The sequence below is a fragment of the Pinus tabuliformis genome, chromosome J (genome assembly GCF_031772625.1).
Source record: "Pinus tabuliformis cultivar Carrire ecotype Pingquan chromosome J, CPIR1, whole genome shotgun sequence".
Lineage (NCBI taxonomy): Eukaryota > Viridiplantae > Streptophyta > Pinopsida > Pinales > Pinaceae > Pinus > Pinus tabuliformis.
This window is the reverse complement of record NC_142295.1, coordinates 499,279,709-499,568,066: the sequence shown is the minus strand read 5'-3', so window position 1 is coordinate 499,568,066 and position 288,358 is coordinate 499,279,709.

Genomic DNA, 288,358 nt, shown 5'->3' with positions numbered 1-288,358 from the left:
TGTTGTGGGAGAATGAATAAATTGGCAGATAAGGATAGATAAGACATACACTTCGATGTTAGGGATATTGTTTTTCTGAGGATCACTAGAGATTAGTTTCAGCCACTGAAAGGGACTATGATATCTTTGACAAGGAAGTATGAAGGACCATTCCAAGTGAATAAGAGAGTTGGTGAAGTTGCTTATGAGTTGGAGCTTCTGAACCACATGCATTCAAAATATCTTGTGTTCCATATGAGTCACCTCAAGAGATGTCGACTTGATGCACATCATCCTGAGAGGACATCACCACTAACGAGACCAATCATGATTATGGATAGACCAAACTTGGTTCTAGACAAGGTTTTGGATCTCAAAATGACAAGTGTTGGGAGTGCCACATGGAGGGAGTTCTTCGTTCAATGGAAGGACGCACCAGAGGAGAGTGGTTGGGAGATGGAGGATTCACTGTGGATATGGAAAAAGGAGATTGCAGAGTTTAATGAGGATTTAGCGTGGTTGATTGGATTACTGAGGATGACAATGACTCGTGGTGGGGGAGGATGTCAAGACCCCGAGTCGACATCACTGCCCTTGGGCGATTTGGGTGCACATGACACTTAGGTGAGTTGTGGGTACGAGCGCACTCGTGATGTGCGACGGGCATGTGGATGTAGTGGTAGGTGCACAGGGCACCCACTTGACTTGGTTTTGATTAAAGTCGTGTGGGTGAGTGCACCCAGTGGAAATTTGTGTTAAAAGTGACACAAGGAGCAACAATGGAAACTGTACTTTGGTTAAAAACAATGGGATAAAACGTCCAATGGGGATGCACACTCGGGCAACGCGCACACACTTGAGTGCAGATCAACCGAATGAGGGTGACACGGGCAACTCGGATGGATGACCAAATAACACACATTATGGTAGGAGTTGGGACAACAAACGATAGTGGGTGAAGTGCGATGAGCCAACACAGATAGATGAAGTGCGGCGAGCCAACACAACGTTGGGAAAATGCAACGACTCGACACATGACAATGAGTGAAGGGTGGTGTGTGTGTTGGTGGTAGGTTGGCTTGGTGCGTCGACGCCCCAACTTATGCGTTTATTGAAAAACACAACACGATGGAAGCTTATAAGTATGGATACCGCGAGTTGGAAGAGGAACATCACCGCAAGTCACACGACTTAATCGTTTGAGCGAGTTCGCAATGAAAAGGGCCAAGGTAAGCATGGTAGGAAGCGGGTGGTTCAGGAAGAAATGTGCCCACCCTATGGGGAGACAAAGTTATAACCTTTCGGCAGTGTGCAACAGTTCGAAAACATACAACGATTCGACAATGTGTAGCGGGTTAAATGTTCAGTGAATGGTGGTGTTGTGGGTAGCGTGGTATGCATTGTTGGTTGGCAGTACACACTGCGGCCCAGACCATCGGAAAACAAGTTAGAGTGAGGGCTATGCTTGGGTAGTGACAACCTCCGTCATTGCACAATATTGTAAAAAAATTAGATTTTTATAATGAAGATTTAATTTCATATATTGTTGTACTTGTGTCGGTTTTGGCATTGTTGTAATGTTGTTATGTTATTTCCACACATAACTTCTTAATGAAAGAGAACACATATAATAATATTGGTAGGTGTAGTCCAAAAGATGAGAAAAAAATTATGGAAGTCTAACCAATGTGGCACGGTGCCCCAAACGGTGGAACTAACTCGGGGGCGTGACACTTTTGGAGCCTGAAGTTCCATTTAAGGGTGCTTCATGATGAGCAGAACCAAAAGAAAGTTCATATGATAAAGAGGATTTCATGATGGTTGCATATGTTGGGGTGCATGCATTCTTGTGGAGTTGGTGTTATGACCAAATTAGCTACCTAGTTAGTTGATTACACGAGGGTATCTAATACATATCATTCTTGCAGGTTGTGATTCATGTAGTTACATGAGATATGTTAGAGGTGAGATTTTTCCATGTTCATGGAGTTAGTGATACAATTGCCACTTCATTACAGTTGGTACAAAATCCTTGGTGAAGGATTTTGTTGAGGAAGACAATTGTTTTAGAGTAGGGGAGGATGTCAAGCGCTTGGCTGAGCGTTCTGAAAGGCATGCATGAGTTCGCTTGGTGCACCCAAGATGAAATGGCCAACAGGTGCCCAACCGAAGTTGGAATGTTGTGGATGAGTTAATGGGTTGGCGCATGAAAGCGCATGACCAAGAGGGTGGGTGCTTGCATGATGCAAAGGCACCTGTCCACATGAACACCCACACAACCGAAGTCATGGGCACCCATTGAGATGAGTGGTCATCATGATGGATGAGATGGGGCGGCCACCCACACGATGAGCACTGCACAACCTAGCTGAGGGTGCCCACCCACACGAAGAGCACACCCGCACAAAGGTGAATACCCTTGCATGATGTTAGGTGGAACAATGGAGTCGACTTTGAATGATGAAGGCACGAAATGATTTGGGGTTTCCACTGCATGAATGAAGCCCAACCCAAAGAAGGAACGAAGATCAGCTTGCACGATGATGGTTTGACCCAAATGAATGTGAAGGGACACAACAGTCCAAGAAGAAGGCAATTTGCCTATATATAAACCAAAGGGTGAGACAAGTTGGGACAAAATGCAACCAACCAAGTGAAGAATTAGAAAAACGAAGAGTCAACCAAACTGCAGAAGACTAGGAGGAAAGATGAAAGATGAAATATGAACCAAGTAGTCTGAGGGCTTGCTAGTCGAGCCAAGGAGGGCGAAGTAATCTGGCTTATGTCGCTCTTTCTGCATGAAGTGTAGAAAACCATGACCGTAACCACCGTGGGTCTGAAAGGCTGCAAGTTTGGGTTTTGGTTGTGGTTTGGTAGGGGCCATAACACAGTTATTGTAATTTGTAGTAGAACAGTTGTGGCAACAAACAATTGAGATTCGACCCAACTGAACTACTATTTAAGTTGTATATTGTGAACCAAAGATTATTGAAGATTTGTGGGAAGCTTATTTGGGTGTCCCCCTTCCCACCATAAAACTATGTTGTTATTATATTTTTGAAATTTATATTATTGTTTATGGTTCACATTGCTATTTTATATTAATGAATGGTTTTGTATTACTAAACTGTTAAACTGATGAAGTAGAGTGTGAATTGGGCAATGCAGTAAAATTGCAATTGAAAATAAGTTAAAGTTTTGAAGTGTCAGTTTGATTACTAATTGCGTAAGTAAGAAAACTATCTTGATAATGGTACACAGGGTAGAAGTATAGTCTAGGAGATAGTAGAATCAAGTTGGTCATGACATAGAGAGAAAACTGTGTTGGTGCCACACACCTTAGGGACTCAAGAACCTAATAAATGGGTGGTGTGCCACAGTTGGTGAACCTGATTCCAATAATTATTCTTTGGCCCATTTTATTGTTAATTTCTATTTAAAAAATAATAAGTAAAATTATCTCTCTCTCTCTCTCTCCCTCCCTCCCTCCCTCCCTCCTCTCTCTCTCTCTCTCTCCCTCCCTCCGTCCCTCTCTCTCTCTCCCTCCCTCTCTCTCTCTCTCTCTCTCTCTCTCTCTCTCTCTCTCTCTCTCTCTAATTTAATACATATAAAATTTTATATAGTTTTTCAATTTTATTTTTATTTTTTTAAATGTATAATTATTATATTATATGCTAATATGTATGATGTTTTTTTAGTTTTAGATTGAAATATATATATTCCTCCAAATTTTATATTTTTTTGAATATTTATTTTTTCAAAAAAGATATAAAAATATTTTCAAAAAATTGTTTTTTTACAAAAACACATGAAAAATCTTATATAGTTTATAGTTTGTTATTTCTTTTTAATGATATAAATTGGAAAAAAACAGTAACATCTTTTTGTAAGTTTAGTAAGATTCTGGTTTGGTGAGACTTCGTAACACAAGATTTGAACCCAAAATCTCTGGTTTGGTGAGACTTCATTACATAGCTATTGCCACTTGAGCTATCTGAAGCAAATGAAAAAAATACTAACTTAAAATAAATTAAAAATTCTAAAAAAAATTATAATTTGATATTACTGATTTTGTTTAATAGTTTTTTTTCCAAAAAATAAAATAACATAATTTCAAGCCTAACAAATTGACATATATATTTTTTGAAGACTCTATTTAATTGACAACAAAGTATGCACAACCTCAAACCATGAAAAAGATTTACACGGTTTGATATAGGATCTTACAGAGAGTTACATAATTACAATTTTCGTAACTAAAGATCTACATAATTATCCGTTCATTCCAGATCACAAAGATTATAAATGTTGATAAAGAAAATTAAGATGTTATAGTTAATAAAGTACAATAAACCATCACAAATTAGAAGCAGTATTTGAGAAACATAAACCAGCACCATTCAGATGCGAAAAGCTTCTGAATGGTAAAACTTAAATGGTTATCTACATTTTTAGCTAATTATGTATCTTAAGTTAACGTAGATTAGGATGGTGTACCAAAATCTATGACTTTCACTTCACTATAAAGTTTAACTCACTTTCACTTTCACTATAAAGTTTAAGTTTAAGTTAATGTAGATTACGATGATGTAGGTTCCTCTCCCTTCTGACAGATCTTTGCCGCTTCTCCTTCGTCTACCCAGCTTCAAAGAGCACCTGTGGAATCAAAGCAGCATAATACTATCGAAGAACATATATCTACAATCATAAACAATATAGGACCATATATATATTGACCACACAAATGCATATATCATCAAACATACAAGAATGTGGAAGAAAACTTGAATAGCTTTATTAATAATCAAGAGTAGCACAGAGGATTACAACCAATTGTTCTGACCCAGCATCATCCTCCAGCATGAAAGCCATTCTTTCTCCTCATGAAAAGCTTAGATCACCCAACACTATGATATTCCAACAAGAAACCAACAACACTTCCATACAAGATACAAATTCCAGCCTCTGGATCTCTGGGATGAGGGATCCATATATAGATGATTGCAGGGGGGCAAGTCAGCTTCTGGGATTTGATTATTGTCCTCCCTCTGATAGTTCTTGATTCCACTTGGAGATTGATGATCTCTTACTCATCCTTGGACGAATTCAGAGAGGCAAGTGTCACAGGAGAAGTTTCTGGAAGATTTCATGATCATCCACCTCGCAAACTGTCTCTGCCATTTGTCCGCTCTCGCCCATCGCACCCCATAGAAGGGATTTTCAGTATGCATCACACCTCCCGTGTGCATTTAGGTGGGATGCATCGCACTTTGACCATGGAGCAAGTGAGATGGTCCAATTTTGACCAGTTCTGAGTAGTTTTTCATGGAGAACTTCTGGGAGATGATGTAATCAGCTGACCTTGTTCTTTTAGGGGATGGAACAACACTTTTAGGGACTTAGGAGCCTTTGGTTTGTGGATATTTTTGATTGGGGTTGCAGTGCCCAAAAATGTCTATAACACTATTGTTGCCAAGGGATCCAACTAGTTGGCAAGAATTCTTTGGAGCCCTTCTTGATGGGGGTTTAGGGGAAATGCCCCTGAAGAGAATATTTTGTAAAAATTGTCTTGTAAAATATTGTAATTTCATAATCAATTTGGACCATTCATCATTAGGTCACATATATGATGGTAGATGTTATTCTATTTATTCTTTCCTAGAAAGAAACCCTATTTTATGAGAGAAATATTTTGTAGATGTGTATTATTGAGATAACATTATAATCGAAAGAGAGAGGAGATTGTGTATGAGAGAGGAAAGGAGGCCACAATGGATGCGTTGTAGGTTGTAACCCTTAATTTTGTTGGACAAAATAAAAGGAAGGATTGACTATTTCTCCATGGATGTAGCCAAAATTGAGTGAACCACATATATTGGTGTCTCATTTATTTTGTTTTCTTCTATGTTTTATTTTTTCAATCAATTTGATTTTATTGCTCTTTGATTTTATTCCTAACAATTGGTATCATAGCCAAAGGTTTATTTGGACAATAAGCTCATAGGAAAGGATGGTTCCTAGTTTGAGTGGTAGTAATGGCGAAAGAAGGTTTTAGGTTTGATAAGTTTAATGGTCAAAACTACCATCTATGGAAGATGAAAGTGGAAGAATCTTTTCTACCATTGGGTGAAATAGTAAAAAAGCTAGCTACTATGAAATATAAAGAATGAGAGATTATTGATAGAAAGTCGTTAAGAAAAATATGGTTATGCTTGGGAACAATGATGGATTTTAAATTTCAAAAGAAAACATAATAAATATTTTGATGATGACATTGTCTAAATTATACAGAAAACCCGTAACTACCAACAAGGTATTTCTATGAAGCATTTATTTAATATGAAGACGTCAGGAGGTTAGTCTATTGCTAATATTTTAAATCAATTTGACATGATCACTATTTAATTAAGTTCTGTAGGAGTAAATTTCGATGATGACATAGGTGATATGCCAGGTAATGCTTTGACTATGGAGAACAATGGAAGACAACGGGAGAGAGAAAATAACATAAAAAATCATGGAAACTCTAAGAGGGGAAGATCAAAATCCAAAGGGATGTTGGAATATTAGGATTGTGTGAAGAAATGACACAAGAAAAAATATTGTTGGTCTCTAAAAGAAAAAGAAAAAGAGGGAGACCGACAACAGGAGAATAATAAGGAAGAAAATATAGTAGGTGATGTGTTATAGAATGTTTTGATCCTTTCAATAGATAATTTTTTTTATTCTTGGGTGGTAGAGTCAAAGGATTCATTTGATGTCGCGCCTAATAGAAAATATTTTCAAGGTGATTTTGGACAAGTTTATTTAGCCCTCAGTGCGTTATATATACAAAAATAATATTCGAAAAAATTAGGGCACTCTTCCCTTATTACATCTTCATGCTCCCATGTAACATGTTTAAGACTGAAATGGGACCACTACACCTTTACCAAGGAGGTGTCTTAATTTCAAATCACCATGAATTTTTTGTCCAAAATTTTCACTGATTGGACTTGAAAGTCTACCTTGAGCTCCTTCTAAATCATATTCCACTCAATTATGTGGTTAGCAACATGAACATACTCTTTAAGCAATGGAATATGAAACACATTATGAATATGCATGAAAGTTGGCAACACAATCCTATATGCACCTTGACCAACCCTCTCTAGGATTTCAAACAAACCACAATATCTAGTTGCCAACTTTGCACTACTACCCAGTTTTAATGAACTCTTCTTTTGCCTTCACTTTCAGGAAGACATGATCGCCAACTTTAAATTCCCTATTCGACATGTTCTTATTTGCATATTTTTTCTTTCTATCCCAGGAAACCTTAAAATTCTGTTTAATTTTTATTTCTTTCTCTTACATTTCCCGAAGTAGGTCTAGACAAAAAAAGCCCTATCAACTAGATTATCCCAACTCACAGGTGTGTTCATTTCCTATAGTACAAGGCTTCAATTGGGCTCATTTTAAAAAATGATTGGTATCATTATTATAAGAAAATTCCACCAAGTGAAAATATTCCTTCCATTTTGATGGTTTGTCCATCACATACATCCTCAACATGTCTTTAATAACTTGAATGACTCTTTATGTTTGACCATATGACTCAGGATGATATGTTGTGCTAAAATTTGAATTGATACCAAATCCATTAAATAATCTTGTCCAAAAGTTGGGCATAAATTTGGGATCTTTGTTTGAAATAATATCCTTAGGCATACCATGTAGCCCGACAATTTCCTTCATGTAAATTTAGACAATATTAGTTGCCTTGTGTGCTGAATTCATTAGAATAAAGTGGGAATCCTTGGTGATTTTATCGACCACAACCATGACAGAATCATGTTGCATCATAGTTCTGGGAAAAATTGTATAAAATCGATAGAAAACAATTCTTCATTTCCACTTGGGAATGGGTATTAGTTGTAGCAAGCAAGTTGTGTGTTTACGTTTAGTTTTAACTTTTTGACATTCCAATCACCTCGCTATATAATCATCCACTTCTTTCTTCATACCTAGCCAAAAGTATTGTTTCTTTATTGTTGAGATTGTATTTTTGTAACCTGGATGCCCAGTATAAGGTAATTTATGCATCTCATTTAAAACCAAATTTCTCAACCCCTATAAATTTGGCACGTAAATCCTACCTTTATACAAAATAATTCCATGTTTCCCTATTTTGTAATGCCTATATTTTGGTTGCAATTTACCTTGTTGTAGTTTGTTGCTGATATGAATTTCTAGCCTCTAGATTTTGGATTTTTAAATTAGATTTATTATTCTTATGAACGTAGCATGGATTGTATGCACCCTTCTATTGAGTGCATCAAACGCTTTATTTTCCTTAACCTTTATATGCTTAATTTTAAAGCCATAATTAGACAAAACTTATATCCATCTAATTCTTTGGAATTTAAATTTGGTTGTCTAAACAAATTCTTCAACCCATTGTGGTCAATAGATAATTCAAACCTTTTTCCCATGAGATAGTGTCTCCACATTTTCAAGGCATGTTTTATAGCTCCAAATCATAAGTGTCATATTTCCTTTCATGTCCTTTTAGCTTCTTGGATTTATAACATAACACATGCCCATTTTGCATGAGAATTCTTCCAATTCCCTCTTTACATGCATCCATGCATACAAGGAAGTCTTCATTTGGATCAATTGTCTTCAATATAGGTGCACTTATTAACAATATCTTTAAATGTTGAAAGGCCTCTTCAAATTTATGGGGCCATTCAAATCTTCCACCTTTCTTTTGCAAGGAAGTAATAGGATGTGCTATTTTTGAGAATATATTAACAAATATTCTATAGTAGCTTGCTAAAAACATAAAATATCTCACGTCTCTCACATTTTTGGGTGATGGTTACTATTTGATTGCCTTAATCTTTTCTAGGTCTATTGATATCCCTTCCTCTCAAAAGATATGACACAAATAATGGTTTTTTCTTTGATAAAATGAGCACTTACTCAACTTGTCATACAATTGATGCTCTATAAGTACCTATAAAACCATCCTTAAGTGTTTTTCATGCTCTTTTTAGGTCTAGAATACATTAGAATGTCATCCAAGAGTACAATAAAAAACTTGTCCAAATAATTATGGAAAATTCCATTCATGAGGTGCATGAAAATGCTTGGTGCATTAGATAACCAAAATGGTATTACTACAAATTCATAATTCCCATATCGAGTTCAAAATTTCATATTACTAATGTCATATTCCTTAATCATTACCTAATGATACCTCTATCTTAGGTTAACTTCCCTAAGCCGGTGAAACAAGTCATCTATTATTTGAAATGGGTATTTATTCTTTATTGTGACTTTGTTCAACTGCCTCAAATCAATACAAAGTCTTAGTGTACCATCCTTCTTTTTAAAAAATAGAACTATAACACCCCAAGGTGACACACTTAGGTGTATGTACCATTTATTTAAGAGATCTTATAGTTGCATTTGTAATATTTATGTTCTAGGGTGCTCATCCTCTATGGTGTTTTGGACACAAGAGAAGCTCTAGGTACCAAGTCTATAGAAGTCAATGTCTCTTTTGAGAGGTAACCCTAGAATTTGAGAATACACATTTTCAAATTCCTTCAGTACCAAATGGTCCTAAACTCTTGGTTCCCAATCCTCAACTATCTCCCCCGTGTGGGCTACATAAATTTGACACCCCTTTCTAAAATTTCTCTTTAGTTCCATGGCTGATATTTCCCTAACATAAATTGGCCTTGGAATTCCCTACACGTGTCTTTGTTTCCATTCTTTATTATGGAAAGTAAATGTTTTGTTGTAACTGTCTAATATTATATGATTTTTTTCCACCCAATCCATGTCAATTAGGAAATCATATGATCCTAATGCTATTATTTTTAAATCTCCATTTGTATATAAAACATTCATATTGATGGGACATTCTTTTACCAATTCAATTATTCTCTTTAAGCTCATGTGGTTAACTGAACTAACCAATCCCTACCATGATTGGTTTTCTTGAAGTTATATTTTTCAGCCAAATTAGGATCAAGGTAACTATGAATAGCTCTATAATCAATAATAATGGAAATGTGTTGAGTATTTAACTTCCTTCCACTTTGATCATGTGTATCTGATGTTTGGCCTGCATATTCTCTAATGATGCATAGATCATGGGAATGTTTCTACCCACATCCTCCATTGTATCAACTCCTTTGATGTGGTGTAGAATCCTCATTTTTCATTCTTTTTCAGGGAAATCCCTATATAGGTTCTCTTCTATGTAACCCCAACACCTAATGGGATGAAATATTGGAAAGTTACTAAAGGAATGTTCCCCCTTTGGGTCACTATGGGTTAGACGAGTTTGTTGATTTTCCTGAGAATTGTTCTTGAAAAATGAGGGTTTGGACCCCTTCTTCCTTTACACCACCTTGCTTTTTTCTCTATCATCCTAAGTCCTTTGGAATGCTAGTTTATTGTTTCCATGCTCAAAGGAGTACTCTGCCTCCCTCATAGCTTCATTTAAAGTCCTTAGTTCATCAAATTTATTTTTTTCCCCATAGAATGGTGGTAACCCACTCACATATCTATGTATCTTCATCTTTTCATCCCTAATAAAATTTACATGCCTCAAAATTTTAATGATTTTTTTGGTCATATTCCTCCATTGTCAAGTTTTCCAACTCGATCTTGAAGAACTCATGCATTTTCCTTTCATAATAATTCTCAGATAGGTACTTCCTTTGGAAGAAATTTTTAGATTTCCTCCATGATAGCTTCTTCTCATCCAAATGTTTTACTTCATTGAGTTGCTACCACCACAAATTCACTGTCGCCTTCAACGGATAGATTGTAATTTTCACCTCTAAATTGGATGAGTAATCAAAATGTGAAGTTACTTTCTTATTTCTAACAACCAAGCTTCAACCCCCTCTCCTTTCTTATGCTCCCCATTAAATTTAGTAGGTTTGATCTTCTTGATCTCTCTTTCCAAATTATCCAAGTAGGGTCTCCTTCTTGGGTGCCTTACAGGTGATAAGCATGGACTACTTCCTGATTCTAAGGAAACATAATCTCTCGTAGTTGATTTCCTTAATGCACAATGATGCTACCTAGTAATAGTCCTAGAGTGCCTTGAACCTCTAGCATCCTTCCCCCTAACTCATAAGTCATGTTCCTCTACCTTCCTAGAATTAGATCTCTAGTCCATTATTATCTATAATTTATACAAGCTCTATAAAATATGAGTATTAATTTGTTTTTGTTCTCTTATCAGTCTCTCATTATCCACTTTTTAGCTAAGCATATCCATTTTATTAATCCTCATGGTTTCCTCCAAGTCTCTATCATGTATCTTACCCAATACATGTCCATTTTACTTTGTTCTATCATTACACATGTTAATTTTCATTGCTCTTACCTCTTCTTCATGGTTGTCAGACCCTTGAGCATCCCTCATACTCCAGTCCTCATGTAGGTCCTACCTTTTAGGCCACTTGTAGCATTATTTTGAAATATTCAAGAAATTCCCAACCTAGATAAATAATTATGTATTGGTGTGCATATTCTTCTTCTCAATAGATTTCTATTAACGATGTTTTTTCCCAAATCCAAGTCAAATGCTAGAAGTTATGGCCTTTAAAATTTTGACCCATTTACCCCAATTTCCCTTGTTTTATTACAACTCTTTCCAATTTTCTAAGTAATTATGTATTCAAATTTTCAAATCTAGCTCCATGGTTATGTTTTATAGTCCCATAGATTTTCATTGGACACTAAGGCACCTCAATATGAGCTTTCGTTCTTGAGTTAAACCATTTTGAATTGACTGCATACCCCATGTTTCCTTCATACTAATATTAGTGATAACTTCCTCATACTGGTTCTATTTTTCGATTGTGATATGTCATTTGAAATATCTCTATGAGCTCTTTTATTTGAGCTAAAAATAATGCAAGAAATTTTTCTGGTTTTTCACTACTTGAAAATGTCATTTAGGCTCTCAAAAATTCCCTACAAGTAAATGACTTGAAAATATATAAAAACTTTAGAAAAAATTGCTATGATTTCAGTTGGTTAACTCCCTTGGATCAATCATATCTTCTTATAATTGTGTTCTGTAATTGTCATTAGAAATATGAACCTCCTCTGTGTGCCTTTATTTTTCATTGGAAAGTAACTTCCTATACATATTTAGCTTTTAGATGATCTAGCCCGCATAACTTCCCTGAAACACTTGGAATGCATGCAACCTGTCTTTGCATGTCAGTCCCCACTTAGAAACTATCATCCATGTGGATCCTTCCATGTGGCAATGATTGATTAGATACAACTACATGCGAGGTTAATTCCCCACTTTTCCACATGGAAAGTGATGTGCTCCCTCACAAATATAATGGTTGGTCTTGAAGTAAATAAATGACCAATGTTCTCATCGAGCTAACAAATGCATGGAGGTCTATATTGATTCATACACTTGATGGATATAACAATTGATATTTCCCCAATCCAAAAGCCCATATCTACATCATGGTGAAACATGCACAAATGTTTATGGAAAGCTACTCCTCCAATGAATCTAACAATTAAGATTTATATAATCTGATGGCCTAGTTATATATCTGTTGATGGTGCTAGACCTACCAACATGTTAGGGGATCTCCTCGGTAAGACGTCCCAATTAGACCTCAGACCGTTTGGTGTAGGAGTCCTAGTAGTGGGTCGTACGGTAATGCCTTGACCACGATTTTGCACAGAGGCAAGTAAGATAACTCAGTTGGTAGCAAGGGTGTGATAGCTGTAGTGAGCGAAGGAAGGTGCATGATAGGTTCTAACACATGGGGGTTAAGATGAGTGTGCCCATTGGAAACCTATGATAACATGCAATTAAGAAGGGAACAAACGAGTGAAGGTGCATCACATAATGGAAGGCAATCTAGTAAGCAATCCAAAGTGATGGTCAAATCAACAACACATTTTAGAAAGATTCATACATACATACACACACAAATAGCTATACATGCATGCGAAAGTAAATAGATACAAATATCATTTAGAGTAAACCAGATAGCATAGAATACAATACAACATATGCATGAAATGTGTTGGATCTAGTTATATTAAGAAGTGTAAGTTCTAGTCATACAATACATCCATGTCCAACCACTAGTTCCGATAACGGAACATTACAGCCACAACCGCCTGCTCCTCCAAAGAGATGTACTAGCTCTGCACAGTGGAGAAGCCAAGGCTCATTACAATACTATCCAAGCTCTCTCCAAGATAGTCTTATCGGAAGCTTGGCTGACCAAAAGCCTATACAATGAGTTATGAGGGACTATTTATAACAAAGGGTGGGGTGACCCTTGACATTCCCCTTTGTGACAGTTCAATTACCCTCATGACTCTTCATCTACTTTATGACTGTTACATCCAACTATCAACACTTGACTTACATTTGACAAGACATTACATTACAATGCACATGTACCCATGTGAGAGAAAATGGATTGAGCAAGCCATGCTAGAAATCACTATGATCTAGACAACCTTGGAAATCCAACTCCTCAACATCCTCAAACTGATCAACAGTAACATATTGATTCCAAGATCGTAGTCCGTGATGGTGTCCGTGTGCTCCAAGGTGACATATTTTTGGAACTTGACTCTTGCCTCCATAGAATATGGGTACACTGCTTGGGATCCTTTGTCCGTATTGTCTGTAAGCATGCACATCATTGTCTTCAATGCGGTTAGACCAGCAACATACTTGTGCATGATGTCTACACTGACGGGAAAGTCTAGGCTGGTGTCAATGCAGATCAACTCATCGAAGTATAAGTCAAGATCTAGTCAGACCTGTGCCTTTTTCTTCACCTAGGTGAGAGTCCCAATAGATGGGATCGCATGTGCGTGCACCACAACATCCATACTTTTGAATATACATGCATGGGAAGACTGCATACTAGTGATGAGCTACAGGAGCTCTTCATAGTTCCAGATGTGACTCCGGATATGTGCCTTCAGCTCAACCGCATTGGCCTTCATCATCTTAGGTAAGTGAAGCAGGCTCCCTTGTATCTCATCATCCATGTTTGCATGTAATCAACAACAACATGCAAGTTCGTCAAGATACGTGCTCTCCCATCACATCGTTGTTGCCATTCATTGAGATGGACGAGTGCCTTATGCACGGTGCCAAACTTGGAGTACAATGCTTGCATAACTGTGTCAAGGGATAATAATTCATCTAGTATTGCTTTCTTCAGTTCAGCTTGAGTGGACGGTGTCACCAACTCTCCTCCTTGCTTAGCCTTCTGTAGTTCCTTAGCCATTTGCTCATTCTTAGCTATCAGAAAGCGAACAATTGAGCTAGTGGCTTCAACATACACTCTGGTTGCATCAGCCAAGGCTGCTGGATGTTTGAGCACGTCAGGATACGATACCTCGTTCCTCAACTTGGACAAGAGATGTATGATTGTCTAGAGTTGATACTCTATGAGACTGCACAACTCTATTTTGAGACTCATCGAATGAGATTTTGTGCATCTCTCCTTCCGGCTGATCTCTAAGTGTTATTGGGGAAACTAGTGTCTATTCAGAGCTGCTAGTCCCACTAAGACGGTTAGCTATCTTAGAAACAGACAAACTAAAGTTACTTGTGTTTTCCTTTATGAGAGATATATGAGAGAGAAGCAGAGAGTACCAACCTTAGTCTTTCACTAGTCTCCTTGCTTGTTTCCTCTCTCCCTTGATAGAGCTTTTGCCACTCCTTTCTCACTTGTCCCGCTTCAAAGAACACCTGTAGAGTCAAAGAAGCAAAATACCATCAAAGCATAAAGATCTATAACCATAAACAATGTAGGATCAGAGGTACATTAACCATATAAATGCATATATAAATACAAGATTCAAAGATATACAAGCATATGGAGGAAAACTCAAATAGCTTTATTGATAGAAGTAGTAGAAGAGAGGATTACAACCAAGCTGTCTGATCCAGCATCATCCTCCCAGCATGAAAGCCCTCTTCACCTCATACAAAGAAAGATCACCCAACAATACAATGTCTTCAAAGAGAAACCAACAACACTTCCTTACAAATTACAAAATTTCAGCCCCTTTGGATCTCTAGGATGAGGGATCCATATATAGATGTTTGCAGGAGAGTGAGTCAGCTTTTGGGATTTTGATTAGTGTCATTTCACTGATAGTTCTTGGTTCCACTTGGAGATTTCATGATCTCTTACTCATCCTTGGGTGAAATCAGAGAGGCAAGTGTCATATGAGCAGTTTCTAGAAGATTCTTTCAGTTTCCACCTAGCAAATTGCTTCTGCCATTTGTCTTCTCTCACTCATCACACCCTACAGAAGGGATTTTTAGTATGCATTGCACCCTCCATGTGTAACAGGTGAGATGCATCACACCCTCAACATGGAGCAGTTTGTATGGTCTAGTTTTGACCAGTTCTGAGTAGTTTTTCAGAGAGAACTTTTGGGAAATGATGTAATCAACTGACCTTGTACCTTTTGGGTATGAAACAACAATTTTAGGGGTTTAGAAGCCCTTGGTTTATGGACATATGTTATTGGGTTTGTAGTGCCCAAATATGTCTATAACAGTTGCCCCCTAGAGCATGAGGTCGTAAATCTTCTGATGTTGGGTGAAATGATTTATCATGAGGATCTGAGGTTTTTCGATCTGGAAGGTGACTTGTAATAGGATACAATACAATACATTATCTTCATAATATTTTCATGATCTAGCTGAGGCGAGCATTCCCATGCTCAACTTTTATAAATTCATTTTCATGTGCATAGGACAAACAATCGTCTGTGTGGCAGACTGATGATTCTGGTAGAGCCATCATCCCTTAGCTTGGATGATTATCTGTGCAGCGATGATGTACATTTGATGTCTTTATTTTCCTGAATATATCATAGCCCGGATGGATGAAACTAGATCTAGGGTCTTCAAACTCGTTCAATCTTCGCCCGAAGTACAAGTCGATCCATGTGAAAAGATGTTCTAATGTAGAACATGGAAAGACATCACCTGATTACCAACCTATGATGTAAGCTGTTAACAGGCACAAGAGGAATCACCGATAATGATAATGACCCTCAAGGTACTGCAGTACAATTCACATGGTGTGAATACATGAGTTGATGTCGAACACCATGCAAAATCTTTCAGTTGAAGACCATTGATGTAAACTTGTCGTCGGAAGTGAGAAACTTTCCATTGAGGCATGCAAGCTTCAAAGTACTGAAAGGGTTGTTCCTAAGTCAACTTCTTGGATAATGAGCTGATGTCGACAAGAAGTGACCTGTCGTAGGAGGGCCTTAATGAATCCCACATCTATGACACGGAAAAAAGAAAATGATTTCATGGAGGTGAAAATTATTTGATGATACAAGGTTCAGGGTGGTGGTCATGAAAAATGGAGAGTGAAGGTATTGCAGCGGATGAGGCGTTAGCTAGGTTGGTGAATTCTCTGAGCGACTTCTCTTGAACATATTGGTGACACTGAAATGGATTGGTAGAGTTAACCCCAAAATGGATGGTACGGTGGACCAATGGTGATATGACCGGTGAATGGAATAACCCAACTAGACTCAATCATGGAGTGAAAGTGTCCTGTCCAAGAGCGACCTGCTACCAATAAAGTTATTCGAATTTTCTTCCCTTTTTCCCAAGTCATTGCTGACTAGTACCTCTTTATTTTTTGTCAAGCTCGAAGAGGATAACATATTCTTGTTCTATAATTTGCCCTTCGGGCAAACCTGTCGCTATTTTTTAACGAGCCTAGTGACAGTGAAACTCGTTCTTGTCTGCATGGACAAGTTTGTCGCTATTGTTTTAACGGGTTTAACGACAAAGAGAACTCAGTCCTTTTCAATTTTAAAGAGTCTAAAAAGAGATGGAAAGGCAACTCCAGTAGTCCTTTTTCGTAATATAATCCCTTAAGTCCAAAAAAGTATAAAATAACACGAAAGGGATGACTTTTCGAGAGTTTTAACAAGCCGAACAAGACAAACGCTCTATAGTTTTGTGTAATGATCCCTCAGGTCCAAAAAGATTAAAATATAGAGGAGGGATGGCACTTCCAATGAATTTAACGAGCTGGAGAGGCCAATTGCTCGGTAATCTTTTCATATTTTACGAGTTAGATGAAAAGAGCTTAAAGGAGACTCGTTTTTTGAGGAACAAGTGATGTTTTTGGATAGCAACTGGTTCTAGGTAAGGTTTGGAACCTTTTTTCAATCACAACAGTGTAAAGAAGGTGGCTAATAGAATCACTCGTCGTAGTTGTTCCTCATGTAGAAATTTTGAATAATATGACACTTATTCACAGAGATTATCCCGATTATACACTATTGCGGAATACATGCACAATACATAATCTCCTCTACGTTGATCATCAATTTAGCAGCATTAAAATCAATGAAACATCAATCACATGCACACATTAACACAGTATGTAACCCGAGGAAATCTTATAGCTGAAAACCCCACACTATCTGTATATTAATGATTGAGAACATGTAACAATACATAGTATAATACTCCTCACAAGTACTCAATACTATCTCCACCTGTTACACACAAAACTAGCTCAGATCCGAACAAGTCACAGGTTCAGATCTCCTCCGTTGCTTTGCCTGCCTCCATTGCACAATCCTGAATGAGAATGAATGAATCCAAACTCGTTCCAAGTTCTATTTACCTTGGAGAATCACTCACACTAGAAATCACGTGAGCATAGGCTATAATTTCCTTGATATTGGCCCACACTGCGCAATCCTCATTGGCATAACTCAATCCAATGCATGTGCAAATCTCATGCACAACTGATAGTCACAACTCACCCTTTCACTTACCTCTAACACCTGTCTCCATTGAACTATCCATGCACTAAATTAACTGATGTATTCTAGTTGCTTTATGAGTTAATAATTAGTGAATTAATTAATAATTAATTCACACAACTCATCACTAGAGTATTCTTTAGTTAGACTAAATACAACTAGTTTAACTAAGTCAAACTGAACACAACTCCATCAACTCCACATCCAACTCCACAGAACTCACATGCATGAGTTCTAACTGAATTCCTCCATGCAGTAGCTCAACTAACACATAAGAAACCATGTGATTCCTTCTGTCAGCTGCATGTGCCACATCTGTAGCTCGAACTGAAGTGCTCCAAGAGAATAAGATAATGTTTAGAGTCCAAATATTACTAAGGGCTAATAATATTTGACTGTTTCTATTTTTGGCCCGGCAGTTTAAAAATAGACTCTGATCACTCCGCTGTGAACCAAAAATAGAAGTCCATCTATTTTTCCCAACATGACCAATCATCCATAAACAACATCCTGCAACTCATAGACCATGACCCATATGTCTAAAAATAAACATAGTCTAAAAATAGACTTTGCGCCAAAAATAGCCTGCGGGCCCACTTAGTGAAGGCGACTCCTTTCCACTAAGCTCCATCATCTTGTTGCATTTTCAACACTCCCTCTCAACAAGATATGGATTATCTGCAACCCCTATCCTGCAACTCTAGAATGTTCTACATGCAACACATTTGCCCGGTCCATTTGCTCCAACAACACTTGGAACAAAAAACACTCCCAACTAACCACTCTGTTGGGCTAGGAACATACTCTGATGCTGAAGCTCTACCTGCTGCTGACAAGTTCTCCCTCTCTTAAATCTGTGCTACTGCAACATCTCCATGCATCTTGCACCATTGCACACCTCTTTGTGCCACCTAGCACTGTGCAAAACACTTGTGCCTCTCGCATTGCTGCAGCTTGCTAGCTATGCGCTGTCCTAGGATTCCCTGCACTATCGCTCTCTCTGCCGCTCCATATGCATCTGTCTCTACCCAATCAGTCAGTTCCTGCTACTCCACATTGGGGCTCCCGTAGCAAGGTCTCATCCAAGAGGTTGGGTACCTCAAGTATCCTGCCCCTCCTCCTTGGGACGATCAATCCACATCACCCCACCTCCTACCTAGAGGTATGGCTGCATGCAATCCCTCAGACCACCTGGCTCGAAGTTTCCCCCTACTAGAGGTCTCTGCATGAGTAGATGTCTCTACTCAATCTCCTCTCAGCTTCCCTTGTTGTGGCTGCTCCACAACCTCTTGAAGCTGCTGCACCAATCGTGGCTCCTCCACAATCGTCTGAGACTTCTTCTAGCTCTGCATGTTGAGAGGTAATATACACTCCCTCTCAACCACCAAGTCTCCATCAGTTGCCTCGCTGCTTAGGGCTTTGCATGCATCTTGAACCTCAAGAGAATACATGTTCTTGACCCGTGAACCAATCTGCTTCACCTATGTAGTGATGATGTGTCCAAGGAAAACCTTTCCCTTACTGAAGACTACATCATAGCCTCTGTCTTCTAGCATCACGATTGACACCAAGTTTCTCTTCAGTCCTGGTACATACTTGACATCGGTCAAGGTAATGCAAGCTCCATGCTCCCTCTGAAAAATAACCGTGCCTACACCTGAGACACTATACTTCTCATCATTACCCATCGCTATGAGTATCTGGCGATCTTTCTCCTCCAAATTACTGAACAAACTTTTGTCACCGGTCATGTGGAAGGAAGCTCCACTATCAAGAAACCAACCACTTCCCACCATGGATGAAACCGTGCATGCGAAGACTGTGAAATCCAACTCAAACTGTGAAGCAAGTGCCTCACCTTCAAATCCTTCCCTGGATCCCTTCTTGGATTTCCTCTTTGGGAAATTAGTAGCATAAAGGCCCAACTCATGACAACGACAGCATCTCACCTTCAACTTGTCAACCTTCTTCCCATCATTGGAAGAACTGGATTCAGAAAGAGAACCCTTCTCCTTCCCCTTCTTCACCTTACTCGCTAAGGCACAGTTCTCCTCATCAGGCATGGATGAAGAATTTTCTCTGGTGCTCCGTCTGATCTCCTCTTGCACAAGATCCGACCAAAGTCTCTCCCATCCTGGCAATTTCTCCCGACCATTGACAGAGTCCTGATAGGAATGCCAACTCTTCAGAAGACCAAGGAGAGCCAAGCTCACCAAGTCCTCATCATCGACAATCACCCCCACACTTCCCAGCTCATCCCTGCGTTGGGTGAACTTCGTGAGATACTGGGGCATACTATCTCCATTCTCACACTTAGATGTTTCTGAGTTTATCCTTGAGTGCCATTCCAGCAGCTCAAAACTCAACCGCTTCTAATCTAAAATTCATGAGAACAAAGTATTTCTCGTACAGAGATTGACTTTATGGACATTCATTGGATATCTCACCTTCCAAAAGAAGGATGAATCCAGAGGTTACTTGGCCCGATTACAGACTCTGCCTAAAGAAATAAAATGTAATCACTTTCTGAATAATAGATTTGATGATCAATCCTTGCTTTGATATCCTGTAGAACTTTTTCTACAAATCAACCAGCTCTGATACCATGTAGAAATTTTGAATAATATGACACTTATTCACAGAGATTATCCCGATTATACACTATTGCGGAATACATGCACAATACATAATCTCCTCTACGTTGATCATCAATTTAGCAGCATTAAAATCAATGAAACATCAATCGCATGCACACATTAACACAATATGTAACCCGGGGAAAGCTTACAGCTAAAAACCCCACACTATCTTTATATTAATGATTGAGAACATGATACAATACATAGTACAATACTTCTCAAAAGTACTCAGTACTATCTCCACTTGTTACACACAAAACTAGCTCAGATCCAAACAAGTCACAGGTTCAAAACTCCTCCACTGCTTTGCCTGCCTCCACTGCACAATCCTGCATGAGAATGAATTAATCCAAACTCGTTCCAAGTTCTATTTACCTTGGAGAATCACTAACACTGGAAATCATGTGAGCATAGGCTATAATTGCCTTGATATTGGCCCACACTGTGCAGTACTCATTGGCATAACTCAATCCAATGCATGTGCAAATCTCATGCACAACTGATAGTCACAGCTCACCCTTTCACTTACCTCTAACACCTGTCTCTGTTGAACTGTCCATGCACTAAGTTAACTGATGTATTCTTTAGTTTCTTTATGAGTTAATAATTATTGAATTAATTAATAATTAATTCACACAACTCATCACTAGAGTATTCTTTAGTTAGACTAAATACAACTAGTTTAACTAAGTCAAACTGAACACAACTCCATCAACTCCACATCCAACTCCACAGAACTCACATGCATGAGTTCTAACTGATGTCCTCCATGCAATAGCTCAACTAACACATAAGAAACCACGTGATTCCTTCTGTCAGCTGCATGTGCCACATCCGTAGCTCGAACTGAAGTGCTCCAAGAGAATAAGATAATATTTAGAGTCCAAATATTACTAAGGGCTAATAATATTTGATTGTTTCTATTTTTAGCCTGGCAGTCTAAAAATAGACTCTGATCACTCCGCTGTGAACCAAAAATAGAAGTCCATCTATTTTTCCCAACATGACCAATCATCCATAAACAACATCCTGCAACTCATAGACCATGATCCATATGTCTAAAAATAGACTTTGCGCCAAAAATAGCCTGCGGGCCCACTTAGTGAAGGCGACTCCTTTCCACTAAGCTCCATCATCTTGTTGCATTTTCAACACCTCAAAAGGGTAAACAATCAAATGGAGGCATATGATCGGCTAAAAAAAGAGTGGAGGTGATGGTAAGAACATGACCAAGGTTCCAAAGCTGATAATTATGTGATCGCAATGGTTATTTATTGAAGGTGGGTTCATTTTTTAACGAGCTTGAACTCTTGGGGAACATATGCTCATTCCTAGGTTTATTTTTTAACGAGCTTGAACTTTGTGTAAAACTACTCATGCCAGTTGTATAATAAGGATGTCTTTCATTGATAGGTTCATTTTTTAGGGAGCTTGCCCCATTTGAAACTTTGCTTCGAAGCCTTTCCTATGCAAGCTAGGAATGACCAACCTACGAGGTTAAAGGGTTGAGAGCCTATAAACTAAGAAAATAAAAGGTCATTTTTCACTCGCATGCAAAACTGTTTGCATGCTGCCAGGTATAAAGTAGAGTTTCCAGGTTACCATATGGAAATTCTCGCATTAGCAAGATTGTCCCATCTGCGTAGCAGAAAAAACACTTCCTTGGCTTTGTCCATTAAAATGGACAAAGGGTGACTATTGTCAGTGCCAATCACATAACCTTTGATGTGGGAATATTTTTCCAGTCTAATCCCATTTTCCTAAATGGACATGGGGTTAGACTAGTCATATATCCTACGTGGAAACCTACCTTATATCTGGGGTTTTCCTGCCGAAGCAGACCAGGGCGCATGCCCCCTAGGTTTCAGTCACAATCACCGAATCACTCGCGCTCATCAAGTGGATGGACTGGAGATTGATGAGACATTCCTTGTGCAAAAATACTAGTTAGGGATGCCATTTGACTAATAGCTGTGTTTGAACTAGGGAATGAAAGCTGGTCAACTAGGTGGACCACTCTGCCTTCATGTGGAAAACACATCACTCGAAAGAGTGAGGAAACAATAGCTCCCATGCTATAAATGTAGTCACACCCAAGGAGTATATTGTAATATAGAGGTCCTTGGACTACCATCACATTTAGATGAACGGTTTTCCTTCTCAAAGTTATAGGAAAATTTGGAAGGATCCCTAATAGTTGACTGGTTCCTTTGTTGAAGCCTATTAGATTTTGAATCTCAGGCAGAAGCGATGGTGAACCAAGCGCTTTCCAAGCAGTTAAGGAAAGGATACTCACAGAAGCCCCTTCATCTATGATAGTACCAACCATGATCATTCTGTAAGCTTGTACTATGATTCAAAATGGTACATTAGATGGTAGGTGGGGTCTCCCTAGTAGATTCCAATCGAAGGAAATGACTAGATTGCTTGGAGGAGGGACCGAATAAATGGCCGGATAAATCTCTGACGAAATTCCTTCCTGTGGTAAAGTAACGGGTAGATTTCCCCCAAGTTCATCGAATTCTATGTTAACGAAAAGAATTTGAACGACATTGTTCTCATTCTCTTTGGTGATAGTATCATCTGAAGGTGGACCTTTTGAAGACAAGGCTAGGTCAACTGCTGTCTTGACTTGTTGACTTTGGTCTGGTGTGGACTCAGAGGGTTTATCTTCAAAGATAGGTGCTTCGACCGACAACAAAGGTGTGTCAGTCAGATTTTCAACTAGCTATGGACTCGGCAAGAGTTTCTTGTATCCAGGAGGAAGTTGCTGCGGTGAAGTAGGATGGTTATCCAAGAATCTTTTAGCTTCGTCTAGGAAAGGACAACGATGGAGGGCATGATCGCCTTCACATAGTCTACAAGGAAATTTAGATCTTCCTTTCTTTCCATTGACTTCGTTTTCACTAGTTGATGGTGTGCTCTCAACATGATTGTCAGAGGTTGAAGACACTGGATTGTGCAAGCGGGGAGAACAGTCCCTCAAGATCCGTGGGATGTAGGGACAATCTCGATGATAGTGGTCTCCCTTGCAAATGAAACATGGAGATTTAGGTTTGGAAGGTGCAGTGTGTGGATTTTCGCCAGACGATGCATGGTTTCCCCCTTTCGTCATTGGCTTCTTCTTCTTCTTCTCAGTTACTTGGTTTTTAGCATTACTAGCTTCACCAAGCAAAGAGGAAGAAGGAGAGGGAGAAAAAAATGAAGTAGAAGGTGGGGGAGAAACTTCAGTGTCATCTGGTTGCTGATTTGATTGCTGAGGAATTGTGGTGTTTTGAACAACATAGGTCGAGAAAAGCCATACTGGCAGGCCAATTGTGAGTCCTGGAAGGGACAATGTAGCCATGTGTGGAGCACCAACATCTCCCCAAGAGAAGAAGGGACTAGGATTTCCCCCAAGGGGAAATCCTTGATTGGTAGACTCCATTTTCTCAACCTAAGACCAATGAGGGAACAATGATGTTATTCTGATTAAAATAAATTTTATGATGCTTTGACACAACTTGCTTTTTCAATTTTTAAGAGTCGAGAAAAAGCTAAAGATGACTCTAGTCACCTTCGATTTTTAATGAGCCTGAAGTGAAAAGTGCTTAGATGGACCTTTTCTTTTAAGGAGTCTGAAAAGGAACGAAAGTGACTACTTTGAAAATATAGATAGAGGGATTACCACACAAATCATAAAACTACAGAGTACTTTTTATGGTACGGCAGTCAATATTCCTAAATGTTGTGTTTAGTGCATTGCGATCGATAGGGCCGCAGACACGACTTCCTAAGGATAAAGGATATAGCCTATTGTGGTCTCCCAATATATACTCGACGGTACATGGGAGCACAAGTCCGTACTAGCACTTGTCGTATCAAAGAGGAGGAATCACCTAACATACGATGAAGATGATAGTTACCAGGCTTTATGATGCCGGAATACATCTCTAGCCTAGACTTCTAGATGTTGTGTGTTAGGTTCCAAAGCGTTTTTATGTTCATTGAGGTTTATTTTACAGTTGATCTTTCTTAAGAAGTTTGCCTTTAAGGTTCACCATGTGATGTAGATATACAATTCCTAAATATGCAATCTAAGATGATAAACAGTCATTTACTTTCTTTTTGCAATGAAAATCCTAGCTACTAAGGAAAGAGAAATGAAATTTTTTCGACATAGAGCAGAGAGCACACACTAGATGCACTTTTCCTAAATCGATTTCAACATGGAGTCTAAATGCAAATGCACATGCATGTATTGTTTTTCAGTTTCCTTAATGTGAGAATGACAAAAGAAAACTAAGTACGGATCTGAACTATCTTCTTTCAAAGTGACAATACTAACAATTTTCTCTTCAAAAAACGAAAGGAAGGCTAGCATGACACTTTGCGATTTCGAATTTAAAATTGCTTTTGACACTTGAAATACTATTAATTCAAATCAAATACAATGGCAAAAGTGTAATCGACTATCTAAAAGAGGAAGACTTTACGACACTCTTTTTCTTGACTGAAAACAACACTCACGACACTTTCAAATCAAAAGACGACAGTTCGATTAAGCCACTGTTTGCAAAAGAGAACTGCAAATGATGAAAAATACATAAAAAAATTCACAATTTTTTTTATCAATGGAGGGTGAATAATGCAAAGGAAGAAGGTTTCAACAGTGATATACTGATCATAGACAGTAAAACTACTGAATAAAGCTGAAGACAATGAAGAAAAAACCAAAATATGGAGGCAGAAAATAGTCTTACTCAATCATCGCACGTGTAACACAGGGAAACAGGGATGCATCTCACCTGCAACACATGGGAGGTGCGATGCATCTAGATTGCCAATGAGAGACAGTGCGATGGTCCAGGGACAAGACTGAGCTTGATTTTCACTCACAGTTTGCAGCTAAGTTCAGGGATTTAGGCTGAGCTAATGATTGTCAATAAACACAAAGTATAGGGGCTGATCTAATGAGGTTATTTGAGCTACCACTAGGGCACTTAGGATGTTTGCAAGTCAGATGTTCAGTTCATAAACCAACCTAGAGATTGACTAAAGCAGTGTTGATCTACTTTGCAGTTGCATAGCAAAAGCAGTTCGAACGCTAGTTAGCTTAACTTCAGGCTCCATCTGTGGTTTATAAAGCAAACAACAGTAACAAAACAAACAAACTATTCACTCCCCAGTGGAGTTGCCATTTTGCTATCGAGAAAACTAGTGTCTATTCAGAGCTGATAGTCCCACTAAGATGGGTAGCTATATTAGAAACAAACAAACTAAAGTTACTTGTGTTTTCCTTTACGAGAGATAGATGAGAGAGAAGAAGAGAGTACCAACCTCAGTCTTTCGCTAGTCTCCTTGCTTGTTTCCTCTCTCCCTTGATAGAGCTTTCACCACTCCTTTCTCACTTGTCTCGCTTCAAAGAACACCTGTAGAGTCAAAGAAGCAAAATACCATCAAGGCATAGAGATCTATAACCATAAACAATGTAGGATCAGATGTACATCAACCATATAAATGCATATACAAATACAAGATTTAGAGATATACAAGCATATGGAGGAAAACTCAAATAGCTTTATTGATAGAAGTAGTAGAAGAGAGGATTAAAACCAAGCTATCTAATCCAGCATCATCCTCCCAACGTGAAAGCCATCTTCACCTCATACAAATCAAGATCACCCAACAATACAATGTCTTCAAAGAGAAACGAACAACACTTCCTTACAAATTACATAATTCCAGCCCCTTTGGAGCTCTAGGATGAGGGATCCATATATAGATGTTTGCAGGAGAGTGAGTCAGCTTCTGGGATTTTGATTAGTGTCATTTCACTGATAGTTCTTGGTTCCACTTGGAGATTTCATGATCTCTTACTCATCCCTGGGCGAATTCAGAGAGGCAAGTGTCATATGAGTAGTTTTTAGAAGATTCTTTGAGTTTCCACCTAGCAAACTATTTCTGCCATTTTTCTGCTCTCACTCATCTCACCCTACAGAAGGGATTTTTAGTATGCATCACATGCCTCGTGTGTAACAGGTGAGATGCATTGCACCCTTAGCATGGAGCAGTATGTATGGTCAAGTTTTGACCAGTTTTGAGTAGTTTTTGAGGGAGAACTTCTGAGAAATGATGTAATCAGCTAACGTTGTTCCTTTAGGGTATGAAACAACACTTTTAGGGGTTTAAAATCCCTTGGTTTATGGACATATGTGATTGGGTTTGCAATGCCCAAATATGTCTATAACACTAAGGATCTCATTACCTCCTTGGTCACTTGAGACTTGCTCATCATCTGGATGTGGTGAAGCAGGTAAGTCGACCTCTTGGTGATGAGGCATGAGATCGGTGTCCTGTTCCAATTCCTGCTGCTCCATATCCATATCCAACTGTTGAAGTTCTTGCTCTATCTCATGAGCAATGTCCTACTCCTGCGATGGTTCACCTTGTCTACTTGATGCTGGTTGTTCTGATGAATCCACTACCTGTATGGGAATTGTTTCATCTGTTTTCACATGCTGTGCTCCCTACTGTACCTGTTGTTGCTGCACTTCCCTCTCTTATTTGCACAGCTCTTTTTCCTTCCAGAGTTGCTCCTTCCGCTCATTCAACTCCTTCTCTATTTCCTCCATTCTTCTCTTCTCCATCTTCCTTTGCACGATTCAATTGTCGTGTTGTTGCATATTTGCCTCTATAGCCATAGTTTCTTTCTCTACCAGTGGATCTACTTGAAACTTGCAGCTTTGATCTTCCTCCATGCAATCGACAATCTTCCTCTTGCCCTTCTCGCACACTGGTATCATTGCCTCTGTTGTTGGTGTTGGTGCTCTATGGGATGCTGCTTCATGTTGCTTCGCTAACCACTCCACAACGAAGCTGAACTGTTCATTGGGTCTGGAGAAACTGTAGCAATATCTCCATGGGTCCTCCTCGGCCCAATGAAATTCCCCGTGGATCTAGTTGAACTGTACTCTCATGCAGTGATCTTTAACAATACAATGTAGGTCATACAGATTGTAACTTCGGAGGTCGAATGGATACTTCTTCATATGTCCTACTTCGACATCCACTTGCTTGAAACTCGAGATCTCATATAACCCAATTTGTAATGGATGAGCAGGCCAAGGTACCTTCTTCTTCTGGTGGAGCCTAGCTGTTAATCTTGCCAAGATGTGATATTTTACTTCCTGCATGACAAGTATGTCCAAGGAAAACTTCGGTAGAACTTGCAGAGGCTTCTTTGTGCTGAAAATTCGTACGAAGGTGTTGGATGATGAGGCATACCAATCAGCAATGTCTATTAGTGCCTCCATTGCTGCCTTCGACATGCAGGGTGGATCCTGTTTGAATATCATCTTGTAAACTGGGGTGAAAAAATGATCAGATAGTCATGTGATAACTCCTCTGAAGCTGCATTCAGACAACAACTTACAATATGTGTTCATAGCAGTCTCCGCTGGTGACCATGCCCACTCCAAGCCCGAAAACTCCTTTCAAGCACAGATTGCATCTAAGATGTAGGTGGACATGTAGATCTATGCTTGCATACCTCTGGGTGACTTTCATGCCTTCTTACCTGTTCCTTTAGTTGATTAGCCAACATGCAGGCACAGTTACACGGTTTTCCTTCTTTGGCCAGTTGGTCCAATGCGATCACCCAACTGTGTAGGAAGGTTTCTATGCTTTCTTGGCCATACAATCGACATGAAAATATGACCAAGTATTGATGCGCCTTATGTAGCATCTTCGTCTTGTAGATATGTTTGGTTGTCATCCTGAATCTAGCTGACTCCTTTACCCAGTTCTTCAGAATGTCTTTGGAGCTGGAATTGTTGCTGCGTAAGCTGAAGGGAGTCTCCATGACAATCAAGGGCTCCGACATCTGATACATCTCATCATAATCCCATGCCCAGAAGGCTACAAGCTTTGTGCCGCTGACACTTATCAAAGTCATTGTCTCAGGATCAGTGTGCGAGACGATCCAATGTATCATGTACGCGCATGAGAACGCCGAGTATCTGCATGCAATCCGGTACATGCTGAACTTGTGAATGTTCACATACACCTGATGGTCTTCGAGGTCCTCTTGCCATTTCAACTTGATGTCCTTATCTAAAAACAACTTGGTATCTTCATGGATCGATAGACATGCTGTTATGAAACCAACTCACAAAAAGATAGAAAAGATAGTTGAACACCTTAGAATTCAGCCTGTTCGAGGGGGCAACCTCCTTTACATTACACAAATGAACAATTCTTGGATGATACAAATGACAAGACCTCCTTTCTATATATAGGAGTCTAAGGGGTCATAATATAATCAGAGTTGACATAACAATAATAATGTAAGGGCACAATAATAACAATAGTGGGCTTCTATGGGGCACAATAATAACAATATGGGGACTACATGGGCACAACAATATAATAAGGGGGTTGTACTAATAACAATAAGGGGTTACAATAGTAGTATAGGGGTCTAACATGCCCCTCTCCTTCAAAAAGTGTTGTCCTCAACGCTTGAGTATTTCTTGATGCTTCTGTATAAAATTCTTGTCCTCCCATGTGGAATATTTAGTGGGAAAGTTCTTCCACTTGATGAGATACTCTGAAATTGATCGATTTCGTAGCTGTCAGGTTCTTGTTCTTGTGACTGCTCCAGGTTCCAATATGATTTTTCCTTCCTTTTCAAGTTCTGACAATATTGTTTGAATTGGGATCTTTTGCAACTTTTGAATGAGTTTCCATACTTCATCCTTCTTCCATTCATCCCTTGCTTCATTTATCCAATCTGGTTGGATAATAGAAATAACACAAAACAATGCTCCCACATCCTCATCCTTTCTTGAGAGTACATCTACAACAAAAAATTTCTTCCCTTTTCTGTAGATGATGTCAAAGTCATAACCAAACATATTTGTGACCCATTTTTTATGTTCTTCTAATGATAATATTTGTTCTAAAATTTATTTAAGACTATCATGATCCATTTTTACCTTTAAGTGTCTTCCCATTGGGTAAGGTTGCCATTTCTTAAGTGCATGTAGTATTGCCAACATTTCTTTCTCATAAATAGCTTGCTTGAGATGTAACCGTAATAATACCCAATCACCTACATCAAAACATTTTTCACTACGATGTTGATCTACCTATTTTTTCATTCGATTCTGCACCAAAGTGGCGTTATCCTTTAAAAGTTGAAAAACTTGTTGTTGATGCTCGACGTGATCTTTCATTGCTTGAACCCTTTTCTTCTTGATATTTCCTTCTATCTTGAGAGTTTGAGGAGTGGTAATTTCTTCCAATGCTTTACAAGATATGGTAGGATTCATTTCTTGATGCTCAATGTGATCTTTCATGAACATTTTTCTTCTTGATATGTCCTTCTATCTTGATAGTTTGAGGAGTAGTAATTCTGGCCAATGCATTACAAGATATGGTTGGATTCATTTCTTCTTTCTCGATGTGATCTTTCACTTCTTGAACCTTTTTTTTCTTGACATGTCTTATCTTGAGAGTTTGAGTGGTAATTCTTACCAATGATTTACAAGATATGGTCAGATTCATTTCTTCTTTCTCTAGGGTTGGGTTCTGGCATATATCCTCTTCTTTTGATGTTTCTTGATCCTTTTCTTCCTCCTCTTCATACTCTATGTAAAATAATTTATTCTTAGCACACTTATGACCTTTAGTGCATTTTCTATCACAATTGTAACAAATCCCTTTTTCTCTTTTCTCTTCCAATTGTTGTGGTGTAAGCCTTGTAGGTTGTGGCAGGCTATTAGAAGAAACACTTCCATAATTATAGTCATGAGTGGTGGGATTCCTTGTTTTCATAATTTCACTTTCATTTTTTCTTGCCAACTCGAATGCCTCCTCCAATGAATCAAGTTCCCAAAAACGAACCTCATGTTGAACATTACCCTTTAAAGTCCCTATGAAGACATAAATCCTTTGCTTCTCAGGAATATAATCTACCCTTCTATTCAATTTTTGAAAGTCTTCAATATGCTCTTCCATTGAACCCTTTTGTTTGAGATTTATCAATTGGCTAAAGAAGGAGTTTCTCTTTGTATCCTCATAATGTGCTATCATTTCCTCTGTGAAAATTGACCATGTGACAAGTGGTTCACGAGAACAAAGCCCTTTATACCATAAAAATTGATTCAGTTCTAAATAATTAGATGAAATACATACCTTTTGTAACAGTGGTACACCATGTAGATCAAAATATTTCTTCATTTGTAGTATCCAATTTACCGAATCCTTGCCACCAAACTTCCTCATCTCGCTTTTTCTTGATTTTAGGAGCTCGATCTTGAAACAACTATAACTCTGTAATTTCAGATCTTCCAGTTCTAAAATAATGACTTGTAGTAGCCCTTTGCGTCCTCTTTCCAATGCCACTAGTTTGATCCAAATTGTATTTTCCAAGGAAACGTTATGCCAAATCTCCCACGGTGACCTGATTATAGACTAGTTCAGTAGAGCGAACTTGTACGGCATGACACGTGTCATTGTTTTGACCTTTGGATCTAAACAATGTATACAAGAAGCTATAGTCCGTCTTCTTTTTGTAACTTCTTACAAAATTTGAATCCGATGCTCAGAGAGAAAGTTATGACGATTTTCCCCAGGTCACATGTTTGCAATGTAATTCGGCGGTCTGCAAAAACCCTAACTTCCTCAAACTATATCTCCGAAAATAGAGTGAGACAGGATCTTAAATTCAGAGCCAAAGTTTCGACCGATTTAATCTCAAATGGGTTTTTTTCTTAGATTCTGAAACTTCGTAGCGAAATATTTATAGCGAAAATACCATGATGACCTGTTTGGAGTAGTGAAACCCTAGAATCCATAGCTCTGATACCAAATATTATGAAACCAACTCACAAAAAGATAGAAAAGATAGTTGAACACCTTATAATTCAGCCTCTTCGAGGGGGCAACCTCCTTTACATTAAACAAGTGAACAATTCTTGGATGATACAAATGACAAGACCTCCTTTCTATATATAGGAGTCTAAGGGGTCATAATATAATCAGAGCCGACATAACAATAATAATGCAAGGGCACAATAATAACAATAGTGGGCTTCTATGGGGCACAATAATAACAATATGGGGACTACATGGGCACAAAAATATAATAAGTGGTTTGTAATAATAACAATAAGGGGTTACACTAGTAGTATAGGGGCCTAACACATGCGGACACCTGTTCAACTGCTGCTCCAGTTGCACTTTCTTCAGTATCCTTTGATCCCGCTCTCTTGGAGGCCATTGATCTTGTACTATTGAGAGGCAGATGAAAACCTGAAAGACCTAGAGAAAAAGCAGCATACATGGGAATAAATCTATTAACGAATACCAAAGCAAATTCAGGAATGACATAACACATACCTCGGGATTGATAAGCAAATATTATGCAATTTCTTTTGGGAGGTTGGGAGATTCGTTGCCAAATTTGTGAAAAAAGTAGTTTGGAATATCTAGGGAGGCTGACTGGCTACTGGATATGCACAATGTGCAATCCAAGCTGACTACTGACTGCTGGGATTGCATAATTCCAATTGGCAATGAATGTAGGATCAGGGACTGCATTGTGCAATTTTCTGGGCCAACAACCACTGTCCCTTAGAAATGTGCAAAGTAGTCTTGGAGGATAGTGCTTGAAAAGAAATGTGCATTTATGGAGAGGAAGACAGGGCCTTCCTTCCCTGGATTGCACAATGTTGTCTCGGTGAAGGCAGAGTCCGAGCCAAGGTTGGTCAGACTCGCCGACGGGAAACTGAAAACAAAAGTGAAAGCAAATGCATGGCGACACTAAGTGAAAGTAGAAGTGATTGATCGTGCATGAAAACATTGAATGAAAGATTCAGTAAACAAATCAACATGCATGTGGGTGAAGCAAGTCGCCGAATCGACGACCGTTCGTCTAAAACAGTTTCATGCATGCGATAACAGTGAGATAGAAAGGAAAACTCAAACAATGCTAGTATAAGCTAGTATGCATGTAAATGATAGCAAGCACTCAAATAAATCAAGAAAACAACACCCACACAAGCGAAACCACAAAAATCGACAGAAATGATTAAAAAGACAAGTTGAGACGACTTACCTGTGAATAGCTAAGTCGGACGTGTCGAAGAGTCTTGGATGTGATATGGGATGTCAGAGCTCCAAGATCGATGTGAAAGAATGAGCTTTCATGCATCAAATAAATAAGTTTGAGCTCATGAAACACATGCCACAAATCTATGAAAAAGCGACACTTGGAGGAAAGTTTCTAAAAAAATTTGCATGTAACCTCCAGCTGCTAAAAATAGTTCCCTGAATTATGGGATGGTTTTGCATGTTTCCTTTTTCTATTATGGGAAAAAGAAAGCCATGCATGCAAGTGAAGTTTCCTTGGTCCCGGGTGGAATTGGTCTACCCAACTACTCATGCATGAGGCTGCTCAACATCTCGGAGAAAATGTGCATTTCTGGATGGGAGATGGGCTATCTTCCCAAAATATTTGCCCAATTTCTGGGTAGAGTAGCTGATTGCTGCCCAGGATTGCGTAATTCCTAGGTTGAGCAACCCTTCTAGGAAGGATTGCACAATTCTGCAGACCAGCAGGCTGCCAGAGAGAATTGTGCAATTTCTAGAGGGAATTAGGATGGTTTCCCTCTAGAATTGTGGAATTTATTGGGGGAGCTGCCCAGCCTGCAGCTGGACCAAGTCCAAACGAACAACCCGTGAAGGGAATGTATCAAGATTTGTTCGATAGGCTGTCTTTCTGCAAGAAAATCATTGAAGGCTTGTGTACTAGACGAAGCAAGACAAGGTGCTGTGAAAGGTTGGTAGGGAGGCTCCAAAACGAAGCTAAGGAAAATTTTTGGAGGGTGGTTGTAGCTACTACAACACTTGGCGACACATTGGTAGAACTCCAGCTCTTTGAATGGACCTTGTTCATGAAAAACAAGTCTAACACCTCTTAAAGTATTGTTCAGCTCTCAGTTCGTCTTGGTTTCACACTAGCTTGATTGTAATATGTAGCATCTGCCAAGCTCTTGGTCGATTGACACACATTCCAAGCCAGGGCAACACAACTGTTTCGATTGGGATTGAGGGGTATATTGGTGCACAAGCAGTATAGTCATCAAAGTCTTATTTTCATCTCTAGTGTTGCTCCGTTGCCAGCAGACCTGAACAGTACCTTGATAGAGTCACATAGGAACACAAGCATGGCTCTTCTACCAGTGAGCCTGGTTAGTACCCCGGCAGAGTTACTTGCATCACCTCTCTACGTAGGAAGCCTTTCTCTTCTTTCACCTTATTCATTTTTCATTTTGAATTTTTTCACTTTTCATTTTTTTCAACTATGCATAACACTTATTCATTTCAGAGGCAGAAGAGGGGTCCCAACTTATTGAGAGAAAAATAGGTTGTTCCAGTAGAGAAGTATTTTATTATACCTCTGACATGCCTGTTAAGGTTTTACCCCTCACCCTACTCTACTTGACTGAGCTGACAAGGGTTTACCTAAAAACAACCAACTAGAGTAGGTGACACTAGTTAGCATGCAAGCATTGTGTTTTCACCAAGGTTCACTTTCAACAGTTTGTATTTTCCTTTGACGTATCATGGACTAAAAGTAACAAGTTCTTCATACAGAGGCATATGACAGATAACCAAGTAGTGATAGCTGCACAAGGCCTCTTGTACTTTACCCAACTTGTTTCAAGAGTCATAAATGGTTTCATGCAAAACTAACCTACTAACAAAACAAGAAAACTAAAAAACAACAAAGCAAAGGAGAAGCAAAAGAAAAAGTGAAAGAATAGCGAGTAAGCAAACAAGCAAGAAAACAAACAAACAAACAAAGCAAGTAAGAAAAAAAGCATGCAAGAAAATTGGCTGAAAGAAAACAGTAATTCTACTCCTAAACTAATGGTGCGTCGGCCTAATCACGTGAAGTGATATTTCCAATGCAACCACCGGCACATTGGTTGACCCATGCTGGTGAAGGCTTGGTCTGCGAGAAACCTAGTTGTGTGAAACACCGAACAAGAAATATATAACAATGAAGACAACCACACTTCATGTTTGAAAGTACACATAGAACATAAGTAAGTGGAAGTGCATGACAAGCAGTCCCTGGACTTATCATGGTGTTGTATGACACTGCGTGCATCTTTGAAGTGTAATCACACTCTTGACTCTGACATGAAAGCAAATGAAACAAACAAAGATAAATTGCGTCATGCATGTGTACTTGCAATGTAAGGCTCCTCCAATGCATGAATGATAAGATCATGCAGGTCGAGTGGAGGAAGCATGATCTGTGTTTGAGATTGATCTTCAGTACATACAAATGAGTGAAGAGGAGCCTCGGGTGATTGAATACTTTCTTGATCAGAAGTGAGACTAACCCCAAGAGAGCGAGGGACTGACATAACCATTAGCTTGGGCTGAAGTGCCTCAACATTCTTGGGTGTTTTGACTTCATCGTCAGATAGATTATCATAGACCAGTGGCTTCAAAAAATAAACTACCTTAGGATCATGATTGTGATCGAATATAGGAGTAAATGGATCACAAATGCCATGATCAGAAAAATCAATGATTTCATAGGCATCCTCATGATCTGATGAATCAAATAGAGGGGTGGATGAGAAGTGAACAAATTCATCTTCTGTGTTCCTAGAAAAGGGAGATGAAAGATCAAATGTATTTTCAATGAATAACTCATCCTCTCTATTGTCGAATGATGGACTGACATCCAATGTGTCTTGCAAGTGATCAACAATGGGTGCATCCATAGATGAAGATAAACATGCGAAATCATGGATGGTAGGTTCACTAAAGATGTCAGGAAAGAACGAAGGAGGCTTAGACGGAAGGGAGTCATCCTTCACCAAGTGTTGATGCTTAACCTCCCACTCATACTCTTCATGAATGACATCGCATGTTGGTCTTGCAACACCAAATCCGCTATGGCTTGCTCCTTGTTCACAACAAGTGTAGATTTTAGAATGGAAGGAAACAAGATAGTATCATCTGGAGGAATAGCCAAGCAGGTGTGTGAGCATGATCCTCAACATCACTCTGCAGTTGTGGAGCTGTTTGATGAGGGGATGGTGGACAGTCACTCATGAAAGTGACTGCATCCATATGGGATTGCGTAGCTCCATCACTAAAGAATGCTGAGTGTTAATTTCAAACTTCTTCTTAGGACAAGCATATTTCTTAAAGCAATACTCGAATCGATCCCAAAGATAGAAAAATTTCATCTGGCTCTTTGGAGCTTGAAACTGCAAATCACGGAAGCGTTGCCAAAAATCCATAGTCGATTCATGCAGAGCCTTCCAATGTTGTAATAGTTTTTGGTCAAGATGTTCCGGATTAAAATGATAGAAAGTGTCTTCAATGAGATCACAGAAGTGCTCAAGTGAGTGCACGCTGTCAGCTGATAGGCTGCACAACCACCGATGTGGAGATTCGCGAAGCGTGTATGCAAGCAACAGGTTGTCCTGTTTGTTAGAACATCCATATTCCTCATGAATCATGGAAAGAGAGTCATGTAAGAACTCAAGCCATGCCACTTTGCCTTCACCATCATATGTGTAAGTGGACAAATGATAAAAAACTCCCTCATGATGGTGACATCTTCGTGATTCAAAAAACATCACGGAGGGAGAAGAGTGCAAGAATCCATGATAGATATGCAAAGGTTCAAAACATGATGAGAGGACACAACTTGTCATTTGGCCCTCCTTCTAGTTCCAGAAATGTTGATGGTGCTGGACCCGCCAACATGTCAGGGGATCTCCTCGGTAAGAAGTCCCAATTAGACCTTAGACCATTTGGTGTAGGAGTCCTAGCAGTGGGCCTTGACTATGATTTTGCACAGAGGCAAGTAAGATAACTCTATTGGTAGCAAGGGTGTGACAACTGCAGTGAGCCAAGGAAGGTGCATGAGAGGTTATAACACATGGGGGTTGAGATGAGTGCGCCCCTTGGAAACCTATGATAGAATGTAGTTAAGAAGGGAACACACGAGCGAAGATGCATCACAACATGGAAGGAAAATTAGCAAGTAATCCAAAGTGATGGTTAAACCAACAACACATTTCAGAAAGATTCATACATACATACAAAGATAGCTATAGATGCATGCGTAAGTAAACATATACATATATCATTTAGAGTAAACCATATAGCATAGAGTACAATACAACATATGCATGAAACGTGTTGGCTCTCATTATACTAAGAAGTGTAATTTCCAGTCATATAGTACATCCATGTCCAAACACTAGTTCTGGTAGTCGAACATTACAGCCACAACTGCCTGCTCCTCCAAAGAGATGTACTAGCTTTGCACAGTGGAGAAGCTAAGGCTCATTACAATACTATCCAAGCTCTCCCCAAGATAGTCTTATTAGAAGCTTGGCTGACCGAAAGCCTATATAATTAGTTATGAGGGACTATTTATAGCAAAGGGTGGGGTAACCCTTAACATTCCCCTTTATGACAGTTCAACTACCCTCATGATTCTTCATCTACTTTATGACTATTACATCCAACTATCGACACTTGACTTAAAGTTGACAAGACATTACATTACAATGCACATGTACCCATGTGAGAGAAAATGGATTGAGAAAGCCATGCTAGAGATCACTATGACTTAGACAACCATGGAAGTCCAACTCCTCAACATCCTCATGCTGATCAACACTAACATATTGATGAAAAGATCAATATTCCGTGATGGTGTCCGTGTGCTCCAAGGTTACATCTTTCTGGAACCTGACTCTTGCCTCCATAGCATATAGGTACATTTCTTAGGCTCCTCTGTCCAGCTCGTCTATAAGCATGTGCATCATTGCCTTCAATGTGGCTGAACCAACAACATACTTGTGCATGATGTCTGCACTGATGAGAAAGTCTAGGTTGGTGGCATTGTGCATCAACTCGTAGAAGTATGAGTTAATCTCTAGTCAGACCTATGCCTTTTTCTTCGCTTGGGTGAGAGTCCCAATAGATGGGATCGAATGTGCGCGCACCACAACATCCATACTTTTGAATACATGTGAATGGGAAGCCTGTATACTAGTGATGAGTTGCGGGAGCTCTTCATAGTTCCGGATCTGACTTCAAATACATGCCTTTAGCTCAACTGCATTGGCCTTCATCATCTTAGGAAAGTGAAGCAAGGCACCCTTGTATCTCATTGTACATGTTTTCATGCAATCAACAACAACATGCAAGTTCATCAAGATACGTGCTCTCCCAGAAAATCGCTGCTTCCATCTGTTGAGATGGACAACTGCCTTACGCACAGTGTAAAACTTGGAGTAAAATGATCATATAACTATGTCAAGGGATAATACTTCATCTAGTATTTCCTTCTTCAGTTCAGCTTGTGTGGATGTTGGCACCACTCTCCTCCTTGCTTGGCCATCTGTAGTTCCTTAGCCATTCACTCATTCTCAACTATCATAAAGTGAACACTTGAGCTATTGGCTTCGACATACACTCTGGTTGCATCGCTCAAAGATGCTGGATGTTTTCCCATGTGAGACACGATCACTATTTCCTCAACTTGCGTAGGAGATGTATGATCATCTGGAGTCGACACTCTATGACATTACACAAATCTATTTTGAGACTCATCGAATGATATGTTGTGCATCTCTCCTTCCGGCTGATCTCCAAGGATCTCAGTGCCTCCTTGGTCACTTGAGACTTGCTCATCAACTGGATGCGGTGAAGCGAGTAAGTTGACCTCTTGGTGATGAGGCATGAGATCAGTGTCCTGTTCCAATTCTTGCTGCTCCATATCCATATCCCACTGTTCAAGTGCTTGCTCTATCTCATGAGCGAAGTCTTGCTCCTACAATGGTTCACCCTATCTACCTGATGGCAGCTGTTCTGATGAATCCACTACTTGTATGGGTGCTATTTCATCTGTTTTCACATGTTGTGCCCCTTGTTGTACCTATTGTTGCTGTGCTTCCCTCTCCTATTTGCGCAGCTCTTGTTCCTTCCAAAGTTTCTCCTTCAGCTCATGCAACTCCTTCTCTGTTTCTTCTATTCTTCTTTTCTCCCTCTACCTTTGCATGATTCACTTGCCACGTTGTTTCATCTTCGCCTCTATAGCCATAACTACTTTCTCTACTAGTGGATCTCCTCGAAACTTGTAGCTTTGCTCTTCCTCCATGCGATCGACAATCTTCCTCTTTCCCTTCTCACGCATTGGTATGCTTTCCTCTGTTACTACCACTGCTGGTGTTGGTGCTCTCGGGATGCTGCTTCATGTTGCTTCGCTAACCACTCCACAGTGAAGCCAACCTGTTCATTGGGTCTGGAGAAACTATAGAAATATTTCCATGGGTCCTCCTCAGCCCAATGAAATGCCCGTGGATATAGTTGAACTGTACTCTCGTGCAATGATCTTTCACAATACAATTTGGGTCACATAGATTGTAATTTTGGGGGTTGAATGGATACTTATTCATCAGTTCTGCTTTAACATCTGCTTGCTTGAAACTCCAGGTCTCATATAACCCAATCCACAATGGAAGAGCGGGCCAAGATGCCTTCTTCTTCCGGTGCAACCTAGCTATCAATTGTGCCGAGATGTGATATGATACTTCCTTCATGAGGAGTATGTCCAAGGCATACTTTAGTAGAACATGTAGAGGCTTCTTCGTGCTGAACATTCATATGAAGGTGCCGGATGGTGAGGCATACCAATCAACAATGTCTATCAATGCCTCCATTGATGCCTTCGACATGCAGTGTGGATCTTGTTCAAATATCATCTTGTAAATTGGGGTGAAAAAATGATCAGATAGCCATGTGATAACTCCTCTAAAGCTGCATTTAGATAGTGAAATACAATATGTGTTCACAGTAGTCTCTGCAAGTGACCATGCCCACTCTAAAACTGGGAACTCCTGTCGAGCACGGATTGCATCTAAGATGGAGGTGGACATTCAGATCTCTTCTTTCATACCACCGAGTGACTGTCGAGCCTTCTTTACCTGTTCCTTCAGCTGATGACCCAACATGTCAGACCATTTACATAGTTTTCCTTCTCTAGCCAGTTGGTCTAGCGCGATCACCCAACTCTGTTGGGAGGTCATAACACATATCGGGGGATTGATAGGAAAAGATTACGCAATTTCTTCTGGGAGGTTGGGAGACTAGCTGCTAGACTTGCGCAAATAGTAGTATGGACTCTCTGGGGAGGTTGACTCGCTGTTGGATTTACGCAATGCACAATCCAGATTGACTGTTGACTGCTAGGATTGCGTAATGCGCAATTCCAGCTGGCAATGATTGCAGGCTCAGGGACTGCATTGCACAATTTTCTGGGCCAATAGTTACTATCCCTCATAAATGTGAAAAACATTCGTAGAGGATAGTGCTAGGGCCGACATGCACTTTTCTGGAGAGGAAGATTGGGCCTTCCTTCCCCGGATTGCGCAATGATGTCTTGGTGAAGGCAGAGTCTGGGCTAAGGTTGGCCAGACTTGCTAACGAGCAACTGAAAGAAAATGTGAAAGTGAATGCATTGTGAAACTAAGTGAAAGCAGAAGTGATTGATTGTGCATGAAAACATTGAAAGAAAGATTCAGTAAATAGATCAACATGCATGTGGGTGAAGCAAGTCATTGAACCGGTGACCGTTCGTGCAAAATAGTTTCATGCATGCAACAATAATGAGATAGCAAAGAAAATTGAAATGGTGCTAGTACGAGATAGTATGCATGTAAACAACAACAAGCATTCAAAGAAATCAAGAAAACAACACTCACACAAGTGAAAACATAAAAAGCGATAGAAATGATGAAAAAAACAGGTTGAGACCACTTACCTATGAATAGTTGAGCCAGATGTGTCGAAGAGTCTTGGATGTGCTGTGGGATGTCAGAGCTCCAAGATCAATGTGAAATAACGAGCTCTGATGCATCGAATAAATCATATTGAGCTCATGACGCGCATGCCACAAATCTAGGAGAAGGTGACACTTGGAGGAAGGTTTCTAAAACGAACTTTACATGTAACCTACAATTGCTAAAAATAGCTCCCTGAATCATGGGATGCCTTTGCATATTTCCTTTTCCTATTCTAGGAAAAAACAAGCCATGCATGCAAGTCAAGTTTCCTTGGTCCTGGGTGGAACTGGTCAACCCAATTGCTCATGCATGAGGCTGCTCAATTGCTGGGAGAGAATGCACATTCCTGGATGGGAGTTAGGTTGTTTGCCCAGATATTTGCACATTGTCTGGGAAGAGCAGCTGAATGCTGCCTAGGATTGCGCAATTCTTGGGCTAAGCAGCCCTACTCGGAAGGATTGCACAATTTTCTGGTTGAAGCCTGACTGGTAGGATTGCACAATTCTAGAGCCTTGTAGGCTGTCGGACAGGATTGCGCAATTCTGGAGCCCAGTATGCTGCCAGATAGAATTACGCAATTTCTGGAGGGAAGGTTGGTTGCCCTCCATAATCGTGCAATTCCTTGGGGGAGCTTCTAAGCCAGCAGCTGGAAGAAATCTAAATGAACAACCTGTGATGGGAATGCATCAAGCTTTGATTGACAGGCTGTATTTTTGCAAGAAAATCACCGAAGCTTGTGTACTTGATGAAGCAAGACAAGGTGTTGTGAAAGGTTGGTAGGGAGGCTCCAAAATGAAGCTAAGGAAAAATTTTGGAGGGTGGTTGTAGCCGCTACAACAATATCATGATAGAACATGCAAAAAGGTTTATGGAAAGTTGCTCCTCCAGTGAATCTAATGGTCAATATTTCTCTGATGTGATGGCCTAGATATAAATCAAGTTGGAACATGCATGGAGGTTTACAACAAGTTACACCTATGATGAACCTAATGGTGAAGCACATCAAACAATAGATATTCACATTGGGAAAAAATTATGGGTTGATAAATGGGGAAGAAAGCACCCAATGGATCACATTTCCTATGATCAACAATTGTGGTGGCAACATACATTAAAAACATAATACTTTAGCACACTACATCCCCTCGATGTTGTCTAATCTTGCCATAGTCTACCACCTAGCCTCCTCACTTGCCAACTTAGCCACCACCTCATTGTTGACATCACCATAAAATTTATTGCTATTATTATTATTATTATTATTATTTTATGACTGGTGGAATCGATAACACATCTACTCTCATACTCACGTGACACATGGTCGATCCCTGACTGGTGCCACTATAACCTCCAAGTGCAACTACACTTTCCCCAACTACAAAGCACAGGTAAGATGATGTTTGAACCTATGACCTGCAAAATGACAAAAATGCCTTAGTAGTGTGTTCATTGGCCAACAAGCCGCACCCATGGGGGCATTATTATTATTTTTTAATTTCTTTTTCCTTTTCCATTAATAATGGTTATTTTCCATAATTTTCATTTGTGTCGGATTTAGCATTTTCGCTACTAAAATTCACATATCACTTCATTGATACTAAGCTAGAAACCATAAATTTACCCTTTACATTTATCTTTCTTGTAGATTTCACCTTGAGTTGAGAATTTCACTCATCTCTATTCCCTACAAATTATGTGAAGCAATTGGTTTAAAACTTGTGATTTTCCTTGTAATGATTTTCAACCTATATTGCTTGAGTGTTGTAACCCTAGGTTCTAATAACACTTGTGACATCCATTATCCCCTTGTTGGTCAATTACAGGTGTATTGTAGATACCTGTTGTGGCATACCCACACTAGGTGTCTCTTTATAATAACTTTTTGACAAATTTTCCTCTATTTCTATTACAATAATAGCTCCAACCTCTAGCTAAGGCTTACCTCCATGCTAATTATTAATATGAATCATTTTCCTAGGAGACACACTTTTCATTTTTCTCCATGTATGGGTTCCATGCATGTCTAAATGCACTCTAAATGTAATTTCCCATATACATGCATATAATTACTTGATTTGTTCTTCACACACAATAATTATAAATTCACACACATAATACATGAAATATAGATAATTAATTGCAACATAGATAATTAACATAAATGATAACACTTATTTGGTAAGATTTCCAATTGGCTATAGGCCTAAGACATGCCTCCCAGCCATAGACCCCATTGTTGATTTTCTCTCATAGCAGTTCGCTCCCAAGCTAGGGATTTGAATCCATGGGAAAACATCTCACCCAAATCTAGGTATATATATAGTAGCATCAACCCACCAAGGTATCAAACCCTGGAAACATGGGAAACTCCAACCTATAGGCTCACATACCCTGTTAGCCTGCACCTAAGTAATACACACCCTACCCTTCTCTACACTTGTAGTCCCTCAGGTTGTGCCACCACCTCTAGTGTGTCTTACTCAGCCAAAAAGGAATTTTCTCAGAGTCCTTTCGATATAAGAGCTCCTACTACCATTTGAGGTTTCTAGGTACCCTCTAGGCCCTCATATCAAACCCTAGTAGCCTCTAATATCCATTCTCACACCCCCCATTAGCCCATACCCAAGTAGTGCACACCCTTGTCTACACTTGCAATCCCTCGGGATGCACCACTACCTCCAGGGAATCTAACTTAGCCATAAAGGGATGTTCAAAGCATTGATGTCACTCTAGAAATTCCTATCGCTATCCTAACCTATTTTCTTTTATATACATGTATTTTCTTTTTACACTTGGCACTTCATAAAATCACTTAATGTAATTTTATTATAATAATGTGCACATTTTATGATTATTAAGTCATGTGAGCCCATTTTTATATCCATGGAGTCTGATCCACCTTGTGAGAGCCCCTTTTGATAAAACTCCCCCTTGTAAATATTTATGAATGATAATCTTGTAATGAAATTATGAAAATGAAATGGATTGGATAAGAATTGGGACACTGGTTCAAAGTTGTGGAGGAGGAGATTGCTTGGGAATTGAGAGTAATCATTTAATGGAAACCTAAATTGCTGATATATTTTTCAATTGTAAACATAAATAAAAATGATTAAAAACAATGTGGAAAATTGGGCCGAGTAGTGGAACGGACGGATCCATTGGCAAAAGAAATTTGCGACTGGAGGGAACCAACATGATAGAATGCCACCACATAGAGTTACAACAATAATGTTGGAAAAGGAAGGGCTGAGATTCCTCTAGGGGAATGATACCATGACATGGAAGGAGGTAGGCAGACAGAGAAAAGGGGTCATTTGGAGGGAAAAAAAAGAGAAATTACATAAAATCTAGAGGATTCAGGAGAAATGGAGTGACAAAATTCGACAGTAGTTTGAGGTCAATAGGATGCCACTGTTAGACAATGAAAAAGAGGAGAATAAGGCCACTAGAAATTTGGCGAGGGAAAATGTTTTGAGTTGTGAGCACTAGCATAATAGGTTGGTAATCTCTCAGGGAAAGGGAAGAGGTTATCTAGACTCCCTATTTGTGTGGAGACCCATTCCTTTAGATTCCTAGTTAAAGAGTGTAAAAGGTGTCTTCTTATGCTTGGCTATAGGCTTAAAAATTATTTTGGTGATATTTGTACTGTTATTCTAAGGTGGATCCACTAGAAGAATTATTTCATGGTTATTCTTAGTGAGCACTAAACTTTTAGTCTAGGGTGGAACCACTAAGGGTGTTATTATAAGGATGGAGGTGGTGTAGGTTATGGATTCCCTATATTAACTAGAGGGTGAAGATGGTATAATATCTAGATTTCCTATATTATCTAATTGGTGGAGATGGTATAATCTCTAGATTCCCTGTATTAACTAGATGGCGTAGATGGTATAATATATGGATTACTTGTATTAATTGGTGGGTGGAGATGGTGTAGTCGCTAGATTCCCTGTTTTAGCTGACAATGTTGGTTATTTCCTTTTAGCATTCCTCCTCAAGCTCTGAATATGGAACAAGGGTTGTTGACTGTAGGAAATACTTACAGTGCAGTAATTCTATGGTTGGGTAGAGTTAGAGTCAAAATATTAGTTTCCAAGCTCATCTATATTACAAGATAAGTGTTTTTTCTTATGTTGCTGTGAATGTCATTTCAGTGTTATGATATGTTGTTGTTATATGGCATGTGTGGTTATGGAAAGGTTCTTGTTCATAGTGTAATTGATATGAATGCTTGAATAAAAATATGCATATGGGGGGAGGCTTGAAACTCCCTATAACTTGGTCATGTATTTAGTAAGTGATTTATGGCTTATTGTGTAGATCTTATGCTCTGATATGGCGTCTGTGTTAATCCTAGAATGGGTGTGCCCGAGTCCCACTATTAATTAATTGGTGGTTTGATTCTTGGGTTTCAGGTAAAATGGTCACTGAGGGCTCTAAGTCCACAACTGAACTAGTAAATTCATTATGCCAATGAACAAAAGAAGGTAGAGAAACTGCATGTATGAGGGAGAGTGCCAACAAGATTCTCTATTACGTTAAAGCTCAGGGGGGTAGCCATAATTCTCTAAGTGTTAAGAGGAATTTGACAAAGGGGAGAAATTTTCTAAGTGTTGAGAAAAATCAATGTTAAGAGCAGGAGAGAACACAAATTAGAAAATCCCAATGAGGTGGGGCATAACACTTTGGGATTTTGGGGTTTAGGGCTGAAAATAAAAAGAATTGGTAGAAACATCCTGAAGGAAAAATGGATGAAGGCCCGAATATTGAGTGGGATCAATGTAGTTTGGGGCCCAAGTTTTTCAAGGCCTGGTGTAAGTTTGGGGAATGCTCAGTGAAAGCATTGCTACTTCGGGCCAAAAGTATCAAATAACCCATTTGAGGCTAGTTTAATGGGCCTTAGGCAAGGTAAGGTGGCACATGTCATAATCAAAATCCATGGGGCTCAACATGGGGTAGAAAGGTGGTGACATGGACCACATTGGTGAGATGGGTTTGTTATGTGGGCATCGTGTGGGTGCCACATGGGTGCCCCATGGCATTACCTTGTTGACTTAGGGAGGGTTTATTGGCCAAAATTTAAGCAACCATAAATTTTGATCGAGTTGTCGTATTTCAATAAAACTTATATAGCTAGAAAGATGTCGATGAGCCAAATGTGATGGTGTTATACGGATTTAGTTCTAAATAAGTTGAAAAATGAGGAGTTTTGTGATGCCATTTCCATGATAGGACAATGGAGGTCAGGTTATAACAAAGTAATTATGCCTCTTATATAACTTGGAAGGTACAAGGAATGGGATGTATCATTACAAAGTGGCAATAGATGAAAATATTAAGTGTTGAACCTTTCGAGATGAGATAGGGATCTAGCATTGTATAATAGGGTGTTAGGACCTGTTAGTATGGAATTCATATTGATTGATGATATATGATGCTTGTGGAATTTAATTGTGATATATGCATATAGTATGTGTGTTCTAATTTTGATATGATTATTGTTTCTAATGGACATGCTATGTTGAGGTGTGATATTTCAGTGAGCCTTACGCCGACGAACTCATAGTAACAAGCCAAGGTGATAATTTATATTATGTGTTTATGTTTTGGTTTGTCTAATAGTTATGGGTGTGTGTGGCAATACATAATAGAACACTAAGGGACCATAAAAGAGTAGGGAATTAACAACACGATGGTGCAATATAGCACTGACAGATCTTAGCATGGGCATGAGGAAGAATCAGTTGAGAAGAGAGAAGAGGAAAGTTCTGCTGATTGGATGGATACTTTAAGGAGTATAAGGGTTGAATTGAGGATTTATAAGGCTGAGAATGAAAGGCTTGCCAAATCTTAGGAAAAAAAGCTAAAGTAAATGTAGTCATACTTGAAGCTTATTATATTTTCAGAGACAAAGCATCATGAACTGGGAACTATTTACAAGTTTAAGTAGTGTCCTTTAGGAAAATGGAGACAAGAATTGAGGACTGATGGTGCAGAATGCATCAATTCTAGGTAGAGGCACAAACTATCCAGTGAAGATACAGTGAAGGGAGGTACTCCAGTGAGTACTCTAAAAAGGAGGAAAACCACCCATGGGCAGTAATCTGGTGCTACTACTAGAAGATACCATCATAGGAGAAGAAGGGAAAATGGCCACATGCTAGAAGAATTTAAGAAGGAAAATCCTCCTACATTTGATGGTGAGATAAAGAAAACACAGGATGTTGAGGCACGGTTTCTTAGGATGAAGAAGTTTATCAAAGTTCACAGTTACTTTGAAAACACAAAAGAAAATGTGGCTAGATTTAGCTTGAATGGGAAAAATTAACATTTAGTGGGAGGATATAAGGAGCATGAAAGACATTAGGGAGGAATAATTTTCTAGAAAGGAGTTTGAAAGAAATTTAAGGAGAAAGTACCTATATAAAAGGTACCATGATGATAATTCCAAGGAGTTCTATGAACTCAAGATGGGTTAGCTATCTATGAGGAATACACCACAATATTTGTAGAGTTTTTAAGGTATGTCCCCTACCTCAAATATGAAAAGGTGAAAGTTCAAAGGTATATCAGTGGCCTGCCACAGGCATTCAAATACCGAATTGAGTTTGATGAACCATAAAGCCTTGAGGATACAATTAAAATATTAAAACATTGTTATGAACAATCTAGGTGTAGGCTAAAGTATAGAACCAAGTGGAAATCAAAGAGTAGCCTCAAATTTAAAGGGAAGGGGCATAAAAATATGAAAGAGTAAAATATAGGGAAAGTTATAAAAATGACCATGGTTAACCAAAGTGAGACCCAATATAGGTTCAACATTGTTAATAATTCTTTGTTTAACTAGGCTATAAGAGACAAAAATAAGGGCTATGGAGGAGAACTCTTAAGTGTTTGATTTATGCGGGAAGTCACCAGAAAAAGGGATTGTCCCTAGCAAAAGAATGTTGGCCTGAGATTGTACAATGCAAAATAAGCTTAGGCCATGAGGGACGTGGCTCAGAGGGTACCCCAGATTTATGCTATCGTGGGTAACCGACATGCCGATCAACAAGCATAGGCTATCAAAATGGAAGGTACACTTGGAACTCAAAGCATTTCCATTTTAATTTACCTAGGATTGAATTTTAGCTACATCAATCCAACAATTGTTGAAAAATGTGCTTTGGAAAAGGAAGTGCACAAGGAATCGTGGTTGGTACAACTAGCCACAAGGACCAAAAGGAGAGTGGAATATATAATTAAATTGTGCCTTTTGTGTTGAGTGGCATGCCTACTGTGACTAATTTTAATTTATTACCACTAGGGGCATATGATGCACTGCTAATGATGGATTGGCTGGCACATCATATAAGAAGGTTGTCTACTATGAAAATTTGATTGAATTCCTAAAAGGGGAATGTAAATAACAACGCTAAAAAGGAAGTTGAAGCCCATATAATTTATAATAATCACATCAATGCATGTTAAGACGAGCTTCCATAAGAGGTGCAAATTGTTTGTTGTGCAAATCACCAACAATTCTGAGAGAAAAAGTGGGAATGGATTATTGGAACATCTAGTATTGAAGTATTTTGAGGACATTTTTCCTAAGGAAATCCCAATACTACCACCACATAGATAAGTTGATCTCTCCATCGAGTTAATGTTTGGGATAAGGCACACATCCAAATCCCCTTAATAAATAAGCACTCTGGAATTAATAGAGTTATAGTTACAACTCAAGGAAATGTTGGATAATGTGTCACCTTGGGGAATATTGGTCTTATTTGTAGATAAAAAGGATGGAATTCTCAAGTTGTGCATAGACTACAAATAGCTTAATAAAGCCACCATAAGGAATCAATATCTTTTGTTACGCATTGAAGATCTATTCGATTAACTACGGAGAGAAAAAATATTTTCAAAGATTGATTTGAGATGTGGGTATCACTAGGTGCATATTAATGAGGAGGATATTTATAAAAATGCATTCAAGACTAGATATGGTCATTATGAATGTGTGGTTGTGCCCTTTGGACTCAATAATGCACCTTCAACCTTCATGTGTCTCATGAACAAAGTGCTCAGTCCTTATTTGGACAAATTAGTGTTAGTCTTCATTGATGATATATTGGTATATTCAAATTCCAAACTTGAACATGAAGAGCATCTAGCTACAGTGCTACAGTTGTTAAGGAAAGAAAAATTGTATGCAAAAATTAGTAAATACGAGTTCTTTCAGCCTTAGATCCAATACTTGAGACACATAGTCTCAAAAGAGGGCATGAAAGTTGATCCAGAAAAGGTCAAAGAAATTATGGAATGGCCAACACCAAGAAATATGGATAAATTTAGATCATTTATGGGGTCGATAGGTTACTATAGAAGATTCATTAAACATTTATCCAAGATTGGTCACCCAATGATGACATTGCAAAAATAAAGGGCAAAAATTTGAGTGGATAGAAGAATGCACTACAAGTTTTGAGTAGCTAAAGTATCTATTGACCCATGCACTAATGTTAAGATTAATATACCTAAACATTTCCTATGGGACTTATCTTAAAGCAAGAATTAAAGTGGTCAAGCAATAAGACAATATGCATTAGTAATTAAAAGAAAAACTGCACTAGGAGTTAGAACGAGCAATGAATAAATATTTTTGCCTCCTCGAAGGTGGCTTGATAAAATTTAAAAATAGGGTGTACATGCCAAGTGAAAGCAACTTGAAGAAGATAATATTAAATGAGTTTCATAAGAAGCCATATTCTGGTCAACTAAGTTATCAAAAAATGCTAACATACTTTAAAAGGGTTACTATTGGCATGGAATGAAAAGGGAGGTGGTTGATTACATTTGTAAATGCATCAAAATGTTAGCAGGTGAAGCCTGAATGTAGGCACCCGCGAGAATTTCTACAACCAATCCCCATTTTAAAATGGAAATGGGAAGTAATTTCAATGGATTTTATCACTGGCTTGCCAAGGAAAGCTAACCAAAATAATGCCATCATGGTTGTAGTCAACAATTTGAGTAAGGTAACTCATTTTGTGGCTATAAAGTGAAATTATATAATGAATGATGTTGCTCAAGTCTTCATAAAAGAGATCATGAGGTTGCACAAAGTACCCAAGAAAATTATCCCAAATTGAGATGTAAAAATTACTTCAAAATTTTGGAAACGGACAAATAGGCATTTAGCATAACATACCATCCACAAACATATGTGTAGATAGAGGGGGGAAATAGAGTGTTGGAGGACATGCTTAGGATGTATCTTATGCACCAGCTAAGGAAGTGGGAAGAGTTTCTCCCAACAGTGGAGTTTTCTTACAATAATTTTTACTAAGAATACCTGAGGATGATTCCATTTAAGGCCCTTTATGGGAGAAGATGCAATACACCGATTAGTTGGAGCGACTTCTCCTTGGGCCTAATATGCCTAGAGAAATGGAACAAGAGATGGTAATCATCAGGCATAATTTAAAGGTGGCTCAAGATATATAGAAGAGATATGTGGACCAACATAGAGTGCATAAGGAATTTAAGGAAGGGGAGCATGTTTATTTACAAGTTAGACCCAAGAGAAACTATATGAAAGTTGGGTCTTGTGCCAAGCTGGCACCATAATTTTGTGGGCCATTTCAAGTTCTTGAATGAAAATGGATGGTCACATATAGGTTGGAGTTTCCACCGATAGTAAACGTTTAATTTTATTTTTCATGTTTCTTTACTAAAAAATTATGTAGAGGACACTAACACGTGATTTATTGGTTGGTGTTACAGGTAGAACCGGAGGGAGAATTCCAACTAGAACCTCTGCGCATTCTATATTAGAGTTAGCTCAAACTATATAATATACTAATCAAGAAAGTCAAGGTGTAGTGGAGGAACATTGGGCCTAAGGAAATAACATGGGAGATGGTTGATCAATTGCAGGAAACATATCCATATTTTTGTTGGTTGAACAAATGAAAATAAATTTGTAATTATTGTAGAAAGCTATGTATATGAATCTCACAATAGTCTTTTGTACTTGTTATAAGCATGCTTAGTAATCATGTCCAGGTAATGGAAACCAAGGATGGTGTTCCTCCAAGGGGGTAGGGTTTGTGAGATCCCATTTTGATAAAAAAAATCCCCTTGTAAATATTTATTACTGATAATATTGTAATGAAATTGTGAAAATGAAATGGATTAGCTGAGAAGTGGGACATGAGTTCAGAGTTGTAGAGGAGGGGATTTCTTGGGAATCGAGGTGAGTACTCATTTAATGGTATCATGAAATTCCACTATATTTCTAATTGTAGACATAAATGCAAATGATTAAATCAAATGTGGAAGAATTATCGATGTAGTGGAACAAACAGATCCATTTGTTAGAGGAAGTTGTGATTGGAGGAAATTTGCATGATAGCACAACACCAACATACAATTACAATGATAATGATGGAAAAGGAGATGCTATGATTCCTTAGGGATAATGATCCCATGGCATGGCATGAGGCAGGAGGAAAGAGAAAAGGGGGCATTCAAAGAAAAAAGAAGAAGAAAAAGCACATACAAGCCATAAGATTCATGAGAAGGGGAGTTACAACCTTCGATAATAGTTCGAGGAGGTCAGCATACCATTCTTGGATAGTGGGAAAGAGGAGAATAAGATTTCTGGCAGTTTGATGAGGGAAACATGTTTTTATTTTTAGGAACTAGAAGAACATGGTGGACATCTCAGGTGAAGGGAAGAGGTTCTCTAGACTCCCAATTTGGGTAGAGACCCTATTCCTTTGGATTCTAGGTGAAAGAGTGTTTAGGGTGTCTTATTATGATTTTTTGTAGGATTAATAGTTATTTTACTTAGATTTGGCCTCCTGTTTTAGGGTAAAGGCACTAGAATTATTTTTGCTTGGGCATTCTCACTGAGATATGGACTACACTTTAGGGTGGAACCACAAAGGGTGTTATTATAAGGGTGGAGGTAGTGAAATATCTAGATTCCTTATTTAAAATGGAGGGTGGAGATGGTATAATCTCCAAAATGTACTAGCTAGTGGGTTGAGATGGTATAATCTTTGGATTCCTTGTATTAACTAGAGGGTGGAGATAATATAATCTATGGATTCCCTATATTAGCTAGTGAGTGGAGATGACTTAGTCTCTGGATTCCGTATTTCAACTAGTAGTTTTGGTTATTTCTTTTGAGAAATCCTCCTCAAGCCTTGAATTTGGATCGAGTTTTTGGAATTGTTATGTTGGCATTGATGTCAACAAGGTAATGGTCATGATAATGTATGTATGGATGTGAATTAGTGGTACTATTGGTTGGTATGGATGTATTGACAGTGAGATGGTTGTGTTGGCATTGATGTCAACCTAGTAGCATTGGCTTTGGCATATCTACTAGCATGGAGATGTGCATATGGATCTGTGATTTGTAGGTGTTGCATACAGAGTGTGAGCAGAGGATGTCATGGTCCTCATGATCATGTTGTTGCATAGAGTTGGATGTGGTGAGGTGTTTGGATATACATTGGTTATGCATATGATTATTTGGTTATACATTGTTACCAAGGATGGTTCCCATGGTATTTGGTATGGTGGTGTTGTACTATTCAACAACCCCCATTTTAATATATTATAAATTTCCTATGAAATTTATTATATTAAAATAGGGACCCTTTAGTTTTAAAAAACCCTTTGATTTTATTTCTTAAAAAATAAAGAATAAAAAATAGAAAATCAACACAAAAAATTGTTAATAAAATCCCATAACCAAAGTTTAATACATAGGTTTTTTAACTGAAACCCAAGTATTAAACCTTGATTATCGAAATCATTTCCAAATGGCCCCCAAGACCAAGACTCATACTTAAGCTTTTTTTTAAGCCCTAAGTATTAAACATGGGTTATTTGATAAATAATAATAATAATCAGAGTTTTTACCGCTTCCCTGCATCGCAAATAAACAACACACCATGGTAATACCCATGGCCTTAGAGAAATGAGATTGCAATTCATTAACTAAACCCGACCAGAAAATAATCGTAATTAATAAATCCCGCATCCGTTGCTATTGCAAATCCCAAAAGGCCATGGTTGATGCCCGCACCACTGATTGTGACATGCGATATAAGCTAGACCCGCCAGGATTATACATGTCAGCCCATAAATCCCCCATGTCCGCGATTGTCACAAATACCAAAGGGTCATGCCTCATACCTCATGTCAATTGCGATTGTGATCATTTGGACCCAACGAGATTATATACTCAAGTTCATAAATTCCTCGCATCCACGCAATTACAAGTTACCAAAGGGTCAGCGGCTAGACCCCTATCAAACACGATTGAAATATACGATAGAAGACCCATGGGGCCCATTCCTATGCCACATCATCCCCATACATCACAATTACAACTTTCAAGAGGCACCGTTAGTGTTGTGCCACTCCACATACCTGATTGCGATCGACCCTATCCCCAGCCTTACGCGATTTCGATATCGCAATCACGAGATTCATGGGACTCATGCCTTTTGCGCTCCCGATTGCGATTGCGATTCAATCCCTTTCGTTGTGATTGTGTTATGGCTCAAGTATATCCTTGATTTCAATGCGATTGCAATTGGATTTAGTTTGATTGTGATTTTGATTGAAATGCTCCCAGATTAAAATGTGATTGTGATTTAAATAAATGACCCATATATTTTCATTCGATCTTATCTTTTTTCTGAAAAAGCACAGTTTTGATTTATGTTTTCTTATCCATGGTTTATCGCTTCTAGGCATAAATGAAGAAGTCAACAAAAAAGAAAATGAAGAGGAGAAAGTTGTGTAGAGAAAGAACTAGATTAGTTCCACATAATCTGCAAATGTGAGGATCTTTTGATCAAAATACGAGGCCAATAAGCCAGAATGGCATTTCAAAATATTATCTTCGAAAACTTTTTTTATTTTTTCAAGATTTGAGGGATTCCATTAATTTCCTCAGCACTGTGCATAGACCTGTTATTTAAAAATAAATCATATTGCTATTTAAACCCATTTAATGGATCGAACAAGTGGTCCAGAATCTGAGTAAGAAAGCTTTGGGGGCTTTCATTTTTTTATCTCCAATTTTGTCCTAATAGACTGGACTAGGTCCTAAATTTTATGAAGAAATATGAGTAGAGATTACATTTCCATATTAATAAAATGATTGGATCAAGGTTCTTATTTTTTTTTGTTTAAAAAGGATTCAAAGAATCACATTTCTGTACTTTTGGGAAGCTTTGGAATAAAGGATTGTGTATTTCGCAAAAGGAGTGTGATACATCAGGTATTTTTATTAATGTTTTAATGTTTTATTTTGTATAATTTGCAGTCATTCCATCTTTCAATTTGTCTGTTATATGTATATTATTAACACAGTTCAACATCATCTCATTTCTAAATATGCTAGTGCTGTAATTTTTTAATACATCTAACAACAAATTGTTATTTTATTTGGATGGCGATATATGCTTTAACAATTCTTTTAATTAATTATTTAATTAAAATAATTAACTTAAAAGTTTTCATTTATTTTAGTATATATTTATTACCATGTACTAAAGACAAGCATTTTAGATTGCATTTAAATAACAAGTAAACCCGGGAAATAAATAGTTTTTTTTATATGCATATACCTTAGGGATTGAATATAATTCTATTAAATACTTATGTAACTATTTACTAAGTGCTTGACAGTTAATATTTAGATTAACAAGGAGTTAGATCTCAAGTTTTATCTCCTTGATCTAATTTCTTCAATTTTACTTCAATTACTTAATATTTTCTTTTAGTAAATTGACCCTTGAATGGGAGAAGGATTTTTCTTTCCTTCAATCAAGATAGGATAGATTAATTGCATACTAGTTAAATCATGCATGTGTTATCTTAGAAGTCCTCTCTTTGAGGCAAATCTTTAGATTGGTTTGGTTGTTCCACAAAAAAAACAACTTAAGGATCATTCTTCTTGACTGATCAGCTAGAAGAATTGATCCGATGTCCATAACTATTAACAATTAAAGAAATATTTAAAGCTGATAGTGATTGGGAAAAGGTAACTGGACCTAGTTAAACCAGTCAGAGCCACTGCCCCAAATGGGAAAGGAGTTTCTTTAAGGTCTGAATCGGGTGGTTTTTCCCCATGTTGGTGCAGTGAATTTCGAGACATCAACATTCTAGCGGTAGGAGGAGGGCTTTGAATTAGTTATTTGTTTAAATTTTGTTATATCATTTTTTAGCTAATCATGTCTCCCATATGCATTCCTACACTTGGTTATGCGTTCAGTTCACCCAAGCCTATACGAGACATACCCAAGAAGCAGATTAAGTCCTTATCAAAGTTAAAGTACGACGATGAAAGCAATATTTTTGCATTAAATCATATTTCTGATTTTGTTAATAGATGTAAGTCTTTTAATATAATCATTGATAATGAGATTTGCAGGATTTTCAATCTTACATTCAGAGGACAAATCCGCAAATGGTTCATGGCGCTTCCTCCAAAGTCAATTCATTCATGGAAGTATTTATGCTTGGTATTTCTAAAAGTACATAATAATTATAGTTACGATAGTTTGTGTTTAGAGTTAGACAATCTTTACATGTATGATAATGAATCTTTGGATGATTTTTATATTATATTTTGGTCACTTTGTTATAGATTTCACTAAGATGATTTTCCTTTAACTGGAGATTTAATTGAATATTTTACTACTCTTGTTTCTTCTAATCTTGAAAATAATGAATCAATTAATGAAGAACAAGACACATCTAACTCATTAACTAGTCTTGAATCATTAAAAGATTGTATCGAACCCAAACTTGTAATTAAATCACAACCTTTATTCTTAGGAAATTGTAATTTTCATTTTCTCAATTCTGAAACAAATGTTTCCATTATAAATACAGAATCTGAAAATGTTATTGCAACAATTTTTAATGATACATGTGATTGATCAATAGTTTTAGTAAAATATAATCTGTAACAAGATTTATTTAATGAACGTATTGATTTATCTTCTTTAAGGGAAAACTCAGAAAATTCAGAACATGTTTATCTAATTGAAAGAATTTCCTTAAACCTAGATTATAATACAACAAGTTGTATAGATGAATAATTTTAACTGTCATTATATTCTGGCATGCATTATTTTCTTTATTCTGATGTGTTTTCAAATCATAATATAGTCAATGATAATCTTTCAAGTGATAATTTTCCTAATCCTCGTTCTGAAAATTCTGCATCTATTACTCATTTTGATGATAATTCTTTAATTGCAAAACCCTCTTCTTTTTTATTTTCTGATTCTGTTAGTTTAGATCAACCATTTGAATTCTATAAGAAGAAGGTAATTTATGACAATTATTATGACAACGAGGATAAAGAATCACATCCTATACGAAGTGCACCTATTTCAAAAATTGATCTAGATTCACACACTTTAATTTTGTTTCCTTCTTCTAAACGCACTTAATTTTGAGAATTTCGACGAGTTAATGTTGCAAGTTTCTAATGTATTTCATTCTAATTCTCTTTTAGAAACTTGCATTTATAAGTTTTCTAGGGAATGTAATTCTAGTGGCGATTCATCAGCTAAGATCCATGATGAGTTCTAGAATTGCCTTGTAAAATTATTTTGTAATTTTAGTTTTCATAATGATTTGCTTTTTTTACATTCTTTCCTTTTGTTTTCTTTTCCTTTTGCAAGCATGTTCAATCTTGTAATATTAAACATCTTTGAGATATATTAATTGAACATGACAAATTGGTTTCTCATAATCTTGAATATCAACAATCATTTCGTTTTAAGTTTAATTCGATATTCATAAATTCATTCCAATCATTTCATCATCATTCAAATCTAAATATTGAGAATGTTCCTTCACAACACCCCTTGTCTTCATTTCATTTGTTAAGTTTTCACTCTTTAAAAAATATTCATCCATTCTTTTATGATCCCATAGATATTTTCTTAGAGTATTCTTTCCAAAAGAGATGGTTTATTAACAGATTAGTTTTAAATAAGCTTATTTTTGTACATAGTTTCAAATTAGAAGTAAATAATAAATTTTGTTTATTTTTATTATTAGTATCACATTTTTACTAATGTTTAACTTGTACATACAGGTTGGTAATAAAATGAGAGAATGGTCATGTTGGGATCTCTAGGACTGTCGATGGCAGTGGCTGCTCTCCGCCGTAGCGTCGAAATCCGCGCAAAGAAAAATCAGCAAAGGATGCTACCATAGCCAAAGTTCTTTGTCTTACCCTGTCTAACTGAAGTCAATTGTTTCTTCATGTTGGTCAAGAACATTATACACTAATCATAGACAATTGGTCTTAGGAATTCTACTGCCAAGAACATAGCAGGTCATGAAGCTTGATTCAGTGGGACTGAACTTGCTATCCTAGCAATTGTAAAGAGGATGATTTTAATTGGCAGGTTCGTGATTGCTTTGGTCGGAACCTATGATCCCACCTTGTCAATATCTGGTGCATGGTATATGGAAATATAATCAGCTATGTTAAGGCCTCCGTGGGCCTTTCCTTTCAGTTCAACCACTTCTCCTCTTCCAAAAAACCCTATTATGAAGAAAATACCCTCTATTTTGATCTACAAAGGCACATGATCTATAATAAATAACTCCTGCTTTGGGTCCCAATAATGAACTAACATCTCTAGCAATCGAGTTTGTGTTTCCATGTTGGGCATCATGAAGAATTTGATCAACCCGCAAATTTTTAATCCATCCAATGACTCTTGATCCTCTAAGACTGCATTTTGAACATCAGTATGCTCACTCTCTCCAAATGATCGACATCCTACAAAATTAAGAGATTTAATCCGTTCGAAATTAAGATTTTCATTTTACTCTACATCTAAGCAACTTTGTAAAGAATAGTTGTGTGCATACATGACTTTTCCTTTGAAAACTCGCATATAGGGCTTTCTATTTGTGGTTTTCAAGTTGTCCCGTGTACATGCCAAGCATCATTTAAAAAAAAAACTCCCCCCAAAATCAATTTGAAATCTTGAAATTTTGGATCAAATGGATGATTTTAAGGATTAGAAGTACCTGGAGAGCGTATGTGATGAATTCATTGGTGGATTTGATCGATTTGTTCTACCCAAATTTGCTCCAAGGACCCTCTTCTCAACACTTGGATGGTGAATATGAGTTTGGGTGAGTCTAAAAAGTTCTTTTATAACCAAATTTTGGAAACCCACTTTTCCAAAGCTCAATATTTTTAATTTTTATAATTTTACGAACTTTTGACTTTTTGCTTTGAGTGTTGGGAGAGGTTATTTTTCAGGGTAATGAAGACTTAGTGATTTTTGTTTTTTTCCGCTGCTTCGACTCCACGATCATTGACCTATCGTGGCAAGTATCATTTTCTAAATTCACATAGAGGTTAATACATATCACTCTTTCGTTGCATTATTCATATCAATGATCTCATACTGTGATATTTGGCCATAGGGTCAACCCCATTATGTTTCGATTTTTAACCACTTTCACTCGTCATCTTGTAAAATCGTAACATAGTGGTAGAACCTTTCCTTCCATGGGATTTTTATTTTATTTTATTTTTATTTTTTATTTATTTTATTTTATTTTTTATTTATTTATTTAATTTTATTTTATTTATTTTATTTAATTTATTTTTATTTTATTTTTATTTCTATTTTATTTATTTATTTATTTATTTTTTCGCTTGGAAAAAGGTCATAATTTCTATTAATGATGAGAAATTACATTCTGTAGATGTTGTAGCATATGCATATTGAGGCTAGATAGCCTCTCCATTTGAGTGTTAACAAAAACTAGAAAAACATAGTCTCCATGCAGGGAGCACTTGTGAGAATATCCCAAAAATGAGGTAACTGTCTCTTCACAATTTTAACTGAAAACTTCCAAAAATGGAAACTGTCTCTTTGCCAAGAGATCATTACTGTACTATATGTTCATAAACTACTTAAAATAAAAATAGAACAACATACATAATATATACAAGTATGCCAAAAAACATAGTGGGCTTATGGCTCCTGTTGCATATGTAAGTCGATGAAGGGTCTATGAAAATGCTGATAGAAAGTTCCATCAATTTCTTCTTGAATTAACCAATCCTCTTCCTACCTGTGTGCTGCCTCCTTTGATAAGAAGTCTGCCCTTGTGTTGCACTCCCTGAAAATGTGATGACAGACAAATGTATCAAAGGATGATATAAGTCTGTGCGCCTTAGCCAAAATGTGCCTCAATGAATATGCAGAGCAATGAGATGTTCTATTTAACCAATTGCATACTAAGTTGGAATCCCTAAAAAGTTGTAGATGACTGCAATGTCTTTCAAGAGAAAATGGATGAGGTTTTTAGCAATAACAAGCTCGGAAAAATTATTAGTGCCTCTCAAACAGTGGGATTCATTCAGGTACAAGATGCCCTCCCCCCCCCACAACCCTCCTGTTCGGTGGATTCATCAAAGTATGCCCATGGGATCAATTTATCGATGTGCTCTAGTTGAATATTCTTAGAGGGAGGGTTTGTTTCATCTTCAGGCATTTGATCAAAATCTGCCATAACCCTGGTTCTTATTGAGAGCTAGTGAGGGTCCTTGTGGTCGAAGATTGATTGGTTCCTCGCTGTCCAAAAGGCCCAGCACATCAATAACGGCATGTTCCTATCCTTTCCACTGTGTCCACTAATCCAATTGATCCAAGCCTCAATTAAGTTCCTGCCCTGCCATGTTTTTAGAGAGGGGTAATGAGCAGAGATGATGTTCCATTGATTAGAGATGATAGGGCAGTCTAGAAAGAGTTCCTCTATGCTCTCCTCGCTTCTTCTGCAAAGGTGACACCAATATGGTCCATAAAAGGATCTCTTCATCAGATTAAGGCCTATCAGGATCTTGTTGAATAAAATAGACCACATGAGCAAGCGCGATCTGGGTGCAGCTTTGAGTTTCCAGAGAGCTTTCCACCAAGGCTCGATGTGTTGCGGTTTTGTAGGGTCCATTAGCTTCAGGTACCCTTCCTTAGGCAAATATTTCCCATGTTTTGCACAGGCCCATATGATTTCATCCTCACCCTCTGATATCTGAATATGGGCTTGAGTTAGGGCCTCTGTAAAGTCATACCAGGCCTGATGCCATTGAGCTAGTAGATGAATGTCAAGGGCTGATTTCCAGGCCTGTTGGAATAGAGTAGTGTTTAATGGATCAACTATGTGACAGATATAAGTAAAGCCTTGTCCGGATAAGTGTCTTATCAGATCAGTTGGTAGTCTATGGGTATTACCACATCTTATCCAAGGATAAAAAACAACAACACGAATAGCATTTCCTTCATGAATTCTCCACGTTAGACCTTCTCCAATGAGAGAGATAGAATTTAACACCGCCTTCCAAATGATAGAATTGCTGCTGCTGCTCCTGTGGTTCTGCTAGATCCAGTCCATTATGTTTGTAGGGAAGATGTATTTAGCATAGGCAACCTTAGTCTAGAGACTTTGTGACGTAATGAGCTACCAACCCAGTTTGGTGGCCAAAGCTCTAGCAAAGATGTCAAATCTCTTGATGCCCCAGCCTCCCCATTTTTTAGGCCTTGCAATAGTATCCCATTTAACCCATGCAAATAGTCTTCCCTACTTGTTACCTTTCCATAAAAATCTATAGCATATGTTTTGCAGTCTGGCTAGAATACCCCTAGGGATCCATGTCAAGGTCATCCAGTACACAGGTGTCGCTTCCAGGACTACTTTGATAAGGACAAGCTTGCCCTCTCTTGAGAGATATCTATGGTACCAGATGTTCAGACGTTTTTCTACCTTTGAGATGAGCCAAGTCCAATCTGCTATTTTGTATCCCTGGGGTTTTAGTCTGAATCCAAGATATTTTAACCCTTCTTCAAGATTAAGGAGGGTGAAAGGAAACCGACGCATAGCAAATTGCACTTCATGCTGAGAGCATCTGGTTGAAGTCAGGGTGGATTTGTTGACATTGATGACCATTCCTGTAGCCTGCTGAAAGAGGCCAAAAACATTCTGAAGGGAAGTTATGTCTCCAATGCTTCCGTTCAAAAATATAAGGACATCATCCACAAATAGTAAGTGAGTAAGAGAACAGTTGTCCATGATCTTGATGCCCACAATTTTGCCCCTTCTGTGTTCAGCACTTATGATTCTGCTTAGGCCTTCCATTATAAGGAGGAACAGTAGGGGGGAGAGAGGGCACCCCTGCCTGAGTCCCCGCTCAGCACAGAAAAACGGAGTAGCAGCGCCATTCAAAAGGACACTGTATGAGACATTAGAGATGCAACACATAACCCATTTGATATACATAAAATGAAATCCTAGATAAGTAAGAAGAAATCACATGTATAACCAATTTTCCCTATAGAATGCCTTTGAAAAATCAACGTTTAGAATCATTCCTTTCTGGTTCCTTAAGTGAACAAAGTGAAGCAATTCTTGGGTAGTACCAATGGCTTCATGAATTTGTCTATGCTGGAGAAATGCAAATTGCTCAGGGGAGATATGGGTTGAGAGGACAGGTTTGAGTCTATTAGCAATGATTTTGGCCATAACCTTATAAAGGAAATTGCATAAGGAGATAGGGCGGAAATCATTAAAAGATGAGGGCTTATCAGATTTGGGGATGAGTGCAATGAACATTGATTTGATAGCCGAGGACATCCTCCCAGATTTTCGGCAGTCCTCCACCACTTTTAGCAGGTCATTCCCCAGAATATCAAAGAAAGCAATGTAAAATTCTATGGTCCATCCATTTGGACCCGGACTCTTATCTTTTTGGAAGCCTTTGATGGTGGCCTCAAGTTCCCCCAAAGTTACTTCCTTTGTAAGCTCATCCGCTTCCTCCTGCTCAACAAAATAAGGGAAGAGTTCTGCAGTGTGCATGACCTCCAGAATGTTGGCGCCCAGGGGGGCCTTGTATATGCCTTTAAAGTGTGAGATGGCTAAGGAGGCCAACTCTCTAGAGGTGTTAACCGCTTGTCCTTGATCATTCTGGAGCTCCCAAATTGTATTAATAGCCTTTCGTCCATTTGCGAACCTATGATAAAACTTTGTATTTTCATCCCCTTCATGTAGCCATATCACTCTGCTCCTGAGTCTCCAACTCTCCTCTCTGTCTTTTAGTATTTGGGATCTCTGCTTGATGAGGAAAGAGCTGTGCTCTTTTTGTTCTTGAGAGGAGTAGATGTCATCTGATTTTGTTTCGAGGGTTGAGATGGCTAGTTCTGCTTGTCTTAAAGTATTCTCATCTTGATCCCTTTTCTTATGTGTCCATTCTATGGAAATTCCCTTTAGTTCCTTTAGATTGCATACAAATCCCTCAACAGAGTCTTCATCATTTGAGATCAGATGGGATTGCCATAAATTAGTGATCAGCTTGATATAGGAAGGATCCCTGAGCCATGTGGAGTTAAATTTAAAAGGAGCTTTGATTTTGTGAGAGCAGTCATCCAGCTCCAGATATATAGGATGATGATCCAATAATCCTCCTGTGCCTACCCATTGTCTGATACAGGGGTGTATGGCATGAAAGGCTTCCTTGATAAGAAAGCGATCCAATCTTCTAGCCAGGCTTTGATCACCAATTCGGTTGTTTTTCCAGGTGTACTGGATCTTGGCTGATGGAATGTCAATCCAGTGGTGATCCTCCAGCATGTTCACAATGACATCAGTTAATGAATCTACCTGAGCCATATGTCCCCATGATTCCATGTACCCCAAAGAGAAGTTTAGATCACCTCCAAGGATGATGTTATCAGCCTGCATGAGGGAGTTGCTAAATAGCCTTCTCCAAAAAACCTCCCTATTTTGACAGGGACCTGTTGTGCTATACAACAACCCCCCATTTTTAAAATTTTATAAAAAAAAATTAAATAGAAATGGGTCCCTTTTTAAAGACTTAGTTAAATTCAATGATTCAATAATAATCGCATGTCTGGATTTAATTATATAACACATGGAAATCCTTTTCAAAAGGTCCAACCTGATAGAACTAATATTCGAAACCTTTTGTTAAAATGTGATATAATATGATATATCCTTCTTTGAAAAGCCCTCATAAGAAAATCTCCGATGCGATATTGCGATCAGAGATCACATATCTCAAAGTTAAACATGGATGCATCCCAAAATGTCTATACTAAACCTCCGATCTGATAACGTAATTGCAATCAGCGATTGCACATACCACATGACATATAGCAAAAGCCCTTTTGATTTCCCCGATTGTGATATCATCAAGTAAGGCACGCATTTCAAGAAAAGACCGTAAAAGGGTAATATTAGCGGGCATAAATCTTAAAAGGAATAATAAACGAAAAAGCAATAAATAAAACGATCTGCTAATTATTCCTCTGCCTTATTATATTCCTTACCTTTATTGCAATCGGGGCTATTAGCCCAAAACTTTAAGCTTGAACGATGAACCTCCCGATTGTGATTTGCGATTTATCGTTGATCTCTGAATGGGAAGATCAAAAGATACGTTTTAAAGGACCATCAAGCATATTTGCGATGCGATGGATAATTATTACATTTATTAACTACTATTGGCAGTTATGGTGGTCATTAATTTTGCAGTTAAGGGTGAATCCTTCAAGGATTTCACCCGTGGTAATACTTAATTACATTTCATTTACCATGCATGAATTACCTTAACTTTTTTTTATTTCATATTAGCTTTGAGCGGGTATATTTCTCTGTTATTTTTCCATTGTCTATTCAGAGCTACTCTGAGCTAATGAATCCAGAGAAAATGGGAAAGGAGGTAAAGAAAACCAAGGCCCCTGTTGTAGTCAAAGAACCAGAACCAAATAAGAAAGGGTTGATATTAGATGCTATCTGCCTCGGCTTAGGAAAAACAAGCTGGGAGAGTATCTACAATTTGTTGGAGGGAGAGGAGCCTAAAGAACTCGAAGAAGAAGCAAGAGAAGATTCCACAAGCAAATCAGAAAATACTCTTAAGGAATTGGTCTACTCATATCTACATAGAATAGCAGTGCATGCCAAGGTTTTACCCTATAATGATGTGGTCAGATGGATTGTTGAAAGCATTGCGACCACAGACAGGACATTCTCTACAGCTGATGGAAAAGTGTTTGGGTCGTTTAGAGTAGAGGATCTTAGACAAATGTACCATTTACCTCAACTGGAGAAGTGGTATAACAAAGCATTTTTGGAGGATTTCACTGTTGAAAATAATACTGAGAGGGGGGGTGAATTAGTATTATCTAATTCTTTTAATAGATCTTCCTTATTTGTTCTTTGAATTATTTTTGCATGTCAGTACCATAAAATAATGAGCATGAACAAAGAAAAAACAGATAGTCACACCAAAGAACACAAGATGTAAGGTGGAAACCCAATGTGGGTGAAAACCACCTGCTGCAATATGTCTCTATCTTCTTTCAAATTAGAAACTTCTTTTACAATGGTTTTGTACTGGTGCAGTCCTTTACCAGTACGCAGGCTGCAACCAGCAGAGAGCTACAACTCTCTCTCTCTCGTTTTCAAGTCTCTACTGGAAGGGAGCTACAACCCCCTACTTCTTTTCATAAAGCATCAAATGATCATCAAGTACATAAAAGTTACAGTCCACTGCAGTTATCAGATCAACAATAACAGAACTAACCCAGAACACCTCATCAACAGAAAAATTCAATCAACAGAACATCTTAAGACAGATACGCAGTTTTCCCTTCTGTGGCCTGCGTCGCTACGCAGTTCACCTTCTGCTTTCCTGCGTATACCCGCAGAGATCCTTCTGCCGCACTGCGTGCCCACGCACTGTTCCTTCAACCGCACTGCGTACTATTACTGCAGGTACGCACCCAGAGACATTATCGCGCCGCGTACTGTTACTGCAGGTACGCACCCAGAAATACTATCGCGCCGCGTACTTTTACTATGCGTACGCACCTGAACCTTAGTCGCTCTGCGTACCCACGCAGCTCTCCTTCTTCTGCTCTGCGTACCCACGCAGGTCTCCTGTTTCTGCTCTGCGTACCCACGCAGATCTCCTGTTTCTGCTCTGCGTACCCACGCAGCTCTTCTGTTAAACACCTGCGTACTTCTGATTAGGGCCGAATAGGCAGTCCACCAGAGTGGCACAGTTGCTCAGATCTGATCATGCGCTCGAGAGATCACCCTTCACAGATTCGCCTTCAACTTCCCTTTCATATAGATCAAGCTTTTAAGACCATAACCCAATATTTCAGATCTAAAGATATTCAATTGCAAAAGATGCTTAGCCAAGTGATCTCCTTTGCTTTATATAGGCAAGCTCCTCCTAAAATCATGGAACAATACCACGAGCCAAAACTGTAATAACACAAATACCGTCGGCTAAATACCAAGAGTAAATCATAAGAAACCCCACGTGTGCTTTTCTCTGCCTTGAAATGTGTGCACTGGGGGTACGCACCTTCTGAACTGATTTCCTGCGTACTTCTTAATTTTCAACATATTGAGAGCCTTGCCACGGGAGTTGCCATCAAGTACAACATCTGTAACATATAGCCATACCAGAAACATAATGCCAACAATCTCCCCCTTTGGACTTGATGGCAACCTCACAATCTTCAGCTTCATTCTCCCCCTTTGACATCAAGGGCAAAGGGGTATGCTCCCCCTAAGAACGTGCTCCCCCTGAATATGAACCAGATCTGCAACAAAGAACCATAATCCACCATGAAAGAGATAGAGACATATTGCAGCTATTTCCAAGATCTCCTTCTGACCATCCTCCATAATGCCAACAATGCATTATATGCTCCCCCTGAACCTGTACCATCAATCAGAAAAGGTTCAACAATAAGATGATGCATCAACAACCCCCAGCTTTTGCCTGAGGTATTCAAAAGTGTCCCTGGGCAATGGTTTGGTGAGAATATCAGCAACTTGTTCCTTAGAAGGAACATACTCCAACTTGACCTTCTGTTCAAGTACTTGTTCCCGGAGAAAATGGTACTTGATTGGTATGTGCTTGGTTTTTGAATGCATAACAGGATTCTTTGAGATGCTGATTGCACTTGTGTTATCACATAAGATGGGGATTGGTGGTGTACAAGTGATTTGAAAATCCTGCAAAGTCTGCATCATCCAAAGGAGTTGGGTGCAACAAGATGTAGCAGCAACATATTCCGCTTCAGCTGTAGACAAGGCAATTGAACTCTGTTTCTTGCTGAACCAAGATACCAGTCTGGAACCCATAAAGAATGCACCACCACTTGTGCTTTTCCTGTCATCCACGCTTCCGGCCCAATCTGCATCTGTATAAGCATGAAGTGTAAGATCTGTATCTCTAGGATACCATAAGCCATAATTTTGAGTCCCTTGAAGATATTTGAAAATTCTCTTCACTGCCTGAAGATGAGTCTCCTTCGGATTTGCCTGAAATCTTCCAACTATTCCAACTGCATGCATGATGTCCGGTCGGGTACCTGTCAAATAAAGTAAACTTCCAATCATAGATCTGTAGGTTGGTTGATGTACTGCTGCAGATTCATCATTTGCACTGAGGCTACATCCTGTGACCATGGGTGTACATACTGGTTTTGCATCTTCCATACCATATTTCTTCAAAATCTGTTTGAGATACTTGGTTTGAGATAAAAAGATTCCTCCTTCTTTTTGTTGGATTTGCAAACCGAGGAAATATGTTAGTTCTCCTAGCAAGGACATTTCAAATTCTTTCTGCATGACCAAGGCAAAGCTTTGACTCATAGCTTCTTCATTGCTCCCAAAAATAATGTCATCTACATACACAACAAGTATTAGCAATCTGTCATTTTCAACTTTTATATAAAGATTGCTATCTGCTGATCCTTTTGAAAAACCTTGTTGATGAAGATATTTGTCCAAACGGTAGTACCAAGCCCTTGGAGCTTGTTTGAGACCATAGAGAGCCTTTTTCAATCTGCATACAAGATTTGGATCATTTCCAAGAATGAACCCATTTGGCTGTTCAATGTATACTTCTTCTTCCAAGTCTCCATTTAGAAAAGCTGATTTCACGTCCATTTGAAATACTTTGAAGTTTTGAAAACTTGAGAGAGCAAGGAACATTCGGATGGCCTCAAGTCTTGCAACAGGAGCAAAGGTTTCTTCAAAGTCTATTCCTTCTTGCTGCGCATACCCTTTACAAACAAGTCTGGCCTTGTTTCTAATTACTTCTCCATTTTCATTCAATTTGTTTTTGAAGACCCATTTTGTTCCGATAACATTCTTATCCTTTGGTCTAGGAACCAGCTCCCAAGTGTTGTTCTTTTCGATTTGCTCAAGTTCTTCATCCATTGCTTTCACCCAACATTCATCTTTGCATGCCTCTTTCACATTTTGTGGTTCAGTGGAGGAGAGTAATGCCAAATAGCTTGAGGCTTCTGCAACTGTTCTTCTTGTTTGTACACCTGCTTCTTTCTGCCCCACAATCTGAGATTCTGGATGATTCTTCTGAACATATCTGGATGGGTTTTTTCTTCTATTCTTGTCTGCTCCTCTGGTTCTTCTTGAGGTTCTTCTTCTTCATCATTCTGTCTTTGAGGGTAGCCTTCATCTTCTCCGATGTCTTCATGATGAACTTGCCTAGGAATGTATCCCTTCTCATCAACCACTACATCAATGCTGTCAACAATTCTGCCAAGTATTTTATTGTAGCATTTGTATGCTTTGCTATGTGGAGAGTAACCAAGAAGAATGCCTTCATCTGCTCTAGGTTCAAGTTTGCCAAGCTGCTCATCAGTATTCTTGATATAGCATTTGCTCCCAAAGATTTTGAAGTGCTTTACCGAAGGAGTCTTACCACTCCAGAGCTCATGAGGAGTTTGAGTGCTGTTTACCCTGACATTTGTTTTGTTGAGAATAACAACCGCAGCATGTGCAGCTTCACCCCAGAAAGTTGCGAGAGTTCCTGATTCATCAAGCATAGCACGAGCCATTTGTTGGACTGTTCTGTTCATTCTTTCCACAACTCCATTTTGCTGAGGAGTTCTAGCTGTAGAGAATTCTCTTCTTATCCCATGTTCTTCACAGAAATCGAAAAATTCATTTGAGGTAAACTCCCCACCTCTGTCGGATCTGAGGCACTTAATTTTGTGACCTGATTCATTTTCAACCAAAGCTTTGAAGGATTTGAATTTTTCGAATGCTTCATCTTTGTGCTTCATAAGTCCTAGCCAGACAAACCTGGAGAAATCGTCAATGAATAATATCAAGTATTCTTCTCCTCTAGGTGTTCTTTTCCTGAATGGACCGCATGTATCTGTATGTACTAGCTCAAGAGGCATGCTAGCTGATCCTTCCTTCTCTGGAAAGTTAGTTCTGGTTTGTTTTCCAAACTGACATGATTTGCATATGGTGTTGTCAGGAATTTTGATATCTGGAAGATCGCGAACTGCCTGATATTTGCATGCTTTCCTTATTTGTGAAAAGCTTAGATGCCCCAACCTCCGATGCCATAGCCAATGCTCATCATCCTTGCTCAGATAGCATTGTTGTTGTCCTTCTTCAAATATGTACAGATTATTTGGAGTTCTTTTGCCTTTGATCACTGTTTTACCTGTATCAAGATCACGAACAAGACATCCATTTGATCTGAATATAACCTCGGTTCTTTGATCACACATCTGGCTGACACTTAGAAGATTATGCTTCAATCCATCAACATACAAAACATTTCCAGCCTTGACCTTTTCTTTTAACTGAGCAATGCCTTTTCCTTTTATAGTTGCAGGAGTATCATTTCCAAAAGAGACTTTCTTTCCCTTTTCTAGAGCAGAATAAGACTCAAGTTTTTCTTTATCACCTGTCATATGCTTCGAACATCCACTGTCAATGTACCATAGATTTTCCTGTCCTTCTGCATAAAATGCTATCCCACATCTTTCTGTTTGAGGTTCCTTTATTCTCCATGTTTTGGTGCTTGAGGCTTGTTCCTTTTTCTGCTGAAACCTGCTCCTGCATTCAGAGTCTTCATGACCAAAGTTATTGCAAATAGAACATTCAGCTTCATTTTCAAGAACCGAAAAGTTGTTATAGGTCCTTTTTGTAATCCCTGTCATACTTCTTTATTTTTGAGCTTCCCTAGTCATGATCGTTTTATATGCAACACATTGAGCTGCTTTGTGACCAAAGTTATGGCAAGAAAAGCATTGTCCATTGAAGAAACTTCTGCGGTTATCGAATCTACCAGCCAACTGATTGTAATTTCTATTTTCATCTATTCTTGAACCAAATTGAGAAGATTTTACCTGTGGTTGGTTGTAGCTTTTGTTCACCCTTAAGATGGATTGCCCCTGATAGTTTCTGTTTGTAATTCGTCCCTGCTTTATCTGATGATCTTCATTGTTCTTTTGCTCATTTCTTCTTGCTGCATCAAGATAACTTTTTGAGGTGGATGCTTGAGAAGTTTCTCCATTATAGCCTAGACCTGTCTTGTTTAGTGGAGACCGCTGCACATTGATAATCTCATCCAAAGTTTCAGATCCTTTGACAAACTTGAGATTAATAGCTTTTGTTTTCTCAATTTCTTTTCTAAGACCAACAATTTCACCTTCTAATTTTTCAAGATGTTTTTCCTTTTCATCAATTTGAAATTGTAGAGTATCAATGATCATGTTCTTTTCTTCTATACATCTCTTGAGTCTAGTAATTTCATCATAAAGTTTATCCACATCTATAGCATCCATATAATCATCATCTTCAAATGCCATTAACAACTTGTATTCATTACCTTGTTCATCTTCATCACTGTTTGATAGACCATCACTATCTTCATGAGTGTAGTAGCTTTTCTTATTTGCATTCTGTTTCTTGTTCCATCTAGCAGGTTCCTTTCCTTTATCCTTATAAGGACATTTTGCAGCATAATGACCTACTCTTCCACAAGCAAAGCATTTAAAAGGTAACTTACCTCTAAACCTTCCAGAACCCCTTTGAAGATTTCTGACAAAATTTGATTCTTCTTCCTCTTCTTCCGGGACGTGGCTTGCTTCATAATAATCTCCTTTGCCTGATGCTTTGAAAGCAGCTTCTCTTCTGTCTGATGGACCTCCCTTTCTCATTTCATAAGCAGTTAGAATTCCATGTAGCTGAGACATAGTAAGAATTCGAAGATTTTCCTTTTCTTCTATTGCAGATACTTTAGATTCAAACTTGGGGGACAATGATCTTAGGACCTTTTCAACCACAATAGCCTCTTTTATTTCTTCACCCAAATTCTTCATACAATTAACAACCTCATCTACCCGAAGAAAATAGTTAGCCACACTTTCATCATTATACATTTTGAGAGTCTCATACTGAATTCTGAGAGTTTGAAGTTTAGCACGCTTTACCTGTTCGTCTCCTTCATAGCTCGTGACAATTTTGTCCCATATCTCTTTTGCGGATTTATAGTGCATTACCTTCATGAATTCTGATTGAGATATACAACCTAATAGAGTACTCACTACTTTCGCATTTGTTTCATACTTCTTTTTCTCGGCTGCATCTGTAGGAGTAGCTGAAGGAAAAGCATAGCCTGTCTCTACGATGTCCCAAACTTCTGTACCTAGAGATTGAAGATAGGCAGTAACTCTTACCTTCCAATAATTGAAGTTTGTCCCATCAAAAACCGGTGGCCTGATTGATGCTTCTCTCTCGTAGTTGCTCATGATGAACGATCTACCTTCAAGCGATCAAGCTTCTCTGAAGGACCTGCTCTGATACCAATTGTTGAAAATAATACTGAGAGGGGGGGTGAATCAGTATTATCTAATTCTTTTAATAGATCTTCCTTATTTGTTCTTTGAATTATTTTTGCATGTCAGTACCATAAAATAATGAGCATGAACAAAGAAAAAACAGATAGTCACACCAAAGAACACAAGATGTAAGGTGGAAACCCAATGTGGGTGAAAACCACCTGCTGCAATATGTCTCTATCTTCTTTCAAATTAGAAACTTCTTTTACAATGGTTTTGTACTGGTGCAGTCCTTTACCAGTACGCAGGCTGCAACCTGCAGAGAGCTACAACTCTCTCTCTCTCTCGTTTTCAAGTCTCTCCTGGAAGGGAGCTACAACCCCCTACTTCTTTTCATAAAGCATCAAATGATCATCAAGTACATAAAAGTTACAGTCCACTGCAGTTATCAGATCAACAATAACAGAACTAACCCAGAACACCTCATCAACAAAAAAATTCAATCAACAGAACATCTTAAGACAGATACGCAGTTTTCCCTTCTGTGGCCTGCGTCGCTACGCAGTTCACCTTCTGCTTTCCTGCGTATACCCGCAGAGATCCTTCTGCCGCACTGCGTGCCCACGCACTGTTCCTTCAACCGCACTGCGTACTATTACTGCAGGTACGCACCCAGAGACATTATCGCGCCGCGTACTGTTACTGCAGGTACGCACCCAGAAATACTATCGCACCGCGTACTTTTACTATGCGTACGCACCTGAACCTTAGTCGCTCTGCGTACCCACGCAGCTCTCCTTCTTCTGCTCTGCGTACCCACGCAGGTCTCCTATTTCTGCTCTGCGTACCCATGCAGATCTCCTGTTTCTGCTCTGCGTACCCACGCAGCTCTTCTGTTAAACACCTGCGTACTTCTGATTAGGGTCGAATAGGCAGTCCACCAGAGTGGCACAGTTGCTCAGATCTGATCATGCGCTCGAGAGATCACCCTTCACAGATTCGCCTTCAACTTCCCTTTCATATAGATCAAGCTTTTAAGACCATAACCCAATATTTCAGATCTAAAGATATTCAATTGCAAAAGATGCTTAGCCAAGTGATCTCCTTTGCTTTATATAGGCAAGCTCCTCCTAAAATCATGGAACAATACCACGAGCCAAAACCGTAATAACACAAATACCGTCGGCTAAATACCAAGAGTAAATCATAAGAAACCCCACGTGTGCTTTTCTCTGCCTTGAAATGTGTGCACTGGGGGTACGCACCTCCTGAACGGCTGGCCTGCGTATCTGGACGCGGTCCCTGCATGGTGTACCTGCGGGTACGCACCTTCTGAACTGATTTCCTGCGTACTTCTTAATTTTCAACATATTGAGAGCCTTGCCACGGGAGTTGCCATCAAGTACAACATCTGTAACATATAGCCATACCAGAAACATAATGCCAACAATGAGGATTTCACCATGGAGAATGACATTGAATCTGACCCTATCAGACAATGGAGGAATTTTTAGACTAAGCACAAACACGAAACATCGGGTATGTACTCTATTGATTCATTGGCCTCTCCTTATTGTTATGCTGGTGCAATGATGTGCAGACTCTTCGGAGTCCATGATTCTGCTAAATTCTCTATAGATATGGTCCCATTAATGGAGGCTGCAATTCATGGCTATATCATGGACTGAGCAAATATTCTGTCTGATAAAATGGCCACAGAGATACTTGAACATAGAAAAATAGGTTTGTGTCTACCCGGGTGATACCTCCCTTTTACATGAGTGCCTATATCATGGACACTATCTGTTTTAATTCCGAATACCCCATTCTTGGATGGAAATGGACTCCATACGATCCCAATCCCATTCACATCTATCATAAGGAGCTATGGAAAGCCCATTATAAGAACCATTTTTGTATAGAATTTTTCATGGTTTTATTCTTCCCGTGTATTATGCCATATTCAATAAGCTTTCTCCTAGGTTATCCGAGGAAGCATCAGTCAACCTAACTACAATTGGTAGTTGGTTTGGAGAAGAAAGATTCACCTACATAAGACTTTTCATTAGCCTTTCCAACCCTCATGTTCTTCCTATGTACATCCCTGATAAATTGTTGGTCAGGGAATTAGCACATCAGATAACAGTTGAAGGTATGTCAAGGACTCTTAAGGATTCCAAGAAGCACATGTGGCTGACATTTCCTCTTCAATGTGGTGCTTCTACTCTACATGATTTCAAACATGCAAAGAAGGAGGTCAAGAAAGTAAAGTTGTTAAAACTTACAACTATCCTAAAAAGTCAGTACGATCCTAGAAAGGTTTCCTACAATGTTACCTCTCAGGCTAAAATCACCAAATTTGATCATGAGGGGGACAACTTCAATGACTTGTTTTTTTCTTCAGAAGTATTTTCTTGGGTCAAACATATGGCCAAGATCAAATTGGGAGCAGAAGGAATAGAGGAATTCTATAGGCTCAGGGCGCAAAGATTGGAAACACTTCCTTTAGACTTATTGAGTACAACCTCTATGGAACAACCTCAAGGCCATAGTGAGGAGAAAATTGCTAAGAAGACTCCTGAAATTGAAAAGCTTCCTGAGAAGGAGAAGACACCAGAAAGGGAGTAGTAGCAGGTGATGAGCCCCAATTTTTGGTATAATTTGGGCTCATTTGGCCTACTTGCTTTGCTCAAACCATTCACTTTTTACTGCTTATGCATGCATTTCTTAGTTTATTCGTGTTGTTTGTAGGAAGAAGGGTAGACACTTTATCTACGTGACTAATGCATGATGCTTTCAGGTTTTTGGCATTAAAAGGGAGAAAAAGACAACGAAAAAGGAGACAAGGAGACAAAGAGGTGGCACTGCTGGTTTTTAGGAGAGGATGTCCACGGTCTTGGGGACCTTCCTCCTGATTCCCACCAAGAACTCCGAGCTCCAATCCATCTCCCCACCGAGCTTAGAAGCAGCCAGCTGTTCTACAGGAACAGCAGTTATAACTGTTCTACAGGAACAGTAGTTATGACTGTCCTACAGGATCAGCAGTTAAACTTCAGTTGGACAGCCGAGCTCCTAAAATCAAGGACACCTGTTGGATGCTCGTTTTTGCATAAATACTGAGGCTGTAGCCTTGGATAGAAGCTTTTTGAACCTTGGCATTACTCTTGTAATTGGATAGTATGAGCTAGAGCTCAGTCTTTGTTTCTTTTTGTAAGCCAATTTGGCATGACATCAGATTATGAATAAAGAAGGCAGATTTTGATCTAGTTCTGAGTTTTCTCAAGGAGATATAGCTCTCAGGTTAGGGACCAACCTGAGAGCAATAGATCTCCTCAGTGTTGTAATGTGTTTGCATTTCGTTCCAGCACTTTAGTTCATTGCTTTACCATGCAATTCGAAATTACAGGTTTGCTGAGTTAGGTTTTATGAGATTGAATGAGTTTAGCTTATGGTTGAATTGATTTCGGTTGTCTAGTTAGATTAGCAGGTTGATAATACATTGGAGCTCCAGCAAAAAGGTTGAGGAAGTCTCCACTGCCATCTCTGTTTGGAGATTGGAGTGCAGCCTATACCAGCCACAAAAATACGCAGTTCTTCACTTTATACATGCTGCAACATAGTCTCGTTTATGATAGATCTTTCCATGCACTTCACTCTTGCACCATACACCTTCATCACCGCTTCATGCACATTCCTCTACACGCTTTATATTGCTGTTCATTGAGTTCAGGTAGCTTAGGTTAATGAATTTTTATCTTGGTGACAGTCATAAGCCATTTGTTTCATTTACACTACTCTTTATCGTTCTATTACCTTCTTCTTCATCTTGATCACGCATTCAACCACATCCTTGACCTCTGCTCTGCTCTGTTATCTCCCAAACTCCTCCACTCCTCACGTAACTTCATTCTTTAGGCATTTCGTTGTTATAACCTTCCATCCATCAACCCACTTCATACACTTGTTCTCCATCCTACTTCTCCACTCCTGAGCCATCACCAGCTTTATTCCTACCTTGCACATCTCCCCCTACCATTCCATCACTCCACCATCACTTCAAACACCCACGGTAGGTCATCCTGTAGCCATTTGTAGACTTCCTGTAGAAACCCCTACGTTTCCTGTAGAATCCCCTGCAGACATCCTGTAGGAGGCCACTCACTCGGTTGCTGAGCCTCTGAACGTGAGGAACCTCTGTGGACGAATGCTAAGGATATCTGGGAACCTCTCCTAGCCTCCCCAACCTTTCCCAAGCTTTCCTTCCTTCCACATCACATCTGCACAACCAAACCCTAATAAGCACAAAATCACAATCACTCCATCCACTTAAAGAAAAAATACAAAAACATGTCTTTTAAGCTGCAAGTAGATTAGATTCATGCATTTTCACTTATTAGAAGTAATGGCATCATTGGTAGAAGTTTCCTTCACATTCTTTGCATCATAGAGGTTAGACTAGTTAAATTAGGGTTTCCTAGGGTTTCCATGTTTTGATTTGCTTTCAGTTCATTTTTGCCAAGTAGATTAGTCTTCTTTGAGCTAGCTTTCGTCCATCATTTAACAAGCTTCTTCTGAGAGCCTATAGAAGTTGGCTTGAGCCCTAGCGGACTTGTGCCAGCTGACCAAGTGACAGCTGCGACAAGAGCTAGTACTTGTGCATACAGCACCGTCGCTTCCAAGTTTGTACGAACTACCGGGTTGATAAAATTAAGAGACAGGAAGCCCCAGGAGTTGTAGCATTATTGCTACAATACTGGAGCTCACCATCTTTTTGGCGTCGTTTCCGGGGAAGCGTCAGAGTATTAGCAATTGTTGCTTTTCTTCTACTTTCTTACTCTTACCTTCTGCTAGTAGTTTACTTCATTTCCATTCTGCAAAAGTAGCATAGCATTTCCTGCTTTCATAGATTAGCATTTCCTGCTTTCATAGATTAACATTTCCTGCTTTCATAGATTAGCATTTCCTTTCTTGCAATTTCATTTGAGAAAAGTAGATTAGTCCTTTCCTGCTTTCAGTTAATTTTGCATCTTTCATAGATAGTTGTAGATCAATCTGTCTCAGTTTTGCAGGTACCAAAAGAAAAGCAAAGCAAAAGCAATCAAAGAGAAAAAAGAAAGTCTTTTCCATTTCATGCCTCGTAGGAACCGAGATAGATCAGGCAAATTCCTACCAAACACCCCCACCACATCTCTGAGTCACCCTTCTCTCCTCTTTGGTGACAGTGACCCAGAAGAGCCTATAGGTGAACATCCTGAGATATCCAAAGATCCTATAGTAGAAGAAGAGTTAGAGACTACTCCATTTGAAGCTATGGCTGATAATAGAAGAGAAGATGAGAGAATAGAAGGTGCCTTCCCCATCCGAGAGACCAATGGAGAGATGAAAATGAAAAACATTAGCCCCTCCGCCTTACCTCACTTCCATGGGTTGACCACTGAAGATCCAGATACCTTCCTGTTTGAGTTTGCTGTCCTTTGTAGAACCTATGACTATACTGAAGATGAGCAAAAGTTGAAACTTTTCCCTTCCACTCTCAAGGATGCAGCACTACGCTGGTTCATGGGTTTACCTGGGAATAGTATCACTACTTGGGCTCAGATGCAGCAAGCTTTCAACACCAAGTACCGGGATTACTGTAGGTCCAAGGAAACAAAGGGGGAAATCTTTCGGATGTCCATGGGAAATGATGAGTCCTTAGAGGATTATGAGGAGAGGTTCCAACTAAGCTATAAGCGGGCCAGGTGCACACTTGACCCTGAATCCCTCAAGTTGGTCCTACTCCGAGGAGTCCCTGAAGACCTCTTAGATACCCTTCACATGTTAGCTGGGGGGGACATTTACCAACTGCCTTATGAGGACATCAAGACTGTGTTTAGAAACCACTCCAGGGCAGCTCGGAAACGAGGTAGAGGAACCCACCTCTCAACTAGTGTCCCTTTCTCCAAACATGAACTTGCAAACCAATTAGAAGCTCTTAAGAGTGAGGTGAGACAAACCATTGTCATGCAGCTTGATACATTCAGGATTCAGCAAAAGAAAGAAGAGGCTGAGAGAGCCTTGGCTGTCTTCTGTCCTAGGTGCACAAGGAGGCACCCTAAGAACGAATGTCCATTGCATTCGGTTGAAGTGTGTTTCGTTTGTGAGGAGGACCATCCCACAAATCAGTGTCCAACCTTACCTGGGTTTAAAGCCATGTACCAAGGGACCGAAGCTCCCACAGAGCCTCTCTATTACCTCAACCAAAGGAGGCCACAAGGATCTAGACCTTATCAGCAGGGGATGCAAGGGGCATCTCAAGCTTATTACAACCCCAACCAGTCAACTCCTATGCCTTCCTGGGGTCCCCCTGCTCATCCTTCATGGTCCATGCCTCCTCCATGGTCTTATCCACCTCAGTACCCCACTCAACCTACTTCTCATCCATATCACTCACATACCCAGCCACAGCCTCAATGGAATGCACCTCAGTCGGGGTGGAGGCCCCAATACAACACTCCTCCTGCCATTTTGCCTCCACCACCAGTTCAACCTCAACCATTACCTCCTGCTCCTCCAAGGCAACCTCAAATGCCTGCTCAACCGAACCCGAACCCCAACAATAGACAGGCCCAGCAGGTATATACTGGGGAAACCTCATGCCCTACCTATGCTGTGGAGATCCAGGAGATAAACCTTCGATCTAGAAAGACTCTACCAGATCGCCAACCTCCTCCCCCAGAGGATGAGGAAGATAAACAGGAAAGTGAACCAAAGGCTATTCCACCCTTTCCTGAGAGACTAACAGCCACCACACAACCTAACCCAGAAGAAGATGAGCTTTTGGGTGAGCTCAAGCAGTTGTGTGTAAAAATCCCACTTCTCCAAGCCATCAAGGATGTGCCAATATATAACAAGCTGATTAAGGAGAAGTGTTTCAAACACCCAGGCAGACAGAAGAAAGATGCCTCAACTATCAATGTCATAGGACAACTGTCTGACCTTATGCTAGGGCAAGTCATCTGCCCAAAGTACCTAGATCCTGGAAGTCCTGTAGTAGATGTTCACATCAATGGCACCATTATCCCCCACACCTTGATTGATCTGGGGGCGGCCATCAATGTGATGACCAGGGATACCATGCTTAAACTCAATCTTCAGGGTTCCTTGAGGAAGACCTCGACAGTACTGCAATTAGCAGATCGCTCCACCGTGACTCCCGAAGGGATTGTGGAGGATGTCATGGTCTCCATCGATTCTTGGGAATACCCTGCAGACTTCCTGGTTCTGCAACCAAAGGCCAATCTTACTGGATATCCTCTCATTTTGGGAAGGCCTTGGTTAGCTACTGCAGATGCTTACATAAGTTGTCGGGTAGGAAACATGACCATCAAAAATGGTCCCATGTCCAAGCAACTAGTCCTATACCCTCCTGCCCAACCTTCTTTAGAGCATGATTTACCACTCTGGTTGGAAGAAGGAGTAGAAGACGAGGTGTACTCAGCACCTCTGTGCACCTTAGATACCACTAGAAAAGACCCTCCAACCGAGGATGACTTGATCGAGACCTTAATCCAGAATCCACCTTCCAGTGCACTACCCTTAGAGGAATTGGTCGAGGATGCCCAAGCTAGCACCTTAGTGGATCTCTGTACAACCAACCCTGTTACTCCCAGAGTCAAGAATGTGGAGTTCGGCCCTGAGAAAGCATTGAAGATCAGCTCCTCCCTATCTCCTTCCCAGGAAAAGGAGCTGTGTAGTCTGTTGGCCAACCACTTAGATGCTTTTGCTTGGAGCTATAAGGAAATGAAAGGAGTCCATCCTTCGGTCTGTACCCATCATATATACATCAAGGAGGATTGTAAACCGGTTAGGCAACCTCAGAGGAGAATGAATCCAGCCCTTAAGGACATTGTCAAAGAAGAATTGCAGAAACTGTTGGATGCCGGATTCATCTACCCCATCTCAGATAGTGAATGGGTGTCCCCTCTAGTGTTGGTTCCCAAGAAAAATGGGAAATGGAGAATTTGTGTGGACTACCGAGAACTGAACAAAGCTACCAAGAAGGACCATTTCCCTCTACCTTTCATAGATCAAGTGTTGGATGGACTGGCAGGAAAGAAGTTCTTCTCTTTCCTGGATGGGTTTAGCGGGTACAATCAAATCCAAATCAGCCCGGAAGACCAAGATAAGACCACCTTCACTTGTCCTTGGGGTACCTTTGCCTATCGAGTCCTTCCCTTTGGGCTATGCAATGCTCCTGCTACCTTTCAGAGAGCTGTCTTGAGCATCTTCTCGGAGCTGGTCCATGATGCAGTGGAAATATACATGGATGACTTTACTCCTTATGGGGCCAACTTCCAGGAAGCATTATCCAACCTGGGGAAAGTCCTAACCAAATGCACCGAGATGAACTTGTCCCTTAGTCCTGAAAAATGTGAATTCCTAATGACTGAGGGGACCGTGCTAGGCCATACCATTTCTTCCCAAGGATTGCAGGTGGATCCCAACAAAATTGCTCTCATCAAGAGGGTTCCACCTCCTCAAAAGGTAAGGGATGTCCGGAGTTTCTTGGGATTAGCAGGATACTACCGGAGATTCATTAAAGATTTCAGCAAGCTAGCCTCGCCATTGTTTGGTCTGTTGGCAAAAGATGTGGAGTTTAAATGGACTGACGATTGTCAGAGGGCTTTAAATGAATTGAAGGACAAGTTGGTGTCAGCCCCAATCCTGAGAGGTCCAAACTGGGCCCTACCTTTCCACATCCACACTGATGCCTCGAACAAAGCCATAGGTGCAGCTTTAGGACAAGTTGAGCAGAAACTTCCATATGCCATTTACTTTGTTAGCAAAAACTTGTCCAAAGCTGAGCTGAATTACACTGTAACCGAGAAGGAATTCTTGGCTGTGGTCCATGCATTGAACAAGTTCTGACATTATATTACTGGTTACCAGACCTTTGTACATACTGACCATGCTGCTATTAGATATTTGATGAATAAACCAGATGTGAATGCTCGTATTATTAGATGGTTACTTTTATTGCAGCAGTTTGATCTAACCATTGTTGATAAACCAGGTAGAGAAAATGTTGTTGCTGACTTTTTATCTAGATTGGATTTGTCTGCAGATGAGGATGGAACAGTGGACGATCAGATGCCTGATGAACATCTGTTTGCTATTTCAGTACTCTCTCCATGGTTTGCTGATATAGCAAACTATCTTGTTTCAGCACAGTTCCCTCCACACCTATCTTCCAGAGAGAAGAGCAGAATCATCAGAAAAAGTGCCTCATTCACTTGGATCGGGGGCAATCTGTTCAAGCTTGGCCCCGATCAGATCTTAAGGCGTTGTGTAAGGGAGGAGGAAGTCTTTGATATCCTCCTCACTTGTCATGATGGGCCTTGTGGAGGGCATTTTGCAGCAAAGAGAACTGCCTTCAAGATCCTGCAGGCAGGCTACTATTGGCCCACACTTCATCAAGATGTCAAAAGATATGTCAGTCAGTGTGACCAATGCTAAAGAATGGGGAAACCGACCCAAAGGGATGAGATGCCTCTCCAACCTCAAGTGACTCTTGAGCCATTTGAGAAGTGGGGCATGGACTTTGTGGGCCCAATCAACCCCTCTTCGAGGCAAAGGACTTACATCATTGTGTGTACTGACTATTTGACAAAGTGGGCAGAGACCAAAGCAATCAAAGCAGCAACAGAAGAAAAGGTGGCTGAGTTCCTAAGAGAGAACATCTTCTATAAGTTTGGCTATCCAAGAGAGCTGGTCACCGATCAAGGGAGCCAGTTCACCTCCAACCTGGTTGAAGATCTCCTATCTCATCACAAGATCAAGCACAGGACTTCCACCCCTTATCACCCTCAAGCAAATGGGCAGGTGGAAGTCACCAATAGAGCATTAGAAGGGATCTTGACTAAAGTGGTGAGCAGCAGCAGAAAGGACTGGGCAGATCACCTGGTAGAAGCCACATGGGCCTACAACACCACTTGGAAGACCACCACCGGTTTCACACCATATGAGCTGGTCTATGGGAAGAAAGCTTTGCTGTCCATTGAGTTTGAATACAACACCTTGAGGATGGCAGCTCAGCTGGACCTAGATCTCAGCCATGCTCAACAAGAAAGGCTGCTACAGCTGAATGGCCTGGACGAGCACCGCATGCAGGCCCTCCTTCACTCAGAAGTGGTTCAACTTCAGAGGAAGGTGTGGCATGACCAACATCTCCATGACAAGCAATTTCAGCCGGGAGATTGGGCTTTGTTGTATGATTCCAGATACAAAGATTTCAAAGGGAAACTGAGAACCAGATGGCTAGGACCATATACAGTGGAGAAATGCCATGACAATGGATCTGTCCTCATTCGAACCATTGATGAGGAAGCCATTCCCATGCTTGTCAATGGGCATCGATTGAAGATCTACAGGAGACCTCTCTCAAGACAAGAGTTTATCAAAACTATGGAGAAATCTGTATTGGTCATAGAGAAGGGTTCTGCCTCTGCCTCTGGCACACCCTGAAAAAATATCTAAAAAAAAAAAAAGAAGAAAAAAAAGAAAAAAGAAAAAAAGAAATAAAGATCCTTGGGTGAAAACCTCTCTGAGGCGCCCAAGGCAGGTAGTAGGGGTGAAAACCTCATTGAGGCGCTCCTATTGCTTTTGTTTAAAAAAAAAAAGAAAAAAAAAAAAAAAAAAAAAAAAAAAAGAGAAAAGGTGAAAAGATCCTTGAGTGAAAACCTCTCTGAGGCACTCTGGGCAGATGGCATGGGTGAAAACCTCTTTGAGGCACCCCTGTCATCTTTCAAAAAAAAAAGAAGAAGAAAAAAAAGAAAAAAACAATAAGCAAAATATGGTAAAAATTGCATGCAGGTTGCAGATGCTCTATGGAGAAGAGGAAGCCCTTCAACTCACAGCCAAGGGTCCTTATCATGCTGTCAAGGAACCTCATCAGTACCTCCTCCAAGAGCACCCATGTTTTTTTCAAGGTATGTGCAATTTTATCATGGTTTGAATCTTCTACAGGAAGCTGCTGTCTTTCTACAGGAAGGCGCAGTCTTTCTACAGGAGGGCGCAGTCTTTCTACAGGAAGGCGCGGATTTTCTACAGGAAAGTGCAGACTTTCTACAGGAAGGCCGAACTTTCTACAGGAAGCTCTGTGTCTATAGGAAACTTCCTGTAGGAGTTTTGGACGGCCAGAATTCATCTTAAAAAGAGATTTCGCGACCATGGATGGGTTTGGATGCATGCAAGCCTCTGTTGGCATCCTTGCACGTTGCTGTCACCATGCTCCACCACCCGTGTCGACATGCGGCCAAGTCCCTGCACAAACAAAGAAAATCGATGAGTTCTCGCGGGAAAGCCATTTCCAAAGGTTAACAAATGATGGAATCTCATACCACATGCATCAAGAGCTCCGGGATTGTGATCGAGAAGCCAGAACCGCCATCGTGCAGCATGCACCCAAGGAGAAAGGACTGTTACGAGACCCCTCGCGGGGATCCTGTAGCAGTTCAACCTGCTCGAGTGGATTTTCTACAGAACTGCCATCCGAAATGAAACGCGGGCGCATGCAAGCAAAACCACCCACTCCAGCGTTGGCAGCCTGTAACCACGAGCTTCCGGGTCTGTGTAAGTCGCACGCAGCAGGTAGATCTGCTCACCATCGTTCGAGAACTAGAAAAATCGTGTGCAGCCGCGCAGGTAAGTGTCTCCACCCTTCCTTCCATCAAATCGCATGAATCTAACTTTGAAATTGTTTGCAAAGCGTAAAATTGAATGGTTGAGCGGCCGTATGGCCAGTCGACTGGCCACGTCGGCTAGTTAAAGTGTAACTGGATGTTTGGGTGGCGGCCACGACAAAGAGAATGAACGGCATGCACGTGGGAACACTCTCGTCAGAAGCATGAGTTTAACAGGAAAGGCGGCGGTAAATCTGTGGGAATGAATGCAGCAGCAAGTGAATACGCAGGCGGAGGATGGATGACGTCGCCCAACGGTCCGGCGGGGACAGCTCATCCCCCGCGCCACGGATTGCGCCGATTCAAAATCCAATCGGCTAAATCGTGCGCATGCATTTATCAGCCAAACACTTCAACTCGGATAGCTATTCTGATCTCCTCTGCACTTTGATACGCCGAGTTGTTGGCTACCAGAACGCTGGTCAAGCACACCGTGAGCGCGGCCAACTACAGTCCTCCCCGAGAATTGCGCGCGGCTTCTACAGGAACGCAGTTCTACAGGAACGCAGTTCTACAGGAGCACAGTTCTACAGGAACGCAGTCTACAGGAACGCAGTCTACAGGAACGTAGTCGTCTACAGGAAAGCGGGTGCCTCGCGAAAGAAGGTGGCCAATTAAGGAGGTAACCCTGAACTCTTAATGTAACTGGTTATTAGAAGTGGCAAGACCATCGTCCACGGTCGGGTTATAAAGATATTGGTGGAATTGTTGTTTGCTGTGCCGTTGCTACCATTCTACAGGATGTTGGTATAAGTAGTCTGTGTTGAAATTTTGTATGTGCATGCTCTGTCTCCATAGACCAAATCCCTTTTGCAGCTGCCACCTTTTGTTAAAACGACCGTGTTCATCATGCCGGGTGGGTTTATAAGACGAGAGCCCACGGATTCAACTAAACTAAGGAGAAACCCGGCAGTGGTAGAGCTCTTCACCAGAGCACAATGGATGCCTTTTTGTGATAAGCTGCAGGGCTACGATGATGAAGTAGCCGAGGAATTCTTGCAGGCTTTGAAGCCTAAATCCCAGACACTGGCCACAGTAAACTTCAGAGGTCTAAGCCTCAAACTCACCCCAGAACATATCAGTCGGATCACAGAACTTCCTATGGGTCTGCCGTGGGATAAAGAGGAGAGAAAGCTGAGCCAGCAGGCAAAGAAGGAATTCTTTCCACCTGAGGAAGAATTCTCGGAGGATAAAAATGGGGTGAGAAGAATGAGTCTATCACCACCTTGGAATGAAGTCAGTTTGCAAATCATGAAATATATTACTTGTGAAGGCCGGTTCAACATCGTGTATGCATATCACTTTCGGTTACTCACTGAGTTGAGGCACCGAATTGACCTTCCTGTAGAGAAAAAACTGAGCATCCCTTATTATCTCCTGCAGTCCCTAATGGAGTGTGCTACAAAGCTAAGAGAGGGCATACCTGATCAGATAGCCCACCATGGGTTAATAAAGCTGCTTGTGGAAGATGCATTGCACTCGTATAAGGTCCCCCTCTCATGGGAATCCTTCCGCAATTTGACCAAAGATGGGGATATTAAAATGTTGATCGAAGAAACGGGTTCCTCTAGCAGTGAGGAACACGAAGCAGTGGCCGAAGAACAAAGGAAGAAGCATGAGGAAGAGAAGGACCAAGAAAAAGGTGGCACACCTATCCTGTCAGCAAGGGAAAAGAGGATGAAGAGCAGGATGGACAAAGCCGAGGTGGCCCACGTCAGCCCAAGTACCTCAACAGCACCTGCACCCAAAGCAAAAAGCAAAACTCAAGCAGGCAAGCAAGCGGAAGTGGAGACACCTGTGTCTACAGGAAAGCAAAAACAGGCTTCTACAGGAAGCCCGAAGACACAAACTCAGGCTTCTACAGGAAGCCCAAAAATCATTGAAAAACAGGCTTCTACAGGAAGCCCGAAGATCAGTGAGAAGCAGGCTTCTACAGGAAGCCCAAAAGCAAAGACCAAGGCTTCTACAGGAAGCCCGAAAATCGTTGGAGAACAGGCTTCTACAGGAAACCCAAAAACGGAGACAAAGGCTTCTACAGGAAGCCCGAAGACAGAGACAAGGGTCTCTACAGGAAGCCCGAAATTGGAAAAAGAGGCTTCTACAAGAAGCCCGAAAGTCATTGAGAAACAACCTCCTACAGAAAACCTGAAGACAGAGAGAGGGCCTTCTACAGGAAGCCCAAAAGCGGGAAAGAAAGAACCTTCTACAGGAAGCCCGGAAGTGGGCAAAGCAGGGTCTTCCACAGGAAGCCCGAAATCTGAAAAGGAGGGGCCCTCTACAAGGAGCTCTGAGAGAGAAAAACGCAAGAAAGAGAAGGCTGGCATTCTCGAAAAGGAGGCAGCAGCGGTGCTGGCTGCCCTCAGTACACCTCCCAAATCGAAAGAGAAAAGGGAGAGGGAGACCCCTCTACCATCTGAAGCCAGGAGAAGCAAGAGGATGACCACGGGCAAGCCACAGCCTCCACCCAGCAGCCAAACCATTTCAGGGGATGTCCCAACTACACCCAGTACAAGAACCCCCTCTAAAACATCAGCTACCCCCGAAAAGGGGAGCCCAAAAATAACTTCCTGGACACGAAAAATAGGCCAGTCGCCTTCCGAAGCCCGGCTCAAGGAAATAGGAAAGGGGGAGGAAGCATCACCTTCGTCACCACCAGGGGCAGCAAAGGCAGGGCCGCCAAAATCAGGGAAGGAAAAGCATGCTCCAGGCTCTAGTTCTCGGCCAAAGACGAGGAGCCAGGGCAAGGTTGCTCAAGGATGAGCAAATAGTTTAGCTGGGGGGTGATGATGAGCCCCAATTTTTGGTATAATTTGGGCTCATTTGGCCTACTTGCTTTGCTCAAACCATTCACTTTTTACTGCTTATGCATGCATTTCTTAGTTTATTCGTGTTGTTTGTAGGAAGAAGGGTAGACACTTTATTTACGTGACTAATGCATGATGCTTTCAGGTTTTTGGCATTAAAAGGGAGAAAAAGACAACGAAAAAGGAGACAAGGAGACAAAGAGGTGGCACTGCTGGTTTTTAGGAGAGGATGTCCACGGTCTTGGGGACCTTCCTCGTGATTCCCACCAAGAACTCCGAGCTCCAATCCATCTCCCCACCGAGCTTAGAAGCAGCTAGCTGTTCTACAGGAACAGCAGTTATAACTGTTCTACAGGAACAATAGTTATGACTGTCCTACAGGATCAACAGTTAAACTTCAGTTGGACAGCCGAGCTCCTAAAATCAAGGACACCTGTTGGATGCTCGTTTTTGCATAAATACTGAGGCGATAGCCTTGGATAGAAGCTTTTTGAACCTTGGCATTACTCTTGTAATTGGATAGTACGAGCTAGAGCTCAGTCTTTGTTTCTTTTTGTAAGCCAATTTGGCATGACATCAGATTATGAATAAAGAAGGCAGATTTTGATCTAGTTCTGAGTTTTCTCAAGGAGCTATAGCTCTCAGGTTAGGGCCCAACCTGAGAGCAATAGATCTCCTCAGTGTTGTAATGTGTTTGCATTTCATTCCAGCACTTTAGTTCATTGCTTTACCATGCAATTCAAAATTACAGGTTTGCTGAGTTAGGTTTTATGAGATTGAATGAGTTTAGCTTATGGTTGAATTTTTTCGGTTGTCTAGTTAGATTAGCAGGTTGATAATACATTGGAGCTCCAGCAAAAAGGTTGAGGAAGTCTCCACTGCCATCTCTGTTTGGAGATTGGAGTGCAGCCTATACCAGCCACAAAAATACGCAGTTCTTCACTTTATACATGCTACAACATAGTCTCGTTTATGATAGATCTTTCCATGCACTTCACTCTTGCACCATACACCTTCATCACCGCTTCATGCACATTCCTCTACACGCTTTATATTGCTGTTCATTGAGTTCAGGTAGCTTAGGTTAATGAATTTTTATCTTGGTGACAGTCATAAGCCATTTGTTTCATTTACACTGCTCTTTATCGTTCTATTACCTTCTTCTTCGTCTTGATCACGCATTCAACCACATCCTTGACCTCTGCTCCGCTCTGTTATCTCCCAAACTCCTCCACTCCTCACGTAACTTCATTCTTTAGGCATTTCGTTGTTATAACCTTCCATCCATCAACCCACTTCATACACTCGTTCTCCATCCTACTTCTCCACTCCTGAGCCATCACCAGCTTTATTCCTACCTTGCACATCTCCCCCTACCATTCCATCACTCCACCATCACTTCAAACACCCACGGTAGGTCATCCTGTAGCCATTTGTAGACTTCCTGTAGAAACCCCTGCGTTTCCTGTAGAATCCCCTGCAGACATCCTGTAGGAGGCCACTCACTCGGTTGCTGAGCCTTTGAACGTGAGGAACCTCTGTGGACGGATACTAAGGATCTCTGGGAACCTCTCCTAGCCTCCCCAACCTTTCCCAAGCTTTCCTTCCTTCCACATCACATCTGCACAACCAAACCCTAATAAGCACAAAATCACAATCACTCCATCCACTTAAAGAAAAAATACAAAAACATGTCTTTTAAGCTGCAAGTAGATTAGATTCATGCATTTTCACTTATTAGAAGTAATGACATCATTGGTAGAAGTTTCCTTCACATTCTTTGCATCATAGAGGTTAGACTAGTTAAATTAGGGTTTCCTAGGGTTTCCATGTTTTGATTTGCTTTCAGTTCATTTTTGCCAAGTAGATTAGTCTTCTTTGAGCTAGCTTTCGTCCATCATTTAACAAGCTTCTTCTGAGAGCCTATAGAAGTTGGCTTGAGCCCTAGCGGACTTGTGCCAGCTGACCAAGTGACAGCTGCGACAAGAGCTAGTACTTGTGCATACAGCACCGTCGCTTCCAAGTTTGTACGAACTACCGGGTTGATAAAATTAAGAGACAGGAAGCCCCAGGAGTTGTAGCATTATTGCTACAATACTGGAGCTCACCAGCAGGTAACAGCTAGTGAACCCTTTAATACAGATATTAATATTGATCCCAAGTTAATCAAGGAATGGGAACATTTTGATTGAATCATCAGTAATCCCTAGAAATCCCAAGGTTTCACTACACCAGAAGTGTCTACAGCGCAGAAATCAGTAGTCAACACAGTTTCGATTGTTGGAACAAGCGGCCCACCCATGTTCCAGAAAGACATAGAGATTATCCCTGAAAATCCCACTAAGGAGATTGTACTGCAAATTGAAGAAATACCACCATTGGATGTCTTATGTAGCCCTAAGCATAGGGATGTAGTCAAAAGACAGAGGAAGAAGAGGAAAATTGATCACAGTCCTCTTTTGACTCCTCAGATTGAAATGATGAATGTGGTGTGGAGAGAGGAGGTAAATCCCTTCGAAGATTTAACAAAACTGTCTCAGTATGCCGGAGCATATACAAAAATGACAATATATAAGGCTTCAAAGGTTAGTCATTTGTTGAAGGAAAAATACCAGGCAATCATTCAGCTAGAGGCACAATCGACGGAACAATAGTTGAAGGAACACAGGCAGCTTAATGAACAATTAAATGAGCAGTTAAGACATGAAAAGTAGAGAATTGATGAACACGCCATCCATAAACAACAAGAGTTGTCTCAGGAATTGAGCAAACTATAGCTATTGAGTGAGCAGGAGAAGAAATCAAAAGAAAAGCAAATCGTGCAAATGAAAGATCAGATAGAGCGGTTCAAAGGATATCCCCAGATAAATGAATTTAGAACTGAAGCCCTGGAAATGACCAAGGCTTTGTCTCGACAATTGGATATTCTATGTCATAATATATCATTGGTCATCCCCTTATGTGATATCTCAGCATCTATGATTGAAAAATCAGTGGATGCAAGGCTTGAGTTAGAGAAGGCAAATGAAAGATTAACTAATTTTCTATCATGGCAAGATTCGAAAGAGGGAAAAGCTGCCAATCTGCCAAGGATACAGGAGTCACATAAGGAAATATTGTTTTCCTAATGGGAGTTTCAATTAATGAAAGCTGAGAGAGCTATATCCAGATGCAGAGCAACAACAAATAATCTGATTGAATTAATCAATAATAGTATACATTTATCTAATCTAATTACAGATTTCTCTCCAAGCAAACTCCCAAAGGTAAAATTGTTGGAACAACATTGGAAACAAGAGTTGATGCAAAGAGTAAAATTGATTGGAGGCGTTCAAAACCTAACATGGGAAACGTTCTGGTTTTTCCTTGTTAATCCACACAGTCAACAAATGGTAATGAAGTGTCTCATGGATGCAATCAACTGCATGATCCCTAAACTTGCCGATGCCACATATACTGCTCAGTTACACTCTCGGATGAGTCAGCCATCATAGATCTAGCCAATTCTCGCCATTTTTCAACTGCATTCACAAGAAGATAAGCTATTACAATGAATCCATTCGACCGCCACAACATTGCTACTTTCAGGATAAATCCCAGATTTATGTGTTTTTGTTATACCAACGCATAGGAACTTTCTTTCATAGTTTGTTGTTATTTGTAGTATTTAAAGACCTTTCATGTTTTTAGAAAGGGTTCACAATTTTTTATTAAGACTTAAATCAGAGGTTGCACTACTGTACTTCCGATATATATTTTTTTATAAAAGACTGGACTAGAATTCTGAATTTTGACAAAGAAGGCTTTTATGAGATTTTCACTTTTGCATCCTGTGAAAGTATTCCCAAATTATAAAGCATAATTTGAATGTGATTTACATCAGAGGAGATCCAAATGCATACGGTACTATTATCTATGTTTTCGCTTTATTTCTCTGTGTGAATTAGCATTTATCAACTTTGTTATTATTGATATGTATATGTTTCTAAAACAATTCTTTAACTTGTCACTTTTGAATGTTTCAGAATTGTCATCTTTTAAATATATATGTCAGTGATATACTATGATCAATGCGATAATGTTTTAATTATTACTTTATTTAATTAATTAAACAAAGTAATCATCATATGAATGCATATTTCTATGTTATGAATAAGTCATCTTTATGTTTATTTGCTCATAGAAACAATCAAGAATCGCATTGTTAGAAGAATTCCCAGGATAGATTAGTTATCTTTGTATATTTTTGCACTTTAGAATAGAGCACTTATCACTCTCATTATACATTACAAACCAATCACCCATCAACTCATATATCATTGGAAAACTGGCCCCATTACATCTAGTCAGAGCCACCACACCGAATAGAAAAGGAGCTGCACTAAGGTCTGAACCGGGTGGTTTTCCCAATGTTGATGAAGCGATTTTAGAAGCATCAACATTTTTGGTACTAGAAGGAGGTCTTGAACTATGAATGGCAAGAAAATCCAAATCCATAGCCCATTCCTAGAGTAAATCTCCCTCAACATCTCCCCCGACTTCTCCCTCGCATTCTAAATCTCCAATTTCTAAGAGAGAGGTTGAGAAAACAACCACTGCTGAAAACCTGAAATTATCAGACAAATCCACTCTTGAATCCCCTGAAGTTCAGTATTTAATTCATAGAGTTCAAGGATTTTCAACAAGGAAAATTTTAAGAACTCCCCCTAAATTTATAAATATAATAAATGGGCGAATCTCCATGGTATATAGGAAAAATGGAAGGCGATTTTATCAATAATATAATATGTATATATAATTTTTTGGCGAATCTCTCACTAGGCATGGCGAATATTTTACTCAATTATAAAATCTTGTAAGATCTTGGCGAGTCTTTCACTAAATAATAAAAATTTGTAAAGTCGTGGTGAATCTTAGCATAGGCTACATGCTCATTTAATTCCCCCATTTAAATAGGCTACATTCCAGGTGAATACCATGGGTCAATACCATGTACCATTTTGGTGAATACCATGGGTCAATACCATGTGCCATTTTTATTTTTATTAATTCTAATATTAGGGTTAATAATGGGTTTTTTGCATGGTATTAATAACAATCTAGTCCATGGTATTTGTCCCACAGTATTTTCGCCATAGGTTTCACCTAAATATAACCCATTTTTTGAGTGTTCGTAAATATAAGGTGACTTATGGAGTAAATATAAAAAAATGTTTTATTTGTTTACCATACCTCTCGTTTATTTATATTTTTATTAATTTACCATACGTCTTTTACAAATATGGTATTTGGCCCATAGGATTCACTTAAATAAAACCTCTTTCTTGAGCCTTCATAAATAGAACGAGGGTTATGGACTAAATCTAAAAAGAGGTTTTATTTATTTACGATACGTCTAGTTTATTTATATTTTTATTTATTTACCATACCTTTTGAGTAAGTATAAAAAATGTTTTATTTATTTACCATACCTCTCATTTATTTATATTTTTATTAATTTACCATACCTCTTTTATAAATATGGTATTTGGCCCATAGGATTCACTTAAATAAAACCTATTCTTGAAAATGGGCGAATGGATTCACTTAAATAAAACCTATTCTTGAAAATGGGCGAATGGAAGGTTGTAAGTCCTAATTTCAAGGGCTAAATTTACCTTTTTTACCCTCTCCCTTAAAATAAGGTGGGCTATTTGAGGTGATTTGTAAAAATGTACTATGATACAAAATATTCACCCACTAAAAATTTAAAACCCCTTAATTTTGCCACAGGGCGAACATTCGCCCCTAAAATTATCCTTGATTTTCAATATCACCATAGAAATCTGAGTTATCTCAAGGCAGTGTGACTTCGCAATACATTCCTTCCCATCCTCTTACCAGATTACAGAGTGAAAAGCTTGGTATTGAATCAACAGAATTTCCTCTGGCTAAAAGAAAAAGAGCAAGGAAGACACCTGAAGGGTCTGACAGTGAGACTCTTTCAATATCATCATCCTTTTCATCCAACCCATTGCAAAGTCAACCATCCACTCTCCAACTTCATATTGTTGTTCAACAAGGTACTAGAACTTCAACATCGTCTTCCCAATCACTTGTAACTTCATCTGTGCTTTCCTCTGTTAGTAGCTCAACAATGGCACAAAGACCATGGAACAATCCAAGGGCTGTCACAATGCTGCACCCTTGAGTCAATTGCTGGCTCATCCAAAAAAATGGCTGCCAAAGTTTAACCCAGATATAGGCATACTGGCAGAAGAACACATAAACAAATTTATGTTGTCAGTGAACTTAAATGGAGTTACTGAAGAAGACACTGTTGTTAGGCTTTTCCCATATACCTTACAAGGAGCAGCTGGGTCCTGGTATTTTTCATTACCATCAGGATCCATTACTAGTTGGAAAATTTTCCAAGAGCAGTTTTTAACTATATTCGGTGATGATAGGTCTATAGCGACACTAATCAACGATCTCTCAAATATCAAAACTGAATCAAGAGAACCTATCAAAGGTTTCAACGCGTGATTTAATAATTTCTTAAATAAGATTCCTACTACATCTAAACCTAGTGAAGAGGTTCAAAGTGAATGGTATATATCTGCCTTACCTTCGAATATAACAATCTTCATAGATAGAGCTGCAAAGCCCACTTTAGCAGAGAATATAAAGGAAGCCATCGCTGTGGAAAAACATATCATTGCCTTAGAAAATAAAACCACCCTTGAAGAGCGAAAGTCCAAAAAAGTTACTTTTAAAGATGATTCAAAGAAGAAAGTGGCTAAAGATCCATATGATATGGAAGGTCTGCAAAAGGTTTTAAAGACTATGTCAAATGAGATGGTAGAAATTAAAAAACAAGTAGCCGAGACCTCCACTAAGAAGCCATTTAGAAACTTCAAAAGACCTGAATCAAAACCAACTAATGCTATATCTAATGCAGAATCAGATCAGGATAACAATGAAGATGAAGATACAATCTTATCATCGGAGGAAACTAAGGAAGAAGAGGTCGTAGAATGTCATGGTGTGTGGGATTTTATTTTGCCTAATTCAGATACCGAAAGTGAATAGGAAGTTTTCCCAGTAAGTACTAGGAGTAAAGGAACCGTAGAACCTAAGCAACCAACTCAAAAGAAGAAAAATGTGAGTCCTACTGAGCGACTGTCTTCTGGACTTCCTCCATGCACTATTTGGTGACCACTACTATTGAACTACTACCATGAATCCTCTCTTGAGTTGCTTTCAGTTGCGTGAGATTTTCTTCAATGGAGGTTGTAATTGTATATGCCTCATCGATCCATGGCTGTAGGCGCACTTTTAAGACCACTTCTTTGTGCTGAGTGACATCCACCTGTTCCTTCAGCACCTTTGCCTACTACATCCGTGCAAGCCTTTGTGTAAGGGAAACCATTTGTGCACTCCCTTTTCCCTCATCATATTTCTATTGCAGCTTGCACGCCTCTGTCTCTAGGCACTCCACATTCAGGTTCTCCTGCAGGGTTGTTAGGACCTCGAATGAATGTTTGAACAACTTCATGCAGTTTGTCATGTAGTTTGTCAACCGTCGCGATCACTGTCGTAACCACGGTGGTACGCTATTCCTTAACCTCCGGCGGGGTTGAAGGCTGAGCCTTCAACTGTAGTTCTGCGATCTACAGGTTCAGGTCTAGCTGAACCCTAGCCATCTCTACTCTAGCATCACACACACCTGTGGCCAATTTGTGAATGGGTGCTTCCACTGGTTCTTCTGCCTAAACGTCCAACTCTAAGACCATCGGGTAGGCTTCCTCTATCACTTGCATAATATGCCGATTCTGCTCAACTACCTCATTGCATTGCAGGCCTAACTATTCAATGTTGATGCATTCCTCACTCATCACCTGCAGTGTGTGACTCTCCCTGGCTCGAAGTTCTGCGGTGACTTAGGGACCTCAATGATTATTCGGCACTCTCTGGGGCTTCCACTTCCGCAATTTCCTATGCAGCTTCCTCGGTTGTCACTACTCCTATGTCCATGGCTTCTTCAGGTGCTGACATAGTGCTACTCCATAGTTCCTTCAGTGTCTCGGGTATTTGCTCAAACAAAGAATTCACTTTTAGAGTCTTGAATAAGTTGTTGGAAATAATACTGAGAGGGGGGTTGAATCAGTATTATTAAAACTTTTCAATATACCATCCAAATTTATACTTCAACTTATTCTTTAGATATTGATGATTAACTTATGCATAATAATGGACAAGAACATGAAAAACAGATAGTCACACCATAGAACACCACATATAAGGTGGAAACCCAATGTGGGTGAAAACCACCTGCTGCAATATGTCTCTATCTTCTTCAATTAGAAACTTCTTTTACAATGATTTGTATTGGTGCAGTCCTTTACCAGTACGCAGGCTACAACTTGCGGAAAGCTACAACTCTCTCTTGTTTTCAAGTTTCTCCTGGAAGGGAGCTACAACCCCCTACTTCTTTTCATTCAAGGACCACATTTCATTAATTTTTAGACTGGATCCAAGAACATCAAATAAACATCAAGTACATGTGAATCAACCAATCTCCTTATACAATCAAACCAATGAGCCACCCGAACTTCTCAGAATGCTGTAAATAGAAAACCAACACCAGTATCCTAAACCCAGAACACAACAGCAAATAGAAAACAGGCAGCCAACAAATATTTCAAAAACAGGTCCGCAACTTCATCAATATAAACCTGCGGATACCCGCACTTCACCTTTAGCTGTTCTGCGTATACCCGCACTTCCTCTTCTTTTGTACTGCGTACCCCACACTGTGCCTTCAGCTGCTCTGCGTATACCCACACTGTGACTTCCTCTGTACTGCGTACCCCGCACTGTGCCTCTAGCTGCGCTGCGTATACCCACACTGCGCCTCTAGCTGCGCTGCGTATACCTGCACTGCGCCTTCTTCTGTACTGTGTACCCCCGCACTCTCGCTTTAGATCGCCTGCGAACCTCTGATTAGGGTCAAATTAACAGTCCTCCAATGTACTACAGACAGTCAGATCCACAGATCTGATCATGCGCCCGAGAGATCACGACTTGGCAAAGATTCGCCTTCAAATTTTACCTTGATTTAGATCTAGCTTTTAAAACTGATAACCCAAAATTCAGATCTTAAGATATTTAACTTTCAAAGATACATTAGCCAAGTGATCTCCTTCCCTATTTATAGTCAAGCCCTTATTCACACCATGGGACAAAACCATCAATAACCAATACAAGGGATCCAAACCGGGGCTAAATTAGATCCTATACCACGGGCCAAAACCATAGAATCAAGAATGGCGGGCTAAATACCACGGGCCAAACATAAGAAACCCCACGTGAGTGCGCTTCTCTGCCTTGAAGTGAGTGAACTGGGGGTCCGCACCTCATGAACGGGTAACCTACGGGTATGAACGCACTTCCTGGCCGGCATACCTGCGGGTCCGCACCTTTTGAACAATTCACTTGCGTACCTCTTAATTTCCAACAATGTTGAGAGCCTGAACAGAGCATTGCCACTTGAGTGAGTTGCCATCAAGTACAACACCTGTAACATAGAGCCATACCAGAATCATAATGCCAACAATCTCCCCCTTTGGACTTGATGGCAACCTCAAGATCCTCAACGTCATTCTCCCCCTTTGACATCAAGGGCAAAGGGTTATGCTCCCCCTGACTATAAACCAGATCTGCAAAGAAGCACCATAATCCACCAAACACCATAAATGACCATGAAAGAGATAGAGACATATTGCAGCAATATTCAGACCAGCATCCATGATCTCCTTCTGTACTTCCTTTATAATGCCAACAATGCATTATATGCTCCCCCTGAACCTGTGCAATTTGATCTTCGACCAATCCCCAACCCAGCATATGTACGCATATACCCCAGATGAACCTTGCGTACAACCAACAATCAGAAGAGATTCAATCAACAAGATGATGCATCAACAACCCCCAACTTTTGCCTGAGGTATTCAAAGGTCTCCCTGGGCAATGGTTTGGTGAGAATATCAGCAACTTGTTCCTTAGAAGGAACGTACTCCAACTTGACCTTTTGTTCAAGTACTTGTTCCCGGAGAAAATGATACTTGATCGGTATGTGCTTGGTCTTTGAATGCATGACTGGGTTCTTTGAAATGTTGATTGCACTTGTATTATCACATAAGATGGAGATGGGTGGTATACAAGTGATTTGAAAATCCTACAAGGTCTGCATCATCCAAAGGAGTTGAGTGCAGCAAGATGCAGCAGCAACATATTCCGCTTCAGCTGTAGACAAGGCAATCGAACTCTGTTTCTTGCTGAACCAAGATACTAATCTGGAACCCATAAAGAATGCACCACCACTTGTGCTCTTCCTGTCATCCACGCTTCCGGCCCAATCTGCATCTGTATAAGCATGAATTGTGAGAGCTGTATCTCTAGGATACCATAAGCCATAATTTTGAGTCCCTTGAAGATATTTGAAAATTCTCTTCATTGCCTGAAGATGAGTTTCCTTTGGATTTTCCTGAAATCTTCCAACTATTCCCACTGCATGCATGATGTCTAGTCGGGTACCTGTCAAATAAAGTAGACTTCCAATCATAGACCTGTAGGTTGGTTGATGCACTGTTGCTGATTCATCATTTGCACTGAGGCTACATCCTATGACCATGGGTGTACATACTGGTTTTGCATCTTCCATGCCATATTTCTTCAAAATCTGCTTGAGATACTTGGTTTGAGACAAGAAGATTCCTCCTTCCTTTTGTTGGATTTGCAAACCAAGAAAATATGTCAATTCTCCAAGCAAGGACATTTCGAATTCTTTCTGCATCACTGAGGCAAAGCTTTGACTCATAGATTCTTCATTGCTGCCAAAGATAATGTCATCTACATACACAATAAGTATTAGCAATTTGTCATTTTCAATTTTTATATAAAGATTGCTATCTGCTGATCCTTTTGAAAAACCTTGTTGATGAAGATATTTGTCCAATCGATAGTACCAAGCCCTTGGAGCTTGTTTAAGACCATAGAGAGCCTTCTTCAGTCTGCATACAAGATTTGGATCATTTCCAAGAATGAAACCATCTGGCTGCTCAATGTATACTTCTTCTTCTAAGTCTCCATTCAGAAAGGCTGATTTCACATCCATTTGAAATACTTTGAACTTTTGAAAGCTTGAGAGAGCAAGGAACATTCGAATGGCCTCAAGTCTTGCAACAGGAGCAAAAGTTTCTTCAAAATCTATTCCTTCTTTCTGCGCATACCCTTTACAAACAAGTCTGGCCTTGTTTCTAATTACTTCTCCATTTTCATTCAACTTATTTTTGAAGACCCATTTTGTCCCTATAACATTCTTATCCTTTGGTCTAGGAACCAACTCCCAAGTGTTGTTCTTTTCGATCTGCTCAAGTTCTTCATCCATTGCTTTGACCCAACATTCATCTTTGCATGCTTCTTTCACATTTTGTGGTTCAGTGGAAGAGAGTAATGCCAGATAGCTTGAAGCTTCTGCAATTGTTCTTCTTGTTTGTACACCTGCTTCTTTCTCCCCCAAAATCTGAGATTCTGGATGATTCTTCTGAACATACCTGGATGGAGTCTTCTATCCTTATCTGTTCCTCTGGTGCTTCTTGAGGTTCTTCTTCTTCATCATTCTGTCTTTGAGGGTAGTCTTCATCTTCTTCGATATTTTCATGATTTACTTGCCTAGGAATGTATCCCTTTTCATCAACCACTACATCAATGCTGTCAATAATTCTTCCAAGTCTTTTATTGTAGCACTTATATGCTTTGCTGTGTGGAGAATAACCAAGAAGGATGCCTTCATCTGCTCTAGGTTCAAGTTTGCCAAGTTGCTCATAAGTATTCTTAATATAGCATTTGCTCCCAAAGATTTTGAAGTGCTTTACCGAAGGAGTCTCACCATACCAGAGCTCATGAGGAGTTTGAGTGTTGTTCACTCAGACATTTTTTTTGTTGAGAATAACAACCATAGCATATGCAGCTTCACCCCAGAAAGTTGCGGGAGTTCCAGACTCATCAAGCATAGAACGAGCCATTTGTTGGACTGTTCTGTTCATCCTTTCCACCACTCCATTTTGCTGAGGACTTATAGCTATAGAGAATTCTCTTCTTATCCCATGTTCTTCACAGAAATCAAAAAATTCATTTGATGTAAACTCCCCACCTCTGTCAGACCTGAGGCACTTAATTTTGTAACCTGATTCATTTTCAACCAAGGCTTTGAAGGATTTGAATTTTTCGAATGCTTCATCTTTGTGCTTCATAAGTCCTAACCAAACAAACCCGGAGAAATCATCAATGAATAATATCAAGTATTCTTCTCCTTGAGGTGTCCTTTTCCTAAATGGACCACATACATCTGTATGGACTAGCTCAAAAGGCATGCTAGCTGATCCTTCCTTCTCCGGAAAGTTAGTTCTGGTTTGCTTTCTAAACTGACAAGATTTACATATGGTGTTGTCTGGAATTTTGATATCTGGAAGACCACGAATAGCCTGATATTTGCATGCTTTCCTTATTTGTGAAAAGCTTAGATGCCCCAACCTCTGGTGCCATAACCAGTGTTCATCATCCTTGCTCAAATAGCATTGTTGTTGTCCTTCTTCAAATATGTATAGATTATTTGGAGTTCTTCTACCTTTGATCACTGTTTCACCTGTATTAAGATCACGAACATGACATCCATTTGATATAAATATTACCTCGATTCCTTGATCACACATCTGGCTGACACTCAGAAGATTATGCTTCAGTCCATCAACATACAAAACATTTCCAGCTTTGACCTTTTCTTTTAACTGAGCAGTGCCTTTTCCTTTTGTAGCTGCAGGAGTATCATTTCCAAAAGAAACTTTCTTACCCTTTTCTAAAGCAGAATATGATTCAAGTTTTTCTTTATCACCTGTCATATGCTTCGAACATCCACTGTCGATGTACCATAGATTTTCTTGTCCCTCTGCATAAAATGCTATCCCACATCTTTCTGTTTGTGGTTCCTTTATTCTCCATGTTCTGGTGCTTGAGGCTTGTTCCTTTGTCTACTGAAACCTGCTCCTGCATTCAGAATCTTCATGACCAAAGTTATTGCAAATAGAACATTCAACTTCATTTTCAAGAGCCGAAAAGTTGTTATAGGTCCTTTTTGTAAACCCGGTCATACTTCTTTGTTTTTGAGCTTCTCTAGTCGTGATTGTTTTATATGCCACACATTGAGCTGCTTTGTGACCAAAGTTATGGCAAGAGAAACATTGTCCATTGAAGAAACTTCTGCGATTATGATTGTAATTTCTATTGTCATCTATTTTTGAAGCAAATTGAGAAGATTTTACCTGTGGCTGGTTGTAGCTTTTGTTCACCCTTAAGATGAATTGCCCCTAGTTTACCTGATAGTCTTTGTTTGTTCTTGATGTAATTCATCCCTGCTTTACCTGGTGATCTCCATTGTGCTTTTGCTCATTCCTTCTTGCTGCATCAAGATAATTCTTTGAGGTGGATGCTTGAGATGTTTCTCCATTATATCCCAGACCTGTCTTGTTTAGTGGAGAACGTTGTACATTGATGATCTCATCCAGAGTTTCAGATCCTTTGACAAACTTAAGATTAATAGCCTTTGTTTTCTCAATTTATTTTCTAAGGCCAACAATTTCACATTCTAACTTTTCAAGAAGTTTTTCTTTTTCATCAATTTGAAATTGTAGGGTATCAATTATCACATTCTTTTCTTCTATACATGTCTTGAGTCTAGAAATCTCTTCATAAAAGCTATCCACATCTATAGCATCCATGTAATCATCATCTTCAAATGCCATTAAAATTTTATAGTCATTACTTCGTTCATCTTCATCACTATTTGATAGACCATCACTGTCTTCATGAGTGTAGTAGCTTTTCTTATTTGCATTCTGTTTCTTGTTCCATCTAGCAGGTTCCTTTCCTTTATCAATCTTATCCTTATGAGGACATTTGGCAGCATAATGACCTACTCTTCCACAAGCAAAACATTTAAAAGGTAACTTACCTCTGAACCTTCCAGTACCCCGTTGAAGATTTCTGACAAAATTTGATTCTTCTTCTTCTTCTGGCACGTGACTTGCTTCATAGTAGTCTCCTTTGCCTGAAGCCTTAAAGGCAGCTTCTCTCCTGTCTGATGGACCTCCTTTTCTCATTTCATAGGCAGTTAGAATTCCGTGTAGCTGAGACATAGTAAGAGTTCGTAGATTTTCCTTTTCTTCTATTGCAGACACTTTAGATTCAAACTTGGGGGACAATGATCTTAGAACTTTTTCAACCACAATAGCCTCTTTTATTTCTTCACCCAAGTTTTTCATGCAATTAACAATCTCGTCTACCTGAAGGAAATAGTTAGCCACACTTTCATCATTATACATTCTGAGATTCTCATATTGAATCCTGAGGGTTTGAAGTTTAGCATGCTTTACCTGTTCATCTCCTTCGTAGCTCAAGACAATCTTGTCCCATATTTATTTTGCGGATTTATATTGCATAACCTTCACGAATTCTGTTTGAGATAAGCATCCCAGCAGAGTATTGACTGCTTTATCATTTGTTTCATATTTCTTCTTCTCGGCCGGATCTGTAGGAGTAGCTGAAGGAAAAGTGTAGCCTGTATCTATGATATCCCAAAGTTCTGTACCAAGAGATTGAACATAGGCAGTAACTCTTACCTTCCAATAATTGAAGTTTGTCCCATCAAAAATTGGTGGCCTAATTGATGCTTCCCTCTCGTAGTTGCTCATTGTTATAGCTCCAAATCTCACTCTTATGGTTTGTGATGCTGCACTTATGGCCTAGGGCAACCCCTCCTTCCAGACCTGGTCCAAAAATTTAAAAAACAGTGTTTTATTCCCTATACGCGACTTTGCCCTGTATTAAACGCGTGTATACGCGGGTCTGTCATACCCAACCCGCGTGTATCTATTAAAACACTTAAAAAAATATAATTTCCTCTTTTTCGGGCGGTGATCGCGGGTTTACCTGCTGGATCACCTATTAGTGCCCGTGGCCCAACTGTTCCCAACCAACTCCTAACTAAAAAACTACTTTGGAGAGGGTATAAAAAGACATCAAAGGGAAGGCCAAGGGGAGAGAGAAAGGAGAGCAAGATTATTATGCTGAGATTTTTCCCTTAGACCAGGTCTGAAGTCCTTGGTGCATTCTGCACTTCCCCCATTTTGCATAGGAAACCCTTGTTTCCATGTGTATTGGTGATCATTCATCCTTGACATCATCATTGAGTAAGACTTGGAAGGAGCTCTTGTTGGAGGCTGGAGGCTGGAACGAATCCGGGAGGAAGCTTGCTTGGAGCCTGCTGAAGGTGTTCAGGTGATATCTTTCCGATATATGTACTTTATTTGCCTTTATATATAAAGAAACACGTCTTTGTTCCCGAATAATCTTTCTTTATGCTTATGAGATTCTTGTGTTGAATTCTTATGAAAGTGGTTACTTAAAGATTTTTTATAACTAACTTTATAGCATAAAGATGATTTATATATAAACTTCTATACATGTACTGTTGTGTTCTTTGATTTGTTTGTCTTGCAGGTCAAAGAAAGAAGAAGGGAACTCCAAGAAGGGTTTGCACCCTAACGGTCTTCTCGAACGTAGGACCTTAGGTATGTACCCTAAACATTAGAATTTGCTTAAAAGTAAAAAAGATGGCTGTGTGTGTGTGTTTCTTTGTATAAGCAATTTTCAGTCTGGTAGAGTCTTAGCCCAAAGGACCCTAGGGGTACTTTCCCTTCAACCAGAATTGGCGACTCCACTGGGGACAACACTCTTGTTGTTCCTAGTTTGGGTAGTCCTCAAGCCAATCAAGGCTCAGTCCCTCTGTTTGTTGGTTCTGACTGTCTGATATTTTCTTGAACTCCAAGCTTTTCCAGTTTTTCAGTTTGTGTTTTTTATTTTTCTTGAAAGACTTCATATACGCACTTTTTCTGGATTACAGAAGCGTATATACGCAAGTTGCACTAAGTAAACCCGCGTATACGCAGGTTTCCTTAGTTACAGTCGCGTATACACGCATTCTGCAAATAATTGCAGGCGCGTATATCACATAATTTTCAAGATTTATAATTTTTCTTTTGCTGAATGTCTGTCTGGTGGTTTGGGTCAGTTTAAAACAGTCAATTCCCAGTGACAGTTCTCTGTTTAACAGGGGGCATCTTGTTTCGAACTCTCTCTAGTTATAAGGAGTGCTAGTCTTGTTTTTCGTTGATTGCAAGCGTCATTGATTTTTGACACACAAGGTTTCTGTTTAAGAATCTTGATTGCTCTGTTTCGGCAGCGTGGGAAGATTGTCTTCAAATCTTTGTGTCCATTTTGTTTTCATGACATTTATGTTTGCTTAACGAAGTCGTTTTTATGACCATTTACTCCTTTGTTTCGGGAAATTTGCTTGTTACCAGTTTCTTGAAACTTGTCTTTTGATATTTTGGACTTTCATTGCTGCTTTTGATTGTCAAAAGCGTTTTCGAACACATTTTATTTTTGTTGAGTTTTCATCATTTGAAAGGTGTCAATTCACAAAAGTGTTTGGTGGCTTGTTTATCAATCATTAGTGTCAGTTTTTTTTGAGAGTTTTCCTTTGAAAAAGACTTTTTGGTTTGATTGAAAGAAAATCTTTTGAAAGTTTTTGAGTTTCGCTTTCTTAAACTTGCTTCTCATCTGATTTCCTTTTTTGCGAAGTGAAAGTGCTTTGTTTTTTATCTTAAAACTTGTTTTTATTGTTTGGACGAAATGATTAGTAACAAATCATCTTCTATCTAAGCATTTCAGTGGCAAGACAAAATTTGGTAAAGCAGCAACTTTCCTTCTTTGTTTTTAGAGTAGTCTTTGAATCGTGCATCCACATTTAGTTCTTGCATTAGGGAAAGATTTGCATCTCTTTTTAGGCATATTTAGTTTTGTTAGTTTTTGTGAGTGTGGAGTCTGAAAAGAAAAAGGAAATTTTTTTTTTTTTATATTACAAGTGCCTTCTGAACCTCATAGAAATTGCTATTCATCGAAAACAAAAGTGCATGTGCATGTAGCTAGGTTTTATTAATTTCTTTTGCGTCCATAAAACACCACAAGTTTCACCTCCATTACCTTTGACTTAAAGAACAGCCTAATAAAATCAAGCGCTTAATTAAAATCCACTAGAACTTTTTGTTTTAGTTATTACACCAACAAGTTTAGGATTTTAGGGCCTTCGATTAGGCGAGTGGAGAGTTAACTCTCCAAGGCCACAAAAAACGTCAAACATAAGAGTCTGATTAAAGAGAGTAAATCCAATAGCGTTAGGGAGACCAGGAAAGCTCCGGATCTGGGAGTTAAGCACGAGGGTCTGTGAAGACAGGGAAGAGAGATACCCCCTCTCCTACTTGTCCGAACTTACCTCACGACTGTTCCGCCTGGCTTCTGCGACGAGTTGGTACCCATAGTTGCCTCTCCTAGGGATCTGCATAGGTGGCTGCGGAGGGGAATCCCGTGGCACCTGAGGTCGACGTTGTATCACTCTCGACAGTACTTCCGGAGGGCACCCTTGCGAAGCTTGGGGGCTTGCACCGGCGCAGGCTGTTGTTAGGAGGTCAGCGTAACTTCCTCTGATACCTTCGCTGATAGGACTGGGCCCTCATCATCCCAGACTATCCTCGGAAGGCCCTTTGATTCACTTTCTCGTATTTTGGTGTCCGGTCTCAATCACCCGGAGCAGAAATACTTGAAAGTTGTTTGACTGGCTGTATCTTTAGGAACTTTATACTGTGTGCTCTGTGCTCCTAGTCGGCTTAGCTTTTAATTTTTTTGAGTCTTTAGTTAGATCTTAACAAAAAATTCAAAGTGGCTGACTGGTCTCCAAGACGGTCTCGAAGACTTCGTGGTCTCTCGCCACCTAGTTTAGAGCCTTCTCCTAGAAGGAGCAGAGGGAATACTACCGGTGGGGTCCGTCCCACGCCGGCTGACGCATCGGGGATTGATCCTCCTCTCGGGGATATTAGCGGCCAAGCAAGGCCTGGTACTTTTGAACAAGAGAGGGACGCTCCAGTCTTTTCTCAAGTTCGCTTTCAAGCGGAGGATAACGTAGAGGTAGAAGAACTTTCAGAATCATTAGTGATTCCAAATTCTCCACTACCATCTAGTTACCCAGACGTATTGCAATACGTTGGGCCTCCATTATATAGACCAGCGAGTCCAGGTTACGCTACGCGCTTACCATTTATGATCACTACTGGAAGCATGGCTTCCACGAGTGCTGCGACTATGCAAACCCCAACATCGGTGCAAGGGGGAGGAACCATTTCCATCCCCTCCGCTTCCTTGTTCGGATCGTTTGCTAGCACATCTTTGGTTGGGTCTACCTCCATTCCGTCCACGAGTGGAAATGCCCAAACCAATGCTTTTAGTACTGGTTCCTTCCTTTTTGGCACCCAATCACAGGGTATTCCGTCAGTTCCGTTCAGTGCCGCTACGTCCATGATGGGCGGATCGGCTTCATTTCAGGGTTTTCCTTTTGGAAGTGGTCATATTCCACATTCCAACCCAACGGTAGGATCCATGCCTTTTTCTTCAATAGGACAAAGCAGCAATCCTTTCCAAGGTTGGAATAACCCTGGGGTTAGTAACGCAGGAATTGCGAATCCATTTATTGGCCAACAAGGAAGTAGGCCGTATTCCACGGTTAGCATGTTTCAAAGTATTCCTCCCCTCGCTTCGGCTTGGAACCCATATCAGGGGTTATCGACTCCTTACAATTCTTTAGGAGGAAACTTTGCAAGCTATGGAGCTTATACGGCAGGAGTTGGTCAAACTCCGAATTTTGCTGGACCACAAGGCTTGCCCTTTGGTTCAGCTGGTTCTACTGGTCACTTGGGGCAGCCTGGTGCCTCTCAAATCCCAGGACAATCTTTTCAGAACTTGGGGAGTTCTGCCCAGTCTGGGTGGAATCCCCTAGGTCCTCCTAGGCTTCCATTTCTGGCAACGTTAAACTTGCCAGATCTCACTAAGCTAACGAACGACCCTATCAGATACAATCCGGCCTGGCCTCCGGTCCCAACCAAACTCCCTTTGGACATCCCAAAATTCGAAGGGAAGAGTGGTGAAGATCCGGGCGATCATGTAACCACATTCCATTTGTGGTGCTCATCTAACTCCCTCATCGAAGATTCGGTTAGGTTGAGACTTTTTCAGCGCACCTTGACTGGTAATGCGGCTAAATGGTACATAGAGTTGCCAGGGGGCAGCTTTACATCGTTCGCTGACTTAGCCAATATCTTCTTGAATCACTTCCAGTTGCCTGTCCACTATGATGCCGGAACTGAACTTCTGGCTACCTTTCGTCAGGATAAGGCAACCCACATTTCTGATCACATACAGGAATGGAGACGGAGAAAAAGGCTCATTAAAGCCGAAATCCCTCCGGAGTACCGTCTAGAGTGGTTTTTGAAGTCTTTGCAACCTGAGATCTCCAAGGATGTCTCCATGTCTGGGGTCTATTTTGAGGAGCAAGCCATTTTCAGGGCCCAGCAATTAGAACTGATCTACTCTCAGTCTGGGATCCTCCAAAAGTACTTGCCAGATGCTCCTGGATCTAAGGTTGATTTAGCTAAGCCAAAGCCAGGTCCGCATGTGGATGGTATCGTGGGGTCTGTAGACTCGACTACAGTGAACTTGTTGAATCAATTGCAGCAGTTGTCATTACAAACTGCTCCTAACAACCAAGTCACAATGTCTAATCCTCCTGCTTCCCAAAATTCTTCCATTAACGCCGTCCAATCCGATAACCCCAAAGGAAATCAAAATTCCAATGGGAAAAAGAAAGGACGTGGTAAAAAGAAGAACTCGGATGGGAAGCCCGATGCAAATAAATCCGGCAACAACGCTGGTGGTGGTAAGGGTGAGTCGAGAAAGAAAGTCAAGTTTCCTTGCAAGTTATGCAGTGGGGACCATCTAACTCATCTTTGCCCTAGAATCGAAGACGCTCAGCGCTTGTTAGCACAGCAAGGGACTTCTAGTTCGCAAGCTGTGTTGACTAACCCGTTTCCCCAAGGGCAGCAACTTCTTGCTGGCGCAAATTCGAATCCTGGGACCTCCTCAGGGGGCAACCAGGAAGGGGAAAAAGCATCAAATGTTTTTATGATGGGTTCAAACGTTAACGTGACTACTCGGTCACGTGATTATGGTGAAGCCGAAACATCTAAGGATAAAACGGTTCCCGGAAGTAATGACCTTCATATCGAGCGACCTCCTGTTGAGACTATACCTAGGATACCGAAAGGTTCCGCCAAACGCGCGACAATTAACCCCAATGCTAGAGCTGCTCAAAATTACTCCATTGTGGAGGATTTGGCTCAAAGCCCATGTGCTATGTCCGCTTTGGAAGTTCTCCAGTCGTGTCCGTCTCAGAGAAGTGCTTTACTCTCCGCCATTGGAGCAGTCGATCCAGCTAACTCTCTAGTGCTCTCTTTTGACATGTCAAATGTCAAAAAGAGACTCCCTCATCATATGGCTTTTCAGGTAAAGTCAACATACCGGAAAATCAATATTTTTCGCACCGTTATAGATGAAGGAGCTTCCACATGCGTCATGTCCATGTCATGTTGGAAGGCTATTGGTTCACCTTCGGCTGTTCCTTCACCAACCGTCTTAACTGCATTTGATGGCCATTCTCACAAGCCGCATGGGATTATCCCGGCCTTTCCTATATGTGTTGGAGGGAAGGTCGTTAATATCGAAGTTGAAGTCGTAGATGCTAACCTAGACTATAATCTCCTATTAGGAAGGAACTGGGTGTACGAGATGGAAGCCGTTGTTTCGACTCTGTTTCGTGTCATTTGCTTTCCTCATGAGGGGAAAATCGTTAAGGTTGATCAATTGGACTATGCTCCAATCGATCCTCAAGCAACCTCCGACTCTACTGTTCCTTTGGTGGATAACCCTCGCCCGCCGACTGAGAATTTAGGAGTAGGGATGTATTCCTCATTGATGGGTACGTTTGATCTTCCCTCTCCTTTTGCAAGAATTAATGCTATTTCATCATCCAAGGAATCTTCTCGAGAGGAGTTCTTCCGAACTCATCATTTTTCCGACCCTTGGACCTTGCCTTCACCTACAACCACATTAGTTGAAGGGCAAGTTAATGGAATGGCATTTCCTATATCTGCAGCTGAGCTTAGATATCAGGCTATCGTAGACTCTGCAGATAACCATTCTACCCCCTTTCCGAAGAGGAGCTAGATGGTCATGTGGCCCCCGCTTGGAGCTTTGATTCTAACTCTGCCTTGGACTGCTTAGATTCGGTTCTACCTTCTGAAGAAGCAATCCTCGAAATTATGATGGGTATAGATCGACCTTGGGAAGACTTACACCATCGCTCATATTTTCTTCCTCCATTGCAGGAAGTAGAATCTAGATTCTCCGAGCTCGTTGGTAGTGATGTTTGTACGGTATCGAACCCTTTGGCTCCAACACACACACATGCTGAAGGTAATATGTCGGTAATCTCAAAAACGATACCTATAAACATCTCTAAGAATCCTGACATCATCGAGAATATCTTCATCGGAAGTGAGTGTTCCCCTGAAGAAATTCAAATTTACACCGACCTATTCAAGGAATATCGTGATGTATTTGCTTGGTCTTATGAGGAAATGCCCGGCATTGATCCTTCTATAGTCCAACATGAAATCAAGACGTACGAAAACGCAAAACCGATTCGTCAAAGGCTTCGGCCGGTTAACCCTAGGAAAGCAGCGGCTATCAAAGCTGAGGTTGAGAAGCTGCTAAGGGCGGGTTTTATATACCTTGTTCCTCTTACGGATTGGGTTTCGAATCCAGTCCCTGTGGACAAAAAGCAAGGAACAATCCGCGTATGCATCGATTTTAGGGACTTAAACAAGGCTTGTCCAAAAGACAATTACCCCACGCCATTTATTGATCAAATTATTGACGAGTGTGCGGGTAATGCGATTTTCTCCTTTATGGATGGTTTCTCAGGTTATAATCAAATCTCTATTCGTCCTGAGGATCAGCATAAGACTGCCTTCATATGTCCCTGGGGTACCTTTGCATATCGAAAGATGCCCTTCGGTCTTAAAAATGCTGGAGCCACCTTTCAGCGGGCCATGTCTTACGCTTTCCACGACATCAAACATATCATCGAGGCATACTTAGATGATCTCGCTGCCCGTTCTCGAAAGAGAACTGATCATCCTAGTCATCTTCGATTAGTCTTTGAGCGATGTCGTTTTTACAAAATCCGGTTGAATCCTAATAAGTGCGTTTTCGCGGTTACATCAGGTCGGTTGTTAGGGTTTATAGTTTCCAATGAAGGGATTCGGGTTGATCCCTTCAAGGTTGAGGCAATAGTTCATTTGCCTCCCCTGTCTTCAATTCGTCAACTTCAAAGTCTTCAAGGGAAGGCCAATTTCTTAAGAAGGTTTATAGCAAACTATGCCGAGATCACTAAAGGGTTCATGCGTTTGCTACGGAAAGGAGTTCCATTCCTGTGGGACGACTTTGCGCAGCGGTCGTTTGATGCTTTGAAAAAGGCATTAGTCTCTGCCCCGCTTTTGAGTCCACCAGATTACGGTAGAGACTTCCTTTTATATCTCGCTGCAGCAGAATCTACCATTGGTATGGTTCTAGTTCAGGAAGACGATGCTCTTGTCAAGCACGTGATTTATTATTTGAGCCGAGGCTTGATAGGCCCTGAACTCCGCTATTCTCCAGTTGAGAAGTTGGCCTTGGCAGCAGTCCATGCTGTCCAGAGGCTCCGTCATTACATTTTGCTACGCAAAACTTTTGTCTTAGCGGCGGTCAATCCATTCCAATTTGTCCTCAGTAGGCGAGTGATTGGGGGCAAATATAATAGATGGATAGTCATTTTACAAGAATTCGACCTCGAGTTCTTGTCCGCCAAGTCTAAGAAATCTATGGTCTTCGCGGAGCTAATTTCTGAGCTTCCTTGTGGAGAGGATGTTGTTTATGAGGAAAGTTTACCCGACGAACATATATTCCTCATCTCTTCACAAGACCCTTGGTATGGAGATATCATTGTTTATCTCCAGACTTCGAAGTTTCCCTCTACTTCCTCCAAGGATGAACGCCGCAAGTTACGTCACCTGGCTAAAAACTATGTTATCATTGGTGACACTTTATACCGTCGAGGGGTTGATTCAATTCTTCGACGTTGTTTAACCTTAGAGGAAGCAGAGTCTGTTCTTAATGATTGCCACAGTGGAGCTTGTGGTGGTCACCTATCCGGGCTTGCTACAGCCCAGCGCATCTTACGTGCCGGCTACTTTTGGCCTTCACTCTTTAAGGACTGTGTGGAAGCGGTAAAACGCTATCACCCGTGTCAAATTTTTACTCGCAAGATGCGCGCGCATCCAGCTCCCCTTTTTCCCGTTGTCACCATCAGTCCCTTTACTAAGTGGGGTATTGATTTTACGACTTGTAATCCGCCTTCAGCGGCAAATCACAAGTACATTATCGTGGCTGTAGACTACTTCACGAAGTGGGCTGAAGCCATGCCTACTTATAAGAACGACAGTGACACGGCAGCTTTGTTTCTTTTCAATCAAGTTATCTCAAGATTCGGTATCCCAAGAGAGATTGTCACTGACCATGGCAGTCATTTCCAAAATCAGCTAATGTCCTAATTGGCTTTTAAATTAGGTTTCCGTCAAGAGCATTCGTCTCCTTACTATCCTCAGGCCAATGGACAGGTCGAGGCGGTCAATAAAACTCTTAAGACGATACTCCAACGGACAATCGATAAAAATCGGTCCAATTGGCACATTATGTTGTATCCGGCTCTTTGGGCATACCGAACCTCCGTTAAAACGGCTACTGGTTTTACTCCTTTTCAGTTAGTTTACGGGGTGGAATCTATCTTTCCGGTCGAATGTGAAATTCCATCTCTGAAATTGGCTGTCGAGCTTCTTCCTGAGACTTCGTGTCTCGAGGAGCGCCTAGTTCACCTGGAACATCTCGATGAGCAGCGTCGAGATGCCGCCACGACGAATGAGGCCCATAAGAAAAGGGTCAAAACTCAGTATGATAAGTCTGTCCGACCTCGTGTCTTTTCTGAAGGTGACCTTGTCTTGGTCTATGACCAAGATAAGGACGCCTTGGGGGCAGGCAAATTCAAGCCTATGTGGTACGGTCCTTTCATTATCAAACGAGTCTTAGAAAAAGGATCGTATGAGTTAATTGATTTCGAAGGAAACAAGCTGGCGGAGCCCCGAAATGGGCTCTATTTAAAGAAGTATTTTGCTTAGTTTTACCAGGCAATGGCTTCTTTGTATTTTATGTATATTTGTACATATCTTATCGAGCGTTTTCTGATATCAGCACTTTTGGTCTGCTTTGGCAGGTGTTGATGGATGATTTGGTTTATTTTGGATTCGCCGATGGTGCTAGTCGGCACACTCGGAATCTTGCTTCCGCAGCTTGGGTACTTTATTACCCAACTGGTCAGTTGATGACATCGAGAGGCGTGTGTATCGGTCCTGCTTCAAACAATATGGCCGAGTATACAGCTGTTATCAATTTATTATCTGAGGCAATCTCTCATGGGATCGACTCGTTGGTAGTATATCTTGATTCTCAATTGATAGTGTCTCAGTTAAATAACATTTATCGGGTTAGAGATCCATCATTATATCGCCAATATTTAAGGGTGAGGTTGTTGCAAAGATCATTTACTTACATTAATTATTTTCACATTCCAAGATCTCAAAATTGGTTAGCTGATTCTATCGCTAATCAAGCATTAGACTGGCATATCAATCATTCATCATCATAAAATCATGCATCAAAAAGTCAAACTGTATATATATATATATCGCAAAGCGTCTCGAGTGTACATATGCGTGTCCAAAATATATAAAATTGGGACTCAAATGCCCATAATCATGTCAGGCATATCTAATGCCTCGGCTCTGGATGAGCATCTAAATAACTAACTATAGCAGTGGCCACGCGCCGAAAGACGCGAACCCAGTCACGTGGCATCCCAACCACATGACGCTGCATATCTGGAGGAAGGTCCTCTATCTCGGCCATCGGTACTTGGTAGCTCAATCTCGCCAAGTGTCGCTGGACGTTGTTGAGCGTCCTTTCCGCATTTGCAGCCTCCTCTTCGGCTCCTCGGCCACGCCGTCCATGCCGTGGGAATCCATCTGGTCGCACAGGCCCAATGTCTGGAACATGATCATTATATCAGTCATTTGAATCTCATCAAAAAAATATATTTTTCAAAGTTCATCATTATGCTTGAAAAATCCTAAAAATCATAAAATCATAAAAATCAAAAAAAATCTTACCGATCTCGCCCCATGCTGCGTCTGGTGGTAACATTAGGTCAGGATCTCCTCGGAAATCCAGTCCAGCATAGGGGTAGTCGTCTATGGCGATGATCTGTTGCTCCCACCAAGCAAAAAAGTCGTCGTCGAATGCATTCCTGGGCACTTCCCCACCCCCCAGACGTTTCATCAAGTCAGCCCACCGGCCCATACGTGGATCACGTGGACTACTGATGGGAACTGCTACCCTGGGGCGGAGTGCGGGAACCTTCTCGAAGAAAAACGTGCATAAAATGGTTCCGTACCCAAAGTTCTTGGTCTGTCCCTTCCTGATAGAAGCAAGCTGCTCCTTCATGTTGGCAAGTAGAGGAGTACACCAGTCAAACACCGTGGTGAGACAGTCCACTGCTACGCTCATGTTTACCCGTGATGCCTGATGTAGCGAAGATGATCCGTTCACTCGAGCTATGGTGAACAAGATTATCCGCAGTGACAAACTCGCCACGTGTGGGATCGAGATCTGACTCCCGACCTTCCGATGACCTGGGCAGTAAAGTTGTACATAGTCGTCTACGCTGAGACTATTCCGGGTCCTGCCCCGGGAGTGGACTACCTCTCCCCTTCGGGAAAGGCCCGTGATGAAATATATATCTTCCACTTCTATCCTGAGTGGCATCTGATCAATCATAAAAGCTTCTTCCTCGACATCCCAATAATCAATAAGTCTCTCGAGCAGACGCACATTTGCTTTCATATTCGGCAACTTGAAGAATTTTAACAATCCGCATCCCCGTAAGGCATCTAATGCCTCATCATTGTCCATAACTTCATTGTCTACAGCTGAGTGCTCTCTTTCACGCCATGTGAGAGTCATCCTGGAAGAAAAAATCATTTTCATCCATTAGTTTTTTGTATAAAAAAATTTCGCTGCGCACACGCGGTTTACCCTATACACAGTCGCGTGTAGGGCCGTCGTATACGCGATTTATATACATCCAACCCGCGTGTACGCCGCAGAGCAATTTTTTGCAAAAATCTAACGGTGAAACATTAATTAAACTTCCTAAAAACTATCACAATTGATTGCAAGACAAGTTTAGTGCTTACCTGGAAGTTTTCGGCAAGTTTGAACGGTTGAATAAGTCACGGGGAAAGTTTGCTCCTTTTGCTCCACAATTTGCTCTCCAAGTCAAACGGTGAAAATGGTAAGTCCAAAATTTCTTTTTATAAGTTTTGAAAATGCAAAATTTTTTCAAAATTTTATTTTGTTTGGTTTCATGTCACTTTTAACTTGGGAGCTTGGAATGTCGAGATTGAGTTGTTTTTCAGGACATTTTGGACATTTTTCGACGGTTCGAGACGGTTCCATGACTGCTGACACGTCATGGCAGGTATCGTGTTCTCACTGGCATATAGGTTAGGGACACTATTTTTCCGTTGCATTATGCATACTAGCCTCCATTTGACCGATACATCTACCGTAGGGTCGACCCCATCATGTTATGGTTCGCAAGCCATTTTCACTCGCCGATTCTTTAAATCATGACATGATGGTAGAGCCATCCTTTTACATGGGCATCCTAGTTAGCACCTCACTAACATTTGTTGCCCATGCTGCTTCGTTTTGAGTAGGCTCGGGAGTCCTCTGTAGTCCCGCCATGACTTATGCGTTGAAGACTCATTCTTCTTTGCTTCTTCGCTTCGTTCTGGCCTTATACCCTAGAGGCTCCTATGTGTGTTGAGTTGTACTTCTGCATTGCATGTTGACCATTTGCACCTTTTGGCCTATAGCCGGCTTCACTTGGACTCGTGTTTAAGCCCACTTTTGACCATGATGTCTGCAAAAATCAACCTTGCATACCCTTGACCTCTGCAGCTTGACATACCCAGATCCGTGGAAGGGACATACCTCTGAGTGTCACTGACCAGTTTTTCACCTCCCTGCATTGAGCATAGGAACGTTCCTTTCCCAGGAACTAGATCATCTGTTTCACCGACACTCGTTCTTTCCACTGTACCATAGCATTCTTTTATTCTTTTTCCGGCTTATCAGAAAAAGACAAAAAAATTAAATATTCCAAAAAGAGCGGGAACAGGGACATTATTTCCATTTATTGTTGGCAGCTAGAGTCAGTCGTGTCGCCCTTGAACAAAGCACTCAAAACAAAGTCTCCTCCGTATGGGTGGGATTTAGTTTGACTTAGGTAAGCCATAACCTTGTTATCGAGTCAGTCCTCCCCCGATTGGTTATCTCTTCCAATCATATGGAGGGTTCGTTCGTGCCTGCTGCATGACGAACTTATACAGATTCATTATATGCTGTCACATAGTCACATTGAGTCGTGCTTTTGTTCAAGGGAAGTTAGCCTGAGTCGGCCTTTCTGCGGTGTCTCTTGACTCATTTTTCAGTCGGCCATCCCTGGTTGTCAGTGTCATGTCTATCATCACATCAGTTATATTGGTCCTTCACTCGTGCCGGTTTGAGAAGGTCCCCATTGACTTCTTGCTGGCGGGTCTTGTCCTTATCGACGACGACACATTGCTCTGAGGGCAGACCTAGAGACCGCACCCTGGCCCTATTTTCATTATTGATAGGTCACCTTGTGCTCAGCATTGATCAGTATCATGGGTCTTTGACTGAGTGGTTTCCCTTGTGTTCGACATCAGCATACATTATCACACATTGGGATTCGTGCAGTACCTTGGTTTCCATTTGACCCTATTGGTGGATACCTCGCCTCTGTGTCAGCTTTCATTATTGGTTGGTTCAGAGGGTTTCTGCCGTGCGCTAGCCACATCTTGTGTACGCCGGAAACGTACTTCGGTTGGGTTACTACATCTTTTTCGTCCGATTCCTTCCACATTATTGGCCTACGGGTTACACTCGCGCTAGATTGATGGAGGATGCCTTAATGCCTTCCTTCTAGCGGATCTTTCCCTATCGACTCCGACTCATTGCTCTGGGGCAAAGATCTAGAGTCCATTTGGCAGTACCTTGGGGTTTGCAGTCATTAGTGGCAGATTCCTCGCTATCGACAGTGGGAAACCATCATTGTCTCCTGATGGATAGATTCTTACAGGTGTTCGACTTCAGCTCATCTATTCACACTTGTTAGATTGTACTGGGTACCTTGACGCTCATTATCATTATCGGTGAGTAGTCTCACGTTTGTTAACGGTATACATCAATGACCGGTAATCAAACGATTTCTCACATGGTCGACTTCAGATCATTTATTCCCATGGTGTAGAAATGTACCACGGCGGTCGGTGAAGACCTCAGGTTGTATCAGCATTCATTGGTTCACTTGACAGTTGCTCCTGTTGCTGCTAGTTGATACCACTCCACCTTATATGTTGCAGTCAGTCATGGCGACATTCTATATGCTGGCACCTGAGTTTACAGTGTAGTACCATCCTATTCCATCATGTTCAGTTGGTACCTTATGGGATCAGTCGTTGATTTCAGTGATCCGTTGCATCTTTCAGCATCATTGACAGTTTTATATGTGATATTCAGACATGTACTTACTCATTATGATCAGATGATCCATTATGTATTTTACAGTCATTTATACTTGTATACTTAGTGGATCCGCTTGTACTTGATATGCGGACATGCTTTACTTTTCCTGAGCATGGGTATGCCCGCCTCAGACAGTGTTTCTTTCTGATCTCCTTTCGGTGGCTTGGCAGGCTGAATTCTGGTGAAGTCCTCCTCGATTTTTCGGCAGAGTTCCTTTCCTTGTACTTACTTAATGTATTTCGGCCATCATGTTCCCCTTCTGATCTCATACATTAGGGGGCATTTGTTATAGCTCCAAATCTCACTCTTATGGTTTGTGATGCTGCACTTATGACCTAGGGCAACCCCTCCTTCCAGACCTGGTCCAAAAATTTAAAAAACAGTGTTTTATTCCCTATACGCGACTTTGCCCTGTATTAAACGCGTGTATACGCGGGTCTGTCATACCCAACCCGCGTGTATCTATTAAAACACTTAAAAAAATATAATTTCCTCTTTTTCGGGCGGTGATCGCGGGTTTACCTGCTGGATCACCTGTTAGTGCCCGTGGCCCAACTGTTCCCAACCAACTCCTAACTAAAAAACTACTTTGGAGAGGGTATAAAAAGACATCAAAGGGAAGGCCAAGGGGAGAGAGAAAGGAGAGCAAGATTATTATGCTGAGATTTTTCCCTTAGACCAGGTCTGAAGTCCTTGGTGCATTCTGCACTTCCCCCATTTTGCATAGGAAACCCTTGTTTCCATGTGTATTGGTGATCATTCATCCTTGACATCATCATTGAGTAAGACTTGGAAGGAGCTCTTGTTGGAGGCTGGAGGCTGGAACGAATCCGGGAGGAAGCTTGCTTGGAGCCTGCTGAAGGTGTTCAGGTGATATCTTTCCGATATATGTACTTTATTTGCCTTTATATATAAAGAAACACGTCTTTGTTCCCGAATAATCTTTCTTTATGCTTATGAGATTCTTGTGTTGAATTCTTATGAAAGTGGTTACTTAAAGATTTTTTATAACTAACTTTATAGCATAAAGATGATTTATATATAAACTTCTATACATGTACTGTTGTGTTCTTTGATTTGTTTGTCTTGCAGGTCAAAGAAAGAAGAAGGGAACTCCAAGAAGGGTTTGCACCCTAACGGTCTTCTCGAACGTAGGACCTTAGGTATGTACCCTAAACATTAGAATTTGCTTAAAAGTAAAAAAGATGGCTGTGTGTGTGTGTTTCTTTGTATAAGCAATTTTCAGTCTGGTAGAGTCTTAGCCCAAAGGACCCTAGGGGTACTTTCCCTTCAACCACTCATGATGAATGATCTTCCTTCAAGTGATCAAGCTTCTCTGAAGGACCTGCTCTGATACCAATTGTTGGAAATAATACTGAGAGGGGGGGTGAATCAGTATTATTAAAACTTTTCAATATACCATCCAAATTTATACTTCAACTTATTCTTCAGATATTGATGATTAACTTATGCATAATAATGGACAAGAACATGAAAAACAGATAGTCACACCATAGAACACCACATATAAGGTGGAAACCCAATGTGGGTGAAAACCACCTGCTGCAATATGTCTCTATCTTCTTCAATTAGAAACTTCTTTTACAATGATTTGTACTGGTGCAGTCCTTTACCAGTACGCAGGCTACAACCTGCGGAGAGCTACAAGTCTCTCTTGTTTTCCAGTTTCTCCTGGAAGGGAGCTACAACCCCCTACTTCTTTTCATTCAAGGACCAATTTTCATTAATTTTTAGACTGGATCCAAGAACATCAAATAAACATCAAGTACATGTGAATCAACCAATCTCCTTATACAATCAAACCAATGAGCCACCCGAACTTCTCAGAATGCTGTAAACAGAAAACCAACACCAGTATCCTAAACCCAGAACACAGCAGCAAATAGAAAACAGGCAGCCAACAAATATTTCAAAAACAGGTCTGCAACTTCATCAATATAAACCTGCGGATACCCGCACTTCACCTTCAGCTGTTCTGCGTATACCCGCACTTCCTCTTCTTTTGTACTGCGTACCCCGCACTGTGCCTTCAGCTGCTCTGCGTATACCTGCACTGTGACTTCCTCTGTACTGCGTACCCCGCACTGCACCTCTAGTTGCGCTGCGTATACCCGCACTGCGCCTTCTTCTGTACTGCGTACCCCCGCACTCTCGCTTTAGATCACCTGCGAACCTCTGATTAGGGCCAAATTAACAGTCCTCCAATGTACTACAGACAGTCAGATCCACAGATCTGATCATGCACCCGAGAGATCACGACTTGGCAAAGATTCGCCTTCAAATTTTACCTTGATTTAGATCTAGCTTTTAAAACTGATAACCCAAAATTCAGATCTTCAGATATTCAACTTTCAAAGATACATTAGCTAAGTGATCTCCTTCCCTATTTATAGTCAAGCCCTTATTCATACCATGGGACAAAACCATCAATAACCAATACAAGGGATCCAAACCGGGGCTAAATTAGATCCTATACCACGGGCCAAAACCATAGAATCAAGAACGGCGGGCTAAATACCACGGGCCAAACATAAGAAACCCCATGTGAGCGCGCTTCTCTGCCTTGAAGTGAGTGAACTGGGGGTCCGCACCTCATGAACGGGTAACCTACGGGTATGAATGCACTTCTTGGCTGGCGTACCTGCGGGTCTGCACCTTTTGAACCATTCACCTGCGTACCTCTTAATTTCCAACATTTTGAGAGCCTGAACAGAGCATTGCCACTTGAGTGAGTTGCCATCAAGTACAACACCTGTAACATAGAGCCATACCAGAATCATAATGCCAACATAAGTCTCGGTTCATGAATATTAGAGTGCGCAACAACTCATTGCTCAAATGTCCAAGTGTTGTTTGCTGGACAACCACTTGTAATTTATAGTGCCTTTTGAATTTGAATTCGATCGTTCCCCCCACATTCGGTCCATTAATGCTAGATTGGTGACAAATTTTCAAGAATCTAACCCATAAAGTTTGCCTTAAATGCCTACCGCCAGCTCCATTTAGCCTCAAACCAATCATCAAATCATGAATAGTGTTTTTAACGGTCACTTTTTGGCAGACCTGCGTGCCAGTGCAATTGTCTTCATGCTGTCGTGGACCCTGTGACACTCTGCTACTGCGCGTAGTCCTGACATTGTGTAGTTCTTAGGCAGAGTAGTTCATAGTCTCGCGCCTTCTTTCAGCTGCCTGGAACGCTAAGACTTTTCCACTTTCATATAGTCACATCACCGAATCACCTGTGTATGGCTTCAAGCAATTTCTATTCACCTTTCCTGGGAAGGGTTCTCCATTTAACTTGACCAGTTGTACCGCGCCTCCGTCGGTAATCTCCTTAACAAGATACGGCCCTAACCAGTGCATCCTAAAATTTCTGAGGAATTTATCAAACTTACTATCATACAACAGAACCAGATCGTTTACCTTGAATGTGAACAACTTGATGTCGGTCGTTCCATGCCTTTTCACACTACTATTTGACCTACTATTGAAATCCAGCGAAAAATCATTCTTCTTCAAGCTTATACAACTACGTGAGCCTCTCCTCCAGGGCTCCGCAATTCGTCATACCTGTGAGCGCTGCTATGCATAGACTAGGCATAATGTGTTCCATAGGAATTATGGCTTCCACTCCATAGACAAGCCTAAAAGGTGTCTGTCCCATCAGTTTCTTGCATGTCATTCGATAAGCTCATAACACTGCAGGTATGCATAGGTCCCAATCACTTCACTATGCATTACATACCTTGGTCAGTGCGTTTTCAAGCACTTTGTTGGACGACTCCACTATCTCGTTAGCCTGTGGGTGATAAAGTGTGCTATTTTGATGATACACTTGAAATTCCCACATTAGTGCGCTGATCGTAACATTCAAGAAGTGTGTATTGCGATTGCTCATCAAGATCTTTGGACATCCAAATTGTGTCAGTATGTGTTCAAATAAAAACTTCACAGTAGTCGCACCCATGCAATCCTTCACCGACTGTGCTTATTCCCAACGAGTCAAATACTCTGTCACAATGATAATATACCTCACACCTGTCTTTCCTTGAGGTTTAATAGGTCTTACAAAATCTATTGCCCACTTTTCGAAAGGTTGCAACGTCATTTTTGGATTCAAAGGCATTTCATCCATCTGCGATGGCCTTCCTGTCTGCTAACATACATCACATGCCTTGCAATATTCTTTTGAATCTTGATGAAGGGTTGGCCACCACAACCCGAAGCATAGAATCTTCTGCACGGTTTCTCTTCCTGCATAATGTCCTCCTGTAGCGCCCCCATGAGCATTAGCGAGGATGCTACTTCATTCAAACTCAAGTACATACCTTCACAGTATTTCATCACTCCCCATCTTATATGGATGCCCAGTAATGACAGAGAAATATGCCACGCATACTGTTAATTCCTTCTTCTATTGGATAGAGTATCCTTCCGGTGCAGTTCCATTTGTTAGAAAGTGTATTATATATTCGAAATGTCCATCCATGATGCGCACAGCAAAGAGTTGCGTGTCAGGTAATCCTTCCTCTTAACTAGTAGGCTCCTCCCCTGTTTCAATGTGCGATAGGTAGTCTGGTCCCGCATTCAATCATCCAGGCTTCACAACAACTTCAAAGTCGTACTATTGGAACAATAAAAGCCATCTGCAAATTCACCCCCCCAACACAGGTTTATTGACCAGGTACTTTAGCGCGGTGTACAAATGCACCTGCTTAGGTTAGGGCTTTCCTTTATAGACCTACATCCATGTACGTGGATCATTCTGCCCATAATACTTATCTATCAGTTGCATCTTGGGCTTCCCAAATCATGTTCACATCATTCTCCTACATTCGTGCCAATCATCAAAGCTTCCTTTGTGTGTACCCCACCATCTTGCGGGTGTAGCGTGCAGTACACAGTCCAAGTCCTAGAAGCGTTGCTTTTCTAACACCTCCCTTTCAAATGCATCCAAGAAAGTATCCACCTCATTTAGACCATCATAAGTAGGTAGATCTCTTACTTCTTTCGACATGCAATTCAACGATGTTATAGACATATTTGGGCACTGCAATCCCAATCACATATGTCCATAAAACAAGGGCTTCTAAACCCCTAAAAGTTTTCTTTCATACCCTAAAGGAACAAGGTCAGCTGATTACATCATTTCCCAGAAGTTCTCCTTGAAAACCTGCTCAGAACTGGTCAAAACTAGACCATATAGACTGCTCCATTCTAAGGGTGTGATGCATCTCACCTATTACACACGATGGGTGCGATGCATACTGAAAATCCATTTTGTAGGGTGTGATGAGCGAGAGCAGACAAATAGCAGAAGCAGTTTGCTAGGTGGAAATTCAAAAAATCTTCTAGAAACTGCTCATATGACACTTACCTCTCTGAATTCGCCTAGGGATGAGTAAGAGATCATGAAATCTCCAAGTGGAACCAAGAACTATCAGTGAAATGACACTAATCTAAATCCCAAAAGCTGACTCACTCTCCTGCAAACATCTATATATGGATCCCTCATCCTAGAGATCCACGGGTTGGAATTTTGTAATTTGCAAGGAAGTGCTGTTGGTTTGTCTTCGAAGAAATTATTGGGTAATCTTTCTTTGTAAGAGGTGAAGAGGGATTTCATGCTGGGAGGATGATGCTAGATCAGACAGCTTGGTTGTAATCCTCTCTTCTAATACTTCTATCAATAAAGCTATTTGAGTTTTCCTCCATATGCTTGTATATCTCTAGATCTTGTATCTGTATATGCATTTATGTGGTAAATTTACATCTGATCCTACATTGTTTATGGTTATAGATCTCTATGCTTTGATGGTATTTTGTTGCTTTGATTCTACAGGTGTTCTTTGAATTGGGACAAGTGAGGAAGGAGTGGTGAAAGCTCTATCAAAGGAGAGAGGAAACAAGTAAGGAGACCAGCGAAAGACTAAGGTTGGTACTCTCTACTTCTTTCTCATCTATATCTCATAAAGGAAAACACAAGTAACTTTAGTTTGTTTGTTTCTAAAATAGCTACCCATCTTAGTGGGACTAGCAGCTCTGAATGGACACTAGTTTTCTCGATAACAAAATGGCGACTCCGCTAGGGAGCGAATAGTTTGATTGTTTTGTTACTGTTGTTTGCTTTATAAACCACAGACGGATCCTGAAGTTACGCCAGCTAGCCTTCGAACTGCTTTTGCTATGCAACTAAAATGTAGATCAACGCTGCTTCAGTCAATCTCCGGGTTGGTTTATGAACTAAACATCTAGCCTTCAAACATCCTAAGTGCCCTGGTGGTAGCTCAAATAACCTCATTAGATCAGCCCCTATACTTTGTGTTTACTGACAATCATTAGCTCAGCCTAAAGCCCTGAACTTAGTTACAGACTGTGAGTGAAAACCAAGCTCAGTCTCATCCCTAGACCATTGCACTATCTCTCATTGGCAATCTAGATGCATCGCACCTCCCATGTGTTGCAGGTGAGATGCATCCCTGTTTCCCTGTGTTACAGGTGCGATGATTGACTAAGACTATTTCTGCCTCCAGATTTTGGTTTTTTCTTCATTGTCTTCAGCTTTATTCAGTAGTTTTGTTGTCTATGATCAATATATCACTATTGAAACCATCTTCCTTTGCATTATTTCAGCCTCCATCAGAAGGAATTGTGAATTTTTTTTATGTATTTTTCATCATTTACAGTTCTCCTTTGCAAATAGTAGCTTAATTGAACTATCGTCTTTTGATTTGAAAGTGTTGCAAGTGTTGTTTTCAGTCAAGAAAAAGAGTGTCACAAAGAATTCCTCTTATAGATAGTTGATTACACTTTTTCCATCGTATTTGATTTGAATTAATAGTATTTCAAGTGTCTAAAACAGTTTTAAATCGAAATCACAAAGTGTCGTCTTAGCCTTCCTTCCGTTTTTTGAAGAGAAAATTGTTAGTACTATCGCTTTGAAAGAAGATAATTCATATCTATACTTAGTTTTCTTTTTGTCATTCTCACATTAAGGATACTGGAAAAACAATACATGCATGTGCATTTTCATTTAGACTGCATGCTGAAATTGATGTAGGAAAAGTGCATCTAGTGTGTGCTCTCTGCTCTAAGTTGAAAGAATTTCATTTCTCTTTCCTTAGTAGCTAGGATTTTCATTGCAAAAAGAAAGTAAACGACTATTTATCATCTTAGATTGCATATTTAGGAATTGTATATCTACATCACGCGATGAACCTTAAAGGCAAACTTCGTAAGAAAGATCAACTATAAAATAGACCTCAATGAACATAAAAACGCTTTGGAACCTAACGCACAACATTTAGAAGTCTAGGTTAGAGACGTATTCTGACGTCGTAAAGCCTGGTAACTATCGCTTTCATCGTAGGTTGGGTGATTCCTCCTCTTTGAGATGAGAAGTGCCAGTACGGACTTGTGCTCCCACATACCATCGAGTATATATTGGGAGACCAAAATAGGCTACATCCTTTATCCTTAGGAAGTCGTGTCTGCCGCCCTATTGATTGCAATGCACTGAACACAACATTCGGGAAGATTGACTACCGTACCATAAAAAGTATTTTGTAGTTTTGTGATTGGTTTGGTAATCCCTCTGTCTAGATTTCTAGAGTAGTCACTTGCATTCCTTTTCAGACTCCCTAAAAGAAAAGGTCCATCTGAGCACTTGTCACTTCAGGCTCATTAAAAATCGAAGGCGACTAGAGTCATCTTTAGCTTTTTCTCGACTCTTAAAAATTGAAAAAGAAAGTTGTGTCAAAGCGTCAAAAAATTTATTTGAATCAGAATAATGTCACTATTCCCTCATTGGTCTTAGGTTGAGAAAATGGAGTCTACCATCAAGGATTTCCCCTTGGGGGAAATCCTAGTCCTTTCTCCTCTTGGGGAGATGTTGGTGCTCCACACATGGCTACATTGTCCCTTCCAGGACTCACAATCGGCCTACCAGTATGGATTTTCTCGACCTCTATCGTTCAAAACACCGCTATTCCTGAGCAATCAAATCAACAACCAGATGATCCTAAAGTCGCTCCCCCACCTTCTACTTCGTTTGTTTCTCCCTCTCCTTCTTCCTCTTCACTTGGTGAAGCTAGTAATGCTAAAAACCAAGTAACTAAGAAGAAGAAGAAAGGGAAGGAGAAGAAGAAGAAGAATCCAACGGTGAAAGGAGGCAACCATGCATCATCTGGTGAAGATCCACACGTTGCACCTTCCAAACCTAAATCTCCATGTGTCATTTGCAAGGGAGACCACTATCATTGAGATTGTCCCTGCATCCCAGGGATCCTGAGGGATTGGTCTCCCCGCTTGCACAATCCAGTGTCTTCAACCTCTGACGATCATGTTTAGAGCACACCATCAACGTGAAAATGAAGCCAATAGAAAGAAAGGAAGATCTAAATTTCCTTGTAGACTGTGTGAAGGCAATCATGTCCTCTACCATTGTCCTTTCCTAGATGAAGCTAAAAGAGTCTTGGATAACTGTCTTGCTTCACTGCAGCGACTTCCTCCTGGATACAAGAAACTCTTGCCGAGTCCATCGCTTGTTGAAAATCTGACTGACACACCATTGTTGTCGGTCGAAGCACCTATCATTGAAGATAGACCCTCTGAGTCCACACTAGACCAAAGTCAACAGGTCGAGACGACAGTCGACCGAATCTTGTCTTCAGAAGGTCCACCTTCAGATGGTACTGTCACCAAAGAGAATGAGAATGAAACCATTCAAATTATTTTCATTAACATAGAATCTGATGAACATGGGGGAAATCTACCCGTTCCTTTACCGTAGGAAGGAAGTTCGTCAGAGATTTACCCGGTCATTTATTTGGTCCCTCCTCCATGCAATCTAGTCATTTCCTTCGATTGGAATCTACTAGGGACACCCTGCCTACCATCTAATGTACCATTCCGGATCATAGTACAAGCTTACACAATGATCATGGTTGGTACTATCATAGATGAAGGGGCTTCTATGAGTATCCTTTCCTCAATTGCTTGGAAAGTGCTTGGTTCACCATCACTTCTGCCTGAGATTCGAAATCTGGCAGGCTTCAACAAAGGAACCAGTCGACCGTTAGGGATCCTTCCAAATTTTCCTATAACTTTGAGAAGGAAAACCATTCATGTAAATGTGATGGTAGTCCAAGGACCTCTAGATTACAATCTACTCCTTGGGTGTGGCTATATTTATAGCATGGGAGCTATTGTTTCCTCACTCTTTCGAGTGATGTGTTTCTAGCATGAAGGTAGAATGGTCAAGCTCATAGACCATCTTTCACTCCCTAGATCAAACATAGCTACTATTCAAATGCCATCCCTAACTGGTCTTTTTGCACAAGGAATGTCTCATTAATCTCTAGTCCGTCCACTTGATGAGCGCGAGTGATTCAGTGATTGTGACTGAAACCTAGGAGGCATGCACCCTGGTCTGCTTCGGCAGGAAAACCCCAGATATAAGGTAGGTTTCCTCGTAGGAATATGACTAGTTTGACAATCCTATCCATTTAGGAAATGGATCAGACTAGAAAAGGATTCCCCCGTCAAAGGTTAGGTGATTGGAACTTGAATCACCTTCGTCCATTTCGATGGACAAAGCCAAGGAAGCGTTTTATCTGTTACGCGGATGGAACAATCTTGCTAATGCAAGAACTTCCGTATGGTAAACTGGAAGTTATATTTCGTTATACCTGGGGGCATGCAAACCTTTTGCATGCAAGTGAAAAATGACCTTTTATTTTCTTAGTTTGTAGGCTCTTAACCCTTTAAACTCGTAGGTTGGTCGTTCCTAGCTTGCATAACAAAAGGCTTAGGAGCAAAGTTTCGAATGGGGCAAGCTCCCTAAAAAATGAACCTATTGATGAGACATCCTTATTGTACGACCGCACAAGCAATTTTATGCGAAGTTCAAGCTCATTAAAAAATAAACCTAGCAATGAGAAAATGTTCCCCTAGAGTTTAAGCTCATTAAAAAATGAACCCACCTTTGGTAAATAACCATTGCGATCTCATAATTATCATCTTTTAAACCTTGGTCGTGTTCTTACCATCACCTCCACTCTTTTTTAGCCGATCATATGCCTCCATTTGATTGTTTTCCCTTTTGAGGAACAGCTGCGGCGAGTGATTCTATTAGCCACCTTATTTACATTTTTGTGATTGAAAAGTTCCAAACCTTACCTGTAACCAACTGCTATCCAAAAACATCACTCGTTCCTCAAAAAATGAGTCTCCTTTAAGCTCTTTTCATCTAACTCATAAAATATGAAAAGATTATCGAGCAATTGGACTCTCCAGCTCGTTAAAGCGATCGGAAGTGCCATCCCTCCTCTAGATTTTAATATTTTTGGACCTGAGGGATCATTACACAAAAGGATCGAGCACTTGTCTTGTTTGGCTCGTTAAAACTATCGAAAATTCATCCCTTTCATATTATTTTATACCTTTTAGGACTTAAGGGATTATATTACAAAAAAGGACTACTGGAGTTGCCTTTATGTCTCTTTTTAGACTCTATAAAATTGAAAAGGATCGAGTTATCTTTTTTGTTAAACTCATTAAAACAATAGCGACAAACTTGTCCATGCAGACAAGAGCGAGTTTCACTATCGCTAGGCTCGTTAAAACATAGCGACAGGTTTGCCCGAAGGGAAAATTATAGAACAAGCATATGTTATCCTCCTCAAGCTTCACAACAATAAATAGGTACTGGTCAGCAATGACTGGGGAAAAAGGGAAGAAAACTTGAATAACTTCATTGGTAGTATGTTGCTCTTGAACATGACACTTTCACTCTGTCACCATGATTGAGTCAGGTTGGGTTATTCCATTCACTGGTCATATCACCATTGGTCCGCCATACCAACCATTTTGGGGTTAATGCCACCAATCCATTTCAGTGTCACCGATATGTTCAAGAGAATTTGCTCAGAGAATTCACCAACCTAGCTAATGCCTCATCCGCTGCAATACCTTCACTCTCCATTTTTCATGACTACCACCCTGAACCTTTGTATCGTCAGATCGTTTTCACCTCCCTAAAAGCATTTGCTCCATTCCGTGTCGTAGATGTGGGATTCATTAAGGCCCTCCTATGACGGGTCTCTTCTTGTTGACATCAGCTCATTATCCAAGAAGTTGACTTAGGAACAACCCTTTCATTACTTTGAAGCTTGCATGCCTCAATGGCAAGTTTCTCCCTTCCGGTGACAGGTTTACATCAATGGCCTTCGACCAAAAGATTTTGCGTGGTGTTAAAAATTAACTCATGTATTCACACCACATGAATTGTACTACAGTACCTTGAGGGTCATTATCATTATCGGTGATTCCTCTCGCGCCTGTTAACAACTTACATCATTGGTTGGTAATCAGGTGATGTCTTTCCATGTTCAACATCAGGACATCTTTTCACATGGATCGACCTGTACTTCGGGTGAAGATTGAACGAGTTTGAAGACCCCGGATCTAGTTTCTTCCATCGGGGCTATGATATATTCAAGAAAATAAAGACATCAAATGTACATCACAGTTGCACGGATAATCATCCAAACTAAGGGATGATGGCTCTACCAGAATCATCAGTCTGCCACATAGATGATTGTCTGTCTTATGTACATGAAAATTAATTTATAAAGCTGAGCATGGGAATGCACGCCTCAGCTAGATCATGAAAATATTATGAAGATAATGTATTGTATTGTATCTTATTACAGGTCATCTTCTAGTTTGAAAAACCTCGGATCCTCATTATAAAGCATTTCACCCAACATCAGAAGATTTACGACCTCATGATTTAGGGGGCAACTGTTATAGACATATTTGGGCACTGCAACCCCAACCACATATGTCCATAAACCAAGGGATTCTAAACCCCTAAAAGTGGTGTTTCATACCCTAAAGGAACAAGGTCAGTTGATTACCTCATTTCCCAGAAATTCTCCTTGAAAAACTGCTCAGAACTGGTCAAAACTGGACCATACAAACTGCTCCATGCTAAGGGTGCGATGCATCTCACCTATTACACATGGGGGGTGTGATGCATACTGAAAATCCCTTCTGTAGGGTGTGATGAGTGAGAGTAGACAAATGGAAGAAGCAATTTGCTAGGTGGAAACTCAAAGAATCTTCTAGAAACCACTCATATGACACTTGCCTCTCTGAATTCGCCCAGGGATGAGTAAGAGATCATGAAATCTCCAAGTGGAACCAAGAACTATCAGTGAAATGACACTAATCTAAATCCAAGAAGATGACTCACTCTCCTACAAACATCTATATATGGATCCCTCATCCTAGAGATCCATGGGCTGGAATTTTGTAATTTGCAAGGAAGTGCTATTGGTTTCTCTTTGAAGACATTGTTGGGTGATCTTGCTTTGTATGAGGTGAAGAGTGTTTTCATGCTGGGAGGATGATGCTGGATCAGACAGGTTGGTTGTAATCCTCTCTTCTACTACTTCTATCAATAAAGCTATTTGAGTTTTCCTCCATATGCTTGTATATCTCTGAATCTTGTATTTATATATGCATTTATGTGGTTAATGTACATATGATCCTACATTGTTTATGGTTATAGATCTCTATGCTTTAATGGTATTTTCCTTGTTTGACTCTACATGTGTTCTTTGAAGTGGGACAAGTGAGGAAGGAGTGGTGAAAGCTCTATCAAAGGAGAGAGGAAACAAGTAAGGAGACCAACGAAAGACTGAGGTTGGTACTCTCTGCTTCTCTCTCATCTATCTCTCATAAAGGAAAACACAAGTAACTTTAGTTTGTTTGTTTCTAAGATAGCTACCCATCTTAGTGGGACTAGCAGCTCTGAATAGACACTAGTTTTTCCGATAACAAGCGACTGGGTCATCATGTTGCAATTCAACATAGTTACTTTATGTAATTGATTCTTCCATCGTTCTACTTCTTCGTCGGAATCCGAAGTGTAGGAACTTTTGCACTCCCATGTGATCTGCCCATCCACGATGGGATTCACCCAGTCTTGGTCTCGCACTGTTATCTTGTAGGTGTAGTCCAGATCATCATTACTCTCATAGTCGCGGATCGGCTTTGTATAGTGCAATCATTCAACACGGTTCAGGGGTATGATTACACATAGTGATTTCTTCTCAAAGATCATTTTTCACTTCTTCAGATTGATTACCCCATTCATATCAGTGGCCTAGTCAATTCCCAAGAGCACGAGGTCAGGATTGTTGTCATCAACAATCTCTATTACTTCAAAATCTGCCAGCGCACTTGCTCCCTCAATATCCACAATTATTCCCTGCAATCGCCCCATGGGTATGATTTTCTACTGATTCACCATTCTCAGCTAAATCAAAGACCATTGCAGTGCAGGTCTTCCCATTCGCTTCCATGTATGTTTCGGTAGAACATTCGCATCTGATCCCAAATCCAAAATGACTTGATCCATCTTGTATTCTCTAATCTACGTGGTGAGTCTCATTTCACGCCCTGTCCTTGTTTTATGTTTTCCGATCTTCCAGACTACTCACTTTTCTCTTGGTGCAGTCCCAACACATCTATTGATGAGTTCCTGTAACCATTTCATAGCCTTACTGTCATGCAATAACTTCATAGAGGTTTCTAGGAAAGTTGTGAGGATGGAGGGATCCATTTCCAGCTTAGGCTGATCTTTGCTTCCTAACATGGAGGCCTCAGTGAAGCTCTTCTTAGCTTCCATGAAGGTTTCCCAAGCGTGATCCAAATCAAAATCGGCTTCTTTCATCGGGGCTTTGTGAACCCAGGTACTATCTTTCGGTTGTTTCCATTTGTCATCTCCCATCACAATTCCACTTCGGAACATTATATTTACATTTAGATCTTCCTCGTGTGTCTTAGACCTCATCATCTACAGGTTCTGAGTCGGGGGAGGTGGTAGCGCTCCTTTGTTACGGATCCTAGCTATCAGCGTAGGACAATCTTCTGTCTCATGATCAAATAACATGCAATACTTGCATGATGGGCGCGTTGGATTAGTGCAATCATGGGCATAGTGTCCTGGCCCTCCGAAATTGTAGCAAATCAACTATTTGCGGACTCTACTAGGTCCTCCTCCACCTCGGCCTCGTCTGCACCCCTGAAATCTTGTTCGCACCATCCCTGCATTCTGGTCAAGGGGCCATGTTTCAGCCTGAACCCTATAGGCGGGAGTTCTATCCATCATCAATTCATAGCTCCTACAAGTATGCTTGTCATGTCCCACCAACCTACAAAGGTTACAGAACAACTGTTGCAGAGCTTGCATATACTTTTGTAATAAGTGGCAGTTATCCGTGGCATGCTTTCCGGCTACTTGACAGATAGCGCACCACAAAGCAGGCACTGCGCTAGGTCCTACTTGAGTTTCCATTCTTAGAGGCACCAGTCCTCCTCCTGCAAGGTAATTTTTAAAAACTAGGTAGTCGTCTTTGTCGTGACCCTGACTCTTGCATTTTATGCACCACACTTCTTCGCGCACTTTCGGTCAAAATGTCCCGTCCTACTTCAAGCTTTGCATCTCAAGGCACATATTCTTCAGCTGCGCATGGATCTGTTGGACTCCCAAATTAGGATCTTACATCAGGGTCTCATGTAGTCTCATAGTAATCTCCAAGGCCTTTGCCTGAGTTGTTATCTTCTGCTGCGACAACGCACTCCTCAAGTGTGATAGTAGTGAAGCTACAAACTACTCGAGATGTTTTCCATCCATCAGATTCATGTTTGCTTCATGAATCGTACATTTCAGCCTCTGATCTAGTTCCCAAGGCATCTCACCTGGTAGCGTCATGATTTCTTTGAATCTAATAATTGACTGCACTTCAGATTTAGGCCTGCTAAATTCCCTATTCAATGTTGCTTCGATGTCCACTACTCTTGCGTTCATGTTATCATTGGAGTACTTAATACACCAGGTCAATGCACGATCCATTAGGGTGCTAACTAGTGATGCTTTCTTTATATGGTCACCTGTAACACCTTGAGCTTCCCATACAACCTTCACTATGAACCAGAATTGGTCCAGATCCTCATTTCCCAAACCTTTGAACAAAGGAAACTTCACTGTGCTCGCCATTCTGAATCGCGGTGGTGGTGGAGGTGGTATGGGTGAAGATGGAGATGAAGCCAGTGGTGGTGTGGGCGGAGGTGGGATTTGCGGAATTATTTGTTTTATCATATGAATATAACTTTGTGAGCTCTTCCTTGTCCCCTCGTGGAGGTGAAATCAAGGGGCTATTTTCTGGACCCTTATTTCCTTCATTTCTGTAATGTCTTCCACTTCGCATAGAGCTGAACATCAAGGTAACTGCATAACCTACTTTTCCAACAACATTTTAATCCAAGTATTCAAAGACTTTACGTACTTACCTCGCGGTCCTTTGAGAAAGTGTTGATCTACCTCACTGTAGTTAACCGAGGTGTCAACTGTGAACTCAGTAAAAATCCTCCTATAATGTGATCGAGCCAATGATCAACAACACACGTGATCTTATCCTCCAATGCTTCCATCCTTCACACTAGCTCTGGGGTCCACACAATAAGACCGTCAAGTTTCCACCTTCCTTGGCTATCTGCTAGCTTCACGATCCACTTGTATAGCTCAGTAGGGAAGGAAACGAAAAAGATTTCGTGGATCTTCGTATATAGGTAGCTATCTAACCACTGTTCTTTTGACATTCGCGGGTTTCTATTTTCTTGCGCTGCGAACTTTTGAATTCTTCTGTCCAACCAGCCTTCGATTTCTTTCTTAGTTGGATTCCAATGATACGACATCGCACATCTCTATGCAGATTCTGGTCCCAGCAATAGAACCATTTGGTGGCTTGAGGGGGCCTCAACCAGGTTCAACGTTAGTTAGCCAAACAAATCCCTACACTACTGGCCCTTTTGGCATCAGCCTATGGAGTGCGGATCGAAGTCTCACCCGAAGCAGTATGGGGGGATGTTGGAACCAAGTTTCTACACCCTTGAGATGGTATGATGTCGGTTATTTCCAACTATTCCTATCTTCACACAGGATGCTTCACACTCTATTCTACCCTTCAGTACCTTTTTGAAGCATTACAATCGGCTTTCGTGCAGCCCTAACCAGGGTTTGAAGTCCTTTCATGCTACTAGGGCAACGAACTGCAATATTTCCCAAACTAGGCTAAGTATCTTACTTATATTATTACCAGATCTTAGTTAGCTTCGTGTAAACAGATGTTATTACTTGCGTTCGCTTAACCAATACATTTATACACATTTGCGCATCATATAAGCATTAGAAGTGAAATTAATACCCAATATAACAGATGCATAAACAAGAAATAAATACATATAATGATAGCAAACTTCTCTTTATTAATGATTTCCAATAGTTACATATTCGACTTGCCCTGTGCACTTAGTTGCAAGGCTCCGCGCACTTAGCTGTGGACTCCTAGGTCTCTGCGCACTCAGATGCAAAACCTCTACCTATGCTAGGACCCAAAACTTAGACTTACACTTCAAAGCTATCTCGCATACATCTTCATTGCTTAGACATTCTTGATTATTCTATGCTTCTAACTACTTAGAACTTAGATCTATTTATACAATCCCATGGTTCGCGGATCATGGGTAGATCTTAAACAGCCGACATTACATTATCAAAATAAGGGCAGACAAACCTATGAATCTTTAACAACTATGCACTCCGCACCCATAAAATGTGGAGTCTTTACATTGGAATTACAAAATTGGACCAAAATCTGAGCTCTAAGCCCCAAAACTACCCTTGGGGGATTCCTCACCCAAGAGTTAGTTGTCTCACATTTGTTAATGGTATACATCAATGGCTGGCAATAAAATGATTTCTCACATGGTTGACTTCAACTCATTTATTCCCATAGTGTAGAAATGTACCATATGCGGTTAGTGAAGACCTTAGGTTGTTTCGGCATTTTGGTTCACTTGATAGCTCCTTTCGTTTTATGTCAGTGACACCTTCCACCCTTATATGTTGTAGTCCTTCGCAACAACATCCTATATGTTGGCACCTGAGTTTATACAGTACGACTATTCCACCTATATGACTTGGTACTTTTATGAGGATCAATTATGCAAAATCATTGATTAGACAATCTCCTTGCATCATTAATAAGATATTCTTCTAGATGTGATATTGAGACATAACTCTGTTGTGTTTTGTTGCGGCTATGATATGATGATCCATTATATATTATCCAGCTCCTATTCACTTATGTATACATTCTAGATATTCTTTATACTTGATCAACGAACATGATTATTTCTTTTGAGCATGGGTATGCCCGCCTCAGACATGATTTTTCTTTTTGACTCCTTCCATAGGTATTCGATGAGATGGAATATGGTGATCTCATCCCAGTTTTTCAGATGAATCCTCTCTCTATACTTAATACATTTTGGCCATCATGTACCCCTTTTGACCTCATATATTAGGGGGAATTTGTTATAGCATCATTTAGCACTCATGTAGACTTGATTCTCTTATATAGTCTTGGGAAGCATTTTCCCATGCAGACTTGAACCTATATTAAAAAAATATATTTTAAATTCCATATGCGGCTCTTCCCACAAAAAAGTGTGTACATACGTGGGCTCTATAAGTACATACCTGTGTATACCTTTGAAGATATGAAAAAATAAAATAATATGCTATTTTTCCGGCGAGGTTCCTGAGTTTTACTGAGAGCCCACCTGTAGGAGCGCATAACACAACTAAATTAAATAATTTTAGGTGGTATATATACACCCCTTGGGTGGGGCTAAAATACATAAGAGAAGGGATATCGACATTATACACATTTTTATCCTAGATCAAGTCTAATTTTCCCATGCCTCCTACACTCCCAGTCTCTATGGAAAACCTAGTTTCCTTTATAGAGGTGTTCATCATCTTTATAGCATCTCCTTGCATTTGTTAGAGAGGTTGTCTTCGTGGCTTAGGCTGGATGGATCCAGAGGAAGGCTTCATCGGTGCTTTGGCTTGGATCAGGTTGTACCTTTCATGTACCTATTGCTATCAATCAATAAAGAAGCTTGTATTTTGTTCCTGATATGTTATTTCCTCATGAATAGTAATTTGTATGCTTATATATGATGATTTAACATATATTTTATGTATGCACATTGAATTATCTATCATGTATATGCTTCTGTGAATTGAATTGCAGGCTTGCTCATTCTGGAGGAAGCAGAGGGTTTGGACCCTACGAGAACATCATCAAACGTAGGACCTCTGGGCATATTTTCAAGTCCACATTTAGTAATTCATATGTTTGGCATGCTTTTTTGACTGCTCTTTGTTGATTATCTTGTTTTGCTCTATTGAGGTTGTCAACCCTTACCTTAGGGAACTTTTCCCACCAACACCCACTTGAAACTTGTGTGGCACCTATTGGGGAAATTATATGTGTAATAATTCTAACACTAAATTATCAATCCTGGGCTCATAAGATTCAAGGCAAAAGCGTAGGTTATGCAGGATCAAAGCATCTAACCTAAATTAGAGACACAATTAATTTATTATTTTACTGCTATAAAAGAACATGAATTACTGTTATAAAATAAATTCTTAAAAGAACACATAATACACTTGCTCGAAAAGAACACCTATGATAGAAATTCTAACTTGAAAGATCCTATTGAAAGAAACTCATTGCAACTTAATCTATGCAAAACCTTCAATTTAGGACTCCTGATTGAAATAAAATAAATCATTCGAAAGAAAGCTTACTCTTCATAATCAGGAAACTCATAATTGAAATTGAAAAGTAAATGAAAGCCAAATCAATCTGCATTAAACTGATATATCTACTTGCACAATCAAATTCACACTCGGACTTGCTCTTACAAAGAAATGATTATGCTTTGAAAAACAATAATACTTCTAGAACTTTTAATTTCAAATCTACAAGACATAGTTTTAAGTACAAAATGATGCTAGATTTCACACAACAAATTTCTCGATGAAATTCACACTTTGAATGTAAATCGTATGATCTAGATAAGCTAAAGGACTTGTTTCTAGTTGTGGTGGGACCTTGCAACTCCTGTAGAAAACCTACTGACTCAATAAAAATGAAATTCCAAACACAGTCATAATACTTACAAAGAATTTAGAGATGAAGCAAAATTCAAATAAGATTCAATTATTATTACAAAAGAGCTTCAATCCATCCTTTATTCCTTCCTTGCTTCTCTTCATTTTAAAAAATTCAAAAAATTACAATACAAACCATGCCTGAGCCATTTATAATATTTACAAGGCGAATTAGTCATTTTTCTCAATTCTGGAAAATTGAACAATTTTAACAAACTGACCCCAAAGATATTGGCATATCTTCCTACCCATGGAGAATTTTGGAAAACTGTTTGGAGGGAACCTAACTTGTTATATTTAAAAAAAAAAATGCTCTTGGATTTGTCTCATTCAAATCCAAGTCCTTGGAAATCGTGCCCAAAGTTGGTTGTTTGGCTCTTTTTGCAAGATTCTAGAACTCTGGAAAAACAATCATTTTTTATAAAACAACCTCCAAGACTCGCTTATAACTTTTATAAAAATTCAAACCTGGAGAAGCCATTTTGGATATAGATAAATGGTTATATGTTTAACACACGCATTTTCTCATATTTTCCAGATTCACCTCCAGATGCACGGAAAGCGAGGTAAAACTTGGTAGTTTGGAAATTGTGCACATTTTGAACAGATTTGTTAATTAGCTCCTAGGGACCCACATGTGTGACCTGGTTGCAATCCAACACATGAAAAGGTATCAAAAAATTATTTTGGACAATAACCTCCCTCAATTTTCCACGGAAGCATGCCGAAATGTTGAAACCCCAAATTCGATATTCCTATACTCTACTTGTACCAACTAGTTCAACTGACTTGTGAAGAATTTTGGTGACGGAACCCTGTGACAAATGAACTTAGCAAAACCGCCATTATTAAATCATGGAAAAATCATATTTAATCATAGAAAATATAAGAAAACTAATGATAGTCAACCATGAGGCATAAGACGTGAATTGGCGACAAGTGATGGAATTATGGTGTGAAATGAGTGTAACAGTACATGAATATAGGTTATGTATGGTGGTATTGAATGATGAAAACATGGGCATATTTGAGTCCCAACATCCCCCCATGCCTGAGTATTTGCATGTCCTCATGCAAACAAGGACTTTGCTCATATATAGATTTTATGGCATCGTGGCTTTGGGCAGGGTTGGTTTTTGTGGAGCAACACTGCATGAAGATTTGAGGGTGTTGGTCCTTGTGGAGTAACACCTTTCTTATTTGACTGCCATATATTTGATTTTGATAGCAATAAAAATTGAGGATAAACAATAGATATGGTAGGAGGAAATGATGAATGAGATGATATGTGCCAATGGAAATGGTGGAGGAGATGAGGTGGTGATGGAGGTGGTAAAATAGGTGCTTTCATACTCTGTTTTTGTGAGGCCATAGCTTATGGATGGTTCCTTTATTAAAGGCACCAATGAATTCATCCTCTATTGGATACATTAAACTAACAATATGTGTGAATGTAGGAGGGGAAGGCACTATAGTTATTGCTTCTGTTTGCATGAACCAATATACTTTTATTTCCATGATTATGACCTTATTAGAGTAGCTTGAATTCTATTATGAATGAGGAATTTGAAAATGGAGGGTATATGGAAAAAATATATATATACGGAATATGTGGTGGTTAATCATCAAAGCTTTCTTAAATCTCTATTGACTTAAATAATCTTAAGCCAACTTTACCTCAAGTTTTACCTTTGTTGTTGATGTGCTCGATGCTACAAGATGAATGATGGAATGGATTGAGATGATGTGACTGTTGATCTGACCTGTTGAAGAAGGCTAAAGGATGAACTAAAGGTCCCCTTCGCCCCCATGCCTGAGTTGTATGTCCCCATACACTGAGGAAAGGTGACTGATGCTGCAAATGACAATGGAAATGTTGATACAAAGAACCAAACTGCCGCATATCTATGTTGAGATCACAAAACCATATAGTCTTCAACTGCTACACACCCGTGTGTAATCTTACATATGTTAATAAATGGTGTCTATGGCGAACGTAAGCAAGAATCATTAGATTATCGACCATTGAGGATGTCATTAACCAATGTGAGGTATCCCACCTTTGATGTCAATGGGAATCAAGGCACTAGGTACATTCTACTAGCCATGAATGGATTTATCAAAGTCAAATGGACTGCAAAATTCATCCACCAAGAAAAAAATGAATTATTTCCTTAGTAGATGAAAAGGATACCTACCATTAAGGCATGCAAGCTCCCAGGTACCTTATCTAACCCTAACCCTGGTCCCTAATAATTTTTTGATGTCGATGGGACAAGGTTTGTTGGCAAGTGGGCCTTAAGGAATCCCACATCAACCAACTCGAGTACAAACATAATGACTTGAAAGATACATGATTTGAAGAAATCATACAAATTTAAAAACTTTATTGGGAATGTTTCTCGCCAGTTACCTGGTTTTCAAGCAAAGTCCATGTCCAGTTGCACCAGACAAACTGGTTTTCACAAAAGCACTTATTTTTATCTTTAATATTTTCATTTATTTATTACAATACTAACTTTCCTACTATATTGAACTAAGGATGTCCTGCTTCAAGTGAAAGATAACTTCCAATGAAGCCATGTATGGATTAGGTACAAGGATATATTCATGCTCAAATTTAAAATATAAGAGTTAGAATGTACAAGAGCATGAGAAATAAACAACTTTGAAAGACGTGATACAAAGATTATTTGAAGATGAGAGTGGTACTTTGACTGGATTGTGATCTGGAATCAATGCTCGATGTAATATTGGTGGTATTGGCCCATTTATTCATTTGGACCACGTTGAAAGTCCTCCTCAATCATGTTAGGTAAACTTGGATAATTGGTCTCCTGAATGTATACAAGGCTTGCTACTGGGCATGGTGAAAGTTATTCAATCTTAGGTTCAGCTGGATGCTTCCCATCAAATTTGGTGCATGTTTTCTCAATCTCCTTGGTAGGTAGGCAAGAGGAATCAGGGGAGATTTCCAAATCCTCTTCTGGCTATGGAGAGATAGATAGTTTCTTTAATATGGTGAAGATGAACCCTTCGTGAGAGGCAGATATCCTAGCTACTGTTAGGATTTGAGAAAGTGCTTTGAGGGACATTATTCAAGCTCTCATTCGTTCTTTAAATTTCTCCTGTTGTTTTATGATCCTTGTCTCGAAACATGGATTAGTACAAAGGCGTTAATACAACAACCCAAAAATGTTTTATCTTTAAAGAGCTTTGAAATTTTAATCTAAATGAATTAAAAACTGCTAATTGCAATAAAACTCACCAAACTTACTTATTTGGACAAGAAAACTTTGGAGCAACCCCACAATAGTGGATGTGTGGCTCTTCAGTCACGTCTTATCGTACACTCTCTACCCTCTGATTGCCCTGCAACTAAGATCACACAAAAAACTTATGAAAGAAACTAAGCTCTAATCCCTTTAGCACCTCCCTGGAAATGACGCCAAAAATGTTGGGGAAATTATATGTGTAATAATTCCAACATTAAATTATCAATCCGGGGCTTGTAATCTTGGAGGCACAAGCGTAAGTAACTTAGGATCAGAGCATCTAACCTAAATTAGAGTACGAAATCAATTTATTATTCAATGTTATAAAAGAACACCAGTTACTGCTATAAAACAAATTCTTAAAAGAACGCACCATACACTTGCTCGAAAAGAACACTTATGATAGCAATTCTAACTTGAAAGATCCTATCGAAGGAAAATCATTGCAAATTAATCTATGAAAAACCTTCAATTCAAGACTCCTAATCTAAATAAAGATCACAATTCATAATCATGAAACTCATAATCGAAACTGAAAGTAAATGAAAGCCAAAACAATCTGCATTAAACTGATATCTCTACTTGTGCAATCGAATTCACACTTAGAATTTCTCTTAGAAAGAAATGATTATGCTATGAAAAAGAAGAAGACTTCTAGAATTTTTAATTTCAAATCTACATGTCAGAGTTTAAAGTACAGAATGATGCTAGATTTCACACAACAAATTTCTCGATGAAATTCACACTTTGAATGTAAATTCTATGATCTAGATAAGATAAAGGACTTGTTTCTAGTTTTGGTGGGCCCTTTCCACTCCTAGAGAAAACATAAACTAACTCAATAAAAATGAAATTCAAAACACAATCATAATACCTACAAAGAATTTAGAGATGAAGCAAAATTCAATTAAGATTTAATTATTACAAAAGAGCTTCAATCCATCCTTTATTCCTTCCCTACTTCTCTTCCTTTTACAAAATTCAAAAAATTACAATACAAACCATGGCTGAGCCATTTATAATATTTACAAGGCGAATTAGTCATTTTCCTCAATTCTGTAAAATTGAACAATTTTAACAAATTGATCCCAAAGATATTGGCATATCTTCCTAACCATGGCGAATTTTGGAAAACTATTTGGAGGGAACATAACTTGTTATATTTTCAACAAAAACCTCTCTTGGGTTTGTCTCATTCAAATCCATCTCCTTGGAAATCATGCCCAAAGTTGCTTGTTTGGCTATTTTTCCAAGATTCTAGAACTCTGGAAAAACAATCATTTTTTATAAAATTGCCTCCAAGACTGTTTTTCCACCCAAAGGTCTCATGCCTAGAAGAGTTTAGAAGTATGATCAATGCCACAACTAAGGATGGACTGAGGCAGTCTATAACATGATTGGTGTTGCACATCTCGTATTTTATGTTCAAATGGAATTGTTGTAGGTATGTGGAAAATTTCTAATGGTAGTCATTATGTAACTTCCCTTGGGCCTAGAGAAAAGTTAAGAGTCTTATGATACATGTGGATAAATCTCTCTTTCCTTGGAATATAATGTTTCCATCACCAACAGGCTTGAATAATGGAATACACATACTTATCATAGGTGGGCCATCTATAGACAATATCATAGAGTGTTTCATTGTGATAGGCCACTAGATATACTTGTTGAATGAGAATTGCACCAATATCATAGTTGGAGGAATATGCCTCAATCTCAAATGGAGATTGCAAGTCTGGTAAGGTGATGAATGGTACAGATAAAAGGTGGTGTTTTATCACATCAAATGCAATCTATTGTCACTCAAACCAAAATATATTTATTTTTCATCTAACCTTGGTCACTTTGTAAAAGGGAAAAGTGATATAAGAGAACCCCAACATGAATCTTCAGTAAAACTTAGCAAGGCCCGATAAATTACAAATCTCTATTAGATTCATCAGGGTTGGCCAATCCCAAATGAGTTGGACCTTGGTTGGATCCACATGCACACTTTGGTCATCATTAATTTAGTTTAGATGTTGGATTTTGTCGATTCCTAAGGAGAATCTTTCCAATTGATCACATGGCTTGTGTTGTTGAAAAGTGTTAAGGACCTATTAAATATGCAGCAAGTGTTCTTCCCAACTCTTGTTGAAGATAAGGATACCATCAAGATACACAACCACAAAAGAGTTGGTGAATTGACACAAGATATCATCCATTAGCCTCATGAAAGTTATTGGGGAATTAAATCAACCCAAAGGGAATAACCAACCATTAAAAAATACCCTCCTTAGACTTGAAAGAAGTCTTCCACACATCAGTTATTTCTATTGAGACTTGGTGATAGTTGGACCTCAAATTAATATTATTAAAGTACTTGAACCCCTTGAGTTTGTCAAGAAGTTCATTGTTCTTGGGAATCAGGTACAAGTTCCTGACTATGATTTTTTTAGGGCTCAATAATCAATCTAGTGTCAATAGGTCCCATATTTATTTCACATGTGTACAACTGGGTCTCCATGGGATGAGGAACTTGGTTGGATGTTCCATTTTTTTAGCAGCTCTTAGATATGTTCCTTGATTTCCTCATTTTCTAGAAGTGAGCGATATTAAATTGGCCTATTGGGTAGAGGTATGTTGAGGGTCAGATTAGTTGAGTGCTTGACCTGAGAGTGCAAAGGTACACCTGTGAGTGAGGATAAAATGTCTATGGATTCTTCCACAACCTTATCCAATTTCCTCTACTACGTGGAGGATCCCTATATGGAGTTCATGGATGTGGCCACAATCTTCTCCTTACTTTGAGTGCAAATACAAAAGAAGACAAATTTCCTAGTCTAGGAGATGACCTTACTACATTGCTTAGAAGAGATCAAAGAAATTGCAGTAGGCAGGGCTACCTCTGGTATCTCATATAGTTGTATGCCCAAAGTAGTAATAAAAATATGAGGTCAGAATCATACACAACATGACACTTCCATAAGTATGGTTGGCCTAATAGGACATCACGAACTTAAAGGGGAGAAATATCATATAATACTTCATTCATTAAATGCTTGATGATATGGGGAAGGTGGCACTGTTGGCTAAAACGAAGATCATGCCCTTGGTGGAGGCCCTCGATGGTGTATGGTTGTGGCTTTATTGTTTCATAAATCTCAACTACTTCATGACCTCTATTGAAATGAGTTTCTTTTGAATCTCACTATCAATAATGAAACATTGTGGAGCACCCTTCACCCACATTTTTGAGTGAAAGAGGTTCTCATCTTCCTCTATATATTTGGGATCACTATGATAGAACTTGGTGGTGGCAATGGTGGCATTGGATTCCACATCAATGATACATTTCCCCTTGTCTAGTTCTAGTTCAAAGTCAAAATATGAATCTAACTCTGAGGCTTTTAGATCAACCACTTGTGACTTCCTTTTGCGATATTCATTGGTGTTATGACTCGGGCACATATGGAACTCACAACATTTTTTGTCTTTCTTCGTCTTCCCATTACCATTCTTTACTTGCACCTTAAATGGGCTATCTTAATGTGGTCCACACTAGCTCTATCCTTTGCTCTATGAATTTTGGATGCCCTTTCCCTGCTTTTATTTTGAAGGATTCATATATCAAAATTTTCCTTCATTTGTTTAATTTTTTTTCTTGATTTTGATAGCATATCAGTGTGTTGCACCAAGTGAGGAGAGGTATAGAAAATCCATTTCTATCTAGATGTATATTTGCATACATCCATAGTAATTTAGCACTATATATCTCTTGGAGTCTTTGATACCCAACTTGGTCTGCAAGGTATGAAATATATTTGTGAACTCTAGCATTTTTTGGTCCCTTTCCTATTGTAGTGTGATCCATCTCATGTATGGTCTTTTCAAATTCCAACAAGGTAATATTGTTCCTTAAAAACATCCCTAAAAGAGTCCCAAGTGGGTGTGACTAAAAATAGTGTAGACTTCTCAATGGCCCTTTCCTCACAAAACGTTTCCAACCAATCTTTGACATGGGTAGTGGTCTCACTGAGCGCAAAGGTAATATTTTCTCTATTGGAAAATTTGTGGACAAAAAAATGCCCTTCTAGTATATTTCACCACTTTTCTAGGGATTTTTCATCTATCTAACCTTTAAATATAGGAATATTATAATTAACTTGTACCTTAAAAGAGGCAATTCCTTCAAAGTGGTTTCTTGATGAAGATGCATTTCCTATTAGCATATGCCAAAGGATTTAGGAAAAATTATCCATTATCGGATTCCTTTGTTGCTTGATGGTTTCTTTTATTAATAGTTTAATATGATCTCCTACTACCTCAACTTTCTATTCTTTTTCTATTGGAGGTCATCGGGGTTGAAGAGGATAGTCTTACAAGGGCTCAAGAAATTCGAGTCCCAACTCCTTATACCTCGACCTTGTTGGGGACATGCACAAAAAAATGGATAAATAGAAAACCGATATGACGTCAGTAATATGAATTTATGAATAGAATGAAATAATTTACATATTCATAACCAAAACACAAAGATACAATGAAACATGAATTCTCTTAGTAAATGGAAAATGTTGAAATTTTATACATGCAAAATGAAAACAAACTACCTTGAATGGTGCTAGCTTATCTTTGAAAAGAGATGTGATGGATGAAATCCTTCATGCAACTATATTACAATGAGGCTTGGAGGAATTTTTATCATAAAGAAGCAATGAGAAACCATAAACATCCAAAAACCTAACCCTAGGAGATGAATAGCCAAAGGCTTTTAGAACTTGATATAGTAAGATGGAATGCCCATTTTCAGGGGCCATAACGTTGGGATACAATCTCCATTAGGCATGTATGATAGTATTTTGGAAAGCTATATCTGAGATGTAAATTTTTTGATTGCCCACAACAGTTACCATTTAAGGCCTCAAAATGGATTTGAAATTTCAGGACCTCAAAACTACCAAAAAATAAAATTGTGTTGTGATTAGCTGGATGGTGGGTGGCCACCTATATCCACTTGGATTGGTCCTCTCCCTCTAGGAGGTAATGGTATCCATTGAGTTGAGTGCCTCCATGAGTTGTGAAAACTTCTACTGAAGTCCACTTTTGGTGAGCCAATTTACCTGGCATACGAGTTGGCTTGCTTTAGAAACCCAATGCAGTTGGATCGTCTATTGGAAAATTCTCTTAATCTATATGTCCACAATCTAACCAATTGTGGCTTGTTCAATGCAATCTGGGTTGATCTCTATTGGTGTCAGTTGTTTTGTGGTTCTTGATGTATCCAACAATGGTTGAAAGTATGGAAAACTTTAGTCCACATTGAACATTAGGTGAAACCAAGGAAGTTGGGGATACTTAGCATAAAAGCATTGACACCCACGACCTTGGTGATGGTGTAAGGTCCATAGTAGAGTGGCCAAGTACTTTGATGGGCCCTGTTCCTTTTTTAAATTCAACCAAATGTTGTCTCCCACTTGAAACTTGTGTGGCACATGGTGTTGATCATGGCATTGTTTGAGGCTTAATATTGGATTTTGGAAAGATATATTTACCTATGGGTGGTGTTAGTGTTGGTATCTTCATCCCTCCATTAGTGATCAAAATTTCTCTTTTTGCATGCATTTTAGGTGTCCCATCTGATCACATGCATTCCATTAGGTCATGGATCATCTAATAGTAGTGGTTCATTATCAAATTCCCTCATGGTTTTTACCTGTTGGCCTATTTTCACAAATTCAGGTCATTTACAGTCATTTTTTATCATTACACTTGCAGAAGTCATTTTAGGGTTTTCATGTCTCATTAGGTCTAGGGTTTGCCACCAGGTCTTAAAAAGCTCCATAAGAGGTCACTAGGCACATCAGGATGTCTAATAAATTCATAAAACCATAAATTCTACTGATGATTTGCTCCATAAAGGGTTTTTACCTCAAAACTATGTTTTGAGGTGAAAAACAAAGTTTTTCTATTTCATGTAAGAATTTTATATAATTTTATTGTTTTCATATGTAATAAAGCATCATCTACAACCCTTGGTCACCTTGCCAAACTCCAACACCCCAGCTCCTGCAAAAGAGACAAAAAAATCTAGCCATCAGTTCATTAAATGACAAAAAGGAGCCAAACTGCAAAAACAAAGTTTTTAAAAGCAAAGTGAAAGGGAACTTTAGAAAATGGGTTTTTTCTAAATGAAAAATTAGAGTCCAAATGTATATAAAGTGCTCCTTTGTGTTAGAAGACCTCATTTTGTGCAAAAGAGAGAGAGAAAGAGGAAAAAATCGTATTTGAGGAGAAATAAGGGAAGGTTGCAACAAATTTTGAGTTTTCTCCCAACGCGACGCACCTGGGCACTGGCGTGACGCACCTACCAGGTGCTACACACCGCGCGTAGGTTTTACAAAGGATATAAAACAGGCGCTACACACCTGCTAGGTGCTACGCACTTGGGCGTTGGTGTGACGCACCTATCGACCGAGCTCAAAAACTCTTTCCATTGATTTTCCAAGCCTCTAAATTTGCAAGTATCATCTCTTCAAGTAATTACACCCTCCCATCTGCCATAGCAAGAGCTTTTGTCATCCATTATAGTGATTTGAATGATGAAAAATCAAACCCTAGTTGCTTCATAGTTGTGTTGAAAAATTGTCTAGGGTTTTGTCATTCTTGTTGTTTTTACTCCCTTGTATGATTTTTCCACATCCCATCCCCCTGCACTAAATTTTCCTAATTCACTTCCTCTTTTCCCTCTCCCATTTACACTCACCTTATCCCCTATCACCAAACCCTAAACCCTATACATATTTCCTACTATTCCCAAAACCCTAATTCCCCTTCCCTAAACCCTACCATTCCCTAAAAACCCTACAACCATCATCAAAACCATCCTCTGCACTTATATTATTAGTCAACCCATCAAATCCCAAAGAAGAAAATAGCAGTCACCTATACTTCAAGAAAATCTCTTCATACTCATCATTCTACATTCTACATTTGCAAATATGGAAACAGATTCAACTTATGAAAGGGATGAGGAAACTGTGAGTGATTCTTCCCAAGAAGTACATGCACCAAGAAAACCACATAAGAGAGGAAAACACATCTAGGAGGAGCCCACCACACTCACATAGTTACTAGCTTGCCCTCTTGCAGTAACATGCTTTAAACATCAGCCTTGCTACCAATTTTGTGAGATGGTGGAGAGGGTGAAATACCACCATGAACTTGCTAGGCTATTTGTAATTCATCTTCACAATGGCCAGGTGAACTTAACAGGTGTTTCATTCACTTTGACACTTGAAACCATAGCTGTAGCAATAGGTATTCCAAATGTGTGTGAATAGTGGAACAAAGGACAGCTTGTGGGCAAAGAGCATTATGAGCCTTATGTCAAGGCTAGTTATCAAAATCAAATCAGTAGGGTCTTTCCTTTCAGATACCTACAAGACACTTATGCCCCACTCATGAATCTCATTATCAAATACTTCACCTGTGAAGGGAGATCTTCTCGCTTGTACACTTACCATGTTGGACTATTGATGCATTTCACTAGAGTGAGGATGATGAACATCCCCTATTTCATATGCAGAAATATTGAGAAAATGGCTACATTGGTGTGAAGGAAACTTCTTCCTCAACAGTTCAGTAGCATTTATCATTTTTCATTGATCAAGATCGTTGTTTTGTATCAACTAAGTTTGTTGAACATTTCATGGGATACTTTCATTTCACATGAGGTTCTCAAAAGCCCTCAAGTGACCCCATCAGTGTTTCAAGAGGAAGGAGGGCCTTCAAATCAGCAAGAGGTTCATGAGACTCAAACTACAGGGGTGTCAATATTTTTCACTTATGAAAAGGGCACAAGGAGATTATTTGCAGCTGCCAAATGAGTATTATCTCCACTTGGGGTGGAAGGGGTCTCGTTAGACAATAGGCAAATGTTATCTTCACCTGGGGTGAAAGGGGCTTTGCCTTATTCTTTAGCAGTATAGGTATAGGATAAAGGGAAGAAACCACTGCATGATGAAGGGCCTTCTGAAGGTCAGGAGTGTGATTTTGTTTTGATTCAGGAGGAGGATATTGATTTGGGCTCCCAAAGCTCAATACTCAAGGAGGTCATCAAAGAGAAAGAAGCTAATATCCATGCCTTATCACTTGAACTTGAGAGGACTAAGTGGATTATCAACTTCCTTGAGCAAGAAAACAAGTAGCTTACCAACAAAGAAGAAATCTTGAAGCTGCAAGTCATTAAATAAAACCAGCAAAAGTCCAAGAGGGCAAAGGGCAAGTTGACATCCATTGAGCAAAAGGACACTGACCAGGAATATGTGTTGGAGAAGGTGAATATGTACTTGGATAAGTTGCTTGAGAAAGCCAATCAGGAGAAAAGGATGTTGCGCCACATGGCTTATCACTATTTGGCATAGAACAAAATTTGTAAAATAAGGATAAGAAGCCTAAAATCCAAGTTAAGGAGAACTTTGAGGAGAAAGAAGAGAAATATAAGCTCAAGATCTTGGTGGAAGCTTCATTTCCCTATCATAGCACCTAACATAGATCACTCATGCCAAATTTCAAGAAATTTGGTGAAATTTTTGAATTTTTCAGGGAAAAACAGGTTTTTCCGATAGGTGCATAGTGCCACTTGACGCTCGCTTTTGATAGGGACCTCCATTTGAAGAAAACTTGGCTTTTTTGGATTCCTTATGAAAATTTATGCATGCTAAAAAATTACTAGGAAATTTTGACAAGTTTTGGACCTACAAAAGGGCTAAAAACACCCCAAAAATGCCCTCTCTGCCACTTTTTGGCCACACAGGAAGCAGTCTTGGGACATTGAAATTTTGGAGGGGAAAATGGACTCTAAATCCAAAAATTCAAGTTTTTCCAGAAATTAGACTCACTAGGCTTTCTAACGTGCTATCCTGCACCTGATTTGGACATCGGGAAGCCCTCCAAAAGTATCTTGGAAAAAGTGTTATGCACACAAAAAATGGTGCTACGCACAGGATGAAAAAGTGCCAATTTTGCTCAAAAACTATGTTTTTTGCCTAGTTTTCTTCTAGTTTGACTTTTTCTCTCTTATGGTAAAATTCATGATGTTACATGATGTAAATTGATGTACTATGGTGTAAAAATGATAAAAATTGACTTGATAAGGTAGATACATCGGTTGTAGGTGGTTTAGAGTTGAATGAATCAGTTTCCTAGGTTTTAGAGGCAAGTTGTTCCACTGCCTATTTTTGTGTTCCTAGTTTAGATATGGTTGAAACAAACCCTCTTCTCATGGATTCGACCCCTGATGGGTAGCACAGGTGGTTTGGAGGTCTATATCATGTGTTTTTTCAGTCATTTGTAAAGGTTGGACTCTTGTGATTGCTTTGAGCACTATTGTACATCACTTATGCAGTTTGACAAGGAAATAGACTAGGGTTTGTAGCATTTTGTGGGATTCTTGTGTCAAGGTGACTTAGTATTATTTTTTCTTATGTGATTCAAGTTATCATATGTTTATGTGTGCCATTATCTCTCTTTTTCTGCATCACTAAATGAATCAAGTGTAAAGGTGGAATTCATTGATGTTTCAGTGCTCTGCCTCAGGGTTTATTTAGCTTTACATGTTTTCTAATGTTTGAAGTGGATTCATGACACTTCTATGCCCTCTCCAACTCCTCACCAGTATTAAAACTCTCTATTTCACCTAATTCAAAGCACTAAATCACTTGCCTAGCTCGCCCCATAGAAACCTCTGCAAGACTGAGTTCATTCCCCAGACCCAAAACTACCTTTCACATTTGATCTAGCAAACTACCATAAAATTCAATCAAACTCCTCTGAGCATATACCTAGCCTAAAAGAGGTCTTTACATCAGTCATCTCAAGCCTCACTTGCTATATTTTCCTGAGATTGACAAGGAGAGAGCCCTTTCCCGACCTGGTAGGGCTAGCTACCAAGTTAAGCGTGGTATGATGTTACCCTAGACTTGAATTTCTCAGCTTAAGGTAGATTTAGGCCATAACAAGTGGATGTGATTAATTCATTGAATAAATTGGTAGCTTTGTTGGCTTCAAATTAAACATGTGTAGGTTCTACCTTTGTAGTTCCAAGAGGTAGTGCAACATGAAAGTGACCTAATGGTGAAATCCTAGGACCACTTGAAAGGGGATGTGGCCAATTGAGATATGGAGAGCTATATTGTAGTGTGTTGAACATAGGGAGACTCTTATCCCATGTGTGTGGTTAATTGGACTTGTACATGAACAAAATGTGCATGATCATCATGTTGACGACCTCTCTCTATCCATTAGTCTATGAATGGAAGGCAATTGATTTGGTGATATTGGTGTCCAAAAATGTCGGGAGGCTTGAAAAAGTGTTCTTAGAAGCATGTTATCCTAATATGATATTATGGTCTACAAGATACCAAAAAGTATCCACACCCATTCCAAGAAGAGATTGGTAGTGGCTTCTACTATGGTATTCTTCTTGTAGACATTCAGAATGGCCATCTTAGAAAAACTATCAATGACCACAAACACATAGTCATTACCATTCTTTGTAGGAGGGTCAGACATATAGTCCATCAAGATGGATTCCCTTGGCTAGTTAGGAGTAGGAAGAGGGGTGTACATGCCTTAATTTCTAATGGATAGTTTGGTAATGGCATATGCAGTGTATTACTTGATATACTTTCCAACATCTTGTCAAAGTTTTGGCCAATAAAAATACTTCTACAATATTGCCACTATCTTCTCCACACTAAATTTCCCTACTACCCAACTATAATTTGCCTATCATATTGGCTTGGCATGCTTGTTTAAAGGAAACAAAGGTGTCCAAGGTATCACAATAGTGCGTCCTAAGGCAGAATCTTGGAATTAACTTGCCTTCTATCAACATCTACTATGTGGCAGCAAATTTCAAGTCATTGTTGTATAGTTGTGGCCATCCATAGGTCTTATACCCACAAAAGTTTAGAACAATGGTTAGTGACACAACCAAGGGACAATTGAGGAAGTATGCGACATGAATGGTGCTACCTTTATTATATTTGATGTTCAAATGGAATTATTGAAGGTATGTGGACCATTTCTGATGGAAATAATTCTATAACTTCTCTTAGGTTTGTATAAATTGAAGAGGCTTGTGATATGTGTGGATGATCACCTCCTTCCCCAGAATATAATGTTTTCATTGCTAGCAGGACTACATTATGGAATGCATCTACTCATCATAGTTGGGGAATCTCCAAATAGTATCAAAGAGTGTTTCACTATGATAAGCCACCATATGTCCTTTTTGAATGAGGAATGAACCAATAGCATAGTCGGAGGCATCTGTATTAATCTCAAATGGTGGTTACATGTTTGGCACGGTGAGGACTCTTTCAGAGAAAGGGCAGTGTTTCAGTTCATCAAATTCCTTCTATTATGACTTGGACCAAAAAAGCTTTGATTTTTCTCTTCCCTTGGTCACTTGAATTATGAGTTAAGAAATACAATAGAACCCCAAAACAAATCTTCAGTAGAATTTAGAAAATCCCAAGATGTTGCAAAGATCTATTAGAGTCATCAAGGCTGGCCAATGCCAAATGACTTGGATCTTGGCCAAATCCATGTGAAATCCTTACTCATAAATAATGTAGCCTAGCTATTGGAACTTTTACATGTTAAAGGAGCATTTTTATAAGTTAGCACATAACTTATGTTGCTGCAAAGTGTGAAGGAATTGTCAAATATGTTGCAAGTGTTCCATGTAACTCTTGTTGAGGATTAGGATATCATCCAAATATAAAACCACAAAAGAGTTGGTAAAAGGCTGTAAGATATCATCCATGAGCCTCATGAAAGTTTCTAGGGAATTTTTCAGCTGAAAGGGCATGACCAACCATTCAAAAAGAGACTCGGATTTGAAAACAATGTTCCACACATTAAATGGTTCTATTAGGACTCGGTGATATATGAAATTAAAATCAACATTATTGAAGTGCTTAGCTCCTTGGAGCTGGTCAAGAAGGTCATGAATATAGGGAATCATGTACTAGTTCCCAAATGTGATTTTTTGAAAGGCCTAATAATCAATGCAGAGTCACAAGGTCCCATTTTTCTTCTACAATTGTTGAAAATGCAACAAGATGATGGAGCTTAGTGGAAAGGAGTTGCCTTCACTAAGTGGGCCCGCAGGCTATTTTTGGTGCAAAGTCTATTTTTAGACTATGTCTACTTTTAGACATATGGATCATGGTCTATGAGTTGTAGGATGCTATTTGTGGATGATTGGTCATGTTGGTAAAAATAGATGGACTTATATTTTTAGACATATGGGCGGAGTCTATTTTTAGACTGCCAGGCTAAAAATAAAACAGTCGAATATTATTAGCTCTTAATAATATTTGGACTATAAACATTATCTTATCCTCTTGGAGCACTTCAGTTCGAGCTACATATGTGGCACATGCAGCTTTCAGAAGGAAATACGCTTTTCTTATGGGTCAGTTGAGCTATTGCATGATGGAATTTAGTTAGAACTCAAGTGATTGAGTTTGGTGGAGTTGATCGAGGAGTTGATGGAGTTGTGTTGAGTTTGACTTGGTTGAACTAGTTGTATTTAGTCTAACTGCAGAATACACTAGTGATGAGTGATGTGAATTAATTATTAATTAATTCACTAATTATTAACTCACAAAGCAACTAAATAATACATCAGTTAACTCAGTGCATGGAGAGTTCAGTGGGGACAGGTGTTAGAGGTGAGTGAAAGGGCAAGACAACTGTCAGTTGTGACTATAGTTGTGCATGAGATTTTCACAATCAATGGATTGAGTATTTCCAGTGAGGATTGCGTCATAGAAAATTTTAGGGGCGAATGTTCGCCCTTTGGCGAAATTAAGGGGCTTTAAATTTTTAGTGGGCGAATATTTTGTATCATAGTACATTTTTACAAATCACCTCAAATAGCCCACCTTATTTTAAGGGAGAGGGTAAAAAAGGTAAATTTAGCCCTTGAAATTATGAGTTACAACCTTCCATTCGCCCATTTTCAAGAATAGGTTTTATTTAAGTGAATCCATTCGCCCATTTTCAAGAATAGGTTTTATTTAAGTGAATCATATGGGCCAAAGGCCCAAATACCATATTTATAAAAGAGGTATGGTAAATTAATAAAAATATAAATAAATGAGAGGTATGGTAAATAAATAAAACATTTTTTATATTTACTCCACAAGTCACCTTATATACATGCAAGGGTGTAAACAAATAAAAATACAAGTAAAGTGGACGTATGGTAAATAAATAAAACGTATTTTGATACTTACTCAAAAGGTATGGTAAATAAATAAAAATATAAATAAACTAGATGCATGGTAAATAAATAAAACCTCTTTTTATATTTAGTCCATAACCCTCATTCTATTTATGCAGGCTCAAGAAAGAGGTTTTATTTAAGTGAACCTATGGGCCAAATACCATATTTGTAAAAGAGGTATGGTAAATTAATAAAAATATAAATAAACGTGAGGTATGGTAAACAAATAAAACATTTTTTAATATTTACTCCATAAGTCACCTTATATTTAAGGACACTCAAAAAATGCATTATATTTAGGTGAAACCTATGGGAAAAATACTATGGGACAAATACCATGGACTAGATTGTTATTAATACCATGCAAAAAAACATTATTAACCCTAATATTAGTATTAATAAAAATAGAAATGGCACATGGTATTGACCCATGGTATTCACCAAAATGGCACATGGTATTGACCCATGGTATTCACCTAGAATGTAGCCTATTTAAATGGGGGAATTAAACTAGCATAGATCCATCTTTACTCTGGATCTACGAGAGGTATCAAATATCGTGATATGCAAACTAGCATAGAGTGAAAAAATATTTGATCCGATGGAGTAAAAATGGATGTTGTAATTTAATGTATGTTAAAAATTTTAGCTTGGTTAAAATAAAAAATAAAATAAAAATCAACTATTAATTTTATTAATTTTTATAAATTACTAATAGTAATTTTTAATCTCCAGGTTTATGAGAACCCATGTTATTGACCCATGGTAATACCATGGTATTCATGTGAGCATAGACTATTTAAAGGGAAATTCTATCATCTTAGATCCATATTAATTCTGGGTCTACCAAGTGCTCAGAGGGATAAATAGATTTCATCCCCCTAAGAGTGGTAGATGTGGAGTTAATATGGATATAGGTTGGTTTTTATGATAATGAAGATATTAAATAGACTTAGGAAATTATATTGTAAAAACATCTTAAGGTGAATGGTTAAAGCATAGACATTGGACAAGTATATTTGTATACTTCTCTTTTAAACTGAAACAAATCCAAGGCTAAAAGGAATGGATTGATTGCACTAGTCATCCTTCTATAACTTTCCAACATATGCTGGAGTAAACAGATTGTAATTTGGGTAATTTTTCTAATTGCAAACAGGAACATACTTTTGTATTGGCAGGGTGGTTACGAGGTCCCTAGAAGTGATGAATTTGAATTTTTCTTGGTTTTATATATAGTATTAGGTTTTTTCTCATGCTTTCTGTGAATGGCACGGGTGAATTTTATCCTACACCCACTAGGTTATCGATATGTAATTTCGGTAATTTTGATTTCAAAAGATATTTTAAAGAAATGCAATGATTTCATTTGTGTATTCAATAAACACAAGATTTTATAATTGAGTAAAATATTCGCCATGCCTGGTGAGAGATTCGCCAAAAAATTATATATACATATCATATTATTGATAAAATCGCCTTCCATTTTTCCTATATACCATGGAGATTCACCCATTTATTATACATGTAAATTTGGGGGGGTTCTTAAAATTTTCCCTGGATTGCGTGGTTCAGCCAAGGGAAATACGAGTTTGGATCAGCCATTCTCATCCATTCTCATGCAGGATTGCGCAGTGGAGGCAGGCAAACAGCGGAGGAGATTTGAACCTGTGACTTGATTCAGGTCTGAGCTAGTTTGTGTGTAGCAGGTGGAGATAGTATTGAGTACTTGTGAGGAGTATTGTACTATGTATTGTTACATGTTCTCAATCATTATAATATACAGATAGTTGGGGGTTTTCAGCTGTATGCTTTCCCCGGTTACATACTGTGTTAATGTGCACATGCGATTGATGTTTCATTGTTTTTAATTCCGCAAAATTGATGATCAACGTAGAGGAGGTTATGTATTATGCATGCATTCCGCAATAATGTATAATCAGGATAATCTCTATGAATAAGTGTCATATTATTCAAAATTTCTACATGGTATCAGAGTAGAGTTGATCATCAGATCTATTATTCAGAAAGTGATTACATTTTATTTCTTCAGGGAGAGTCTGTTATCGGGCCAGGTAGCCTCTAGATTCATCCTTCTTTTGGAAGGTGAGATAACTGGAAAAAGCCCATACATTCAATCTCTGTATGAGAAATACTTTGTTCTCACGAATTTTAGATCAGAAGCGGTTGAGTTTTGAGCTGGTGGAATTCGAATTTGCAGCAGTGTTTTCTTGGTGTCAAAGTTGAAATGTCTTTCAACGGATTGCGATTGGAGTATGCTCTTGAGGGCAGCTCGAAATATATTGCATGGAAAGACAGGATGGAGGCGATGTTAGATGACAATGGGTTGAAGGATTTCATAAATGCTGAAATCCCAAAACCTACTGATGCTGCTGAAGCGATGGCTTGGCAAAAGAAGAAAGAAAAGTGTCGAAGGATTCTACTGGAGGGCGTGAAGGATCACAATGTATCCAGCCTGCATGGAAAGGCTTCTCCATACTTGATGTGGAAAGCGTTGATAGATTTATTCCAAAGCAGGAGCGACCAGAGGAAGTTAGCGCTCAAGGATAAACTCAGAAACATTAAGTGTGAGAATGGAGACAGTATGCCCAGGTATCTCACGAAGTTCACCCAATGCTGGGATGAGCTGGGAAGTGTGGGAGTGACTGTCGATGATGAGGACTTGGTGAGCTTGGATCTCCTTGGTCTTCCGAAGAGTTGGCATTCCTATCAGGACTCTGTCAATGGTCGGGAGAAATTGCCCGGATAGGAGAGACTTTGGTCAGATCTTGTGCAAGAGGAGATCAAGCGGAATACCAGGGACAGATCTTCATCAAAGGCATCTGATGAAGAAAATTGCGCTTTGGCTACCAAAGCAAAGAAGGGGAAGGAGAAGGGTTCTCTTTCCGAATCCAGTTCTTCTAATGATGGGAAGAAGGTTGACAAATCGAAGGTGCGATGCTTTCTTTGTCATGAGGTGGGCCATTATGCTTCAAATTTTCCACGGAGAAAATCCAAGAAGGGATCCGGGGAAGGATTTGAAGGTGAGGCACTTGCCTCACAGTTTGAGTTGGATTTCACACTCTTCGCATGCATGGTTTAATCCATGGTGGGAAGTGGTTAGTTTCTTGACAGTGGAGCTTCTTTCCACATGACCGGTGACAAGAGTTTGTTCAGTACTTTGGAGGAGAAAGATCTCTAAATACTCATAGTGATGGGTAATGATGAGAAGTATAGTGTCTAAGGTGTAGGCACGGTTATTTTTCAGAGGGAGCATGGATCTCACCTTACCTTGACCGATGTCAAGTATGTACCAGGACTGAAGAGAAACTTGATGTCAATCACGATGCTAGAAGATGGAGGCTATGATGTAGTTTTCAGTAAGGGAAAGGTTTTCCTTGGACACATCATCACTAGACAGGTGAAGCAGATTGGTTCATGGGTCAAGAACCTATATGCTCTTGAGGTTCAAGATGCATGCAAAGCCTTGAGCAGTGAGGCAACTGATGGAGACTTGGTGGGGTAGAGGGAGCGTATATTACCTCTTAACATGTAGAGCCAAAAGAAGTCTCAGACGATTGTGGAGGAGCCACGATTGGTGCAACAGCTTCAGGAGGTTGTGGAGTAGCCAAACCAAGGGAAGCTGAGAGGAGATTGAGTAGAGACATCTACTCATCCAGAGAACTCCAGTAGGGGGAAACTTCGAGCCAGGTGGTCTGAGGGATCACATGCAACCATACCTCCAGGTAGGAGGTGGGGCGATATAGAGTGATCGTCCCAAGGAGGAGGGGCAGGATCCTTGAGGTACCTAACCTCTTGGATGAGACCTTGCTACGGGAGCCCTAATGTGGAGTAGAAGGAACTGACTGATTGGGTAGAGACAGATGCGGATGGAGTGGCAGAGAGAGCGACAGTGTAGGGAATCCCAGGACAATGCATAGCTAGCAGGCTGCAGCAATGCGAGAGGCACAAGTGTTTTGCACAGTGCTAGGTGGCACAGAGAAGTGTGCAATGGTGCGAGATGCATGGAGATGTTGTAATAGTGCAGATGTAAGAGAGGGAGCACTTATTAGCAGTAGGTAGAGCTTCAGCATCAAAGTATGTTCCTAGCCCAACAGAGTGGTCAGTTGGGAGTGTTTTTGTTCCAAGTGTTGTTGGAGCAAGTGGTCCGGGCAAATGTGTTGCATGCAGAACATTCCAGAGTTTCAGGATAGGGGTTGTAGATAATGCATTTCTTGTGAGAGGGAGTGTTGAAAATGCAACAAGATGATGGAGCTTAGTGGAAAGGAGTCACCTTCACTAAGTGGGCCTGCGGGCGATTTTTGGCGCAAAGTCTATTTTTAGACTATGTCTATTTTTAGACATATGGATCATGGTCTATGAGTTGCAGGATGCTATTTGTGGATGATTGGTCATGTTGGTAAAAATAGATGGATTTCTATTTTTAGACATATGGGCGGAGTCTATTTTTAGACTGCCAGGCTAAAAATAGAACAGTCAAATATTATTAGCTCTTAATAATATTTGGACTATAAACATTATCTTATCCTCTTGGAGCACTTCAGTTCGAGCTACAGATGTGGCACATGTAGCTGTCAGAAGGAAATACGCTTTTCTTATGGGTCAGTTGAGCTATTGCATGATGGACTTTAGTGAGAACTCAAGTGATTGAGTTTGGTGGAGTTGATCAAGGAGTTGATGGAGTTGTGTTCAGTTTGACTTGGTTGAACTAGTTGTATTTAGTCTAACTGCAAAATACACTAGTGATGAGTGATGTGAAATAATTATTAATCAATTCACTAATTATTAACTCCTAAAGCAACTAAAGAATACATCAGTTAACTCAGTGCATGGACAGTTCATTGGAGACAGGTGTTAGAGGTGAGTGAAAGGGCAAGATAGCTATCAGTTGTGACTATAGTTGTGCATGAGATTTGTACAATCAATGGATTGAGTATTGCCAATGAGGATTGCATGGTTCAACCAAGGGAAATACGAGTTTGGATCAGCCATTCTCATCCATTCTCATGCAGGATTGCGCACTGGAGGCAGGCAAACAACGGAGGAGATTTGAACCTGTGACTTGATTCAGATCTGAGCTAGTTTGTGTGTAGCAGGTGGAGATAGTACTGAGTACTTGTGAGGAGTATTGTACTATGTATTGTTACATGTTCTCAATCATTATAATATACAGATAGTTGGGGGTTTTCAACTGTATGCTTTCCCTGGTTACATACTGTGTTAATGTGCACATGCGATTGATGTTTCATTTTTTTAATTCCGCAAAATTGATGATCAACGTAGACGAGGTTATGTATTATGCATGCATTTCGCAATAGTGTATAATCAGGATAATCTCTATGAATAAGTGTCATATTATTCAAAATTTCTACAACAATAATATAATTGGGCCTCCATAGGGTGAGGAACTTGGTCGGATGTGCCCATTTTTTTGTATCTTTTAGATTTGTTGCTTGATTTCCCCATTTTCCATAAGTGAGTGGTGGTAGCTTGGCCCATTTGGTAGAGGTGTGTCATGGGTGAAGTTGATTGAATGCTTCACCTAAGATTGTAGAGGCCCCGTCGTGGGTGAGGAGAAGATGTCTCTACATCCTTTATGACCTTATCCACTATCCTCTATTGGATATAAGAGTCTTGTGTGGAGGCCAAGGATGAAGCCACAATTTTTTCCTTACTTTGAGAGTGAATTAGGAAGAAAACAAATTTGCTAGTCTAGGAGACGACTTTACTCCATTTTTTAGAAGAGATCAAAGAAATAGTAGTTGATAGGGATACATTTTGTATCATGTATAATTGTCTACCTAAAATAATAATAGCATTACAAGGTCTAGACTCATACACAACATGACGCTTCCACAAGTATGGTTTACCTAAGAAAATGTTACAAAATTCAAAGGGAGCAACATCACACAATACCTCTTTCTTAAAAGGCTTGATTTTTTACAGTATTTGGCATTGTTGGCTAACGTGAAGATCTTGCCCTTGGTGAAGCCACCTGATGGTGTATGGTTGTGTATGTGTTGTTTCTGATAGGCTCAATAACTTAATGATTTCTACTGAGATGATGATCCGAACTTAAACAGGAACGCAACAACTTACATATATAATCATAAATATAGAGATGCAACAAAAAAACACTTCATTTCATTAATAGAAAAACATTGAACTATGCTTGAAAACATAATGGAAATAAAATAGCTCAGGCGATGGTAGCTTATCTCTGAGAAGAGATGTGGTGGCTACATGCCTCTAAACTGTGTTACAATGAGGTTTAAAGGCCTATTTATTATTGAGAAACAATGGAAAACCCTATACATCCAAAAACCTAACCCTAGGACATGAAGTGCCAAAACTATGGGCCCCATTTGGGTAAATTAGTACATCAAATTTCCAGGGTTGTAACTTTGGCATACGATCTCCATTTGGATATCATAATACCTCATTTTGAAAATCTCAAAGAGAAGGCCGAAAACGAATAAGAAAGCCAATTTGGGAAGTTTTTTGTCTCTCCATTATCCCTAAAAACACTGTTTAGGACCTCAAAATGGCTCTGGAAGTTCAGGACTTGAAACAATGCTAAAAATAGTAAAATGTGTTACAATTATGGAAACAAAAAAACTAAAACAGACAGTGTTGGGGGTCCAAGTTGAATAGGTGGGTGGCCACCAATATCCACCTGGATGATATGAGCTTCCTTTGACTCTTTCTATCGAAAATGAAATGTAGTGGAGCACCCTTCACCCACATTTGTGAGTGGAAGAGGAACTCATCTTCCTTTAGATATTCAGGATCACTTTTTTTGACCTTGGTGGTGGAAATGATGGCATTGGGTTTTGCATCACTGATATTTTTCTCTTTGTCTAGGTCTAGTTTATAGTTAAAACCTATGTCTAACTTTCAAGCTTTTAGCTATGCCACTAGTGACTGCCTTGCAAAATATTCATTGGTATTATCAGTGGGGCTCTCATGGAACTCACACCACTTTCCTATGTCTTTCTTCATCTTCCCATTACCATTCTTTTCTTATGGCTTAGATGGGTTGTCCTAAGGTGCTCCACCTTAGCTCTATCCATTGTTCTACGATTTCGAGATGCCCTTTCTCTACTTCTACTATGAAGGATTCACAAGTCCAATGTATTGCTTCTTTTGTTTAAATTTTTGCTCGATTTTTGTAGAAGTCCCCTGTAGATTCAAACTGCTAATTGTAATTTAGTACAATAATGGAATTGAATCTACTTTACTCATCAATGGAAACAATTAAATGATCGTGAAATTAAAAAGCATACAAGAGAAAGAATTCAATCAACACATTACACAATGATTTGCTGGGGAAAGCCACAGCTAAAAACCCATGCTATATGTAGATTGCATTAGTCAGAAAATATGAGAAGTTACAATGCTTTTCTCAAGCCCGAGAAACCTCTACACTATCTCTATCTATCTCACAACTTTCTAGATGAGACCAGGACAATAATTAATCAATTTTATGTTTTCCCAAGTCCCTATTTCCTTTTGTTGTTTCCTTGGGAATCAACCCCTATTAATTAGGGAAATTCCTCAATTGGAATTGCGCAATCCATCATAGGCCTTCCTCTAACTGCATGTACCACCTGTATAATTCATATGATTATACAACTGATAGTACATTGTCCTTGAAATCCCATGTCAAATGGGTGACTCTCATAGATGACATGCATGAGTTATTTATGATTGAATCATTAGTCAACTAGTTGATCAATGCAGGCAGCACCACACTAATAGACTTCCCATTAGTTCCTCCAACAATTGCAACTACTTTAACTGACTTTAACTCAGTTAAACTGACGATTGACGCTATGTGATTCATTTCACTAGTTTCAATCCCACTTCTTCACCCCTGTGAGCATCACCCGATGTAATGAGTGCTAAGTGAACAATTCAAAAATCATGAGAAATTAGTCAGTTACGACTAACTCTCATGGAAATGGTCATACGTTAATGACTTACTTAACGCAGTTGAATCCCAAAAAATCGATATATAATATAATGCACTGCGTAAACCCCTAATACTAAAAAATAAACTGAAATAATTAATTACAACTCAAAATAAACTTAACCAGGGCTCCTATAATGTAGGATGCACTCTACATGACTCATGTTATACCCTCAAATCGAATTAACTAATCCAACTAAGTCAAATTTACTTAGTTAACTAGTACAAGTTGTCATGTGATGTGGAATTACTTTATTCCTAATTTAATCCAAGGAAAAAATTAAATTAGGATTTTCTTGGTGAATTTTCAACACTCCCCCTCAACAAGAAAGGGATTATCTTCTACCTTGATCTTGCATATTTGAAACTCAAATTTGAATCTTGATAATGCCCTTGTAAAATTATCTACATCATGTTCCTGTGTAGGAATGTACTCCAGCAACATGATTCTCCTCTGCACACAATCTTGTAGATGGTGATACCAGATGTCGATATGCTTGGACTGATCATGAAAAACTGGATTCTCAGAGAGTTTGATACAACTTTGATTTTCATAGTAAATCATTGTAGGATCCATCTTCTGACTAAATAATGCAACAAGAATCTTCCTCATCCAGATAGCCTAACAAGTTGCATGACATGTACTTTGCTTCTTTCGAACTGAGTGCAAATGATCTCTACTTCCTATTATACCAAGAAACTATTGCTAACCCAATACTAAAGATTCCCCCTAATTTCCTCTTCCTATCAGATGGACTCCCTACCCAATCTGCAGTTATGAAGCCTTGTAGCTTCACTCCCTCTATTCATTTGTACCAAAGACCAAACTGAGTGCTGCCTCTAAGGTATCTTAACACATGTTTAGCTACCTTCCAATAGAGTTTTTTTGGCTTAACCATTGCTTGACTAAGCTGGTTAATTGCAAAACATATGTTCAGTCATGTGTTCACCAAATACATAAGTGAACCCACAATCTACCTATAGATTTATCCTCCACCACTTCACCTGAAGTAGCATCTTGCCCTGAGAGACGAAAATTTCCTCATCTCCTTGCCATAGTTCCATGCCAAGGAAATAATGCATGAGCCCATGGTCCTTCATATTGAATTTTTTTGCAAGATGCTCTTTTCAATATTTTACCAACTTCTCATCACCTATCAGAATTAAATCATTGACATATTATACTATAATCAACAATTTACATTCAACCAGAATGTGCTAAATTTTTTCATCTTCTTTACTTTTGGTGAAGCCCAACCTGGTGAAATAGTTGTCAATCCTGGTGTACCAAGCATGAGCTGCTTGTTTCAATCCATACAATGCTCGCTTGAGTCTGTACACATGGAACTCTTTATTGAAGGTATCAAATCCTTCTGGTTGCTCAATAAACACCTCTTTCTTAATCTCATCATTGAGGAATGTTGTCTTCACATACATCTGATGTATCTTCCATCCAATCTATGCTAAAAGTGTAGAATAGATCTTATTAAAGAGTACCTTGCTATTGTAGCAAAGGTCTCCTCATAATCAATTCCCTCCACCTGAGAGAAACCTCTAGCCTTGTGTTTCTCCACACTTCCATTTTAAACTTGCTTTACCATGTAAAGCCATCTGGAACTCACCATTGACTTATCTACTGGTCTTGGGGCCACTTCCCAAAAAATGTTTTTGATAATGGAGGCATACTCCTCTACCATGGAATCAACCCATACTGGGTTCTCCACTACTTCCTCGAATGAGAATGGCTCAATTTCTGCACTCTCGGTCATCAGGGCCATGTAGCCAATGTACTAATTTGGTGACCTCCTCTGCATGCATTGTGATGTGGGTGCTGCATTCTCTCTAGCATCATGCATTAATATGTCAGCCTCTCTAGTGCACTTCCTTCCATCTCTAGAAGTCTCTACATGAGTGGGTGCTTCCACTCTCTGCTCCTTTGCATGTGGCTTCTCCACATCATCCTAAGGTTCTTCCATTGGAGCTAAAATATCGTCATTTTCATGTAACTGAACATCCCTCTCAAGGGAACATCTCATGGCATTCTCTTCATCGAACTCCACATCTCTACGAATGACTACAATCCTGTGAGATAGCAGGTACATCTGATAGTTGTGAGGTGTACCAGTGTGCCCCAAAAATATTCCCAACTCAGTTGTTGGTTCTAGGATTTTCCTTGCATCCTTGGTAACATGAAAGTAAATTGATGAATCAAAGATCCAAAATGTGCCACATCTAGTTTCTTACCTGAAAAATCTTCTTCTAGTGTACTCATCCTAAGAATCCAATGAGGACTCTTGTTTTGCACATATACAACTGCGTTGCATGCTTCATCCCACAAGTGAAACAGAAGGCCCTGATCATGTAACATCATCCATGCAACTCCCACAGTAATTTTGTTCTTACTTTCATCCACCCAATTTGTTGTGGGTTATGGGGTGTTATTAACTCTTTTAGAATGCCTTCTGATACATAGAAGTTCTTGAATTCGTTCAACACATATTATCCACTATTATCTCTCTAAGAGCCTTCACTTTCCTGCCAGTGTATTTCTCAACAAGTTCTTTAAATTCAAAAAATTTAGAGAACGTATGACCTTTCTTTTGCATGAAGAAAATCCAATAATTACATGAGAAATCGTCGACAAATATTACATAATACATGTTCTTGTTTGTGGACGATGTCAAGAACAGTCCACACACATCTTAGTAAACTCTTTCAAGGATTACTTGTGCTCAACTATCCTTATCATGAAAAGTGGCTTTGGTGTACTTCCCCAATGTACACCCTTTGCATGTATCTCTATGCTCTAGTGTACCATTGGGAAGTCCTGTAGAATTTTTTTTCATGATTTTCAAAGCTCCATGGTGTAAGGGACCCAATATTTTATGCCACAACTCACCGATGTCTCACCTTTGCACCTTCTCTACTTTTGTGCTCAAAGCATCACAATATTCTACAACTAATTTGTAGAGGTTCTTCACTCGAACCTCGATTCTCTTCACTTGTGCTAAGGCTATATGATGAAGGAAATCCTTTCCTTTTCTAAATATGACATCGTATCCAAGGTCCTCCAACATAGAAACTAAAACCAGATTCTTCTTCAGACCTAGAACATACATGACATCTATTAATGTGAGAGGAGAACCATAATCCCTTTGAAAAGTAACATTATCAATGTCAGTTGCACTATACCTTCCATCATCTCCCATTTCGATGTGCATCTGGAGGTCCTTATTCTCCAAGTCACTGAAGAATATTTTTTTTCCAGTCATATGGAATGAGGCTCCACCATCCAGATACCACACACTACCCATCACCAATGTCACCATGCAAGCAATGAGGGTGAAATCCAAATCGAATTTTGAAGCAAGGGCTTCACTTTTCGCTCCTCCTAAGGATTTCTTGTTGACCTTATTGTGTGGACACTTCATGGCATGGTGTCCCAACTCATGACAGTGAAAATATTTAATCTTCGACAAGTCCTTATTCTTACCGCCCTAACTAGAATCTAATTTGGAATGGGATGGCTTCCCTTTCCCTTTCTTTTCCTTTCCAGCTAAGGCACAATTCTCCTCATCATCATGCTCTGATGAGAATCCATCCCTGGTGTTCCACCAAATCTCTTCCTACAACAAGTTGGATCACAAACAGTCCCAATCTAGTAGCTTCTCCCTCCCATTTACCGAATCCTGGTAGTTGTGCTAGCTCTTGGGAAGGCCTAGAAGTGTTAGGTTGACCATATCATATTTAGAAATTTTAACACCAAAACTTCCAAGCTCATCATGAAATTGGGTGAACTTGGTCAAGTACTTTGGTATTATGTCACCCTTCTCCATCTTGACTTTCTTGATCTTGTCCTTCAGTGCCAACTTCTTGTGGTCACTGTAGTTTTGAAATAGGTATTTCAAGGCCTTCCACATTGCATATGGAGTCTCCTTACCATGGAGATTCAAGACAATATGATCTCAATCTCCTTCTAGGAAAATCCTTCTTGCATATGCAACACATTTTCTCCACCATGTCAAATATTGAACATCAGTTGTTGGAGGCTTAGGAATATATTAGTCTATGAATTCCTTAAGCTCATTGTCTTCCAACACTACCTCCATCATTTCCTTCCAATAAATATATTTCGAACTACCCTCAAGGGAATATTCGAGTCTCCATTCGTAGAACAACATCTTACTGGCTCTGAAATATGATACTTCAAATTTGATTTCACTTTCAAAAGAAAAACTTGTATTCTTCTCTTCTAGAGTGATTTTTGCTGTGATACGATGAAGAAATTCCTTGTAGATTCAAATTGCTAATTGTAATTTACTAAAATAATAGACTTGACTCTACTCTTGTTATATACCTAGGGGGGATAATATGGGGTACCAAGGGTGGTACCCAAGGTAATAATGTAATAATGGGATGGGCCATAGTAATAAATAAGGTGGTTAACCCATGTCATGTAAGGGACCACAAGTAGTTAATAATAATGTAATGGGCCCATGGTATTAGTTGATGGTATGAGGGAACCATCGTAATGATGCATGGTATTGTATGTATGAGGCCTATATAAAGGCTAGAGACTCCACATGAGAGATATGAAGATGAAGAGAAGTATTCTTGTATGAACAAGCATATGGCTTGTGGAGTGTTCTCCTTCCTTAAGGAGTGAATGTATGGTGTTGCCCTACCATAAGGGTTTTGATAATAAAGAATCATTTCATATTATTCTTGGGTTTATTTGCATTGTCTTATATTTTCTTATCAGATCTATATTAATAAAGAGAATCAATTCTATCTATTTCAATCTTATTATTCTTGGGTTTATTTCTGTTATCATATATCTTTTGGATCAGAGCTACAACAAGTGGTATTAGAGCTCTGATCCCAATTGTTGTAGCTCTGATACCAATTGTTGTAGATCTGATACCGAAATATAAATATAACCAAGAATAGGATAGAAATAGATAGAAAGGATTCACTTTATTGATCAAACCCTTAAGGTAGGGCAACACCATACATTCACTCCTTAAGGAAGGAGAACACTCCACAAGTGATATGCCTGTTCATACAAGAATACTTCTCTTCATATCTCTCCATGTGGAGTCTCTAGCCTTTATATAGGCCTCATACATACAATACCATGCATCATTACCATGGTTCCCTCATACCATCAACTAATACCATGGGCCCATTACATTATTATTAACTACTTGTGGTCCCTTACATGACATGGGTTAACCACCTTATTTATTACTATGGCCCATCCCATTATTACATTATTACCTTGGGTACCACCCTTGGTACCCCATATTATCCCCCCTAGGTATATAACAACTCTACTCATCAACGAAAACAATTAAATGACATTGAAATCACAAAGAATACAAGAGAAAGAATTCAATCAACACATTACACAATGATTTCTTGGGGAAAGCCACAATTAAAAACCCTTGCTATCTGTATATTGCATTAGTCAGAAAAGATGAGAATAATACAATGCTTTTCTCAAGCCAGGCAACCTCTGCACTATATCTATCTGTCTCACGACTTCCTAGACAATCCTAGGCCAATACTTAACATTTTCCTTCACCAAGTCCCTATTTCCTTGCATTGTTTCCTTTGGAATTATCCCCTATTAATTAGGGAAATTCCTCAATTGGAATTGCGCAATCCAACATAGTCCTTCCTCTCACTGCATGCACCACCTGTACAGTTCATATGATTATACAATTGATAGTACAATGTCCCTTATCTCCAATCTCAACTGGGTAAATATAATATCTGACATGTGTGAGATATTTCTGAGTGAATCATAAGTCAATTGGTTGATCACTGCAAGAAGCACCACACTACTATACCTCCCACTAGCTCCTCCAACAATTGGAACTAGTTTAACTGACTTTAATTCTGTTAAACTGAATTAATTAATTATAGCTCAAAATAAACTCAACCAGGGCTCCTATAAAGTAGGAGACAATCTACATGACTCATGTTAGACCCTCAACTCGAATTAATTGATCCAATCAAGTCAAATTACCTTAGTTAACTAATACAAGTTGTCATGTGATGTGGAATTAAAATTTTATTCCTAATTTAATTCAAGGACAATATTAAATTAGGATTTTCTTGTTGCATTTTCAATAATTTTGTCAGCATATTGGTATGATGCATCAAATAAGGAGATTCATAGAAAAAGAGATAAATAGAAGATTGCGCTAATACTGTTGATAAAAATTTATGAAGGGAATGAAATGATATACATATTTATAACCAAAACATAGAGATACAATGAACTTGACTTCTATTAATAAATGGAAAATGTTGAAATTTTATACATGCAAAATGAAATCACATTAACTCAAATGGTGGTAGCTTATGTCTGAGAAGAGGTGATGGAAATGTTCCTTTTCCCAACTATGTTTCAATCATGCCTGGAGACCTTTTTATCATAAAGAAGAGAAACATTAAGCATCTAGAAATATAACGCTAGGAGATGAAGGATCAAAGGCTTTTGAGGCTTGATGGGAAAAGTTGGAGCATCAAATTCTTGGGGTTGTAACTTTGGCATCATCTCTCCATTTGGCATGAAAAATATCCCATTGAAAAGGTATCTCCAAGATGTACATTTTCTGACTGCTAATGCTAGTCACCATTTTGGGCCTCAAAATATCTCTTGAAGTTCAAGACCTAAAAATTTCCAAAATAGAAAATTGTGTTATGAACCAGTGGAATAGGTGGGAAACCACTAATATCTAGCTATGCCAACCATCCCCTTAGGAATAAATGGTCTCCATTGTAGTGAGTGCCTCCATGAGATGGGGATATTTCATATGAAATTGGCCCTTGGTGAGCCACTTTCCCTGGAGAAGAAGATGGCCAACTTTGACAACCTCATATAACTAGATCCTTTGTAGGTGAGTGCTCTTAATTTGTGTCCATGATATTATGAATTTTGGATTTTCAATGAAATTTAGGTTGGGCTCTATTATTTCATCTACTCTATGATTTTTTATGTGTCCAACAATGTGGAAAGTATGGCTGAAGGCCACTGAATGTTGGGTGCAGGACAAGGAAGGGGGGGATAATTAGGTCAAAATCATTTTTACCGACACCCTTAGTTATGGTGTAAGGTAAGGTCCTTATTTTATTTGACGAAGTTTCTCATGCGACCTTGTAATGTTCTCCTCCTTCAAATGCAACTAAACCTTATCTCTAACTTGAAACTTCTGTGGCACCCATGTTGATCATGGCATTGTTTGTATTTAGCATTATATTTTTCCAAGGTATCATGGAACTTTTAGAATATGTGTTAAATTTATCCAATAAACTTGGTATATTTTTCAACTTCATATGGAACATGTCCATATTCTACTTGTGTAGTTACAAGGGGAAATGCAACATCAGTGAGACCTAATGGTTGAAATATTAGGCCCAATTGAAGGGGTTGTGGCCAGTTAAGATATGGAGACTTATGTTGTAGTTGTTATAAACATAAGGAAGACTCTCATCCCATGTGCATTGATGCTTGGAGTTTCACATGTGAAAATGTTCACAATCATCTTGTTGACGACCTATGTCTAGCCCTAATTCTTAGGGTGGAAGGAAATGTATTCATTGATTTGTGTCCAATAATGAATAGAGGCTCGACCAAAATGTACATAGGAATTTTTTTATCTCAATGTGATATAATGGTCTATGGGATCCAAAAATTTACCCACCCATTCGAAGAAGAGATTGGTAATTAATTTTGTTGTGATACTCTTCTTGTAGACAATCACAATGGCCATCTTAGAAAATCTATCAATGACTACACCTAGTTATTACTAGGCTTGGTAGAAGGAAGGATACACAAAAAGTCCATTGAAATGGATTCCCGGGGCTGGTTAGGAGTAAGCATAGGGGTGTAAGTCCTTTCTTGTTAATGGTTGATTTAGCAATGACATAGGCAATGCAAAGTTTGATATACTTACCAACATATTATCGAAGTATTGACCAATAAAAATACTTTTGTATTACTACCACTATATTTTCCACACCAAAATTCCCTGCTAACTTATTGTAATGTTACTCCCATAACATCTTGGAATGCTTGCTTGAAGGAACACAAAGGTGTCCAAGATATCATAACAATGCATCCTACAAGTGGAATTTTGAAACTTGCTTGCCTACCATCAACATCTGGTATGTGGAAGAAAATTTAGAGTCATTGTTGTATAGATGTGGCCAACTAAAGGTATCATTCCCACGAGAGTTGAGAACTTTAGTCAGTGGCAAAATTGTGGGATAATTGAGGTAATTTGCAGCAACATGATTGGTTCTACCCTTCTTGTATTTGACACTCAAATGGAATTGTTGTAGGTATCTGGACCATTTCTGATGGTAGTCACTTCATAAATTCCCTTGGGTCTGCACAAATTGAAGAGCCATGTGATCCATGTGGATGACCATCTCCTTCACCAAAATATAATGTTTTAATTTCCAACATGCCTACACAATTGAACACATATCCTTATCATAGGTGGGATATCTTTGGATAGTGTCAGAGAGTGTTTCACTATGAAAGGCCACCGAATGTCCCCATTGAATGAGGACTACACTAATAGCATAGTCAGAGACATATATCTCAAATTAAAATGGTCATTGTAGTTCTATCAAGGTGAGGACTAATGCAAAGGAAAGGTAGTGTTTCAATTCATCACTTTTGTTGTGATTCAAACCATTTTTTTTTTCTTTTTCTCCACCCTTGGTCACTTGACTTAAAGGCCAAGTGATATAAGAGAACCCCAACAATTTTTTTTTGTACAAGTTAGCAAGCATAACACCCCTGGTATACTTAACCTAACTTTTGTAATGTAATTATAATTTGATTATAAATTATTATAAATGTATTTGAATTCCCTAAAGAGAGGGACCACATTTCCACAATCTAAGGGGGAAAAGGAAGGAGAACCTGAGTGGCGTTACCTAGAACTACTGCTTAATCAAATGTGTATCTAGCAAGAAGATATTGAATAATATTCCATGAGGAACATGAAGTGACACACAAGGAAAAGGATAAAAAGGAATTCAAATAGAAAAAGAAATATCTCTCCTTTTTTTATGAAAGAAATTGGATGAAGGGCTCTCCTTTTTTTTAGGATAGAAATTGGTTGAAGGAAAAAATTTGATTTTTTGGCTAATAAACCAATTGTAACAAATAAATTCCCATACTCCTAGTGTTGAGCATGATTTCTGCTAAGTTTTCTTGAAGAATCCCCACGGAATGTGGATTTGGATCGAGGGTGACTGTTGCAAGAAATACAGGCCACAACTAGTCTATGATTGGGTGGAAAACTAAAGTCCCACCTTCAGTTTCAACCATTGTTAGATATCAGATAGTGTTATCAATTGTGAGCTAGGAATATGATGATTAGTTATTTATTGAAATTAATGTATAACTATACGATAACTTTGCATGGCTCTAGGAAACTATTTCATGGAATCAATAGGAAAAAATCCTTGATTGTTCTATGGATTAAATTGGAAATATACCTTGAGGTTGTAGGAAATATGTTTTTATTTTCTATAGAAGTTAACATGTTGCATTTGGCTCTATGATTACTATTGCTCAAATTTATACCATAACTTTTCTTTTGAAAGGTTCTATAAGTTGAAACTTGGACAATAGCAAGGGTAAATCTTATTGATCCTTTAGACCAATTTTTAGATCTTGGGTCATGAAATTTTAGGGAACATGATTAAAGGAAGTTGAACTTCCTAAATGCATCTTTAAACTAGACATGTTGGAATTTATACCATAACTTTCCTTTTGGGAGGTTTCATAAGTTGAAACTTGGACCATAGTGAGAGGAAACCCAATTAATACTCTGGCCCAATTTTCAGATATTGGGTCACGATATTTTAGGATATGTGATCAGAGGAATTAAATCTTCCTTCATTCTCTTAAAATTGTGCATCAAACAATTCATGTTCGAATTTCTACCATAACATGTCTTTTGGGAGGTTCCAGAAGTTGAAAATTGCACCATAGTGAAGGGAAATTCCACTAATCATATGGTCAAACTTTTGTATCTTGGGTCACAATATTTTAGGAGATATGATAAAAAAGAATCCAAAATTGGTAAATGCTACTAAAATTGTGCATCAAATAGGTCATGTTGGCATTTAAAATATAAATTTTCTTCTGGGAGTCTCTAGAAGTAGAAACTTAGACCATAGTGAGGGGAACTCTCACTGATCATCTCGTACAATATTTTAAAACTTAGATTACTTCAATTACGAGATATTCCCTAAGGAGTTTTCTATATTAGTTTGCATGCAAAGTGTTTAAATAAATTACTAAATGGTCTAATGATTCATTGCATGCAAATTATTTGATGAAATTCCCCAATGAAAATGTTGTTTTATGGATGGGGATAGTATTATTGTATGATAGTATTGTTGTAGCTGATATATGCCTATCTTCATGAAAATAATTTGAAGAAACGTGTGATACCATTGATTTGTATTTATGAAGAAACATAATTAAATACATATTAAAACCAAAAAAACATAGATACAGTGAAACTGGACTTCAATTAATAAATAGAAAATGATGAAGATTGTTTACATGCAGAATGAAAACAAACTAGCTTAGGCAATGGTATCTTATCTATGAAAAGAGATGTGACAAATACGTGCCTTCTGAACTGTGTTAAAATGAGGTTTTGAGGCTTTTTGATCATGGATAAACAATGAGAAACCATAAACATCCAAAAACCTAACCTTAGGAGATGAAGTGCTAAAATATTATGAGACCCAATGGGGTTTGTTGGAATGTCAACTTCTTGGAGTTGTAATTTTGGCATATGATATCCTTTTGATGCACATGATATCCCATTAAAAAATTTATCCAAGGAAAAAAAATTTGATTGCAAACATCAATCTTTAAGTTATGATTTCCTGTTTCCCCAAAAAACATCATTTAGAGACTCAAAATGGCTCCGGAAGTTTAAAACTTGGAAAACTACCAAAAATAGAAAATTGTTGAAATATAAAACTATGTTGAAAAATAGGAAATTGATTGGAAAAAATGTTGGGGTCAAAGTGAAATAGGAAAGTGTCCACCAATATCCACTTGGATCAAAGACAAAAATTAAAAGTTTCATGATTAAATCGTATATTTCAGTTATCTTGTTACAAGTGGAAATAGAGCAAGGTTTCTATTTTGATTTCATACAAAATGTTTGACAAAATGTATATATGAAAAATATAACTTAATTGTTTGTGTACAAAGTATTTGAATAAAATTTTACATGTAAAGTGTCTGATAAAATGCATGAGAGATAAAAATTAGGTTTTGCAAGTGTGGTTAGGATAAATTTAGTAGGGGTATGTGACAAAGTGGTATCAAAGCTTATTATCATACTAATAAAAGGAAAAATAAAAATGTTGGGTACCTCGTAACCTCTGTAATTCATTGAGGGAACTGGGTATGTTGGAAAGTGGTACCATACCTTCCAGGCTCAACACTTGGACTGGATGGGATCTAGGATAGGTGAAATGAAAACCAAAGGTGCTATGTTGGACCTTTGGAAATTAAAATTTGGAAATATGTTTTATTTTAAAAGAATTATTATTTTTTGGGTGCAGGTGTTTGTTGTTTGTTGAACTTTGTTGGTAATGGTGTACTACATGCATATGTGTTTATGTAAAATTACCTTTTTGTATATACAAAAAAACTGATGTTACTTAAATATTGACTTGAGCTTAAACAACAAGATAAACATGCAAAATGTTAACTAGATTCTCTAGAGTGGCCCAACATGATTGCAAATGTTCATGATTGATTGATATTTCAAAATTATGAGGGGGAATCTTTTAACTTGTTTCTTCCTAGTTTATAATTTTCATAGATTTTTTGAGAAGTTATCATAAGTTGATGAATAATAGCATAAGCATGATAAAATGCAAGAGATGAAAGTGTTTAAAGATTCATGTTCATCAAATAGATATTAAATAATGATATGCTAGATGTATGAAGGTATGCTAGTTGCATACAATAATGGATGTGCAGGCTTAAAGGACCTGAGTACTTTATTGTCATAACATGATTTAGATGAATAATAGTATTTAAAGATAAACATGTAACCAGAAGTAGGTTGAAAACACAATTGGGAAGCCAATGAAAGTGTTGTGTGAAGTCTTTGGGAGCCAAGGCTATGGAGAATAAGGTGTTGATGGTAGCATGGAAAAGGTGACACCTATGCTTATTGATATGCATGTTGTGATAATGTGGTGAGTACATTAATATGAGGTTTTCTAACAACAAGTGGTATTTTCCATATGAGTGTTTTAAAAATGATTGATTATGATTATTGAACTTTATGCACACTCAAAGTATTGATGGAATTCCTAATCAGGTGCATGATATGAGTATGTGCTTATGATATTACATGAGGGAATGATCATGTCTTAAGACAATTTGACAATAGATATGTGTTAAGACGGCTAATATGCACATGAGTGCATGTGGGTGCTAGTTGTAGAACTATGGACGATGACTATGTGATGATTGCAAATTATGTCATGGCTACTAACCTTGGTCAAATGCCAATTTCAAAATTTGATGATGTTACTCTTGGTAAAGGGTTGATTTCCAATCTTCTGAAAACATGGTTATAAACATGTTAATATGTATTCCTAATCCTTGCAAGAAGTGATTGACATGAATTTTGGGTGTTTGAATGGAAACAAAGAAACATGCTTGGTGTTAGCATGGTAAGTTACAACTAATTTATTAATGTTGATATAACTAAGAACTGGGTGTGTGTGACAGCACATAAGAAGAATCAATTGTAACAAGAAGTAAAAGCATGGATATTAGTATGGTGCAACATAGCATGGACCAAGTGTTGGCTTGATGGGCCCTAACCCAGGTTCAACGTTATTCAACCAAGCAAATCCCTACACTCTTGTCCCTTTCAGCATCAATTTGTGGAGCACGGATTGAAGTCTCACCAGAAGAAGTATGGGGGGACAATGGAACCAAGTTTCTGCACCCTGAGATGGTTGTGATGTCAGTTTTATACCTTAACTCTGCCTTGGCGCAGATCGATAAGCTTTTAGAGATTATATTCTTTATTAGTCTTTCAGAACCTTCGCGAAGGTATGCGATTGTCCTTCGCGTAACCCTAATAGGCGATCTCGACACTTATGCACCTATGTAACTACTTTTTTGTATAGTTCTCCGAATTATCTTAAGTGTTCACTAATTTTGCAATGAAATTTAGATTATCTTTGCGTAAACATATATCTCTACTTGCATTCATATAACAAAGGAGAACATATAGACTGACACATCATTAGCAATAAAACATAAACCCAGTGCTTAACATAACATAATCGCATAAAGTTGATAGAATTAAAATACACAGTAATTTAAGAATACTCTTCTTTATTGATGATCCAGATTCTCAGTACAGACTCTGACTACCCTGCGCACATAGTTGTAGGGGTCTGCACACTCATCTATGGACTTCTACTCTAGGTCTTTACACACTCAGTTGCAGAACCTCTTTCCTACACTAAGACTCTCGCTCTTAGCTCTTTACAGACTCGTCAATGACTCTATCTCCACCAACTCTACTTAACTAAAACTGACTTAGACTCCTCTAAGACCTCCTTTTTATACAATCCCATGGTCCGCGAACCAAGGGTGAATCTCATCAAGCCGACACAACCTATATAAACTAAGGGTGGAAACTCTTTTTGACTCTTGATATCTTCACACTTCACAGTCACAAAATGCAGATAATTTACATTTATTTATACAAAATTTAGGTTTTCTGCCCCAAAACTTGGGTTTTTAACCCCAAAATTGACCCCAAGGGACCCGTTCCCAACAGGCCCCCAAAAAAAACATGGTGACTCGCCCTCGAGTCACTAGGCTGACACAAATATCTTGTTGTAAAGACCTCCCATCTCTACTTTGACTACTGTAACTTCAGCAACGCACTGTGTTGCCACTTGTGTCATCTCCTCAACTAGCTGCTCTGTTGTTGGCCCTGTACTATTTGATTGTATCTTTTGCTGAGTTGCCTACAGACTAGCCAGATTTCCTTCGATGGTGGCAGTGAGCGCATAGGTTTCATCAAGCCAAAGCCCGATTCTGGCCTTGAGGACACTCTCCTTATGTTGCGCTACATCCACCTGCTTCTTTAGTACCTTTGCCTCCTATAGTTTTGCTAGCCTCTGTGTAAGGACAACGGTGCACGTCGTCGCTTTGACTTCATCATATCATTGCTGTAGCTCCCAGGCCTTTGTTTCCAACCTTTGTAAGGTGGGATCCTCATGCAAATTGGTAACCACTTCGAGCACTTGCTTGAAGAGCACGGTACACTCCGTTACAATGCTATTTACTACTAACACGACGTCCTTCACAACTATCTTGTGTTGCTTTCCGACTTCTGGTGGGGTTGAAGGTTGAGCCTTCAACTGCAATTCTGCAATCTTGAGGTTCAAGTCAAACTGAATCTTCACCAACTCTATTATGGCGTCATGCACTCTAGCAGTGAGCTTCCGAATCTGCACATCTACTGGCTCATAATCGAGAATGACTAGCTTTGGGACATACTTGCATGCTTCAGCCACCACCTTGGCCATGTGCTCATTTTTGTATGTGATGGTTTTGACAAGGTTAACCGCGGAATCCCTCTGTACCTTCATCTAAGCATTGTTAAATTTCTTCTCACTGATTACCTGTAATGCGCGTTGTTCGTGGGCCCAAAGTTCCGTGATCACGAAAACCTAAAAATTGTGAAGTGCCTCACTGGGAAGCACATCCAAGTTAAGCCGAAATCCTTTGAGGGAACTAACAGGGGGCCTATTAGATTTAGTTTCTATGGTTAGCACTCCCTCCAACAACATTATTGCCCGGGGATCCAGTGTGCGCACCATCCCTACTACTTCCAATGTGACGGGCACCAAACTAGTTGACGTCACGCTGGTTTGTCCCACGCTGGTTTGGACCTGTGATGCCTGGATCTGTAGCTCGGGCAGATCCATCTAAATGGCCCCCAAGGCTTGCTTCTGTTGTAGCTAGAACTGCTACAGCAGTTCCACGATGGCATCTCTGACCGTATCTCTGATATCATTTAAATCACCTTTTGTTAAGGTGATCAAATTGAGAGAAGTCTTTTTGGCCTTAGACTTCTTTCATGGCCCTACCTTCTCTAGATCTCTATTGCGCTTAATGTGGAATAGAATGGTATCTAGGTCTGCTCCTCCTTGGTCCGACTACTGGTCCTCCTCCTCTGTCTTCGAAGAAGATGACTTTTGACTCTTGTTAGATCCACACTCCTCTTCTTCCGTTTGTCCCTTCGTTTGCTTTGTGGTGGTGTGCTCTTCCTTGGCCTTGTCCTCAGCATCCTTTTCTCTCTTTGTGGCCAACTGCTCCATCTTCTGCTTGGCCTCTTCCTTTTTCTGCTGCGTTGCGGTCTCGCTAGACCTAGCTGTCAAGTCTGAGGCAGTGAGCCAATCTACCAGCCAGTGGTCAAGGACCTCTGTATTTGAGTCATCTGTGGCTAGGTATGGCAGGTCATACCATTTCTACTCAGGGTCCTTTCACACACATATTAAGACTAGGTGGAAATCGGCCTTGAACTCCACATACTCCTGCAGCTTCTCAAACACCATTAACGATAGCCACAGTTTGCAGTTGATGGCCATATGGATGCTCATCTCCATCAAGATCCAAAATATATTGCTATCCTTTACCCTTTGAGGGTCCTTCGTAGCCCACAGCAAAGAGAACTTCACTACCTCTGGTAGGTCGGGCATGACTGGAGGAAATTGGCTATCCTCTGGTAACTCCCATGCTACCAGCACTATGGACAACAGCAACCAGGCATAGTGGAATGTTTTGTTGTGATCCTACGCCTCTCTACAGTTCACGAGGAACTCTCCGTAGAGGTAGCACACCCATTTAAACTATAGCCCTCCGCACATTGGGCTGCTAAGGCTACTACTGGTACTGGCACTTCATCTGCGTGACACTCTCGCATAATCTTTCCTACCAAGATTTTCATTGCTACTTTGACTGCGGGGTTAGCTATACTTGTGATGGTGTAGCCGCGCAGATTCTTCGCGAGTTTGAATTTGTCCTTCATGGCTTCAGCAAGGTCGTGCTTGCTTATCTTTCCTCCAAATGCCATGGCTAGATTTTCTCCTGAGTACAACAGCCGAGTGATCCTATGGATCAGCATGTCAGTGATGGATATCATCTCTTCTAGCCATAGAAACCCATCGTGCACCATGCACAGCAACTCCTTGATCACTACCATAGTTATGGGTGTGCGGTTGTAGTGTGGCACCCACAACATATTCAACAGACCCACCTTATCCACCCCTTTCACCCACTTTCTTGGCTCCAGCATGGTCACACCAGAGTCTTTGTAGAAGACGCGGTGCATGAGTTGGTCTGTTGCTAAATGAGGGAAATGTTCTACATCAGCCAAATCCTAGTCCTCCAATTTTAAAAGGGGGATGCGTCCCAGGTGCGGATCTTCAAAGACAATTTGGTCTGGTAGTAAGGAGGTGTGTAGTGTAAGCTTACTTTCATCAATATCCTTCGGAACCTTTGTCTTGCCTCTGCACGGAGGAGTGTAATTGGGCAGTTTAGAAATGGGGTCAGACCCCTCCACATCAACATCCTCTACCCCCTCCATATCAATATCATCTACGTCCACATGGAGTTCTTCAACCTTGGCTTCAGGCTCTAGGTCAATCACCTTACCCTTTTCCTATGCAATGGGATTTCCAGTCTATGGGTTCTTTCTAGGTGATGCGTGCACCTATTGTTGTGCTTTTTGCTTGTCCTTCTTTGGTTATGGACCCTCCTTGGTCGGTGTAGGCCTCGGTCTATGTGTCCTCAGGGATTTAGGCACTTCTGCTGGTACTTATACACTTCCAACCTCCAAGGCAGCTCCCTCAGCTGCCATTACTACCTTTGGGGTAGTTCCTTCGGCTGCCATTGCTTCTCCTACACTCATGGTTTCTACAGGCACCAAAATTATGCTAGACAACAACACTTGCATCTCTGTTGGAAACTTCCCAAATATTGAACTTGCTATCAGGGCTTCAAAGATCTCAGGGTTCATACGCGCCTAAGATCTTAATACCTGAAGTCTTAAAATGCCAAGTGTTTTTCGCTGGGAAGCCATCTGTAATTTATAGGCATTTTCAGATTCAAATCCGATTGTTCCCACCATAAGTCATTCATAAATGATGGATTGGAAGAAGATTTTCATAGATCTTTCCCTTAAATTCTGACTTAAATTCCCCCCCCCCCTCCTCGCTCCATTTGGCCATTTTCTGACTATCAAGTCATCAAAAGTGACCATAACGATCACTTTCTGGCTGCCCTGCCCGGTCCCTTCTTGGATAGCACAAATCTTTGTGTATGTCTGTTGATACTATGACATTTGTTCATTCCGTGTAGTTCCCTAATCGTGCAGCTCCCCAACCTGGGCAGTGTAGTTTATAGTCTCATGCTTCCTTTCAGTTGCCTAGAGCACTAAGGTTGTGATTCCATCATGTAGTCATCTAGCTGGATCACCGATGTATGGCTTCAATCGGCTGCCATTCACCCATCCTGGGAATGGTTCTCCATTCAATTTTACCAACTGAACTACTCCACCATATATATTCTCCTTTATGACATAGGACCCCAACCAATGCATCCTGTTAGGTTCCTATACCAATAGGAGTCATAATTTTGAATGATTAAGGTTAAGCAATGTAATATTGTACATACCTTTTCTTTTTGGAAATGTTTTCCATATTAAAAAATAAAAAATGTAAAGAGGGTATGTCCTAAAGAAAAATTAAAGGACAAAAGGAATAAGAGAAGGTAAAAAAAATGAAAATATATGAACCCCAAAAACAAAAAGAGACCATGAAAGTGTGCAAGTCTAAATACCACTACTATTTACTTTTATGCATAATAATGATTGTATGCAGCTTGTTATTCATGCCACAATCCATGGTAATCAAACTGTTTAATCTTGGTTATTTAATGCTTTGAATTTTATGTTTTTAGTTAGAGAATAAAATCTAACCAAACAGTTTAATCTTGGCAGATCATAGATAGATAGAGAAAACAAAAGGATCTCATAAGATTAATCTAAGCCCTTGGATGATATAAGGTTAGAAATATATAGTTTGTTTTATAAAAAAAAATATAGGATAAGGGTTTGCTAGCCTAAATGCACCCAAAGAAATGAAGAAAACATGTTAGGGTAAGAAAGGGGTAAGTAGAAGAAAGGTTGTGAAAGTTCAAAGTTGATTGGATTAGAACACATGCATCATGCTTAGTCACATATTTCAATATGTATGATCAACTATGGAAGCAAAAGCAGAGGATTACAAATTAATATGATTAACTCCCCCTCATTCATTTTCCCCTTACTTACTAATTTCCTATCCACAAGTATGTTCTAGTACTTTAAATACTTCAAATCAAAGAGGCTTAGAGCATTTCTCTGACTTTTGGTGGGACCGGACCTTTAGCTTAATGACTTATGGACATCAATTGCTCGAATCCCCTTCATACAATTCATTCCCCCTTTGTTTCCCCAATAAAACCCCTTTTCCTAAGGATAAACTTCATTTTCCTAGGAAAAGTGAAAACCCCCATGTAAACCCTATTTCATTCCAAAAACCCACAAAAAAATCTTATCCTAAGTATTGAGTGTATGAAGTGCACAAACATTACCTTTTTACTTAGGGGAATACCCACTTCGCCCATCAAATTTCATATTAATTTTTAAATTATATAAATCCCTTAAAACCTTTTCTCGTATATTAATTAAATTCCATAACTAAATACCCCCTACCCTTAGTATTAATAAAAACTGTACTATTTACCCCTTATCCCAACAAAACAAACAAATCCCCTCATTAACCTTGAATTAATCACAAACCACTTGTGATTAAAGCCTCAGGACCCCTAAACTTTTTCCCCATCCCATCCATGCTTTTTCACCACCCGACTACTATCCAATCATCTACGCCAAATCCGACGATGCATAGCCATATCAGGCTCACCTGACGTTCGACCTTTACCAAAGAATTAAACCCGTTCATTAAGCCCCACCTGATCATTTTAACCCATCATTAACATATTAATAAATCCAAATCCGCCAAGGATTAAAGCTCTGGGCCCCCCCAAAGCCCATGCTTTTATCACCCATGCACTTCCCTCACCCGAGTACCATCAAATCACCATCCCCCTCATTCAACGATCCACAGCCATATCAGCGGTTCCCAATGGATGATCATAACCCGCCCGATAAAGCAGTTTTCCCCCAAACCCCAAAGGCTACGTGTCAATTGCTGGGGTAGATCGGGTGAGTTCTTCTTAATACCGCCTGACCCTCATAAGTGGTGCGACAACCTAGGAAACCGCCTCCCTGCCAACTCGATAAACCACCTATTGTTCATAATATGAATTTCTACGCCAAATTTAAAAAGTTTCTCATTAAACCCTGAAAACCCTGATTTTCGTTCCTTTGACCTGTTTCACAATAAAACCTATCAAAACCTTCAGTGCCACCCTAAACCTCTACAACACAATTTGACCTCCGATTGCTTTCAAAACATTGCCATGACTCCTTCTCTAGACATTCTTGTGCAATAAAGACAACAATTGCCTTTCTTTCCAACATGTGCTTTATTGAAAAATTGTTGTATTTTGCAGAAGACTAGAGCTTGGATAAATAGTTCTGATACTAGTCACAAAACTTGTTTACTCCAAGACTCGAAAGGAAATCTATTAAAAAGCCTATATTAAGAAGAAGAATACAATTATACACGTAACAAATAAGGAAACATTCACATAGAAACATTGACTATCAAAACAGAGGAACCAGATAGAGTATGCAGTTAGAAGACAAACAGATAAAACATGTAGAAAGTTGACCAATATCCAACTACCAAATGCTGACACATATAAAAAACTAAATAATTTACTGTTGAAATACACAGTGAAAAGGTTAAAATTACAGTAAAAGAAAAACACAGTAAAGGATATTGACGGGTCATCAAAGTCAAAGAGTATCAGCATCAAAGTGTATCAGATGAAAGCCTGAAGTAAATGAAGCCTCTAGCGTGAAAGATCCAAACAAAAAAGAGCATAAAGGGCTAAAAAAAAACCATAAAGGACAGCAATACCACATTAAATGGGACAACATGAAAGCAATTCAGTAGTTGTCTCTATCTTCTTGCAAGAAGATATTTTTATTTCCTAGATTAAATCTCAAGTTAGCTTGAGATATTTTGCAATAAAACTTTTGTATAAATACTTCGCAGTTCGAAGTATGTAGTGTGGATTCTTATACATTTCTATAGACTTCTTGATCAAAAGACTATAAAGCTATTGGATCATTGACTGAGCCAACAAGCTGGATTGATGAATAAAGACAAGATATTTCAAAGGATTCATTTGTTGAGCAAAGTGCAGACAAGTATTTTCTCACGTTGTTGTTATCTTTCTTAATGTTTTTCCACAATCTTTAATGTATATCTGAATCTGAATTCTATAACTGGAATATTATCTCAAAATTTGTTTAATTACACTATGTTTTAATAGCTAGGCAAATAAATGTTTTGAACTAATATCTAAGTTAAGGAATTCTTAATTGCTTCTTAGTTTAGGTTGTTTCTTTATAATCTATAGTAAAGGATTCTTAATTGCCCTTTGTTTCCGATTACCCTCTATTCCTCTTTTAAATCTCGGTATGATAATTCTTAATTTCTCTCTCACCCTAGTTAAGACCATTTCAACCCCTTGCCCCAAAGACCTGCATTTTACTCAGCTAGATTTCCCTCTGAACATTCCCTTTAGTGAGTTGATCCAATTCTCCTGCCCTTCTATTGACTCCATAGCCCAATGGTCTAAAGACATCATTCTATCCATCTGATTTAAGGATCCCACCACTCAATCTTCAATACAAATAAAAACCCCCTGAACATTAAAAACTAGCTTAAAATCCTAGCAAAAAAAGCTAAATCATATAGAGAGAGCCCTCTCTTAGCTTAGGTTGGCCAGAACCTATGCCCAAAAGTTGGTTTGCAGTTACCTCAGCCATTTTCTTTCTTCTAATAACTTCTATAGAACATTCAAGTGATAAAACATCCCAAATTTCCCTGGAAATTTATCAAACTTGCTGGCATATAACAAAATGAGATCATTTACCTTGAAGGTGCACAATTTGATTGCCGATCGTGCCATGCCTTTTTGCGCTCCTTTTGAACCTATTGATGGAATCCAGCTAGAAATCTATCTTCTTCAAGCTCTATTAGATATGCGAACCTCTTCTCCAGGTCTCGGTGATCTGCCATTCATGTGAATGATGCTATGTGCAGACTAGGTACAATGTACTCCATCGGGATCACAACTTCCACACCATAAATCAGTCTGAATGGTGTTTGTCCAATCAACTTCTTGCAAGTCGTTCTATAAGACCATAGCACCGCAAGTTTGCGAACATCCTAGTCATTTCTTTGTTAATTGCAAACCTTCGTGAGTGCACTCTCCAATATTTTATTAAATGCTTCTACCATCCCATTATCTTGTGAATGATAGGGAGTGCTCTTCTGATGGTACACCTGAAACTCCTTTGTCATCATGATGATCGTCTCATTGATAAAATGCGTACCACGATCGCTCATTAGAATTTTTGGAGAGCCGAACCTTGTTAGTACGGACTCAAAGATAAATTTTGTTGTTGTCATGCTCTTACAGTCTTTCACACACTGTGCCTCCACCCATCAAGTTAAATATTCAGTCACAGTGATGATGTATCGTGCACCCGTCTTCTTCCCTAGAGGTTGAATTGGTCATATAAAGTCAATCATCCACTTCTCAAAGGGTTGTAGTGATACCTGTGGATTCAGTGGTAGCTCATCCCTGCGCGAGGGTTTTCCCATCCTTTGGCATGTGTCACATGCCCTACAATATGCTTTTGAATCTTTATGCAAGGTTGGCCACCATAACCCAGCGCGTAGAATCTTCTGCATTGTTTCTTTTCCTACATAATGACTTCCTGCAGCTCCGTCATGAGCCTCAGTAAAGATGTTGTTTCATTCAAACTATGGCACATAACATTGCAATATTTCATCTGATCCCATTTTGTACAAGTGCCTTGCAATGACAGAAAAGTCTACGGTGCACACCACCAATTCCTTCTTCTATTGGCTTGTATATCCTTCTGGATCCGTACCTGTTGTTAGGAAGTGTATAATATCTTCAAAGTGGTTGTCCGCAACGTGCATTACAAAGAGCTGTGCGTTAGATAGCCCCTCCTCCAAATTAGTAGGTTCCTCTCCCGTTTCGATGCACAACAAATGATCTGGTCCAGTATTCAAATGTCCTGGTTTCACAATAACTTCAAAATCATACTCCTGGAACAACAACAACCACTTGCATATCTTTCCCCCTAACATAGTCTTGTTGACTAGGTATTCAACGTGGAATGGTCCGTATACATCTTAAAGTGTTCTTCCTAGGAGAACGTACACCATATCTAAGCCTTCGTGCTCTGTTGTGGAATATTTTTTCTTCACTTTGGACATCTTCCTACTTGAAAATGCTATAGGATGATCCAAGTCCCCTTCATTGGCCTATGTCAGTACTACTCCCAATGTAATACATGATTCCCCCACATGCACATGAAATTCCTTCTTCAAATCTAGGAAGACTAAGATCGGCATGGTGACCATCTTCTCCTTCAGCACATCCAAGCTCTTATGGCATTCTTCATTCCAATAGAATGTAACATACTTTTTTAACAATTTTTCCATCGGCGCAGTAATTTTGGCATAGCTCATGATGAATTTCCTATAGTATCCCATATGCCCCAGTGTTGGGCACAACTGTTTCACACTCCTTGGCACCTCCAAGTTGATTATGACCATAATCTTAGTTGGGTCTACCATCAAGCCTTGTCTGCATACCACATTTCCTAGCATGATCCCAAAAGGGACACAAAATAAACATTTCTTCAGATTGAGCGTGCTCTAGTATCTATGGAATGTATCTAGAATCACGCGCAGACTTGCCACATGGCACTTTTCCAGTTTGAACACTGTCCAATCATTGAAATATACTTCCAGAAATTTATGAATAAAATCCTGGAATGTCGTGATGAATACGCGCGAAAATATCACTGTTGTGTTATTCAGCCCAAAAGGCATCACCGTATACTGGAAGCATCCCCATTCAATCACGAAGTTTGTCTTACTTCTATCCTCTGGAGCAATCTTGAATTGATGGTACTCAGAGAACCCATCAGTGAATGAATATGCTTCTTGGCTGGCAACATTACCCAGGACCTCATCGGTGAATGGGGATGGGAAGGGATCATGCATGCAGGCATCATTCAACTTCCTTAGATCTACACATATCCTTATTTCTTCCTTTTGCTTCTTTTCTTGAACCACTATTGGGCTTACCCAGTCAGATTCTTCCACCAGTTCAATGATACCTACCGTGAACATATTATCTAACTCAATGCGGACCCTTTCCTTATACTTCGGATTGAGGTAGTATGGTATTTGTTTCACAGGTTTCACGTCTGGTTTAAGGGCGATCTTCATGACACCTAGGTCTCCTATAATTCCTTTCATATTGGAAAACTTCATGGGGAATAACTCTTGATATTTATGGAGAAGTTTGACGACCTTGTCTACTGTCGTGTCATCCCAATAGTCCCCAATCTTTGCAAAATTTGATTTTTCCTCTGTGCCAATGTTCACCTACTTGGTCTTGAGTGGCTCAATTATGTCTAGGTTCTCTACCTATGGTCCTTCAACTCAGCAGTGACCTTTAGTCTTTGGGATATTAATCTTTCTTTCGTCTTCGTCTTCTTCTTCTGTTGTTACATTGTAACACTCTAGCGCGTGGCTCATCTGGCTAGTCCAATTAGGTTGAATCAGGTCTAGAGGATCCCTTGGAATCCTAAATATAGTTATCTTAACCTCCTACAATGCTTCATTGATGGATTCAAATCCATCATAAAAACTGAACATCAGCAGAAATCCTTGGCATAAAACATCCCATTCTTCAGTGGCATGACGGAGTTCTATCTCCAAGTACCAATTAATTGGTATAACATCAAAGGTATGACAAAACAGATGGACACACTTTAGCTAAGGCTTCACTCCATATACTTTAGTCCATTTGGATAAATGATCACGTGGATCATTCCTCCCATCATACTTTTCTGTTAGTCGTACCTTTAGGTGGCCAAAGCATATCCTCATCGTCCTTCTATATTCGAGCCAATCCTCAAAACTACGCTTGTGTGTACCCCACCAACTTGCGGGTGTAGCGCGCAACACCCAATTTAATGCCTAGAAGTGATTCTTCTTGGGCACTTCCATTTCGAATGCATCCAAAAAGCAATCAATGTCATTTAAGCCATTATAGTGAGGAAGATTTCTTACCTCTGATGATACGCAACACAATGACTTGGTCATCATATTATAGCGCAACATAGATACTTAATGCAGTCAGTACTGTTAGTGCTCCAGTTCTTCGTCTAAGTCTGATGTACAGGAATTATCGTGGTCCCATGCAATAAGTTCGTCTGCTGTTAGATTCACCCAATTCTGTTCTCGCGTCGTTATCTTGTAAATCTGGTCCAAATCGTCATCACTTTCATAATCGTGGACCGGTTCTGTATAGCGCGGTCCTTTTGCAAGATCCAGTTGCACCACTACATGGAGTGATTTCTTCTCAAGTATTATCTTTTGCTTCTTCAGGTTGACTACCCCATTCATGTCAGTGGCCCAATCTATCCTAAGCAGTGCTGGGTATGGATTTCTATCATCCACAGTCTCTATTACTTCAAAATCCTCTAGTGTGCTCGCACCTTCAATGTCAACTATTACCCCCTACAACCTTCCCATTGGGATGATTCTCTGTTGATTCACCATTCTTAACTGGATCAGAGACCATTGGAGTGCAGGTCTCCCCATTCTTTCCCATGTTTGTTTCACAAAAACATTCATGTCAGACCCCAGATCCAAGATAACTTGGTCAATTTCGTATTCCCCTATTTTCGCGGTGAGTCTTATCTCACGTTCAATCCTCACCTTATGCTTACCAAGCTTCTTGACTATCCATGGTTTTCCAGTAGCGTTTTCATTTCTAGTCCATGAATTGATCAGTTCATGTAGTCCCTTCATAGCCTTACTATCACATAGTAGTTTCATGCAAGTCTCCAAGAATGTGGTAATCATGGATGGGTCCATTTCTTCAACCGGTTTCTCCTGACTTCCTGAGGTAGAGGCCTTAGCGAAACTCTTCTTTGATTCCATAAATGTTTCTTTTGTTCGTTCTAGATCAAAATCAGTCTCCTTTTCTGGTGTTTTGTGCACCCACTCACCCTTTGCAAGCTACTTCTCCTTATCCTCAGTAGTCGTCGTTCCACTCCACAACATAATGTTTACCTTAGGGTCTTCCTCGCAAGGCTCAACCCTCATCATATGCAGGTTCTGAGTTGGATGCGAAGGCTGTGCCCCCTTTTCACTAATCTTAGCCAACAATATAGGGAAATCCTCAGTCGCATGGTCAAACTGAGTACAATAGTGGCCTGACAGTTGTGTCATATTCAGGCAGTCTCTTGCATAGGATCTTGGTCCTCCATAATTGTAACAAATAAGCTGCCCTCGGCCTCTACCAAGTCCTCCTCGACCTCGGCCTCGGCCACGCCCCTGATACTCACCTCATGCTCCTCCAGCACCTTGGTTCGAAGGCCGTGTTTATGCCTTCACCCTGTATGTAGGTGTCTTGTCCATCATTAATTCATAACTATGATAATTGTGCTCATCGTGACCTACTCATTGACAAAAATTGCAGAAGAGTTGTTGTGGTGTCTATATGAATTTCTGCAGCAAATGTTAATTGTCAGTTGCATGTTTCCTAGCTACCTGGCATATAGCACACCATAACGCGGGCCTTGTACTTAGTCCTGCTGCAGCCTTTAGCCTTAGAGGCATTGGTCCCCCTACTACAACATAATTCACAAAGACTGGACAGTGATCCTTGTCATGCCCTTGACCTTTGCATTTCAGGCACCATACTTCTTTGTGCGACTCTGATCGAGTTGTTCTATCTTTCTTCAGGCTTTGCATTTCGAGGCAAAGGTTCTGCAACTGCTCGTGAATTTGATGAACCCCCAGATTAGCATCCTACATTCGTGTCTCGTGTAGTCTCATCGCGATTTCCAGAGCTTCCGCCTGGGTACCAATCTTCTATTGTGATAGTGCAACCCTTAGGTGGGGTAGGAGAAAGGCCACAAACCATTCGTGGTGCTACCCATCAGTTAGGATCATGTTGGCTTCATGGATTGTACACTTCAATCTTTGATCCAAATCCCAGAGTGTCTCCCTAGGATTCATCATGATCTACTTGAATCCCACAATGGATTGCGCTTGAGACTTAGGTCTACTGAATTCCCTATTCAGGCAGTCTGGGTATCTACCAATGTGGACATCGGGTTATTAGTACTGTACTTAATGTACCACATTAGTGCGTGGTCCTACAAAGCACTAACTAATGTTTCTTTCTTCATTTGATCATCCGTGATATGTTGAGCTTCCCATACGGCCTTCGCGATGAACCAAAACTAGTTTAGATCTTTATTTCCTTTGCCCTTGAATACAGGTAACTTTACGGAGTTCACCATGTTGAACAGTGGTGGGGGTGGTGGCGGTGTGGGTGATGGGGTAAGCGGTGGAGGTGAGGATGGAGGTGGTGTAGGTATTTGTGAGAACCCTTGTCTTATCAACTGAATAACACTCAGTGGAGAAGCCTGTGTTTCTCCTTCATCGTCACTAAGAGGAGGCTCAATCAGTGGGCTATACTCAGGACCTTTTCTTCCTCTGTCCCTAAAAGACCTTCCACTTCGCATAGCTCCAAACATCAAGGTAACTGCATGACCCACTTTTCACACAAGAGCATCTTAATCTAGGTATTTAATCATTTCAAATACTTACCTCGCGGCCCCTTGAAGAAGTGCACTCTACTTCATTGTAGCTGACCGAAGTATCAACCACAAACTTTGTCACAAACCCTCCTATGATACAGTCGAGCCAATGATCGCCAAAGTGCATGAACTTATCTTCATAGGCTTCCAATCTCTGCACTAACTCCGGGGTCTAGACAATCGGATTGTCAAGCCCCCACCTTCCCTAGTCGTCTACCAACTTTGTGATCCACTCGTATAATTCAACAGGGAAAGAACATAAGAATTTTTCGTGTATCTCTATGTACATATATCTATCTAACCATTGATCTTTCATCAATTGTGGATTCCTGTTTTCTTCCACCGCGAATTCGTGGATCTTTCTATCCAACCAGTCTTCAATCTCTTTCTTAGTTGGATTTCAATGATGTGCCATCACACATCTTGTTATGCAGATCCCAGTCTGGGAAATAGAACCATTTTTTGGCTTGATGGGTCTGACCTAGGTTTAGCGTTATTCAGCCAACCAAATTTCTACACTACTGGCCCTTTCGGGATCAATCCACAGAGCGTGGACTGAAGTCTCACCCGAAGCAGTATGGGGGGATGCTAGACCCAAGTTTCCACACCCTAATATGGTTGTGATGTCATTTTTATTCCTCAACTTTGTCTTATCATAGATCAATAAGCTTTTAGGGCTTATCTTCTCTATTAGTCTTTCAGAACCTCGCAAAGGTATGCCATCGTCCTTCGCGTAACCCTCACAAGTGATCTCGGCACTTATGCGCCTCTGTAACTACTTTGTTGTATAGTTCTCTGAATTATCTTAAGTGTTTGCTAATTATACCATGCAATTTAGATTATATTTGCGTAAACATATATCTCTACTTGCGTTCATATAAAAAAGGAAAACATATAGATTCATGCATCAATTTAGCAATAAAACATAAAACCAGTGCTTAACATAACATAATTACATGCAGTTGACAGAAGTAAAATACACAGTAATTTCATAATACTCTTCTTTATTGATGATCCAGATTCTCAGTACAGACTTTGACTACCCTGCGCACACAGTTGAAAGGGTCCACGAACTTAGTTGTGGACTTCTACCCTAGGCCTCTGCACACTCAACTGTACAACCTCTTTCCTATGCTAAGACTCTCGCTTTTAGCTCTTTATAGACTCATCAATGAATTTATCTCCATCAACTCTACTTAACTAAAAACTGACTTAGACTCCTCTAAGACCTACTTTTTATATAATCCCATGGTTCGCGGACCAAGGGCGGATCTCATCAAGTTGACACAACCTATCTAAACTAAGGGTGGGAACCCTTTTTGACTCTGGATATCTTCGCACTCCGCGATCACAAAATGCAGAGAATTTTCATTTCTTTATACAAAATTCAGGCTTTCTGCCCAAAAACTTGGGTTTTTAACCCCAAAATCGACCCCAGGGGACCCGTTCCCAACACCAAGTGCATCATGAACAAGAAATGGGAAGTTCCCCTGAAAGAGTAGATCCCTCTAGGAGCTATTTCAAGGGATGTTAAAATTTTAAGGTTGCCATAAAACCTTGGAAAAGACTTAGTCTGATTTTGTGTTTGTCTGTGTGTGTGGTGTTGGTGAGGGAAAAACTAAATACCAAAACTCACGGGATTGAGTTCTTATGGATTAATGAACATTTTATTTGTCTTCTATTTTATTGGTTGGCTTCATATTATGTTTATTTTTTTTACTATTGACCTTAAGCATGGCCATGTTGTTAGTGTTGTTATTAGTTGTTGTTGTTGTGATATTTTTATTTTTATTTTCTTCTTATTTATTATTGTCTTTATGTTTTGGTCTTGGTGGTTGTTGAGTTTGGGGAAATGAAATAAGAGGAGTTATGGAGAAGAGATGAGGTAGAACCCAACTAGAAGTGCAATATCTTAGCTAACCCTTATGAATAATATAAATAGAATTCATAGGGTAGAAGAAGATGACAGAACAACTAAAATGGACTTGGATGAGTCTACTTGAACATAATGTGAAGCAATATAACAACCATGAAAATGATAACATAAGGGAGTTCTCTTCACTAAAATTTTGCATGGATGTTATATGCATTCTTTATTTTATGAATAAGAGAAAATGCATGAAGGTATAATGATACATTTTGGTTCAAAAGGTCATTGGTTGAGAGCCATCATAATAGTTAGATAAGTGGTTAATCCTTAAAATATGATCATTATGTGAATGGTATGAAAATGGAATTTGTATTTTCCATGTTGTGGGTAGCATAGTGAAGTTATTTAATGGATTCCATGCCACATGGAATATACATTGGGTCGGTGTGCAAATTGACCTATTGTTGTTAACTACATTATTATTGTGTTTATCTTGATTCTTTTGACTTTTGTTTTATGCATGAATGAAAATAATAAAGGATGGAAATTGACAACATGTGGTTAGCATGGATGAGGGCATGCTAGATATGAATGAAAATGAAAACTCCTTTATGAATCTTTCATTGAAATCCATAAATAGCTAAGTTAGTGAAATTATGGAAAATGTGTGTAATGCTAAGTCCATTTCAAGGACTATTAATCATTGTAGACAATAGGAATATCATAAGCTAGTTGGACCCTTAAAAAAAATTTAGCTGAAAACACTGGGAATGGCAACCAAGTAAATGAAGATAGTGGCGAGCCTATGTAAAGAGGAAAAAATGAAGGAGTTTGGTAGGAAATACTTCAGCTAAAATTGAAAAGATGTTGTTTCCAAATTGTGCATCATTGCATGGATACCAACAAGTGGAATGATGAAGGCGGGGAACCTTTGGTATGAAATATTGCAATGAATTTTGCAATGGTTGCTGATTGAAATGGTGAACTAAAGTGTTAATGAATTGAGAGACATGCATTTATTGGTCCTAAATTATTATTCTATTTGAAAGATATTTAATTACATTATGAAATACTTAAAATAAATGTGATAAACTTGTATAGTAAAATTTCATTTTATCTAAACCAAAGTGATAGAATTGTTATGGGTGTAACATACCAAAGTCAATTCGGGCTTTGTGAATTTAGGTAATTATATATGTATGTATGAAAATTGACAAGTTTTGGCTAATTGAAAGATCAGGTTGCATGCAACATGTTGAAATGGTGGGAAATAAAGCCCCATGATAGATTAACACCACCTTCAAAGGAGCCAACAACTTGATTAAAGTATCATAATATGATGTTAGGATTTTGGATGAAGCAAGGATTGAGAAATTAATATTTTTGGTTTGAAATTTTGAGTGTATCTCATGAAATAAATTAAAATTTTATGACATAGGTGGCATGATGGAGCTAGAAGCTTAGGAAGAAGATTTATATGAAGCAATTTTGACATATCGCACTCTATTTACCTCATGGGAGTAATTCATAACCGAGACCTTGACTATATGACTCCATGAATAGTGCAGGGAGCATGTTAGAATGTGTTGTGGGGAAAAATGCCTATGCAGGACGATCCTATCCACCTAAGGTGTGACAGTGCCTTAGCAACAAACAGATACAACTATTCTGGTTTCTTCCTTTATGAAATGTGAAAGAAGGGAGATCGATAGACTTACTGTTGTCTTCCGTTTGTCCCTCGATCTAGATCCTCTTCTCTTTGGCTGTTCACAGCTACTTGCCTCCTCGCTTGCTCAAGAGAAAAACTACTTGATTCCCACGAGATCACAAGAGAACAACTACCTGTGACAAGAGAACAGCTACTTGCAACAAGAGAAGAACACAACACAAAGGCAAATATTCATATTCATAAATGATTCAGGATTAGAAGTAAATCAAATACACTAATGCAATCATACAAATACACCAGTATATAGGAGAAAACCAAGATAGCTTTATTGATTGATAACAAGGTTCAGGAAGAGATACAACCCAGAGGGCTCCAATCCAGCATCTCCTTCCCAGCAGAATGGAATTCCTTCTTCAGCTCCCTTCAAAGCATTAAGCACCCAATGTTTCCAGTCTCAAACCAACAGCAATTCTTTGCAATAACAAAATTCCAGCCTCCTAGATCTCATGGAGGAGAGATCTATATATAGTTATTTTGGAGAGAGGATGAGTCAGCTTGAGATCTGACTAGTGTCCTCTCCCTCTCTCAGTTCTTGAGTCCACTTGGAGGTTCTAAAAATTTAAAAAATAAATAGTTGCCCCTTGCTTGCACTCCGAAAGGTTTGCATGCCCCCATGTATAAAGTACGATTTCAAGGTTACCCCTCAATTTGCAGATAAAACATTTGTTTTACCGGGAGAGGCCTACCTCTTTCAGGTTACCCAAAGATTGTCTCGTTACTCTTTCAAACAAAACACTTCCTCGGCAATGTCTACCGAAATAGACAAGGGTGAATGACTCTGGCGCCAAACACGTAACTTTGACAAAAGAATCCTATTCCAGAACAACCCCTCTTCCAACCACGGACGGGGTACGGACTAGTCATATTCTCCCGCGGAAACCTACCCTATACCCAAAGTTTTCCTGCCGAAGCAGGCCAGGATGCATGCCCCCTGGGTTCCAGTCATATCCTCCCGGATTACTCGCGCTCATCAGGAGGACGGACCGTGGGTTGAGACACTTCTTGCGTGAATAGACCATTTAGGGATGGTACATGACTATTTGCGATGCGTGATCCAGGGAATGAAAGTTGGTCTACGAGCTTGACCATTCTTCCTTCATGCGGAAAACACATTACTCTAAAGAGTGAGGAGACTATAGCTCCCATGCAATATATATAGTCTCGTCCAAGGAGTAGGTTATAATCCAAGGGTCCTTGAACGACCATCACATTCATTTGAACGGTCTTCCCTTTCAATGTTATAGGCACATTGGGGAGGATCCCTAAAGGTCGACTGGTTCCTTTATCAAAGCCCGATAGACTTATCATCTCAGGCAAAAGCGCTGGCGAACCAAGCGCTTGCCAAGCAATAAAGGAAAGGATACTCACAGATGCCCCCTCATCAATGATAGTGCCAGCCATTACCATTCTGTATATTTGACAAATAATTCTGAATGGTATACTGGCTGGCAACCGGGGTCTGCCTAGTTGGTTCCAGTCAAAGGACACAACTAGGTTGCTTGGTGGTGGGACCGAATATATGGCCGGATATCGCTCTGACGAACTTCCTTCTTGCGATAAAGGAATGGTGGCATTGCCCCCTTGATCATCAGAGTCAGTGCTGATGAAGAGAATCTGGACGGTGTCGTCTTTATTCTCCTCTGTGATGGTGTCATTCGAAGATAGATCCTCTGAAGGCAAAACCGGGTCAACTGCCGTTTCAACCTTTAGACTTTCGTCAGGTATGGATTCAGATGGTTCATCTTCAATGACAGGTGCTTCGGCTGACCACCTGGGCGGGTCAGCCGGGTTCTCAACTAGTGAGGGACTTGGTAGGAGTCTTTGATATCCAGGAGGGAGATGCGCTCGTAAAATCGGGCGATCTTCCAGAACTCTTTTTGCTTCGTCTAAGAAGGGACAACGGTGAATGGCGTGATCGCCTTCACACAGTCTGCAGGGAAATTTAGCTTTCCCGCTCTGTCCTGGGGCTTCACTCCCACTAGTTGATGGTGAGCAGTCGACATGGCTATCAGAGGTCGATGCTACCGAATTGTGCAAACGGGGGGACCAGTCCCTTAGTATCCGGGGGATACAGGGACAATCTCTATGGAAGTGGTCTCCCTTGCATATGACGCATGGCGATTTAGGCCTTACGAGTGTTGTGTGTGGATTTTTGTTAGATGACATTTGTTTGCCCCCAGTCGCCTTATGCTCCTTCTTCTTCTTTTCTTTCTTCTTCTTCTCCTTCTTCTCCTTAGGAACCCAGTTTTTTGTTTGACCAGTTCCATCAAACGAAGAGGAAGGAGGGGAGGAAGATGAAGTGGAAGGCTGGGAGGCAACTCTTGTCTGATCTAACTGTTGACTCAACTGTTCAGGAATGGAGGTATTCTGAACGACATTGGTTGAAAAGAGCCAAACTGGTAGGCCAATTGTCAGTCCTGGAAGCGACAATGTGGCCATGTGGGGCGCACCAACATCTCCCCAAGAGGAGAAGGGACTAGGATTTCCACCAAGGGGAACTCCTTGGTTGGTGTGCTCCATATTTTCAACCTAAAGATCAACGCAGGATTAAAGGGTGATTGTTCCGTTTAAAATAAATTGTTAACGACGCTTTAGACACAACTTGCTTTTTCACTTTTAAAGAGTCGAGAAAAAGCTAAAGATGACTCTAGTCTCCTTCGATGTTTTAACGAGCCCGAAGTGACAAATGCTCGGATGGACTTTTTCTATTATAGAGTCTGAGAAAGGCCAAAAGAAACTGCTCTGGAGATCTAGGCAGAGGGTGTGCCAAACTTTTCGCAAAACCGCAGAATACTTTTTAAGGTACGGGCGGTCGATCTTCATGAATGCTGTGTTCACTGCATTGCGATCAGTAGGGCGGACGACACGACTTCCTAAGGATAAAAGATATATGCCTATAGGGGTCTCCCAATATATACGCGACGGTACGTGGGAGCACAATCCGTACTAGCGCTATCGTCCCTCAGGAGGAATCACCCACCTTCCACGAGATCGACAGTCACTAGGCTTAACGACGCCGGAACACGTCTCTAGCCTAGACCTCTATGTTGTGTGTTATGTTGCAAAGCGTTGTTAGGTTCATTCAGTTTATTTTAGGTTGATCTTTTTAAAGTTTTCCTTTCAAGGTTCACCACGAGATGTATGATACAAATTCCTAAATGCAGTCTAAAGATGATAAGCAAGCTTTATTATCTTTTCAACTTTGAAAATCCTAGCTACTAAGGGAAAAGAAAGACACTATCTTTTCTCGAAAAGCAATCAGCACACTCTAATGCACTTTTCCTAAATCCAACATGCAAACTATCAAATGCAAAATGCACAATGCAGCTGTTTGTTTTCCACTTTCTTAGTATTAATGCCTACAAAGAAAGCTTTTTGTACAACTTTGAATTTGCTTTTAAAATGTTCAATACAAACAAGTTCACTTTTTCGAAATCAGAGAAGATAGAAGAGATTACAACACTTAACGATTTTCGAAATAAAGACTTGTTTTGACACTTCAAAAGAGTCAAATTCAAACCAATAAGCAAAAGTAAATCTATAATCAATCTGCAAACAGCCAATGAACTCTCTTCCAAGATCACAATCAATCAGATCTGAATCAAAGGCTACAGGATGGCTACTTTACTCATGCAAAGGAAAACTGTAAATGATGCCACAAACACATAAAAACATTCACAGTCTTTTTGTAAAAAAGGAGGCGGAATCTAAGCAAAGAAAAGGAGTTATCAGACTGGTACCTATGCTGGTTAAAGGCTGCAAAAAATAGAGATCAAAACAGGGCAACAGACAGCAGAGAACCCCAGCTGCACAAGGCTAAACTGGTTCAGCGCAAGTCCACCACTGTGGTTTTGACATTCAACGCAGGTAGCCTTCACGGGACCTGCGTTGAAATGCAAACTGCCTTCACAGTGTCTGCGCTGAAGGAGAAACTCTCGTTTCCCCTGGGTTCTGGGTCACAAAATGCTCAAAAATCAACTGTTTCAGGCCAAATCAGAAACACAAGCAAGGTATAAACAGAGGGATGCTTTGAGAGGGTACTAAAGACTATCACAAGGATCATCAAATCATTTGTGGATCCATTGTTTAGATCATAGACAAGTCCAGCAACTGGATCAAAGCAGCAACTTTCTACTTTGCATCCGGGAAAGATGCAGTTCGATTGTTGCTGTCAAGTCTATGAAGTAAACAAATGACAGAAACACCAATGAAATGAATAAAAAAATTCTCCCCAGCGGAGTCACCAATTTGTTGTGGGGAAAAATGCCTATGCAGGACGATCCTATCCACCTAAGGTGTGACAGTGCCTTAGCAACAAACAGATATAGCTATTCTGGTTTCTTCCTTTATGAAATGTGAAAGAGGGGAGATTGATAGAGTTACCGTTGTCTTCCGTTTGTCCCTCGATCTAGATCCTCTTCTCTTTGGGTGTTCACAGCTACTTGCCTCCTCGCTTGCTCAAGAGAACAGCTACTTGATTCCCACGAGATCACAAGAGAACAGCTACCTGTGACAAGAGAACAGCTACTTGCGACAAGAGAAGAACACAACACAAAGGCAAATATTCATTTTCATAAATGATTCAGGATTAGAAGTAAATCAAATACACTAATGCAATCATACAAATACACCAGTATATAGGAGAAAACCAAGATAGCTTTATTGATTGATAACAAGGTTCAGGAAGAGATACAACCCAGAGGGCTCCAATCCAGCATCTCCTTCCCAACAGAATGGAATTCCTTCTTCAGCTCCCTTCAAAGCATTAAGCACCCAATGTTTCCAGTCTCAAACCAACAGCAATTCTTTGCAATAACAAAATTCCAGCCTCTAGATCTCATGGAGGAGAGATCTATATATAGTTATTTTGGAGAGAGGAGGAGTCAGCTTGAGATCTGACTAGTGTCCTCTCCCTCTCTCAGTTCTTGAGTCCACTTGGAGGTTCTTGCTTCCACTTGGAGATTTGGAACCTCTTACTCATCACCAGTCGAATTCCCTGAGGCAAGTGTCATTTTGGAAGCTTCCTGAGCATTGACACATTGAGGAATGAGCCTGCCACTTGTCCAAACTCACTCAGCACAGGTAGCCTTTGTTGGAGTTGACATTCAACGCAGGTAGACAGTGGAGCAGTTGACATTCAGCGCAGATGCTCAGTGGAGCAGTTGACATGATCCTGAATTGACTTGTTTTTGAGTGGTTTCAGGTGGAGAACTTCTGTGAATTGTTGTGGTTAGTTAGCCTTGTTCCTCTAGGGGTAGGAACAACATATTTAGGGACTTTGGATCCCTTAGATTATGGACATTTCATGCTCAATGCTGTAAGGCACAAAAATGTCTATAACAGAATGTTACTTGGCCTTAAGACTCCATGCACATTTCATTAGAGCATGAAAATTTTGTGTTGGGATATAAGACTCTAATGATTACCCCACACAAGAAATCCCATGGATAGATAAACTGCAAAAAATGGGGGTTTCCTAGGCCTGGAAGGGTGAGTCACTGACAGGGGCCTATGCAGAAAAGAGCTTAGATAGCTATACTACCTAGAATGGGGGTTTCCTAGGCCCAAAAGTGTGAGTGACTGATAGGTTCTCATGCAAGAAATCCTTTGGACATGTAAAGTACCTAGAATGGGGGTTTCCTGGACCCATAAAGGTGAGTAGTTGGTGCGAGAAGAAATATTCCTATGCTCACTAAGAGGTGAGCATGATGAAGCCGTTAGGAGCTATGAAAAAATACTACGTGGAGCAGTGTGACCACCACTAAGTTCTTTCCTTATGGATAAGAACCATTCAGTGAGATGGGTTTGAGGATGGTGTTGTATAAAAATACAACGTGGAGCAGTGTGACTACCACTGAGTGCTTTCCTTGGGGCTGAGAAGCACCTAGTGAGCTGGAGTTGAGGATGAAGCTAGATGAAAATCTTGTCTAGCACACACAACACTGAGTGCTTTATTCATGTGATAAACCACTCAATGAAGAAGCAAAGAATAAGCTATAGACATAACTACTAATTGTCAGTTTAAAGAAATGTTGTTAATATTATGCTTTAATTTGGTTTGAAGTTTTGATTTGTAATGACTTGAGTTATGTTTTGATATGATTATTCTATGCCTTAAATTGATTTAAAATTTTATGATTATATCTCATGAAATATGTGTATGTGATGTAGGAGAATTAGTGAACTTCCCAACACGTATATGAGGTTGACTGCAAGGTAAATAAATTCATCTTAATGACATTAGTGTGTGTTGAAGCATAATGGAGTTGAAGAATTCAAAAACTAGGCTCTTGTGGTGACTCTAGAACCCTGTGATATGCACTAATCACGATGAGGTGTGCCATGACACATTTGTTCTGTTACTAAAGCAAGGAATAGGGATTCCTTGGCTAATAGAATTATTCCTCTATGACGAATCATTACCAAGGGATGGATCACCCAAGGGACTAAGGAAGTGGAGAAGGAGATGCTTGAACTTGGAAGGTAAATGACTGCATGAAACAAGAAATAGATTGCCAAGGGACCGATGAAGCAAATAAGGGGATGTCAAAACTTGAAAGATCAATTGGTTTTCACATAATCATGTACATACCAATTGGGATCAAGAATGCATTAGGTGTGTCATGGAAAGCAATGAGTTGAATTTATTTCTTGAAGGAGGGTTGAGCATAGTGGCTAACATGGCTAGAAATTAGAGGTAGATCACACTCTATAATTGAGTAATCATGCAGATCAAGGTGCAATAGAAACACTTTAGACCCAATGAATCCACGTAGGAGATGGATGATTAAATAAGTTTGTTGTACCTATGTTTTGTTTTTTGAATAAGTGGATGTAAGATTTGTTTATAAAGCTCAGCATTTTTTAGAATTTTGTAGCTAAGAACACTAAGGAAGGTGTTCCCCTTAATGAAGTGGGGTTTTTAACACCCATGTTATACTCCCCATGATTTTTGTAATGTAATTATACTCTAATTGTAAATTATTATAATTTTATTTGAATGGCTTGAAGAGTGGGACCAAAGATGCACGATTTGAGGGGAACAAGCAAGAAGAACTTGAGTGGTGTTAGTTGGCACCACTACTTAGTCAAATGAGAAGCTAGCAAGAAATATCTTGAAGATGATATATGAGGAACATGAAGAGACATGCAAGAAAAAGGATAAAAAGACATCCAAACACAAACAAAAAACTCTCTTTTTTCGATGAAAGAAATTAGATCAAGGGCTCTCTCTTTTGTTTCAGAAAGAAATTGGATGAAGGAAATAATTGTATTTTTGGGTTGATAAACCACCTATAACAAAGAAACTCCCATACTCCTAGTGTTGAGCATGATTTCTAGATAAGTTTTCTTGAATAATCCCCTTGAAACATGGATCTGGATTAGGGGTGACTACTACAAGAAATATAGGTTGTAGGTAGTATGTGGTTGTGTTATAACCCTATTTGTCACTCCATTATAGTGAGAGAAACCCAAGTTCAACTTACCTCAATTATTAGCTAGAATGCATCCCCTTTCACCTTTTCTTTTACTTATGTGAGATTTATCTCATGTTAAAAGGGTGGAATTACATGATTGAGTTATTTCTCATAATTATTTTTCCAAAATATGATAATTATGAGATAATAATTACTTCATAATTCAGAAAAGGCTCATAATTATGAAAAATGTTTCTAGAATATGTCAATCCCAAGGAGATCAACTTAACCCACTTGTGTGTGAGTTGGCTAGGGGTCCATTATTGTAGAAGTTTCCTAACTTCTCAAGCCCCTAGGTGCCTATATATAGTCTCCCGGAGGATAGAATGAGCCTATAAAATATCACAAAGTGGAAAGGGGTAAGAGAGAGTATCCACATTATAGAGTGAGAATTTTGTTTATTGGGAGGAGGAGACCATGCTACAAGCTTGAGGAGAGGATCACATTTGTTGAAAGGTATACATTTGATGTACTTTCATTTTTTATTAATAGAAATATGCTCTTTTTCTATATCCATGTTTTGAACATGTTTTGTGCTTGCATATGCTATTTTTAAGTTGATAGACCCTCTACGAAAAGGCCATTGCTTGCTTGTTTGGTGATGTTGTGTGTAGGGTATTTTTTTGTTGTAGGTGGAATGAGATCTTAAAGTATAAGGGGGGTTCCTTTGAATCACACCCAAGAGACTCCGTTGATCTGCGAGGATACTAGGTTGTAACTTTTGACATTAGAGAAGTTTTGAGGGAAAAAATGGGCCTCAAAACAAAATATTTCAACAAAAATAAACTTTATAAGAGCCAATAGGATTCAAAATGATGATGTAAACCATGGGGGATGATTCACCATTTTTGGAGTAAAAAGGTAAAAAGATAAAAAGATGAAAAAAAAAAAAAAAACAAACAAACAAACAAACTACTTTTCAACTTTTATTTTCATCTTATCTCCCTATGATTTTGCTCAAATTTCGAGTGGGAGAAATCATTGGATGCAGAATTTAATTTTGAATCCAAGGAGTACCCGTGTTGAATACTTTCCATGGAACCTACTAACAAGAAATGTGAAATACATGGAAAAACGTGATTGCAATCATGTTTTTTTCTTGTATTTCAAATTTTCCGTGTAGTAGGGTCCATTGAAAGTATGTAACATGGGTACTCATTGGATGAAAAATTAAATTCTGCATCCAACAAATGCTCCCACTAAAAAATTGAGTAAAATCGTAGGGAGATAAGATGAAAATATGAGTTGAAAAAAAGTTTTTTATTTTTCCCCTCTAAAACTTGATGAGGTAATCTGATCTTATTTTACTATTTCCACTATTATTTTATAATATTCCTTGGGAGACCCATTTTAGACCTCAAAATTTCTCTAATGTCTCCATCTTATCATGTACAAGCATTGAATGTATTTGTGTGTATATCAAAGGATCGGGGTAGAACTTTATCTAATATACTAGGTTAAAACTAGTTTGCTGGCTTAGGAAAAATTTTCCTGTAACAAGTTGGGTGGAAAATCAAAGTCCCATACTCAATTTCATCCATTGTTAGATCTTAGACAGCTTATTAATTGTGAGATATGAATATGCTGATTAATTCTTTACTAAAATTGATGTATAGCTCTATGTTAAATTTTCATGGCTATAGGAAACTATTGCATGGAAGCAATAGAAAAAATGTCTTGATTGTTCTATGGATTAAATTGGAAATATATATTTAAGCTATAATAAAGATCATTTGATTTTCTATGCAAGTTAACATGTTGCATGTGCACATCCATGGCTCTATGATTACTATTGCTCACATTTCTACCATATAATTTCTTCTAGAAAGTTCTGGAAGTTAAAATTTTGAGCATAGTGAGGTGAAATCTCGTTAATCCTTTGCTCCAAATTTATATCTTGGGTCGAGAAATTTTAGGAAATATGACCAGAGGAAGTTGGGCTTCCTAAACATATCTTTAAATAGGTATTTAAACTTGGATCATGGTGAGGGGAAATCCCATTGATTCTTTGATCCAATTTTCAAATCTTGGGTCATGATATTTTAGGATGTATGACCATAGGAATTCGAGCTTCCTAAATGCTCCTAAACTCATGCATCGAATAGGCCTTGTTCCAATTTCTTCTATAAATTTTCTTCTGTGAGGTTTTAGAACCTCAAAAATTAGACATAGTGAGGGGAAATCCCATTGATCATCTAGTCCAACTTTCAGATCTTGGGTCAAAATATTTTAGGATATATGATCAAAGTAATTCAAACTTCCTGGATGCTCCTAAAATGTTTTATGCTAATGACTGTTGTTGGTTTAGAATTTTGGTTCAAAGTGCTGCGTTTCCGCAGCTCACACAGGGTTTCCGCAGCTGATCCCGGTTTCTGTAGCCAACCCCGGATTTCGTAGCTGTTTTATTAAATGATATGTTTCAGGTGTCCTCCGGGAAGAAGAGCCAGATGGGCAAGTTCGTGGAACCGAGGACATGGTGTGTGTCCTTCCAGCTCACCCAAACCAGTCATAAAAACCCGTGGTCAACGAGGAGGCAAATACAGTCAACAGAAGTCATTGGCGGTGGCACGACTCTGCGTGTTCTGTTTGGGAGCACGTGAAGAACAGGTGGCATCTTCCTCAGCCACGAAGACAGTGGGAAACACGAATCCAACAACAGATTGAATGCCCACAACGACCGTTGCCTAAATCCGAGGACGCAGCAAGATTACGTGTTTTTACATAGCTGCTTGAATAGCTTAGTTTTCGTTAAGTTAGTTTGCTTTCCTCTGTTATAAATAAAGCGTCTTTGAACGCTGGATAGTTAGTCATTGTGTTAGTCGTTGCTGTAATCGTTTTGTAATTTTGAGCTCCCCACTGCACTTGACATTTTGATGTTTAATACATGAGAAGACTGTTTTACATCTAAGCGTATATTTGCTCATTGAATCGGCTGAAGTAGGCAGAGGGCCCCTGTTTGCTGAAGCCCTGTACAGTACTTTTAATTTCCAGCATTTCTTTTTCTTGTTTCATGTATAATAGCTGTACAGATGTCTTTTAATTGCTGCGTTTTCAACATGTATAATAGTTGTACATAAACTTTGAATTCTGCTGATTTACATTTCTGCACTTTTGTTCATGACTGATCAGTGTGTTATGCAGGTTTCTTAAGCGAGCCCGGGACAGTTTCTTTCTTTTCTTTGTACAACTAGTGGCATGTGTGATCATCTTGTCTAGGCTGCTGACCTTTATTTTTCTGCAGTTTGATTTTCATTAGTATCATTTCTTTAACTTGCACTTTACTTTCTGCTCAGTAGTTATCAAGTTGTTCATCTATTGATGGTTATTTTTCCATAATCCAATATCTTTATTGAGAGCCAAAATATGACTTAGTGCAGCTTGGTTTATTTTGCTTTAAGACTCACATTGCTGACCTGTTCATAATTGTTCTCACATGATTAAGAAAAGGTTAAAATAGTGTGATTTGTCTCACTTAGATTTCACATTGATTAGATTTTAATGAAGAGTTAAAATAGTGTAAAGTAGTGTAAAGTAGTTGTTCTTGCTTTTCATTGAGTTAATATAGATTTCATTTTCATTTTCATCAGTAGCAAAGATACTGGGCCGATGCCATTAGTCATTTATTTGATTTTAAGCTTTGATTTTATTTCAGTTATTGTTCAAGTTTTCTTTTAGAATACTCTTTAAGTTTCAAGAAATCACTTAGAAATCATCACAATCACCCACATTCACTCGCTTTATTACATCTCCATCACATCACATTAGGAAAGATACAATCAAAAACAAACTAAAAAGATAAAAACGACAAAAGACTTAGAAAAGGTTATCTAAGTACATATAGTACACCTCACTTCATCAGCTTACGAACCCCGGGTTGACAATTAAAAGTAGCAATTTAGACATCACTAAATTGACCAAACATTTTTGGCGCCATTGCCGGGGAAGTGAAATTAGGTAGCCAATTCTTAAAAAAAAAAAAAAAACAAGAAAATTTCAAGGAAGGAAAATTAATAACCTCTCAAAGTATGCTCTCCTCTTGCACCTAGAGTGATCTGGAGGATCAGAAAAGAGAAAGTTATTGGTTTAATAGTTTCTTGAGTATGCTCTCTTCTTGCACCTAGAGTGACCTGGAAGATCAGAAAGAGAATTATTACCCCGACTTGAAGAAAAATAAAAAATGATATGCATAGAGCAAGAGATTCTAGGGGAAGGTTTTTAGCTAGAGCCAAGAGTTCAATTTTTACAAGTCCATCTACTTCAAGGAATAGACAAGAGACACCTCCATCATCTCCAACTTACACTCCTAGCCCTAGGATTCCTAGAATTCAAGAGGCAATAGTTGACTCTCCCACACCATCTATCGAATCTGAATCAGAAAGGGACCCTTTCCTTCCTTCTACAGAGAGACAAATTGTAATTGAAGAAATAGAATCATCTGAAGAAGAGGGAGAAATTCCTTCTCATTCACCTTTTGTAGAAGAACCAGAAGACTCTGAAGTCTCTAGGGAAACTACTATGACAGAGGAAGGAGCAACTGGATTTGGTAGAGGTAGAGGTAGAGGAGGAGGAGGAGGAAACAATGGAGGAGGTCGAGGTAACATTGGGGGAAATAGGGATGGAGACAACTCATTTGGATTTCCTATAGTTGATGAGGACTCCCGAGCCACAATGAAAAACATCTCACCATCTGTCCTCCCAAACTTCCATGGGATGAGCAATGAGGACCCTAAAACATTTCTATTTGAGTTTGAAGTCGTTTGTCGAACTTATGATTATCTGGAAGACTCTCAAAAACTCAAACTTTTCCCTTCAACATTGAAAGGAGCAGCCTTGAAGTGGTTCATGGGATTACTCACTCAATCCATTAGGTCTTGGAATGATATGAAACAAACATTTTTGGATAGGTACCTGGACTATTGTATGCCCACCAATCACAAGGATGAGGTATTCAAAATGATGCAAAAAGAAGATGAAAATTTGGAGGATTTGCTTGAAAGATTTCAATACAACTTGAAAAGAGCAAAAATGAACAACTTAGATGAGGAGACCTTAAAAGCCCTTCTATTGAAAGCCATTAGAGATGAATGGATAGATATTTTGAACATGATGGGAAAGGGAGATATATCTCAACTTTCACTCAATGATATAGCATAACTATGTGTCCATCTCTCAAGGGGGAAGTCTAAAACTCAAAAAGGGCCTAGAGATCCTTCTCTCATCAGAGCAAACAAATCTGCAACTGGATCAGTAAGTAGGGCTGAGATTGGCAATATGCTTGATGAATTTAAAACTGATATCTTAGGAAGTCTTAGTGAACAACTAGACACCCTTAAGATTCACAATAAGCAGAAAGCAGAAGCTGAGGCTTTGGCCATCTTTTGCCCAAAGTGTAGAAAGAAACATACTCTAAGGGAATGTCCCTTGGATGCAAAAGTTGTAGAGACATGTGTAATTTGTTCAGAGAATCATGAGACCAAGGATTGTCCTTCAATCCCTGGGCTCAAAGCTGTCTTTCAAGAAGATCCAAATACACTCGAATCTCTCTGTTTTGTCGCAAGGAGACCTTGGCAGGGGCAACAAAATCAAGGGTTTAACAACTCTATGAATTTTCAACCCCCACCAAATTGGAATCCTTGGCAACAACCTTGGTCCCAACCTCAAAATCCTTTTCAATCATGGGTACAAGGTATGCAAAATCCTTATGGGAGATTTGCTAAATTTTACCAGTATCCTCCATCTTTTCAAAATCAACAAGCTCCACAACTTCCAAATCAAAATCCACAATTATCATTGCCATTTCCACAACAACAACAACCTTCTCAACAGAATCCAAACTCTCAACTCTTACTTCCATTTCAACAGAAGTCAAATCAACTTCCTTCTCAGCCATTGCCAAACCCCAATAATAAAAACCCTCAAAATGCTTACATGATGGAAGGTCAACAATTTCCTACCTATATGATTGTTCCTCTCAATGAAGTACAACTCAGATCAGGTAGAGTCCTAGATAAACGTTCCATAAATGCTCAAAAGCAAAGCATTTTTGAGGAAGAATCTCTTGAAGCCAATAAGGGTTCTGAAACATCTCTTCAAAACCCAAACACTCAAAAAGAAAAAGAAAAAGAATTAACCCCCACAACTCCCATAGTTGAGCAACCTGCATCTTTATCCACACCTCCTTTTCCTGAAAGATTACAAATTGACAAAGGAGTGGAAAAACAAATTTGGTTGCCGGACTATAATTTTCTAGATGAATTGAAGAATGTCTGTATCAAGATTCCCTTGTTACAAGCCATTAAGGAAATTCCTATTCTAGCAAAACAATAAAGGAGTTGAGCCTTAAAAGACCAGGAAAGAAACCAAGAGATACCAGAAGGATCCACCTGGTAGGAAAAATTGCAGATATCATGATGGGAAAAATTACTATGCAGAAATATGTAGATCCCGGTAGTCCAATTGTCAAAACACATATCAATGGGGTAGAAATACCAAATACTTTGATTGATTTAGGGGCTGCTATCAACATCATGAGTAGACAGACTATGGAACAGCTAAAACTTCCTAATCTTCTCTTTACACCTACTTTATTGCAATTGGCAGATCGATCAATTATTAAACCAGATGGTGTATTAGAAGACATTCCAGTCTCCCTAGACTCTTGGGAATATCCAGTGGATTTTATGATTTTAACTCCCAAGAGTAATCTAGGAGGACATCCTCTTATTTTAGGAAGACCTTGGCTAGCCACAGCTGATGCTTTCATAAGTTGTAGGTCTGGGGATATGTATATTTCTGATGGTAATTCGACAAAGAAGTTCAATCTGTATCCTCCAGCAAAAGCAATTACAGAAATAGGGGATAATGAGTGGGTTGATGATGAAGAGACTATACAACCTGTCTTTGCCATTTCTGAGGTTAGTGAAGATAGTCAAATTCTGAACACATTAGAAAACTTTGAACCATCTTCAGAATATGACTCCACACAATTTCAGTTGGATTCTAACATTGAGTGTCTATCATCTAGACAAATGTCTCTTTTCTCTATGGAAGAGTTTGGTAGTTCTGCCATTGAGATTTTTCCAGGAAAAACATTGAATATCAACAGAAACTTGGAAAAATCACAACAGGGGGAGCTAACCAAAATCTTACAAAAACATTCTATTGCATTTGCATGGGAGTATACTGATATGAAAGGTATTGACCCTAAGACTTGCATTCATCACATCTACATTGAGGAAAACAGTAAACCAATCAGACAACCTCAAAGAAGGATGAATCCAAACCTTAGGGAGATAGTGAAAGAAGAGCTCCAAAAGTTACTTAATGTAAACTTCATTTACCCCATTTCAGATAGCCAGTGGGTTTCCCCTTTGGTTATAGTACCTAAAAAGAATGGTAAATGGAGGGTTTGCATTGATTACAGGGAATTGAACAAAGCAACTTTGAAGGATCACTTTCCTTTACCCTTTATTGATCAAGTATTAGATACTTTAGCAGGCAAAAAGTACTTCTCATTTTTGGATGGTTTTAGTGGTTACAATCAAATTCAGGTAGCACCTGAAGATCAGGACAAGACCACATTTACCTGTCCATGGGGAACTTTTGCTTACCGAGTACTTCCTTTTGGATTATGTAATGCACCTGCAACATTTCAAAGGGCAGTATTAGGAATCTTTTCTGATCTAATTCATGATTGTGTAGAGGTCTATATGGATGATTTTACAGTTTATGGTAATTCATTTGAAGAGGCATTAGAAAATTTGGAAAAAGTCCTTATAAGATGTAAAGAAACAAATCTTTCATTAAGTCATGAAAAATGTTTTATGATGTTTACTGAAGGGATTGTTTTAGGACATCACATTTCAGGAGATGGAATTAAAGTTGATAGATCAAAAGTTGAAGTCATCTCCAAGTTACCTATTCCAAATTGTCAAAAAGATGTTAGAAGTTTTCTTGGGTTTACTGGATATTATAGAAGATTTATTGAAAACTTCACCAAGATAGCATCTCCGCTTTTCAAATTACTTACAAAAGACTGTGAATTCAAGTGGGATCTTGACTGTCAATCTGCATTTGAAACTCTAAAAACAAGAATATCTGAAGCACCCATTTTGAGAGGGCCAAATTGGAAACTTCCTTTCCATATTTCTACAGATGCTTCAGATACAGCTCTAGGAGCTGTGTTGGGTCAAAAGGATTTAGTTCCTTATGCCATTTACTACACCAATAAAAATTTGACTCCCACTGAGTTAAATTATACTGTGACTGAAAAAGAGTTCTTAGCTGTTGTGCATGCAATTAACAAGTTTAGACATTACATAACTGGCTATGAAACTTTTGTCCATACTGATCATTCTGCAATTAGATATCTCATGAACAAACCTGTTACTAATGGCAGAGTTACAAGATGGCTTTTACTTTTACAAGAATTCAATATTACTGTATTAGATAGACCAGGAAAACAAAATACAGTAGCTGATTTCTTGTCTAGAATCCAAAATACTAACGAAGATTCTCCCGTAGAGGATAAGTTTCCAGATGAATATCTGTTTGCAGTAACTACTAAAACTCCTTGGTATGCAGATATTGCTAACTATTTGGTTACAGGGAAGCTACCTCCACACTTATTTCCTAATGAGAAAAGGAAAATCATTCAGGAGAGTTCAAAGTATTCATGGATTTCTAATGAATTGTTCAAAACAGGGCTAGATTGTGTGATCAGAAGATGTGTTCGGGAAGATGAAATGCCTGACATCCTTAAGGCATGTCATGATGAACCGTGCGGTGGACACTTTGCTGACAAGAGGACTACCTATAAAATCCTTTCTTTGGGATATTATTGGCCTTCTCTCTTCAAAGATGCAAAACAATATGTTAGAAGGTGTGACAACTGCCAAAGAGTTGGGAGACCAACTCTTTCAAATGAAATGCCATTACAGCCACAGGTACTCATCGAACCCTTTGAGAAATGGGCTTTAGATTTTGTTGGACCTATTAATCCACCATCTAAACAAAAGAAGTATATATTGGTTTGCACTGATTATGTTACTAAATGGGTAGAAGCCAAGGCATTGCCTTCTGCCACTGAAAATTCAGTTGTTCAATTTCTTTTTGAGGATATTTTTACTCGTTTTGGTGTCCCAAGAGAAATTGTGACAGATCAGGGAAGTCAATTTACATCTAACTTGATGGAGAAGCTGATGGAAGAATACAAAATCAAGCATAGAAAATCTACTCCATACCATCCGCAAGCAAATGGTCAAGTGGAATCCACAAACAAAGTTCTTGAGAGCATCATCACCAAAATTGTTCATCTCCACAGAAGAGATTGGGCAGAAAGGCTTCCTGAAGCCTTATGGGTCTATAGAACTACATGGAGGAACACAACAGGACATTCTCCCTATGAACTTGTTTATGGGAAAGAAGTCTTGCTCCCCATTGAGTTCCAAGTCAAGACCTTCAAGATGGCAGTTCAGTTGGGGATGAGTCTATCAGAAGCCCAAAAGCACAGAATGGAGCAGCTGAATGAGCTAGATGAAATAAGACAAGATGCAATTTTAAGGACTGATCTAGTTCAGCACCAAAGAACTAAGTGGCATGACAGATATATCAAAGAGAAGAAGTTTCAAAAGGGAGATTGGGCGTTACTGTTTGATTCAAAATTTAAAGACTTCAAAGGAAAATTTCAAACTCATTGGCTTGGACCATATGAGATTGATGAAGTCTTTAGCAATGGAGCAGTTCGAGTCAAGACTATTGATGAGTTTCAAACTCCTCTCATTGTGAATGGCCACCGATTGAAAATTTATCATAAGCCACTCTCAAAAGAGGACTTTGTCAAAAATTTTCAAGAGAATTCTGCAATGAGGCTGGTGGAGAAGAATTCTTCTCCTCCATCAGCCTAGTCTCTGTTTCTTTCTGAATTAAAAAAAAAAAAAAAAAGTGTATAAGCCTGAAAACCAATCCCAGATTGGCGGTCTTATACAGAAAATATGGAGTGAAAATCAGGGACACTTGACACTCTATATTTTCCAAAAAAAAAAAATCTCTTTCTCTCCATCTTCACTCCACTTGTCATTTCCATCTTCACCTCCATCTCATCTTCATCTCCATTCCACTTCACTTCCATCTCATTCCATTCATTTCATTCCATTCCATTAATAAAAGTCCCTCTCAGGACTATTTCATTCAGTTAGTTGTTTTTCTAACTATTTTGTGCAGTTAAAGGGGTGTTGTCTCAGTTTCCGCAGCTGGGAACCGTTTCCGCAGCTCGCACCAGTTTCCGCAGCTCGAAATGATTCCGCAGCCAATACACTCTGTCTCTACATCAGCACTCTGTTTTCAAAGAAAATCACAGTCAAAGGTTAGCATCATCATCACCAAAGGCAGCAAAGATATGAGGCACCTGCAAGATCAAAAATCAATAATGGGTCAGCAACCTTAATCAACAAATGGCAAACTTATGAAGGTATGATCAAAATCTTTTCCAAACAACAATTTAATGTCATTTTATGCATAGTTATTAAATCGTGGAAAGAGCCACTAAATGCAATGATTAGGCAAGATCATCCCACTCCTCCTCCACGATAATGCTTCGTCCACCTCATCCCTTTCTAACAGTTCCATAATCACTCTTAATTCAAACTCGAAATGGGACTGCGTTTTCATTTATTAGCTGTACGAGGAAGAAGTGACCTACTGTACTACGTCTCTCCTCCACCATCACTTCCGCAGCCAAACGCTGAGACGTGTGCGTAAGCCACCTGACTCTAAAGGATTCGGCCGTTATTCTGTCCACTTATCACTCCATTTCCGCATGCGTTGAACTCATTTCTCGTGTTTGTCTTCTACTCCCTCATACGCACACTATTTCCACTCTCATTTCCGCCGCAAACTCCACAGCTCTGTTTCAAACCCCGATTACAGTTCTGCAATACGCCTTGCATTACGTTACGGCTACTCCACTTACAGCCGTAATCCACCTGTTTTTCCCGTGAGCATCCTCCTTGAGCATCCACACACAGTCAAAGCTTCAGCCGAAGTTGAGAGCCGAAGATGGGGAAGCTGCTTAGAGCTAAACCTGAGGGTCCGAAGTATTTAGAAGGGTATCCACAGACGAAGGAAGCATTAAAGAGGGCAAAGTGGTTGAAGTTTATTCAAAAATTCAGAGGGTATAATAAGGAGGTAACGAAAGCATTTGCTCGATCCTTCAATGGACACACCGTGGAAGTAGGGGACCTGAAATTCACAATAACAGAGAACACCATAGCAGCAGCAACCAGTTTACCACAAGAGGGAGACAGATGGTTTAAGAACAGAGGGCTGGAAGATCAGGGATGGAAAGACATGCTTAAGAACCCAGGTATGGACACTTCAATATTCACTAAAGGGATTCCTGTGCATGTAATTAAGGAAGAATGGACTGCATTGTTATTACTTGTTCAAAAGTTTATCACATGTGAGGACCGCTTTGGCATTATGTATATGTACCATGCAAGGATTATGATGAATTTCATGGAAGGCCATGCCCTCAATTTACCCCACTTTCTGTTAGCAAGCCTAAAGAAAATGAGTTCCACTGTCCAAAAGAATGTAGGCCATATTGAACCCCACTTGTATCATCACGGGTTCATTAGAATTCTCATAGAAGAGCAATTGAAGAATAACAAGGATACATGGGAAAAGTTTCTAATCAGAAACCATTTCCAAGAGGTGACTGAAGCCTCTAGCAGTTCCCCTAGAATTCCAAAAAGAAGTAGGAGAAGAAAAAGAGATGTTGCAGCCCAAGATCCTCCCACAGTAGAAACTCAGAAAATTGCTCAAGAAGAAGAGGAAGAGGGAGATAAAACCAAGAAACAGAAAAAGGATAAAGGGAAAACAATTGTTCAAGAATCATATCCATCACCTGAACCTTCAGTAGAAGAAGACTCTCAAACCTTGGCTGATAGACTAGCACAATTTCAAGCTGCTGCCCTCTCAAAGAATAAACAAAAAGAAAAACAGAGTGCCCAGCAAAAGAGCACTAGTGCACAAGTGAGAAGAAGCAGTAGACTTAAAGGAAAAATGAGTGTGACTAAAGAAAAACAATCACATTTCATTGATTTGGGAGAAGGTACACCTGAAAAGGCTCCAACTCAGCTTGACCTTGAGACGAGTCCTCCACGTGTTGAGTCCACTCCTCCACATGAAGAGAGTCCCTTTTAGCCAGAACCTCAAACAGAATTTGATTTTGAACATAGCCCAAGAAGAACACCTGAAATTGACCCTGACCAGCAGGAGGTATACAATTATTTGGAGACCTTGGAGCAATCAGTTGCAGGTCCAAGCACTATATTGCCTCTTGATGAACAGGTCCAATCTTTAAAACAGGAGGTGTTTGAGCTAGAAGTCCTGAACCGGCATATTAAACAAGAGAACGAAGCATTGAAAGAACAAAGCAAGGTGGACAAAATTGTCCATGACAATACCATGCTTCACTTAGGACTCTGGCAGAAGAAGAACATAAAATTGAAGAGAAAATGTAAGAAACTGAGCAGGGCATTGATCAATTTGAAATTTAGGTGTTTAGTCAGAAAACCAAGGACAATTTTAGCAGCAAGGAGAAAGAGAAGAAGGCTAGATGTTTTGGCAGAAGCATCTGAGCACATGGATTGAAAAACAATGACAAAGTTTTGGTTGCATGAGGACATGCAACACCTTCACAGTGGGGGTATGTTGAGCCTCAAACCTGCACTTCTTTACACATCCTCTCAGCCTCCTTTTCCTATTCATTTCCTTCTTTTGCCACTCATTCCCTCTATCAAATTGCTCAAATCATTGTATTTTAGGACATTTTACATGGTTTGATAATTATGCTAATGACTGTTGTTGGTTTAGAATTTTGGTTCAAAGTGCTGCATTTCCCCAGCTCACACAGGGTTTCCGCAGCTGATCCCGGTTTCCGCAGCCAACCCCGGATTCCGCAGCTGTTTTATTAAATGATATGTTTCAGGTGTCCTCCGGGAAGAACAGCCACATGGGCAAGTTCGTGGAATCGAGGACATGGTGTGTGTCCTTCCAGCTCACCCAAACCGGTCATAAAAACCCGTGGTCAACGAGGAGGCAAATACGGTCAACAGAAGTCATTGGCGGTGGCACGGCTCTGCGTGTTCTGTTTTGGAGCACGTGAAGAACAGGTGGCATCTTCCTCAGCCACGAAGAGAGTGGGAAACACAAATCCAACAGCAGATTGAATGCCCACAACGACCGTTGCCTAAATCCAAGGACGCAGCAAGATTACGTGTTTTTACACAGCTGCTTGAATAGCTTAGTTTTCGTTAAGTTAGTTTGCTTTCCTCTGTTATAAATAAAGCGTCTTTGAACGCTGGATAGTTAGTCATTGTGTTAGTCGTTGCTGTAATCGTTTTGTAATTTTGAGCTCCCCACTGCACTTGACATTTTGATGTTTAATACATGAGAAGACTGTTTTACATCTAAGCGTATATTTGCTCATTGAATCGGCTGAAGTAGGCAGAGGGCCCCTGTTTGCTGAAGCCCTGTACAGTACTTTTAATTTCCAGCATTTCTTTTTCTTGTTTCATGTATAATAGCTGTACAGATGTCTTTTAATTGCTGCGTTTTCAACATGTATAATAGTTGTACATAAACTTTGAATTCTGCTGATTTACATTTCTGCACTTTTGTTCATGACTGATCAGTGTGTTATGCAGGTTTCTTAGGCGAGCCCGGGACAGTTTCTTTCTTTTCTTTGTACAACTAGTGGCATGTGTGATCATCTTGTCTAGGCTGCTGACCTTTATTTTTCTGCAGTTTGATTTTCATTAGTATCATTTCTTTAACTTGCACTTTACTTTATGCTCAGTAGTTATCAAGTTGTTCATCTATTGATGGTTCTTTTTCCATAATCCAATATCTTTATTGAGAGCCAAAATATGACTTAGTGCAGCTTGGTTTATTTTGCTTTAAGACTCACATTGCTGACCTGTTCATAATTGTTCTCACATGATTAAGAAAAGGTTAAAATAGTGTGATTTGTCTCACTTAGATTTCACATTGATTAGATTTTAATGAAGAGTTAAAATAGTGTAAAGTAGTGTAAAGTAGTTGTTCTTTCTTTTCATTGAGTTAATATAGATTTCATTTTCATTTTCATCAGCAGTAGAGATACTGGGCCGATGCCATTAGTCCTTTATTTGATTTTAAGCTTTGATTTTATTTCAGTTATTGTTCAAGTTTTCTTTTAGAATACTCTTTAAGTTTCAAGAAATCACTTAGAAATCATCACAATCACCCACATTCACTCGCTTTATTACATCTCCATCACATCACATTAGGAAAGATACAATGAAAAACAAACTAAAAAGATAAAAATGACAAAAGACTTAGAAAAGGTTATCTAAGTACATATAGTACACCTCACTTCATCAGCTTACGAGCCCCGGGTTGACAATTAAAAGTAGCAATTTAGAGATCACTAAATTGACCAAACATGAATCAAGAAGAAGGAAAATTGTCCATTCTAAGAGATGATCTTATCACATTTCTTAGAAAAGATCAACGAAATGGTAGTAGGTAGGGCTGCCTCTAGTATCATGTATATTTGATTACCCAAAGTAATAATAACATTACAAGGTCTACATTCATACACGTCATGATGTTTCCATAAGTATGGTTGGCCTAATAGAACATAAAAGAATCAAAGGGAGAAACATTACATAATATATCATTCTTGAAATATTTGATGTTGTATGGTAGGCAAAATTGTTTCCTAACCTGAAAATATCACCATTGGTGGACCCACCCTATGGTGTATGGTTGTAGGTGTGGTGTTGTTACTTTTCCTAAACACTTAATGACCTATTTTGAAACAAGGTTATTTTGAGCCCCACTATCAACAATGAAGCATAGTGGAGCACCCTTTACCCATATTTTTTGAGTGAAAGAGGTGCCCACCTTCCTCTGGATCTTCAGACTCACTTTGTGGGACCTTGGTGGTGGAAATGGTAGGAGTATGTCCCACATCAATGATAAGTTTCCCATTTTCTAATTTTGGTTCAGATTTAGAACCTGTGTTGAGACAATGGCTTTTATCTTGGCTACCAACAATTTCCTTACACAAAATTCATTCATGTTATGAGTGGGGATTTTTTGGAACTTGCACCACTTTCATGTGTCTTTATTCATCTTCCAATTACCATTCTTTTCTTGTGGCTTACATGGGTTGTCATGGGATGAACCAACTTGGATCTATCTTTTGTTTTTCAAGATTTGGGGATTCCTTTTCCCTGCTTATGTTGTGAAGGATTCAAAAATCAAAAGGCTTGCTTCTTCTATTTAATTTTTTTTTCTCTATTTTGGCAACATATCAATATGTTGCAACAAGAAAAGAGATTTCCAGGAACACCATTTCTATCTAGAAGTATCTATTAAAAATCCATGGTACTTGAGCATCATATATCACTCAATGTCTTTCATACCCAACTCGGTGCACATGGTATGAAACTTATTTGTGAACTATGGCATTGCTTGGTCCATTCCCTACTGTAGTATGGTCCATCTCATGTAATACTATTTGTAGCTTCCAACAAGGTAATATTGTTTCTTAACAACATCCATAAAAGATTCTTAATTTGTTGAAATTTAAAATAGTATAGATTCCTTCATGGCCCTTTGCTTAAGGTAATTTTCCCAACAATCCTTGACATCGGGGGTGGCCTTAAGGAGTGCAAGGTGTTACACAACATTTTGTCATTGTCCTTGTACTCCCCATTCCTCGATCCTAGAGGACCTCTACAGTGAACCCCACATGCTTTCCCATCATGAAGGGACTCCAACTATGTCCCTCTTCATGAGCAGAACATTTCCCTTTTTGTATCATTTCCCAAGAATCTTCCTTTTACCCCAATTTACAAGAATGGTGCTAATGACCCATTTCCTCCTCGTGCCGATTTGCAGAGTTTAAAACTCTACCTAGAAACGTACAACATGAATGAGCCTTCTCTAAGTCACATTGATCCTCTTTTGGCAAGTTTTTTAATATGGAGTCGAAGCTTCCAAGTCTAGAAGCTTCGTAACGGAATCCTGGTAAATGGTTGGGCTAGATGGAGCCAAGGAAGTCAGTTTGTGCTCCTTCCCCTATTAAGATGGAACAAACCAAAGAGATAAGCCCTCTCCATCATAAGAGGAACCATCTCCCCTCCATCAAAGCTATTGTTGGGAATGGGTTCCCCCAAGAGCAGTTTTGGGGCTAAAAGCCCATGTTTTGGGATAATTTTGTAATAAAGTTGTAAAGTTCCTGGATTTTGTGGTCAAAGAGTGCAAAGGTGTCAAGAGTCATAAAGGGTTGTCTACCCTTATTTTGTAAAGTGTCAAGTTGGCTATAAAGATCCACCCATGGTCCGTGAACCATGGGATTGTATAAAAAGGAGCTAAGTAAGTAAGCTCTAAGTAGCGAGTAGTGAAGAGAGAAGCATTGGAGTTTTGGTAGAGAAGTCTAAGGTTTTCACGTCTTAGTGTAGGTAGAGGCTCTGCAGCTGAGTGCGCAGAGGCCTAGGATGGAAGGCCATAGCTGAGTGTACAGACCCCTGAAACTGTGTGCACAGGGTGGATAAATTCTGTATTAAACTGGAAGATATCAATAAAGAGAAGCATTCTGCAATTACTGTGTATTTAGTTCTTGTTAATGCATCTGATTATATTGAATTTTGGGTTTAATTTATAATTTTTATCTGATGCGTGAATATATGTGATTGTATCAGTTAATTAAATGCAAGGATACTAGTTTACGTGGTGCTAAATGCGTTTGATTAATAAAATAAGTAAAACACTTGAGTTAACTTGGGAACCTATACAATACATTGTCATAGCTGTGCAAAAGTACCTGTGTTAGGTCCCTATACTACTAGTGTAACCCCTTATTGTTAATAGTACAACCCCCTTATTATATCATTGTGCCCATGTAGTCCCCATATTATTATTATTGTGCCCTGTAGAAGCCCACTATTGTTATTATTGTGCCCTTACATCATTATTGTTATGTCGGCTCTAATTATATTATGACCCCTTAGACTCCTATATATAGAAAGGAGGTCTTGTCATTTGTATAATCCAAGAATTGTTCATTTGTGTAATGTGAAGGAGGTTGCCCCCTCAAAGAGGCTTATTTCTAAGGCATTTATCTTTGTTTTTATCTTTTTCTCAGCTGGTTTCATAACATTTGGTATCAGAGCTTTGGATTCTAGGGTTTCGCTACTCCAAACAGGTCATCGTGGAATCTTCACTATAACTTTTTAACTACGAAGTTTGAGAAGCTAAAAGGAAAACCCATTTGAGAAGAAATCAGTCTAAACCTCGTATCTTAATTTCAGATCTTGTCTCGCTATATTTTCAAAGATATGATCTGAGGAAGTTAGGGTTTTTGCAAGCTCCATAATTTCATCTCAAATAGGTCATTATGACATTGTCGCTGTAATTTTTGTTCTACAAAGGGTTAGACTTTGAAATTAAAACTAATTTGAGACAAAATCTTGGTGAAGATTGGGTCCGAATTTTAGATCTTTTGTTGCTATATTTTTGAAGATATCATCTGAGGAAGTTAGGGTTTTTCCAGAGTCTCGAATTACATTCTAAACAAGCAACCTTGGGAAAATCGTCATAACTTTCTCTCCGAGAAACAAATTTAAATTTTGTAAGAAGTTATAGAAAGAGGAAGGAGTTTAGTTTTCTGTGTATATTTTTCATAAACAAGACACGTGGCACATCGTTCAAGTTCACTCTACTGAAACATTATATAATCAGGGCATATTAGGAGATTGGGCATAACTCTTCCTTGGAGAATCAAATTCTGATTAGACCTGCAGGGTTAGAAAGAGGACATAGAGGGCTACTGCAGAAGACAATTTCAAAACTTGGAGATCTGAAAGTATAGAGTTACAATCGTTTCAATATCGAGCTCCTAAAATCAAGAAAAGGTGATATGAAGAAGTTTGATGGAAAGGATCCGGTAAATTGGATACTATAGATAGAGCAATATTGTGATCTACATGAGGTGCAACAGTTACAAAAGGTACATATTGCATCTTCATATTTAGAACTGGATCAATTTTTATGGTATAAAGGGATTTGTTCTCATAAACCACTTGTTACATGGTCAATTTTCACGGAGGAAATGATAGCACATTATGAGGATACAAAGAGAAACACTTCTTTAGCCAATTGATAAATCTCAAACAAAAGTGTTCAATGCCAGAGCACATTGAGGACTTTAAAAAATTAAATACAAGGGAAAATGATATTCCAGAGAAGCAGAGGATTGATGTCTCCATAGGGACTTTAAAGGATAACATTTAACATGAGGTTTGTCTTTGGGAACCTAATTCATTGGAGAATGCATTCAAGTTAGCAAGAAAAGTGGAAAGATAAATTATGGCAACAAGGAAGTCTACCCCTCACAACTATAAAGATGGAAGTGTTGTTTCTCCTAGCCTTACACAACCTACAAGGTTGACACCACAACATTTGGAAGAAAAAAGAGTAAAAGAGCTTTGCTAAAATTGTGATAACAAATACATTAAAGGTCATAAGTGTGCTGAGAAGAAATTATTTTACATTGATTTTGAAGAGGAGGAATAAAAGGATCAAGAAACGTCAAAAGAAGAGGATATACACTAGGAACCAACCCCAGAGAAAGAAGAAATGAATTTGACCATATCTTGTAAAGCATTGGCAAAAATTACCGCTCCTCAAACTCTCAAGATAGAAGGACATATCAAGAAGAAAAAGGTTCAAGAAGTGAAAGATCACATCAAGAAAGATCACATTGAGAAAGAAGAAATGAATTTGACCATATCTTGTAATGCATTGGAAGAAATTACCACTCCTCAAACTCTCAAGATAGAAGGACATATCAATAAGAAAAGGATTCAAGCAGTGAAAGATCATATCGAGCATCAAAACAAGTTATCCAAATTTTAAAGGATAATGCCACTTTGGTGTAGAATCGAATGAAACAATAGGCAGATCAACATCACAGTGAAATAAGTTGTGATGTAGGCAATTGGGTATTTTTACGGCTACATCTCAAGAAAGCTATTTATGAGAAGGAAATGTTGGAAATACTACATGCACTTAAGAAATGGTGACCTTACCTAATGGGAAGACACTTCAACATAAAAATGGATCATGATAGTCTTAAATACTTTTTAGAACAAATATTATCTTTAGAAGAATAGAAAAAATGGGTCACAAATATGTTGGTTTATGACTTTGAAATCATCTACAAAAAAGGGAAGAAAAATGTTGTTGCAGATGCACTCTCAAGAAAGGATGAGGATGTGGAGGCATTGTTTTATGCTATATCTATTATCCAACCAGATTGGATAAATGAAGTAAGGGATGAATGGAATAAGGGTGAAGAAGTGTGGCCACTCATTCAAAAGTTGCAGAAGATCCTAATTCAAACAATATTTCCAAAACTTGACGAGGAAGGAAAAATCATTTTGGAACCTGGAGCAGTCACAGAAACAAGAACCAAACAGCTACGAAATCGATGAATTTTAGAGTATCTCATCAAGTGGAAGAACATGCCTGCTCAAGATTCCACATGAGAGGACATAATTTTATATAGAAGCATCAAGAACAACTCAAGCGTTGAGGACAACACTTTTTGAAGGAGAGGGGCATGGTAGGTCCCTATACTACTAGTGTAACCCCTTATTATTATTAGTACAACCTCCTTATTATATCATTGTGCCCATGTAGTTCCCATATTATTATTATTGTGCCCCATAGAAGCCCACTATTGTTATTATTGTGCCCTTATATTTCTATTGTTATGCCGGCTCTGATTATATTATGACCCCTTAGACTCCTATATATAGAAAGGAGGTCTTGTCATTTGTATCATCCAAGAATTGTTCATTTGTGTAATGCAAAGGAGGTTGCCCCCTCGAAGAGGCTTATTTCTAAGGCATTTATCTTTCTGTTTTATCTTTTTTTGAGCTGGTTTCATAACATTTGGTATCAGAGCTTTGGATTCTAAGATTTCTCTACTCCAAATAGGTCATCGTGCAATTTTCACTATACCTTTCTTGATATGATGTTTCATAAGCTAAAAAAACCCACTTGAGAAGAAATTGGTTTGAACCTTGGGTTCGAATTTCAGATCTTGTCTCGCTATATTTTCTGAGATATGATCTGAGAAATTTAGGGTTTTTGCAAGCTCCATAATTCATCTCACATAGGTCACTGTGAAAATGTTGCTATAATTTTTTTTCTACGAAGGGTTAGACTCTGCAATTAAAACCCATTTGATTTGAAATTGTGCTGAAGATCGGATCCGAATTTTAGATCTTCTGTCACTATATTTCTGGAGATATAATCTGAGGAAGTTAGGGTTTCTGTAGAATCTCGAATTACATTCTAAACAAGTGATGTTGGGAAAATCATCATAACTTTCTCTCTGAGAAACAAATTGAAATTTCATAAGAATTTATAGAAAGAGGAAGGGCTATAGTTTTATGTGTATATTTTTCATATCCGTAGGTCTAAATAGGACACGTGGTATGTTGTACAAGTTCACTCTACTGAAACATTATATAATCAGGGCATCTTAGGAGATTGGGCATAACTCTTTCTTGGAGAATCAAATTTTGATCAGACTTACAGGGTTAGAAAGAGGACTTAGAGGGCTACTGCAGAAGAGAATTTCAGAACTTGGAGATCTGAAAGTACAAAGTTACAATCGTTTCAATATCGAGCTCCTAAAATAAAGAAAGGGCAATATGAGGAAGTTTGATGGAAAGGATCCGGTAAATTGGATACTACAGATGGATCATATTGTGATCTACATGAGGTGCAACTGTTACAAAAGGTATGTATTTCATCTTCATATTTAGAACCTGATCAATTTTTATGGTATAAAGGGCTTTGTTCTCGTAAACCACTTTTTACATGGTCAATTTTCACGGAGGAAATGATAGCACATTATGAGGATACAAAGAGAAACACCTAACAATGTAAACTTTGAAATGGGAAGTGATACTATTACCTGTTTTGTAGAGATAGCAAAAAAGTGACCCGATTTTGTAAAGAGGTGATGCATAACACACGCCTTTTTTAGAGCATAGTTTTTGGCACTTTAATTTTTTTTTATGTACATTACGTTTTAGAATAGTAGTGATTTTCATGCTGATTTAAAAAAGTGGTAATTCTGCATCAGGCCATTTTTTTAAAAGACCTATTTTTTGACTTTAAATTTTCTAATGTATGAAATGTAAATAATTATTTTCTAAATTTAATAATTTTTGAAGTGGTCTTCTTCTTCATATTTTCTTGTAATTTTTTTATTTTTTTTGTAGTGAAGTTTTTATTGTTTTGCATATTTAAAGAAGAAGATCGATATTTTGAATTTTTGATATTCTACATATTTATACATCGTTAATTAATATTTCAATCCAAATGAAATAATTGTCTCTAAAAAACAATAATTTTTAACAATTGACAAAAAAATAACCATTTTTAACATAAATATAACTAAAAAACTACACATTTTGATAATTTTTTGTAATTTTTTGCTAGAGATGACATGTCAAAATCACAATTTTTATAGGAAATTTTTAACTAAAAATGGTTAAATAATAGTTTTTTTTTTATGAATTTCATGTCAAAAAATAATAATAACCACTGTTTTTTTCAAAAAATAATTATTAACATAAAAATGAATGCGAAAATCACATAATACAAATATTGAACACATGACAACCTTAATCAAGTGCTTATTCTTCTCATAAAATGTCAAAATCAAAACATTACAAGTATAGCTAATTAATAGTTTCCAAAAATGAGGTTGATTTCCAAGCATAACTTAAATTTAATCAACAATGTCACGTAATCCAAACTCTTCGTACTTTGGAGTTTCATCACTGTCTTCTTCCACAATATTTTATGCTTAATTTTGCTCATTTTCCTCCTCTAATGGATCTTTGATGTCTGCGAATCTCCTAATGTATGCCTTTCCAATCATTCCATGTAATGGTGGTTGGGGTTCCTTTGTCGTTTTTGCCACATTTGATTCACTAAAGTCCCCTTTCTTCAACCCAATTTCTTTCATTGCATCTCGAAAAAATTGAAGAGCATTAATTCTTTGCTAAATAAAATTGCACTGTATTGGATCTTTTTCAACGGCAATGCAATTTATGCCTTTTTGAAGGCAACATGTTATTGTTGTACCTAATTATCATGCATAAAAGAAATAATGAAGTAAATTAGTACAATGACATATAAATTAATAAATAACATATTGAAATTCATTTCCATGTAATAAAACTTACCTGAGCCAGAAAATAAATCCAAAACCCAATCTCCTTCATTTGACTGCCGCAAAGACATGGCTAAATCGAGCTCCTAAATAACATTGGGTTACATTGTTTAAGTGCTCAAACGGCTCGATCGAGCGCTTAAAAAGGGCTCAATTGAGCAATCATTTTTTCCACCCAAACATGCCATCTCTTGCCAAAAAGTGTAACCCAGCTCCATGCTTTCACCCTTATAGATTATGAATTTCTAACAATCTATATCCTAATTATTATTATTATCCAATTTTAAGGTCATAGCCAAGCCAGACACCAAATTGGTGTATGAGACCCCCTTGTTTGTGGGACAAGAGACCCACCTCCACGCAACGATTTGATTATTATGTCTACGAAGGCATACCTACTCTAACCCCTTCTGGTTTTTGAACCTGTGACCTCTTAGGAGGAAACACATGCTCTTAACCATTAGGCCTATTCATGCTCTAAGAAAGTGGATTTGATTAGCTAAAGATAGTAATCTAGAAACTCACAATTATAACTCATGATCACAATATATAACACACATGTAACACACCTATAAGATTACAAATTATGATAATATATTTGAGAATACAAGCATAACTATTTCCTTTTATGCATCTCCAATGGGAATGTAATACTAATTATGAACTAGAATCTAGCCGAGGTTTGGAGGTTGTGTTTTAAAAATTGATGCATTAATAAAGCCTATATGTGTAATCTTAAATGTATAAAATTGTATTTTATGCTATTTCAAAAAAAATGATTTGAACGTTCATTTTGTTAGGTTTAAAGGTTACATAAGTAGCATAACATTTAACTTTGATTTCCAAGTTATTAATTTGTTTCAGTTTCCAAAAAAATTACATAATGCTACAAAATTTTCCACAATTCCCCAAAATAACCATCTAAGTCCAAGAATTTGAAGATATTAAAGTGTCAAAGCTCCATGATTTCTGGTAGTGAAACAAGTTTTTTATTTATTTTATTTTAGTATTGAACCCTAATCTACATTACTTGCTAATCTGTAACGAACAATAAGTAAGCATTAATGCCTTTCAAAGCATTTAGTGCTACTAAGTCTTCTTGATGAGCAATTCAAGGAACACTTATTAAATTTGGCACAATTTTTTTTTAATAAAATGATAAATCTTGTTTGATTAACAACCATAAAAGAAGTACCATTCGTGGAAACAAATACCTTTTTTTATGTAATATGTTGGCTTCAACTTCTAAACCTTACACTATGGTGGAAATTGTTTTTCCCTTGATATCATCTAGTAATTTTATAAGCTCCACACCTTATGAGACATGCTCCCAAAGTCTTTAAATCCAAAAATGTAACATGAATATCAATATGTTTTACTATTGTATGATATTTTTATTTTTGTTTAACATAAAATAGATTAAAGGACTCTAAAGCATATTTCTCAATTCATCTCTTTCAAATATTCAAATTTAAATAATGGATAATCTTATTTTTGGCATATTTGGATACATTAAGAGATGACAAAGGAACAAAGAGGCTTATGAAGGGAAAAAGATAAATCTTGTTGTGTTAGCTATAGTATGCCTATTGTGATAGCTAAATTTTGGTTATATCATAACCATGACATTTTCATGGAAGGTTATAGAATATCATATTGTTTTAATTAAAGCTTTCTTTTATATCAGTCGGGATAGGTTTATTTTTCAAAATACGTTGTCTTGGCAGAAATTTTTAACTACAATAAGTTGAATGACAAGGATGTGATATATGATGCATCGTATTGTTGGATCTGTCGGCAATAGATCCAGTGGACCAGTGGACACATGGTGAATAGTGCGGAAGTCTATCTATGATGTATTTAAATGATTTGGGAGTGCCAAATGAATGTAGGAAGTTATAATGTCTATGTAAATACACATATCTTTGATATGTAAATGATATGGTGGAGTGAAGCTAAGAGCGTTGTATAGAATATCATGAGTTTTAAATTTTGTTTATAGATATTTGCTGGTGTATAAATATAGTTTATGAACATCAAAGCCATCGACGATTCTGAGAATTTCCCCGATGGCTCTGATGTTTCAAAACCTACCATTGTTTTGAGCCCTTCTTGAATATTCCTAGTTTTGTAGAGCCTGATGGCGGGAGGTTCTATGCACGCAGTGGTAGTGGGAGTGTCACACAAAAGAGCACAACAATACCATGGCCGAGTAACGCTCTATTGCATTGTTTTAAATTTATAAAATCCTTTCAATGATAAGGTCAGTCCTCCATGGTTCTGGTTCCACCTTTTGTCTATATGTACCAAAGATTGAAATCCCAAATTAGTATATTCGATATAAAGAGATTTGCTGGTGTATAAATATAATTAGTATATTCGATATAAAGAGATGGCTAGTGTGAGTGTACACTGGCCACTGTGTGCACAGAACCTCCCGCCATCAGGCTCTACAGAACTAGGAATAAATTAGTATCTGTGAGTGTATAAATTGGTATATTCGATATAAAGAGATGGCTAGTGTGAGTGTACAAATTAGTATCTCCAAGGATATTTGCAAAGAAAGTAGATCCATAGATAGTTTTTGTTGATTCAGTAGTTGGCGAAGCATAGATTGATCGAGTTGGTGATCATGCCCAATAGGCAGTGTTGTCGATTCCCTTACCCAAACTGTTCATGCAGAACAACGCTTAGTGAGAGTTTGAAGGTGTGCAGAGCACAAATCAAGGGTTTTATGCAGCGAGATGAGCTGAGGGTTGACTATTTTCTAGAGATCTCACAAACTGGTAATGATCTTGCAAACATATAATATAGGGTCCATCTGGTCGATCTATTGCGAGTTGGTAAAAAAATTAGAAACTGATATCTAAAGGTTGTAGCTAAAGTGTAGGTTATAACTGCACTTGGTCAATTCTACAACAAATTACAGTAGATCCCCTTCTCATGAATGGATTCGCCTAATAGGAAAAATAATTCTACATTGACCCACATAGCCACAAACCAAGAACACCTCCAATGATTCCATCCCATGAATGTTGCCACCGTTATGGAATTGATCTGACAAACTTTGGTAAGATTACAACAAACTGCAGAACGAATTGATGTTTGAAATAGTCCATGATAGGTTCCTTCACACGCTATGAGAAAGTTATTCACTTTGACCACTTGTCAGTCGCTACTGTGTACATGGGAACATGCGTAGGCATGAAATCTGATCCGCCTCCACACCACATTTCGAACCCGGCCCATTTTTGCCAACAATCATTTTCTTTGATAACCTAGTTCAAAGAAAGTCCAAATAAACCATGTGCAACGATACATCATTAATTGACTACGCGCACAATGGATTAACATATTAATTCTGGATTTGCGAGTTATGGGTCTTGGTATATAAGTTCTGGGCATGACTATCATATTTCAGTTATGAAATTATGATGATGTCATTTTGATCATAGATATAGTTCGTAACAAAATTGTTTTAGTTTTGCTCGCATTGAAAACAAACTATGACATGTACATTGTCTCTTTGTATTTAGAAAAAACAAGGTCAAGTCTTTGATATCAGTTGGGATAGGTTTATTTTGCAAAATACGTTGTCTTGGCAGAAATTTTTAAATACAATAAGTTGAATGACGAGGATGTGATATATGATGCATCGTATTATTGGATCTGTCGACAATAGATCCAATGGACCGGTGCACACATGGTGAATAGTGTTGAAGTCTATCTGTGATGTATTTAAATGATTTGGGAGTGCCAGATGAATGTAGGAATTTATAATGTCTATGTAAATACACATATCTTTGATATGTAAATGATATGGGGGAGCGAAGCTAAGAGCATTGTATAGAATATCGTGATTTTTTAATTTTGTTTAAAGAGATTTGCTGGTGTAAAAATATAATTTTATGAACATCAGAGCCATCGGGGAAATTCTCAGAATCCACCAGGGGTGGCAGGGCGATTCTCAAAAACGCCCTGATGGCTCTGATGTTTCAAAACCTACTATTTTTTTTAGACCTTCTTGAATATTTTTGGTTCTGTAGATCCTGATGGCGGGAGATTCCGTGCATGCAGTGGTAGTGGGAGTGTCACACGAAAGAGCATGGCAATACCATGGCTGAGGAACGCTCTATTGGACTATTTTAAATTTATAAAAGCGTTTCATTGATAAGGTCAGTTCTCCATGGTTCTGGTTCCATCTTTTGTCTATATGTACCAAAGATTGAAATCCCAAATTAGTATATTCGATATAAAGAGATTTGCTGGTGTATAAATATAAATGGGAAGTTTAAAAAACAACTTTCAAACCAAAGGAGAATGCCAGTTAGTGCATGAATTGCACCGATAAAATATTTATCGTCTGCCTTGGGAACTAGGTTGTTTCTAAGCCATAATAGAATACCACGTAGTACATGAACTACACGGCTAAAATATTTACCATTAGCGTTGTGAAATACGTTGTTTGTGTACTAGTGGTGTAGTAATAATTGAAGATGGGATGTGCATAATTCCATCAAAATACTCTCAAACATTAACATCATAAACCAGGAGACATACACCGTAAAGTCGACACAACACAAATATTCAATAGTAGCATAATTATATTAAAAATATAAACAATCAAACCAAAAATATGCGATTACATCATGACTTCTCAATATATTTTGGTGGAGACAATGTGATTATTCGTAGGTAACATAACTATATCAATAATGCAATATATGAACTTGCTCCATATATTTTGGTTTAGAAGCACACTAATTTTCTGCGATAAATAAACTGTAGGAATATACCTAAACATTTAGGACTTGATTGCTTCAATAACTTTAGTTAAAGTGCTGTTCCTCCCCACGATTTTAGAGATAGATAAATATAATTTTATGAACATTAGAGCCATCGAGGCGATTCTGAGAATCGCCCTGCCACCCCTGGTGGCGATTCTCGTGACCAGGGGTGGTGGGGCGATTCTTAGAATCGCCCTGAGGGCTCTGATGTTTCAAAACCATATGACAGAAACGGGAATAACAAAAGAAAAAAAGGAGGTGGTGAACGGACCCAAAAACATTGGAATGATCTACTCCAAGCAGTCGGTTTTTCTATTTCTAAAATCGTGGGGACGACACTTTAACTATATCATGGATAAAGAGTATGTGTGTGAGTTGAGCTCCTTACGAAATAAATAAATATAATTTTAATTGTCAATGAATTCTGAAATAAGGAAAGTGTCGATTGGCTGCTATATGGCCTCCTTGGATAAAGAGTATGCATGTGAGTTGAGCTCCCTACGAAATAAATAAATATAATTTTAATGTCGTTCCTCCCCAAGGATTTTAGAAATAAATAAATATAATTTTATGAATATCAGAGCCATCGAGGCGATTCTGTGAATCACCCCGCCACCCTTGGTGGTGATTCTCAGAATCGCCCCGATGGCTCTGATGTTTCAAAACCATATGACAGAAATAGGAATAATGAAAAAAAAGGAGGTGGTGAAAGGACCTGAAAACAATGGAATGATCTACTCCAAGCAACTAATTTTTCTATTTCTAAAATCGTGGGGAGGAATGGCACTTTAACTAAAGTTATTGAAGCAATCAAGTCCTAAATGTTTAGGTATATTCCTGTAGTTTATTTATCATAGAAAATTAGTGTGCTTCTAATTCGAAATATGGATTCATTTGCTGGGCAGCTCTCCTGCGGAGCCTACTATGGTTTGGCCCTTCCTTCAATAGCTCCAATCTTCTGGATGCTCAAATTTATGTTGATGTTGTCGGTATCGTTTCAGACTCAAGGTCTGGTAGCGGACAATTCTTCCCAGGATGTTCCGGGTACAGGTTTGGCTCTTAGTTATACAAGTAGGAGAGGCACTCCTTCAGTGGCAGCATCAACAGCTCCCAGGTAAGACTTATTTTGGGTTGGGTACTTCCTGGTAGGAGGATTGCTGGTCTTGTTTGTCTTCTGGTCTTGGCTCAGCACATTTTAATGGCTTATCATTCTTCGAATAATAGCATACAACCACCGATTGGTTAGGGTTTTAAGGGTATTTCCTATTTTAGTTAGAGAACTCCCTCTGGTTATTTTTAAGGTCCTTCTCTACATGAGCTAAACCGAAATATATGGAGCAAGTTCATATATTGCATTATTGATATAGTTATGTTACCTATGAATAATCACGCTGTCTCCACCAAAATATATTGAGAAGTCATGATGTAATCACATATTTTTGGTTTGATTTATTATATTTTTAATATAATGACACTACTATTGAATATTTGTGTTGTTTCGACTTTACAATGTATGTCTCCTGGTTTATGATGTTAATGTTTGAGAGTATTTTGATGGCATTATGCACATCCCATCTTCAATTGTTACTACACCACTAGTACATAAGACAACGTATTTCACAATGCTAATGGTAAATATTTTAGCCATGTAGTTCATATACTACGCGATATTCTGTTATGGTTTAGAAACAACCTAGTTGCCAAGGCAGATGATAAATATTTTATCGGTGTAATTCATGCACTAACTGGTATTCTCATTTGGTTTGGAAGTTGTTTTTTCAACCGAGGAAACTTTTTTTCGTTATTCCCATTTATATTTATACACTAACAAATCTCTTTATATCGAATATACTATTTTGGGATTTCAATCTTTGGTACATATAGACAAAAGGTGGAACCAGAACCATGGAGGACTGACCTTATCATTAAAACCCTTTTATAAATTTAAAACAGTCCAATAGAGCATTACTCGGCCATGGTATTGTTGTGCTCTTTCGTGTGACACTCCCACTACCATTGCGTGCACAGAACCTCTCGCCGTCAAGCTCTACAAAACTAGGAATGTTGAAGAAGAGCTCAAAACAATGGTAGGTTTTGAAACATCAGAGCCATCGGGGTGATTCTCGCCACCAGGGGTGGCTGGACGATTCTCAGAATCACCCCGATGGCTCTGATGTTCATAAAATTATATTTATACACCAACAAATCTCTTTAAAAAAAAAAACTCATGATATTCTATACAACGCTCCTAGCTTCGCTCCCCAATATCATTTACATATCAAAGATATGTGTATTTACATAGACGTTATAACTTCCTACATTCATCTGGCACTCCCAAATCATCTAAATACATCACAGATAGACTTCCACATTGTTTACCATGTGTCCACTAGTCCATTGGATATGTTGCCGATAGATCCAACAATATTATGCATCATATATCACATCCTCGTCATTCAACTTATTGTAGTTAAAAATTTCTGCCAAGACAATGTATTTTGCAAAATAAACCTATCCCCACTGATATCAAAGAAAGTTTTAATTAAAATAATAAGATATGTTATAACCTTCCGTGAAAATGTCATGGTTATGTTATAACCAAAAGTTAGCTATCACAATAGGCATACTATAGCTAACACAACAAGATTTATCTTTTTCCCTTCATAAGCCTCTTTGTTCCTTTGTCATCTCTTAATGTATCCAAATATTCCAAAAATAAGATTATCCATTATTTAAATTTGAATATTTGAAAGAGATGAATTGAGAAATATGCTTTAGAGTCCTTTAATCTCTTTTATGTTAAACAAAAATAAAAATATCATACAATATAAAAACATATTTATATTCATGTTACATTTTTGGATTTAAAGACTTTGGGAGCATGTCTCATAAGGTGTGGAGCTTATAAAATTACTAGATGATATCAATGGAAAAACAATTTCCACCATAGTGTAAGGTTTAGAATTTGAAGCGAACATATTACATAAGAAAAGGTATTTGTTTCCACGAATGGTACTTCTTTTATGGTTGTTAATCAAACAAGATTTATCATTTTATTAGAAAAAACTTGTGCCAAATTTAATAAGTGTTCATTGCATTGCTCATCAAGAATACTTAGTAGCACTAAATGCGTTGAAAGGCATTAATGCTTAGTTTTTGTTCATTACAAATTAGAAAGTAATGTATATTAGGGTTCAATACTAAAATAAAATAAAATAAAAACTTGTTGCACTACCAGAAATCATGGAGCTTTAACACTTTAATATCTTCAAATTCTTGGACTTAGATGGTTATTTTGGGGAATTGTGGAAAAATTTGTAGCATTATGTATTTTTTTTGGAAACTAAAACAAATTAATAACTTCGGTATCAAATTTAAATTTTGTGCTAAATTATGTAACTTTTAAACCTAACAAGATGAATGTTCAAATCAATTTTTTTGAAATAGCATAAAATACAATTTTATACATTTAAGATTACACATATAGGCTTTATTAAACAAGGGGGTCTCATACACCAATTTGGTGTCTGGCTTGGCTATGATGATAGAGATTCTGAAAAGGTTGTTACCAGAAGGAACAGTGTTGAGATGGAAGTCTGCTGAAACCAGTCATAGATCTAGAAGAATTTTGAAACCTGAAATGGTGGGCATGCATGTGGACTCAGATGGGGCACTAGTTGATGAAAGAGAAGAATATGGAACATCTTCGTCTGCATCTAGTCATTCATATGAAGATGTGAATTTTGATGGTGTGCAAGAAAATATGAGTGATTTTGAATAGTTGTCTAAGACAGTTTATATAAGTGATGTTTGCATCGTATCTTGAAATAAAATTTTTGATTTCCATATGGTGTTAAATCAGAAGTTATGAGTCATTTTTATGTTGTTTGATTATATGTCTTAATTATGATAATTTTTATTGTTTAGAATATCTACAATGCAACATTAAATTAGAGATATAATGTATGTTTCATTCAATATACAAATAATGACATTTTGATTCATTTAGTCATGTAATTTGTTCATAATGTCATGGTTTTTTAATTTTATTGTTGAAAAAATTCCAATTTCTTTTGTATCTAGCATGTTATGGTTGAAAACATGTTGAATTTATACTTAGGAAAGAAAAATGTTATTCTACCAAAAACATTAGTGTGTTTTTTTCCTCATAAACAATTGTTTTTTTGCACAAAAAAATCAGTTTTACTAGCATTTTTTAAAATGTTGAAAATTGACCCTAAAAAAAATCGGCATTCTAGTATCAACACTTTTTCCTTTTCAAGGTTTTTTTTTGCACGAAAATTTCATTTTCACTGCCATTTTTAAAACATGTTACAAATTGACCCTAAAAAAAAACCATCGTTCCAGTATACACACTTCTCGTTTTTGGCACTATTTTTGGTCTTTTTTCGGGGTTTTTTGGTGAGAGTTCCCGTTTTGAGTTTATAGTCCCCGTTTCAAAGTTTACATTGATACCTTCTTTAGAAAATTGATAAATCTCAAACAAAAGTGGTCAATGCCAGAGCACATTGAGGACTTTCAAAAATTAAATATAAGGGAAAATGATATTCCAGAGAAGTAGAGGATTGATTTCTCCATAGGGACTTTAAAGGATAACATTCAACATGAGGTTTGTCGTTGGGAACCTAATTCATTGGAGAATGCATTCAGGTTAGGAAGAAAAGTGGAAAGAAAAATTATGGCAACAAGGAAGTCTACCCTTCACAACTATAAAGATGGAAGTGTTTTTTCTCCTAGCCTTCCACAACCTACAAGGTTGACACCACAACAATTGGAAGGAAAAAGAGAAAAAGGGCTTTGCCACAATTGTGATAACAAATACATTAAAGGTCATAAGTGTGCTGAGAAGAAATTATTTTACATTAATTGTGAAGAGGAGGAATAAGAGGATAAAGAAATGTCAAAAGAAGAGGATATACACCAAGAACCAACCCCAAAGAAAGAAGAAATGAATTTGACCATATCTTGTAAAGCAGTGGCAAAAATTACCACTCCTCAAACTATTAAGATAGAAGGAAATGTCAAGAAGAAAAAGGTCCAAGAAGTGAAAGATCACATCGAGAAATAAGAAATGAATTTGACCATATCTATAATGCATTGGTTGGAATTACCACTGCTCAAACTATCAAGATAGAAGGACATATCAAGAAGAAAAATGTTCAAGAAGTGAAATATCACATCGAGAATCAAGAAATGAATCCAACCGTATCTTTTAATGCATTGGAATAAATTACCACTCCTCAAACTCTCAAGATAGAAGGACATATCAATAAGAAAAAGATTCAAGCAGTGAAAGATCACATCGAGCATCAACAACATGTTCTCCAACTTTTAAAGGATAATGCCACTTTGGCTCAGAATCGAACGAAGAAACAAGTAGATCAACATCACAGTGAAAGAAGTTTTGATGTAGGCGATTGGGTATTTTTACGGCTACATCTCAAACAAGTTATTTATGAGAAGGAAATGTTGGAAATACTACATGCACTTAAGAAATGGTGACCTTACCTAATGGGAAGACACTTCAACATAGAAGTGGATCATGATATTCTTAAATACTTTTTAGAACAAATATTAACTTTAGAAGAATAGAAAAAATGGGTCACAAATATGTTGGGTTATGACTTTGAAATCATCTACAAAAAAGGGAAGCAAAATATTGTTGCAGATGCACTCTCAAGAAAGGATGAGGATGTGGAGGCATTGTTTTATGCTATTTCTATTATCCAACTAGATTGGATAAATGAAGCAAGGGATGAATGGATGAAGGAAGAAGTGTGACCACTCATTCAAAAGTTGTAGAAGATCCCAGTTCAAACAATATTGCCAAAACTTGACGAAGAAGGAAAAATCATATTGGAACCTAGTGCAGTCACAGAAACAAGAACCAAACAGCTAAGAAATTGATGAGTTTCAGAGTATCTCATCAAGTGGAAGAACATACTTACTCAAGATTCCACATGGGAGCACAGAACTTTATACAGAAGCATCAAGAACTACTCAAGCGTTGAGGACAACACTTTTTGAAGGAGAGGGGCATGTTAGTTCCCTATACTACTAGTGTAACCCCTTATTGTTATTAGTACAACCCCCTTATTATATTGTTGTGCCCATGTAGTCCCCATATTGTTATTATTGTGCCCTATAGAAGCCCACTATTGTTATTATTGTGCCCTTACATTTCTATTGTTATGTCAGCTTTAATTATAAAATGACCCCTTATACTCCTATATATAGAAAGGAGGTCTTTTCATTTGTATCATCCAAGAATTTTTCATTTATGTAATGTAAAGGAGGTTTCCCCCTCAAAGAGGCTTATTTCTAAGGCATTTATCTTTCTTTTCTATCTTTTTGTGAGCTGGTTTCATAACAACTTGGATCATGGGTTAGGGTTGCCTGAAGGTCAATCGTACAGCTTCGCGGAGGTACTGAAGGATGGAATAAAGGGTAGAATGAAAAAACCCTAAGGCTTAGTGATGAGTGCGAAGCTAGGGGCAGAGGGTATAAATAGACATCATGACCATCTCAGGGTGTGGAAACTTGGTTCCGAAATCCCCCCATACTGCTTCGAGTGAGACTTCAGTCCGTGTTCCGCGGGATGATGCCGGAAGGGCTAGTAGTCTAGGGATTTGTTTGGCTAACTAACGATGAACCTAGGTTAGGCCCCAAAGCCAACATATGGTTCTGTTGTTGGGACCAGAATTTGCATGAGAGATGTGTGATTTCGTATCACTGGAATCCAACTAAGAAAGAGGTCAAAGACTGGTTGGATAGAAAAATCCACGAATTCACGACACAGAGAGAAAAACCCACGGTTGAGAAAGGAATAGTGGTTGGATAGGTATCTATATACAAAAAGCCATGAGATCTTTTTTTGTTCCTTTCGAGTTGAGTTATACTAGTGGATCGCAAAGCTAGCGGATCGCCAAGGAAGGTGGAGGCTTGAAGGTCCTATTGTCTGGACCCCGGAGCTGATACAAAGACTAGAAGATTTTGAGGATAATATCACTAGTGTCGTTAATCATTGGCTTGATCGTATCATAGGGGGATTTGTGACTGAATTCAGAGTCAATACCTTAGTCAATTATAGTGAGGTGGAGTGACACTTTTTCAAAGGTCTGCGAGGTAAGTAATTGAAGTCTTTAAATACTTGGCTTAAGATGTTATTGTGTGAAAAACAGGTTATGCATCTACCTTGATGTTCGGAGCTACGCGAAGTGGAAAGATTTACAGGAAAGAAGGAAGAAAGGGTATTGAATACAACCCACTAATTTCAGCTCCACTGAGTGATGAAGAGGGGGTAGCACAGGATTCTCTGTGAAGTGCAGTTCAGTTAATAAAATGAGGCTTCCCATGATTACCACCTCCACCCACACCACCTCCACCTTCACCACCATCGCCCCCTGTGAACTTCACCCACATCACCACCACCTCCACTGAAGTTCAAAATGGCAAACTCAGTTAAGCTACCTTTGTTTAAGGGCTTGGGAAATGAGGACCCAGACTAGTTCTGATTCATCATAAAAGCTATATGGGAAGCTCAAGGCATCACATACGATCACATGAAGAAGGAAACATTGGTTAGCGCTTTACAGGATCGCGTGCTAACTTGGTACATCAAGTACTCTAATGATAAACCAAACATTGGGTTGGTAGAGATCCAGACTATGCTGAATAAAGAGCTCAGTAGGCCTAAATCCGAGGCCCAGTTGATTGTGGGGTTTAATGAAATCGCAATGAAACCAGGTGAGACACCTCGAGAATTTGATCAGAGATTGAAGTGTAAAATTCGCGAAGCTAATATGAACTTAACAGATGGATAGCACTGTGAATGGTTTGTGGCTTCACTCTTGCCTCACCTAAGGGTTGTACTGTCACAAAAGAAGATTACGACTCAGGTAGAGACCTTGGAGATTGCCATAAGATTGCATGAAACACCAATGCAAGATCCGATCTGGGGGTTCAACAGATCCATGCACAGTTGCAAATACTTTGCCTCGAAATGTAAATTTTGAAGCAGGACAGAACAATTTGACCGGAGGTGCACAAATAAATATGATGCCTGAAATGTAAAGGTCAAGGGCATGATAAAGACCACTACCTAGTCCTTTCAAATTATATTGCAAGAGGAGGATCGATGCCTTTGAGGCAGAAAGCCCAAGCATGATTGAGCATGGGACTTACGTTGTGGTGTGCTATGTGTCAGGTAGCAGGGAAACATACAACTTATAATTATCATTTGATGCAGAAGTTTGTAAAAACATCACAACAATTGTTCTGCAACTTCTAGAGGTCGATAGGGCATGATGAGCACAACTGCCGACGTTATGAATAGATGATGGACATAACACCCTCCTATAGAGTTCAAGAAGAAATGTGGCCCCCTGACCAGAGCGCTAGGATGGTGCGAACATGATTTCAGGGGCATGGACAAGGCCGAGGCGGAGGGGGACCTGCTAGAGGTCGGGAACAACTTATCTGTTACAATTACAGAGGACCAGGACACTATGCCCGTGAATGCACTAACTCAATGCATCCGTCATGCAAATATTGTACTCAATTTGATCATGAGATGGAGGAATTTCCTACACTGATAGCAAGGATACATGACAAAGGGGTGCTACCACCGCAGCCAACTCAGAACCTACAGATGATGAGGGCTGAGCCTTGCAAAGAGGATCTGAATGTGAATATAGTGCTCTAAGTGGAATTGCAATGAGCGACAATAAGGGGAAACATCCTGAAGACAACACATGGGTTTGCAAAGCTTTGGCAAAGGAGGCTGAATTTGATTTGGAGTGCACACGTGAAACATTCATGGAAGCAAAAAAGAGCTTCACTAAGGCTTCTACCTCAGGGAGCCGGGATAAGCCTGTTCAGGAAATGGACCCTTCTATGCTTACGACCTTTCTGGAGACCTATATGAAGCTGATGCATGATAGAAAGGTTGTGAAGGGGTTACAAGAGCTTATGAATATATGCGCCAGAAACACTCCGGGTGAATGCGCATGGTACAGAATATTGGTAAGCATAAAGCAAGGACAGGGTGTGAGATGAGACTCACCACACAAATAGGAGAATATGAAATGGATCAAGTTATTTTGGATCTAGGGTCAAACATGAACATTTTGCCAAAGAAGACTTGGGAGCGGATGGGGAGACCCACACTATAGTGGTCTCTGATTCATTTAAGGATCGAAAATCAACAGAAGATCATCCCCATGGGATGGCTGCAAGGAGTAACTATCGATATTGAAGGCGTGAGCACATTGGCTGACTTTGAATTGATAGAAATTGTGGATGAGAGCAACCCCTACCCTGCGCTCCTTGGCATTGATTGGGCTACTAACATGAATGGGATAATCAACCTAAAGAAGCAAAAGATGATATTTTAAAATAAATCACTTCGAGTAATAGTACCCCTAGATCCTGCTAAAGGATCGCGCTATACTGAATCAATTTGTGATTACGAAAGCGATGATGATTTTGACTACATATATAAGATAACAATGCGAGACCAATATTGGGTGAATCCAATAGTGGATGGATGAATTACATGGTATCACAAGAGTTCCCTCAACTCAAACTCGGACAAAGAATTAGAGCACTACCAGAATCAGCTACATGAAGTAACCACGTTGAGCTGTAACATGATGACCTGGTGGCTGCATTGTGTGTCGTCAGAGGTAAGAAATCTGCCCACTATGATGGCTTGAATGATGTGGGTGTTTTTTTGGATGCATTTGAGAGGGAAGTACTAGAGAAGTAGCACTTCTAAGCATTGGACTGGGCAATGCGCGTTATGCCCGTAAGATGGTGGGGTATGCACAAGGGTAGTTTTGATTATTAGCGTGAGTGTAGGAGGATGATGAGAACATGCTTTGGGAAGTTGAAGGTATGAGTGACAGACAAGTATGAAGCGAAGGATGATCCACGCACACACTTGGCCAAATGGGCTAAGGCTTATGGAGCGAAGCCCCAACCTGAATGGGTGCACTTGTTCTGTCACACTTTGGATGTCATCCTGATGAACTAGTACTTGAAGATAGAGCTTCGCCATGGCATAGGTGAATGGGATATTATGTGCTAAGAATTCATAATGATTATCGGCTTCGAAGATGGGTATGACTATATTGATGAAATGCTACAAGAAGTTAAAGCAGTAATCTTTAGGATACCGCAAGATCCTTTGGATCTGATTCAAACCGATTGGACTACTCAGCTGAGCCACATGATGAAATGCTATAATTTGACTGTTGAAGAAGAAGACAAGGATCCAAAAAAGATTAATATCCATGAAATTGAGGGTCACCAAGAGGTCAAGGATCTATAGATCGAGAATCCTGATATAACCGTGCCATTGAATATGAAACAGGTAAATATTGGTACGGAGGCAGAGCCTAAATTCGCGAATATTGGAGATTACTGGGATGACGCGATGGTAGATAAGGTCACCAAATTGCTCCATGAATACCAGAATTTGTTCCCTACCAATTTTATGGAGTTAAAATGGATAATAGGTGACCTGGTCATTATGAAGATTACGCTAAAACTCGACGCGAAGCTGGTTAAGTAAAGACCTTACCGTCTTAATCCGAAGTATAAGGAGAAGGTCTACTTAGAGTTGGACAAGATGCTCGCGGCAGGCATCATTGAGCTCGTAGAATAATCTAATTAGGTAAGCCCAATGGTGGTACAGGAAAAGAAGTAGAAGGATGAAATAAGTATATGCGTAGATATCAGGGAGTTGAATGACGCTTGTGTACATGATCCTTTCTCGACTTCGTTCACTGATGAGGTATTGGATAATGTAGATGGATAGGAAGCGTACTCCTTCACTGATGGGTTCTCTGGGTACCATCAGATCAAAATCGTGCCTAAAGATAGAAGAAAGATGACCTTTGCGACTAAATGGGGATGTTTTCAGTACACTGTAATGCCTTTCAGATTGAAGAATGCACCTTCGGTTTTTTTGCACGTATTCATTGTTGCATTCGAAGACTTCATTCATAAGTTTCTGGAGGTGTACTTTGATGACTGGACTGTGTTTGGGTTGGTAAAAAACCATGTGGCCAGTTTGCACTTAATGATAGATACTTGTTGAAGGTACCAGATTGCGCTCAATCTAAAGAAATGTCTGTTTTGTGTTCCTTTTGGTACTTTGGTGGGTCATGTGGTTTGTAGATAAGGACTGAAGGTAGATCCCATGAAGATCATAGTGATACTTAACTTGGAGGTGCCAAGGAGTGTGAAACAATTGTGCATGACCTTGGGACATACTGGGTACTACAGGAAGTTTATCAAGGGCTATGCCCAAATCACCGCACATATGGAAAAGCTGTTGAAAAAGGATGTCACGTTCTGTTGGAACGAGGACTGTCAGAAAAGCTTGGATCTACTGAAAGGAAAAATGGTCACCGCACTGATTTTAGTCTTCCCAGATTGGAAGAAGAAGTTTCATGTACATGTAGATGCGTCATGTATAGCACTAGCGTAGTAATGACACATGAAAACAGAGGAGAATCGGACCACCCTATAGCATTCTCAAGAAGGAGGTTATCTAAGGATGAGAATAACTATTCCACCACTGAGCGTGAAGGATTAGCCATGGTATACGTGCCCTAGAAGTTGAGACACTATTTTTCGGGTGGACATTTTAAGATTAATACGGACCATTCTGCAGTTAGATACTTGGTCAATAAGCCTGTGTTTGGGGGGAGAATCTGTAGGTGGTTGTTGTTGTTCCAGGAGTATGATTTTGAGGTTATTGTGAAGCTTGGATGACTAAACGCGGGACCAAACCATCTGTCACGCATTGAAATAGGGAATATCCCACTAATTTGGAAGAGGGATTACCTGATGCACAACTATTTCTAGTACGTGTCACAGATGGTCACCTTGAAAACATCATACACTTCCTAATGACAAGAGCTGCCCCAGAAGGCTACATCATCCAACAGAAAAAGGAGTTAGTGGTGTGCATTGTAGACTTTTCTGTCATTGCCAGACATCTATACAAAATTTGGTCGGATGAAGTATTACGATGATATGTACCAAAGTTTGAAAGGAGCAGTATCCTCACAGACACTCATGGGGTTGCCGCAGGAGGGAATTACACAGGAAGGGTGACCGCATAGAAGATTCTACATGTAGGGTTGTGGTGGCCAACCACCCATCAGGATTCAAAAGCTTACTGCAAGGCATGTGATGTGTGTCAAAGGACTGGTAGGCCATCCTAGATATATGAGATGCCTCTAAACCCACATATGACATTACAAACTTTCGAGAAATGGGCGATAGATTTTGTGGGACCCATTCAACCCCAAGGAAAGAAGACGAGAGCGCCATACATTATCACCACAACTGAGTATATGACTCGATGGGCGGAGGCATAGCTTGTGAAGGACTGTACAGGTGCGACCTCTGCAAAGTTTCTCTGTCAATTTGGATGTACAAAGATTTTGATGAGTGATTGTGGTACGCACTTTCTGAACGAAACGATCAGCGCGCTGATGGAGGAATTTCGGGTGTATCATTAGAAAAGAACACCTTACCACCCACACGCTAACAGGATGGTGGAAGCTTTCAATAAGGTGCTGGAGAATGCGCTGACTAAGGTTTTCAATTTTCAATGAAGTGATTGGGACCTACACATACCCGCAGTACTATGGGCCTATCGAACGACATGCAAAAGGTTGACTAGGCAGACACCTTTAGGCTTGTATATGGTGTTGAAGCAATGATGCCCATGGAATACATTGTGCCTAGTCTACGCATAGCAGCACTCACTGGTATGGCGGATCGTGGAGCCCTGGAAGAGAGGCTCGCGTAGCTCGCTGAGCTTGAGGAAGAAAGATTTTTGGTTGGATTTCACCAACAGGTCCAAAATCAGTGCAAAAGAGCATGGCATGATCGGCACATTAAGCTGTGTACCTTTAAGGTAAATGATCTAGTTTTGTTATATGACAACAAATTTTATAAATTTCCAGGGAAATTTAGAATGAACTGGCTAGGGCCCTATGTCCTAAGGAGATTATCGATGGTGGAGTAGTTCAGTTGGTTAAATTGAATGGAGATTCCTTCCTAAGAAAGGTGAATGGCAGCTGATTGAAGCCATAAACCGGTGATCCAGCCAGGTGACTATATGAAGGTAGTATAGTCTTAGTGCCTCAGGCAGCTAAAAGGAGCCGTGGGACTATAAATTACACTACCCGGGTTGGGGAACTGCACAATTGGAGGATTGTGCGGAACGAGGAAATGTCACAAGGTTCGCAACAATGTGAAGAGAGCTACACTACTAAGAAAAATCATGCAGGTCGGCCAGAAAGTGACTGTTAAAGTCACTGTTCATGATTTGATGATAAGAATGCAGCCAAATGGAGCAAGCAGCCAGCATTTAAGACAAAATTTATGGGTAAGATCCTTGTAAATATGCCGCAAATCCGGCATTAATGAACCGAATGTGGGGGGAACAGTTGGAGTTGAATTCAAATTGGCCTATAAATTACAAATGGAGGCCCAACGAAAAACACTTGGAATTTTCAACATTGAGTTGGTGAGCTCTCAGACATGCATGACCCGCACATTCTTTGAAGCATTTCTTGACTGCCCAGTGTTTTAATCACAATTTCATCCGTGATTTTATCCTAGGATCTGAAGCTATGGATGCTGAAGCAGTGACAACCGAGGGGGTTGTGCTAGAGGTTGTTATGGAGGAAGAGGGAGCTTCTCCAGAGGTATTAGCTGAAGTGCCCAAGTCACCACAGACACCTAGACCAAAGCCTACCCTGAATTTTGGCTTATGGGGTCGTAACCCAGGTCCAGAATTAGTTAGCCAAACAAATCCTTACACTATTGGCACTTTTAGCATCAGCCCGTGGAGCACATACTGAAGTCTCACTCGAAGCAGTATGGGGGGATGATGGAACCAAGTTTCCACACCCTTGAGATGGTTGTGATGTCAATTTATTCCAACTATACATGCCTTCGTGCAGGTGGATTCACTCTCTTCTCTATCCTTCAGTACCTTCGCGAAGTGTTACAATCAGCTTTTGTGCAGCCCTAACCAGTGGTTGCAGTCCTTTCGCACTATTAGAGCAACAATCTGCGCTGTCTCTGAAACTAGGTTAAGTATCTTACTTATCTTATTAGCAGATCTTAGTTAGCTTCGCATAAACATATGTTCTTACTTACGTTCACTTAACCAATATATTTATACACATTCGTGCATCATATAAGCATTAGAAGTGAAATTCTTACCCAATATAATAAATGCATAAACATGAAATAAATATGCAAAATGATAGAAAACTTCTCTTTATTAATGACTCCTGATGGTTACAGACTTGTCTCACCTTGCGCACTCAGTTGCAGGGGTCCGCGCACTCAACTACAGACTACTAGGCCTCTGCATACTCAGTTGTAGAGGCTATACCTATGCTACAACCCAAAACTTAGACTTACACTTCAGAGCTATCCCGCATACATCTTCATTTCTTAGAAATTTTGTCCCTAACTACTTAGAGCTTTGCTCTATTTATACAATCCCATGGTCTTCAGACCATGGGTAGATCTTCTACAACTGACATTACATTATCAAAATAAGGTCGGACAACCCTACGAATCTTTAACAACTACGTGCTCCGTGCCCATAAAATGCGGAGTCTTTACATTGGAATTACAAAATCGGACAAAAATCTGGGCTCTAAGCCCCAAAAGTGCCCTTGGGGGATCCCGCACCCAACAAGCCCCCAACACAAACATCATGACTCACCCTCGAGTCACTCTACAAGTGTGGAGATCTTAGCACGAAGACCTCCCAGCTTTGTTTGAATCATTGCAACTTCGGCAGCGCACTGAGCGGCTGCCTGCCAGACTTCCTCCACACGCTATTTGGTGACCGCTACTGTTGAATTGCTGCCCTAAATCCTCTCCTGAGTTGCTTGTAGTTGCGTAAGCTTTGCTTCAATGGAGGCTATAATTATATATGCCTCATTGATCCTATGGCTGTAGGCATGCTTTTAAGACCGCTTCTTTATGCTGAGTGACATCCACCTGTTCCTTCAGCGCCTTTGCCTGCTGCATCAGTGCATGTCTTTGTGTAAGGGCAACCGTCTGCATGGTCCCTTTTACCTCATCGTATTTTTGTTACATCTCGCATGCCTTTGTCTCTAGGTGCTCCACATTCGGGTCCTCCTACAGCGTGGTTAGGACCTCGAATGGCTGTTCGAACAGCTTCATGCAGTCTGTCACTGCACTATCAACCACTGCAATCGTTGTCATAACCACGTTGGTACGCTGTTCCTTAACCTCTACCGGGGTTGAAGGCTGAGCCTTCAACTATAGTTCTGTGATTTGCAGGTTCAACTCCATTTGAACCTTGGCCATTTTTGCTCTTGTGTCGTCACCCCTGTGGCCAATTTACAAACGCACGCCTCCACTAGTTCCTCTGCTTGAATGGCCAACTCCGAGACCATCTGGTAGGCTTCCTCTACTACCTTCATTATCTATTTGTTCTGGTCCACTACCTCATTGCGTTGTAGGCCCAACTACTCAATGTTGATGCATTGCTCACTCACTACCTGTATGGCGTGACCCTCCCTGGCTCGAAGTTCTGCAGTGACTCCATCCTATAAGAGGTAGAGTGTCTCCCAAAGGAGCGCAACCATGTTCAACCCTACCCCTTTCAAACTGCTCACCGTGGGTCTGTCAGCTTCCTTCTCTGTAGTAAGGGCCCCATCTAGCAGCACGATTGTATTGGTCACCCTTGTGTGCAACATTTCCTCGGTAGCTGAAGTTCCGACTTTGAGGCTGGCAGACACTATGCAAGCCTATGGAGTGAAACCTACAACTCCTACAACTCTATCTGAAGAGCACCCAATACCAACTGCTATTGTTCCTCAAATTGTTAGAGGGCCTCCGCGGTGACATCCCTCACCATTTCGCAGATATCATGCAAATCCCCCTCAGTGAGGGTGATTGGTTTGAACGATGTCTTCGATACCTTTGTTTTCTTTTGTGGCATTGTCTGCTCTCATGGTCGCAGATGCTTGAGTTGGGTGGATGTTTTCTACGGGTCCACGCCACCTTGATCTATGTCTGTCTCTAGTTTGGGCGAAGGTGACTTCTATCCTTTGCACTCTTCTTATCTTGTTTTCTGTTGTTGTTCTGCTAACTTCGTAGTGTCGTGTGCTGCTTGGGCCTTCGTTGCTGCCTCTTCCTTTCTACACTTCTCCTCCAGCTGCGCCATCCAAAGTTTTGTCTCTTCTTTCTTGCACTGCACAACAAACTTCTCTATTTCCACCACGGAGCCAACTGGAGCATGCCACTCCAGCGGCCAAGACTCAGGGACTGTGAATCATGCCACATCTTCGCAGGGTCCTTCTACGACCTAATAAAAACGTGGTGGAAATCAGCTTTGAACTCTGCTAAGCTTTGCAAACTGTTGTAGACTGTTGGCGATAACCATAGCTTGCGATTGATCCCCATTCAGATGTTCATCTCCATTAACACCTAGAAGATCTTGCTTTCTTTGATCCGTTGCGCATCCTTGGTCACCCATAGCAAAGCATACTTCACTGCCTCTAGCAAGTCCAGCGTGACCGAAGGGAACTAGCTATCTTTGGGAAGCTCCCATGCCACTAGTACGATCGACAACAAGGGCCATGTGTAATAAAACATTTTTCCATGCTCCTATGCCTCACGATAGTTCACAAGGAACTCGCCGCATAGATAGTTTGCCTAGTTGAACTAGGCTCCTTTTGTGCATTGCGCCGCTAGTGCAACCACTGACGCGGGCACCTCATCCATGTGGAACCTCTACATCACCTTCCCTACCAATATTTGTGTCGCGACCTTAATTGCAAGGCTGTTAATGCTAGAGATGGCATACCCTCGCTTCTTCTTCTCTAAATTAAACTTCTTTTTCATTGCCTCCATGAGGTCCAACTCACCACCTTTTCCCTATGAAATGTTTGCTGGGTCCTCTCCTGAGAAAGGTAGCCATGTAATCTGGTGAATCAGATGGTTTGTGATGGGGATGGGCTCCTCCAGCCACAAGCACCCATCATGCACCAAGCAGATCAACTTCCTGATGATGAAGATAGTCACTGGGGTGCAATGGTAATGTGGGACCTGGAGCAAGTTTAGCAACCTGGACTTCTCTACACCTCTGAGCCATTTGCACGGCTCCAATTCAATCATTCCAATAATTTCATCGATATTCTAGTGCATTAGCTTCTCAGTCACTAAATGCGGGAACTTCTCATGGTCTACGAGGTCCCAATCTTCAAATTTCAACATAGGAACCCGCCCCAAGTGTGCTCCGTTAAAAACAATATCATTTGGGAACAGTGGAGTTTGCAGAGAGCTCTTACTCTCATCCATATACTTCAGCACCTTGGCTTTACCCTTTCACGAAGGAACATATTCAGGTAACCGGGTAATAGGGTCCACACCTTGGGTTTCAGCTTCCATCTCTTCATCTTCCTCCTCCACCAAGATTTCTTCAGATTCCTCCTCGTCAGCCTCCAAATTAATGGCCTTCCACTTTTCCTACAATGTGAGCTTGGTCCTTAGTGGATTTCTCGGTGAGATGCACACCGAGATAATGGCCTACTTATCCTTCTTAGGTCTCAATGTTCGTGGTGATTTAAGGACCTCAACCATTATTTTTCCACTCTCTAGGGCTTCCACTTCCACAATTTCCTGCGCGGCTTCCTTGGCTGTCACTATTTTTGTGTCCATGGCTTCTTCGAGTGCTGACTTTCCTACAGACTTGCGTGTTGTTGTGGACCTTGTGACACTTCGCTACTGTGCGTTGTCCTGACATCACGCAATTCCTAGGCAGAGTAGTTTATAGTCTCACGCTTCCTTTTAGCTACCTGGAGCGCTAAGACTATGATTTTATCGGCTAGTCAAATGGTTGGGCCACCTGTATATGGCTTCAACTAACTACCATTCACTTAGTTGTATCACGCCTTCGTCGGTAATCTCATTAATAATATATGGCCCTAACCAGTGCATCCTAAACTTTCTAGGGAATCTATCAAACTTACTATCATACAAAAAACAGATCGTTTACCTTGAATGTGCGCAGCTTTATGTGTCAGTCATTCCATGCCTTTTCATGTTGCTTTTGGACCTGCTAGTGAAATCCAGCCAAAAATTGTTCTTCTTCAAGCTCATCCAACTGTGTGAGCCTCTCCTCCAGGGCTCTGCAATCCACCATACCTATGAGCGTTGCTATGAACAGACTAGCCATGATGTATTCCATAGGAATTATGACTTCCACTCCATAGACAAGCCTAAAAGGTGTCTATCCCATAAATTTCTTGCATGTCGTCCGATAAGCCCATAACATTGCAGGTATGCGTAGGTCCCAATCACTTCACTAAGCATTGCATACCTTGATCAGCGTGTTTTCAAGCACTTTGTTGAATGCCTCCACTATTCCATTATCCTGTGGGTGATAAGGTGTGCTCTTTTGATGTTACACTTGAAAATCATCTATTAATGTGATGATCATCTAGTTTAGGAAGTGTGTACCATGATCGCTCATCAAGATCTTCAAACATCCAAATTGTGTTAGTACGTGCTTAAATAGAAACTTCATGGTAGTCGAGCCCATGCAATACTTCATCGGTTGTGCTTCTACCCAACGAGTCAAATACTCCATCGCAGTGATAATATACCTCGCGCCTATCTTTCCTTGAGGTTTAATAGGTCCTACAAAATCTATTGCCCACTTTTCGAAAAGTTGCAATGTCATTTTTAGATTCAAAGGAATTTCATCCCTCCATGATGGCCTTCCTGTTCGCTGACATACATCACATGCCTTTCAATATGCTTTTGAATCCTGATGAAGGGTTGGCCACCACAACCCAACACGTAGAATCTTCTGTGCAATTTCTCTTCCTGCATAATGTCCTCCCATGGCGCCCCCATGAGCATCTGCGAGGATGCTGCTTCGTTCAAACTCAGGTACATACCTTCGTAGTATTTCATCATTCCCCATCTTATATAGATGCCCAGCAATGATAGAGAAATCTATCGCGCGTACCACTAATTCCTTCTTCTGCTGGATAGAGTATCCTTCTGGCGTAGTTCCAGTTGTTAGAAAGTGTATTATATCTTCAAAATTTCCATCCACCATGCGCACAACAAAGAGTTGCGTGTCAGGTAATCTGTCCTCCAAACTAGTATGTTCCTGCCCTGTCTTGATGTGCGACAGGTGGTTTGGTCTCGCGTTCAATCATCCAAGCTTCACAACGAATTCAAAGTCGTACTCTTGGAACAATAAAAGCCATATGCAAATTTTCCCACCCAACATAGGCTTATTAAATAGGTACTTTAGCATGGAGTGATTTGCATACATCTTAAAGTGGCCTCCTAGCAAGTAGTGTCAGTACTTGTGGAGCGCATACACCATAGCTAGCCCCTCACGCACAGTGGTGGAGTAATTCTTCTTTACTTTGGATAATCTGTGGCTTGCGAACGCGATAGGGTGATCCAAGCTTCCTCTGCCATCCTGTGTCAGTACAACCCCAACGCTATACACGATGCATTGACATGTATATGGAACTCTTTCTTCTAGTTCGGGAAGACTAGAATCAGCACAGTAACCATCTTTTCTTTCAATATTTCCAAGATTTTCTTACAATCATCATTCCAACAAAATGTGACATCCTTCTTCAACAAGTTTTTCGTCAGCGTAGTGATCTGGGCATAGCCTTTGATAAACGTTTTGTAATATCATGTATGTCCTAGAGTAGCGCGCAGTTGTTTCACACTTCTTGGCACTTCCAAGTTCAGAATCACCACGATCTTCGTGGGGTTTACTATCAGCCCTTTTCTGCAAACAACATCCCCTAATAGGTTCCCAAAAGGAAAGAGAAACAAACACTTCTTGAGGTTGAGTGCGATTTGGTATCTTTGACAGGTATCTAGCATCAAGTGCAAGCTCGCTACATGGTGCTTAACCAGCCCAAATACAGTCCAGTCATCAAAATATACCTCCAAGAACTTATGAATATATTTGTTGAATTCCATAAAATCCATGCGTGAAAAGATAGCAGGTGCATTATTCAATCCAAATGGCATGACAACATATTAAAAGCAACCCCACTTAATTGTGAAGGTTGTCTTGCTCCTATGCTTCGGCGTGATTTTTATTTGGTGGTACCTCGAGAACCCATCAGTGAAAGAATAAGCTTCCTGACCACCTAAATTTTCCAACACTTCATCCGTGAATAGAGTTGGGAAAGGATCATGCACACAGGTGTCATTCAGTTTTCTGAGATCCACACATATCCTTATCTCCCCGTTCTGCTTCTTCTCTTGCACCACCATCGGACTTACCCAATTGGATTCCTCCATAGGCTCAATGACGACTGTTGTGAGCATTTTGTCTAGTTGTATGCGTACCTTCTCCTTGTATTTCGGATTTAAGTGGTAAGTCCTCTACTTAACTAGCTTCATGTCGGGCTTTAACGTGATCTTCATCACTCCTAGATCTCCGATTATTCCTTTCAAATTTGTAAACTTGGCCAGGAATAAGTCCTGATATTCACATAGTAATTTAGCAACCTTATCCACGTCATGTCATCCCAGTAGTCTCCGATCTTCACAAATTTGGGTTCTGCCTCCCTACCAATTTTCACCTGCTTAGTTTTCACCAACGCGATTATATCAGGGTTCTCAATCTGTGGTCCTTAAACCTTGCGGTGGCCTTCTATTTCTAGAATATTATTATTCTGTAGATCTTGATCCTCCTCTTCAAGAGTTACATTATAACATTCTAATGTGCGACTCAGCTGAGTGGCCCATTCAGGCTGTATCAGGTCTAAAGGCTCCTACGATATCCTAAAGATGGTTGCTTTCACCTCTTGTAGCACTTCATCAATACTATCCCACCCATCCTCAAAACTAAAGGTCATCATGAATTCTTCGCGCAGGATATCCCATTCACTTGTCCCATTTCGGAGCTCTATTTCTATATACTAGTTCATTAGTATAACATCTAGGGTATGACAGAATAGGTGCACCCACTCAGGTTGTGGCTTTCTCCATATGCCTACGTCCACTTGGCCAGATGCGTGCATGGATCATCATGCCCATCATACTTGTCTATCACTCACACCTTAGGCTTCCCAAATCATGTTTGCATCATTCTCCTACATTCGTGCCAATCATCAAAGCTTCCTTTGTGCGTACCCCACCATCTTGTGGGCATAGCATGTAGTACCCATTCCAAGGCCTGGAAGCATTGCTTTTCTAGCACCTCCCTTTCAAATGCATTCAAGAAGGTATCAACCTCATTTAGACCATCATAAATAGGAAGATCTCTTACTTCTGTCGACACACAGCGCAGCGACTGGGTCTTCATGTTGCAATTCAACGTAGTTACTTCGTGTAACCTATTCTACCATCGTTCTACTTCTCCATCAGAATTCAAAGTGCAGGAACTCTCACACTCCTATGTAATCCATCCATCCACAGTGGGATTCACCCAGTCTTGGTCTCGTGTTGTTATCTTGTATATGTAGTCCAGATCATCATTACTCTCATAGTCATAGACTGGTTCCGTATAGCAAGATCCCTTAGTAGGATCTGGGGGTATTATTACGTGCAATGACTTCTTCTCAAAGATCATCTTCCGCTTCTTCAGATTAATTACCCCATTCATATCAATGGCCTAGTCAATTCCTAGGAGTGCGGGGTAGGGATTGCTATCATCAACAATCTCTATCACTTCAAAATCTTCCAGCGTGCTCACTCCCTCAATATCCACAATTATTCCTTGCAATCACCCTATGCATATGATTTTCTGTTGATTCGTCATTCTTAGCTGAATCGGAGACCATTGCAGGCAGGTATCCCCATTTTCTCCCATGTTTTCTTTGGTAGAACATTCACATATGATCCCAAATCCAGAATGACTTGATCCATCTCGTATTCTTCGATCTGCGCGGTCAGTCTCATTTCACACTCCGTCCTTGTTTTATGTTTTCCGATCTTCTAGACTACGCATGGTTCTCCTGGCGTGGTCCTAGCACATCTATTGATGAGTTCCTGTAACCCTTTCATAGCCTTATTGTCGCATAGTAACTTCATACAGGTTTCTAGGAAAGTTGTGAGCATGGAGGGATCCATTTCTGGCTCAGGAAAATCTTTGCTTCCTTAAGTGGAGGCCTCAGTGAAGCTCTTCTTAGCTTCCATGAAGGTTTCCCAAGCACGCTCCAAATCAAACTTAGCTACTTTCGTCAGGGCTTTTTGAACTAAGGTACTATCTTCTGGTTGTTTCCCCTTGTCATCTCCCGTCACGAATCCACTTCAGAGCACTATATTTACGTTCAGATCTTCCTCACGTGGCTCAGACCTCATAATCTGCAGGTTTTGAGTCAGGGGAGGTGGTAGCGCTCCTTTTTCATGGATCCTAGCTATCAGCGTAGGAAAATATTTTGTCTCATGATCAAACAATGTGCAATACTTGCATGACGAATGCGTTGGATCAGTGAAATCACGGGCATAGTGTCTTGGCCCTTTGCAATTATAGCAAATCAACTGTCCATGACCTCTACCAGGTCCTCCTCCGCCTCGACCTCTTCCATGCCCTTGAAATCTTGTCTGCGCCATTCCTGCATTCTGGTCAAGGGGTCGTATTTTAGGCTAAACTCTGTAGGCGAGTGTTCTATCCATCATCAATTCATAGCTCCTGCAAGCATGCTCATCATGTCCCACCGACCTACAAAAGTTATAGAACAACTATTCCAGAGTTTGCATATACTTCTGTAACAAGTGGCAATTATCCGTGGCATGCTTTCCAACTATTTGACAAGTAGTGTACCACAAAGTAGGTGCTGCACTAGGTCCTGCTTGAGTTTCCAGCCTTAGAGGCATCGGTCCTCCTCCTACAAGGTAATTTGTAAAGATTGGGCAGTGGTCTTTGTCATGACCCTGACTTATCAGATGAATAGCACTTTGTGGAGAGACCTTTGCGACCCCTTCCTCGTCCCCTCATGGAGGTGCAATCAAAGGGCTATTCTCAGGACCCTTATTTCCTTTGTTTCTATAAATTCTTCTGCTTCATGTAGCTCCAAACATCGAGGTAACTACATAACCTGCTTTTCTCACAACAACATTTTAATCCACGTATTCAAATATTTTACGTACTTACCTCATGGTCCTTTGTGAAAGCATCGCTCTGCCTTGCTATAGCTGACTGAGGTGTCAACTGCGAACTTAGTAACAAATCCTCTTATAATGTGATCGAGCCAATGATCAATGGTGCGCATGAGCTTATCCTCCGATGCTTCCAATCTTCGCACTAGCTCCAGGGTCCACACAATAAGACCGTCAAGTTTCCACCTTCCTTGGCTATCTGCTAGCTTTGCGATCCACTTGTATAGCTCAGTAGGGAAGGACGTGAAAAATATTTCATGGATCTCCGTATACAGTTAGCTATCTAATCACTGTTCTTTTGACAGTTGTGGGTTTCTGTTTTCCTACGCCACAAACTCATGAATTATTCTGTCCAACCAACCTTCAATTTCCTTCTTAGTTGGATTCCAATGATACGATACCACACATCTCTTATGCAGATTCTGATCTTGGCAATGGAACCATTTATTGGCTTGTGGGGGCCTGACCCAGGTTCAGCATTAGTTAGCCAAACAAATCCCTACACTACTATCCCTTTCGGCATCAGCCCGTAGAGTGCGAACTGAAGTTTCACCCGAAGAAGTATGGGGGGATGCTGAAACCAAGTTTCCACACCCTTGAGATGGTTTTGATGTCAATTTATTCCAACTATACCTACCTTCGTGCAGGTTGCTTTTCTCTCTACTCTATCCTTCAGTACCTTCATGAAGTGTTACAATCGGCTTTCGCATAGTCCTAACCAGGGGTTGCAATGCTTTCGCGTTGCTATAGCAGCGATCTATACTGTATCTCAAACTAGGTTAGATATATTACTTATATTATTAGCAGATATTAGTTAGCTTCATGTAAGCAGATGTTCTTACTTGAATTCACTTAACCAATATATTTATACACATTCGCCCATCATATAAGCATTAGAAGTGGAATTCATACCCAATATAACAGAAGCATAAATAGGAAATAAATGCGCAGAATGATAGAAAACTTCTCTTTATTAATGATTCCCAACAGTTACAGAACTGACTCGCCCTGTGCACTCATCTGTAGGGGTTTGCGCACTTAGCTACAGACTACTAGGCCTCTGTGCACTCAGCTGCAGAGTCTCTATCTATGCTACGACCCAAAACTTAGACTTACACTTTAGAGATATCCCACATACATCTTTATTTCTTAGACATTCTATGCCTAACTACTTAGAGCTTCACTCTATCTATACAATCCCATGGTCCGCAGACTATTTTAGGAAGTTATAGTGTTCTTGGATAAACGCCTAATCCCTCTAGACTAGTAGCTTAATCTACAAACAATAGTACAAAGCATTCTCTACCTTTTCTATAAAAAATAGATAAAATAAGAGAACAAAGAACCTACTTATAGCTTCCACTTGTTTATTATCTCCCTTGACCGATTTTTTTGCTCCTTCCCATACTTAAGCCGCTTGAGAAGTACATGCACACAAATAGAAACAAGAACCCATCAAAGCATATGATAATGATCTATTGATTAAACATAGTATGGAATCAAGTATATGATAAGCATATGAAAGCATCAAAAGACAATACAAGCATATGGAAAAAGCTTTGAATACTTTATTAGTAAAAGGAAGAGTTACAACCCAATTTTCCTGATCCAGCATCACTCCCCTAGTTCAATCCCATCCTCTCCTCACAACAAGCAAGACACTTTGACATCAATACAATACTTGTAATCAACTCAAATCTCATATCAACAGCATCTCCCTACAACTAAATAATTTCCAGCCCCTTATCACTTAGATTAGTGGTCTTTTTATAAGTGAATGAATGAATTTATGCCATCAATGGTGATAATGAATGCCTCTTATATTTAGAAATCAGTTCCATGGAAGAATGGATAAGGGGATTGATGTTCCTTAACTCCCTTCCTCATCCAAATGCAAACTCAAAGGAGTGGGTAGCTTGAGAAACTTCTAGAGGCATCAAATCGATAAGGAATCTTTCAAACCCTCATGGAAATTCGCTCAAATTCACCCAGCTAGGCCAAAGAGGGACCAAGTGCACTGCATAGCAACCTGATAGTGTATGGTTTGCATTGCAGTGCACCCTAATGAAGGCCTACCTGCGCTGATCTTCTTAGAGGTAGTTTCTGGATGTTTTCGGTAATGAAACTTCTTAGGAAGTGAGGCATTTTAATGTTTAACTTCTTTAGGGCATGTAACAACTGCATTAGGGGTTGATGGGCCCTAAAAGTATTGATCTGTAAGTTGGGGTTGATGTGCCCAAATGGATTTGTAACAGTTGCCCCCTAAAGCATGAAGTCATAAATATATATGTCGAGTTAAATGCTTTATCACAAGGAGAGGAGGTTTCGGAACAGAAGGTGACCTGCATCAATTACAATACATATATCATGATAATTTTATTTTTCTCGTGAACTAGCTAAGGGAAGGCATACCCATGCTCAGCTAATAAAATTTCATTACATGTACAAATATAGTCATCTACAGATATAGACCCATGAATGGTTAACCGTAAATGTAAGGCCATTGTACATTTGATTTAGTACTCCTGAAAATATCGCAGCCCGGATGGATGAAACTAGATCTGGGGTCTTCAATCTCATTCAATCTTTTGCTCAAGTACAAGTCTAACCATGTGAATAGATGTTATGAAGCCGAACATGGAAAGACATCATCTGATTACCAACCAATGATGTAAGCCATTAACGGACACGAGAGGAATCATCGATAATGATAATGACCCTTAAGTTACTACAGTACATTTCACATCGTGTGAATAAATGATTTAATGTCGAACACCATACAAATTCTTTCGGTCGAAGGCCAGTGATGTCAACCTATCGCCAGAAGCGAGAAACTTACCATTGATGTATGTAAGCCTCAAGGTACTGAAGGGTTGTTTCTAAGTCAACTTCTTGGATAATGAGCTGATGTCGACAAGAAGAAACTCGTCGCAGGAGGGTCTTGATGTATCCCACATCTACGACACGAAACGAGGTAAATTATTTGGGAGATGAAAAATCGACTGACGACACAAGGTTCAAGAATGGCGGTCATGAAAATGAAGGTTTATGGTATTGAAAAGGATGAAGTTTGAATTGAATGACATCTCTTGAACATGTCAGCGAAACTAAGATGAATTGGTAGCATTGAACCAAAATAAAGTAATGGATGGTATGATAGACCAACAGTGTGATAACCATCAAGCTGAATGACCAAAGCCACATAGTCACGATGATGAGGTGAAAGTGTCATGTTCAAGAGAGACTTGCTATCATAAACTGTTTTCGGCCTTTTCCATTTTCCCCAATCATCGCTTAACCAGTACCTATTTATTTTTTATCAATCTTGAGGAGGATAACATATGCTTGTTGTATAATTTCACCCTTCGGGCGAATCCGTCACGATTTAATGCTTTAACGAGTCTAGCGAAGGTGAAACTCAACCTTTTCATGTTTAGAGAGTTTGAAAAGGGATGAAAAGGAAACTCCACAAGTTATTTTTCGTAGAATAATCTCTCAAGTCTGGAAAAAGCGTAAAATAATACAAGAGAGATATTGTTTCCAATCCTTTAATGAGCTGGAATAGACAAGCGCTCAACAATATTTTCATATTTAGAGAGTCTGAAAAGAGAGGACTCCAAGGGGGTTCCTTTTTCATTTTTAACAAAGCTCGAAAAAGAGACAAAAGTTTGCTTTGTGGTCAAAGACATTCCATTTACACTCGAGCACGTCAAATTCTGCTTTTCACCTGTTAAACCTACTCAAAAACTCCATCAAAGTGGATTAAAAGTACATGTTCCATGGATGAAATGAATAAAAACTAATTTTTACTGGATTAATGTGCAAGAAATAAACATAAAAATGAGTTTTATCATTCTTTTTTACCATTTCACTTTTACCCTTTGACTTTGGTGCTCTGGAGCAGTTTTCTACCTCGAATTTCACTAGCTGATTGCAGAGGATTTAGTGGACCGTTTCTTGTGCCATCTGGACCAGGTAGGAGCTATCCTTGTTCACTTTCATTTTATTCCATTTATTTTCTGTTTTAAGCAAAAATTTTGGGTTTTTGAGGCCCCTAGGGTTTCATTTTTCGAACTCTGGATCAACGCACCCTTTCAATATCGAAAGGTGCACTGCATTGCACACACCTAGAAGGCTATATGCATTGTAGCACACTGCCTCTAAGGGAGGGGTGTGATGGGTGCAAAAACCAAATTTTGACAACTATTTTCTCCCAAATTGTCCACTGTTTTTTGCAAAAACTGGATCCTAATTTGTCTAATGGTTGCATTGCAGACATTCATCGGATCAAAATGGTGATTATATGGAGAGAATGAGAGCATGAAGAATAAGATGTGATTGCCCTAAATAATCAGGGAATAGTTGATGCCCTAAGGAATTGTGGGTAACTCAAGTATTTTCGATTATCTAGCATGCGACAATAGATTAAGCTTTTACAGTTCCTTGTTCGTTCTTGGGATCCTACCAATCAAGTCTTTCACATTAGGGGAAAAGTGATCCATTTTACCATCGATTACATATACTTTCTGACTGGACTGTCGAGGTGGGGTGCCCCCATCTCACTATCAGGATTTACCATAGGAGGTGAATCAGTGAGAGACTATACAACAGTTCTGCTAGGAAGGAGCTCAACCTAGCAGAGATGGAAAGATTAACATCAGGTATGTTATTGATTTACCGTTGAGAACGATCCTTTTTAACCTCACCAAACTGGTTGGCAGTGTGACATTACACTTGGTAGAAAGGTCATATATACAGTATGATTTAGAGTGTTTGGAGCCAAAAGTGTTCAACTGGTGTGAGGCAGTTCTTTTATCCATGAAAGAACAATTGACCAAGGTAAAGAATGGAAAGACAAAAAATTTTGGCTATGGGTCGATCTTGATTTCTTTTTCCTTGGATATAATTCCACTCATGCAACCACAACTCATCTAACTGGGAGTACCTGGACCTAGAGACCCACGAATGCAGAGGTGGGTAGATCTTATGGCTGGGCATGCTGGCCAGTTATTGATCTCATTTACCCCTGGTTTCTTTGAGAGGTTTGACTGATAGGACATACCTTCGCAGAATATCCATATTCAGGAATGGATCTAGATCTGATGTTACCAGTTGGAGCACAGTGGAGTGCTATTGGTAAATTGTTTGGCCAAAGTTTTTTTTCTTTTTAAAATTCCTACTTTTTTTGGTGTTTTTTGATTATTACCAAGACTAAACAAGCATTTTTATATGTATGCAAATGTTGGACTTGTTTGACCTATGGGACACTAACAAGAGGCAGGTGTGCCAGTACAGAGAGATGTTGGGAGAGTAGTTCTCTGAGACTTGGATTTAGTAGAGAGATTGTCCAAGCTACAGGATCACATATAGGGTTTGACCCTAGGTATTTCAGATGTCTAGATCGAGGAGTTACCTATGCAATTGTACCACCACACCTTTGGCGTGTTGAGTCGTTGGATGAGACTCCTATGCATGATAGCATAGGCTGTGACCTGTTATCATGAGAAGCACTTGTCTACTTGGATATTTTATGCATATATTTTTGAGTTTTTTTTGTCAGATGACCAATTTTTGTCTTGGACACAAACTGTTTGTAAAAACTTATATACAACTATCTATTTTACTTTCAGAGTTTTATTATGGTTAAGTGATGCAATCCTATTGAAATGATGATGTGAATTGAAAATATTTACTTCACATATGTCTATTTAACACATAATTCACTATAGAATCAATTAATGTGTTTAGATTTATGGAAATATGCTGATATTGAATAAACTCAAAATACCTTTCCAAAATACGAAGTCTAAGGAACATGTGATGAATTGCTGGGTTTCAAATGGTATAGATGCCAGTAAGTTGTTGGCGTATGCCAAGTGAAATGGCTTCAGAGAGGAGTTCAATCAACGCGCTATACTCAGCGACATTGTTTGTCGATCGTCCAATACATATCCCTCTAAAACTCACTAACTCACTGCTTGGAGTGAAAATGGCCCATGCTGCAGAAGGTAAATTCTACGTAATATGACTAGCTCCATCGGCATAACCAAAAAATGGTTCCGAAAAGTTCGACATCTACAACAAATGCGAAGTGGATTACTTAACTGAACAAGAACTCTAAAATAAACACACACACACATGCAATCAAAGCATATATACAGTGAGTTTTACTATACTCAACTATGCATAGTAATGTTTAAGGTACAACCTGTTTTGGGGTTGCGACAATGGAATCCCATCATAGCCACTAACTCATAGGCACCTTTCATCAACACACGCTTAACAACATAAGGGCCCATCCATAGTGGTTCAAATTTTCCTACTCCAAGTTTATTATAATCTTGATTGTAAAACAAGACCAGGTCACCTTCTGAGAAGACATGTGGCTTGACATTTTTATCATATTTCACCTTGATGCATTTTTTATGTGCCTCATTAGCCACTATGGCATCACGACAGGTTTCCTCCATATGGATTAACTCCAAGAAATGTGCTTCTTCTTCAGAAGTGTCAGGTAGCAGGTCAATCGCGAGTTTGAGAGATGAGATTTCACATTGGATTGGCAAGAGTGCTTCCAAACCATACACCAACTGGAAGGGTGTAAATCCGCTTGCATTTCTCACCGAGGTTCGATATGCCCACAAATCCAAGTCAGGATTAAATGCCAATTCATTTTATGAACTTCAATCATTCTTTGCAACATGCGCTTAAGGACTTTGTTGATAGCTTCAACTTGTCCATTAGCTTGCGGGTAGTATGGAGTAGAACTATCATGTGACAATCCTAATTTGGTAGTTAATTCAACCATCATGTGATTGCGAAAATGTGACTCATGATCTGTAACTATAGCTTGTGGTACACCAAACCTAGCAACCACATGGTTGAAGAAAAACAAAGTAGTTGTTTTGGCACTGTTGTTCAATGTTGGCATCACCTCGGCCCATTTGGTAAAATAGTCAATGGTGACTATAATATACCCATGTGCCTCGGCCGAGGTGGGGTTACATAATATAAAGTCAATGCCCCATTTTGCGAATGGTCCAACAACAATGACTGGATGTAGTGGTGTAGGTGGTAATCTGGTTTTACGGTCATATATCTTTCAAGCATGGCAACTTTTGATAGCAAGAATGAAATCTTTGAATATGGTTAGCCAGAAGTAACCAGCACGTAGAATTTTATGTGCAGTTGCGTAACTAGATAAATGCCCCCCATAAGCACCTGAATGAAAATCATTCAAAGCTTTTTTGGCCTCCTCATGAGTAAGGCACCTACATAAAATCGTATCGACACCATGATGATAAAGTGTATCACCAATGATTAGATAATCTTTGGCTTGGTATCGAGTATGTCATTGTTCAGAGCGAGAGGTATTAGGCCGAAAAGCTTGGGTCTAGAGATAGATGAGTATATCTCCATACCATGGATCACTTGACGAGATAAGAAACAGAGACTCATCCAAAATTGATGCTTTTGATGTTAAATCATTGGAGGATGAGGGAAGATAACAAGGTAACTCGACAAAGACAAGAGATTTCTTTGATTTAGATTTGATGAATTCCAAATCAAACTCCTGCAAGATAACTATCCATTTAGAATACTTCTCCCCTAGCAATTGACGTGACAAAATGTATGTCATAGGGTTGCAATCTGATATAATGGTAGTTTTGTGGAGGAAGATGTAATGACGAAATCTTTGCATAGTTTGAATGGCTGCCAAGGCAAACTTTTCAACATGTGAATACTTACTTTCTATATCACTGAGATTACGACTCAAATAATAAATAGGATGTTCAGTTCCACTTTCTTCTCGAACTAAAACCATACGAATGGTTGTATCTGCAGCGACAAGATACAGGTAAAAGTCTTTTTGATAGTTTGGGGCATACATTAATGATGCTCTAATCAGGGAATATTTGAGAGCATCAAAAGAAGCTTGCACAACTTTGTCCCAATGGAAGGGTACCCCTTTATTCAATAGATGTGTAAAACCTTTAGCTAATTCAGCGTAGTTTGGAATGAATCTCCTCAGAAAGTTTTCCTTGAAGTCTTTGTATCTATAACAAGTTTGAAGGTGGAGGCAAGTCAAGGATTGCCTAAACCTTAATGGGATCAAGTTGAATTCCATCTTTTGAAACTACGAATCCAAGCAATTGACCAGAGCCGACACAAAACACACATTTATGTGGATTAAGTCTTATCTTGTAGTGTCGACACCATAAGAGTATTGCTCTCAAACATTGCAGGTGATCAGTCCATTTTCGTGAATGAGTAAGAAAATCATCAAGATAAGGTTGAACAATGTGCTTGATGTCATGGAAGGCATAATTCATCGCCCTCTGAAATGTAGCCCCTACATTCTTCAAACCAAAAGGTAACTTTCGATAAGCGAATGTTTCCCACGGAAAAATAAAATTGGTTTTTTATTGGTCCTATGGGGGGATATTGATTTGATTGTAGCCAGAAAATCCATCCATGAATGAAAAGATTTCACAACCAGCACATTCATCAATAATTTGGTCGATAAAAGGTGTAGGATAATTGTCCTTTGGACATGCTTGGTTTACATCCCTATAATTGATACAAAATCGAATTGTCCCTTTTTTTCATCACTAGAACAATATTAGATACCCAATCAGTAAGAGGTATAGGGAAAATGAATCCAACACGCAAAAGTTTTTCAACCTCTTCTTTTATGGTAACAACTTTCATAGGATGAATAGGTCGAAGCCGCTGTCATACTGGTTTGACATTAGGGTACATTTTGATCTCATGTTCAAAAATACTTGAGTCAATGCCTGACATCTCCTCATAAGACCATGCAAAAATATCTCGAAATTTGCAAAACAAAGCATAGTAATTATCAAGTTCCATGGAGAATAGGATTTGCCGACATGAGTGCTTTCTACAATGTTAGTCTTGGTCGAAATGTTTATAGAAATTGTTTCTTCTATGTTTGACAAATTACGCTCAGAATCTACATTATTTACAGAATTTGACAAGAAGTCAATGATCGATGGGTGATTTAGTTCATTTTAATAATCTTCAATGTCATATAGAAGGTGGGAACGATGATGATAATCCTCCCACAGTGCCCCTCCTATCATCATTGATTTGACGATTCCTTCATCCGTAGAATGTATACGTGAAAAATTAGGATCTGATGAGGTACATATTCTAACGATCTATCTACCCATACAATTGTTTAGTGTGGATTAGGGTTTGTCGCACAAGCCCAAAAGATTGATTGCTATGATGATTCAATGGGGCTTAATGGAAACACCTCACTATGACCATCAATTTCAAAGTGGTTGGAAATCTTTGTAAAATCAGATAATGTAGAAGAAATCATGTTGCAAGTCTCTACTCTTGCCACTTCCACCAAACCAGATGGTGATGGGAGGGTGAAAGTGCCCATTAGGGAAGGATATTTAATGAGACCTACTCCAACACCTTGAAGTGACAGTGGGCTTCCATGTATCAACAGAATGCTTCCCGTAGCCTATGAAATATTGGCAAAGAAGGCTAGATGATCAATGATTGTGATTACACCCTTGAAAGGGAATGTAATCGTACGAAAGTACGTGGAAACGACAGCAGCCATAACATATACCCAAGGCCTTCCTAGTAAAATTTTGTAATCAAGGGGTCTGTCAACTACATCAACTTCAACAGTAATTGTCTTGTCCCCTAGTTCGATTTGCAGGTTACACAAAATCCCATATGGAGTATATATTCTTCCATCAAAGGCTTTTAATGTATTTGGTGATCGTGACAATGGCGGTGAACCAAGTGTTTTCCAGCAGCTCATGGACATAATGCAAGTAGATGCCCCCTCATTAATAATAGTTCGGTGAACGTTCTTATTGAGAGCTTTTACTTGTATTAGGAAAGATAATTGCGCTGGTAACTATTGTGAATACCTCGCATGGTTAAAAACCACAAGATTTGAAGGATCTATTCCACCTATTGCTGACAATAAAGCTTGTTTCTGGGAGGGACAGTTTTGCAATGCCTCGAGTGTCGACATAGTAGAAGGTGATTGAGCCAGATTTTCCACTCTATTATAGTTTTGAGCTACTCAAGCATGAGGGGTGAATGTTGATATGTGCACAACTCCCTTTGGTGGTTTTATTGTCAATTCAGGTACAACTGGTGGAACAAATTTAGATGAAGTAAAAGTCAAAGTACTAGGTTGATCAGTGGTCTAATTATTCGACGATGACAAATTTCCATAATCTTTGTTTCTTGTTGACACCAAAACATCATTTTGTGGATTTGTATTGGATAACATGAGTACTTGGGATGTGGAAGCATGGTCAATTGCAACCAAATGTGTCTTCGGGGTTAGAAACGAATATGTCAACACTGCTGATGTGGTTGAAGTCATTAAAAATTTAGAGACCTCAGAGCGATGTGGACAATCTCTTGTATAATGCTCATCATTACATATCAAAAATGGACAACGATGTTTCCTGGACGCAGTAGGGGAATCAGATGATTTATCTGGAGAGGAATTGTCTTGTTTCTTTTTGTTATTCTTCCCCTTTTTCTTACCTCCTGGTTGCTTTGAAGTTTTTCCTTTGTCAGATGACATGGCATTAATCTCTGAGGCAAGAGTCTTTTCTGATGCATTTGTAGTTTGATTGGAAATAACAAGAGTTTGACCAGATGGTCTTCTTGCCGCCTGTGTACTTGAAGAACTGATCACACCATTGTCAGCATGAGAGTCCTTACTCGATTGTGGAGGTGGTGGAACAATGAAATCTGGTCTAGGTGCATTGGGAATTTTATCATAGAGCATGCCAGATTGTGGGTAAATCAAATCCAAGTATTGGGTGATAACTTGCTCTTCTGTGACAAATCCACCTTTTGCCACATCCTCGGTGATTGATGGAAACAAGGACTTTATGAACCACTTAGCTAAAATATGATCGGAAACATATGTCTTCACCATTCCATGATGATGCTGCCATTCATGAATATGATCTGATATATGGGTAGCAGTAGTCCATTTAAAGTTGGTCAAGAGCTCTGCTCCAGTCTTGTATCTGATAGGTAACTGGAAGTGGGTCAAAAAGGTAGTGGCTAAAGTGGTGAAGTTACTGAAAGAAGCTCTTGGTAATTCAATGTACTATTTAGCAGCTGACCAGTAAGTGTTCTTTGGAAAAGAAAAATTCTGATCGAATCATCATTCAAAGTGTTGGATGAACACCATAAATGAAAGGTCATAACATGATTCGATGGGTCTTCTCCAGAATTTCCATTAAACTTCGGAATATCAGATGGTAACTTATGCATAATTACTGGCCACCAAGGTGCATATAAGATTGGATCATTGGTGAGCCGGTTTAAATCTAGTAATTCTAAAGTTGCTACGAATGGCAACTGTTGATTCAAGTCAGGTTGAGCATACCCAGGATATGATGGAATTGCCTGTGCAATAGGCCTTTTCAGACCAGCATAGGGCATCTGCATTTGGTAACCTTGGTATGGTTGTTGAACAAAACCAGTATAAGGTGTTTGTTGATAACCAGACTGAATTTGTGGTTGTTCATAACCTGCAAAGCCTTGTTTCCCAGGACCTTGGTAAGCTTGATATTGACCAAAATCAGGTTGAGCTTGTGAACCAAGTCCAAACTAAGGTTGGAACTATTGGAACTGGGGTTTTTGGAATTGCGGTAGCCATGGTTGTTGAACCAACTGTTGTTTCCCAGCAATGAAAGGTTGACCAGGTTATGAATCAACTATACCAGTGTAAGCCTAGGTTAGTCCAAATAAAGGTATACTAACCTGAGGTTGTTTCTGAGCTCTAGAAACAAATGGTTGTTGTATAACAACTTGAGAAACTTGAACCTCTTGACTTGAAACTTGTGGTTGCAAGGGAGAAGGATTTGTTTGTACTGGTTGAGATACAATAGCTTGAGCTTGTGACTGTGGCATAGTAGTAACAACAGGTGTAGTAGGAATAGTTGACATAGTTTGCATTGGTTGTGTTGGATACACAAGCCTTGGTTGAGTTGGCATTTTTGGTTGCCATTAACAAACTCTAATTCTAGGTTGACTTGAATATTGTGGGAAATTACCATATGGTTGTCCTCTGGAATAAGGAGGATATGATGAATAAGCATATTGCTCTCCATATGGTGGAAATCCAATATTTAATGGATACACAGGTCTATTTTGACCAGATTTCCCAACCTGATACTGATGTATAGGATCAAACTGTTGAGTTCCCATTAGAGAAGAACCAGGTAAAATTCTGGTTGAGGACATGGGTGATGACCATGGTACAGAAGCAACCCCTGAGTGGGTTCCTGACAACAATTGGTAACCAATCGGGACAGACAATTCACCATACAAGTGTGACTCAGGTGTGGTAGAAAACATTGAAGGAGTTACAACAGAAGATTCTGCCATAGCTGCATCAAATGATACAGTATGGGATGTTAACGGTTGCTCAGCCATAGTTAACTGGCCCAAAAGTTGTCCTGAAGATTCGACGGGTACTTGAAAGGAATCAAGATCAGATGAAGCAAAGTAATCAGGAGTAGTAGGGTAAAGATAAAGCCCAGTTCCAAAGTGAAACAAGGTTCCAGGTGTGGAATCTTCTACTAATTCCTCCTCTATGGCAATCAAATCTGGTGGAAGAACTTGACCATTAGGTCCGTAAAATATTTCTGGTGTTGATGAAAGTGTAGTTTCAACAATTATTGATGTCTGAGGGGTAACAACTTCTGAATGCCAAAATTCAAAGTCTAGATGTTCAGGTAAATGAACAATAGTTTCAAAGGGAGGTTCCTAAACAACTTCAGGTTTAGATGTAACCTCTATTTGAATTGGGATAGATTCTGGACTAACTTCTGGTTGAACTGATTCAAGTTCAGAAGCACTTACTTGTTGAACAATTTCAGGTTAAGTATCAACTTGTTGTTGGACAACCTCGGTTAATATTTCACTAGGATCAGTGCTAATGTCCTCATGTAATTGTGAAACTTCTTCTTTAGGAATTGATGTACCAGAAATAGTCAGAGTAACTTGAGTCTCTATAGCTACCGAAATAAATGTTTCAGGTAACCTGGATGAAGAACAAGGAGTTCTTTATGTACTAGATTCAAATAAATGAGACCACTTTATCCGAATTGGTGTCGCTTCAGGAGGAAAAGACAGTTGGCTCACTGATCTCCACGAATGATAGGTTTTGGTTGATGTTCCTCCACAATTACTAATTAATTTTATTATCAAAAAGAAATAAACAAAAAGGGGTAACTAGGCAAAAGGTTTACTAGGCAACTGTGAACTGCAGAATACCTCCTGGCGAACCAAGAAGTACAAGCAGGAAATCTCCCTAAACATTGTGTTCGGTGTATCACATTTGCAAGGTGGTCGACTCGGTTACTTAAGGATGGATAGCAACCTAGTGTTGTCCTCCCATATATACCCGAAGGTACATGGAGGCCCAATCAGTATAACAACTGTCTAATGCAAAAATGCACAGTGAGAGCATTCCCATATACTTTATGTACTGTAACACCGCCCTATATACCCGAAGGTACGTGGACGAGCTGTGATATACTCACCTACATGGAATGAGGTATCACAATTGGGATGTATTACAGACAAGTTACCGATAGCTGCTTGGTTTAACGATGCTGGAACACGTCTCTAGCCTAGAACCACTAAAAGTTTTCGTTAATGACAATGCTCCATTAGGTAAATTGATGTTTATTTTAAGTTGATCTTGCTTAGGAATTTGTCTTTCAATTTCATCGTGTGATGTATTATGAAATTCCTAGGAATGAAACTATCATGATAAGCATTCTTTCCATTCAGTTTTAACAATGAAAATCCTAGCTACTTAGGGATAGAGCAATCAAATTTCTTTTGATCAAAGAGAAAAGAGGAAAATATAAATGAAAATTCCCTACGCTATTCCTTCTAGAACACACAAACTATTTTCAATGCAAGATGCATGTATTTCTTTTCAATTTCCCTTTATGTGAATGATTCAAAAAAGAAAACTAATGCACAAACGATCAACAAACTCTTTTCATAAAAATGACGATTTTGAGACAATTTCTTTTCAAGGAAAGGAAGACTCTACGACACTTTCATTTTCAAAAAAATGAGGAATTATGACACTTTAAACGAAAAGACTAATCATATGCACATAGAAACCAATCGATCTTTCATGAATGAAGATTTGATGACAATTCACCTTTCGAAGGAAAAGACAATTTTACGACACTTTCTTTCGCTAAATATCAACTGATTAAAACTAACTTTCAACTATAGATTGAAAATGACAAAGTAAATACATAAGAAACATTTATCAATCCTAGTCTAAGTAGGGCCAAATTAAGAAGATGAAAAAACTATTTTCAGAGACAAAACATCATTGACATTCAGGAACTCATTCAAACAAGAGAAAATTGGCAAAAACTTTTAGTTCCTAGATGGGAAACTGACCCTCAATGGATCAACGCAAGAAGAAGTTAGAGACAGTGCACTAAATCACACTGGATCTATGCGGGAAGTGCACTGAAGTGCACTATGTCCTTCATTAGACTACACTGGTGATAGTAAGTCATTCTGAAGGCAATTTTGACATAGTTTCGACTCAATTTTCAATGAAAGAAGACTGAAATTCAATCAACGACCACAAGTACAGTATGTAGAAATGTCTTAAGAGGTTGATAAGCTACTAAGATGGATAATCATTCCCAAGTGGAGTCACCAATTTATTTTGGGAAGTTTTAGTGTTCTTGGATAAACACCTAATCCCTCTAGACTAGTAGCTTAATCTAGAAACAACAGTACAAAGCATTCTCTAGCTTTTCTATAAACGATAGATAAAATAAGAGAACATAGAACATACTTGTAGCTTCCATTTGTTCCTTATCTCCCTTGACCAATTCTGTTTCTCCTTCCCATACTTAAGCCACTTGAGAAGTACCTGCACACAGACAGAAACAAGAACCCATCAAAGCATATGATAATACTATATTGATTTGTTGAAAAGTGTGCAACAAGAAATGCTAAAAATAGAAGATGCTAAAAATAGCACTACTATAAATAGTCAGGCTATAAATAGCAGTTCAGCCATTGGAGATCTTAGCTACAATGGGTGAAAAGTGAAAGTGATAAAAATAAATTTTCTAAAAAATAGCATTTCGGGATCCCTTCTTATATTAGTCAGTCCTTGGACTAAACATAGGAAGTAAAATTCGAATTTGATATCAACAGAAGTTTGGAAATTAATTAATTAATTCATCTTGAGTTAATTAGTTAAGGAAAATCAAACTTGAAGTCTATGTGAGGAAATGCAACAGTTTCTCCATTAATTGAGGAATTTAACCTTCAGTTAAAGAGATAAGGATGAGTTGTAATATTGAGTTGTAATCAGTTGACTTAGTTTAACTTAGTCAAGTCTAGTTATATTAATTTAACAATTTGTTAAATTAATGAGAGTTCAGTTAGTTAATGCTTGCATGCATGTAACTACTGTAATTCAGATAACTGAGTATTCACTCATGGATAACTCATGCATGCTAGTCCAGTCAGAGACCTAGTTGAGATCAAATGGAGGGACAATGTACTATCAGTTGCTAGGATATTCCTTGGTGAATATTCCTTGCATGCAGAAGGAATATTATTCCTTATGGATTGCGTAGTTGGACCTGAGGTTACAGTGAGTGTGATGAGGCCAATTCACGCATATGATACCATTGGACCCAAATCAAAACTGCGCAAGGAAATAGGAGGCTTGGAGGGCTTGAGGAAGATATATTCTATGTCTATTGAGTCTGTGAGCTGTATTGTTTGATTACAAAGAGAGGAGGATAGCTTGAGAGTTGATTCTTTTTGTAACTTGAACAAGATTTCCACTTGTATGATAATACAGAGTTGGGGTTTTAGGCTGGTGCTTTCCCCAGTGATATATCTTCTATGTTATGGTTGATTACTTCTCATTCTCAGTTATATATGTTCATGCTTGATGTTGCTCATGTTCAATTCAACTTCCGCTAAATTGTTTGTAGAAGTAGATCAAGTTTTTTGCTTAAGTACATTGCATTACCAGGTGATCTACAGTGTGAATTTCTACATGGTATCAGAGCAAAGGTGATCAAGGAAGAACAATGTACAAGTAGGAGAAGTTAGAAGTTTGATTTTTGAATATTGAATTGAGTTCTTATCACATCTATTTCACCGATGGCGTTAAGTGGTTTAAGGCTCAAACATGCCCTTGATGGCAGTTCGAATTATATAGCCTGGAAGGATTGCATGGATGCAGTATTAGAAGATAATGGCCTAAAGGACTTCATTGATCAAGAAGTCTAGGAGCCAACTGATGCTACTCAACTGGCGGAATGGAAAAATTGTGTGTCTAGAGCAAGGAGAATCCTCCTTGAGGGAGTTCGAGATCACATTGTCTCGAGCCTCCATGGGAAGGAGACTCTATTTTCGATGTGGAAAACATTGAAAGATATTTATCAGAATAGCAGTGGTCAGAGGAAGCTAGCACTGAAAGACAAACTTGGAAAGATCAAGTGCAAAAAGGGCGACACAATCTCTACATTCCTGAACAAGGTCACCACCTGTAGGGATGAGCTTGGAAGCGTAGGGGTCATGACAGCTATTGACGACATGGTGATTCTAGCACTCCTTGGTCTTCCTAAGAGCTGGCATAGCTACCAGGACTCAGTTAATGGAAGAGAAAAACTACCAGATTGGGAACGACTTTGGTCGGATCTGATGCGAGAGGAGATGAGGCAAAGCACCAGGGATGGATCTTCATCAAAACCAGATGATGAAGAAAATCTGGCTTTAGTGAGTAAAGCTAAGAAAGGGAAAGGGAAGGTGTCCCAATCCAAATCTTCTCATGGTGGGAAGAAGGTTGACTAGTCGAAGGTGTAATGCTTTCACTGTCATGAAGTGGGCCATTATGCTATGAATTGTCCACAGAAGAAATCCAAGAAGGGTTCCTCAAAGGGATCTGATGGTGATGCATTAGCTTCATAGTTTGAGCTGGATTTCTCTCTTATCACATGCATGGTTTTATCCATGGTGGGATGTGTTTGGTATCTGGATAGTGGAGCTTCTTTCCACATGTCGGGTGACAAGAATCTTTTCAGTACATTGGAGGAGAAGGATCTCCAGATGTTGATCGAGATGGGCAATGATGGAAAGCACTGTGTCTTCGGTGAAGGTACAATTGTGTTTCAGAGGGAGGATGGTGCTCCTCTCACCCTATCTGTTGTTAAGTATGTACCAGGTTTGAAATAGAATCTTGTGTTTGTTGCTATGCTAGAAGATAAAGGCTATGATGTAGTCTTTAGTAAAGGAAAATTTTCCTGAGGGATATCGGCACCAGACAAACCAAGCGAATTAGGATTCGAGTAAAGAACCTCTACAAGCTAGAGGTAGAAGACTGTGCTACACTGAGTTCCAAAGCAGAGGTGGTACAAAGCCAAGATGTTGGTGAGCTGTGGCATAGAAGACTAGGCCACTTGCATCACAGGGCCTTGAAGATCATGCAACAAGTTTCTAGTAGCTTACCCAAGGGAAAACTGGAGCAAACAGATACATGCAAAGGATGCACCCTAGGTAAGTATGTGAAAGCTTCCTTTTAGGATCAGGATAGTAGAGCTAAAGCAATCCTAGGGTGAGGTCACTTAGATGTATGTGGACCATTCTCTACAGCCTCCACTGCTAAAGAAAGGTACTATGTTATTTTCATTGATGATTTTTCTCATAGATGTTGGATCTACTATATGCAAAAGAAGGATCAAAACTTCTTGAGGTTTTGTGAGTTTAAATCCTCTGCAGAGAAAGAATCTGGGAAGAAAGTAAAATCCTTGTGTAGCGACAATAGTGGAGATTATGTTTCCCAACAGTTTAAAGACTTCTGTGCTACAGAAGGAATTAAACGGGAACTGACGGCACCCCATAACCCAAAACAGAATGGGGTGGCCGAAAGGAAGAACATATCTATTATGGGAGTAGCTCGAGCGATGTTTCATGACCAAGACCTACCACTTCATCTGTGGGCTGAGGCATGCAATACAACAGTGTATCTTCAGAACATAAGTCCACATCATGTTTTTTGGTTGAAGACACCTATTGAGGATTTTTCGGGGAAGTGACTAGATGTGAGTCACTTCCGCATCTTTGGATCACCAGTTTTTTGTCATGTGACCAAAGATGCTCGGAAGAAGCTAGACCCAACAGCTGAGTTGGGGATACTTTTGGGGTACGCAGATACACCCCACAACTATCATGTGTTTCTGCGTGCTAGTTAGAGGACCATAGTCCGCGGGGATCTGAAGTTCAACGAGAAGAGAGCCATGTGAGTGTCACTTGAGAGGGAGCTCAAGTTGCATGGTGATGAGGAACTTTTAGTTTGAAAGAAGGAGGAGCCTCCTGATGATGTGGATCAACCACATGCAGAGGATCCAGTAGTGGAGACCACCACTCCTGGAGAGTCTTCCAGAGACAGGCAGAAACACTCACAGGAAGTTGACAGATTGATGCTAGATGCGAGAGAGAATGTGGGGCAGCCATCCTCTCAACACAGATAGAGGAGATCTCTCTCGAGATACACTGGGTACATGGCCTTGGTTGGGGAGTGTGTAGCGATCGAACCTTCTCCTTTTCAAGAGGTAGTGCAGCAACCAATCTAGGTTGATTCAATGGTAGAAGAGTACAATTCTATCATACATAATAGTGTATGGGATGTTGTCCCTAGACCTGGGGACAAGTCAGTGGTTAGTTCCCGATGGCTTTACAAGGTAAATCAGGCAGTTGATGGCAGTGTTGAGAAACACAAGGTAAGGTTTGTTGCCTGAGGTTTCTCACAGGTTGAAGGGATCGACTACGATGAGACCTTTGCTCCCGTAGCAAGGTAATCATCTATTAGATCAATGTTAGCTCTATCAGCTCAAATGGGTTGGAAGATCCATCAGATGGATGTGAAGATGGTGTTCCTCAATGGGAAGATTGAGGAAGAGGTATACATTGAGCAGCCCAAAGGATTTGAGACCTTTGATCATGAGTCGCATGTCTGACAACTCAAGCAAGCACTATATGGGCTGAAGCAAGCACCCCTCGCTTGGTATACCAGGATTGATAGTTATTTCACCGGGTTGGGTTTCACCAAGAGTGAAGAAGATGCAAACCTTTACCACAACATGGTAGAAGGTAAGCCATTGATTATTGTACTTTATGTCGATGATCTGATTTTGACAGGTGATGACCAGCTGATATAGTCTTGCAAGGAGGACCTTGCAAGAGAGTTTGAGATGAAGGACATGGGCCTCATGCACTACTTTCTAGGCATGGAAGTGTGACAGAAAGATGGGGAAGTATTTGTGTCTCAAGGCAAGTATGCCAATGAGATACTTAGGCACTTTCATATGGAGAAGTGCAAGCCCATGCAAACTCCTCTAGATGGGAACTGGAGGAAGGAGGATGCTACTTCAGGTGACGTAGTAGCTGCTACTATTTATCGGCAGTTGGTGGGTGCACTTATGTATCCGGTGAACACACAACCCAACTTATGCTTTGTGGTGAACCAGCTGAGTCAAGCTATGGTTCAGCCTACCAAGATGTTTTGGAAGGTAGCGATGCATGTGCTGAGATATCTCAGAGGCACTACACAGTACAAATTATGGTACAGGCGGATAGAGGGAGTGAAGTTGCAAGGCTTCATGGTTGCAGATCGGGCAGGTAACCCATCAGACCGGAAGAGCACTTCTGGAGGAATCTTCAACCTTGGTTCAACTGCAGTTTCTTGGTATAGCAGGAAATAGAGATCAGTTTCACTTAGCTCAACAGAGGCTAAATACATGGCTACTAGTTAGGTAGCATGTGAGGCCATTTGGATGTGTAAGATTCTAGTGGGATTGTTTGGTTAGATGATGGATCCTACGGTGATATACTATGATAATTAGAGTTTCATAAAACTCTCTGAGAATCCAGTGTTTCATGACAGGTCCAAGCATATAGATATTCGTTACCATCATCTACGGGACTGTGTGGTCAAGAGGATCATGATGTTGCAGTATGTTTCGATTGAGGAGCAGGATGCAGATATTTTGACAAAGGCATTGTAAAAATGCAAGTTCGAGTTCCACAGAGACAGGATTGGGGTTACTGATAATCCCTTTCTTGTTGAGAGGGAGTTTTGAAAAGTGTGCAACAAGAAATGCTAAAAATAGAAGAAGCTAAAAATAGCACTGCTATAAATAGTCAGGATATAAATAGCAGTTCAGCCATTGGAGATATTAGCTGCAATGGGTGAAAAGTGAAAGTGCTAAAAATAGCTTTTCTAAAAAATAGAATTTCTGGATCCCTTCTTATTTTAGTCAGTCCCTGGACTAAACATAGGAAGAAAAATTCGAATTTGATATCAGTAACAGTTTGGAAAGTAATTAATTAATTCATCTTGAGTTAATTGGTTAAGGAAAATCAAACTTGAAGTCTATGTGAGGACATGCAACAATTTCTCCATTAATTGAGGAATTTAACCTTCAGTTAAAGAGATAAGGATGAGTTGTAATCAGTTGACTTTCAAATGCATGCCAATTCAAATCCTCCTCATGTATATCTTTGACATTCTTCACGTCTTCCCACCAAATATCTGCTTTATATTTGAGACTGAAAGTGGTTATCTTTGCTTTCATGTTTTTTGAATAATCATGCAATCAGAGGAATTTCTTCATACCAAGCAACCATGCTTTTTCATCCTGTGGTTTATTCATCTCTCCATTAAAGGTAGGTTTCTTTACCTTCTTAAACTCATCTAGAAATTATCCCCTATCAATCCTCCTGTAAGGATGATGACGATGACAACCATGATGTCTCTTAGAACCAGAACTGGAATAGTACCTGTGTCAATCACCTCTCCTCTCTGGAGTGTCCAACAAAATTCCATCTCTAATCATGTCAGAACTATCTGACCTGTGTCTACTAGGAGACCATCCTACCATATGACCCATTATTTTTATCCTCATTTCCATGGTTGATCCGAAGTCATTCATGTCGCTGCAAATCTGACAAACTCTGAAGTAGTATCGCATTCACCTCTACTTGTTTCTCTTGTGCCTCCATGATTTGATCATTTCCTTCTTTGAAACTCCTTATTTCTTCATCCAGGCTTCTCAATGTGTCTTCCAGGTTATAAGAGTGCCCCACACCATGCTACCCATTTGATGCAGAGGGATATTCTATGTAGTCTACCACCTTCCTATCCATTTGATCTCTTTCTTGCAAGGCATACTATGTCAGCTAAAACCAAATCACAATAAACCAACATACCTTAGCATAATTCAGGGAGGATACCTTGTCTACAAGATCATAAAATCAAATTGATACATGTATAACATAATCATAACAGAATATAGACATATATCAAATAAGTGTATCAACGCATAAACACCATTCTAGCGAGGGTACATTCATCAATGTAAGGCCATATCAACAATGCATGTTGTGAACTCATGCATGACAACAACCATTACTCCATTGCACACATTGCCACATGCAGCTATCAACACGCATAAGAAATTCCTAATCAACTACACATATGTATGAACACATGTAGTCGAGAATAAGTGATCAATTCTTGTAATCAAACAACAAGACTGATACATGTAATCAAAACATTCAAGAATGTGCCTGACATACAAGGATGTAGTCAAACAACATATAACCATATGCAGCTAGTCATAAAATTCTGATGATGCATCCCACAAAATCTCATCAAGCTCCTCATGACAACCTTAATACAATAATGATCAACATGATGCAATGCAACAAGCACATGGAATGCAAGTGTAAGAGACACACATGCAACTAACATGCATGCATGACAAAGAACCTTCACCCAAGGAGAGGTAAAACACGCTCTTATACCAATCTATAACACCCCTCCTCCCAAGTCCACCCAAGCAGACAACCAACTGAGAAAACATGTGATGAGAGAGGTTACTATAAGGGATTAAATATCCTTGGTGAGATTAAGGAAATAGAATTGATAGAACTCAATGAACAAACCCATCCACATCAGCAATTACACCCCCATGAGACATCTCAGCCACTCAGACATCCTGTACCTAGGTCCCACTGATGTTTTAAACCTCTTAACCAAAATTCACTCTCATGTTATAGGAAAGACATTGATCAACAACTCAAAGTCTCTCTCATAGGCCTTTAGGCCAACGATTGTGGACTTTTCTTAGCAGACCTATGCTACTGACCCTGAGATTTGAGCCACTTTTTTAGCCCAGAATCCTGGGCTCTGCCCAGAACTTGGTACAACCTTCAAAATCCATCAAAATGATAAAAATGTTGATAAATAAAAAATCAACCTCAGCGTTAGGCCTGAGCATCCCCAACTGAGATGACATTCTGTCAAACACTTGGCATCAATGTAACCTATATGTCTAGGATATAAGACATACCATAAATGACTAAAATAACTTATGAAACATAACCAGAAGGATCACCTCCTTCTCCATTGGACTATTATATTATCAATTAGGTATTGCATCCATCTATTTAACAATTACAAGTAAATGCATGAAATAACCATGACATGAACCAATCACATAAGCATGCTTATAACCAACATTAAACCATATAAATATCATAGATATGACAGCCATTAAAACCACATATAAAGAAGTACAAAAGTAAGAGAATTAGTTTTTATTAATCATAGGCAAATCCGACCAAGTTTGGGACTTCCACGTACCATCCAACCATAGACATGGTTGAACCAAATCTCTCTTCTAGTCAATCACCCCCATGCCATATTCCAAGCATGAATGTGGGATCTCATAGAACAACCAATCCAAGAACAACCAAGGGAATCCAGACATTAAACCGCCTCCACCCTCACCAAACCATGATCACACTAAAACTAGTGCTTCAATCACAACCGAACCGGACTTGGAATGACATTCGGAATCCATCACTATCCTTAAGGAATTTTCTGTCTCCTTGTCTCTCAGGCTTTACTGCAACAAAATCTCGGATCACTAGGCCATAAATTGAGACCAGTCTCTCAGGATTTACCACAATCCAAATCAAAAACAGCAGGCCCTAAATCGAGACTCCTCCCTCAAGCTTTACAGTGTATCCCGCTAAAATCGGTAAAAGGATTCCTAGGCCTTTTGGAATGAACCTTGAGACCACCTCTGCCTTGGATTCTGAAATCCATCTAGAAAACCAAAGCTTAAAACTGAGATCAACATCCCAACATACCATGGCATTTGGATAAAGGCTAGGCTAAAAACCACTGTCATAACTTGGCAAATCCATGCCATCAACAACAAGAGGACCATACACCAACATGCAAAGTCGTGCATGTCCAAAACAACTAGAAAATCACACATGCAAAAGGTTACGTGCAAGTATTCCCATGAAAGTTGCATGGTCCTTCTCTTCTTCCTTGATCCTTACTTTCCTTCCTTTCCCTTTGCTTGCTTTTCCTTCCTTGATTGAAAGCTAGAGTGCTCTAAGAAAATTCTAAGTGACCAAGAGTGTGAAAGAGAGAGAGAGAGAATAATGAGAGAGTTCCAAACTTGAACTAACAAAAGGTTACCAACTATTACTTAGAAGCCTTTTTATTAATGAGGCCTCTATTTTCTTCATTTTCCATTATTTTCCTTCAATTTCCTCCTCACATGCAACATATGACCTTTTACCTTCCCTTTCTCCTATTTTCCTTTGTTCTCATTAATAAATGAGCCAAACAAGCCTTTTTTCCTTTTAATGCCTTCGCTTTAGCCTTTGCCAATTTTCCTTAGCCAAAACAAACATCTAGTGATGCCCACTAGGATATCTTTGCCCAACATTCAACTTGTAATAAGTGTCCCTTAACTGTGGTCTTATTTTGCCTTTATTAACTTTTATTACATGAAATTTTCACCAGGTTTGTTACAATCTTGGCATGCTCACTTGAACGAACACAAATGTGTCCAAGATAGCATAATAGTGCATCCTGTAAGTAGAATTTTGCAACTTTCTTTCGTACCATCAACATCTCGTATGTGGAAAAAAAATCAGAGTCATTATTGTATAGATGTGGTCGTCTAAAGGTCTCCTTCCCACAAGAGTTGAGAACTGTATGCAGTGACATAACTGGGGTCTAATTGAGGTAATTTGCAACATGATTGGTTCTACCCTTCTTGTATTTGAAATTCAAATTGAATTGTTTTAGGTATGTGGACCATTTCTGATGGCAGTCCCTTTGTAACTTCCCTTGGGTTTGCACAAATTGAAGAGGCCTGTGATCCATGTGGATGACCATCCTCTTCACCAAAATATAATGTTTTCATTTCCAACATGCCTACTTAATGGATCACATATCCTTATCATATGTGGGGTATCTTCAGATAGTATTAGAGAGTGTTTCACTGTGAAAGGAGATCGAATGCCCTCATTGAATGAGGACTACAATAATAACATATTCAGAGGCATATATCTCAAAAACAAATGGTCGTTGTAGTTCTGGCAGGGCAAGGACTAATACAGAGGAAAGGTAGTGCTTCAATTCATCAAATTCCTTTTTTGTGACTCAGACCAAAGAAAACTTTGCTTTTTCTCCACCCTTGGTCACTTGACTTAAGGGCCAAGTGATATAAGAGAACCCTGACAATTTTTTTTGGTAGAAGTTAGCAAGTGTAAGACCCATAGTATACTTTCCCTAAGTTTTGTAATGTAATTATACTCTAATTATAAATTATTATAAATTTATTTGAATGCCCTAAAGAGTGGACCACAAATCCATAATCTAAGGGGGGGAAGGAAGAAGAACTAGAGTGGCATTAGCTAGCATTACTGCTTAATAAAATTTGTATCTAGCAACAAAGATATTGAATAACATTCCATGAGGAACATGAAGAGACACAAGGAAATGGACAAAAAGGAATTCAAATAGCAAAAAAATCTCTTTCCCCTTTTTATGAAAGAAATTGGATGAAGGACTCTCTTTTCTTTAGGAAAGAAATTGGTTGAAGGACAAAATTGGATTTTTGGGCTAATAAACCACATGTCAAAAAAGAAATTCCCATAATCCTAGTGTTGAGCATGATTTTTTCTAAGTTTTCTTGAAGAATCCCCTTGGATTGTGGATCCGGATTGAGGGTGACTGCTGCAACAAATACAGGCCACAACTAGTCTATGCTTGGGTGGAAATTTTAAGTTCCACCTTTAGTTTCAACCATTGTTAGATATCAGATAGTGTTATTAATTGTGAGCTAGGAATATGATGATTACTTCTTTATTGAAATTAATGTATAACTATGTGATAACTTTGCATGGCTCTAGGAAACTATTGCATGGAATCAATAGGAAAAATTCCTTGATTTTTTTTTGGATTAAATTGGAAATATACCTTGAGGTTGTAGGAAATATGTTTTGACTTTCTATAGAAGTTAACATGTTTCATGTGGCTCTATGATTAATATTGCTCACATTTATACCATAACTTTTTTCTTGAAATCTTATAGAAGCTTAAACTTAGACCATGGCAAGGGGAAATCCTATTGACCCTTTAGACCATTTTTTAGATTTTGGGTCATGAAATTTTAGGAAACATGATTAAAGGAAGTTGAGCTTCCTAAATGCATATTTAAATAGGACACATTGGAATTTATACCATGACTTTCCTTCTAGGAGGTTTAAGAAGATGAAACTTGGACCATAGTGAGAGGAAATCCAATTGATACTTTGGTCCAATTTTCAGATATCAGGTCACGATATTTTAGGATATGTGATAAGAGGAATTAAATCTTCCTAAATTCTCGTAAAATCGTGCATCAAACAAGTCATGTTCTAACTTCTGTCATAACGTGTCTTTTGGGAGGTTCCAAAAGTTGAAACTTGGACCATAATGAGGGGAAATCCTAGTGATCGTCTGGTTGAACTTTCAAATCTTGGGTCGCAATATTTTAGGAGATATGATCAAAGGAATTTGAGCTTCCTAAACGCTACCAAAATCGTGCATCAAATAGATCATGTTGGCATTTCAACTATAACTTTTCTTCTGGGAGCTTCCAGAAGTTGAAACTTGGACCATAGTGAGGGGAATTCCCATTGATCATCTAATACAGTCTTTAAAACTTAGACTCCTATAATTTAAGAGATATGCCCTAAGTACTTTTCTATATTATTTTTCATGCAATGTGTTTAAAGAAATACCTAAATGGTCTTTTGATTCATTGCATGAAAATTATTTGATGAAATTCCCTAATGAAAATGTTGTTTTATGGATGGAGATAGTATTATTGTATGATAGTATTGTTGTAGCTGATATATGCCTATTTGCATGCAAATAATTTGAAGAAATGTGTGATACCATTTATTTGTATTTTTTATGGAACATAATGAAATATATATTAAAACCAAAAACACATAGATACAATGAAACTTAACTTCAATTAATAAATAGAAAATGTTGAAAATTGTTTAAATGTAGAATACTAGCTTGGGTAATGGTAGGTTATCTCCGAGAAGAGATGTGACAACTACATGCCTTATGAATTGTGTTACAATGAGGGTCTGAGGCCTTTTTATCATTAATAAATAATGAGAAACCATAAACATCCAAAAACCAAACACTAGGAGATGAAACACTAAAATCTTATGGGCCCTGTGGTAGTCTTTTTGTGGAAATGTTGTACTAAAAGACACCTCCTTAGAAGTTGGTTGTTCCATACAAAGGATCATAGATAGAATTGGTGTTGTTAGTGAACAGACTTAGATAAACAAAGCATTGCAGATAGTGAAAACAGTGAATATACAAACATAAACTAAGACAAAGATATAAATACACAAAAAAATGCTCAATGGAGAAAACAAGTAAACAAAATAATGGAAAAATCTCCCTTTATTGAATGCTAGTGGTAGAAGTTGAATACAATAGATGAATATTAACCACTTGAAGAGAATTATTTGGGCTATGGTGCTCAAAAATTGTCAACAAGGGGGTTATTTTCCTCAATCTCTTTGCAAGATTCTCCTCTCTCTCAAAGAACTATGAAGACTCTCCAATGGTAGAATGTTCTCCTTTCACTAAGATGATGGATTCCTTAGAAGAAATATGTCCAACTTGCTAGTGTTCTTACTTTCTTTGGCTTCAAAAATGGAATGTTGGTTTTCTTTGATAGAAATTTGGCCATCATAACAATGTCTCATATTTTGTTTCACCCATGTCCTATTTATATAGAATTTTTGAATCCATCTTCCCTCTTTTGGTTCATGCATGGCAATGACTCATGAGTAGGACAAGATGATTCCATTAAGGGTTGTATATCTTCAGGGAGACTCAAATTCGGTTGTCATGTATTGAGATCTTATCAGGGAATCGCCTCCAAGTGTGTGAAGTGGTCCTAAATTCACTAAGTCATCCATTTCTTCAACCACATGAATTTCGAAGAAAATTCTATGTCGTCTAGGACTATCGAAGAAATAGCCATGACATCCTCAAATTTTTAACCTTATAAACCTTGGACCTTAGGACATTAAATTTTTTAAACTTCATGATGTCTTCAGGTGGAAAATCTTCACTTGTGCATTTTTCTAGACATATTTTAGCGCCTTCTGGATTGTGCAAACATGTGTACAATTTTATGGTGTTAACAATTTCCCCCTGATGTATGAGGTTATGAGAAATTGTATAGCCAAAATACATCACATTTTCTATTCTAACGGAGAATCTGATCAAATTTTTGAGAGAGAGGGTAACCTGTTATGGAGATGAGTAGGGAAACCCCTTGACTAAGTATAAAGGATAACCATGTTATGAAGAAAACCTAAAGAGTAAAAAACATTTATACGAGGAGGGAATGTCCCATGCTTGTTATGATGAACAAGGACAAATTATTATGATAAGACATGAAAAGGTTCTGTCCAGTCAACATTATGGTGGTTGACATGATTGTGGTTGATGATGATAACCACTGACGCCCTCAAGGGTGTTTCTTCAATAAATAGGCTGAATTTCATTCCCCCATGCATAAAAAAGGTGGAGCAATGTTGAAAGAGGAGTTGAGGTATGCATGGGTCTTTGAATTTGGGTACCTCCCCCATATCATGATGTAAGCATTGTTGAATGAGGTTCTTAGCGATGTGGGGGCCTTCGACTATATGAAAGAACTACAATGGCCATTAAGAACGATACCACCTTGACATGAAAACTTATGTTGGTGTTGAATGTCAAGGGGAATGATGACATCAGTTGGCAATAGTAATTCCCATTGTACCACCTGAGGATATCCCTTCAAGGGGGGAGTGTCCAAGGTACTACCTCGATCCTGGAATATGAGTGTTGGAGTCAACTCGAAAGAAGCATCAACCACCCAACCTGTTGTGTCGGGGAATCAATATAAGGTTTAAACAAATTTCAATAGTGTGGGTTAGAAAAGGAATTATAATGAGAGCTAACGATATGAGTGGACATGAACAACTCCCCTGCAATTAGAGCTATTATGTAAATGGAGGCAGTCAAAACACTTTTTCTGATGGGGATGGCCTTGGAGTCAGTAGGATTTACAGGGTCGGTGTAAGTATGTTCTAACTAGTGTGAAGATGGAAAATGATTGTGGGGGATGTGCCAGCTCCGACCAAAGGTGACTAGAAACTGTCGCCAGGTAAAATACATGAAAATATGGGTGGGAGTATTTTTCCTAAAAAAAATCTTTGAACACTTGCAAAAATAATATGAAGGTGATTTGGATGTACAGACACAGAGATGGGTGCCCCATGATAATCATGACCTGGATGGAGGTGTTGTGATTTTGCTGAGGGTGGGGGCCCCATTGGTTGGTATTCGTGTTGGGTTGGTGAGGCGGATGAAGTGACATAGATGGTCTATGTAATATGGGTGGATGATAGGCCAAATGTAGGATGTGGTGGTGCATATGTCTTGATCTACCATAAAGTACTAGGGATATCTAGAGAATGAGGTGTATCGGCAATGAATGTAGCAAAATGAGGTTGATATTCAAGGCATGTAAGTGAAGTGGTTCTTGGGCCCGAGTAGGTGGTCGTGGCTCTTGATAATGAATAGGGGTCTATAAACATGAAGTGATCCATGAGTGGGAAGGATCTATCGACCGACATAGATGTTTATTATATGCAAGGTGAGGTGATGATAAACATGGTCAAGATGTTGAACCCTATGGTGCATTTTGGAAAAATGATGTCAGGATATGCAAAGGTTAAGAGGAAGCCTATCATGTTAAGTGTGAATGATACCTACTCTGTTATTTTCCTATTGGGGTGTTGGTCAAAGCAGATTGTTCATGATGTACCTGCAATATCCATGACCGATACCCCAAATGAAAGAATATTTTTAAAACATATGAATAATCTATGATTGACAGATGGTGCCCTATTTTTTCATGATGGGTACAGGGTTAGAAACCCAAGACATGTAAGCGATAGGATAGACGAACCCATCTTTGTGGAGTTTATCAATTTCTTGTTTGATTTTTTCTGCCTTGGAAGGATGTAACTAATGTTGTTTCTTCCTGATGGGATGGGCATTAGACCACATGTCAATATGATTTTCTACTATGGTAGGACTAATGCCTGGCATCTCAAAGTAATCCCACACAAAAATATCCCTGTATTCTTGGAACAAGGATGTGTATCCGGTTATTTCTTCTAGACAACATGCTTCCCCCAAGGAGATCTCTTTGACTTCTCTAGGTTTGTTTGAAATATTTACCTTGATGGTAGGTGAAAATTTGACATGTTCCCATCCTCAAATGCATCAAGTGCTGGGATGGGATTTTTGAACCAATCAACCTTTCCTGGTGGGAGGAAATCTTTTGATTCAATGGCACAGATATCGTGGGTTGGTGCACTGGTGGGTACAAATGTTCTTTCAGGTAGAAAATATGAACGATGGTGTATGGAATCCTAAGGAAATTCAAGTTTCATTATGGGTTCTAGAATATCTTCATCTGAGTGAAAAATATTCTCTAGTGTTGACTTGGTTTGCGCAAAGTCTTGAAGTTGGGATTCAGACCTGGTTGTGTTGGTTGACAAGCAATAATATCATTCGTTGGTAGATTCCATAGAACCAAGTGAGGTTGAAAAAGCGCATATGGGATGGTTCTGCACCGTCAGGGGTGTTACCACTGGTGAGGTGGATTTTCCGGTCTCAACACTGAAAAATGATCAGCAGACAAAATGAATCATGGTTCCTATGGATGAGAAAATGAATTGTATATGGTGTTGCGTGTTGTCAGCATTAGGTCGTAGTATAAATTTAGTTTTGGTGGGTTGATGTCACATGGGAGGAAGTTCTTGCATTCTTGTTGGTGTACAAGGGGAAAATTTAGCTTCCTCAATAGGAGTTGGACACGAAATCCTAGGTTTCCAAAATGTTTGTAATATATGATATGTCTCATTGCTATTAAAGGTATTGGTATAGATACTACACATCGAATGAGAACTAACCAAAGAGATAGTGTGGTGGTGGTACTCCTCATAGTATGAGACGTTGATGCCTGGTTGGCATCATGAGGTGGGGACATTGTGTGGCGGTAGCCATATTTGGATCTTAGTATTAGCGTGATGTGAATTCCTGGTGTGAGTTTGCCTCACTGCTACTCTTGCTGCATGAAAACGTGGAAGGTACTGGAAATTCTTCATATTATGTGATTTTCTCTTCATTATAGATGGATTTGTGGAATTTGGACTGCTAAGTGAAATATGTCATTAAGATTACTCGACTCATGGCATCGATTTACCAAATGGTTGGGTTTATCACATAAGGCACATGTGAGGGGTGGTATTTTTTGCCAGACATCTTTAGATAGTTATTTTCCTGATCTAGATTGATGGTGGTGGGGGGAGATGTAGTGATGGGGGCCTTCCTAAACTATTGGCGGTTGTCTCTAATAAAACATATATAAGATGTCTAAGGGTCGACCTTCTCGTGTTGGGGGGATGGGCTCTACAAACTCGGTATCAGAGTCTAGTAAATGAGAGTTTTTGGCCATGAATCAATGCATGAAACTCAATGATTCAAGGAACCTGGGAAGGTGGAGGCACCTTGGCATATGATGGTTTCCTGCACAGATATTGCATGTATGGAACTTGCACCTAGGTCTGCTTCTTTGAGCAACCTGGGGCACTGGATAGTGTTGGATAAATTCCCATAATTCATGGCATTAGTTAACCAAATGGTTTGGTTCATTGCATAACACGCATGGAAATGCAGGAGGGGGGTTGCTTGTTCAAGTTTCTGCCCTATGCTATGGGTGGGTGTTTGAGAGGGGTAATGTAGAATTTCCTATAGATTCACAAGCTCATGTAATCTACTAAAACAAGAGATAAGAATCTACTTCTACTCTTTATAGCGGAAGCACATAAAGATTGAGAAAAACAATAATTGACAAGAGGAAAAACATCAATGGCACATACAACTCAAAACCCCACTATATGTATTGCATTAAATCAAAGAATCAAGATGAGTTTACAATGCTTGATCTCATAAGAACAATCCTAGCACTTAGTAAAATCAATCTCCAACTCACAAGAAAACTCTTGGCCAACACTTAGACAATTCTCCTACTCTCCAAGTCCCTATTTCCTTGTGAAATTCCTATGGTTGATTAGCCCATCTTAAAGGGAAATTAGTGCACCCAAAACTATGCAATCCCTTCCAGGTTCAGTTCCTGATTGCATGCACCATCTGTACAACTCAAAAAATTATACAACAAATAGTACATTGTCCTTGCACTCTAATATCAACTGGGTCTTTCTCAGAATTGATATGCATGAGTTTTTGATGAGGGAATATTTAGTTAACTAGAGTAGCACTAGTTAATGCATTAGTGCACCAATTGATTGTTAACTCACTATTAGTTCCTCAAATAGTTTGGAACTAGTTTAACTAAACTTAACTTAATAAAATGAGTTAACTAATTACAACTCATACTTAACTCATTCTGTACCCATATAATATAGGGAGAACATATACATGACTTTAGAAAGACTTCTAGCTCAAAATTCCTAGGTTAACTAAGTCAAATCACTCTAGTTAACTATTACAAGTTGCTATGAGAATAAAATTTGATTTTAATTCTCAGTTTAATTCAAGGACAAATTAAACTGGAATTTCTGGATTCTATTTTTATCATTTCTTGTTGCTATTTTCAACACTCCCTCTCAAGAAGAAAGGAATTCAACTGGATCCTGATCCTGAACCTTTGGAATGTTTTGCATGCAAGACTTCTCTCTAGTGTTGTTGCTACAACAACTACAAAAAAAAAAAAAAAATCCAACCTGAATCAGAATGACACCTATGTCATCAATGTCTCTAACTATTATTGCTTCTATAGACTAAAAACTATGTGCTTCTATTTAATTTGCCTTTCTGCACTACTGTCAACCCTTCTCTGCCCTTCTTTAGGATTTGACTGCTCTAGCCTTTGTCACTCTAATCTATGACTTCATCAATCTCATTGATTCCTCCCGCTACTATGTGCTTTGGGCTCCTATAGAAAGGTTCAATCCATGAGATAAAACCACTCAATGGACACTACCCAACTTCATCCCTCTTGGGACTGTCACTTCACATCGCCCCACCTCACAACTAGAGGTATGACAGGATGTGATCCCTCTCCTCATTTGGCTCAAAATTTCCCCCTACTGGAGGTCTTTGCATGAGTGGATGCCTCCACTCGATCTCCTCTTAAGTTCTCCAACTGTGGCTACTCCAAAATTGTCTGACACTAATTCTGAGACTGCTTCTTCTCTAATTGAGTGGATCTCTCCACTCGGTCTCCTCACAACTTCTCTAGATGTGGTTGCTACACAACTTCTTGAAGCTTCTTTAGAGGCTTCTTCTGGGGCTGCATGTTGAGAGGTAATTTACTCTCCCTCTCAACCACCAAGTCCCTAACCTTTGCCTTGCTCCTCAAGGCTTTACATACATCTTGTACCTCAGGTGCATAAAATTTCTTGACCCGTGCACGAATCTGTTTCACCTGCCTTGTGGTGATGTGTCTAAGGAAATCCTTTCCCTTACTAAAAACAACATCATAGCCATGGTCTTCCAATACTACAACTGAAACGAGATTCTTCTTTAGTCCTAGAACATACATCACATTTGTGATCTTGAGAGGGGAGCCAAACTCCCTCTAAAAGGTAATCATACCTATCCCAGTAGCTCTATACCTCTCGTCATCTCCAAACTCTATTCTCTGCTTGAGGTCTTTCTCCTCAAAATCACTAAATAAATCTCTATTCCCCATCATATGGAATGAGGCACCACTGTCAAGATACCACACGCCTCCCATGGAAGTACCAGCCATGAATGTAATGAGAGTGAAATCAGGTTTGAATTGTGAAGCTAGAGCTTCACCTGCTGTTGCTACTATCGGCTCCTTCTTGTTTGCTTTCTTCTGTGGGCAGTTCTTGGCATAGTGCCCATGCTCGTGACAGTGAAAACACTTGACTTTTGTTAACTCCATATTATTTTTTGCCTCCTCACCTTGGTACATCTTTCCCTTGACCTTCTTTGCCTTACTCGCTAAGGAAAAATCATCTTCCACTTCCTTGGAAAAGGTCTCAACTATGGTGTTCCTCCTGATCTCCTCCTGCATCACATCCGACCACAGCCATTCCAAATCTAGTAGCTTCTCCAAACCATTGACAAATTCCTGATAACTATGCCAAATCTTTGGAAGTCCTAGAAGAGAAAGACTCACCATATCATCCTCGGCAACCATGATTCTAACACATTTAAGTTCATCATGACATTGAGTGAACTTGGTCATGTAATTTGGAATTGAGTCGCCAAACTCCATCTTTATTTTTCGAACTTTATCTTTCAGTGCCAACTTCCTTTGGTCATTGCTATTCTGGAAAAGGTCCTTCAATGCTTTCCACATAACATGCAGAGTTTCCTTTCCATGGAGACTCAAGACAACGTAGTCTCGAACTCTCTCAAGGATTATCTGCCTCACCCTTGCCTCACACTTCTTCCATTCGGCTAGATTCTAAGCATCTGATGTTGGTGGCTTAGGAATTTCCTAATCAATGAATTCCTTCAAGCCATTATCCTTCAACACAATCTCCATCTTGTCCTTCCAGGCTATATAATTTGAGCTATCATCCAAGGCATACTCAAGCCACAAACCGTAGAACGCCATCTGTCGATCCTGAAGTATGTATTGCAAATTTGAATTTCATGTGTAACCCAAAACTCAAAACTTTGAAATCTCATCTAGTATACTATTCTCAACTCAGATACCATGTACAATTTCCGGTAGATTCACAAGCTCATGTAATCTACTAAAACAAGAGATAAGAATCTACTTCTACTCTTTACAATGAAAGCACACAAAGATTGAGAAAAAAAAAAATCGACAAGAGGAAGAACATCAATGGCACATAACACAATAAATATCCGAGGAAGGTCACAACTCAAAACCCCACTATTTGTATTGCATTAAATCAGAAAATCAAGATGAGATTACAATGCTTTTTCTCATAAGAAAAATCCCAACACTCAGTAAAATCAATCTCCAACTCACAAGCAAACTCTTGGCCAACACTTAGCCAATTCTTCTGCTCTCCAAGTCCCTATTTCATTGTGCAATTCCTATGGTTGATTAGCCCATCTTAAAGGAAAATTAGTGCATCCAAAACTATGCAATCCCCTCTAGGTTCAGTTCCTAATTGCATGCACCATCTGTACAACATAGAAAATTATACAACAAATAGTACACTATCCCTACACTCTAGTCTCAACTAGGTATTTCTCAGAATCAACATGCATGAGTTTCTGATGAGGGAATCTTCAGTTAACTAGAATAGCACTAGTTAATGTATTAGTGCACCAATTGACTGTTAACTCACTATTAGTTCCTCAAACAGTTTGGAACTAATTTAATTGGACTTAACTCAGTAAACTAAGTTAACTAATTACAACTCATACTTAACTCATCTTGGACCCCTATAATATAGAGAGGACATATATATGACTTTATAAAGACTTTTAACTCGAAATTCCTAAGTTAACTAAGTCAACTCACTCTAGTTAACTATTACAAGTTGCCATGAGAATAAAATTTGATTTTAATTATCAGTTTAATTCAAGGAAAAATTAAACTGGAATTTCTGGATTCTATTTTTATCATTTCTTGTTGCTATTTTCAAAAAGTAAGAGCATGAAGTTGATTCCTCTCGATTGTAGAAGCTGGTTTTTCATCCATCATCAACTTGGGGTTTGGTTGGTGCTAATGGTTCATTAATATTGCCTTGAATGAGTGTGCTTAGCATCTCTCGTTATTGAGGGATTTGAGGGCAATGATGAGTGTGGTGCCCATATTCTGCACATATAGTGCATCCATGATTAGTATGCAATAATTTATTACACAATGGCATAGCCTTTGCTCAGTTTGGTGGAGTTGGAGTTACCAACATTTTTGAAGCATGCATAAGAGATTTTAACTCATCTAACTCGGGGCATATGTTAGTAGGGTTCCCAACTTCTTCACACAAAGCACATGCTTGCAGTGCCCTGGAGGATTTTTATGTCTCCCCTCTTTTACCTTTTTTTTGAACTTCCTACCGGCCCTGACTAGTGTCGGTGCAACAAGTTCATGAGTTGTGGTGGAGGTACAGGGAGACTATTTGTCAAGGTATTTCTTGGATATTTGACATGGTCATTGGGACCAGATACCATATTGGTATCTTGAGAGCCATATTTGGCAATGTGAGTGTTGCTATGACTTGGTGCAAGACAAAACCAGGCGGAGGGCATAAAAAGGGTGCATGAGTGAAGGAATTTGGTAAGAAAGTCATATTGGTAACAACATTGTTGTTAGTATCCGAAACTGGTTCTTGACCTTGGGGGGTGTTTGATGAAGTCACCATGCACACTAGTGCTCTTATGGTTGGAGAAATTTCCTCTATCATTGGAGGGTCTCCTAGAAATGTCCCTAGGATTGTTGACAACTTAAATTGGCCAGGGCTGAGTTTAGTGTAAGTGGTGATCCATTTGTGAAAAGACGAAACTAAAGGTATCACATTGTCGGGTGCAAGTAATTTCTTCTTCTCATAATATGTGAGTTGATATATTGGAATGATTTTTCCATCATGGGGGAACACCATTACCCTGGACACAGATGAGGTGACTACTAACATCTCGTACATGTAAATTCATCCCAGTAGGATATTGTAATCCAATTGGGCATCTAGTACTTCGATATCTATTAGCATGGTTTTGTCGGCCAGTTGTACTAGCATGCTAGGGTATAGGTCTACGAGAGATGAAGAGAACATGTCGTATGCTCTAAGTGTGATGTCAAAAGGCTTGAGTTTGGGGGATCCTTGTTTCTACCAAACATATTTGGACATTGTACATGTGGATGCCAATTCATCAATAATGCAATGATGGATGGTGATGTTTTGGATTCAGACTAGAATTTAGAAAGAAATGGCTGATGGTAGTCGTCAAGTAGGTTTATCCAAGTTGAATACCATTAGTCAAGAATCAGCTAGGTCAATTGCGCCTAGAGCAAAGAGTAAGGCTTTCCATTGGTCTGGGCATGTCTGTAGGACGTCTAATGCTGACATAGCTAATGGTGATTGTGCTAAGTCATCGACTATGTTGTACCTATGTGAAATGTTTGAGTTATGTCCTGCGTGCCGTAAATTTCCTTTAACAATATTTGGCATAGGTTCTATAGGAAGTCGAGGAATGGTCAATAATCCTATAGGAATTTTTGTGGTTGAGGTGAAAGGTTTGATATCTCGGGGAGCTTCATAACTTCTATTTTGCCTTTGCATGAGGATATCTTCTCCTGTCATGAAAATGTCATGGTTATAATTGTTATGGGGGTTCCCTCCAGGAAGATGTGGGTGGGATGATTTTTGTTGAGTGTTAACAACTCCCTAATGGTGGAAATGGTCTCACATTATTGCATTTTATTGACCTCCTTGCTGCCTATTGTCCTGTATCTTTTTTAACTCATGGAGTTGAGGACAATGATGGGTATAATGACCGTATTCCCCACAAATAGCATAGGAATGATTAATCCCTAGACTTTTATTCTTGTTTTTCTTTTGTGGGTTATTGTTGGTCGATCTCAGGTTCTAATTCTAGTTAGGATTACCCCTTACGAGTGCCCATGAGGGTTGTTGGTGGTTGTTACCCCCCTGTTCGGGTTCTCCCCTTGGTTTTCTCTTTGTTTTTTCTTATCGATATTAGGCGGGTTAGCTAGGTTTAGTTGATCCTATGACTGTTTCTATTGAGTGAGAGAAGGTTGCATTAGATTAATGCTTGCATTATTTTTTGTTGGTGGGTTTTTCTATTTTTGTGTGGGGAAAGGAGAATATAGGTTCCTTTTCCCTAATCGATATATGTGTTATGGGAAGATGAAATTACATATGTATTCTTAGAGGCATACTAGTTTCCCTGTGGGGGAAGATATGAGCCTCCATGAGGGGGCTGATATTGGTTAACCCTACTAACCATATTTTGCATTGGTGTGGGTTGACCGGGGTAGTATCATGTATGCTGAAATGGTGGTGTGTTTTTCATAGCATCAAATTCTTGGCCATTGAATGAGTATCTAGGGTACTGGTAGGTGTTGTTGAGTTTGTTTTGGGTTAAGGACCCAATCAATCCATAAACATCATTGGATGTGTTTGGTGTCTCTATATAAGTTTGCAGGCACAGGGTGTTTAGAAGCACATGATAGATGTATCCAAACTTGGTATATATAAACTATAATTTTTAGAATTTCTAATGGTTTCTTCCTCGTTATGAAGGGATGAATTTTCCATGTTTTTTGAAATTTCAATGTGAGAGATCTCAAAACCAAGTTGAGGAGGACATTGTCTTCAAACTGTGCTTTACACAAGAAATGACAATTCCACCATTCATGTATATGATTTGATATGTGGGAAGCAGGTGTTTGTTTTAAGTGGGTGAGGAGTTCCAGGATTGAATCATGATGAGATGGGAGCTCGAAAAAGTGAGGAAAATCATAACTAGGGAGCTAAATTTTCCATGTGACGCAAAAGGTTGTTCAATGTACCATTTCATTGTAAGCCTGGTAAGGGTGTGTTGAAATAGTCGTAATCAAATAGTATCATCTTTGATACTATTAGATGAACACCACAAGTGAAAATTCATGACATGGTTTCCTAGGTCATCTCCATGTTTCCCTTTGAACTTTGGAATGCCTGAAGGGAGCTTGGTGGGCATAGCTGGCCAATTCTGGCCATGAGTGATTAGGTCATTGGTTAGCTTACTTAAATTCGATAGGTTTAAAGAAGCTAAGAATAGGATTTGTGAGTTATCTGCCATCACAAAATGGTTTTGGATACCTATATGTAATGAGGTCTTATGTGGAGAAGTTTCAGGAGAACTACCTCAATGGGTGTCTTGCAGACTGTTTGAAGGAGTGGTGTGTGGGCTCCCCAAAGGGGTTGCACATGGGACCCTTGCGAGGTGGTGAAGGGTGTTCTTTGATGGGGAGGTGTCCCACGAAAATATGCACCAATAAAGGAATATCCTATAATGGTGGTTGCATGACGTACTCTATGCCTAAATGGCGAGAGTCCTGGCACACGTCTCGGTAACGGGGGGAGTTTTCAAGAAACGTCTAGATCCAAGGGGATTCATGGAGTCCCTTATGGTGTTGATTAGAGTGTGTTCTACTTTATGTATGGTGATGGGAGGAGATAAATATCAATGCAATAAAATCACATACATAAAAAATAATAATAATAATAATAATAAAAAATATATATATATATATATATATATATATATATATATATATATTTTCCTTTTACAATTAAGTTATGTTATCAATCAAACAAAAAATGGTTTTTGTTTGTTGCGCATGATAAAAAAATCCTCTGCAGACCTGATATTCCTTGCCACTCTCAAAGTAATTGTTCCTTGCAGAGATATATTATGATGGGTCATGGGGCAATGTCTCGAAAGAACTGGCAAAGCCTTCTAGTAGTTGCAGAATCAACCAAGGTAATGGAAATGAGGCTCAAGTGCTAGTCGCACAGTGACCTATAGGGAAAGGATTCTATATATTTTTTCCACCAAAGTAACTTCATCCCACGTGAGCATTTGAGTCTTTAGATTCTTGGTAGTCAGTTACCAATACTGAGCACTAGACGGGTCGGGTAAACCCAAATAGTATCGCATGGACTGGACCTAAGATGAACCCCCTTTGAATCGGGTCTCTGCCATGCTCGAGTAATATTTTTCATGGGATGATTGAGGGATATTAAGCTCCCTATAAAGTCAACAAATATGTTTCAAAGATGTAACATGATATTGGTGGTTTATGGGATGTCTACCCCTAATGTTCCTAACCTGAACTATAAATATTTTGGTGGTGCCTATGGGGAAACTTAGTTGCTTCAATTTATGGTTGTTTTTAAGGAGTCTTAATTCACTTAGGGAGTGATTTTGAAAGAAAAAATAAACTAAGTACCCAAGTCTCCTAAAAATGGATGCCTTCTAGTACAAATCCTATAAAATCTTAGTGTGTGATGCAAGTTAACATACGAAGTCTGGTAAGATGAAACTATTTGGTGATCCTTTACAATTTCCTTCTAATTACACTAAGTGTTTATTTTTCCTTGAATTGAAAAATAATATGGTGTGGATAATGGGCCACTTACTCTTTTCCTATTAAACTATTTGAATTTTGACAAGGAATATGGAAATTAAAATACTTTAAGAAATTTTTTATCTGCAAACCCAGGTTCATCTAAGAGATGTAAGGGAAGAAAATATTACTTACTTTCTGTAATAACACTTGTTCCTAGCCTCAAAAATGAAAAAATGAATGCTCTGGTTGGTAGTAATATTTTTGGATGATGGGCCACTTACTCCTTTACTAATTAAGCTATGTGATTTGCAGAAAACTTTAGAAAAATAGTTTGAAAAACATATGTGGAAGTTGGCAACTTACTTTTCTCCCTAATTAATCTATGTGTTTTTTGCAAATATAAATGAAAAAAATACTCCAATTTCTCCCCTAATTGAGGTTAGTAAAGAAAACATGCAAACTAGAATGATAATAACAAATGTAGAGTTGAAGGAAATTCACTAAAGGCTTCCAATCACCTAAGAAAAGAGAAAATACAAGGCTCTTTTTGTCTTTCTAGCAATCGCAAAGGTTTAGCCAGATGCATACATGTGCGCGCATCTCTCAAAGACAAAGTCGCATGGGCAAGAAAATAAAATGAAAAATCAATTCCTTGGGCTCAGTGTAGGTCCCATAGGTCTTGCAAAAATTCCAAAGAGATGTTGAGTGCCTTGTAGAGTGGTTATGTAGAGAGAAGATCCTACAAACACAACCTTGATATTGAAGAAAAGACAACAGTATGGTCGCCATTCCTGTGGTAGTGTTTTTGTGGCAATGGTGTACAAAAATACACCTCCTTAGAAGTGGCTTGTTCCCTGTAAAGAATCATAGACATAGTTGGTGTTGTTAGTGAACAAACTTAGATAAACAAAGAATTGCAAATAGTGAAAACAATGCATATACAAACATAAACTAAAACAAAGAGATAAATACAAAAAACAATGTTCAATGGAGAAAACAAGTCAACAAAATAATGGAAAAATCTCCCTTTATTGATTTTTGGTAGTAGAAGTTGAATACGATAGATGAATCTTAAACACTTGAAGATAATTCTTTGAGCTTTGGTGCTCAAAAATCCTCAACAAGGGGGTTATTTTACTCAGTCTCTTTGCAAGATTCTCCTCTCTCTAAAGAAGTATGAAGACTCTCCAATAGTTGACTCTTCTCCTCTCACTAAGATGATTGATTTCTTAGAAGCAATATGGCCAACATGCTAGTGCTCTTACTTTATTTGGCTTAAAAAATGGAATTTTCGTTTTCTATGATAGAAATTTGGCCAGCATAGCAATGTCTCATATTTTGGTTCTCCCATGGCCTATTTATATAGAATTTTTGAATCCATCTTCCCTCTCTTGGTTCATGCATGACAATGGCCCATGAGTAGGACAAGATGATTCAATTGAGGGTTGCATATCTTTAGGGTGACTTGAATTCAACTCTCTTGGATTGTGATCCTGTCAGGGAATCACCTCCAAGTGTGTGAAGTGGCCCCAAGTTCACTGAGTCATCCATTTCTTCGACCACATGAATTTTGATGAAAATTCGTGTGGCTATCGAAGAAATAGTCGCAACATCCTCAATTTTTTAACCTTATAAACTTTGGACCTTAGGAGAAATTAAATTTTTTAAAATTCATGATGTCTTCAGTTGGAAAATATTTACTTGTGCATTTTGTTTGACGTCTTTTAGCTTCTTCTGGATTGTGAAAACATATGTACCATTTTATGGTGTTAACAGGCCCTGATGGAGTTAGTTGGAATGCCAACTTCTCAGAGTCGTAACTTTGGCATATGATCTTCATTTGATGCACATGATAGCCCATTATAAATTGTTATCCAAGGGAAAAAACTTTTGATTACGAACATCAATCTCTAAGTTATGTTTTCCTGTTTCCACAAAAGAGGCCATTTAAAGACTCAAAATGGCTCTGGAAGTTTACAACTTGAAAAAACTACCAAAAATGAAAAATTGTTGAAATAGAAAACTATGTTGAAATGTAGGAAACTAATAAGAAACAATGTTGGGGTCAAAGTGGAATAGGAAAGTGGCCACCACTATCCGCTTGGATCAAAGACAAAAATCTAAAGTTGCATGATTAAGTCGTATATTTCAGTTAGTATGTTACAAGAAGAAATAGAGCAAGGTTTTTATTTTGATTTCATACAAGATGTTTGACAAAATGTATACATGAAAAATACTACTTAATTGATTGTGTACAAAGTATTTGAATAATGTTTTACATGTAAAGTGTCTGATAAAATGCACCAGAGATGAAAATTAGGTTTTGCAAGTGTGATTAGGATAAATTTAGTAGGGGTATGTGAAAAAATGGTATCAAAGCTTATTTTCATGTGAATAAAAGGAAAAATAATAAAATTGGGTACCCCGTAACCTCTGTAATTCATTGAGAGAACTAGGTATGTTGAAAAGTGGTACCATATCTTCTAGGTTCAACACTTGGACTAGATAGGATCTAAGATAAGTGAAATGAAAAGTAAAGGTGATATGTTGAACCTTTGGAGATTAAAATTTGGAAATCTGTGTTATTTTAAATTAATGATTGTTTGTTGGGTGCGGGTGTTTGTTGTTTGTTGAATTTTGTTGGTGATGTTGTACTACATGCATATGTGTTTATGTGAAATTATTTTTTTGTATATACAAAAACACTAATGTTACTTCAAGGTTGACTTGAGATGATAAAACAATATAAACTTGAAAAATGGTAAACATATTCCCTAGAGAGGCCCAACAATATTACAAAAGTTCATTACTGAATGATGTAGCCAAAATTATGGGGGAATCTCTTAACTTGTTTCTTGCTAGTTTAAACTTTTCATAGATTTTCTGAGAACTTGTCATAATTTGATAAATAATAGCATAAGCATGATAAAATGCAAGAGATGAAAGCATTTAAAGATACATGTTCATAAAATAAATATTAAATAATGATATGTTAGAAATATGAAGGTATGTTGGTTGCGTACAATAATGGATGTGCAGGCTTAAAGAATCCGAGTACTTTATTATCATAACATGATTCAGAAGACTAATAGTAGTTAATGATAAACATGTAATTAGGAGCAGGTTGAAAACACAATTGGGAAGCCAATGAAAGTGTTGCCTGTAGTGTTGGGGAACCAAAGCTATGG